Genomic DNA, 288,358 nt, shown 5'->3' on the forward strand with positions numbered 1-288,358 from the left:
TTAAAACAACAGTGTTCTCCTCAGGCCAGAAGTCTGAAGTCAACTTGTCAACAATACCATATTCCTACAAAACTCCTTGCGAAGGATCCTTCCTTGGCTCTTCCAGCTTCTGATAGCCCTAGATGTTTTCCAGCTCTTGCCAGCATAGCTCCAATCTCTGCCTCCATCTTCACATGGCCTTCTTCCTTCTAGATCTGTGTCCAAATTTTCCTCTTCTTAAAAGGACACCAGTCATATTGGATTGGGGGCCCCCCTCATGACTTCATCTTGAATATATTGGCAATAACCCTTTCTCCAAACAAGGTCACAGTCACAGGAACCAGAGATTAAGACTCCAGTATATCTCTTGGGGGATATAATTAAAAACACAACACCCCTCATTTTAAGAAAAAGCATGCTTTGGTCTTTTGTGAAAGTTGTGTTGCCTTTAAAAAAATATTTTAAAATTTTATTTATGTATTTGACTGTGTTGACTCTTCATCGTGGCTTGGGGAATCTACTTCCCTGACCAGGAATAGAATCTGGGCCCCTTGCATTGGGAGCATGGAGTCTTAGCCACTGGATCACCAGGGAAGTCCAAACAATAAGCATGTTTAGGGAATTCCCTGGTGGCCTAGTTATTAGGACTCCAGGTCTTCACTGCAGTAGCCCGAGTTCAAACCCTGGTCAGGAAACTGAGACCCTGTAAGCTGTGTGGTGCAGCCAAAGGAAAAAAGCATGTTTGGGTGCCAGCTGCATATGGTATGTTGCACCTGTCCCTCTCCTACCTGTAAACAATGACTATCTTATCTCTTCTTTGGGGCCTGTTTTTGGTTTTGAGAGAGGAGAATCCAGAGTCTAGGCACCTTCAGCATGAAAGGTAGCATTTAGGGCCAAGTAAGTCCAGAGTACTTGAGACCATTTTTGCAGATGAGGGTATATCTCAAGTCACTGTAATGCGGGGCTTAGGAGCCAGCTGGGCTCTGGTTCGAATCCTGCGTCCACCAGTTGGTACCTGCGTGACTCTGAGCATAGCTCTCTACTACTCTGAACTGTGGCTTCCTCACAGGGAGATGGGATTGATACCAATGGTTCTCATCTGAGGAAGATTTTGCCCCTTGGGAGCTATGTGGCAATACCTGCAGATATTTTTGATTCCACAGTTGAGGAATGTTACTGGTATCTAGAGAGGCCAGGGATGCTGCTAAACACCCTGCAATGCACAGGACAGCTCCCACAGCCAAGAATTATCTGGCTTCAAATGTCAATAGTTAGGAGGTGGAGAAACCCTGTCCATCATATGGGGTTGATAATAATTTTTGAAAACAAGGCAGGCAAAGTGCCCAGTACATGCCTGGCATTGTGTCAGTCCAATAAATGGTAGGTCTACATGTTGAAAAGTAGAGAGTTTGTGACAATCTCATAAAAGTATGTGAACTCCTTAGAATTTTCAGGGTAGGAATAGGAAAAAGGCTCTCAAACTCAGTGTTGTCCCTGAATTATGAATTGCCAAGAAACATAAGGAATGGGAGAAATACAATTGTCTAATGCAGGTAATGAGTCATATAGAAGGGTGTTGTGCTTGTTATGTCACATATGTTGGCCTCTTTTCCTGTACCACCTCATTTAATCATTTTAGCAACATTAGGAGGTAAGAATCTTTATTCCAAATTTATAGGTGAAGAAACTGAGGCTCATAAGAGTTAAGATCCTATCCCTGGGTTACGTATCATAAGTGGTAAAGTTGGTATTTGAATCCAAGTTTCTCTGTTACCAAGCCATGACTCTCTGTCGCCCTGCCCTGACTCATATGTAATCATTGCAACAGACAAACTTATTAGTCATGAACCCAGCAATGTGAACGCTGAGGAATGCAGCCAGGGAGGGCCTCAGGAGAATAAGGAACCCGTTGAAGGTGCCTCAAAGATTTCAAAAGGTTTCGACCACTCTAAGATCTCCTCTTTTCTTTCCTGCCTTTGAATCCAGGCCCTTCTTGGTGTTCTGTCTGGTGACTCTGACAGCTGAACCTGGCCTGCCCTTGAAGAACAATACAAATGCTAAAAAATAAACCCATTTGCTACCCATTAGTTTCCCATGACAAATCCTCAGGGTCACAGAGCACCAGCATTCTACAAAGAAGAGAGCATCTATTCTAACCAGAGATGTAACAACAATAGCACAAAAGTTGGGGGTGAAAAAATGGAAGTGTACTTGTGTACAATTTTCGAATATATGTGAAGTGGTATGATATCACATGAAGACAGTGATAAATTAAAGATATACACTATAATATAAACCCTAAGACAACCGCTAAAATAATGATACAAAGATTTACATCTAATGAGTCACAAAGGAGATAAAATGGAACAGTTCACCAAAGAAGATAAACAAATGTCCAGTAAGCACTTGAAAAGATGCTCAACATTATTAGTTGTCAGGGAAATGCAGATCAACACCATAGTGAGATACTGCTTTATACCAACTAGGATGGCTATAAATGTAAAGACAGATATGAACAAATTTTGGAGAGAATGTGGAGAATTTAGAAACCTCATATACTGCTAGTAGGAATGTAAAATGGAGCAGTCACTTTGTAACAGACTGGCAGCAATTCAAATACAGAGTTGTCATTTGTTGTTGATTTTCAGTCGCTAAGTCATGTCCAACTCTTTGCAAATGCATGAACTGCAGCACTCCAGGCTTCCCGGTCCTTCACTATCTCCTGGAGTTTGCTCAAACTCATGTCTACTGAGTGGGTGATGCCATCCAACCATTTCATCCTCTGTCACCCCTTTCTCCTCCTGCCCTTAATCTTTCCCAGCATCAGGGTCTTTTCCAACGAGTTGGCTCTTCGCATTAGGTGGCCAAAGTATTGGAGCTTCAGGTTCAGCATCAGTCCTTTCAGTGAATATTCAGGGTTGATTTCCTTTAGGACTGGGAATTATCATATGACCGAGCAATTCTACTCCTAGGAATATACACAGGAGAAATAAAACATATGTCCACACAAAACATGAATAGTTGTGGCAGTGTTATTCATGAAATGTCCATTAACTGATGAATGGATAAACAAATGTGGTATGTCCATACAGTGAAATTCATTTATAAAAAGGAATGAAGTATGGATACATACTGCAACATGGGTGAACTGTGAAGACATTCCACTAAGTGAAAGAAACCAGTCACAATAGGCCCATATTATATGATTCCACTTGTATAAAATGTCCAGATTAGGCAAATCTAAAAAGGCAGAAAGTAGATTCGTATTTGTTTAGGGCTGGGGGCAGGGTATGAATGGGAGGATTTGGGGTAATAGCTAAAGGTATGAGGTTTCTTTTTGGAGTGATTTTTTATAAATATGGTGATGGCCACACAATTCTGTGTATATACTAGTAATCACTGAATTACATACTTTTTAAATTGGTGAATTGTATCTCCAAAAAACTGTTACAAAAAAGTAATCAATCCAAAAGTAGGCAGAAAGAGAGGGAAAAAGTATTAAGTGGAACAAAGAGAATATAAACATCAAGATGTTCAATTTAAACTTAATCATATTAATCATCTCATTAAATTTAAATGGCCTCTATCTCATTTATACTCTGATCTAAGATCAGTTTAAAACACTTGTTCACAAACTATGAATCAGAGTCATCTGGAGGCTTAACAAATACCCAGAGCTTCTAATGGAATTGGTCTTGGGGGGAGGAGCCTGCGTATTGAGATTTTCACAAGTGCCCCTGGCATTCCCATGTGGCGCCAAGGGAAGAACCACTGCCTGTAAAACATGGTATTTATACTGAAGTCTTTCTTGAATACATTTAGGGCTTTTTGCCATATCTGAGCACCATCTGGACCTGGAGATATATGGTTGTATATGGGACAGCTATATCAAACCCCCAAAGGAAAACAATATAATTAAATTTTATCTTAATACTGTTGCCTGTCAAGATTCTGGACCTGAGATCACTGATTGGATGAGATCACTGATTTGATGAGATCACTGATTGGATATGGAAAGAGATTACCAGATCTGAGAACATGTTATGGTCACAGCAGCCCTGACCTGAGACCTTCCCCTTAGCGATGGCCAGATAAATGAAAAGGGAGAGATTCCCCATTGAGGGGTTCAATTGTTTTTAGCTCTGTGTCTTCTTAACTGTCTCTTCCTTACCACCACTGGATCACACTTTGGGGGAAGCTGTTTAAATCCTTCAAGTTTATTTCTTAAGGAAGTCATTCCTGGAAGTAGGACTATGAGGTTAGGACTATGACTACCAGATTATCAGGTACTTTTCCAATATTTAGGAGAAATGTAGCTTAAAAACAATGGCAATGGCAATGATGAAAGGGAAGAGAAGGTGAGAACCAGAGAAGTGCATCATAAGTTGAACTTGGCATGGTGTTGACATTGAGACTGATGTTGCCAAGTGAGCCTAAAATGGGAGGCAGAGCAGAGGAGGGCCACCTGCTGCCTGTGTATGTATGAGAGCTGTTTCCCCTAACTGCAGCCAGAGGAACTTCCTCCCCTGGCCCATGGGCTGCTTGAAGGAGGCTCCTCACCCCACTCACAGAAGTGCGGGGCCCAAGGGCATTGCCTGATTCCCTCCTCTGCCTCTGGAGCATTCTGAGCTAGGCAAAGTCTCCTAATTAGGCACCCAGAAATCAAAGTGCTAAGCGTAACCAAGAAGTATGTTTCAGAAACCCTCCAATTTAATCAACAATAAAGAATCAGCTATACTGTGAGAAAGCAGAAGTCTGAAACGAACTGCACATGTTGCTTTTAAGAGGAAATGAATAAAGCAAATGGGAGCTAGAGTTCCTAAGTGTGATGGTGATAATCACATTGCCTTTAAATATTAATGAATATTATTTTCTGTAGTAATAATAACTCTGGCACTACCACCAGAGGCAACATAGAGCCTTTGATGGTAAATGTTCTCCATTCTGGTACTGTAAATGAAGCCACCTTGTTCTGTTGGGACTTTGCTATAATAATCTCCAGCCAAATGCTCCATAAGAAATAAAATACCACTCAAGAGAGGCATTTAAGATGTTGGGGGAAATGACAAAAGCCTTCAACTGTCAGACATGAAATGAAGCAATTTATAAGTCAATAGAAGATGAGGGGTTTTTTTTTTTTTTTTGAGAATCTTTTCTGAGACTTTATTTTTTTAACATAAATTTATTTATTTTAATTGGAGGCTAATTACTTTACAATATTGTAGTGGTTTTGCCATACATTGACAAGAATCCACCACAGGTGTACATGTGTTCCCCATCCTGTATCCCCCTCCCACCTCCCTTCCCATCCCATCCCTCTGGGTCATTCCAGTGCACCAGCCCTGAGCACCCTGTCTCATGCATCAAACCTGGACTGGTGATTCATTTCACATATGATAATATACATGTTTCAATGCCATTCTCTCAAATCATCCCACCCTCACCCTCTCCCACAGGGTCCAAAAGACTGTTCTATACATCTGTGTCTCTTTTGCTGTCTTGCATATAGGGTTATTGTTACCATCTTTCTAAATTCCATATATATGTGTTAGTATACTGTATTGGTGTTTTTCTTTCTGGCTTACTTCACTCTGTATAATAGGCTCCAGTTTCATCCACCTCATTAGAATTGATTCAAATGTATTCTTTTTAATGGCTGAGTAATATTCCATTGTGTATATGTACCACAGCTTTCTTATCCATTCGTCTGCTGATGGACATCTAGGTTGCTTCCATGTCCTGGCTATTATAAACAGTGCTGTGATGAACATTGGCGTACACGTGTCTCTTTCAATTCTGGTTTCTTTGGTGTGTATTCCCAGTAGTGGGATTGCTGGGTCATGTGGCAGTTCTATTTCCAGTTTTTTTAAGGAATCTCCACACTGTTCTCCATAGTGGCTGTACTAGTTTGCATTCCCACCAACAGTGTAAAAGGGTTCCCTTTTCTCCACGCCTTCTCCAGCATTGATTGCTTGTAGACTTTTGGATAGCAGCCATTCTGACTGGTGTGAAATGGCACCTTATTGTGGTTTTGATTTGCATTTCTCTGATAATGAGTGATGTTGAGCATCTTTTCATGTGTTTTTTAGCCATCTGTATGTCTTCCTTGGAGAAATGTCTGTTTAGTTCTTTGGCCCATTTTTTGATTGGATTGTTTATTTTTCTGGAATTGAACTACAGGAGTTGCTTGTATATTTTTGAGATTAATTCTTTGTCAGTTGCTTCATTTGCTATTATTTTCTCCCATTCTGAAGGGGGCTTTTTCACCTTGCTTATAGTTTCCTTTGTTGTGCAAAAGATTTTAAGTTTAATTAGGTCCCATTTGTTTATTTCTGCTTTTATTTCCAATAGTCTGGGAGCTGGGTCATAGAGGATCCTGTTTTGCCTATGTTTTCCTCTAGGAGTTTTATAGTCTCTGGTCTTACATTTAGATCTTTAATCCATTTTGAGTTTACTTTTGTGTATGGTGTTAGAAAGTGTTCTAGTTTCATTCTTTTACAAGTGGTTGACCAGTTTTCCCCGCACCACTTGTTAAAGAGATTGTCTTTTCTCCATTGTATATTCTTACCTCCATTGTTGAAGATAAGGTGTCCATAGGTGCATGGATTTATCTCTGGGCTTTCTATTTTGTCCCACTGATCTATATTTCTGTCTTTGTGCCAGTACCATACTGTCTTGATGACTGTGGCTTTGTAGTAGAGCCTGAAGTCAGGCAGGTTGATTCCTCCAGTTCCATTCTTCTTTCTCAAGATTGCTTTGGCTATTCGAGATTTTTTTGTATTTCCATACAAACTGTGAAATTGTTTGTTCTAGCTCTGTGAAAAATACTGTTGGTAGCTTGACAGGGATTGCATTGAATCAATAGATTGCTTTGGGTAGTATACTCATTTTCACTATATTGATTTTTCCAATCCATGAACATGGTATATTTCTCCATCTATTTGTGTCCTCTTTGATTTCTTTCACCAGTGTTTTATAGTTTTCTATAAACAGGTCTTTTGTTTCCCTAGGTAGATATATTCCTAAGTACTTTATTCTTTTCATTGCAATGGTGAATGGAATTGTTTCCTTAATTTCTTTCTGTTTTCTCATTGTTAGTGTATAGGAATGCAACAGATTTCTGTGTTAATTTTATATCCTGCAACTTTACTATATTCATTGATAAACTCTGAGGATGAGTTTTGTAAGCAGGAATATGATACAAAGAAACCCAAACTGGTGCTGTCAAAATTTCTTTCCTGCCTTTCAATCCACTTTCCTGGAAGAAGGCCAAGTCCACTGAAGGAAGGAAAAATAACACTTCTGGATTCCCTAAAAGGTGTAAATTGAGGTGCCTGTTTTTAACTGCTTTTGAGTTCAGTCGTGGGGGCTCAGGCTAAGCCATTTAGTAAAACCAAAACAGATGCAGCCTTGCTTACAAGAATGAGAGCTGTTTCTTCCATGTATCTCAACAGAGAAATAGGTTCTTCTAACAGCAGTGACCCCTTGACAGATAAATTGGTACATTTACGAACAGACAAATGGATTGCCAATGGGAAATTTTTTGTTTACAATCCTTTCTATTTACTTTATTGTCATAGAAATGTTTTGATTAATTCTCTTAAAAAAACAGGATTTGGTGTTGGGGGTGGGGGAAGCTTTCCTCAATAGACAATCTGAATAGGTCTATATCTATTAAGGAAACTGAATCAATAACCTTCCAAAACAGAAAGCGCCAGGCTCAGATGTGTTCACCAGTGAATTATGCCAAATAAATGTGGAAGAAATGATACCAGTTCTCAATGATTCCTTCCCAAAGACAGAAGCAGAAGGAATACCTTCTTAACTTGTTCTATGAGACCAGTACTACACTAATACCAAAATCAGACAAAAACATTGCATTAGTTCATGCAAAGGAACATTTCTGTACAGTATTATGATGTGAGTGGAGTTGTGGCACCATTTTGAGACCAGTCATTCAGAGTTTAAAGAAAAAAAAGAATTAAAATTTTAAGTGTAGACATTATGAACTTTTTAAAAGTCAAAAATTATTATAGATTTTCAAACTAGAAAGGAAAAGGGCACTGACTCACCCTACAGGTTTTAATTTCAAAGAAGGTAAATATCAATTGCTATAATCCACATAAACAAAAAGCACCTTAAAAAAAAAAAAAGCAGTAAATGATTTTGAATCAGAAAAGAGAATATCACTCTGTTATCTCTAGCTGTAATGGGTTCATTTCTTGCTCTGACCTCATAAAGAGCCATTGTTATAGAATTCCAGACACCTATGTAGGTCCCTGGCTGGGCCAAGGTTTTTGGTCAGTCTAGCCCTGGAAGCTAGCTTTTGGTCATCTGAGGGATTTTCATCAAAGTTAAATTTTTTCTTCTTTAGCTTTTTGTCTATTTTGCTTAGTATTCCCCTTGCCCCCTTTTTCTCATTTTTCTCTATCCTTTTAATTTTTCTAATTTAAAATTTTTCATCCCACTTTTATTTTGCCTTTATTGTGTTATACTTTTTATTTTTCATTTTTTTTCTCACGTTTTTCTTCTTTTCAATTTCCCTCATTTTTCTTTATTTTTTCTCACCTTTTTCTTTATTATGGGGGTGGAAACTGAGCAGAATACATACTATTCCCTTCAACATGTCCATGGAGTATGAAAAACTGCTCAAAAAATCCATCATCCTCAACCTCATCAAGGGAGGCTCTTGAGAAGAAATCATAAAGAATTCATGGATCAACATGGGCCATGGGAGGGACCAATACCTTACATAGAGCCATTACCTGACTACAGGGATCCCAGGTAGACTGAGCTGATGGTGTCCATGGGCTACACATGGGAAGGGATCCATGACTTGTAAATGGGCCAGAAGTATGATGAACTGAAGTGATGGTCACCTATGTGCTCCTAGCCAACAAGATACCTGAGCTGGAGGGCTGTATCATTACCCTGAAACTGGCTCCTTTGACTAGTCTAACCAACAGCTGCCCCCCTTATCTATCCTGCAAAGTATAGCTCACCCAAAGCAGCAGAGCTTCATTCCTACTCTGAGAACAGTCAGAGCAGCAGCACATGAACATCAGTGGCCTGACAGCAGGGATCAATAGTTACGATGGAAGCCCAGCAGCAGCCAAAGTGCTGCCAAGCCCCTACCTGGCTGGAGAAGACCACCCCAGTACCACCCTTGGTGTGGCTCTGTGGTCTCCCCCTGCACTCACACATCACCAGCAGCACTGGTGGAACCCCCAGATGGAACCAAACTCCCCAGAGGGTATCCTCCAAAGAAAACTCCATCCACACTGGGCAGCTTAGACAGGGTCTGACCACCAGAGTTTGCCTGACAATGTGGCCCCAGTCTCTCCCCCAGCAGCAGCCAGGGGCCAATGGGAAGGTAAAAGCCCTTTACCTTCATCTGCACCTGTGTTTCAGGTCAATCAGAAAGAACCAGCTTGAAGTTGAAAGCCGAGCCAAGAGGAAACCTCAAGTAGTCCAGGCAGTAATATAAACCAGAAAGCACATCGGGAGGTCAGGTAGGCTCCCTGCACTTTACACAGAGCATGATGATCACAAGATCCATGGAGCTCAAAGAGGTGGTTCAGGAGATCAGATGCTGGAAGAAAACATTTGTGGGTGGGAGCTGAGCTGCTGTGGGTACAGGGCCCCTCCTGGACAGGACTTTGTGTGGTGGAGGATGCAGATGTGCAATCTGTCCGGTCTTCACTCAGGAGTTCAGATAAGGAGATATCCACCATCTCTACAGCCTTCAAAAGCATAGTATCCAAGATAACTGGCAGTTCAAAGGACTGCCATGGGGCAGTAAGGAGATGAGGAGAAGACCCTGGCTGGAGCCCCAGGCCAGCCCGTGCCCTGAGCCTGGTTGAACTTCTGAGGCTAGACTGTTACCCTGGGCATTTCTCCTCTTCCCTGCTCTTCTCCATCCTGTCTTCTGTGTTTGTGGAGGAGGGGAAACAGCTTAGTAGAAATAAATGCAATAAAAAAGTTTATTTGGGGGGCTTCCCTGGGTAAACACAGGAGACATGGGTTAGATCCCTGATCCAGGAAGATCACACATGCTGCAGAGAAACTAAACCTGTGCACCACAACTATTGAGCCTGTGCTCTTGAGCCTGGGAGCTGCAACTACTGAAGTCCATGTACTGTAGAACCCATGCTCCACAAAAGAAGCCACTACAACGAGAAGCCTGAGCACCACAACTAGAGAGTAACCCCTGCTGTCCACAACTAGAGAAAATCCCACGAAGCAACCAAGACCCAGTACAGCCTATATATATATATATATGAAACATTTTGTTTAAACATAATCATTTAAAAAAACTACCCTGCTTTATTGCTACAGCTGTCACAAGACACTCATTAACCACTGGGCAAGAGATAGGCCCTTGCCAAAATTTTCTCATGACCCAATTGAATAAAAACAAAAACCACTTTTCTTGGAGGAAATCAAAGCCTGGTGAAACTTTCCTAAGAATGAGACAAAGGTCAATGAGTTGTAAAGGGGACAACATGTGGAGCCATGACACTGGCTTTTCTTGCTGGAGAAACAAGACCTGAGGATCACATCTATATGATATACTTTGCTGTGAGGCAACCACTTCAGTATTTATAAGCTTAAAACAAGGCATTTGTATTCTGTTTCATGACACCTGGCCTTCTGGGTCCCCGATCCTAACTTGGGGATGTTCACGGGTCTCTTCTACTAGCTCCAGACTCGCCTTCTTGGACCCTTGTTCCCCTTCAACTTCCTCTTCTCCACCCTGGGTCACATATCCCTCTTCCCTAAAATTATACTATCCTTTCTTTTTTCCCTTTAAGTTGAAAGAGTACTCCTTTTTATTTTGATTTTTTTAAGATTTCCTCCCAGTCTTTGTTGAGGTCTGACTGAAGCACACTAAACTGCACATATTTAAAGAGTACAATTTTATCAGTTTTGACATACTAATACATACAACCATGAAATGCCAAACATTTCTATCATCCCCCAAAGTTTCCTTGTGTCCTTTTTTAACCTATAAATCCTACCCCCAAGAAACTGCTGATCTGCTTTCTCTGTATTTAGTTTGTATTTTTCCATGGAATCATAAAATATTTAGGTTTTTTGGGAGGGGGCATGGCTTTCTTTCAGTATGGTTTTGAGATCTTCAATATTGTGGATGTTAATAGTTTTTTATTACTGAGTAGTATTCTACTGTATGGATGATATACCACAATTTGTTTATCCATTCTCTACTGGTAGATTTAAATTGTTTCTCGGTTTTTGCTAAATAAGAAAGTTCCTATTAAAATTCATGTGCAAGACTGGGTTTATGCTTTCATTTCTCCTTGGTAAATACTTAGGAATGGAATTGTTGGGTTTTTCCCTGGTGGTTCAGACGCTAAAGAGTCTGCCCACAATGCAGGAGACCTAGGCTTGATCCTTCTCCTCTGGAGAAGGAAATGGCTACCCACTCTAGTATTCTTGCCTGGAGAATCCCATGGGCAGAGGAGCCTAGCAGGCTATAGTCCATGGGGTCTCAAAGAGTCAGACATGAGTGACTGATATTTAACTTTTCATGCTAGATGTATGTTGAGCTTTTTAAGAAATTGCCAAACTGATTTCAAAATGGTTGTATCTTCTTCTCACACTGCCACCAGCAATGTATGCGAGAGTCAATTGCTCCACATTCCCACCAACATTTGGTATGGTCAATCGTTCAAAATTTAGCCATCCTGCTGTGATTTTTGCTTGTTTCGATGCACAGTAGTTTAGCTACTAATGGCTTCATTTCTTTTCTTTCTTTTTTAGTACTTTTATTTATGTGGCTGTGACAGGTCTTAGTTGTGGCATGCAGAATCTTTAATTGTGGCTTGCAAACTCTTAGTTGTGGCAAGTGAACTCTTAGTTTCAGCATGTGGGATCTAGTTCCCTAAGGAGAGATCAAACCCAGGGCCCCTGCACTGGGAACGCAGAGTCTCAGCTACTGGACCACCAGGAAAGTCCCTGGCCTCATTTCTAAAAGGTGGAACATACACTTCTGTTTATAGGAAACAAAACCAGATTATGTCTGCTGTGCCAGTGAAGTTAATAGTTTCCCTCTTACCCTCCAAAGTGTTCTAGATTAAACAATAAAAATGTTCCAGCCCAACTAGCAATGCCCCTAGGCTGTCCATCTACAGCCACAAAGGCCCATTAAGGTATTCTGATCAACAAAGATTTCTCCCTCCTCTTAAGATATTTCCGGTTAAATTTTTTTTTTCTTTATCACAACAGGATTACAGGAGGAAAGAAGTGGCATAACGTAGCCCAGTGCTAGGGCAAGGAAGCAAGTAGAGGAGATAAAGGGGGTCAGACAAGATCCTGTTGACTTTTGGGCTGCATGCAGTCAAGAGGAACATAGATAAGATCTATTCCCTCACTTTCCCCCACAAAAACCAGGAAATGCCCTTTTTTTGTCTAGCTAGTTTGACTTGGATTTCTGTCATCTGCAATTAAGAGTCCCAACCAGTATACATATAAAGGCGATAGCATTTTGCCAAATCTTGGTTGGCTCACATTTCACATCTGAAGTACCTCTGCCGTCCCTGAGAGTTGGTTTTTGCTGACCTAGCCTGGGGGATTTAAAACAGAAACACCGGTCACATTGATTGGGGATGAAACTTCAGAGGTCACTGAACACCCAGGATCAAAGTGTTCAGTGGTATCACCTCTGGGTTTGTTTAATGGAATACTCTAGCTCTATGTATCCGCTGTAATACAGCCGACTTTAATTTTTAAAGTGTCATTTATTGGCATGATTCAAAAACCCTTCTGAATTTTGGGAAGCCAGCTTCCATTTCCAACTGGCATGTTCTTCCTCCTTAATAACTAGATTTAATACTTACAGAAAATATCCATATTTACTCAGAGCGCTAAACGTGCAAATGAGCAACGCAGTAAGTGACCTACGCGAACACAGCTCTAACCGGCGGTGCGCGCCCTCTCCTAGTAGCATAGAGTTGCTAGGGTTGTACGTAAGCAGAGTAAAGATAATACACAAGAGGAAGAAAAGAGGACGACGAAAGAGGGCGGCGGAAGACAAAAAGTTCCCATTCAGTCCTCGAATGTTCTCAGAACGCAGGCTAGGCTCCCGACCCGTAGGTGTGCCTCCCACACAGGGAGTGTCTTCGCCTGTCCCCACGCCCCAAAGACGGACTAAATTTGGGCTGACGGCCCTGTAGCCTTTGCCGCACCCCTAGCTGCAGCCCACCGAAAAGCTGTTGGGAGAGTCCCGGCTCGGGCGAGACTAAAAATCCTCTATCCCGTACAGCCAGCCTTTGGTCCCCGATAGCAACCCGAGCTCAGAGGGAGCGGACCGCAGGACAGCCTGTGGGTGACCCGCCGCTGTGGCGTCGACCCCGCCTCTTCAGCCCCTAAGTCCCGCCTCCACGCTCGCGGGGCCCGCCCCCTTCCGCCCGGGCCCCGCTTCTGCTTTCAGGGTTCCATCACCACCTCTTCGCGCTGGGGCCAGCCCTCTCGCAGCATAGCCCCGCCTCTCACACTCTTGGGCCTTGCATTCCACCACCTCACGTCCTGGCCCCGCCCCCGCACCCCGCGGCCCCGCCTCCTGAACATCAGGGCCCGCCCTGCGCTCTCGGGTTTGAAGCCCTGCTGTCCCGGCCTAGAGCTCCGGCCCCGCCCCCACGTGCCCTCGGAGTCCGGGGGAGGGGTTGGCGCTCGCGAGGAGGTGTGGCCGTAGTGCGGGAGGAGGCGCGGGCCTGGCGGCCGGGACTTTGGCTTTGACACAGACGGCGATCGGCGGTGGTGCCTTTGGTGCTGGGCTCTGGACCCGATTCTGGCGGATCCCGCGTCCGAGTCGGGGGAAGGACTTTTCGTTTGGATCAACGCAACTGCGGCAGCGCCGCCAGTCCTGGTGCAGCCGCAAGACTTGGTGCAGCCACAGCTGCCGGATTTTACCGCCGCTGCCGCCTCTGCGAAGCCCTGCAGCTCCTGCCGGTTCTGGGAGAGCCACTCAAGAGTTTTCTCCAGCAGAAACAGCTGGGACGCGCGGCCCGAGGTGGCGTGGGAGGGATCCCGCGGCCAGCCACTGATCGGCACCTGCGCCGGCGCTGTCCCGGGCTGGCCTCAGGCTTCTGAGCCGCAGGTGGAAGGAGGACGCCCCGGAGGAGCAGCTGAGAGGTGGGGCGCCAGGAACGGCGCCGAATCTGGTAGAGGATGATAAACCCTTTCTCTGAGCCCGCACTAGTGAGGATGGAATTCCAAAGTTGCTGGTGGTGCTGTGTCAGGAGCAGGGGGAGTGGGGATGCCTACTCCCTTTTGCCTGAGAGTTTAAATGGGAGCGACTGGAGGCGGGAAGATGGCCCCAGTGCTGGGAGGGTTGAGAGGCAAGGAGAGGTGTAGGCTGGTGGGGATAGGTCTACTTCCAGGAGAAGCTGCTTATAGCGTTTTTTGACCCTAACGTGATAAAAATTGGGCTTCACTAGAGGAAAATCCTCATGGGACAGCCCCCTTGTGTGTGTTTTCTGACGTTCACGGACAGACATAAGCCATGGACTCCTGGCTAAGAATCCCAGCTGTAGGTAGGGAGTGCTAATGCAAACTGATTAACTGATTCAATCGATTTGTGTTTATTTGTTTTCCAGGTGGCCAAGTGAAAGGTAGTTTTGGACACTTGTGGCATGGTTATTTAATGTTTGTCTAGGTAACCATTTCATGCCCTGAATCCTGCACCTTCCCTTCTTCTGTGCCTGTGAGGTCTACTGGGCTTCCTCCCTAGCCAAAAGGCTTCCTGGACTCCTGATCCTGGCCAGCCATGGGGAGCACCCTGGGCTGCCACCGCTCCATTCCCCGGGACCCCTCGGACCTGTCCCATAGTCGCAAGTTCAGCGCAGCCTGCAACTTCAGCAACATCCTGGTCAACCAGGAGAGACTCAACATCAACACCGCCACGGAGGAGGAGCTGATGACCCTGCCTGGGGTGACGCGCGCGGTGGCAAGGAGCATTGTGGAGTACCGCGAGTACATCGGTGGCTTCAAGAAAGTGGAGGACCTGGCCCTTGTCAGTGGCGTGGGTGCCACCAAGCTGGAGCAGGTCAAGTTTGAGATCTGCGTGAGCAGCAAGGGCAGCTCGGCGCAGCACTCCCCCAGCTCCCTGCGGAGGGACTTGATGGCAGAGCAGCAGCCTCACCACCTGGCCACCGCCGCCGCTGTGCCTCTCACCCCGCGTGTCAACATCAACACAGCCACCCCGGCCCAGCTCATGAGCGTGCGGGGCCTCACGGAGAAGATGGCCGTCAGCATCGTGGACTACCGCCGTGAGCATGGGCCCTTCCGCAGTGTCGAGGACCTGGTGAGGATGGGCGGGATCAATGCCGCCTTCCTGGACAGGATACGGCACCAGGTGTTTGCCGAGAGGTCCAGGCCCCCGTCCACCCACACCAACGGCGGTCTGACCTTCACCGCCAAGCCTCACCCCAGCCCCACCTCACTAAGCTTGCAGAGTGAAGACCTGGACCTGCCGCCTGGGGGTCCGACTCAGATCATCTCCACGAGGCCCTCGGTGGAGGCCTTTGGAGGCACGAGGGACGGGCGGCCTGTGCTGAGGCTGGCCACCTGGAACTTGCAGGGCTGTTCGGTGGAGAAGGCCAACAACCCCGGGGTGCGAGAGGTGGTGTGCATGACGCTCCTGGAAAACAGGTGAGGATAAGAACCAGCAAGGGCATTGAGTATGAAGGCAGCTCTTGCATGGCTTCATCTGTGCATGCAAGTAAGTGGATTTGGGGGAGGGTAGGGAGAAGGCAAGATTTTTAAATTAGTGGGCTTGAGGCCGCTGCCAATATGGTGCAGTATTCTGAGTGGCTGAGCTCTCCTGCTCCAGAATTTTCTAAATAGAGCTTTCTGGACTTGAGGTCTGTGTCTTGAACATGGTTTATCTGAGATTAATTCCTAAATTTGGGATCAGTGGAGACTGTATTAGTGTTACTGCTTTGGAAAATGTTTGACTCCCAAGACTTCATGGGGTTTACACCAGATGAGGCTCTCAGAGCCTGGGAACTGTTGCCCTTCTGCATGTGTGAAAGAGCTAGTCAGAGTTTTTTTTTCTTGGGGGGCAAAGTCACATTTGTTCTACCAAATATGCTTATTTGTGTCCAGAAAAATCTTTGCAAAGACCAGGTATTTGCAAACACACACACTATGTAAATATATTTACCAAAACGTTGCAAATGAATCACCCTTCATTCTTTTTCCTTATTTAGCCTGAAGGTGGTTTTTAGGCCCACAGTTACAGCCCCAGATATATGTAAACCTCCCCTGTCTGAGGGCCAGAAAAGGCCAAGCCGATTGTATGGTGAACGTTGGCCGGATTTCCACATTTGAACATAGAAGAGAGTTGTATGATGCTCTCTTACTGAGTGTTTACCTTATTCACAACGCGACTCTCTGTGGGAACTTCCGTTAACACTCCCTAAAACAAAACAATATTATTGTAGCAGCAACTCCCCCTGTTAGTGAAATAGTGCAATATATAACACAATCAACTTTGGGAAGGAAAGAAATATTTCTAATAGTCCCTTCCAGGGCAAAACCCCTCTGATCCTGCTCTGAAGGGAATTGGCTCTGCCACCATTCCACACCACCCCCACCCCCTACCCCACGCCCACTCCTGCCTTGAGATGCAGTATGCTTGGGACCACGCACTGGTTTTTTTTGTACTGGGTTGTTGGTGACATGAAGTGAGTTCTCAGCGGGAAATCACAGTGCATTGTGGCAGAGCATCAGGAAAAACGAGTGAGGAGAGAACCAGGTCAGAGCATTTCCCTGGCACTGTTCCACTGGCGTGCTCTGTCACTGAGTGTTAGGAACTTGCACCACTCAGGGAACGGGACCTGGGGAACCCGAATGCACTTCCTGCAACTCCACATCCTCTATTTGGCATCATAACTCACTCCTTTTGCAAAACCATGTAGTACACAGGGGAGGACAGGACTCAACCCGGGAGATACTTGTGGGGAATGAGTGGACAGTTGTTCTTTTCATCCGTGGCTGCATGGCTGTACGTCTGGGCAAGGAGAAGGGAGGAGGAGGGCTGACTGTTTAATTCCTATTATGAGTTTTCTTAAGGCTTAGTTTGGGGATGGAGGAGGATGAATCAGGAGCTGAAGTTGCCCCCATGGGGATGACCGACTGGGTAGCCCTTGCCCACTTACCATGACAGATTTTTCAAGTGTGGTCTCTGGAAACCAGCATCAGCAACTGCCTTGGGAACCTTGGGTTTTCCGCAACCTCTGGATAGTTCTGATACACAATAAAGTTGCATCCTGTTGTACTGTGTGTTGGCAGTCACCAGCCCCAGTCCTGTGGACTGCTCTGTGAACATTTCCCCTGAAGTGTCTTTTCTGACAAGTCCGGTGAGTCCAGGCAGCGCTTTCTAGGTATACTTTCTTTGATGATTCCAATCATCCTTGTAGTTATTCAACCATGTGATGGTCCTTCTGGACAGAGTTTGAAGGGCTTACTCAGGTTCTAGAACAGATGAATGTGAAGGGTGGAAAATGGGAGAGTGAGCAGGAAACAGCCGACTTCAGAGCGAGCTCCGGTCTGCAGTGCAGACCACGGCGACCAGGAGCACCGAGAGAGTGGTAACGCCCAGTGAGGGATTTGTCCTGGTGTCTCTTCTTTAGATTTCCTGGAGGGGTGATGATTTGTTGAAGACAGTTGACTACTTTCCTCAGGTGAGAGTTCAGGAAGAGCTTACCCAGAAGGGTGAGCTTACCCAGAAGGGTGTAGAAGAGAGCATCTGGGAGCCACTTTAAATGTGACCCATGTCGCCATCTTATTTCTCACACTTTGCCACAACTGTTGTCCTGTGGGTTGGTGTCTCTTTTTGCCTGTTCATGATGTGTTCAGTGTTCTGGGCACTCTAAACACCTTGTTAGTGTTTGGTAAACCTGAAGTAATTGGCTTAGGGCCTGACTCCCTGCAGAACTGGAATGGGTCCATTGGTTTACGGCACTGAAAGAAGCCTGGCTGTGACAGAGTGGATCACATGTCCTCAAAACAGCTGTGCACATTCTCCAGGAGCTGTGTTCATCCTGATTCACAAAGTTATCTCACATTCCAGTTGATCCTTTTATTAGCAAGAGGAAAGAAATTTGATTTGAGCAAGAATGAGTGCATGCAGGTAATTTTTGGGATGCTCTTTGTGTGTGTGTGTGTATATATGAGATTCCTTGGTGGCTCAGATAGTAAAGCATCTGCCCGCCATGCGGGAGACCCAGGTTCGATCCCTGGGTGGGGAAGATCCCCTGGAGAAGGAAATGGCAACCCACTTCAGTACTCTTGCTTAGAAAATTCCATGGATGGAGGAGCCTGGTAGGCTACAGTCCATGGGGTCGCAAAGAGTCAGACACAACTGAACAACTTCACTTTCACTTTCATATATATATATATATATATATGTACACACATATATATAATAATATAAGAGTTATGTGATTTTTGAATGTGCCTTTGTATTTTCACAGCTTTCTCAGTAACTCTGGGAAGTAGGTGATGCATGCTTTTATTATTGAGTCTCCATCTTTGAGTAAGGAAACTAAAACCAAAAAGGTGAAGTGACTTGCCTCTATCCCACAGCTCTTTAGTATGTCAGCTGGAACTAGGACCCAGAACCTTCTGACTTTAGACCTGTGCTCTTTGCAAGTGTGCTGTTTTATAAGCACCTTACTTTTATCCTGCCTCTTGTTCAGACATTCCACACTCTGCCTAACCAGGGGCATTTGCCAGATTGTGTACTAGTCCTATTTTTGTACATTAAATTCATTGTAAAGGAAAAAATAAAACCCCCAGCTCCAACCTTTTCATGTGTTAAATTGGTGAAATTCCTTAACTTCTTGACATCTCAGTTTTTCCATATGATAAATGTAGCTAATGTAAAACATACACATACGCAGAGAGAAACACAAACCCTTGGGCACATTTTTTGCAGAGGGAATAGCTGGCTCTTGTTTTTCTCTCTGTGGATGTGTGTGTGTTTTCTTGCCTTGCTGAGACTCTAACAAGATAGAGTCTTTTCTGGCCCTGAGATGCTGCTGCCTTGGTGGACAAGTGTGTGTGAGCTACAAGAAATCATGTCTTGCACATGCAGCCTGAGATAGAGCAGAAAGCTCAATAATCACACGATTACCAGGAACCTTCAAGGATGTCATGCTGTGGCACAGAACTGACAGGTTTTATCAGATTCCTTTGCCAAGTGTCAATCTTAGGCAATGTTTTCCCTTGTTTTCAGGATTTATGGAGCAAGACTAAAAGAGGAATGCTTCTGCTAAATACTCTTGCAAAATTTGATGGTAGCCCACATATGAAATGAAGATTGTTTATTTTTTTCTCTTCCAGTTTTATTGAGATATAGTTTACATATAGCACTGTAGAAGTTTAAAGTATACAGCATAATGATTTGACTTACAGATGTCATGCAATGATGACCACAATATGTTTAGTGAAAATCCGTCATCTCATATAGGTACAAAATCAAAGAAATAGAAAAAAAACATTTTTTCCTTGTCATGAGAACTCTTAGGATTTACTCTCCTAACAACTTTCATGGATTACTTGCAGAAGTGCTAATTATGTTAATCATGTTATACATTGTCTCCCTAGTACTTTTTCACCTTTTAACTGGAAATTTGTACTTTTTGACTACCTCATCCAACTTCCCCTGCCTCTATGCCTTACCTCTGGTAACCACAAATCTGATCTCTCTTCCTAGGAGTTTGTTTGTTTTTTTTTTGAAGTAAACTTGTCCTGTAACACTAGGTTAGTTCCTGATGTATCACATAATAATTCAATATTTCTATACATTTCAAGATGATCACCATGATAAGTCTAGTTATGCTCTGTCACTGTACAAAGATACTATATGATTATTGATTGTATTCTCCACACTGAACACTGTACTTGTGACTCACTTCTTTTGTAATTTGAAGTTTCTACCTGTTAATCTCCCTCGCTTATTTCTCTTCTCCCCCCCTTCCCCTCTGGCAACTGTTCTCTGCATCTGTGACTCTGTTTAGCTATGTTTGTTAATTTGCTTTGTTTTCTAAATTCCACATATAGTAGTAGTAGTTTAGTCGCTAAGTCATGTCCTACTCTTGCGACCCCATGGACTGTAGCTTGCCAGCCTCCTCTATCCTTGGGATTCTTCAGGCAAGAATATTGGAGTGAGCTGCCATTTCCTTCTCCAGGGATATTCCACATATAGTGTTTGTCTTTTTCTGTCTGACTTATTTCACTTAGCATAATATCCTCCAAGTTCATCCATGTTGTTGCAGATGGCAAAATTTCATTCTTTGTGGTTAAGTTCCATTATGTGTGTGTGTGTCTATATGTATATACAACATCTTTATCCATTCATTTATCAGTGAGAACTTAGGTTGCTTCCATATCTTGGTTATTGTAAACATCACTCCAATGAACATACAGGTGCATATATCTTTTTCTTTGGATCTGTACCCTGGAGTGGAATTGCGGGATCACATAGTAGTTCTAGTTGTAGTTTTTTTGAGGAACTTTCATAGTGTTTTCCATAGTGGCTATGCCAATTTACATTCCCACCAACAGTGCACAAGTGTTCCTTTTTCTCACGTCCTTGTCAGCATTTGTTATTTGTGTCTTTTTGATGATAACTATTCTGACAGGTGTAAGGAAATACCTCATTGTGATTTTAACTTGCATCTCCTGATAATTAGTGATTTTGAGAAGGTTGTTTGAATTTTACTTTTTGTTTTTGCTGAGGAATTGTTCAGTTTTGAACAGTCCTTTGGTTTCTGAAAGCATAAGCCCTGTAGGAGCTGACAGATAATCTCCAGAAGATATAAGGAGTTTAGCATCCCACTTGCACATTTCCCCATGGTCTCCATCAGACGGTAATGTGAGTGTCAAAGTCTTGAGCCTTGTAATGGTCTGAATCTGTTTTCTTGCCTCATGTTTGTTTGTGGTGTCAAAGCACAAGGTGAATTAGTGCATGACAGCATGCACTCCTTGTGAAAAAAGGGATTTTAGTTTGTCAGACTTGATTAATAGGCTTAGTATAGACACAGCCCATCTTGTTGTTTGATTCATTCATGGAAAAACATGTATTGAATGGCTTCTATGTACATGTATATGCTAAGTTTGGGAGTCAGACTGGCCCTGTTTTTAAGCCAAGTTAAGCAAATGTGAATCACCTTTTATGGCTCAGCCTCAAAACATTTGGAAAAATCCATACATTTTATCAGAAGTGACTGAGTAGGACTGATACTGGGTTGGATTTTTAATAAGAGTAATGGGCTCATCCTAAGGGACTGAAAGTTGGTGGATGCAGCCAGACATACCATCTGGGGGCAAAGTGCCCAGCAGTTGCCTTAAAGTAGAAATTGTGAAATCTATTTTGACAGCTGTGGAAATGGAGGCTCAGAGAGATTAAATAGCATCCGTGTGGCCTTCAGAAATGAAGATGTTGGAATCAGGTTTTGAAGGCAGGCATTTGTTTGATTTCAGAGCAGGGAATGGAGGTATCTTTTCCCAAATTCCATGGCCTTGACTGACCCTCACCCACCTGCTCTTTCCTCCCTCTCTTGGGCCTCAGGCTGGCCAGGCATCAGAACTTTACCTAAACTCTCAGGCCTCTGGAGACCTCTGCTCCCTTCCTGTTTTTGTTCCTCTGAAGGACAGGGCTTTGGGCCAGAGGTGGAGCGCTCCAGAGGGTGCCAGGTCCCCCCGCACTGGGACCCTCAAATGTGAGCCTGCAACCTTGGCTCCACTCCAAGGCCGAGTTCCGGTTTTCTGAGCCAGGGAGCTCTGGGTTTCCAGAGAGAAAGGTGGTCAGTAGTAAGACTGCTGAGGATTAATGAGAGAAGAGGGTGTGAATGAAGGGAGGGCCTGGGGTGGGCAGACACAGGGCTTATTTCACCAAAGGAACAACTCTTCCTTTGGTCATTCCAGAAAGCTGGGCCCGTTGGGATCTCATTAGTAGTGGGGTTGGGGGGGGGGGGGGATGCGGTATGTGTTGAAAGTATTGATTCTTCCAGAAGATATTCATTCCTTTATTTATTCATTCAACAGAAATTTTTTGAGCTCTCATTAAGTACCAGGCTCTGGTAATAAAGTGTAGGATATGACAAAGCCAGTGCTCTCATGGAGTTTGTATTTTAGGCAGGAAGACAGACAAGTCAGTACACAGATAAATACCTACAGATAGTGGTGAAAGCTGAGGGTGATGGAGGCTTGCTGAGTAGATGGGGGTCAAGGAAGCCTCACCTGAGAAGCTAAGGAGCCAGGCATGGTGGAAAAAGTTGGAATTCCTCTGCTTCACTAGAGGACCCAGCAGGTGCCAAGACCGCGAGAGAGCTTGCTTCAGACAGAGAGCTGGAGCTCCGGGCTGGGAAGGTGGCTGTGGTTGCAGGGGGAGGCAGGGCCAGGGGGGTGGGGCCGCAGAGGATTAGAAGCAGAAATTGAAGAATTAACTGTTATCAGAGTGTTCTGCCTGCTGGGGGGGGTTTCTTGGAGTGTGTCCTAGGAGTTGACTAAGTGAGACTATTATAGAATACAGGCTGAAAAGGATGGTGACAGGAGAGCAGAAGTGGGTGGCGATAAGAGGATCTTTTAGAGACAAAAACTGAAAAGACTTGCCTGTGTTTTGGATATTGTGGAGATTAACTGGGTAGATTCCTAGAAGACATTCTCAGAAGCATTTGAGAAATCTGGAGGCTGACTCACATGCCTCTGCGTTATGTCGGCATGATGTAGCTTTGGTGACCTTACCCCTCCGTCTGCTCTTGCCTCACTCTGGACAAGTGTGGGATCTTGGTCCACAGTAGATGGAGAAAGAGGCCATGAGGTCCTCTGTGTAGACCAGGTGCTGGACTGCACCCCATGGGCCAAGAAAGAGCCTGGGGACAGTGACAGAGACATCAGTGGATTATTGGACAAGGATCTTACACAAAGGGCCCTGGAGCAACATACCACCTGGTGTGGCAGACTGTGGGGCAAGACATGAGAGCAATCTTTGGTACTTAGGGGAGGAGGAGGCTACCGTTATAGGGAAGAATTGAAGTCAGGTGGGCTCATCAGTTACCAGGGACTAGTTAAGTCCCATAATTAAGAGGACTGGATAGACATGTGAGTGAAACAGATTGGTCGAGCTGGGATATACAGAGCAACAGAACAGTTATATTAAATGGCCTAACCATATATTTGTGCTGTGCTGTGCTCAGTCATGTCCAACTCTTTGCAACCCCATGGACTGTAGCCTGCGAGGCTCCTCTGTTCATGGAATTTTCCAGGCAAGAATGCTGGAGTGGGTTGCTATTTCCTCCTCCCAGAGGATCTTCTTGAACCAGGGATTGATCCCACATCTCTCATGTCTCCTGCATTGGCAGCCAGATTCTTTACCATTGTACCACCTGGGAAACCCCAAAAGACATTTACAGAAGTTAAATTCAACGTGGATTGAATTTAAGTGCACTTACCTAGTGAGGTCAGAGGCACAGGGTGATGTCAGGGAGCTCACAGTCTCACAAGGAGACACAGTCCCAGGTACTTACCGGGTCCATGTCTGTTTTGAAGAAAGAGGTCAAGCTTAAGCTCAGGGGTCTGGTACCTGTTTGCCTGGCTCTGGAGGTGGATGGAGAACTCAGCATAGGGAAAGGATGTGCGGACAGGATCAAGGTGGTTGGAAAGGAATTAGTCTGGAGGGGAGGCCAGGATCTGAGCAGTGGGAGTGGTGGCCATCAGGGTGAAGCTGAATATCAGCAGTTCCCCATGCAGCCATCAGGTGAGGAGCAGGAAGTCAGTCAGTTCCTGACTTGCACAGGCTCAAGATGTGAATCATTCAGACGAGGAGCTCCATGGTAGAGAATAGCATTGCGGTTTGTGTTATTTGTATTTCAAAATGACCTAATCTTACAAAAGATTTTATCCCAGAGTTCTTAACAGTCTCTGCCAGTAACAAGATCATGCATTTCACTGATATATGACGTGTTCCTCATGGACACTCTGGTCTTTGTGCTGTCATATACGGCTGAGTGGAAATTCCACACCTGTGACTCTTTTCAAAACATCCAGGATATTATGCAGAAATGCCCTGCTCTGCTTGCAGGCTTGTAGTTCTCAACAGAGATTTAGGAACCTAGAAACTTGCCTACCCTATTCCTGATGACTGTACACAGGCCTCATCTGGACAGCAGTTCTTATTGTAATGTTTTGATTGACAACTGCCAAACAATTGGACTCCAGCAGATAGGAACCCTGAGGAGATGTGCTCAGAGTAAGCAGTTCTTTACTGAGAAGCCTTAACTCCTTCTGCTAAGCTATTGGGGAGAGAAACCCTGAGTTTTCTTTACTGAATACAGCTCTCTACCTCTGTTGCTTTGTTGTTTGTTTCCAACAAACCCTTGTTTGTAGTGAGTTCTATTTTGATTCAGCCATTACCTGATTAAGCTGTTAATCTGGGCCTTCAATTACTTTATCTAGAGACTGCTGTAAACTCCTGAAATGCGATGCCGAAGCCAAGAGAATGTTGTTACGTGGCCACGTTGAAGGTTATGTGCGTTTGGGGTGTGGTTTTATTGTGCTGCAGGCATCTGAATCCTATTTGCTCACCCAAAAGCTAGAGAATGAAATCAGTACTTGGTCTTTCTCAGCTAAGGCTGAAATCTTGGTGTCTTTTAAAATGGGAGATGTCAGATAAAATTGCTGTTTTTAAAAATACTGATCCAATTATCTGTTACAAAAAAAAAAACTCTCTAGAATGTGTTTTGATTAAGCAAATTGAGTCTGCCTTAAATATTTTTGCATTCTCTCTTTTCTTATATGAGGAAAAAGTAAAAGTTTTAGTGGCCTCTCAGTACCGGTGATTGGGTTTCCCATGTGGCTCAGTGGTAAAAAAATTCACCTGCAGGAGATTTAAGAGACTCAGGTTCGATCCCTGAGCTGGGAGAATCCCCTGGAGGAGAAAATGGCAACCCACTCCGGTACTCTTGCCTGGAAAAATCCCATGGACAAAAGAGCTTGGTGGGCTACAGTCCACAGGGTCGGGGAGAGTCAGACACGGCTGCCAGTAGACTCGGGGCTTCGTCTTTCTGTGTTTGCTGGGTCACCTCTGCAGCTGCAGTTCATTGTGTCATTTTACTGGTGAGTTCTTTGCAAAGTTGTAAAGTCATTTTTAACTTGAGGACTCATTTTAAATGTCAAAATACTGTATGTCCCTCCCCCACATAATGGTAATTGTGTTCAGCGTCCACAACTGTGGTAGCAAGAGGTGTACTAAGAACAAAAACAATGATAGTAACACTGATAGTTATTGTGGTTGATGTCCAGGGCTAAGTAGCTTTCCTTTGGGTATCATCATCAGTCTTAACATGCAGAAATGATGGCTCAGGGAGGTTGAGTAATTTTCCCCAGAGTCACAAAACTTTTAGGTGACAGAGCTTGGATTATAACCTAAGCAATTAGATTCCAAGGTGTGATGATAAAGTACTTAGTTCACTAATGCTTTTCCACAGCATTGTGTTTTATTCATCACCCCAGCCTTTTTACTAGACTAAGTGCTCTCTAACCAACTTGGTTCGAGTTTCACAGTCATGAGCTTTCATAAGTATGCTGACAACGTTATCATCAGTGTGTGTATGTCCAGTATTTCTTTGTTCAAAGTGGAGCAAGGATATTTGGAAAGCAGTCTGAGTGTGGAATGCTATGCTTTTACAACTTTTCAGTCTTTTACAATCGGCTTGCCCACACCTGTTTTTACAACAGTTTCTTCAAACAATTTGCCTGCATAGAAGCTTTCCAAATATTCATCTTCCTTTTCTTAGAAGCAGCTTCTCTTTCTGCTCAGACTCCTGTTTCGACAGCCAATGTCACAGGAGGAGACCATGGCAATATGCACAATGGGCATGAACAAGTCTGGGGACAGACCCAGCTGAACCTGGGTGAGCACGTGAGAAAGGGGAACTCATCACCTGGGAGAACGAAGTGTGGCATGGTGCCCAGTTCTCAGCGTGTTTGATGAAGGGAATGAGGACAGTCTGCTGAGCGGGTCCCTTGGGTAGGGGCTGGTTAGGAGAATCTCTTTTGTGTTTTTAAGGACACTAGTACCTGGCCCAAGTTACATTACTTCTGTAGTCTAGAGACTGTATTTGCTGTGGATATACTGGGTTGGCCAAAAAATTCATTCAGGTTAATGAATTTTTTTTTGGCCAACTCAACATATTATAGACCCCTGGCGGTAACTGAGGGTTGTTACTGATAGACTATTATTTTTTCTAGATTGACGCAAAAATATAAGGCCAAGAGTTCATTGCTCCAATTTCTTTCCCCAATTTTTTTTGCCACTTTCAGAAATATGAGGTGAAGGAGTAATTAGCTTTTAAAAAATTTTTTTACTTAAGACCTGGATTAGTCAGCATTTTCTTCAGTGCGGTAGAGAGCCTGCTTATGAAACTCACTAATGTGAGCTGGGAGGGATTTAATAAGCAGGTAGACTGGAGTCAGTGGTATATAAAACATCTTCCCAAGTTTGTAACTCTGCACCATCTTTTTAAACTGTTCTAGATTTTATGTTCAAGTTCGATTTTTAAATTCATGTTCATACATGTGAAACTGTGTCAGACACTGTGGTGTCACAGTACTCACATGCTGGGCTCTGTTAAATGTTAGGGCTGTTTGGAATGGATTTGTAATCTTGAATTGTTTTAGTTTTGTTGCTTCCAATATTGACAGTAACAGTGCAAGTAATATTTGGATAGTGTTAGTTTCAACTTACGGAGAAGGCAATGGCAACCCACTCCGGTACTCTTGCTTGGAAAATCTCATGGATGGAGGAGCCTGGTAGGCTGCAGTCCATGGGGTAGTGAAGAGTCGGACACGACTGAACAACCTCACTTTCACTTTTCACTTTCATGCACTGGAGAAGGAAATGGCAACCCACTCCAGTGTTCTTACCTGGAGGATCCCAGGGAGCCTGGTGGGCTGCCGTCTATGGGGTCACACAGAGTCGGACACGGCTGAAGCGACTTAGCAGCAGCAGTTTCAACTGAAATATTGTTGGAGTTTCAACTTGGAAATACAAGTTGCTTCTGTCCATTCAACTTTTCAGTAATTGAAGAGCATCTGAAACTCTAAGAGTTGTTCAGAATGTTACTATTTTACATGTGTTAGTGTACATGCTTCCATACTACTTTCCATTCATCTCACTCTCTCCTTCCTCTCCCTGGCCCTTGTCCATAAGTCTGTTCCCTATGTCTGCATCTCCATTGCTTCCCTGTGAATAGGTTCATCAGACTCCAGGGACTCAAACTGGGGTTATGTAACAACCTAGAGGAGTGGGAAAGGGTGGGAAGTGGGAGGGAGATTCAAGAAGAAGGAGACATATGTACACCTCTGACTAATTCATGTTGATGTGTGACAGAAATCAAACCAATATTGTAAACCAATCATCAATCAATTAAAAATATAATTAAAATGTTACTATTTGCAACCACTAATCTATGAAGATCAGGAATTTCTTTTTTTTTTTCCATTTATTTTTATTAGTTGGAGGCTAATCACTTTACATCATTGCAGTGGTTTTTGTCATACATTGAAATGAATTAGCCATGGATTTACATGTATTCCCCATCCCGGTCCCCCCTCCCACCTCCCTCTCTACTTGATCCCTCTGGGTCTTCCCAGTGCACCAGGCCCGAGCACTTGTCTCATGCATCCAACCTGGGCTGGTGATCAGGAATTTCTTGATCTACCAAAGAAAAATGTAAAAATAAACTGGGTAATGAGTGAAAGATAAGAATGTGTGATCACCATAACCCCTGATTTCACATACAGTATCTATATATCAAAGCAACTGTGGCATTTTTCTTGACTGATTGTATTGGTAAAGGCTATATATTGGAATGTACTCAGTTCTTCTGAATCACGAAAGTCCCTTCCAACCCTGAGGGTTTTTGTACAGAGAGGGAAAATGGTTACTATTTCTACCAAATGTCCTTCAATTCAGAACAGGAAAAGTAGTTGTTTTTGCAGGTAAAATTGTATCAGTTTGCTAGGGCTGTCATATCAAAGGAGCACAGATTAGGCAGCTTAAACAAAAGAAATTTATTTTCTCACAATTCTAGAGCCTGGAAGTCCAAGGTGTCAACAGGGTTGGTTTCTCCTTGGCTTGTAGATAGCTGTCATCTTGCTGCATCTTCATGTGGTCTTCCCTGGGTACCTGCCTGTGTTCAAATGTCCTCTTTTTTCCCCCTAATATTTATTTGGCTGCATCAGGTATTAGTTGGGGCATGCAGGATCTTTGATCTTCATTGAGGCATTCGGGGGCTTGAGATGTGGCATATGGGATCTAGTTCCCTGACCAGGAATCGAACTTGGGGCCCCTGCATTAGAAGCACAGAGTCTTAGCCATGGGACCACCAAGTGAGTCCCCAAATTTCGTCTTCTTAAAAGGACATTGGTCTTATTGGATTGGGGCTACTCTAATGGCATCCAAATGCAGTCACATGCTAGAGTACTAGGGATTAGGACCCCAACATTGGAGGACCTGATTCAGCCCGTAACAAGAGGGGGGTAAGAAAAATCGCTCAGGAACTTCCTCTTTGGCTACTTGTGAGGAAACTTGTTCCTCTTGGTTTTTCCTGGGGCAATGATGATGTCAAGTACTTGTTTAACAAAGAGTTTAAAGCTGGAGAAAGCTGCCTTGGAGTTACTGGAGTGACAGTCTACTGGACAAGAGAAATGGCTTTCTGGCTGGGTAATAGCAGGTATGCACCAGTAGTTAGGGACTAGGATTTGTTTCCTTTGAACTTCTCTCCTTCCAATTTGCCAGTCCTCGGTTTTCTCCTAAAATGCCAGCAGTGACCGAACCTTCTACCTACCCCCACCAAGGCAGCAGCTCCAGTTTGCCAAGTTCTCTGCTTGCCCTTGGCTACTAGTAATGGTGACACATGAGTTGGCCTGCCCTTCAGAATTTTAGTGCCCTTTAGCATTGCTGTGGAGAGGCGTGATTCAGAGGGACCTCTGAAGCCTACTCACCTTCAGCTGTCCCGGACTTCCTGTTAAGCATCCCCGTCATGGGCTCCCCTATTGGCCTGAGATTCCCCTCCCATTACAGTCTCTGTTGTCATTGCCTGCATGATACCTTCGGAACTCCCAGACTGTACATATAACCTAGTTTCAGCACAATAACACTTGGGAATTTGTGGAAAGGAGAAATGACCCCTGGCATCTACTATTTACTTTGCCCCATGTGGTGTTGCTCAGCCTTTTATATTCATTAACTAATTTAATCTTTGCACCATCCCAATGAGGCTGGCAAAGTATTCCCACCTTACACATAAGGAGCCTCAAATAATTTAAGTAAACTTGCCTGAGGCACATAGTTGGTGGGTGTAAAGCAGAAATTCAAAGCTGGGCAGAATTACTCAGAGCCCAAACTCATTTACATTCAGATGCAGAGAATCCATAAACCTGGAGATGGCACCAGGGGGTTAAGGAAGGGGACATTTCTTTTCTAAACATTTTGTATCTAGAAAATGTATAAGACGAGTTTCAAAGGAGGTACTTTCTGGAATGGGTCCCAGCTGGCCCTTGAGGAAGTCATCCAATTCCATCATCCAGTGAGGTCAGGGTGTGGGGCTTTGGGGACACAAGATTTTTTAAAAATTGAGATATAATTTCCATACAATGCAATTCACCCTTTTAAAATGTACAGTTTGGTTTTTAGTATAATTACAAAGTTGTGCAGCCCTCAGCACTGTTTCTGAACATTTGTATCACCCACAAGGAAACTCCATACCGGTAGTCACACCTCTCCTCCCAGCCCGAGGCAACCACTTATCTACTTTCTGTCTTTTGGATTTGTCTGTCCAGCTCATTTTATATAAATGGAATTATATAATATATGGTCTTTTGTATCTGGATTTTTTTTTTACTTAGATTCATCCATGTTGTAGCATGTGTATTTCTTTTTTATGGCTGAATAATATTCCATTATAGGGATGTAACTCATTTATGCCTGCAATGTAGGAAACCTGGGTTCAGTCCCTGGATCGGGAAGATCCCCTGGAGAAGGGAATGGCAACCCACTCCAGTATTCTTGCCTGGAAAATTCCATGGACAGAGGAGCCTGGCAGGCTACGGTCCATGGGGTCGCACACAGTCAGACATGACTGAGTGACTAATACTTTCATTTTCTTTACTCAGTCATCAGCTGATGGACATTTAGATTCTTTTTACTTTTTAGCTATTGTAAATAATGCTGCTATGAACTCTTATGGACAAGTTTATGTATGACATATGTTTTCATTTCGCTTGGGTATGTACCTAAGAGTGGAGTTGCTGAGTCACATGGTAATTCTGTTTAACACTTTGAGGAACTTCTAGACTATTTTCCAGAATGACTGAACCCTTTTACACCCCCACCAGCAATATCTGAGAGCTCCTCTTTTCTGCACATCCTCCCCAACACTTGTTATTCCTTCTTTTTTATTATAATCATATTAATTGACATGAAGTGGTATCTTGTTAGGGGTTTTAGCTGCATTTCTCTAATGACTTGTGATTTTTGGCATCTTCTCATGTGTTTATTGGCCATTTATACATCTTATTTGGAGAGCTGTCTGTTTAGAGCTGGACACCTGTTCTCAACACTTGTTTCCAAGCTGATAAAATATAAGATACCTTGGTACTGACTCCCTTTTCACTCCATATTTCCCCTCTTCCTTGCTTCTTAGTCACAGAATCATTATACCAGAGCCTCACCTGGAGTAATTGTTTTGTAACAGAAAAACTGCCGGTCATCCTACAGAAACAGTCCCCCATTGAAGAAGGAACCTGGAGAATCCCATTTGCTTCCTTACACATTCTACTTGGAGCGGTCTGGCTCCACTGCAGTTGTGACACTGTCCTTGAGAAGTACTTGGTGTCCTTTGATTTTCACATTCAAGTTATGTGTTTTGGATGGAACTTTAGTGCTTGTTTTACTTTTCCCCAAAGTCAAAAGTAACGTATGCCAAGATTTGCTGTGAAAGGTGATCCGGATAGGCGTGCGTGCGTACCTGAGTGCTCAGTTGTGTCTGACTCTTTTCAAACCCATGGGCTGTAGCCCGCCAGGCTCCTCTGTCCATGGAATTTTCCAGGCAAGAATACTGGAATGGGTTGTTGTTTCCTACTTCAGGGGATCTTCCCGACCCAGGGATCGCACCTGCATCTCCTGCATTGGCAGGCAAATTCTTTACCACTGAGCCACCTGGGAAGCCAATTTGGAGATTGTTGCTGTTCAGTCACTCCTTTGTGTCCAACTTTTTGCAACCCATGGACTACAGCATGCCAGGCTTCCCTGTCCTTTACTACCTCCTGGAGTTTGCTAAGATTCATGTAAGTTTTTCTTCCAAGGAGCAAGCGTCTTTTAATTTCATGGCTGCAGTCACCATCTGCAGTGATTTTGGAGTCCCCCAAAATAAAGTCTGTCACTGTTTCCACTGTTTTCCCATCTGTTTGCCATGAGGGCTTCCCAGGTGGTGCTAGTGGTAAAGAATCCACCTGCCAAAACAGAAGACCCAAGGTTTGATCCTTGGGTTGGGAAGATCCCCTGGAGAAGGAAGAGGCAACCCACCCCAGTTTTCTTGCCTGGACAATCTCATGGACAGAGGAGCCTGGTGGGCTACAGTCCTTGGGGTCACAGAGAGTTATACACAACTGAAGCAACTTAGCACACACATTTGCCATGAAGTGATGGGAGCAGATGCCATGATCTTAGCTCTTTGAATGTTGAGTTTGAAGTCAATGTTTTCACTCTCCTCTTTCACCTTCTTCAAGAGGCTCTTCAGTTCCTCTTTGCTTTCTGCCATAAGGGTGGTGTCATCTGCATATCTGAGGTTATTGATATTTCTCCCAGCAATCTTGATTCCAGCTTGAGCTTCATCCAGCCCTGCATTTTGCATAATGTACTCTGCATATAAGTTGGATAAGCAGAGTGACAGTATACAGTCTTAACATTCTCCTTTCCCAATTTGGAACCAGTCCATTGTTCAATGTCAGTTCTAACTGTTGCTCCTTGACCTGCATACAGATTTCTCAAGAGGCAGGTAACATGGTCTGGTATTCCCATCTCTTGAAGAATTTTCCACAGTTTGTTGTGATTTACACAGTCAAAGGCTTTAGTGTAGTCAGTGAAGCCAAAGTAGGTGTTTTCTGGAATTCCCTTGCTTTTTCTATGATCCCACAGATGTTAGCAATTTGATCTCTGACTCCTCTGCCTTTTCTAAATGCACCTTGTTCATCTGGAAGTTCTTGGGTCACATATTATTGAAGCCTAGTTCATGACAATATCTGCAAATTCCAGAATGCTGGGTCAGGAAAGAACCATGGAGGAGCACCTCCCACAGAACTGAGTCCCCCCAGACAAATGAAATGATATGTATAATGTTTATTTCCTTATTCTTTTGAACCAAGCTATAGAGTGTTGAATCATTAGACTCTTCAGTTTATGGCACCCTATCCTCCTTCAGTGCTAGGTTCCACTTCTATTTGGTTTTATTTAAAAATTGTCTTTCCTTCTTCATCTCTATGCTCATTCATTCCCCTCCCGTAGATTCAGTGCAAAGTGTTAAATATATGTCCTTAGACATATCTTTGAAAAATGTAACAGTTTCATCTACAAAGAAACCTGTGTTTTTATGGTTTCAAGCTAGTTCTTTGCTCTGACTGCTGCTTAATCATTGGCCACGTGGACGGGTAGGTGCTCCATGTACCTGTCTATCACCAGTTGATGGAAACCAGGCTGCCTTGCGCTTCCTGCTACCAATGAGGCCACTATGGCCTTCACATACTTTTCCGGCCATTTGGATTCCCTCTTTGGGGGACAGCTTTTGCCCATATTATAAAATTTGAAGTTGCTTCCCCACCCCCCAGTTGTTTTGAAATGTTCATGCACCTTCTAAATGCCAGTCCCTGTTTTGGTCTCAGAGATTGCAAAGCTCTTCTCACACTTTATCATCTTCTGTTAACATTGTGGTGCCCTACACACAACAGAAATTCTTAATTTTGCTGTAGTTAAATCTATCAAGGGCTTCTCTGGTAGCTCAGCTGGTAAAGAATCTGCCTGCAATGCAGGAGGCCCCAGTTGGATTCCTGGGTTGGGAAGATCCGCTGGAGAAGCATTAGGCTACCCACTCCAGTATTCCTGGGCTCCCCTGGTAGCTCACACAGTAAAGAATCTGCCTACAACGCGGGAGACCTGGGTCCAGTCCCTGGGTGGGGAAGATCCCCTGGAGGAGGGCATGGCAACCCACTCTAGTATTCTTGCCTGGAGAATCTCCATGGTCAGAGGAGTCTGGTGGACTATGGTCCATTGGGTCCCAAAGAGTTGGACACTACTGAGCACCCAAGCACAGCACAAATCTATCAGTTCCCTTTTGGATGCTATCTAACAAATCCATCTTACCCCAGTTTCACTCTTATATTTTCCTCTTAGCTTCTCAGTTGTGTAGTTTTATCCTTCACATTTAAATTTTCACTGTGTCTGGAGTCTATCTTTGAGTAGGTGTGAGGTACAGATACAGTTGTTTTTTTCCTAGTCCCAGCCACCAACAACTTGCTCTTCGCCCCCTGATTTGTCGGGGACCTTTGTTATCCTTTGTCATCTGTGTGTATCACATTTGATGTGTGGCAACTACCATGCTTGGGTGTCTTTGCCACGTTGTTGTTAATATTGTGGCATCTGGCTAGGTAACTCTCCTTGTGTTTTTCGGCTTAAAAAATTCCCTAACCGTAGAGAACAGGAGTGGCTGCCTCGGCTCTGGATTCCTGGGGCGGTGGGTGTCTGATCCCAACTGCAGGCGGCTGTGAGACGAGAGCCTGGCCACTGAGCCTGGCAGGGGATATGGGCTCCAAGGGTGGTGCCAGTGAGGAAGCAGACATTGGGCAGATGGGTGGGGCCGTGGGGACCGTGGTCTCACTGGGGCCGCCTTCCCTGGGTCGGGCCCAGGCTCCGAGAAGCAGCTGGGGCCACTTAGGAGGGGTTGTGCCACTGCCTGATCCTGTCCGGGGGTGAGGACGGATGGATGTGGTGTGTGGGTGGGTCCTGTGGAAGGGGCGGGAGCACCCACGGGGCTGCTCCCCATGTCAGGCTCTGATCAGAGGGGCAGTGAAGAGTCCCCTTTTTGTGCAGGCTCCTGTCATCTCCTGCATCAGCTGGAGGCTTCAACCCTCTTCCCGCACGGTACAGGCACAGGGCCAGGGTTGTGTCTGTTTGGTTTGCACCATCCTGCACACCCACAAGCGACAGGCGCTCACCAACAACATTGAGAAGAAAAGGGAAGCAGGCAGAGTCTGGGAAGGGCTTTGGAGCCAACTCCACCAGGAATCCCGCCCATTATTAGCCTTGCGGCCTGGGGCAGGCTGCTTAATCAACTGAACTTTGCCTCTTTGATAGGGCCTGTAACAGGGCAAACTGGCTGCTCAGTGAAGAGGGTAAGAGGTGTATATATAGCCCCTGGGCTGCCCATGGTAGGTGCTCAGTAAGTGGGAGTTGTCAGCTGGGGGTTATCTCACAGGAAAGCTCTCCAGTTCATTAAGCATGTCCTCTGCCAGGTTGTACCAGGCATTCAGGCAGAGATGAATGAATGACCTAGCCGCGCCCTTTGATGAGCTCACAGTTCAGCAGTGAGATAATTACAAGCAGACAATAGCTGACTAATGCTGAGATCAGGGTGTAAACTCCAGCTATGGAGGATACATCTTTTAGCCCAACCTGGAGGTCCTCAGGAGGCTTTTTAGAGGAGAAGAAGCCCAACTGAGTCTTGAAAGGTGACTGAAGTTATTAATAGCTGAGGAAATAAAGGTAGAAGGGCATTCCACACAGAGGGACTGGGAGGAGCAAAGCCTAGAAACAGGGAGCTAGTACATGCTGAAAAAAAAAAACAAACCCTAAACATTTAAGTTTTAGAATCAGTTTAAGTTTCTCAAATATCCTTTTGGAATTTTGATTGGAATTGCATTGACTTTACAGATGAAATTTCAGAAAATCTGATATCATTGCAATGATATGTCAACTTTTCCTAGAACATCTATATTTTCTTCATTTAGTTACATTTTCTTTTGGAATTTTTAATAAAGCTTAACATTTCTCCATGAAGGTCCTGTGCATTCTTTGTGAGGTTAGCTCTTAGATACTTTGATTTCCTGTTTTTAAAATTTCCAGAGAATAAAGTTCTAGTTTTCTTTGTTAGTCATTCCAGTTTTTAACTGCTCTTATTATCACAATACTCTTCCTTTACCTACATCCCTTATTTGTAATTTATGTCAATTTTTCTAAGTCTTTACTAGTAGAAGTTAAAAAACAGCCTGTCAGAACCTCTCTGAGGCTCTCTCTGTATGTTTGGAGACCTCAGTTCAATCTCCTTCCACCTTATATTCTCACCCTGAATAATTTAAGTTTATTTTGCCTTTCTCCATGATTTATATTTTTCAAGCATAAATCAATTCTCTGGCTTTAAATCACAGGTTGTCCTTATATGAGTAGATATACAAATATGAGCATGACTGGTGTAAGAACCAAAACACAGCTGCTGGTTTATACAAAAAAACAAAAGTTCCCAAAAGTAGTGGCCATAAATTATAAAATGTTTAAGTTTAAAATTAGTTTTCTTTGTGCAGAGCAACCCTTGAAGTGAGTCAGACTTTATGACAAATTTGAAATCAAAGAACTCGGAATTATCTTTTACAGTTCAAATATCATTTATTGAGTCTTATTTTTGCAAATCTTTTTTGCTTCTCACGTGTCCATAGACTCCTGCTTGTCTGACCACAGACAAATGTCTGTACATGCCTCCACCCACAGAGTGTCTGGGTATGCAAGAGTTATAAATATACCTATCTTTTAAATAGATCTTTATCTTTAATGTTAATTGCATCTTTGCTTCTTCCACTTTCTCACTGAGTAAGTATGGTTGGGAAGATCTGTATGCAGTTGGCTACACACTGCCTTCTAATTATTTGCAAGCTCTCCTTTATGGTTAGTATCAGCCAAGCTGAGTGATAGTGGCATCTGATTTCACCTAAAAACAACCCAGGTGGAAGTTAGAAATTTTTTTTCCCCCAGGTTTCCAAATAGCCTGGTGGCTGCCCCCATAACCTTGGTCTTTTGCATGGTTCTAGGCCTAACTGTGAAGTTTGGTTTTTGGTGTCCAAGTAGGGGCACCATAGTTTTTATATGAAACATACAAAAAATATAAATAATACTTGGGCCCTTTACCCCCTCTTGTCAATGCATTTTACTTTCTTGAGGACTCAGAGCACTTATATCTTGCTGTCGTTCTTTTAGATCTCTTCCACCTCACACCTTCTGTGCTTGGAAAATTTACTTCCTTATGGACTTGGTGGACAGCAGAGTCCACCACCCATGGGGAAAGCTGGAAATACAAAGGCTTGCTTCCCTAGCCTGCTTTGCAGCTAGGGCCTGGACTCAGCAGGTCAATGTGTCTAATCTCTGAGTTGGGAGCCAGTGGCACTAAGAGTTCAGGAACTATGAAGAGGTCACTTTGTAATCTATAAAAATGTCGAGTCTCTATGTTGTACATCGGAAACCAATGTGATGTTGTAAATCAACTATGCTGTGCTGTGCTTAGTCGCTCAGTTGTGTCCGACTCTTTGAGAGAATCCCCATGGACTCGAGCCCTCCAGGCTCCTCTGTCTGTGGGGATTCTCCAGGCAAGAATACTGGAGTGGGTAGCCATGCCCTTCTCTAGGGGATCTTCCCAACCCAGGAATTGAGCCCAGGTCTCCTGCATTGCAGGCGGATTCTTTACCGTCTGAGCCACCAGGAAGTCCTAGAATACTGGAGTGGGTAGCCATGCCCTTCTCTAGGGGATCTTCCCAACCCAGGAATTGAGCCCAGGTCTCCTGCATTGCAGGCGGATTCTTTACCGTCTGAGCCACCAGGAAGTCCAAGAATACTGGGGTGGGTAGCCTATCCCTTCTCCAGGGAAACTTCCTGACCAGGAATTGAACCGGGGTTTCCTGGATTGCAGGCAGATTCTTTACCAGCTGAGCTACCAGGGCAGCCCATAACTATACTTCAGTTTAAAAAATTAAATATCTATTCACATCTAAACTTCAGATAAATTTCTATGTTTCTTTATATAAAGAAGGAAGAGGGCAGTTCCTTGGAAGTCCAGTGGTTAAGACTCCATGCTTCCAATGCTGGGGGCCAGGGAGCAGGGGGAAGGAGAGAAAGAGAAAAAAAAAACGTTGCAATTAAAAAAAGAGAGCTCCCTCTGGCCACAGGGACAATTTGCTCAGGATTGTGTCTCTGGGACAGTCGAGAGAGTGTCGCTAGTGGCAGGGAGTGATGTCCAGAGCTGGTGCTGTCCACTGCACAGGCTGCTGTGTCAGGATTTGGCATTGCAATAGTGGGGTCCTTACTACCTTACTTCTGGGTCGTGTTTTCTTCTTGTTCCTGATTGTACAGTTCTTGCTCTTTAATATCCTTGTAATGAACTACTCTTCTTCCTAATTCAGCCAGTGTTGGGATATGTAACTCCTGGACCCAGTGGTTTTAAAACAATTTAGCCAATGAAAGTTGCTCAGTCGTGTCTGACTCTGCGACCCCCACGGACTATACAGTCTGTGGAATTCTCTAGGCTAGAATACTGGAATGAGTAGCCTTTCCCTTCTCCAGGGGATCTTCCCAACCCAGGGATCAAGCCCAGGTCTCCCACATTGCAGGCAGATTCTTTACCAGCTGAGCCACCAGTAGTCTCATATGGAAGTATAACCTATAAACTCAATTAAATGGGGTCTGCTCACGGTTAGGGGCCCAGAAGGGGTCTCCACTACCCAAAGTCCTAGACATGTTGAAATCCACTGCTCTGGACATGTCGTGATCCGGGATCAGTCACTACCTCCCTGCCCATGTTACCCAGGCCCTGTTCTCTGCCAGGAGACCCCTGGACAAACAGAGGATGGCATTTGCTACTGGTTCTTCATGGTCTGTAATTTCAGGCTCTTTGTGTGCTGCCCATTCTAAGACCCTGGCTTCTCTGCCTTCTGGTTGTTCTCACCAGGTGAATGGTGACACACATGGCCCATGCCTGGACCCAAACCTCGCACATGTGTGGACATCTGGATCAGAGGGCGTTTATTATGTCTGTCTTGAGAGCCATCTTCAAAACACAAATTCATTTATAAGATTTTTAAAAACTTAACAACTGACTAATCAGGAAGGGCTGAAATTCACCCTCACTTGTAAAGAAGGATGTGTTTTATAGTAGGGTCTCTCAACCTTGGAAGTTCTGAATTTACAATTTTTTTTTGTTTTGAGGTTATCATAAATTCATGTTCTAATGACATTTTGAGCCAGGTGATTCTTAGCTGTGAGGGCTGGCCTACAAGGTGTTTATCGACATCCCTCTACTCACTAGATACCAGGAGCACCCCCTGCCCCACGTATGACAACCAAAACTGTCTCCAGATGAATATCCCCTGGGAGACAAACTTGTCCCTGGTTAAGAGTCACTGCTCTAGAGGCATCATAAAGGAGACACCAACAGCAAATGTGACCACTCTGGGGACTAGGGCCCAGCCTGATGGCTTTTCCGTGACTTCATACAAGTGCTGGATCCTGGGGCCCAGGCTAAACAGGGAAAAGGGGAAGTCACAGGGGCTGAGAGGCAGACTGTCCTGTCCCAGCAAGGTTGAAGAAGTGTGGGTGACTTCTTTTAGCTGCAGGGCTGGGGGGATGGAGGCTGGGCATGTATAGTTTTAGCTGTGGGGCGTGTAGAGTTTTAGCTGTGGAGCAGGTAGTGTGGATGAAGTTGAAACAGAAGAAGATGTAGGCTGAGGAATAGAAGGCAAGGCTGAGGAGGTGAGGCCCAGGGACTGCTCTGTACCCATGCCCCTTGTTGGGCTTCTGAGTAAAGGGGAAACTCAGGAATCACAAATGGACGCACCTCCCTGGTGATGAGGGTGAGTCCAGCACGGGGTGAGGTTGGGGCTGTGAGAAGGGCAGGGAAGCTGAGCAAAGACCCCACGGAAGGAAGTTTCCCAAAGAGGATCAAGCCAAGCCTTCTCAGTGTAGGTCAGGGCGCTTGCTTGATGGCAAATTATTTCAAGAATGGCCTGGAGAAGCCTCCCTCCCTCACACAGCCCAGAACAGAGCAGAAATTTGGAAGAAGGAGAGAAGAGGTAGGGCCCCTTATCCCTGGGCCTTGTTTCATGTTAGCAAAATCAGGTCTCATGGGAGCCCAGTAAATGCAGCAAGTTTTCTTATGCAGTAGCTATTTGAATAAAATTTATTCAAATTACAGAATAGAAAAAATATTAATATTTCCATTCAGATGCTGGGAGGTACCACTGTTACAGTTGTGAACATATAGGAAAAACATTAGCAGAGATTGAGATACTCAAGTATTAATGTTTATATTTCTGTGGGAGATGTTATAATATTGCCTTAGTAATGGCTTCCCAAGTGGCTCAGTGGTAAAGAATCCACCTGCAATACAGGAGATGTGGGTTCAATCCCTGGGTTGGGAGAAGGAAGTGGTAACCCACTCTTGTATTCTTGCCTGGGAAATCCTATGGACAGAGGAGACTGGCAGTCTACGGTCCACGGGGTTGCAAAGAGTTGGACTCAACTTGGTGACTAAACACCACCACCACCAACTTTAAGATAAAAATGAAAGCCTAGTTGAAATAAAATGTTGTTTTTTTGTGTAGAGAAACATCTCAAGTTAATAAATAGCTGTGTTTAACTCTAGATCATGCTAGCTTGATATGTGCTTGACTCTATTATAAATATAGTCCTACATAAACTGCTAATGCCAGAAAGCAGAATCAATCATGTTCAGTGAGGAACAAAGAGGTGGGAGGGACATAGCATATGGTGTAAAATTGTACAGCCTAAAAATAAAGCTGCCTGATTCTCCTCAAGTAGCTCTTAGGAGCTTTGAATGCCTTTGGTGGAAGGAAAAATAATAAATCCCCAAATGATTCAATGTATTTTGACTTAAAATGTCACTGCACACATTTTTAGAGACAGAAAGTGGATTGGTGGTCTGGGCTGGGGGTGGAATGGGGACTGACTGCAAATGGGCTGAAGGAAATTTGGGGAGGATCAAAGTGTTCTAAATCAGTACTGTGGTGATGAGTGCACAGCTATAGATTTTCTGAAAATCATCGAATTGTACACTTAGTGGATCTTATGGTATATAAATTTTACCTCACTAAAGCCTTCACAGAGTTTTTGCCCTAGGCTTTAGGATGACATGCTATTAGACTTCTCAACTGTTCCCATGTCTCTTTGTTTCACTGGTCTTTTCAGGAAATGCCTGACTTAGAGTGTCACATGAGCTCCCCATACCTCATTTTGTCCTGGAAAAGGAGAGATGGTGGACCTACCAGAGATAGTTGGGACAAGTAATTGAATTAACAAATGTAAAGTGCTGACCAGCTGCTGGTTCCTAGTTTCCTCCTCACCATGACCATCATCTGCACCATCATTTGTGGCTGTGGTTGTTTTCTCTCTCTCTCTCTCTGGCCGAGGCCTTGCTCTGGTCCAGGCCTCCTGCAGAGCCTCCCACCGGCTCTGCCCCGCATCCTGTAGTCAGAGGATGACTTCTTAAAGAAAGATCTAACCTTTCTGAAAACGCTGCCATGGCGGCTCCCCACAGGGCTTTACATAGATTCCACACTCTCCAAGCTAACAGGGAGCCCCACCACCATACACACAGTCCCCTCCTGTCCGTCTCCTGTCTCATCTCAAACTCTTTAGCCGTCCCTCAGTCCTTGAGGCTCCTGCCAGTAAGGAATTCTTCCAGTCCCCACCTGGGCTCTGCCTGGAATCATCTTTCCTCCCTTTCTCTTCCTGTCAGTGATAGCCCAGAGCCCCATGAGGCCCTCTTAATCTTGGGACCCGACTTTTGGCTTGTGGTGTGTACATGAGTAATTATTAAAATTACAATTCCGGAGGATTCGAAATTGCTGTAATTAGTCATGTTTCCACTGTGAGCCCCATGAAGTAGGGTGTGCCCTGCTCCTTGCCGGTCATATTAATAGCTTCCTGCACAGTGCCTGGCACTTGGTCAACAGCCCTTGAACATCACCTATCTCTCTGGAGTGCTGACTTGCCTTCCTGCTCAATCTCCCCAGGGAAGTAACATGATCCCAGGTGTTCTGTTCCTCTCAGGAAGCCTTAGGTCTAGAACCCTTTCTCTCTTTGTGTCTTTGCTCAAGAGAAAACTCCTTTTTGTCTTCCAGAGGTTTAACTTAAACTGGAAAAGAGATTATAGGCTTGGCATTTTGCCTGATGGTACTTTTCTAAGGGGAAGATCTGTTTTCCATCTGATCTCCTGGGATCTTAAAGCCCTAAATTAGAAATGCCTTCTTTGCATGAAATAAAAGAGCTCACCCATTAACCATCTGTTCACCTGCAAATCAACTTTTTCTTGTGGAGATCCTCTTTATTTTTCCCACATGTGTGTCTTTAAAATATATCTAAGTGAAGCAATGTTCCGGGGTTTTAATCTGAGAGTCCGTGGTTTACCCCCCACCCTGCTCATCAGCCTTTCCTTCCCCGACCGCTGCTGGGCCAGTGGGGGCTGGCTATTCCCTGAACTTGTATTATCTCATCTATTTAATATTTCCACTTTAACGGTATTTTATAATATACATACTGTTATATTAGTACTTCTATATGGTTTATAGATATAAAAGCAATATTTAAGTAATACATGAATAGGCCGTATGCTCAAAATTACTGAGAGTGCTTCTAGGATGGTTGAGATAGTGGTGCCTTATTTTAAAATTAAGAACAGAATTATGATTACATAGAAAATTATCTGTATGCAGTAGTTTTCAGACTTTAAAGATCAGCAGAAGTTTCCTCAAAGGAAATAGTAGGTAAACTCCAGAATCTAACCGTAAACTCACAGATGGAAGGCTGGGACTGGGGGTCTCACCCACTTCACTTCCCCAGGCATTGATGCTCAACCCGCCACTTATTTCCCATGCCTGCTGCCACCAAGATGCCCCCCTGCTGGCTTCAGGAGGCAGGGCATGGCTGTGCTCCTCAGAGCTCCCCGCAGATTCTGAGCACAGGGGATTCTCCCCAGTGTGGGGAGCACAAGAAGCTTCTCCCCAGCCTGGTGAGCAGTGGCTCCTCTTGAGGCTCTAGGTCAAGCCACCTGAATATTAGCACTATAGCGCCATGGGGGGACTCCATGGAGACTCTTTCCCACCAAAAATACATTTATAGATACAGGAGTCAGGTAGTTGGCAGGGCACAGGAGGCTTAGAACAATTCTGCAACGCTTGGAGGAAGTGCTTCTGGGTCATGCTCCACCTGTGCCTAGGCGTTCCCCCTTTGTTTTGTCACCACCGGCTGTCACATTTCATTGTACCCTTTTCTATTTGGGGTTGACAAGAGAGGTTAGAGGGCAGCAGCTCCTCTCTTCCTTTTCTCCTTCCTGTCCCAGCCACTTGCTCACTCCCTTTTCTGAGTATGTGCAGGGTTGGAGGAAAAGTGTCCAGAAAGGCTGCAGGGTCTTCCCTTCTATCCCATTCCAAAAACCAGTGCTATAGCGCCCTTCTCCGGCATAGCTGTTGGGATATTGGGGATTCTGTGACTGTATCTACGGCTGTAGCTTGTCCCAGACCAGGGCAGTGGGCAGGAGAAAGCTTAGTAGACATGCTCAGGGCATACACAGTGTGACTTTGTGGCAGCCCCAGGAAGTTTGGGCATATAGCTATAGAACACTGGCTCTGAATTTCAGGAGCCTGCATGCATCTGCCTGGGTATCTCACTAGTGCCAGCTTAACCTCAGATCCCAACTTAAAATCCCTTCCTCTGGGAAGCCGGCCCCACCCTGGGCAGATCAGTCTCCTTCCCGGCTCTGTACCTCTTGGGACAGTGGGCACCAGTCATAAGTCACTTCTCCTCTGACTCTCTCTTTTGCTCTACAAGCCCCATACCCTCAGCCCCATTATTGTGTACTGGCCTCATGTAGCACCATCCGCCTTACTGGTCTCCCTGCCTTCCGTCTCCTCGTCACTTTCTAGCTCCAGAGTGACCTGGATCATTAAGGCCTGCCTGCCATTCCTATCATTGCACACCTCCATTGCCTTCAGCAATTTCCTAAAGTCAGGTTGGATAATCTTCAGAATTTACTCAGAGCAATTTTTTGGTGTGGATTCCAGAGCCCACTTAATACCTATGAGATCTGACCTCCTTGGGTGGTTCCCTGGGAAATGGGCATTTGACAAGCTCTCTGGTGATGCTGGTGCAGGCAGCTGAGGACCACTGAGTAGGGTCCACCAGGTGGTCAGCAGTCACCTGTCCACATGCCTTCTTCATTTTGTGGCCCTACTTCACCCTCTACATTCCACGGCCACATTCTGCTGCCCTAATTTCCTTCCTCACCTGGAAACTCTTTACTCAGTGCCACACAAGTAGGTCAGGTAGCCTTTCCTCACTGAAGCTCTCTACTTGTGTGAAATTGAACTACCCATCTTAGGGTTGATTTTTTGTAGGTTTCTCAAGATGAGAGATCATGGAGCTTCCCTAGCAGCCCAGTGGTTAAGATGCAGCACTTCCACTGCAGAGGCCATGGGTTCAATCCCTGGTCGGGGAATTAAGATCCCACATGCCACATGGCACAGTCAAAAAAAAGAAATTTTGAGTTGAATTTGCTAGTTGAGGGTGGCCAGTGTAAGAAGCACTTTGAGTCTGGCCTGAAGGATCTCATGGATCCTTCATGCTCCTAGCCCTCAGCCACCTTTCCTCATTTCAGAGGGAAATGTGGGTATATGTGGAAATACATTGGTATAGGAGATAAATAAATGTAACAGCAGAGTTAGGAAACACCTGAAGTTTCTCTTGGTATCCACTTGATCTCAGTACCACAGATCAGCAGGGAAGTGGGGCTCAAGCCTTCCCTTTGCATAGATTTGTTAGGAGTTTTTATTGCTATATCCCCTATGATATGATCCCAGTATTTCTTTCTTCAGCTTCTCATTTGTCAGTGTTAATGAGGAGAGGGAGGAGAAGGCACAAGACAGTCTTGCCACACAATATTATTCTTTCTCTATCATTGCCAGCAAAAAAAAAAAAAAGATTCCAAGACTTTTGCTACCCCAGTTTCCATCTCTTGTGTTTCTCATCATTGACTAAAGTCATTGTGAAAAGCAAAGGAGAAGAGGAAAGATATAAGTATCTGAATGCAGAGTTCCAAAGAATAGCAAGGATAGATGAGAAAGCCTTCCTCAGTGATCAATACAAAGAAATAGGGGGAAACAGTAGAATGGGAAAGACTAGAGATCTCTTCAAGAAAATTAGAGATACCAAGGGAACATTTCATGCAAAGATGGGCTCAATGAAGGACAGAAATGGTATGGACCTAACAGAAGCAGAAGATATTAAGAAGGGGTGGCAAGAATACACAGAAGAACTGTACAAAAAAGATCTTCACAACCCAGATAATCATGATGGTGTGATCACTCACCTAGAGCCAGACATCCTGGAATGTGAAGTCAAGTGGGCCTTAGGAAGCATCACTAAGAACAAAACTAGTAGAGGTGATGGAATTCCAGTTGAGCTATTTCAAATCCTAAAAGATGATGCTGTGAAAGTACTACACTCAATATGCCAGGAAATTTGGAAAACTCAGCAGTGGCCACAGGACTGGAAAAGGTCAGTTTTCATTCCAATCCCAAAGAAAGTCAATCCCAAAGAATGTTCAAACTACTGCACAATTGCACTCATCTCACATGCCAGTAAAGTAATGCTCAAAATTCTCCAAGCCAGGCTTCAGCAATACCTGAACCATGAACTTCCAGATGTTCAAGCTGAATTTAGAAATGGCAGAGGAACCGGATATGAAATTGCCAACATCTGCTGGATCATTGAAAAAGCAAGAGAGTTCCAGAAAAACATCTATTTCTGCTTTATTGACTATGCCAAAGCCTTTGACTATGTGGATCACAATAAACTGTGGAAAATTCTGAAAGAGATGGGAATACCAGACCACCTGACCTGCCTCTTGAGAAACCTGTATGCAGGTCAGGAAGCAACTGGACATGGAACAACAGACTGGTTCCAAACAGGAAAAGGATTATGTCAAGGCTGTATATGGTCACCCTGTTTATTTAACTTCTATGCAGAGGATATCATGAGAAACACTGGGCTGGAAGAAGAATAAGCTGGAATCAAGGTTGCTGGGAGAAATATCAATAACCTCAGAAATGCAGATGATACCACCCTTATGGCAGAAAGGGAAGAAGAGCTAAAGAGCCTCTTGATGAAAGTGAAAGAGGAGAGTAAAAAAGTTGGCTTAAAGCTCAACATTCAAAAAACTAAGATCATGGCATCTGGTCCCATCACTTCATGGCAAATAGATGGGGAAACAGTGGCTGACTATTTTTTGGGGCTCCAAGATCACTGCAGATGGTGATTGCAGCTATGAAATTAAAAGACACTTACTCCTTGGAAGGAAAGTTATGATCAACCTAGACAGCATATTAAAAAGCAGAGACATTACTTTGTTAACAAAGGTCCATCTAGTCAAGGCTATGGTTTTTCCAGTAGTCATGTATAGATGTGAGAGTTGGACTCTAAAGAAAGCTGAGCACTGAAGAATTGATGCTTTTGAATTGTGGTGTTGGAGAAGACTCTTGAGAGTCCCTTGGACTGCAAGGAGATCCAACCAGTCCATCCTAAAGGAGGTCAGTCCTGGGTGTTCAATGGAAGGACTGATGTTGAAGCTGAAACTCCAATACTTTGGCCACCTGATGCGAAGAGCTGACTCATTTGAAAAGACCCTGATGCCGGGAAAGATTGAGGGCAGGAGGAGAAGGGGACGACAGAGAATGAGATGGTTGGATGACATCGCCGACTCAATGGACATGAGTCTGGGTGAACTCCAGGAGTTGGTGATGGACAGGGAGGCCTGATTTGCTGCGGTTCATTGGGTCACAAAGAGTCAGACATGACTAAGTGACTGAATTGAACTGATTGACAAAAATAAACACTAAACATAATTTATAAAATAGTAGCCTGGAGGGAATGGGAATTAAAATCTCTGATATGCTTCTGGAATTTATCTTACAAACAAACCTGTGCCCAGAGAGTGAAGTCTGGATACGGTTGCATGTTGTCTGTGACATGCAGCACACAGGACCTGGAAACAGCCTGTGTGTCTGCCACAGTACATGGGGGCCAGCCACGCGGGGGGACACGCTGCAACTGGAACAGGGGAGAGAGGACCCACGTGGAAAAACCTCCCTTCTATATCATGAAGGGAAGGAGTAAGGTAGAGAATAGCATAATATTTGTGTGTAAGAAAGGGAGAGAAAAATAAGGCTGGGTATTCATATTTACTTGTAAATGCATTAAGAGAAGTTGAAAGTGAAAGTCTCTCAGTTGTGTCCTATTCTTTGCGACCCCATGGAATTCTCTAGGCCAGAATACTGGAGTGGGTAGCCTTTCCCTTTTCTCCAGTGGATCTTCCCGACCCAGGAATCAAACTGGGGCCTCCTGTATTGCACACAGATTCCTTACCAACTGAGCTGTCAGAGAAGCCCCAAGAGAAGTTGGATGAACACCAAAAATCCAATAAAATGGTCATCTATGGTGGGGGATGCCTGGGGGACAGGGGGTGGGAGCCAGATTTCTCAGTGTGTCTGTCCATAGCATTTTGATTTTTTGAACTGTGTGCATCACCTTCCAAAATTATATAGAAATGAAATAGCTGTAATATCGTTTAAAATATGTTATATAAATGAACTGATTAGTCTTTTGTAATTACATTTGTCTCCTTGTATCCATGGGTTCCACATCCATGGATTCAACCAACTTCAGATCAAAAATCTTTGAGAGGGAAATTCCAAAAATATAAAATTTGAATATACTGTGTGCCAGCAGCTATTTACATAGTATTTGCATTCTATTAGGTGTTATAAATTATTATAATCTAGAGACGACTTTATAAAGGAGGATGTGCTTAGGTGATATGCACAGTATTCTATGCTAATTTATATAAGGAACTTGAGCATCCTTGAATTATGACATCTAAGGGCATCCTGGAACCAATTGCCCCCCAACCCCTCCATGGGTACCTAGAGATGACTGTAAAACCAAACTGGTTTCAGCAGCTTTTACCCTAAGTTCCCACCAAGCTTTCAGGGCAGGATCAGAACTCCTGAACCCCCAACCTGGGGCTCCTTCTGTGCCATTGTACAACAGAAGCAAATAGGCTCCCGTCCTTCAGCAGTTGGCTGCAGGACCAGCTCACAGGGGCAGGCCCTAAAACAGGCCCTTGAAGTTAAACCCAGCATCTTGTACCTGTCCACCCTTTTAAAGGTTGGCTTCATGTCTCTAGATGCTCTTTTGGGTGTCCACACCCAGTTAGTCTCTGCTCTTTATGTCATGTTGATCTTTCACCTCTTGCCTCTTCCTTCCTCTGTGGGCAGTTTAGGTTACCATAGCAACCCTAAAGCTCCTTTGGGGGTGAGTCAGGGCTTCCAGGTGGATGGAGCCAGGCAGTCCTGAGATGAGGCCCTGAAGGGTGGTAGTCCCTGTTTCTAAGCCCCGCTCCTGAGCCAGCTCACACACCAGCTGACCGTGGGCTGTTCTGAGTATCTTAGGATTTGCAGATGGTATGCACATTTCGTCTTGTTCTCCACGGGCGCCAAAACCTGGTGTGCTTGGCGCAAGTTTTGTACTTGGCAAACACACGGTCTAGCTGTGGTCCTGGGAGAGGAAGAAGGTAACGGAGACGCAGTAAGTCTGAGTGTGGTCTCTTTGTGATAAAATCCAGTCACATCTCCTTAGTAGGCCCACCTGACCAAGAGCTCCACAGAATCGCCACTTCCCTATTGTACGGTCCGGTGGTACAGACAGCTCAGGTCACAGGAAGCTGTCACTGTGGGGGTGTTGTCAGGACATCACCAGTCAGTGCTACGACTTCACACCTGATCAAAGAACAGCTTTGCTCAGAATAACTTATGTTTTTGTTTGTTTTCCTCAAACTATGTGACTTTTTCTGCAGTGGCCTACCTTTCTGCTTTGGCTGCTCATAACACAGATTGGTATTCCAGTGTTGATAGTTGTGTAGGTCTCATGTCCTGGATGGTCTTTCCCTCTGGGCTCCTCTCCCCATTCTAGCCAGATTTTTCCTTGTTTTTTAAGTTTATTAATTTTAATAATTATAATTATTTTGTTTATTATAATTTATAGTATATAAATATATAAACTATAATTTATTATAATTATTATATAATTTAATATTTTAAATATTATAATTTCTTGCATATTCTCATAAGCCACCATATATTCCATATGAAATGAGGTTAGATATAAGCACAGAAGCAAATTTTGTGTCTTAGGCTCTGTACCTGACCTGATTTAGTCTTTAAATTTTTCTTTAGGACAAGGGTGACAAGCTTTTTCTGCCAAGTGTCAGGTAGTAAATACTTGAGCCAGTTACTCCCATTTTCTGCTGTGGCATGAGAGCAACCACAGGTAAATGAATGTGGTGATGGTCCAGTAAAGATTTATGGAGAGTAACGTTTGAATTCTGTTTAACTTTCTGATGTTATAAAATATTAATCATTTTGATATTTTTTAACAATTAAAGTCAAAACTATTCTGAGTTTATTGGCAGTACAGAAATGTTTTTCAGGCTGAATGTGGCACCTGGGCTTGCAGTTGGCTGATGCTTGTCCCAAACCACTGCTGTGTTTTGGTCACTTCTAAGAAAGGGGAGGGATTAAGTACACTCAGCAGCCCCCAGACCATGTTTAACCCAGAATCCATCTCAGGTGAGAGACAGTAGCAGAGTCAAGAGTCAAGTGTACCCTGGAAATATCAAACCCGGGACTGTGTGAGGACAGGAAAAAGCCCTGGAACCATAACCCTTCGGTTCTTCCTTCCATTGAAGATTTTCAATCCCTCCAGTTTGAGGCATGAATGATTCTATATGGAGTTCTCTCTCATAATAAGGCAGCTTTTAAAAATAGTAGTTTTGTAAAATGAGTTACTAAGACTTTCACAACATATGTATAAGATATAGAGAATAAGTGATTCCAGGAAAGCTCATATGCCTACCATTCAACTTAAGAAAGAGAACACTGTTATTTTGAAGTTTCCTTTGTGCCCTACCCACACAGAAATCACTACTTGCTAGAAATTTCATCATTGTTCATCATTTCTTTGCTTTTCTGGAGAGTTTTAACACACGTGTTTGTATCCCTAAACAGACACATAGATGAGCTTCATGTAAGTGGAGTAACAGGCCATGTGTTTCTCTGCACCTCTTTTTGTTTACTCAGTCTCATGCTCCCATCATCCGGGCAGAAATGCATACCTGTGGTCTATCCATTCCACCACTGTACATTCCACTGTGTGGGTGGCGGGTACCACAACTAACTTATCCGTTCTACCACTGATAGGCATTCAGGTTGTTTCCAGCTTTGGGTTATCGCAGCAGTACCGCTGCTGCGTCTCTTGGTGCATGTGAGCGAGAATTTCTCTCAGGAATAGGCTAGAGGAAGAGTGGCCAGCTTTTGCTGTCTGATTGAAGAATTATTTCTTTGGTCACACCATCACCAAGCAGCCCTGTGCCGGACATGATGTACCAATGGCAAGAGTGTGGATCCCCAGATCCCTTGCCCTAACTCCCATGGGCTGTGGTCCATCACACTGCTACCCTAGAAAGTGCTGCTCCCTCCAGCTGGTGAAGGTCACAGGTCAGATACCAGCGTCATGAGTTGGGGATGGCTCCTGTCAGGGAAATAAAATCGTGCCTTTGTGACTGCTCATAGTTCCTAAGCAGTCTTGATGTTTCACTTTGTGCCCTGTGTATTGATGGCAGTGTGTTTGTGTGGTGTGTCATTAAGTTTTGCAGGGATCGTGTATTCTATATCAAGTTTCTTTTAAGCTTTATAGACAACCTTTATCTTGGCACAGAAGTGTATAACGTAAATTAGAATATTCCTTTACCAGCTGGAACAAGTATAACTGACCGTTACAGATACTTGAAGTGCATTTACCTTCACTTTTTCCTTCGAGGGATGTATTTATGTTGCGTGGTAGGTTGGTTCCTTCCTGGTGGATGTAGAAAACCAGCAGCATGGAATCCTAGCTCTGCATACCCCAGGGACCCAGAGGCCAAGTGACCAAGACTTTTTAGTACCTGGACTTCACTCCAGCACCTCGCAGGGCCCTCCCCTTCTCCACCATTTCCCTTCTTTCTGTCTTTTGCCCTCCTGTTCCTCAAAAGTCTAGTCTCTTATTTCCTTTGGGTTCACAGTGAAGGTTGATAACAGCCATTGGGGAAAGCACTTTGTGGCATGTTGGCTCCCTGACCCCCAGAAAGTGTATCCCAGGTGGGATCACTCTGAAATTCCAAGTGTGATTCCCAGGAGGAGAAGCAGTGCCTTCTCACCTCTGGCACCAACTCTAGACCTTCAACTGGAATCTGCTGGGTTCCAGAGAGGGTTCTGCAGCCTTATTTAGAGATAACAAGGACTTCCCTGGTGGTCCAGTGGTTAAGACTTCATGCTTCCAGTGCAGGGGGCGGTATGGGTTTCATTCCTGGTCGGGAAAGTTCTGCATACCATGCTGGGGGAAAAAAAAAAGACAACAAAGATGCATTACCACATCCTCCTATTGAATTTTGAAATAGCAGCAGCCTACTGGAAGGACTCAATAATTATCTGTTTTCCCCTTTATGACTAAATTAAGATGTCTGCATTGATCTGAGGGAAGTAAAATGATTCAAGGTGAGCAATTAAAAATAGCTAAAGATAAAATAAAAATATAGAAAAAAATTGAAGATGTTCAATTAAAAAAAAATCCAGATAAATGTACAGATAAGGATGAATGAGTACGTACTTGTGTGGGTGGAAGTATAGGCAAGGTCATTGTCATGGCTGGAATAAATGCCAAATTTGGACTGGTTAAAATTTAGTACAGTAACCATTCTTTCAGTAGTCTTAGGAACTATTATTGGCAGTGTTAAATACTGAACATCTTAGCTGCAATGTGTATTTCTATAACACAGCTCATATGCTATTATGATTATATATATGGGAATGATGTCAGTATAATGTGGAAGTCAGTTGTTCCCAGAGTATTAATATTTTGCAGCAGTGCACAAATCCAGAAGAACTCTGCAAGGTAATGAAGAACACAGAACCCATTCCCCTTGTTCTTGGTTCCTTTTGGCTGCGTGTTCTGACTTTGCATGGCTCTGTCTGAGCTGTCTGCATTTTGCTCTTGTCATTACAGCTCAGCAGCCTCAATTCCTCTGTGCCTCCTCTTCAGTCAAGCCACCTTCACCATTAAGAATTTTAAGTGGATTTTCCTTTTTTAAAAAAATTTTTTAAATTGTGGTAAAATATACATAACATAAAACTTACCACTTTAATCATTTTTAAGTATATTGGCATTAAGAACATTCACGTCATTGTCCAGCTGTCACCACCATGCCTCTCTAGAAGCTTTTTGTCTGCCCAGATTGAAACTACAAACTCATCAAACACTAACTCCTCATTCACTTTCCTCCCCAGCTCCTGGAACAACTGTGATCCTTTTTGTCTCTGTGCATCTGACTCCTCTTAAGTGCCTCATATAAGTGGAATTATATAGTACCTGTCTTTTTGTGACCGGCTTGTTTGACTTAACATCATGTCCTTAAGGTTCATTTGTGCTGTAGCATCTGTCCAATTTCCTTTCATTTTGTGACTGAGTAATATTTCTCTCTATGTATATACCACATTTTGTTTATCCATTAATCTATCTATAGACACTTGGGTCATTTCCACCTTTTGGCTACTATCTGAATAATGCCTCTAGGAACATGGATGTACAAATATCTATCTGCTAGTCCCAATTCTCTACTTATTCATAATTTTACTTGTTTCTAACTGTGCTGCTAATTTTTAACTTGTAATTGTTACTTGCTTTGTTAATTTTCTGGGTACAAATTTGCATCAGTCTTGAACGGTCTGTATCTTTTTATTTTTGTCAGCCCTGTTATTTTTACTACAGGATTTTTAGAACATGTATTTTTTTTTCTGATAGTCAATACAGCCAAAAAAAAAAAAAAAAAAAATAGGGCTTCCCAGGTGACTCTGGTGAAGAATCCACCTGCCAATGCAGGAGACACAGGAGACATGGGTTCAATCCCTGGGTCAGAAAGATCCCCTTGAGAAGGAAATTGCAACCCACTCATGTATTCTTGCTTGGGAAATCCCATGGACAGAGGAGCCTGGTAGGCTATAGTCCATGGGGTCACAAAAAGTCAGACATGAGTTAGCAACTAAGTATACATGCACATAGGAAAAATGATTTATTTGAGGATGAGGCTAGAAATGAGTATGAAGAGGCACTTCTTGTTCTCCCCGCCATCTGTCAGTTATAATGATCGCATTTTATCAGTCTTCTCATGTGTCTGACATCTGCCGCACTGTGCTGGTGTCAGTCTGGATGGTGTGGTAATGGCTTTTGATTCCCACCACACTCTGTTGAGAGGTAGGATGCCACAACCAGCAGCTTTTTGACTGCAGCTGAGACAGGCTGGGTGACTCATCCGGGATGGCCCTATGATCCCATGGGCTGTGTATCAGTTTGTTGTTCAGTCACTCAATTGTATCCAACTCTTTGCGACCCCATGACCTGCAGCATGCCAGGCTTCCCTATCCTTCACCATCTCCCAGAGCTTGTCAAATTCATGTCTATCCAGTCAGTGATGCCATCCAACCATCTCATCCTCTGTTATCCCCTTCTCCTCCTGCCTTCAACCTTTCCCAGAATCAGGGTCATTTCCAGTGAGTTGGCTCTTCACATCAGGTGGCCAAAGTATTGGAGCTTCAACATCAGTCCTTCCCGTGAATATTAAGGATTGATTTCTTTTAGGATTTACTGCCTTGATCTCCTTGCAGATCAATAATCAGCTTCAATTAAAAAAAAAAAAAAGCAAAATTTCCATCAGGACCTTTCCTTTGCTCAGATGAGTTCTCCAGTCAATAATTGAAAGTTAATTCTGCATCTCTTTCTTCGTGTCCTGGTTCCTAGTCATCTGCTGAAATAAGTAGTTTGCATTTGAAAATCTGAGCTCTGAAATGTGTAGATGGATGGCTATTTATAGACATTTATTTTTAAATGTGTTGAAAAACGAGTAGATGAATGCTTATGAGGCCCATTAGTTAGTTCTGATGTTCTACTATGAAAATGCCAAAGGTTATCAAGGATTTAAGTAATTTCATACTCAGAAATGCTTCACAGCAACTCATTATCCAATATTGACTTGCACATTTTAAAATATGTGTTTAAGGCATGACAAATTGAGCATCATGAAGTGAATTTGATCTGACAGATGTCGGGCATCTTGAATAGTCTGATGTAAGTGACCAGGGCCATTGAGACATTCCTGCCCTTCACCCCTCTGCAGCAGTGGTGGGTTTCCGACCATTCCCATCACCCAGCGCCAGCATGTGAGGTTTCAGTGAACAGCACACTGCAGGGTGGTGAGGGGGGACCTAGCCCAGTGCCTGGCACACTGCGCTTCTCCAACCAGTTCCTTAACCCAGTTTATAGAAATTTCAAGATGAGTTTAATCTAAATTATGAAACCTGGATCGTTCCTCTGGTTGAAAAATATGTTGTTGTTGTTGTTTTAAATATCAAATCCTAGCAAAAATAAAATCCATGAATAGTTTTATTTAGTCTTGAAATATTAAGACTCATGTTATTATTAAATGTGCAGATAAATTGAACTTCTTTATGTTATCAGCAGACGTTAATTTCCCTAAATTTTTTTGGAGTTATTTGGTTGTATTAACTTTCAGAGGTTAATGTGAAAATGTGAGAATCTTGAGTCTTGAAATCCAGCCAGTCAGTCTTTACTGAATACCTGCCCTGGGTTAAGAACTCCAGTCAACATAGATGCTTTAGGGATTAAAAAAAAATGTGCGCTCCCCAAAATGACCGAGAGAGAAGGCTTCCACAAAACAACCTACCCACACTTCCTTCCTGAGGTTATTTAACCCTGGATAGGAGTAGAGGTCTGCGATTAGACTTGGTTCATGTCCTGTACCCCAGGCTAGCTGTGTCTGACAGTTTGGGAAAATTCATAACCTTTCTGTGCCTCAGTTTCCCCATCCATAAAATGAAAGCAGCAGGCACCCCTTGGGTTTTGACAACAGGGTGAGAGGTGCACACAGGAAACCTGCAGTCCATGCCGACCACTATTTTTAGCACAGGTGACTCTTGGTGTAGCTTCGGTGACCATCTTCCACTCTCCATTCCTGTGACATACTCAGACAAAAATCAGAGAAGAAGAAATACCGCATGACATCCCTTATATGTGGAATCTAAGAAATGATACAAATGAACTTACAAAACAGGAAGAGACTCTGAGAGAATGAATTTATGGTTGCTGGGGAGAAGGATGGGAGAAAGGGATAGTTAGGGAGTTTGGAGTAGACATGTATACACTGCTATATTGTTATTTTAAATGGACAAACAACAAGGACCTTCTATATAGTACATGCAACTCTGCTCAATGTTGTGTGGCAGGCTGGATGGAAGGGGCGTTTAGGCAAGAATGGATGTATGTGGCTGAGTCCCTTTGCTCTCTACCTGAAACTGTCACAGCATTGCTAATCGGGCTATATCCCAATATAAAATAAAAAGTTAAAAGAAAATATCAGTCTGATGCTGACCGAGAAATGATCCTTGCTTGGTTTTTCAAAGGCTGCGTATGATTTCATCCTTAAGCCCAGGATTACTTTTGAAGGTGACATGATGGGAACAGCGACCAGCACACAGGGTGGCCTTCACAATCTGGCAGGCGGGAAAGCACCTGGCCCCTTCCACCAGCCTCCTTTGTTCTTTGAGGTTTATTTTAGTCCTCTGAGTCTGATACCTAATGGAAGCCTGGCATGTAAAAATAACTCTCATCCGAGTACAGTTGTAAAACAGCTCGCTCTTTGAAAGTGAGAGCGTCGGGGATGAAGCCTGTGGCTTGATCATCCCCGTTATTTTTAGAGAGAAGCCCACCCTCAGGTGCCCACCAGTCCTTCCTGGTCCCTGCCCCCTGGGGTTGACCGAGGCCAGCCTGGAGCGTGGCCTGAACTCACACCCCCGCCCCCCTGCCCCCCGCCAGTGCTCCGGCTTCCTCATTCTGGTCTTTTGCCAGCCGTCCTCCCAGAAGTCATTACCGGTCATTGACCTCTTCCCCAGAAGAATGCTCCAGAGGTCTCTGAACTTGAAACAATTTCCACATTTGCTTTTACACAGGGGCTCATTCCCTTGTTTGGGCCACGTGGGGAATGAACCCCGGCAGCACCAAGTCACGAAGTGCCGGTGGCTTCTCAGGGAAACAGTCTCCGAGAAGAGTTAGTGTGCGCCAGAGCTCGTTACCTAGGGCAGCTGGGTTGTTGGTCCTCAAATTAACTGCATGGTTGGACCGACAAGAGTGAGTTAATAGGATAAGGAGTCGGGGCCCCAAAGTCAGCTAGGCTGAGATGGGTCTGATTGAGAATCTAAAACCCACTGTTAAAAAAAAAAATAAAATAAAACCCACTGTTTCAGCCTAGAGCCCCTGCTGCGGGTGGAACCTTCCTGGCACAGCTGTAGGTGAGCGTGGGCGAGGGTGTGTACTGCACACTGGAGAGATGGGGGTGGAGGAGCCCGGAGGCAGCTGTCACCTGGCCTGCTGAGTCCCCCTCCTCTGTTATGCCGAGACAAGGGTGGCCCTAGTGGGGGCTGGCTATCGTTCACTTTCCGCATTGAGACTTGAGCCCACACTGAAGGACAGTGGCAAGCTCTCAGACTGGGAATGACTAGTGACGTGTTCAGTTGCCTGGTCTAGTGTGCACCATCCCAGGAGGTGTAGATCCGGGCACTTAAAACCATCCCAGATGCAATGCTGGGTCTCTAACCAGACGTGCTTCATTTTGTGACTCAAGGTTGCACTTTTTTGTTAGTCTGAGGGAGCTTATCCTAGGGACAGTTTGTGGCCAGAGACCACAGCCTTTTCTACCTTGGGAATCCAGGATCCTGAGGCTATTTGTGACCCCTGCCCCACGCCCTTGAGGATACATGGGCGGGTTGGGGAGGTCAAGGTTTGAGGCACTGAGACTCTTCCAGGTTATCAGAAGCCTGCAGGTTAAAATGCCTCGTCTCTACCTGCTCTGCACAGGCACGTGGGGCTGAGTTGCATGGACAAGAAGGCGCTGGGCACCTAAGTCTCTCAGTTCAGTTCAGTCACTCCGTCGTGTCTGACTGTTTGCGACCCCATGGACTGCAGCACGCCAGGCCTCCCTGTCCATCACCAACTCCGGGAGCTTACTCAAACTCATGTTCATTGAGTCAGTGATGCCATCCAACCATCTCATCCTCTGTCATCCCCTTCTCCTCCTGCCTTCAATCTTCAACCCTTTTCTAAAAGCAGAGCGCGTGAGTTTTGCATTGCAGATGTGATACTTATTTTTAAACTCTGTGTGCGAGCAGTGACGCATCCCCTGCCAGCTAATCTGTGTTGTGTAAAAGCACACAAACCACAAATTATTGTTAAAAGGGAAGAAAGTCAAAGAACAGACGCAGTGAACCCCTCGTATCATGTGACTCGAGGGAAAAACTCTGCAAGAGGCATTTCTGAGCAGCAGCAGAGGGAAGACCCATGTGACCGGAACGAACAGGCAGCAGATTCTGTCCACCTGTCTTCTCTGGGGTAACTGACACCTTCCTTTGTCTCTGATTTTCAGAGCACTGATGATGTCCATCTCTGTGTGCATGTATTCCTTGTTGCTCTTTCATTAAAATGAGGTGCAGTAATCGGCTTGTACATGCTGAGAGAAAAAAACCAGGAGTATAGAGCTTGCAGTATCATCACAAAGGGAGCAAACATCGGACTTGAGTGGGAGAATCTTACCAGGCCTGCATCTCAGCACTAGGTGATACTAGGCAGCCTGGTTTACTAAAGTCAGAGACTGTCATATAACCCAACTCCCCTTATATTAAAAAAAAAAAATTGGTATTAAAATCTAAGAGTAGAAATGATACTCCTTGGGCCACTAGTAGGACTATGTTGTATTTCCATGAATGAAATTTGAGACCTTCTGGATCAAGAAACGAAAAACATGTGTGGGGGGAATTACTTCTTCTCTGTTCAGAGGTCAGGGCTGGTTGGTCTGCACATTCTCCCTGAGGATGAGTGATGCCCTGATGCTCTGGGTGGGAACGGAAGGCTGTGGCCCAGAATCCCTTCTGTCCCTCAGTTTCCCTCATGGGGATCAGGTTGCTGGAGGGAGGGTGCCTGGGGATGGACTGCGGGACCCGGGCCCTTCACTCTCCCTCTCCAGATAGTCGCAGCCTGGCTCTGCCTGGCCCTGACCCCATCCATTCTCCGAAGAAACTCCTGGTCCAGTGCAAGAGGCAAGCAGGACACAGATTTTGAAGTTAACAGCAGGGGTGCTAATGAGTCTTGGGGTGAATTGAGTGTCAAGAAAGGGTCCCGGAAGAGCTGATGATAAATGCCAAGATCCAAAGTGCCCACCAGGAGAAGTTAGACGAAGAAGAGGCCCAGAGAACAGAGCTCCTGAGAGGAGGAGAGTGTAGGGGTATAGAGTAAGAAGGCAAAGTATGGATGGAGTACAGAGAGAGAGTTTCAGGGGAAATGATCAATAAGTCTGGGCAGGAAGAAAGGGACCCCTTCAAGCAGGCCTTGAGAGGCTACCCAGAGGTTTTGCCGAGGGCAGAGGGAATAACAGGAGGGGCCGGAAGACCAAATGAAGCTCTGGATTTTTCGTGTGTTGATGGAGCCCCATCCTGAGGTGGCAGGTTCCCTCTCCTAGTAGAGAGTGTCTGGAAATGCTTCAGGGACTGCAACTTCTAGAAAGCCTGCCTTTGGACATTGTGGAATATTGTTTTATGTTCCATAAGGAGCAGTCTTGTTAACATGCGCCCAGGGCTGTGTTTTCTAGGAGGAAGTTAGGAATCCAGGCCAACACTGAGTGGATGACCCAGTAGCAGAGCAGTTTCACTCATCCCGGTACACTGTTCTTAAGGTTTTTTTCCCAAATAATCATCATCTTCCTCTAAGGTGCCCTTTAGGGCCATATCACAGCACTGGCAAGAGCTGACAGCAAAATTAAGCCTTGGACACAGCATGAGGGGGTTGGAGAGTTCTGCCTCGAGACTGTGGCTCCAGCTGAGTCCTTTGGGCCAAGCAGCCCCCACCAATCGTGAGACTCCCCAGTCCTGGATTTATTTTGGGTGGCCTTTGAACTTCATGTTTTGAGTCCTTTTCATTCCAGAAGAACTGTGGCTATTTCTGTTGTGAGGTCAAGAAAAGATCTGAGTTCAATATGAGGGACCTTCAGGTTTCTGGTTTCATATAGGACGATGAGGATGTCTACAGTGGACGTCCTTGATTGGGCATGATTTCCAGGCCCTGAGGTCCTCCTTGGCAACAACTTGGGTATATGTAGAGCCAGATTCATTCTTTAGGGTCCGATCCGGGTCCAGGCATGTTAATTACATGTTGAAGGAAGAAATCCTGGAATGATGAATGAAAGAGTGAATGCATCAATGAATGAATGCCAGTTCCAACCTGAGGTACAATTTTCAAGTTGATGATTTTCACCCCAGTAGTTCTTTTGACCTCCCTTTCTGTCCATTCCTTGTGGCCGCCTCCAAGGTGAGTATCCCCTGGGGCAGGGGCACCTGACAGCACTTCTCCAGGCCTGGCCCCTCCTGCTGCCACCTTCTTTCTGCAGCTTGTTACCTCTGCATTTCCCTTGCATCAGAACATAAGTCTGAATCACATCCCCCAGAGCTTGTGAAGACTCAGTTAAGATCTTATTCCCATGGGAAGAGCCCCTATGTGGCTTTCCAGGGATACTATTCTAGCCCAGGGATGGAAAATGGGACAGCCTCTAAGTGATTGTTAATTCTTGCCAGAGCAGCCGTCCTCAGTGACCCTCTACTGAAGGGCCACCTGGGCATCTTTTTAGATGCAGATTCCCTAGCCCCAGTCTGAGTGAGTCTGACTGAGCATGGGATGCCAGCCAGTGATCATAATCCCTAACAGAATCCTAGGTGTTTCTGGGTCAAATGAACAGCAGGGTGAACAATGCACGTAGTTCTGGGTGGTGGGGTCCCCGGCTCCATCTGGACTGGCCTGGGAAGAATGCTGGGAAAGAATGAGGGCAGGAGGAGAAGGGGGCGACAGAGGATGAAATGGTTGAATGGCATCACTGACTCAATGGACATGAGTTTGAGCAAACTCCAGGAGATAGTGAAGGACAGGGAAGCCTGGCGTGCTGTAGTTCATGGGGTCGCAAAGAGTTGGACACAACTTAGCGACTGAACAATCACAATGACAACCATGAGAGAAGTGAATGAGACGTTGCATTGAGTACTAGATCAGCTCTCCTCATCCTAGCTCACCTAACTCTGTAGCTTAGAAGTACACATTTTTAAAATGTGGGCACATTATCCGAAATCCATGTATCCCTGTGTGTGCCAGGATTTAGTTGATTCCATTGGTGATTTAGGTGTATCTTTACGTGGTCTCCAGTTACTCAACATGAATACTCCTGTCCCTGGAGACAGCTAAACTTTCTTTTTGAAGCTAATCCTTCCTAATGCCCCAACTGGGACTGCTGATACAGTGTCTTGCTGACTCATTTCTTCTTTTGCCCATGGCTATATTCCTTCAGTGATCGGGTAGTATTGAGTGCCTGTTCTGCAGGAACCTGACCACTCCTGGTGATACAGTGAAGCTCAAGGGGCAGGGCCCCCTTTCCAAGTACTCTAAGCAGTCACCCTATTTGTGTGCAGTGAGATGGGAGGGCTAACAGGGCTGGCTTGTTGGAGGAACACTGAGGCCTGACAGACTTTGAGGCAAGAGGAGGGCAGGGGGAAACATGTGATTTGCTCATGAGAGATAAGAGGTGACCCAGAGCTGCCCTGACCCATGGCACCCGGGTCAGAGCCAGGCCTGGTGACCAGCTTCCCTGATGGGATACTGTTACCTGCTCCTCACCGTGAGGTTAGGGGTGGATCTGAAAAATGCTTCCCCTCTTAATGACTCACAAAAGAAGCTGAGAAAGCCATCCTCTGAGTCCTGATGCCTTTACGAACTGAGTTTGTGATGTCTTTTCCAATTTTAGTTAAAGACCTCTGACAAAATGTACAATGGTGAGCAGGAAACTCTCTGGGTCTGCCCACAAAGTGTAGAGCACTTGAATGCTGTGATGTCAAGGACCTTCTTCCCTGAAGATAGAAAGGAGGCTTTTCAAGATTAGACATCCTGCATCCCTTCTGTGTGGGAGCACGCTGGATGCTGTGTTTCGTTAAGGCATGGCTATAAAATTGATGAGTGCTCTGGTCATGATTGTCTCTTTCCCAGAGGCCCCAGTCAGACACATTTTCCTAAGTGCATGCTCATGGGCACTTGGGTGGAGCCCACCACCCCCCTTCCACTGATTTCCTATTGCTTTGTGGTCTGAGAGGGAGGCTGGTGGAATGAGAGTGCCCTGCTGGCTGTGCTGGGAGCTCTCTCTATGAGGGGAAGGACCACAGGACTGCGGTGGGGGCGGGGGGTGGGGGGGGTTGGGCAGGGAGCCTCCTTGCTGTAGCTCCAAAGCAGAGGAGCACCTTATACATCAATGAGAGTCTCAGGACACACAGCTTTGTATGGTATCTTTGACTGACATTCCTGCCCAGAAATGCAGGCTTGTTCTCGGAGGATGGGAGCTCTCTTTTCTCTGAGAAATCTTTAAGAAACTTCTCCAAAAGGTGTAGTGTGTTGCCCACACGCAGCACATTCTGCCTCAGACCCATTTATCTAGGTACTGTGCCTCACCAGCTGTTTTTCATTGGGTATCAGGAAACTGAGTTGCCCTGGTTTTCCAGTGCAAGGGCTATCTGAATGATAAAGATTTTCTAGGAAGGAGGGGTTATCATTATTATCATTGTTATTAAAATCTCATCATCCCCTCCCTTTAGAATTTTGAAAGAAAGTGTTACTCAGTCTGACTCTTTGTGACCTCGTGGACTGTAGCCCACCAGGCTCCTCTGTCCATGGGATTCTCCAGGCAAGAATACTGGAATGGGTTGCCATTCCCTTCTCCAGGGGATCTTCCTGATCCAGGGATAGAACCTGGGGCTCCTGCATTGCAGGAAGATTCTTTATCATCTGAGCTACCAGGGAAGCCCCTAAGCTTTTCTGATTACTGGCATGGCCCTTGGAAGTAAGCGGGGAGGACGGGGACTTGCTGAGAGATGGGGGGACATTTTGGTTATAGGAAGGGAGGCCTCATGCTTGGGATTAATAGTAAGTAGTAATTAATAGTAATGTTTGGGATTAATAACTCCATGACTTCTGAAACTTCCAGGACTCTGGACCAGTTTTGCAGAGACTGTGGGGGAAAAACAGTGATGGAGAGACAGCCTGTCATTGGATAGGCCTGGTTCAGATCCCCATTCTCCCTCTCCTGGTTGGGTGATGGCATCCTCTCTGAGTTCCAGCTGCTTCTTCCCTAGACTGGGACTTATACCCTCTGTCTCAAAGCCATGATGCCCCCAGAATCCAGAAAGGACAGGGAAACTTCCCCTGGGGAAGGGAGCTGTGAGCATCAGAAGGATTGGAACCCAGGGGACTGCAGTGAACTCCCCCTCACCTGTACAGGGTTGTCACAGGACCTGCCCCAACACATGACACATGGAGCACCTGGCCCTTCGCAGGTGTTAATAAATGACAGCCATTGTTTATCACCTTGCAAATCTTGAGTTCTTAGTGCTATTTTATAAGATTTGTGGTCTTTCCCCCCCCCCCCCCGCCCCTCCCCAGCATCATATTTCTTTAAGCGAGCCCAGTTTTGCTGCAGAGTAAGAGCTCAGTTCTAGAAAGAAATGCTCACTTTTGGGAATCATTGCCTGCACATTGCCTTTTCTAGGTCAGATGCCATGAGTGTTGGCTTTGCCCTTCAGAACGGTCCTGCTGGGAGGTTGACACTGAGGGTGTTTTTGGTTTATGTTTTTGGATTGTTGTTTTGTTACTGAGAGTACCAAATTTCCCAAGCTAGATTCATGCCTGAGGCTGTGGTTGGAGATTTGCGGGAGTCTTCTGTCACGTGTCTGTTGTGCCAGCTGCTGGCCAAACATGTACTCAGTCTCTTGAGTTCTGTCTGGCTCTCCTCACAGCTCCTCCAGCCCCGCAGTCCTTGATCGTGAGCCTGCCCCAGAATCACCTGTTCAGACATTTGGGCTGTCTCCAGGTAACTCCTCTTGGGGTGGCTATTCATAGCGAAGGGGAAAGCGGTAACTGCAGTGGAAACACGTGCAGACAGCACCACGTGGGACATAGCAGCCTCAAGTATCTTCTGATACGACGTCCCCCCAGATGGGTGCAACCTCAGTTCTGTGGCATTTTTGCCAAAATGCATGATCTGAATTTAATCACAAGGAGACAATGAACAAACCCAAATTGAGAGACTTTCTGCAGATAACCGGCCAGTACTCTTAAATCTGTCAAAGACTGTCACAGGTTGGAGTGGACCCAAGGAGCATGATGCGTTGTGGGCTCCTGAACTGGAGCGGGAGGGAACCTTAGTGGACACTTGGCAAATGTGAATATGGTCTGTAAAATACTATAATTAAAAGTTAATAGTATTGGGTCACTTAAGGCCCTGATTTAGATAATTACACTGTGTTTCATAAGGTATTAACTTTGGGAGAAGCTGCATGAAAGGTCCTGGCATCTTTTTCACAACAGGGTGTAGAGTAAAGTGCTTGCAGTTTGGAGCTGGAAAGGCCTGGTCTGGGGTCAGATCTTGCCTCTGGTAACTATTAGCTGAGCGACACAAAGCAGGTTGCATTTCCTGTGTGAGCCTCTGTTTCCTCATCCCCCCCCTCCCCCCCGACCCCAATGGAGTTTCTCTGAGGATAAATGCATGTGCAATCCACAGTGTGTAACATTCCCTTCCCCAGTGATAAAGAAGGGATTTGTCTTCTTTCCTGCCTTCTAGCCTTTCCCTGACCTGCCCTTTATCTCTTGTCATCTTCCACTGTGCACCTTCTCATGTGGTATTTTCAGAAACCTACATATGCGTTTACATCCAAAGTCTAGAAAGCAGTTTGTTGTTGTTGTTCAGTCGCTATGTTGTATCCAACTCTTTTCAACTCTGTGGACTGCAGCATGCCAGTCTCCGGGGTTTGCTCAAACTCATGTCCATTGAAGTCAACGTTACCATCCATCCATCTCATCCTCTGTCACGGCCTTCTCCTCCTGCCTCAGTCTTTCCCAGCATCAGGGTCTTTTCCATCAGGTGGCCAAAGTATTGGAGCTTCAGCTTCAACATCAGTCCCTCCAATGAATATTCAGGGTTGATTTCCTTTAGGATTGACTAGTTTGATCTTCTTGCAGTCCAAGGGACTCTCAAGAATCTTCTCCAGCACCACAGCTCAAAAGCATCAATTCCCAGGTTGCTGAGATGAGAAACTCTGACTGGCTCTTGCTGTATGAAGCCTGAGGCAGGATTGAGTCCTGGTCCATTCTGCTTCAGCAGCCCTTTTGCCATCTCAGGCATCCTTTAGGATTCTGTCAAAGCCTTCTAGACCCTAGGCCAGCAGCATTGGCATCACCTGAGAGTTTGTCATAAATGCAGAGTCTGAGGCCCCACCCCAGTCCCAGGGACTCAGAATCTTGAATTTTACCAGGTGATTTGAGATTCAAAAAATCCTCTGCTCGAGGACCTGACATAAAAGGACTTGGCTTGCAAGAGAGCAATGTTTCTTTGTCTGTATCTACAGAGGGGGCTAGATGAGAGTTGATGTGAGAGCTGAGAAATGTGAGCTCAGAATAGAAAAGTCTTCAAAATACATCATTCCAGGCCCATCCTTGTGTGGAATTCTCTCCCCTAAAGATTTTAGAGGCCTGAGGCCCTGTCAATAGCCTGGGATTCCAACTGGGGCCTCTACATGGGATTGCCTGGCCAAGGTTTTGCCTGGAAGGGATTGTTTGTTTTCTGTGGGACTTGGGTTTCTTGTTCTGTTTACTCGCCTGTGCCAAACAAGCCTGGAGCCTCCACACGGAGGCTGGTGGCCTCCAGCTGAGGAGGGTGCCCACAGGAAACAGACACAGCCCAGGCTGCTTCTAAGTGACAGAGGCTTTGTGGCAGACCGGATTCCTCTCTGCTGGACTCAGGTGCTGTGCAGGCTGTCTTTTAAATGAAGTTAGCCTTGGTTGGATGATCCATCTTTAAATGCCTTTAAGTTTAACCACCACTAGACTCTACGAGGTGAGACCACCACCAGCCCCATTTTGTAGCCTTGGACTCTGGGACTTAGAAAGGCTAATAGGAGCCTAAGATCATGTGGTGTGTAAGTGGAGTTGCTGTTTGAAGCCAGAGCTTCCTTCAAGCCCAGTTCTTGAACCTTGTGTTGTACTGGCCCAGGTTCCCTTCAGTGCCTAAAGCAGGACGGCCATCCGAGTGCCCTCTCATACACAGCGTGGAGGTGGTGATCCTGCAGTGTCCTTCCTGTCTTTTTGTGCTTGCCCTGGGTGGACCGCTTGTCAGGGCCACATGTCCAGTGGGGCTGGACATGCTGACGGTCACTCTTGGCACGCGGGACAGATATTGGGTTTTGGTTATACAACTGCAATTCCCAGAGAAGGGAGAGTGGCGGGCTGGGGGACCAGGCAGAATGTAGGGCAGTCAGTGCTCGGCTCCTGGAGGCAGGGCTGGGCCAGCATCCAGGCTCCGCACAGTGGCTTTAAATGTGGCCACTTCAACAAGGTCTGGGGCAGTCAGAGGGTGGGCTGCACCTGGGCAGGGAGCAGCTCAGGGTAGCACCATGGGTCGAGGCTGTGCTATGCAGTCGCTGTTACCGTTCTACAGTCAGCTTCCTTCCGTTTCTTCCCCCTTTCTAACAGATGAGCAGAGGAAAGCGGAAAACCATCAGAAATTCTAAACTAATACCCAGCCAGTTTGGCTCATTCTTTCTCCAAGACTCCAGTGAAGGATAGAGGCTGGTGTTTTTAAAAATCTGGTTCTCTTTCAGATGCAACTGAAAGGCTCAGAGGTAATTAGCTGTTCTAGAAAAGACTGTATCATCACCTTAAAAAGCTGCCTCGTGGGAGTAGCCATTATCTGTAGTGGGATGGGAACATGGCAATACCAATAGACTGTGGACCCTCCTCTGCAGGAGCTGAAGAAAACCAGCCTGTTGGTTTAAGGAAAATTAGGCAGTGGGCCAAAAGTCACCAGTCTCTCACTTTTTAATTTGAAAAAACTCTCACAAAATGAGCACATTTTAGTATGAAAATTTAGAGGAGTCAGAAAAGCACAAATAATGAAAAATCACCCTTAATACCACTATTTGGATGAAGTGTTCTGAGCATCTTGGCAAATACACCTCCGATCTCCGTTCCTTTTGTTCATGAATGAATGTTTATTTGTACGGAATTGGGATCATGCTGATGTACAGTGTTATAAAGCACTTTTTTCCCCCTCAGTACTGTTTCAGTCTTTCCCTCATGTTATTAAATGCTCTTTTTAGTAGTGAAATGGCTGTATTAGGTAAAGGCATCATAATTCATCTAAGGATAGCAGCAACCAGGATAAGGATGACCATGAGTAGGATGTGTATAGAACTTGCTTTGTGCTGGGCACTATTCTGAGCTCTGTTTTGTTAACCCACTTTATCATCACACAGTGCTGTGAGATAGGTACTCTTGTTATTCCCATTTAACCTTTGTTGTTTGGCGTTTAAGCTTTTCCTTTTAAAAATATATGTTTTAAACAACTCTGTACTAAGCATACATATTTAAGCACACTCTTGGTTACCTGTAGGTTGCTGCTGGGTCAAAGAGTCTGCGTATTTTAAAGCTCTGATGCCTGTTGCCCATCATCCTAGAATGAGTCTCCACTCTGTGTCCCATCTCCTCTTCCCACTCGTTTTGTCTGGAGCCAATGAGTTGGCTCTTCACATCAGGTGGCCAAAGTAATGGAGCTTCAGCATCAGCAAATGTCTATTGATACCTTCCTGGGCACCAGAACCCGTGCTGGACACTGTAGGTGTACCGATGAATGAATCATGGCTCTTTAATCTCAGGAACTGGTGGGAAGACCATCTTGGAATGGTTATTGACTGGGTGAAAGGTTAGCTGTACATAAAGCCAGGAACAGTGGTTCAAGTTCATTTCTGTTCCCACCAGTGGCCTGTATACACAGGTTACCTCTCTGTCTCTCAACTATGCTGATTCTCAGCAGGGAAAGGGTTAGCTGTGCCTGGTGTCCTGGCTCTCAAGGCAGTGCAAGGCGGGTAGGGGAGAGGGATGGCAACTGAACAGGACACACAGACATCACGTTTCATTAGGAACTGAAGCCGAGAACAGGGTGGTAATGGTGTGAGCTTCTATCATTTACTTCTGTGCTCTTGGGAGATAGATAATGGGAAAAAATTAACAGTCTTGGACTCCAAAGACTGCTCTCCTTTGAAAGCTGTATCATATGTAAGTCACTGCCCCATGATTATCTTGCAATGAGGAAGACATGTCCCATATTTCATATGGGAGGCAGGAAGTGGCCTGCAGAATATTTCAGGCCTCTCTTGAGTTTTGCAAGGGGGTTCAAGTTTCATGGGCAGTGTGGCCCTTCGATTCTGGCTTCTAGTGCTGTGTGGGGGAAGTGTGAAGGCATTTGTCTTGTTTGATTTAGAAAACTGAGCTGCAGGTGGAAAGCATGTGATGTGACTCTTTTCCCCCAAATGATGTGGCTTTCACATGTTTTACTTTTGAAAATGCTTAACAAATTCCCGAAGTGAATTTATCAGGTGATTTTATCAGGATGGCAGAGTATATAGCACTTGGAAACCAGTTTTCTAGCTATTTTTTTTATAGGTTTAACACTTGCAAAGTGGCATTTTCTGCAAAGATGTGACAAGGATAGCAAAGAGTGTTAAGACAAAATTCCATAGAAACTCTTTCTCAGACTCTGGGGTAATGGGGCCACTGACCTAAATAAAAGCAGGAATCCTCCAGTACAATGAGCTCACACTGCCAAGATGGGCTGAATTGAGGCCGTGACATCCTCCACTCACAGGCTGGTCCCATGTGCATTCAAGCCCCAGACAACAAGCAGGCTGCTGTCTAGAGACAGCCAGGCTGCCCCAGACCCTCCCAGAGAGGGTTTCTGACTCCAGTACACTGGCTGAAGGCTGGGTGATAACAAGGCTGTGTCCCTGGATAGAGACACTAAGGAATAGAATTTTATCATAAGAATCCCAGGAAATGAGCAGACCTCGTCAGGCTCCAAGGCTGGGTCAGAGAGAACTGTTTTTGGTGGACTATCCAAGAAACCAGCGCAGAGTCAAAATACAGTTCCATGTATGAGACCTGTGGCATTTAGTTTTCTGCAAGCACAGTTTAAAAAAAGTAAGACAGAACAGGTGGCATTAACTTTAATTTAGCCCAGTAGATCCAAAATAGTAACATCCAACATTTATGTACATAATCAACATAAAAATTACCAATGAAATAGTTTACCTTCTATTCGTGTGCTCTTCAAAATCCAGTGTGTTTTACCCTCAGCAGCACATCTCACTTCATAACCATCACATTTCAAATGCCCAGGAGCAGTATGTGGCTCATGACTGCTGTCTTGGACAGTGCAGGTCTAGAAGCTATATCACTCAGCATCTTATGAGTGAGGCCGAAAGGCCGCTAGGATGTGGTCTGGACCTGTAATGATCACTGTAGCATTTGGTGTCGAGTCTTTCATAGCATTCTTCTGCCACTGGGGGAAAAAAAAAGCTTTCAACCTTAATAACTTAAACTGTAGATTGTAATACTTTCCATTTTCATAGGGCTTTTCCATTACAGGATACTTTAGTATGCTCTCCTAAAACTGTGAGAGAGGCCAGGCAGAAACCATTCCTTTGGCACACGTTTATTAAGGGTATGCTGGGTGCTAGGTCCTGATTGGCAGACAGCTCTTGCCTTCTTGGAGCTCAGATTCCAGTGGAGGGAAAAAGCATCATGCCTCGCTGTAGTTAGAACTGTTGTGGGTATGAGCAGGGGCTATGGAAGCACAAGAGAAACGCTTCTAATTCTGCCCAAGATGTCAGGGGAACACTTGAGAGGCGAGAGATTTGAGCAGAAAGATGGAATGATATCTTTGCTAGGAAGATAAACTGGAGCGAAAGGGAGATGCATTCTGAGTATCATCCATTTGGGTTAGAACTTCTAAGTCTGGAATGTCCATTTTACAGCCCAGACAGGTGGCAGGTTAGGTCACCTGCTTGAAATCCTACTAGATGTCCATAGGCGATAGATTCTGGGAGAGTTCTGATTAGCTAGTTCTGAAGGAGCTTTTCATCTAAAATGTGTCCCTGGATGTGGTCTTTAGGAAGGAAGGAAGTGGTGGGAAGAGCCCTGCCCTGAAACTTAATGATCAGCTGACCTCCATTCCATTGTCCTTTTCTGCCTTCAGCTACAGTTTTTTGTTTTTTTTTTTTGGTACAAGAACATTTTGTATACAATTCTGTAAGATCGCTCTGTTAAAAAGTGAAGTCACTCAGTTGGGTCCAACTCTTTGGCCTGTAGCCTGCCAGACTCCTCCGTCCATGGGATTTTCCAGGCAAGAATACTGGAGCGGGTTGCTATTTCCTTCTCCAGGGGTTCTTCCTGACCCAGGGATGGAACCTGGGTGTCTCACATTGCAGGCAGACTCTTTACTGTCTGAGCCGCCAGGGAATCCCTTCCCTCTGTTAAAGTTCATGCTTTGAAAGCTGTTTTCAGTATTTCTGTTGTAGTTACTGGGGAGTCCTGGGGGAGACAGCACCAATTCTGGATGTTTCCATTCCCAAGTGAACCGACCACCCATCTGGAATATCAGTGCAAGGATTTTAACACACAAGGAGCTGGGCTCTTGCCTTTTGTCCATACAAGGCCGTTGGCCACCACTAGGGCAAGACAGAGCACCCACACGCCTGCCTGGGGCCTGCTGCCCTCCAGGAATGGTGAGGCTCCTCTGCACTCAGCAGTTTTTATTTTTATCTCATCAGCGTGTTCCTCCTTTTAAAGTGTGAATCCTAGTGACCCGAATGAGCTGTCTGTCTGGGCCTGGGCCAGCAGGCCTAGGTTACTCCAGTTCAGAGGCGGCCCTGGTCTGGGGTGGCAGCGATGGGGGTTCCCAGTGTGACTGCATGGGGCGGGGCAGGGAGCCAAAGTGGCCTGCCAGACGGACAAGTTTTCAAACTAGGAGAAGGTTATTCTTGAAGTAAACCAGACCCTGTATTCCCCTCTCCCTCATCCCCTTCGTAACAGCCCTTTTAAAAGAACAAGCAAAGTTTGCAAAATTCCGATGTTAATATTTAGAAACACAAAATCAAGTAGGCATACCTCTTCCAGTTTGGTTGTGGGTGGATTTCAGGCCTGTTGCCTTTGGCATCCACACATGAGGCTCTGCTGAGATTTCATCCATGCTGATGCATCAGAACAGCATGATTTCATACTTAGAGGTTGGACACGGGAGTTGGGGGGTTGCTCTTTCCCTGGAATTGAGTGACGGCTGCCCCAGGCTCACAGGGGAGGATGTGGTAGAGTTTTAGAAACAGGAAGACAGAAGGCCTGCCCCACCCCACTGCTGGCTCATGAAGCTGGCATGAGTCAGAGGGAAGAAATGTAATATTTGTGGGCCCCCTATGCTATACCACGGAGAAGGAAATGGCAACCCACTCCAGTATTCTTGCCTGGGAAATCCCATGGACAGAGGAGCCTGGCGGGCTCCAGTCCATGGGGTTGCAAAGAGTCGGACACAACTGAGTGACTAACACACACACACGCTGTACCAGGACCTGTGTTAAGTGCTTTTCCTCTGTAGACACACACACACACACACACACACACACACACACACACCCACCCTCTGTACCAGGACCTGTGTTAAGTGCTTTTCCTCTGTAGACACACACACACACACACACACACACACACACACCCTCTGTACCAGGACCTGTGTTAAGTGCTTTTCCTCTGTAGACACACACACACACACACACACACACACACACACACCCACCCACGCACCCTCTGTACCAGGACCTGTGTTAAGTGCTTTTCCTCTGTAGACACACACACACACACACCCTCTGTACCAGGACCTGTGTTAAGTGCTTTTCCTCTGTAGACACACACACACACACACCCTCTGTACCAGGACCTGTGTTAAGTGCTTTTCCTCTGTAGACACACACACACACACACACACACACACCCACCCACCCACCCACCCTCTGTACCAGGACCTGTGTTAAGTGCTTTTCCTCTGTAGACACACACACACACACACACACACACACACGCTGTACCAGGACCTGTGTTAAGTGCTTTTCTTCTGTAGACACACACACACACACACACACACACACACACACCCTCTGTAGGCGCATGAGTCCCGCACAGCTCTTCTGTGGGCTTATCATTATAGAGGTAGTTTTGCTTCCTGGTAATTGGACCAGCAGCATCACCTGGGAACTTGTTAGAAATGCAGGTTCTCAGGCCCTACTCATGCTTTTCAGAATGAGGACTCTGGAGAGGGGCCAAGGCATCTGTGTTTAAACAAGCCCTCCAGGCAAGCCCGATGCACTCTAAAGCTTGGAAGCCTCTACTCCAGAGGTTAAAAACACAGGCCCAGAGCTGATCTGGGCTCAAACCTCAGGCATATGGCTTTTGGCAAGTCGGGCAACCACTCTGCTTTGGTGTTCTCACCTATAGATTGGAGGTGTGAATAGTATCCACCTCACAGGGCTGTGTGGATTACATTAAGGAGTATATGGTGAAACTGGGGCAGTGCTGGCGCGTGGTGAGCACACCCTGAGTATTTGGTCTCCTTCACTCAGAGTCGGCCAGCTTTGATCCCAGGTCTGCTGGACCTCAAAGCCACCTACTCATTTTATGGGACCAGCCGTCCCTTAGAAATCAAATTCAATTAGCTGTAACCATGTCTCAAACACTGTAGGCTGCTCTGTAGGCCTGCTGGCCAGGCGGGTCTCCTCTCTCCCTGCCAGCTCTAGTTCCTTAGTAGGAGCTGCTTGAACAGGGAGAGAAAGATTTTAAGACCAAGGCCGAGTTTAGCATGTGGCTGCCTTTATTGATTAGTGTGTATGATACACGAGGGGTTCCTTCCTCTTGCTGTTGCCGGTTTCAGGCAACTTAGTGTGAATTTCTGAGCCGTTCCTGTTACTAGGCTTTAAAGGAAGGCTATTAAGAGTGACTGCTTAATGTGGCAAGCCGGAGGAGTTGTGTGGGCTGTACATGTTCATGGTGGGTCGGCAGGAGGCTGCGTGTGGTTTGTGGGCCTTGCCTGGCCCAGGAATTGGTCTGGGGCTGTTGCTTTTGGGAAATGTGGGTGGCGGTAGCCACGGGAGAGGGCTGGTTGAGAATCAGTATTTTCTGAATCCTGGCCACATATCTTTCCATTTTATCATGATTAATAGGAGCTTTTAGTCCCATTTTGCAGCTATGGGAAGGACTGCCATAATGAAGTACCATAGAATGTGCAAATTAAACAACAGAATTTGTTTCCTCATGGTTCTGGGAAGTAAAAATCTGAGATCAAAGTGTCAGCAAAGTTGACTTCTGAGGCTCCTTTCCGAAGCTTAACTATTGTGTCTTCACATGGTCTTCCCTCTATACTCAGCTGTGTCTAAATTTCCTCTTTTTTTTTTTTTTTTTTAAGGATACCTGTCATATTTTATTAGGCTTCCCAAGTGGTGCAGTGGTAAAGAATCCACCTGCCAGTGCAGGAGATGCAAGAGATGCAGGTTTGATTCCTGGGTCAGGAAGATCTCACGGAGAAGGAAATGACAACTCATTCCAGTATTCTTGCCTGGGAAATCCTATGGACAGAGGAGCCTGGCAGGCTGCAGTTGTATTTTATTAGGGCCACTCTATTGGCTTCATTTTAACTTTAGCTTTTTAAACACCATTCTTGATTACAGTCACATTCTGAAGTCCTAGGGATTAGGACTTTGGCATATGGATTTGGGTGGGGTGGGATACTATTCAACACCTGGCCATGGCACCTGGCCTCAGATATCCACGTGGGTCTTTCAGAAGAGGGAATGCCATGACAGGTTGGCCCTGAGGTGACTGAGTTCATTGAGGACAAAGAGGAGGGAGGAAGGGAGGGGCTGAGGCATCATGTGGACAGTGAGGGTTTTCCAAGCAGAGGGATAGTTGGAGGGCTGGCCGGGGGTGGGGGCATGGAGGGAAGGGAGGGCCCCAGTTTCAGGAGGTGATTGGTTGTAACAGTGCAGGCAAGTGACAGTGAGGGTTCAGAAATAGGTTGGATCTTGAAGAAAATGTCAACATTTTTACTGATAGATTTTTGAATGACTTGAATATGAGGAAAGATAAACTAATTTTCTAGTTTCCTGAGAATATAGCATTTTGCAAAGATGATATTTCTGCCAAAGTCAGTGCCTAGAGTGTTTAATGATTCCAATTAAATCCCAGTGGGCTTTTGGGAAGATGACAGAATGAGTCTAAGATTCTTTTGAAAGGATAAACAGCTGAGAATAGTCAAGACATTTTTTTCATGAAGGGGGGGTAATGATATCCCTTCTAGTTTGTTGCATGCACACTGCCCAGAGTGATCTTTTAAAAACATGAGTCAGGTCCCATCTGATGGTGTCATGGAGTCTCCCTCTGTACCAGGACCTGCAGGCCCTTGGTAGCTGGCTTCCCGAACCCTGCCCCCGCCACCGTCTCGCTCACTAAAGCTCCAGTCACACTGGCTTCCTCCTTGTCCTGGAGAGCACCCCACCTTCAGGGTCACTGCTGCCTGCACACAGAACTGTTTCTTTCTGGTCTGGACTGTCTCCTGCTTCAGTCTTTCTTTCGACTCAGGTTTATGCTCAAAAAGCACCTCCTCTTCAGGGAAGCCTTCCCTGATCACCCTGTCTAAACCACTCTCTCTCCTGTCATTCACTCTTCTCTGCTTTTACCTGGATTACGCACTTTATTTACAGCGAGGTGGGCTTTCCACACTGCCTGAATTATCATCTGGCTTTGCCCCTTATTGCTATGTGGCCACCTGGGTGTCAGTTTTCCTCATCTGTAAAATGGGAATGACACTGCCTATGTCAGGTACTATTGGGAGGATTAGATTTGACACATAAAGTGCCCAACAGCCAAGTACTCTCTGGCTGGCACACAGAGTAAGTATTCAGCAAATGTTATTATTACTTGTTCAATGTAGATTCCCCCAATAGAAAGGGAAAGCAGACAGAGGAATGCTTTGCCTGGTTCACTGGTGTGTATTTGTTGCCCAGAACTGTGCTTGGCACACAGTAGGGGCTTGATAAATGTTTGTTGAGTGAATACATGAAAGCATGATGGTAAAACTATTATAAGTGCACAGTAATTAAAACAGAGTTTGGTGTATGAGTAGAGACAAAGATTAAAGGAATACAAAGATAAAGGAATACAATAATATCTCAAAGCCAGTCCTAGTGTTTATGAGAATTTAAAATGGGATGATGGAACATCACAAATTAGAGGGGAGAAAGGATGGATTATTTAGTAAGCGATTACTTACTAATGCAAATGATTACATCCTCTCCCACAGCATACACCAGAATAAATTCCAATTTGATGTTTCGAGTTAAACCATAGAAAAATAAGAGAATATATAAGATTATCTTATTTTCTAGGTAAGAGTTGGTTTTCTAAGACAAAGCACTGGGAAAAATAGACAAGTGGCTTGGACTGTTTCTACAAATCAACTTCTGTGTATCATAAGTATTAAAAAAAAAGTTTATAGTCAACATAGAAAAATTGCCATATATAATAGAAAAAAAAGTCCTTTACTATATAAATTGTTGCTTATGTAAATCTGTAGGGGAAAAACATTAACATCTCAGTAGAAAAATTATCCAAAGAGAAGACATAGATCATGCACAGAAGAAATACATGCAGGCATTGGGGGGAGTGGAATATTTAACTTATTGGTAATCAAATAAATGCAAAGTAAAGTGAGATAGCATTTTTTTTCCACTCAGGTTACCCAGCAGGGGTTGTGTTAAGAAAGGTACTTTTCTAAATTGCTGGTAAGAGTATACCTGGGTAAAACTTCTCTGGCACAAAGTTTGAAGAGGCTTAACTATATATATACCTTTTGACCTGGTAAAGTCAACTCTAGAAATTTAACCTAAGGAAATAAGCAGAAATGCATCTGATATATGTAATAATAAAGATAGTCATTTTTCATAAATAATAAAAATATGGAAAAGATCTATATATCCAACAATAGAGGGAATAGTGAGTTATGATACGTACACACAGGAAATATCATCCAGACTTTAAAAATACTTTTTCTAAGGTTATTTATATATACATTCTTAACCAGGACCTTTTTTCATCATGCTCACTCAGGGAAAGCAGACCACACAAGAGGTGACTACTGATAACCACTGGTATAACCTTCTACCACATATATTCATGATTGCAGTTCATAAACATGAGACACATAGAGACACATACACATATGGAAATATGACAGAATGTTATCAGTGGTTATTCTCTAATATCTTATTCTGTATATTTTCAAAATTTCCCCTAATGAGTATATATTTTATTGTCATAAGTAAAAAATATATGTTAATTTTAAAAGAATGGCTGTGGGTTTGGAGATATTAATATATGATAAAGGGCAGATTCAGGAGAATTATTGGATGAATAGAATTAACTGGTGTTGGTGACGTTTTAGATGATGGATGAGGCTGAGAGTAGGTGGGTTCAAGAATAATATAGCTCAGGCCTTGATTGGATGGTGTCCAAGTTGGAGGAAGGGATGTAGGATATCTTTGTGGGGGGAAATCTCCTCTAACAAGTTGAATTTGAGGTCCCTCTGTCGCATTGTAGTTAAGAGTCCAGAGGATAATGGAAATATAGAGCTGGAGTTCAGAAGAGAAGTGGGGGCTGGAGAAAGGAATGTCTGTTTGAATTACTGGTCATCACTGTGAGAGAGAAAATATGATTGAATTCTTGAGCTCACTAATATTTAAGGACTTGGCAAAAGCAGTGCCAGACCAGTTCTAACCTATGACACTTCTTCCTTATCCTTTCCTGCCCCAGGCTGAATAACCCCATCCCACCCCCATCGGCTGAGGTCTCAGCACTCTGTTCTCTTTTGGAGCACTCGACTTGTTTGTAATTAAGTGACCACTTGTGTAATTAATTGATCAGTGTAGATGCCCCCACTGGATTGTCAGCTGCGTAAGAGCGAAGCAGGGTCTGTCTTGTCCACTGTTGTTAATCAGGGTTGCCTGACATAGGTTTTCCAGGAGGATGAGTGAATGAAAACAGCAAGCAACCCAAAGAGATAATGGATAAGAAAGATTCAGAGAAGGTTCAGGGGGCCCAAGAGAGTTTCAGGAGAAGAGTTTCAAGGAGAGAGCAGACACCAAGTGCCAGTGATGGTAAGAGATGGAAAATCAATGGGGAAAGCAGTGTTAGAGTGGGGGGTGCAGTCAGGTCCTGGGGGGAAGGGAATGTGATCAGTCATTCAAGCAAAGGTGGACTGTTTGGTCTTGGAAAAGAGGACTGGAAGATCTTCTGAGTGGAAGGATAGTAAGGAGGGAGGGACAAATACAGTTTGTCCCTTAGCATCCATGGGACATTGGTTCCAGGAACCCCCGTGGATTTCTAAATTCAAGGATGCTCAAATCTCTTATATTAAATGGCCTAGCACAATGGCTACAGTTGGCCATCATATCCACAGATTCTGGGATTCTCTCAGAGCACTCCTCCTCAAGTCTGGTCTGGAGATCTTAGATGTGAAACCATGTGAAGTTGGCTGTGTTGAAATCTTCATGAAAGTGGCATTCTTAGCTATTATACGATAATTCAAAAGTTCCCAAAGTATGGGTCCCAGTCTGGCAACTGCCTCTCCTGGGAACTTGTTAGAAAGGCAAATTCATATTTAAATAGAACACCCTGGGGTAGGGCTCAGCAATCCATTTTAACAGCCCTCCAGATGATGCTCACTAAAGTTCGAGAACCACTGCCCTAACCCCAAAACTACAAGCAAGTGGTTGTTGGATATTAACTTGCTCCCCTGACATTTATGCAGGAGCCAGCAACAAAACAACTCCAAGAGCAGGGGTGTCTGTTTTCTTACTGTCTGCTTTCTGGAAGAGTTTTTGAAGTTGTCAACTCAAAACTTGCTTTGGAATTCCCAGAGGTTGGAGAATTAGGCTGATAAGATAGAGGCCCCTGTCTTGCAGAGGCTTCTTCCCTATTGCGTGATCAGCAGTTTTTGCTGGGATTCTGGGCAGCTTTCCTGGCCTGACTCTGAGCACGAGTTTCTGAGCCAGCCAGTTAGGGAAGTGGGGGTGGGGAAGGGGAGCCTCCTGGGCCTCCCTGAATTCTCTATTTTAAATTGAAGACAGTGAAGGACCCCAGGGGTTACAGACTAGAGGATAAGGTTTCACACCAAGCAGCTGGAATTCATAGCCAAGATGTCTGGGACCTGTAGCTTTGAAAACTTGGTGAGATGCTGTTGCTTAACAAAACCCAGCCTCAGCCCACGGGCCTCTGTCCTTGCCAGGACTCAGCACCATTCTGGGTCACCAAGCTCCTGCCACACTTTGGGATTCCCCAGAGATGAAAGCTAGGCAGCCCTGATTACTGCTGTTACTTTCAAGAGGCTTGACTTAGCTGCAGCTTGCAGTATGGATGCTCAGCAGCAAATGTTAATTGCTGGAGGCGTAGAGTGGATTTTTTCCTCTTTGTAACTCAGAGGGACAGATATCCAGACACCAGCCAGATCCCCACACATTTGAAGGTGACCCCACAAACCAGGTGTTGAGATTTCCCAGATGACCCAGCCTCTCAGCAAAGAGTAAGTGCCCATTTGCCCCTGCAGTGGGGTGCCTACTGGCATTCTAAAAGCCTGTGGACACGATGTTTTGGAGGTTTGCTGCCTGGGATTTGTGTTTCAGTCTGTTCTGCGTTGTTGAGCACAGTGTCATGGGTAGATTCTGAGGAGCTGGAACCTAGCCTGTACCCTGCTGGGACTATTCAGGGGAGGGAGGCGAGAGCAGGTAAGTACCTCCACTGTCCCTGGGACCCCCCTAAGTCTCATCTAAGTTCTTTCTTGTTTTGCACACTTGTAAAGGTAAATCTTCCTCTGCTGCCAAAACCACAGGAAAGATGGGAGCACTTGGTTCTGGTTCTAGTTTATTCGTATAATTTTGAGAAAATGACTACATCCAAATACTTTCTTTTTTCTCTCTATGAGTGGGCTTTAGTCGTACTTTTTTTTCCCCACCAGTGGGCCTCTATGTAAAATATTGGGGGCAAAATACTGAAAATAATTATTTATCAAGAGTATTTGGAAACCTAAAATTCCTGTACTGACTGCTCTAGTGTCTCCAGAGGAAAATATCCAGTTAACAAAAGAGAGGAAGGAGAGAGATGGTTCCAGAAATTCACTTAAGTGCCAGAGGTCTGAGTGCTCATTGTACAGGGCTGCTAACGCTCTCGTGGGCCTTCCAGTGTCACTCATAGGTGTGGAAGACATTTCCCAGGACTGAACCACCGCCCCCTGTCATCCACTAGTTCTGATGAAAGAAGAGTTGAAAATAGCCAATAAAATGGTGGTCAAATAAATGTAAATTTGAGTAGCATAATAGCACCTTTCCTACCTATTGGATGAGGGAGGATGTGCAGAAACTACTCAGGACAGGGGAGTGGGTTGTAGAACTACTGATGGAAGTCTAAATCTGCCAAGCAATTTTGCAAAACTTATTTAAATTCTTAAAAATGCATACAGCCCTTGACCTCCTGGAAATTTTTTGTTTGAAACAAAGTTATGCAGAAAGTAGTATGTTCCAAGTTTTTCACCAAAACGATAATTAGAACAGTAAAAAATTAGAAACAGCCTTGATGTCCAACAAGGATTATTAAATTATAGCATATATCTATATTTATATCTGTATCTATCTATATGTATATCTTCATTACAGTTACATCAGCCAGTACTTAATACCATGGAATCATGTCAATTAATAAAAATGACAATAATTTATAACTCAACAGTTTAAAAATAATAGAAATAACATTATGATTCCAGTTTTATAAACTATATGTTTTTAATTTTTTTTTAAAGTCTAAAAGGATTTATATCAAAATGTTAATGGTAATTCCTAGGTTGCAGAATTATGGTTAATGTTTCCTTTCTCTCTCTTTCCTTTTTTTTTTTTAAATTTTCTAAAATTTCTGCAATAAATATGGGCTTAGTAAATTATTTCTTTTAAAAAATAAAGAAACAATTCCTATGAAATATGCCCTCATAATTGCTGCTTTAAACAACTTCCTGCCCAGAGCATCTAACTGGCTGGTTTGCATTACAAGAAGGAATAAACGTTTGCTTTTTACTGATTAATGGGGAAGGAGGCTGTTGCCTCTGACAAAACGCAGAGGTGAATGTCATCTGGCCTAAAAGGAAGAGAAGCCTTGGTAAGAGGTGAAAGTTCAGCACTGAAAGCCAGATGAAGAATTTTGGCTGGCGCATTAAGCTGGAATCACAGACCCTGTATTGTGTTAGATAACTTTCTGATTTCCAGTGTGTTCTGAAAGATTTTTTTCTCTCGCACATTCAGTTAATGGCTCTTACTCTCTCCCAGAAAAATGAAACGAGTAACTAAATTCTTGAGCCAGTGGCAGTGACAGTTGAAAGCAGTAGTTAAGTCTCACAGGGCACAAGTGATGCTGCTTGTTCTAAGGGTCGGGTGATGGGGGAGGGGCCAAGAGCAGAGCCACTCATTTCCTTTTGAGGAACAGCTGGAGGGATCATTTACACTGAGAATTGTGTGAAAATACCACTCTTCTCGGCTGAAAATATGTGATCAAATGTAAAGTTGTAAATGTGATCAAATATTCATTTCATGGTAGCTTGACAGGCTTAGAATGGAAACATTAGATGGTTGAAGAGGAGAGGGTGAGGATGAATGGTGATTTCATCCAGGTTCAGTTCAGTTCAGTCACTCAGTCACATCTGACTCCTTGCGACCCCATGAATCGCAGCACGCCAGACCTCCCTGTCCATCATCAACTCCCGGAGTCCACCCAAACACATGTCCATCGAGTCAGTGATGCCATTCAAACATCTCATCCTCTGTTGTCCCCTTCTCCTCCTGCCCCCAATCCCTCCCAGCATCAGGGTCTTTTCCAATGCGTTAGCTCTTCGAATCAGGTGGCCAAAGTTCTGGAGTTTCAGCTTCAGCATCAGTCCTTCTAATGAACACCCAGGACTGATCTCCTTTAGGATGGACTGGTTGGATCTTCTTGCAGTCCAAGGGACTCTCAAGAGTCTTCTCCAACACCATGGTTCAAAAGCATCAATTTTTCGGCACTCAGCTTTCTTCACAGTCCAACTCTCACATCCATACATGACCACTGGAAAAACCATAGCCTTGACCAGATGGACCATTGTGAGCAAAGTAATGTCTCTGCTTTTTAATATGCCATCTAGGTTGGTCATAACTTTCCTTCCAAGGAGTAAGCGTCTTTTAATTTCATGGCTGCAATCACCATCTGCAGTGATTTTGGTTAGGAAGGGCTGACAAAAGCATCAGAGAAAGCCCCAGACAAAGGCCCTGAAGGAGAAGCATTAATCAGGTCTGCAGTGGAGTTGGAGGCTGGGGTTTCACATTGGGACCTGGGGTCTGCAGGGAGTGGGTCAGCTGAAAGTGAGAGGAAGAATTATTTTGAGGCCAGCCTTTGTGTGAAATATCAGAAATCAAATCATTGGGTGGTAACATTACTATGAAATGTATCAATAATATTTTATATATATATATATATATATGCATGTATGGATTGGTAGATGGTTAGAAGGACAAATATGTGAGAAAACAAATATGGTAAAATGCTAACAGTTGTGGAAGATGGGTGGTAGGTTTGTGGGTGTTCACTGTACAGTTCTATAAACTTCACTGAAGGTTTGGAAAAAAAAATTTAATTAAATATTGGGACCAGAAAGAGCAACTAGATGGCAAAACCTAAACTCATGAGATTTATAGAAAAGATAGGTAACATGGAATTCCCATAGGAATCCCCAAATACAAAAACCTGGGATCTAAAAGAGCCCCAAACCCTTAGTTATTGACCCAAGAGTAGTTGGCCAGCACACATTTAAAATGTGTGTATATGTGTGACCTCCATACTCACAGGATTTGGTCCTCAGAGAGATCCTACAGTGCAAAAGATGAAAATATCAGAAGGAAGCCTAATGAATGGAAAGGGAAGATAGGAAAACATGACAAGATCACCCCAGAGACACCTCACATGGTTCTGGACCAGTAGCTAAGAGAAGACCACAGGAAAGTGGAAGTACAGAGGGAACAGGCTCAGCTACAGCCCACCTTTTGCCAGGTCAGGCCAAGCAGGATGGGGACACAGTCCCCACTGTAGATATTTGATCTGGTGCGTTTGATCTGGTTGATTCATATACCACACCCCTGATCCCACTGCCACCATGAAAGCCAAGGAATAGACAAAAAGGGTTCAGGAAAAGCAGTTGGGGGAAGGTAGTGAAAAGGGTTTCTTCATCCAGGAAAAACTATCTTCAAATGATATTTGCAGCATTTTCTGATTGTATTAGCCAGATGTCTCCTTCTTGTGTAAACATGTGTTGAAAAAAATTGAAGAGGAAGCCTCAAGTTCCAAGACATCCCCAATTCACTTGGATCAGAGAGATGAATGGTAATAACTTGAAAGCCTCCTTGACTTAGGGATGTCTGGACCTGTGTTATCATAACCACTTGGATTAAGGATGATCAATAAGAACCTCATCCAAGGTCTAACGCTTCATCTCTTAACAGTTAAATATGACACTGGGGAGGAAGTTTAGGATGAAATCAGGAGGTACCAGTTAGGGCCCTGAGCCAAGTTTGAATGACCACTTTGCTTTTGAGTAGTGAGAGTAAAGATTTTGTTTTGTTCATTGCTCTGTCTCTGGTGCCCAGAGTCATGCCTGGCATGTAGTGAGTGCTCAGTAAATATTTGTTGAATGAAATAGGAAAAAAGTGAGTCCTTTTAAGTCATACGGACCTGGGCTCAATTCCCTCAGTTTCTAGCTCTTATGTGGACCTTGCACAAATCACTTTGAAGCTGCAAAATAGGAGTAGAAATTCCTGCCTCTTCAGTTGATAATGAAATATCCCAAAGCTAGGAATAAGAAAAACTAATTTTGTAGCATCCAAATCAAATAGCCACTCCCCAAGTGCACTTTAGTTTTGTGATCTGCAGTTTGTTACCACTGTGTCATTGAGGAGAAATTTTGAGGTATGAGTGAAATAGAAGAATAAAGCCTTAGCAGAGAACCTGACATCTGGAAAACACTCAATTAAAAGCATCTTCTTTCTCCCCCTCATTGGTTCTGTCCACATTTCAGTCTGTTCCTGTGTCTTTTCTCCCAAACTTCCTAGGGATAAAACCGCCCAGTCTACTGTAGTTTTCTCTCTCGCCGTTAAACCGTGCCATTAACTTCCTAATGGGCTTCCTTGTGGGGCATCAGACCTTAGATTAGGCCAAAGTTTTAACCTTTTTAGAAAGTGGAATGAAGTGGGCAATTTCCTGCTGCAGAGGAGAAGTGCAGGTTGGAAAAGCCTTTCTCAGTCTCCACCAGGAGCCACCCTCCCCTCCACTGTCCGCCGTTAGGCCTGCTCATCTTCAGCCATTTTCAATTAAAGTCATTCGCCTTTGGCAATTCCCGTGGTTTGTGCTTGAGGTGATTTCCAGAGGGCACTGGCCTGATTCCACACAGAGGGGCTTCCTGAGAGCCAGGATCTGGGATGCCTGCCAAGTACTCAAGAGCCTGAAGGCCTGAAGCCCCCGAAGCTTGACTGAACCTGCCTCAGGAAAGCAGGTTCTCTTTGGGGAATGTCTCCTCATGTGGAGGATCCAGAGCCCTGCAGTTTGAGGGGGAGCCTGTCTTCCCATCTGCTGAACAATCCAGTTGCTAAAAACAGGAGACCAGACATCGTCTTGCCCTTCAGAGATGCTATCTCTGGAAGCATTTGGCTGTTGCTGAAACCATCTTCCTGTTCATCAGAAAGACAGAGGCTCCACCCTGGTTCCAGGTGCCCTGTGGCTTCCAGCCCCTCCTGATTTCTCCCTGATATACCCATGATGACACAGAAAAATAACAAAACTCACAAGTCAGCAAAAAAAAAAAAAAAAAAGGGACTGACAAATGCCAGGATCTTGGAAGCGTCAACTGATTATGTCGAGAAGACAGAGCTGGGCCATGGGGCTCTGTCCAGGGTGTAGTTGATGGTGTGAAGATTCATGGAAAGGAATCCCCAACCCCCCTGCCCCGAGAAAAGTCAGAAAGTACTTTATACCTTCTCTTTTGTTTAGTTCCCGACTGATGTACTTGAAGTAAATTCTAACTGGTTCCCCCCACTTCCACACACACACTTTATTTTCCCTCCTTTTAGCTGCAGGCCTCAGATGTGGTCTTTTGTAAATTCATCTCTCTTTCTCTTTCTTTTTCTACCCCCTGTATCCAAGTAGAGAAAGAAAGCATGGGAATAAAACCAGATGGGGAATAGGGGAAACTGGCAGGATTTCAGTGCATTCTAGTAAGTATGTTTCCCCAAAGCAAAGTGCTGTAAGGAGGGTGCCCTGGGAGCTGTGCATGTGGGAAAATAGAAAGCTTTCTGTCTTGAGTTAAGTCTCAGGGAAGGAAATGAACTTTGTTAGAGCAAGGGTTCTGAATCACTGGAAGCCATGTCTTTGCCCCGTCCTCTCCCACAGCGGATACAAGAAGGAGATCCATTCTTTATGCAGGTGGGCAGAAAATGGAACCACTGCCAGTCTACTCATAACATCTGTTGAAATTTCATCACTAGTCTGGACAAACTTTTCCTTATTCAAGGATTAATGAAGACAAAAAAAAGGGCTTCTCTGGTGGCTCAGGGGTGAAGAATCCACCTGCCAATGCAGGCAATGCAGGAGACACAGGTTTGATTTTCTGGTTCAGGAAGATCTCCAGGAGGAGGAAATGGCAACCTCCACTCTAGTATTCTTGCCTGGGAGATCCTATGGACAGAGGAGCCTGGCAGCCTACATTCCATGGGATTACAAAAAGTCAGACACAGCTGAACAACTGAGCACGCATGCAAAGACAAAAAAGACTGTGGTGAAAAGTCCTCCAGGATAAGGTAAAGGTAATAGCTTCTAAAGACCCAGAAGCAGGTCTGTTTTTGGAAAAATCACCTACAGCAGGCTCCAGAAGAGCATTTGGGGGAAATGTGTATCATTCTCAGTATCTACAAAAAGACATGGCCTCCCTGTAGTAGGAGCAGAAAAATGTAAGGCAAAGATGGGTTGATATGAAAAGGCAACAAAAAGGAAAAAAAAAAAAAAAGATACAGATTAAATGAAGAAAGGTTTTGAGGAAACAAAAACCCAGCTGCAGAACTAAGATCCAAATTTGCAGGAGTATTAATAGAAGAGTATTAATATGTGAGAGGCTGAATAATGCCCCCCCAAAGATGTCCATATCTTAATCTGGGAATCTGTGAACACTGTATGCAAAAACCGACTTTGCTGATGTATTTAAGGTGAGGATCTTGAGAGATTGAGAGGTTATCCTGCATTATCCACCTAGGTCCTAAATCCAGTCACAAGTGTTCTTATGAAAGATAGGCAGAAATTTGATGATAGAAGAGAAGGCAGTGTGACCATGGAGGCAGAGATTGGGACCATGTGACCACAAGCCAAGGAATGTCAGCTGCCACCAGAAGCTAGAAGAGGCAGAGAACAAAGTCTCCCCTGGAGCCTCCCAAGGGAGTATGGTACAGCTGTTCTGACCACTTCATTTGGTCCGGTGATACTGATCTTAGCATTCAGGCCTCCAGAACTGTGAGAGAATAAATGTCTGTCATGGCAAGTCACCGAGTTTGTGATAATTTGCTAGGGCAGGCAGGGAAAGCTAATACAAATACTATGGAATATCAAATCAGTGATGTGGGTGAAGGAAAAAGAAATTTGAGAAATTATTCTGGAAAATAGAAGATAGAGAACAAGAGACAAGGTTTAGATACAGAAGATGGAACTGACAGCCCACATTTGGCTTATCGGTATTGGTGATTATTGGGGTTAGTGCCCTGGACGAACCTAGACAACATATTAAAAAGCAGAGACATTACTTTGCCATCAAAGGTCTATATAGTTAAAGCTATGGTTTTTCCAGTAGTCATGTATGGATGTGAGAGTTGGACTGTGAAGAAAGCTGAGCACCAAAGAATTGATGCTTTTGAACTGTGGTGTTGGAGAAGACTCTTGAGAGTCCCTTGGACTGCAAGGAGATCCAACCAGTCCATCCTAAAGGAAATCAGTCCTTAATATTCATTGGAAGAACTGATGCTGAAGCTGAAACTCCAATACTTTGGCCACCTGATGCGAAAAACTGACTCATTTGAAAAGACCCTGATATAGGGAACTATTGAAGGTGGGAGGAGAAGGGGATGACAGAGGATGAGATGGTTGGATGGCATCACAGACTCAATAGATATGAGTTTGAGCAAACTCTAGGAGTTGGTGATGGATCAGGGAAGCCTGGTGTGCTGCAGTCCATGGGGTCACAAAGAGTCAGACATGACTGAGCAACTGAACTGATCAGATACTTCCCTGAGCTAATGAGAGACTGTGTATAAATGTAAAGAGCTCACTAACCACATTCTAAACAAACTCAGGTGAAAGAGGCCCATATCTGGGCATACCCTGGGGCACATACAGAATACAAGAATAAAGAGGAGGAAAAAAACACATCTCGGAAGTGCCCAAACAGAAGAATCATAAAAATCAAGATGACTTTAGATCTGTTCTCCATACCGAACCTGTCAGATTAGAATACCAGGGAGTTTTTGTGTTTTGTTTTTTTTAAGTTTAGATATATTCACACCTATCTGGGTTGGGAATCTGAAACAGTAAAAGCTCTTCTGCTTATCAAGTAAGTTTGTGAACCATCTATAAAGTTTTTTTAGTGGGGAGAGGGGGTTATGTTGTAGCCCAACTACTTTATACTTGCTGAGGTGTTGTCTGTGTATGTAGCCCATCAGAAAGACATTCTCAGACATGCAAGGGCTTAGAAAATAAACATGTTCCTTTCTTTTAAATTTTAAAGATATGCTGCAGAAGCTGAAGTGGTAAGGAAGAATTGAGCTCAAGAATAGGTCGTATGGGCGCTGCAATCAGTAAACCTACAGAGCAGTTTAAATTATTGTTTTAAGTCTGGTTATCCAGCAAATACAAATGTCAGAAATTGTTCTTAAGATAAACTGTAGAATGGAAAGTCAACAGTGTGTCTGTGTTCTGGGTCTAAACCCTAGAGTGTTGTTAACAGAGATAAACAAGGGAAGAGGAGGTAAAGGTTTGTTGTGTTATTTATGTGAAATTAGTTGGTACCAAAAAAAAGTTAGTTCCTGTATTATTTTAATCTTTAGAGAATTGTTAATGGCTAAAGAAAGATTCTGAATAGTATTGGTATCAGTAACTGCCATTTACTCTGGTAAAAGGATATTTTTACAAGGTTTTTACCTTTTACTAGTACAAGGGGGTTTGCTCTGAGCTAAGCAGCATGCTAACAACTCTGCCTTCATCATCTCTGCTCAAGGCCACAGCTGTGGTTGCCAGGCCCTTTCCCTCCCACCCACTGTTCTTAAGGTTCCTAAGATCCTGAACCAGTAGGTGGTGCCACTTGAACCCCAGGCTGGCTGATCCCAGAGCTCTTCTCTGTCCCTGTGCTAAGATGAAAAACTTACAGGTAAATCCTGGAAGATTCAGAAACAACTGGGAAACACTGGAAACAGGGAAACAAAACTCATCATAAAGTAGACCAAAAAGAACACTGATATATTCTTAAAAGCAGAAAAGGCACAGAGTACTTTCTTCAACCACAGTGCACTAGAATTATAGAAAACACAAAATTATAAACTTTAAAACCCACATACTTAGAGATAAAAAAAAAAGCATAATCCAAACACTACAGAGTCCATAAGAGACCAAAGCAGACTAGACAGAAAGTAACAAGAAGGCTCCATAACTGGATTTGAAACAAGGACAAATATTTACCTGTAGAAAAATTCATGGCTTTATATATACAGAAAATAATCTAGATCAATGAATATTTAATATCTAGATCAATTCATTCAAGAAGGCAAATAGACAAACTAAAAAAACAATGGAAGCTGGAGAAAGAAATCAATAAAGATAAATATTGACCTTAATTAATTAGAAAAATATGTTAGGCTTGATAAATCCTGTTGTTGATTTTCTCAGAAGACCAACAAAATAGACTGATTTCTCAGAATTCTTAGTTTTTTAATTGAGAAAAAATATCTAGACACGTTGATGAGGAAAGGGGCCTGACCACAGAATCAGAAGTTGTTTTTAAGTTAAAAATGATTACTAGTGCAATTCTGGGCTTAAAATTTGAAAATCTGAATGGATTAGACAGTCTTCCAAGAAATGGAACTTATTGTAATTGATACAAGCAGTTGAAAACCTAAATAGAACAAAAACCACAGGAAGATCATCAGAGAAGTTTCCTGCCCACTGTTTTGCAGACTAGTTCTTGCAAACTTGCCAAGAAGAGTTACCCAAGCTAAATTCCACATAGACTGTTCTAGTCCTAATGTGCTGATTCAGGACTTGGCTTTGGAGTTGAAGGGTGGGATGCAAGCATGTTTGGCTGTGGATGCAAGCATGGGACCTGTGAAAGGTCCCATGTGAGAAGAGCCCCGCCTTCCCTGGGAGCTGGTCCTCTCTTCCCAAGTACGTGCCCACTTGCATCCAGAGGCTGATGACCATTGTGTTCTCAACCCTCAGCCAGTGGTGGAACATAATAAAGTATTAGGGGAAATGAGTCTGAACCTAACACCCACGGCAACTTCTAAAATTTGGTGATCAAAAGAGGGAACTCTTCCTTACTTTGTTCAGGGGAAGATAATGGGGAGCTTTCCTTGAAAGGGAAGTATTCAGACAACTGGATTGATATGCTTTCTGAATTTGACTTTTGTGAAGTTTCATAAGTGCCCCCACCCCATCCTACATGGGACACATGAGTAGAGAGAGCGCCAGTTCCTGGGACCAATGGCCCTGCTTACATTTCTGCCCTTCTCTCCATCCTCTCCTCCTGGGGCTCCTCTTCCTTGCTGGAAGGCTGCCTGTCTCCACACCACTAGTTTATTCTGCTGTGGCCAGGACCCTGGCTTCCTGCTGAAGGTGTGCGTGGAAACTCTGCTGTCCTCAGTGGCCTGGCTGCCAGGCCCGGGGACAGTTTGGGCCACTGCGCTGGCACAGGACTTGCATTCCCAGAAACTGCACACTCCTTCCCTTTTTTCATGCCCAAGAGGTTGTGGAAATATTGTATTACCAAAAAACAAAACAAAACCACCCTGGCATTGTTTAGGACTCTTTTGATATTTAGTGTGTTAGTCATTCAGCTGTGTCTGACTCTTTGCGAGCCTAGCAGGCTCCTCTATCCATGGAACTCTCCAGGCAAGAATACTGGAGTGGGTAGCCATTCTCTTCTTCAGGGGATCTTCCTGACCCAGAGATCGAACCAGGGTCTCCTGTATTGCAGGCAGATTCTTTACCATCTGGGCCACCAGGGAAGCCCCTTTCTGACCTTTACGATTCCCCCAAATTGTACAAATGGTGATTATGCTCTTAAAGAAAAGCTGAGCCCTGTGATGATACCATTGGTGGAGGGGCATGATGATACCGCAGGGGAGGGGTGGTGAAAGCAAGAGAGAAGGAGGGAGAGGGAGAGAAGGGAAGAAGCCCTGAGAGGGGTCGTGCCTGCGCTTTATTATATATTTATATATATATTTAGATGGCTCAGATGGTAAAGAATCTGCCTGCAATGCAGGAGACCTGAGTTTGATCCCTGGGTCTGGAAGATCCTCTAGAGAAGGACGTGGAAACCCAGTCCAGTATTCTTGCCTGGAGAATTCCATAGGCAGAGAAGCCTAGTGGGCTACAGTCCATGGGTTGCAAAGAGTCAGACATGATTGAGTGACTATCACTTTTTTCCCCATATTTATATTTATATATAATTATAAAACTAAGATCATGACATCTGGTCCCATCACTTCATGGCAAATAGATGGGGAAACGGGCAGACTTTTTTTTTTTTGGCCTCCAAAATCACTGCAGATGGTGACTGCAGCCATGAAATTTAAAGATGCTTGCTCCTTGGAAGAAAAGTTATGACCAACCTAGACAGCATATTAAAAAGCAGAGACATTACTTTGGCGACAAAGGTCCGTGCAGTCAAAGCTGTGGTTTTTCCAGTGGTCATGTATGGATGTGAAAGTTGGACTATAAAGAAAGCTGAGCACCAAAAAATTGATGCTTTTGAACTGTGGTGTTGGAGAAGACTCTTGAGAGTCCCTTGGACAGAAGGGAGATCCAACCAGTCCATCCTAAAGGAAATCAGCCCTTAATATTCATTGGAAGGATTGATGCTGAAGCTGAAACTCCAATACTTTGGCCACCTGATGCGAAAAACTGACTCATTTGAAAAGATCCTGATACAGGGAAATATTGAATGTGGGAGGAGAAGGGGATGACAGTGGATGAGGTGGTTGGATGGCATTCACCGACTCAATGGACATGAGTTTGAGTAAGATCCAGGAGTTGGTGATGGACAGGGAGGCCTGGCATGCTGCAGTCCATGGGGTTGCAAAGAGTTGGACACAATTGAGCGACTGAACTGAACTGATATTTATTTATTACTATAATAATTATGTGCACTTAATAAAGTGAGGAATTCTTGGCTTACCTTCTGCCCCTGCGGCAAATTGTGCTGAGCACCTACCACCCTACCTCTTCTACCTGGAATTTAATCGCACTGTTTCCCCTTCTTCACCACCCATCCATCCATTCCTCACCCCACGAAACCTGGTTGTCTGTACCACTGCCTGAAAGCTCTCTCTTCCAGAGCGCCAGCCCAGCTTCCCTGGCCTCCTCAGAATCAGAGCCGGCGCCCCCCACTTTTGTGTGTCCCGCTGTCCCCTTGGCTCTTGGGCCGCGTGCTCTGGGTTTTCCTTCACCTTCTTGGCAGTTCCTTCTCTGTCCCCCCAACAGGCCCCGCTCCTCTGCCTGCCTCTTATGTGGTGATGGTCCTTGGGCTCTGTCCCTCTGCACAGCCCCCGGGTGACCTGACTCCTCAGTCACCATCCTCATGCGCCCGGTGTCCCTGCAGAGCCTGGAACTCGCGGGGGGACAGTCAGCTGCTGTTCATACCCCACTGAGAGTTCCCACAGGCCCCAGCGTCAGCGTGTCCAGGACCTGACTCACTGTCTTCAGGCCACATAGCTGGTCCTTCCAGCCCCCATTTTCACAGGCTGGGAGCCGAGGGGATGTTTCTCTCTCACACCCCTCACAGCTGCTGCTTCATCAGGTCCTGCCAGCCGCCCATCTGTTTGAAAATAGCCCAGTGCCTTTTCCCCACACCAGCCTCCATCCTCTCTTCCTAGGTCTCGCTGCCTCCAGTCTTGTCCTCCATCCCACCTCACCCCCATGGGTTCTCCACATCAGAGCCATTTTATACATTGATTGGGCATCTTCTGTGTCCTGGGTCCTCTGCCACACCATCTAAATCGTCTGGCCGCTCCTTGCCCCCCAAGTACAGGCCAAGCTCCTTAGTGTGGCTTAACAAGCCCTCTCAGAGGCCTGGCCCTGCTTGTTTCTGCAGAAGACTCTCTGAGCACGTGTGCCACACCCCGGACACCCCACGTTCCCTGGTCATTCTGCAGTCCCGGGGGGGCGGTGCCTGACCTCCCACCTTGTGCTATTCCTGCCACCCCACCTCTCTGCCTTGCAAGCCCGCAAGTGTCAGCCTGGAAGTCACTTCCCAGGAAGCCTCCCAGCTGTGTGTTATTACGTTCTTCCAAAGGGCTTCGTAGCAGCTGAGTTTGCCTCTAGAGAGCGCTCTTCACCTGGCTGATGCACTTACCTGATTCCTCTGTTAAACTTAGAAGTTTGAAGGCAAAGGCTACGTTGTATCATTGTACATCATTGTTTCCTCTGCATCCAGTAGTGCCTGGTATATAATACTTACCACTTAAATACTTTATCTGGGCAGTGAATGCTGGCTCCATTGTATTACACTTTTTCTGCATTTATTGAAACCTACTATATCTCATGCACTAACCTATGGCACTTAATAAATGCAATGGAAACTCAAAGTGTCAGAATCCTCAGAGAAAGTGGGCTAGAGTGAATTCTTGACTCTGGTGCCACGTGAGTCATAATCTGTTCTGGAAGCGAGAGTTTCTGTATAGTTGGGAGTTTATTCTTTTAAGTGCTTTTGTGCATCCACATAGTTACCTTTTATCTGCCTTTACAGGGGTCACTGAGGTTCATCCAGCCTGCCACCCTAAGCAACAGGGTGCCTCCATCTTCTCTTTAACTTTGCTTCTTTTTTTCCTTGCTGTCAGTGTCTACCTGACTCGTTTCCCTTCACCACTTCAAATTCCATTACAGACCTCACTGTGCCAGCCACTAATGAGCTGAATAAGACATCTGCCCTCAAGCGCTTCACTTCCTTGTAGCTTACTTAGCAAACATTAATTGCATACATTCTAGGTCCTTCTAAGTGTTGCCCATCTTGACTTCAGAACTTGGCCTTGAAATGGCCATTTTCCCAAATAAATCATGGCTGTCAGCTGCTTTTGTGTGACTTGCCTCTCTTCTCGAAGTCAAGTGTGAAAAAGAAAATTGCAGCTTCTATCTGGTGGGAGCTCTGCTGTTTTCAGAGGATGCTGACCCAGCACCAGGTCACCCCACAGTCATGCCCTGTTTAGCCCAGCTCTGCTGGTCCACGTTGGAACCTGGAGAGCCTCAGAGAGACATGCTTCCCATAGCTTGTGCCCCAGCAGCATCCTAGCCCCTTTGAGGTCAGAAACGATAATGCATTCATCTTTGGTTTCCTGGTGCTGGTGTATGTTTGTGGAATTAGCAAAAGGATGGAAAGAGGGCAGGAAGGAGAGAGACATGGAGAAAGGGAGGGAGAGAAGGGGGGCAAAACTGAAATTGAGAGATGAGATTTCTTCCCGGGTAAGAAGTTAGAGGTGTCAAGTGGAGGATTTGGTCAACTGGTCCATTGCTGCTTTGTGTGTGTGAAATTTCCTCCCAGGGAGTATCTGATGTGCTGGAAGAATCTGATACCATAACCCTGAAACAAATACTCCAAACCTGGAGAGTTTCCAATAAGGTGAGAACTAACAGTAGGATAGTTATGTAACGGGAAAAATCTTGAAACTCCTGAAGATTACAACTCTAAGGAGGAAAAAACCCAAGCTTTCTGAAGAAATCCACTGTTATGAGCAGCTATAGCAGTAACTTCTGATTAACATGTATTGTTTCCATTATGAACCTCAAACCATCTAGATTTAAGTGTCCTGTTATCTTTTCTCCACCTGCCCCTAAAGCAAGCTCGTTTGTGTTGCTGGGTTTTAGTAGTGTGAAAAGGTCTTTATTTTTTTTCTGCTCCCGTTCAATACGCAAATCCTATGTGGTATTGATTTTAGAGCAGAAGTTAAATTGGTTTCATCTCACATGCCAACTTCACTGGATTGGCTGTGGCTTACTGAAGCGTTCAGAAGCGTTTAGAAGCTGTATATAAGCTAGAGGGGGAAGTTCCATGCAAAGAGGGGAAGAGGGTTGGAGAGTGTACATGCCAAGTATTTGCTATCCCTGTTCAAGAGGAAAGTAACCTGGTGAAAGCAGGGAATAGCATCCTTTGGATTTTGACTCTGAAAAGGGTCAACAGAAATTGTTTTAATTTCATCTTCATTCAAAGCCTGAGACTGTTGGTTTTCAGATCATGTTCTACAGTGGTTTGAATATAGTATCTTTATGAATAGGGAGAAAAAGAGAGTTGAGTTTATTAACAGTGTTTACATCTTTTTCTCTAACCTGTTGATATCTGATCCTAAATTGGACTTCACGACCGTAAAGAAGGGCAGGAACAAGAGACTGTTTTAGAAGTTCCTCCAATATAAATATTTTCCAGTGGTTATTTCAGAAGCAATTTAAGCTTCTGAAACTTGAGTTACAGCTGGACTCTCCTTAGCCTGTAACTTGCTGTCCATGTTGATAACCTGGAATCTAGAGGTGTGCACTGGGAATTAGAGGGTGCTGAGGAGTGGCTGGTAGCTTTGACCTGCCACCAGACAGAGCAGGCATTTCTACAAATGTGTGTAGCATTATCCACCCCGAGGAAAACACAAAACACACAGAGCCATCTCATTGAAGGCCTTCCTTTTCAGATGGGGAAACTGAGGCTTGACCAGTGATTTTAGTTGTCCATACCAATAGTGACTTGGTCTGTAAGCCCCTGGGCCCTCATAGGCGGCTAGTAAATAAATATTCCTGGGTGTCCTTCATGTCAGTTATAGACACCACAGATGTAGTGAGAAGACCCTTGAGCCCCCGGCCTCAAAGAGCTTTCTGGCTCGTGAGAGGAAACAGACAAAAGCAACCTGACCAATAAATGCTTTAGGCTTCCCAGACGGCTCAGTGGTAAAAACCTGCCTGCCAGTGCAGGAGACTCGGGTTGGATTACTGAGCCGGGAAGATCCCCTTGAGGAGGAAGTGGCAACCTGCTCCAGTATTCTTGCCTGGGAAATCCCTTGTACAGGGGAACCTGGTGGGCTACAACCCATAGGGTCGCAAAAGAGTCAGACATGACTTAGGGACTAAACAACAACCTATAAGTGCACATAAAAAAAAAAGAAAGAAAAAACATCCAAGATGACCAGGGATGCTGCTTGGAGAGGTTAACATTTGTACTGAGCCTGGAATGATGTAATTAGATGTAATTGGTGTTGTCAAGGTCTTGGGGAAGACTTTTCATGTCAGAGAAACCGCAAAAGCAAACACATCCAAGAGATGAAGGAAACTCAGTGACTGGAGCAGAGGGAATGCACAGGGTCTTGTCCACTAGCCCTGATGTCTGCTAAATTATTGTTGTTGGTGGTGGTTTCTTGTGTGCCTTTAACACTTTTATTGCACTTGCTGAACTTGCTTTTAAGTAAACCTTTGCATTTGGTTGGGCAGTGCCTGCCTCTCTGTATAGAGATTATTAAGAATTCTGTAGATTGAGGTGAAACTTGTTACGGGAATAACTTCCTTTGAAGGAGGTGTGTGGTACAGGTGGGGCCCATTTCTGCTCTGGGGAGCTTGTGCAGGTTGGTAGGGGTGCAGTGACCAGTGACCACAAGCAGATTAGCTGGGTGGGGAGGGAGCAGAACGACACCATGGAGAGCTGACCTGCCCCCTAAACAATCTCGCCAAGCTCCCACTTCCTCCTGTGTGCTGGGCAGTCCTGCCCCGGCTGCCTGCTCATTGTGTCCCAGGACACTTTAAAAGCAACTTATCACAGAAGGGACCTGCTCCCACACATCTGAACTCCCTCATCTCAGCTGCTGGCTGAAGTCTGGGCTCTGGCCCCTAAACTGGAAACTGGCGAGTTGTATACACTCCAAGCCCTTTCTCTCCTCCTTGGTGCCTCTGTCCTTGGTTGCCTTTCTCCCCAGTCCCCTCCCCTGGCAAGGCTAACCTGGTCCCTCCTAGAGGAAGCCACCTCTGCCCTCGGCCAGGCTGGGCTCCTCTCAGCTCCCCAGCCAGTCCACTTGTCACCCCGCTGGCCCTTTCCCTCAGTGTGGCCTCCAGGAGGCCGTGAACTCCTTGTGAGCAGGGAGCAGGTCGTAGTCATCAGGTGCTCTTGGCTTCCTGCACCCAGTAGGGCTCCATCCATATGCAGTAACAAATGAGCGGCTGAGCAGGCCGTCTTCGTAAGGAGTGATTTTAGCTATTTGTTCTCACCACAGGGACATCAAGGGAAGATTAGTGCTGAACGTGGGTAGCTGTTTTCTTCTTTATATTCCTCTGAATTTATTGAAGTTGCTTACATAAGCAACTATCAGCTACTTTTAGAAATTTTTGTGGGGAAATGTATGCAACATAAAATTTACTATTTCAGCCATTAATAAGTGTACATTTAGCTGACATTAAGCACATTCACTTTGTGTGCAACCGTCACCAGCATCTCCAGAACATTTTCCCAAACAGAAACTCCATACCCAATAAATAATAACTCCCCATTCCTCCCTCCCCCAGCCCTTGGCAACCACCAATCTACTTTCAGTCTCTTTGGGTGTGACAAGTCTGGGGACTTCATGTAAGAAGAATCATACAGTATTTGTCCTCTTGTGTCTGGTTTATTTCACTGAGCATGATGTCTTCAAGTTTCCTCTATGTTGTAGCAAGTGCCAGAATTTCCTTCTCTTAGGGCTGAATAATATTTTATCATATGTATGTACTGTATTTTGTTTATCCATTTATCCATTGATGTACATTTAAGTTGTTTTCACCTTTTGGCTATTGTGAATCATGCTACTGTGAACGTGGGTGTGCAAATATCTGAGTCCTTGTTTTCAACTCTTTTGGGTATATACCAAGAAGTGGAATTGCTGGATTATATGGTAAAATCATTTTTGCAATTTAGAAACATTTTAGATGGTTCTGAAATGGTCATTTCAGCTCAAACCAAAGGTCACCTTCAGACTGGGGGTGGTATAGAAATGCAGGCTGAAATTTCAGACCTTTGTTTTCATGACTTGTCTCATGCTTGGTGAGGTGAAATGTTTTGTTTTCAAGTGTGCTTTTAATTTTTTTCTTACAGCATCAAGCTGCTAGCTGTGCAAGAACTACTTGACAGAGAGGCCCTGGAAAAGGTAAATATTTTATTCTTCCTACCCCAGATCCACAAATTTAGAGCAGAGTGCCACACACAGGAAAAAATCCACTCTCTATGGCCAAAGACAGCATTTGCAACAAAGTTGGTCTGTTATTTTGTATCTGTAACAGTCAGTGAGCCATGCAGATTTTTAATCAGAATGCCCCCATATTGCTCATAGGCCATTAGCGCTTGCAAACTCTCCCTTGCTTGGCTTTTTCAGAGTTGGGTGAAAGCAGAGGCTCACCTTGCTGTGGGTCAGGCTCTGGAGCAGGCTTTCTGTGCCTGGAAACACCACACACCCCATGCTGCTGGCATGCCAGATTCTGTACTTCCCTCCATCTCTGCTTTTGTGTGTTCTTGTCCGATCTTGTGAATGCTGAAATTGAGGCAGTGAGGTTAGGAAACTTGCTCTAATTAGGAAAATTCGCTAAGTGGCAGAGTAAGGATTTGGGCCCCATAGTTTTATTTCTAAAACCAGTGTTTTTTTCTGTTGACTAGTCAAGTTCATGAGTTTGAACTCCTTTGGGGGCTCCTTCTGCGGTTTGGGAAACTCCATCCTACACGTGCCCTGCAAGGAGCTAGTCAGTGTCTTGGTTCTCCACGTTCAAGTCAGGCACTCAGCTGGGGACCTTTTGCCAGTTGTGGGTTCAATCCGTGTGCTGGGTGGCCCAGGTGGCACCCCGTGGGCCTCCCAAGCAGTTCCCCTGGGTGGCTCAGGACTCTTGCTGAGTATGTGGCCATGGTCACTAATTAGACTCTCTAAGGGTAATGAAAAAGAAAATGGTTAGCGAGATAAGCACCCAAACGATGTTATTCATATAATTTAAAATATTTGATTAGTGGTCAGTCTTCTGGTTGTCACTAAAGCAAAGTCTTTAAGCACCAGGAAGTGATGTGTGGGGAGAGAGGTATCTATCTGAACTCTGGCTCTGAATTTCACGTCTCTCCAGCCTTATTTGTATCACAGATGGAACAAGGGTGGTGCTGCCAGCCTGGCCTCAGAGAGATGACATGAGAACCAAATGAGTTAGTGCGGCGGAAGGGCTTCCTAAGTGCCAAAGTTCTCGACTCATGAATTCTTAACTACTCCTATCAATTCTTAATCCAGCCTTTAAAACATACTAGGTGTACATGAAGATTCTTTGTATGTTCTTGAAACTTTTAAAAAGTTACCCCTCCAGAAACAATTTTCATCTCAGTATTCACTACAGGTATTTGTTTACTCTTAAATTAAAAAAAATTGGACAAAACTGGTAAACGCATGGCGACCATGTGCTAAGGGGTATCAGCACAATAAAAACACAGGCACCAAAAAATATCTATGGCTCTTTAGAGTCGTGTTAATACCCTTTGTGGAGAGGCTCCACAGCCAAGCCGCTGTGGGATACTAAGAGCTTGTGTAGTCCAGCAGAAAGGGAGCTACCGTGGAGTGGGCTCCCCGTGGAGTGGGCATCCTTACTCTGCCACTTAGCTAATTTTCCTAATTAGAGCAATTTCCCTAACCTCACTGCCTCAATTTTAGCATCTACAGGCTTGGACAAGAGCACACACAAGCAATAGTGTGGGGTTCAGACAGCAGGGCCCAGAGCCACCTCGTCCTTCTTAAGCGAGTTATCTTGAGTTATCAACCTTCTCTGTGGTTTACTTTCCTAGTCTGTAAAGTGGGACTCTTTGTAATCCAAAATTCACGGAAGATTTGAGAAGATTAAGTAGACAGCCTATGTAAAGGACTTAACACCATACCTGGCGCTCAGTGGAGAGTCAGCTACTGCCCATGTTTTTTTCCCTTCCTCTTCCTCCTCCCTCCCTCCCTCTTTCTCACCATGTCTGATGATGGTTTTGTACTGTTCCCCTATCTTCATAAATGAACAGTAGAAAGACCAATAAAGTAGTTTAAATATGCACAGGGGCCAGCTAGAAGCCAAGGTCACTCAGTTTCCTTCTTCCCTCTTTCATTTGTGTGTTCATTCATTCATTTACACTACAGGCTTTTGTTGAGCTTTCAATATGCAGGCAAGTAGCAAACATTTCTAGAAAAGCCCAGAAGTGATCAGTAGTCTTGAGCTTGGCAGCCAGTTGTATTTTGAGTGACATGTGGCTTATACCTGGCTTAGTGCTATTTTTTGCAATAAGATTGGTTCAGTTCACGTTAGAATAAGATACATTCCCTAAAGAGCCTATGAATTACAGATTCTCACCTACCCAGACAAATTAAAGAATCACCAAGGAAAGTTCTCAGTAAACTATAGCAATAGCTTTGCTACTCAGAGTGTGCTCTGCCGACCGACAGCATTGTAAGCATGTTAGAAATGCAGACTCTTGGGCCCCATTGCCTGATTCAGTTTTCATTCTGACAAGACCCCAGGTGGTTCATGTATACCAAAGTCCAAGAAGTTCTCCTGAGGAGTATCAGTTACTATCACGATCACTGCTGTTGACTAGTCCAGTTTCATAGAGAACCTCTGAGGTGTCAGCTTTTTGCCTTAGTGGGCAATCAGGCTTGCTTTCTTGTGTCAAAAGAGAAGTAAAACACCAGAAGTCTATTTGTAAGCACTCAGTTTTTATCTCTAGTTTGCCTGCTTTTTCCTTTCATTGAGAAAATAGGCTTAGTTAATTTAATAAGTGGAGCCAGCAAGAATGACCTCAGACACACATCCTACAAACCTTACACCTCTTTAACTATCTTTGCAGTTGGGCTTCATGTGGCAACCTGCTTTAGGGTTTTGCAATTACTGAACTCCTCAGATCCTACCACAATAGGGCTGGTCCCTTCCAGACAGTCCCAACAGTGGGGACTTACACATGCCTTTCACTTATAAGATGGAGGCTTTTCTGAAGGAGTCATTTCCCTCACAGCTATTTGTAGGTGAAATTTCACCAGCAAAATATTTAAATTATGTAAAACATAAAAGGCTACAAACCAGCAGCAGCCGGTTTGGAGCTGCTGCTACAGCTACAAGAATAGTGGTGCTTTTAGTGCGTTTTCTTGCTAATGTTAGACAGTGTTGTGATATTAGCATTTTAGTTCAAAACTAGCAGCCATTTGTCTGACTTGTACTTTCCCTGGCTTTAGGTGGAGAGCTTGTCCATTTTAGGAAGTACCAAGGCTTTGCGGGTTTCTACAGAGCACAGAGGAACTATGGGGAGACTGTTGTAGGAGAGCGGGGGTCCCCTCCCAGCCCCGGCTGTTTAGCCATTAGACCTGGCAGACTGCCTTCCTCAGAGGCCCTGGCCTCTTTGCTTATCCACGTAACTACTTTCTGATCTTTCTGCGGATCTTTCCTCTAAAAGTCGGGTTTCACAGATGATCCTTGATCACATCGTGAAGAGAGGAAAATTCTCCTTTTCATGCTCTGTTAATTCTTTCTCTGCTCCTTGATCCAGTAATTCTTACTGGTTTGAGGGGCTTCCATGTTTCATCTGAATGGAGAGGAGAATGGTGAACATCTGCTCAGTGACCGCCATATACAGAGCAGCAGGTTCCCAGCTTTTACCTCTTCAAACACTTTGTCTGAATTCAGGTGTCATCGTTTGGGATGGAGACTGGGAATATCTGGGAGGTCAAGTTTCTGAATTTTTCTTCTCCATCAATGTTACACAAAGACATATCCCAGACAAGTGACAGTTATTTGTCATTTATTTAAAAAATAAGTTGTAGACCATACAATTAATAATTGCTTCTTGTTCTAAAAGTCTGTTAGAACTTTGAGAAGTTGTGTCTGCAGCATGGCAGGCTCATCTGTCCGTGGGACTTCCCAGGCAAGAATACTGGAGTGGGTTGCCATTTCCTTCTCCAGGGGATCTTCCTGACCCAGGGATCAAACTCGTGTCTCCTACATTGGCAGGCAGATTCTTTATCATTTGAGCATAACTGTCAGGATATGTGACCTTTCTTTGAAAAAGTGTTTGTTTTTGTTTTTTTTTTTTTTGTCAAATATCCATTAGGTGCCAAGAGCAAGGATTTGCTCTGAGACAGATGTAGGTCTTCCCACCTTCTCTGTTTTCTGTGCTCTAAGAGCAGGATGCTTTTGTTTTTCTGAACTCAAGTCATACAGACTTGTTTCCCAGGCTTTATAGATAGGCCCCATCTAATGTCTTTAAACATGGCATTGCACGAAAGGAAACAAAAATATTAGTACAGCTTGATTTAGTAAGATCACTTTTCAATGACCCTTTCAAACAGCTTCCTGCAAAGCTTTAAACAATACTTTGGCCGTTCCCTCCAGCTGGAGGTCACCCTCTCCCTGGAAGGGCCAGAGGGCAGGGCACCAGCTGACCCTAACCGAGACCCAAGTCTGCCTGAAGAGCTGTCTGTGAGAGCCAGGTCTCCTGGGGGTTCAGGATGCCCAACTCATAGTCATCGCCTGTCCTATCCCACCTTGGCTGCCACCCCATTTGCAAAATTGTCTAGGACAAAATGCTTGCCAGTCGCCATGCCTGCTGCTGCGGCTAGACATTTTTCCTAGAATTTCCATTGTGAAGTCTCACTCTTAGTCCAGTTTTCCTGCAGGTAGAGCAGATGATCTCTGTGGCCTCATGCTTTCCATGTGAGATGAAGCATATATATTTCACCAACAAGCCTCAGACTAGAAAAATTGAACTTGGTGTTTGCATGTGGTGGCGAAGCAGGGACTTTTTAGAAGTTAGTAGCTTCCTGCATGGAACTCTGCTCAATGTTATGTGGCAGCCTGAATGGGAGGGGATTTGGGGGGAGAATGGGTACATGTATGTGTATGGCTAAATCCCCTTCACTGTTCCCCTGAAATTATCACAACATTGTTAATTGGCTATACCCCAAATCAAAATTTAAAAAAAAATTTTTTAAGTAGTTAGTAGCTTCCTGGAGATTTTCAGAAGGAAATAAGAGGTAAATGATTATCACATAGATTTGTATGAATAAACTAAGGATGCCAAGTGCTTGTATCTCTAATTGATGGTGGTGGTGTGTTATAAACATTCACACATGCATATGTGTGTGTGCTTAGTCGCTCAGTCATGTCTGACTCTTTGTGACTGCATGGACTGTAGCCTGCCAGGCTCCTCTGTCCATGGGGATTCTCCAGGCAAGAATACTGATGTGGGTTTCCATGCTCTTGCCCAGGGGATCTTTCCAACCCAGGGATCAAACCCAGGTCTCCCTCATTGCAGGCACAAATATAAGCTCTAACTCTGTTATTATGCTCTTTTGGGGTGTTTTTCTCTGTGATTTAGACTTCCTGTTAATGTAGTTTGTGCAGCAGTTGAGTGCTTATGCTGTGCCTAAATCGTACTACATGCCAAGGGAGATAAAATTATAAAAATACACTTGAATGGCATATATGGAATCCCAGAATGTCAGAGCTGAGGGAGGCTGTTTAATCCACTGAGTCCAGCCCTGTCATCCGTCACTGTGCAGACAGCACAGAGAGGTGTTGAAGCATCCTTCTTGCCGGGGCCCATGGCAGTTGTGTTGTAGAATCAGGACCTGCCCCAGTGGACTTGGTTCTCGTCCAGTGCTGTCTTCAGCATGACCACCACCTGTGTCCTCTCGTCTCATTTATCCTGGTCTTCAGCTTCAGTGGACTTTATGGGGGCTTCTGTCTCTGCATATTCCAGGACTGGAAGCAGATCCAGACAGTTGGTCCCCAGTCCAGGTGATGAAGAATTTAAACCCAGGTCTTCTAATCCTTGTGGCAAAACAGACATGGACTTGTGCTGTTTGTCTCCATGGGTGCTCCTTGGTCCAACAGGGAAGACAGAGAACATGGGCTGGAGGTTGGAGGGGAAGGAAATTGGAGATTCAGGGCTCAGGATGCGGACAATCTTGGGGGAGCATCTGAGAACAGAGGAACTCTCAGTGGTGTGAGGGCTGCTGAGAGTCAGGGACAACTGCAAAGGATGGCCCTGAGGCACATGGAAGAGGACAAAGAGCATGCTGCAAACATGCCCTCTGCAGGGTCGGTGTCGAAATGAATTGCTTCAAGAATCTTAACATAAAATGTGCCTTTTACAAAACAGTACTCTGTGTGGATTTAAAAATATCAGAGTGAGATTCTTTAGCAACCTGGATTTGTTTTTCTCCCATGCCTAGTCCTTCACATTGTTGTTGTTTAGTCACTAAGTCATCTCCAACTCCTTTGCTGCCCCATGGACTGTAGCCTGCCAGGATCCTCTGTCCCTGTGATTTCCCAGACAAGAATACTGGAGTGGGTTGCCATTTCCTTCGCCACGGGATCTTCCCAACCCAGGGATCAAACCCAAATGTCCTGTACTACAAGAGGATTCTTTATGGATAAACCACCAAGGAAGCCCATGCATGCATGCATACTCAGTTGCTTCAGTTGTGTCTGACTCTTTGCAACCCCATGGACTTTAGTCTACCAGGCTCCTTTGACCATGGGATTTTTCAGGCAAGAATACTGGTGGGTTGCCATGATCTCTAGGGGATCTTCCCAACCCAGGGATTGAACCTGTGTCTCTTGCATTGCAGGTGGATTCTTTATCACTGAGCCACCAGGGAAGCCTAGAGAAGCCCATAGTCAGAGCTTAATTTGAATGCCATCTTGAATAATCAGTATTCATGTATCTGTTAGATTCCTTAAGTGGGTTGAGCCAATCAGTACCTAATTATGGTTAAACTCTTTGTACTCATGTTCCTGGCTAAATCCCTTCCAGCAGACAGCTTGCTACTTCCTTGAAGGGCTAATGAGCAGAAATGGGGGCCCCTGTGGAGCTCAGCCTCCCGCTGTTCACTGCTTGGAGTCTAGCTCAGGCCCGCAGGGGCCAGTGCAGCCAGCTGCTCACCAGCTCCACTTTGCAGACTGCACACTTGGGTCCTGACCCCATTCGGGAAAGGGCTTTTGGCTGGAATCCCCTGCAGGCCCCTCAGCTGCCAGAAAATGGAGCATCTTGGTGAATTACGGGCCAGGCTTCACAGTTCATTGAACTCCTTATTTTCTTTATTCATGCTCTTTTAAATTTTCTCCTATTCTTTTAAAACCATCACAATATACCATGTATATTTAGGGGCTCCCACTACCATTCTCTTATTAAGAAAAGCTTTTGTTTGAAGTGAGCAAAAAGTAAAGTTCACAAATAGGACTTTTAAATTGCTTTTAGCTTTATTAGCTTTCAAAGATAATTAAAGTAAGCAATGAGGGATCGTTTTAAATGTACTATCACATTGGTAAAGGTTTTTAAACAATAATATGTAATACTGAAGTGATAACACCAGCCTCCCCATTCATTGAGGAGGGTGGTGATAAGGCATTGTCCTTTTGTAAGCTCTGGGGCAGTGTATTTCATTGCCTTTGAGATGTCCCTATGCTATGACCAAGGTAGATTCCTAGGAATCTAGAGGAAATGATCTAGAGGAAATGATCCATAAAAATGTGGAAAAACATTTGACAGCATGCTTTATAATTATGAATCATTTCAGGCAGCTCACTGCTCAGTGGGAAGGGTGAGTTTAAACAGTCTATGATAGGTCTGCCCATGGACAGGTGTGTGGTGGCCATTAAAACTGATAATCAGTCATTAAGCTTTGCATAAATTTTATATAATGTTTACAAAAAGAAGGATAAGCAGTCGTGCCTGCTCTAATTACAACTATGTAAAAGTACACGTATTCATCCTTCCAACCAATTTTTATTAAGTACTTGTGTCAGACTTTGTGCTGGGCTAGGAGACCCATACAGCTGTTACCAAGACTATTATCTTTCCTATCTACCTGTGACTCACATCAGTATTGAGGGAAACATTAGCAATTACACAAATGTGCACTTAAACACAATGGTGATAAACACTGCCCCCCGCCAAAAACACCTAAACAAAATTAAGTCATGGTTGGGGGGGGCACTTAATGCTGTCATAGCATCAGGAAATATGGAAAAAAAAAAAAACAGGTAATTCTTTTTTCCTTTAAAATTTCCTTTATCATTCATTTAGTACTCCTGGAATCAAATTTTTAAGATCCCATAAGACCTCCAATGGGGAAGGAACAAGGTGGACGACAGGTAACCTGGAGGATGGGGCTGTGCACCAAGGCAGAAGTGCTCTCTGAGTGCCCCGGAATCCTGCATGGGAGGGTCTCTCTCCATCAAGGCAAATGATCATGGGCCCTCGGGTCAAATCTGGCAATAGCTAGTTTTCATACATAAAGGTTTATTAAAACGCTGATACACCCATTCATTTACCTACTGTCTGTGGCTGCTCTCACACTACAACGTCGGCATTAAGTAGTTGCTACAGGAAAGGTATATAACCCACAAAACCCCAGTTATCTACTACTTGGGTCTTTGCAGAAAGTTTGCCAACTCCTGTTCTAGATCAGTGGTTCTTGGCTTCTGACCCCTGTAAGTATCAGGTGAGAGCTATGTGACGCCATCCAGAAAATGCACATATGAACCTATACATGTAGTTCAACGTACACATTCTTGAAACTTCTCCATGAAGTCCCTCGGGTTCATACTTCTGGTCCTTGATGAAGGTAGGACTCATTTTTCTACCTCAAAAATGCTGCAATATCTTCTCTCATTGCAACATGGTAGCCTAGTGAGGAAATGTGTCTCAGAGTGGATGACTCACCCTTCCCAGAAAGGCACAGTGTTCAAGGTTTGCAGGGAGGGTCCTTCATGTGGTAAGAGGCCAGTCAGATGTCAGATGAGCCATCCCATTGGCACAGGAACAGCATCCTTTGGGTTACCTTTCTGTGATTTATGGCTTGATCCCATATTGGTTATTCTAAGGAAATTATCTGGTTCATAGAATACCCGTGACCCCATTCTTCTCCCCTTTCTTTCTAGCATCATTTTCTTCCCTGGTAACCTGAGACATTTTTAGGTCTCCTGAAATCTGAAGTGTGTTGCTGCTTGTCCTACTTTCCTCTCCATTGCTGTCCTATTTCTCTTCTTTCATGTACTCATAGTTATCTTTTATTTATTTTTTTGGCTGCACTAGCATAATATGGGATCTTAACTCCCCAACCAGGGGTTGAACCTATGCTCCTTGCATTGGAAGCACAGTCTTAACCACTGGCCTCCAGGGAAGTTCCGTACTCATGGTTACCCTGAATGTAAATTCCCACCCTGCACAACCAGCCTCTATCCCCTTTCAGCTGTCCTTAACCCTTAGGAGCCTAGCCCCTATCCCAGTTAATCTAATTATCATAGTTTACTCTTACCAACTTCTAACCCCAAGCATTTTTACTAAAAATGTTTTTTGCTTCCTATTAAAAATTATTGTGAAACAATTTTATATTGTACTTAAAAATTGTATATGCAGTTATTCTTTTTTGTGGCATATGTACCTATTTCTGTTTCTATCACTTCAGTTGCTCAGTTGTGTATGACTCTCTGCGACCCCATGGATTGCAGCACACCAGGCTCCTCTGTCCATCACCAACTCCCAGAGCTTGCTCAGATTCATGTCCATTGAGTCAGTGATGCCGTCCAACCACCTTATCCTCTGTTGTCCCCTTCTCCTCCTACCTTCAATCTTTCCCAGCATCAGGGTCTTTTCCAATGAGTCGGTTCTGTTTTTATAATGCATGAATAATGTTTTTGTGTTAAAAATATTTTTAAAAATTTTGCAGCCATTTAGATACAGTGCTGTGAATTTAGGAATGGGAAAGGGAAGGAAATCATTCCTAGAGCTTGTCTTATCTAGGTGAGCTGCATGCCCTGGGGAGCCTGAATCAACTGCTGTCTTTTACCTGCGATGGTTGTCCTTAGGGACACTCTCCTTGATGGTTCTATTTCTTTGTCTTCATACTAACCTCTGCATTACTTCTTAGCCTCCTAATTGATTCTGGATTTATAGAGCGAAAAAAGATAAATCTTATAATAGCCATGTGGAATACAAACTTAGGCAGGGGCCAAAATAAGGCCTATAACAAGAGCAGAAGGATCATTTCATTCATGCTTGAAAGTCAAGGGGGCCTTGAAAAATCAACCCTGTCCATGCTTTGCTGAGAATCAGTTTATCATCAACTAGAGAGAATTTTGCTGGCCTCATCTGTGGTGTCACTTGCTTTCAGCCTGACAAAGTGTTTTTGGTATTTCTTATAAGGAAGGTCTGCCAGGAACAAATTCTCATAGTTTTTTGTTTGTTTGTTTGTTTGTTTTTAGTTGGGGAGTGTATTTCATCTTCATTTTTGAAAGTTTTTTTTTTTTTGTAGATATAAGATTCTTCATTGTCAGCACTTTGAATATGTCATTCTGCTGCCTTCTGACCTTCATTGTTTCTGGAAATTTAGCTACTAATCTTGTTAGAAACAGGTGGATTTTGAAAGCGACTGTATTCCTGGGCACCATGTTTTAATGAAGGGGCTTCCCAGGTGGCACAAGTGGTAAAGAATCCACCTGCCATTTCAGAATATTCAGGAGTCACGGGTTCAATCTGTGGTCAGAAAGACCCCCTAGAGAAGGAAATGACAACCCGCTCCAGTATTCTTGGCTGGAAAATCTCATGGACAGGGGAGCCGGGCAGATTATAGTCCATGCGGTCACAGAGAATCAGACACGACTGAGCCCATACATGCCACGTTTTATTTGGGCTCATACTTACTCAGTGTCCTGAATCTCATTCAACTTTAGTGATACAATTTCATTTGTTTGAGGAGACTTCTAAGGCATTATCTATATAAAGTCCAGCAAAACATTTCACTTGGTTTTGGCAAAGATAGAAATGAAAGTACAGAGCATTATGATATTCTAGTATGACCAGAGACTTTGTAGTAAGAAATATCTGAGCTTAATTCTCAAATTATAGGTTATGAAATCAACTGAGTAAGTTATAGTCATCATTTGTTTCACTGTATGTATATGGATGGGTAGATGGATGAATAAATGGATAGATAGAAGGATATATGGATAGATAGATACAGGTATACATACATAGTTGGCAGGAAGACAGCATATATTGGATTGCCGTATAAAATTTTATTTATTGCTATGAGTCATGGTCAGAAAGGCTTGAAAACTGCTATTCTAGACCATTTTTTTTTTGCCTGAAAGAGGGGAAGACAGCCTGTTCTAGGATTTTTTTCCAGCACTGGAAAGGTTCTGCTTACTCTCGGGTATATCCTAAGCACTTTTCCTTCCTGCTTTATTCATTAGTCTCTTAACTATTTTTTGCTTTTCAACAGTAAGAAAATATGCCCAACTCATTGCATCCCCCTCAAAATTGTTGCATGTAGTCATCATCTTATACAAACACTCACACAACCATGATGACAGGAGTTATATACAATTTCCTATTTTATTTGGCCCACCCTCAAATGCTTCTGTTATCAGGAAATGCTAACAATGAGTTGGTACTGAGAGAACTTTCAATTCACTGTTTTAGAGAATTCTGAGACTTTTTGTGAATGATTCATTCATTCATTTCTTGAGAGCATGACTTTGATTCAGCAAAGTATAGGCCAGTGGGAATTTTAAATGAAACAGAAGGGCAGGCAAGTGAAACTCTTTGGCTCAGTTGCTAGAAAGATTTATGCTGGATGTTCTCAGTAGGTAAAATTATACTGATTGAGTTGATCATTAAGACCGGCTTTGCCAGAATTAATTCATTGGCGAGATCTATCAAATTGTTAACTACCCACTTAGAATGAGGAATTCCTACAGTTGATAAAATATTTTTTGTGAACCTTTGGGAGACATTGAAATGGTGAGTTTGGACCTTAACAAGACTCCAAACTTCTGCGAAAGCATCCAACCCACCTTTAGAGATGTAGATCTGTCTTTGTAGAAATTCAGAACAACATGCAGATATCCCTTATGAGAATAATCCAAGACCCCTTTCTAGATTCTAGACTCGTTTCCTCACCACACTCAGTATTGCCACCCCATTTCTTCTCTAGCCCTAGGTCTGTCCCCACTCACCCTTGTCCATGAAATGCAGGCTTATTTCCTATGCAGAATTAACCAGGTTGGAAGAAGACAGCCAGGGAAAACAAGGCAGCACCCCATGTATGAGTTACTCTAAAATTACCTGCCCTCCTAGATGGTGGTTAGTGGCTTCCTACACAAGTGATCAGTCACCAGATTTCAATGTTCTGTAGAAACACTATTGGGTCACTGAGCATCTTCCTGATATGTCCAGCTCTAGGGATCCAGAGGGACCAAAAGCACTCAGGACTAGAAGTCCCCACCGTTTATAAGCTGAAGGGCTGAACCTGGAAGGGAAGGTAGCAATTTCTGGGGTTTTGCCTGAGTTTCCAGATTTGCACCAGCTCTGAGGTTGAGTGGGGGTGGGGGTGCCAGAGCCTTCCCTGCCTTTTTTTTTTTTTATTATTATGAAGTCATGAGACAGTAGTTTTACATTACTGCTGATCTTCTCTATCAGACATGCTTTGTCTCACTCCCTCTCTCCATCTGGCTGAAACCTCTAGTTAGAAAATAAATTGCTGTATATTGATTGTTCATTTTGTTCCTCATCACCCAGACATCCTTATTATGCACTTAGCTTGCTCGGCTGTATTTGTGAACAAGAGAGGAAGAAGTAACACTTATTTTTAGCCTTTGTGTTAAGATATGACAGGGACATTTTTAGATGTTGTTTTGGTGCTTAATTTATTTAGTAACAGCAGTTAATCACCTTTTATTTATGAAGAAGAGAAAAGTGTATGTGTGCACTTACACATGTGCTGTTTGGATAAAGTTCAAGCCAATTTTAATTGATACTTGTAGTATGACTTTCTAGAAAAGTGAAATTTCTAAAAAATGTGAATGCAGAGAGAAAAGTTAAAACATATGCAATTACTACTTGGTCTCTCTAATTTTTGTTTCAATTCTTCATTTGTATGGTTACCAGAGTAACCCTCCTGAAATGCAAGTTTGACCCTTTTACTGCCCTCCTTGTAGTTGCTTCATCTGGAAGCCGAGCTTCCAAATCCATTCATGCACGTGGGCTTGGGTCCTGGCTCAGCCATTTGCCCTATGGGTGATCTTAACCCCTCTAGCCCTATATTCCTCCTCTCTTGAGCAAGGATACTCCTCCCTTGCAGAGCCATGGCTTGGTCGCATCCCGTGATGTGTGTGAAGAGCCAGCAGTGGTGGTTGGCATGTGGCAAGCGTGCCAGTAAAGGCATCCTTCGTCGTGCCTGCAGGGCATGGTCCTGGCATCCATGTGGTCCCCATCTGGGTGCAGCCTGACCTCAGTGACACTCCCCTCTGTCCCGTTAGCTTCCACTCCACCCACTTCCAGTAATTTGAAGGGAGCCTGAAAAGCCTGTAAAAGTAGCATCAGTTTGGCCAATTTTAATTTCCTTTGGCCAAAAACGTGATGAGAAAGGAGTTGACTGGAAGATAGTTTGGGGGTCTGCCTCTCCATTCCTCCCGTTAGCGCAGAAAATTGAGAACCAAGGAGTCTCAGAACATTCTCCAAGATAGAGCGCTGTTTCATGAACTTCCGCCTATGGTTCTTGCTGCCATAAAGTGTCTGGGAGTGAAAAATTGTAGGTCTTTCTATCCCTGGCTGCCCACACAGAAAAGAACAATCAAATCTATGTGGTTTGCCCTGAAATAAAATAGGAAATATGCAGGCTTTAGAGACTAGGATTTGGCATAATGCAAATCAAAATAAAGTAAGTCATGAATCTGTAATACTTTCACCCACAGCTTTGAAGTCTTAAGATTATTGCTCTTGAGAACAGGAGGCTGCATAAACACCATTTAGAACATAGCTGGAGGCTGGCATTTTCTAAGAAAAATGGCCACATTGGCAGTCTCCCTGAGGGTCCATAAGTACTAATTCTGTTTAACGTGACAGTTCCTAAATAACTCTGCGTTCTTCACAGAAACTCATAGAGGAAGTGCTGGAGCCTTGCCGTAGAGTGAGTCTAAGAGAGATCTAGTCTTTAGTGTTTATGGATTGAGAAAATGTGTCCTTGGGGTTTTAAAAAATATGTAAGTGTTCGTGTGGGAGACTAGGGATGGGGTACTAATGTAAGCTGCCAGCTTTGTTCTGCTCCTCCATGATTTTCTTCGGATTTAAATACCTACGTGGTTGTTTCCCACCCTTTTATGTTGTCTTTCTCCCCCTCTGCCCCTATCCTTTCTCTTGCTAATGAGTAAAAATGCTGTTAGTAATCCGTTGTGCTGTGGGATGGTTTGTTGGTGCTCCATCTATACCCATCTTATTCTTTGAGCCTGTTCACTTGAAAATGTCAAAGAGGAAAGAAGACTCGAGAAAAGAAAGAACCGTGGTTGGCTAAGTCATCACGGTTTGTCTTAGGATATGTTAACATCTGCTTGATGAAGATGCCTTTTTGCTTTACAAGTAAAATGTTGTAATATGTATGGTTGACATTTCCTGTTGAATTTTTGGTTCTGTGTGTCAGTAGGAAGTACCAACTGAAACTCTATGCCATCCACCTTCATTGTTGGCATGTTTCTCCAGCCATGTAAAAACATTAGGGTCTGTGGAATGGCATATTTGGCGCAAGCCATGGCAGGACCATCCAAGGGTTTCTGCTCTGACTTGGGGTACATAACTCTGCCTGCAATTCTCTTGTACGCTTCTAAAATAGCTGCAAAAATCCTCCAAAATGCTGCTATTTTCAGAACTGCTTCCACTTAGAATAATTAGTTTCAATCATTACTCACAAGTGTGGTGTCTAATTTGGGACAGAGGACTTACTTTATTTGCCCTAAAACTGTCTCTTTTTTTTTTTTTTTTTTTAGCTTCAGTGAGGCTTCTATAGTCCAAGAATTACCAGGCTGTGCAGGTCTCTCCCACGTGCATTATAACCACGTGGAGAGAAGGCTGGGGTAACCCTGTCTAGAGGCAGCCTCCCCGGTGCAGTGTTCCTGCTCCCCACCTGATCCAGGGACAGCCCAGCCTCACGCTGTACCTAGACTAGCACATGGCATTTGTTGAATGAGAGAATGGTTCCTCTGCTTTATCCTAAACATCTAGTCCATTGCCCAAGTCACTTTTTAAATTATTGACATAAACCATAAAATTAATCAAGAGTCCACTGCCTTGTGTCTCTATGAGTTTGCCTGTTCTGGACATTTCATACAGTATTAGTCCTTTTGAATTTGTTTATTTTCACTCGTATGTCTTGGAGGCTCATTCACGAGGTAGCAGGTTTCATTTAGGGGGTCGTTCAGTACTGTTTCAACATATGGATATAGCACATTTGTTTATCTGTTCTTCAAGTGATGGGCACTTGAGTCATTTCTGTCTTTTAGCTCTTGTGAGTAGTGCTGCAGTGAAGATTCACATATCAGTGTTTTCCTTCTTTTGATCCTAGTTGTGCTATCTTCTAGTTATCTCTCTGATTTGTTCACTGCTCTCCTGTTAGCTGGGCTTCTCTGGTAGCTCAGCTGGTAAAGAATCCGCCTATAATTCAGGAAACCCTGGTTCGATTCCTGGGTTGGGAAGGTCCTCTGGAGAAGGGATAGGCTACCCACTCCAGTATTCTTAGGCTTCCCTGGTGGCTTAGCTGGTAAAGAATCCGCCTGCAGTGCAGAAGACCTGGGTTGGGAAGATCCCCTGGAGAAGGGAACAGTTACCCACTCCAGTATTCTGGCCTGGAGAATTCCATGGACAGAGGAGCCTGGCAGGCTACAGTCCATGGGGTCCATGCATCCATGGGGTCACAGAGTCAGACAGGACTGAGCCCCCATCACGTTCACTTTTCTCCTGTTATCAGGCCACCTTGGTCTCTTGCTGCACTACTTACCTGGTCTGGCCCTTCTCTAGCCTGACTCTACACTGCAGCCCTATGTCCTTTTCAAATGCAGATCTGTTCTTCACGCCCTTCGTTGATTTTAGGATTGCTCAGAGGGTAGGGAGGAAACTCCTTGCAGGCCCGCGGGGTCCTGCCATGGCCAGGTGTCTAAGGATTCCTTGTTCTGCCCCTCCCCATCTGGGCTGCAGACACACTGATCTTTCTGTCCTATAAACTCTCCCTGCTCTGCCCAACCACAGGCCCTTGGCACATGCTATCCCTGTTGCCTGGAATGCTCGCCTCTCCTCTTTGCCTAATTAATGCCTTCTCATCCTGGAATTGCCAGCGCAAGCCTCACCTCTTCAGAGAAACCTTCTCTGACTCAGTCAAACTCACCTCCACCCCCACTGCTACCATCATGGAGGCCCACAGGCTCCTAACCATTTCTTTGCAGCACAAGTTCTAGCCGCATTTTTACATTTGGATGATCATTTGATTCATGACTGCCTACAGAGACAGAAGGCAACTATACACGCAGAACTTGGGTTCTGGAGCCAGGCTGCCTGGGTTCAAACGCCGGCTCTGTCCCTGTTGGCTGTGTGATCTTGGGCAAGTTGGTTAACCTCTGTGCCTGTGTTTTCTCATCCGTCAAACAGGGATCATAATAATACCTACCTTAGAAGGCTGTTGCAAGAATGAAATAAATTCATATGTTTTACATACATGGCCCTGAAATAATCTCAATAAAAGTATAATTAGTATAACTTTAAAAAATAATTTTAAAAAATTTAATTAAAAAAATAAATAGCTGTTCCTATTTTGCTATCCCCACACCCCTCATCTCCAAACTGTAAGCTCAGAGGGGCAGGGAACCACAACTCTTTTGCTCCTATTATAGCTCCAGAGCCTACCTCAAGATAGCCACGTGCTTAGTTCTAGTTACATTTTTACTGAATGATGGGATGAATCCATTCTCTTCTTCACCTGAGAATACTGACACTACGGTGTCCCGTCTCTCCTTCTGTATCTGAGTTTGGGTGGCTCTAGCTTCTGGCATGCAGTGTGGTGGTGCTTGGCCACAACCCCTCCTCCCGCCCACGTGCCCAGCTGGTGTGTTTGGGGAATGGTGCTGCCAGGCGTGGAGGGTCAAGGGTGAGGATCCCCTGACTGTGGCCCTGTGCTTAGGGAGGGCCCAGTCTGTGTGACCACCACAGGAACAGAGGGGACTTGCTGTGTGCCAAGCCCTGTGCACCCCGCTTTAGAAATATCTGACTCATGAGGCCGGAGTGATTTCTGTCCCCTTGTTATAGACAAGGAAACTGAGGCCTGAGCAAGGGAGCCATCTGCCCAAAGTCAAAACTCTTGGTAAGTGGCAGAGCCAAAGTTAGGTCCTGCCAGCCTTTCTCCAGAGCCTGTGTTCTTCAGACTCTCACCCTTAACTAATGAACGTGACCCACTTAAGCACTGAGCATGTGGGAAGGACTCCTCCACTGAAGGCGTTGGGGTGCTGTCCCGATCCTGGACAGTTTTGTTAAAGGCCCCACAGTGAACAGTGGACATTCCCACTGAATTCTGGCTTGTGATCTGCTGGCCCTTTAAACCTGAGGGTCCTGACAGGTTGATGTCAGGACAAATTCTCTGAAGAGACATTAAAAACAAAGCTAGAGGGGAAAAAAATAAAGGTGAGAATGGTTTATCTGCAGATGAACCACACTATTTAGGAAAACTCCCACCTCTTCTGTCAGTCAGAGATGGAAGAAAGAGTCTATTGCTTCCTTTCTGATCTCACAGTCCAAGGACTTAGTGTCTCTGGTCCTTCACTCTCTAGGCTCCTGAGCTTCCACCTGTTTATCACAAGTATGTGCATGAAAAGAAATAGAGCCTCCTGATTCACTTTCAAAAGCAAAGACATTATGATTTTAAACTAACTTACTTGGGATCTTTTTTAGACATGTGGATATAAGCACTGTGAGCACATAGGGTAGAACTGGGGGCTTCCTGGGTAGCTCAGCTGGTAAAGAATCCACCTGCAATGGAGGAGACCCTGGTTCAATTCCTGGGTTGGGAAGATCCCCTGGAGAAGGGATAGGCTACCCACTCCAGGATTCTTGGACTTTCCTGGTGGCTCAGATGGTAAAGAATCCTCCTGCAATGCGGAGACCTGGGTTCAATCGCTGGAGGAGGGCATGGTTACTCATTCTAGTATTCTTGCCTGGAAAATCCCCACGGACAGAAGAGCCTGGAGGGCTATAGTCCATGGGGTTGCAAAGAGTCAGACACTACTGAGCAACTAAGTATAGCACAGGGTAGAATAATGAGGTTTTATTGCTGCCATAGTAGGTGATTTTAGGATGTTTATAATGAAATGAATTGAAACGAGCCCCTAAATAGCAGAAATTCCTCCCAGCCCATGAAATATCCACCACTAGTGGGATAGCATGCTGTGTCCATATGATAGTGTGTTAGATGGTGCATGAAGAGAGTTTGGAAGAGTTTGTAATACTGTGGCACCATTAGAGAAAAACCATGTGTGTCTTTATGAATAATCAACTATACACATATTAATTAAACGCAGAGGAAACATCCTAGAAGTGAATCCACCAAAAATGTTAGCAGTGGTTGTCTTTGCACAGTGATATTCTGCTTAAATTTTTCTTTGTTTCTCTAATTTACAAGTTGTTCTATAATGAGCTTGTGTTTACTGAAACCAGAGCATAAGCCTCAATTTAAAGAGGAGGAGGGGGAAAAGCCACAGAATTACTAGTACAATCTTAACTCCCATCTCAGATTAAGAATCTTAGCATCCAAAGAGCTTCAGAGAAGAAAAGAGCGTCCCTTAAGGGTGGAAGCAAGGGGTGATGAGGTGATGACAAGCATGGAGGCAGCAACATAGGAGCATAAAATCCTCATAGGAGGGCCCCAGGCCCTGTGCCCCTCACTCCCCATCCTAACCTGCCTTCATCTCCAAGAATCTTCAGCTTTCTCTTACTCTCCATTTTATAATTGCCCTTGCAAAAAAAAAAAAAAAAAAAATATATATATATATATATATAACTGCCTTGCAAAGTACCCTCCCTCCCCCTTGCTTATTTTTAACTGTCTCATTCAGGAAACGTATGCTAAGGAGCTCCTGGGAGCATGGAGGAGAGGCTACCAGAACCAGAAGCCACTCCGCAATAGGAGTGCATGGGCATCCCTCCCCTTGACTCTGAAGAAGCAGCTGATGATGAGCTGGTTATGGAGGCGGAGGGAAGGCGTCCTTGTTTGCTTTATGTCTTCCTCAGCATGATAGGGGTGTTTAAACAAGGATGAACAGTCCTCCAGAATCCTTCCGGGTCCCTAGGAAGAGCATGTTCATGGAGCTGACAGAGCAGGGCCTCGCGGGCCAGGTGATGCAAGGGCGGAAAGCTCACTGCTTCTCTGGATGGATGGAGAAGGACGGGCCTGAGCCTTTAGGGCAGGGGCTGCCCCGCGAAGCTCTGAACGCTTGGCTGTGTGTCCCGCTGGTCCCTGGCCCCTACTGGGAGGAAGGCCGTAATTCTGATGTGCTGACCTCCCCGGGAGGGTGGTGTCCCCAGGACCCAGGTAACCTGGAGCATCGGTGAGGAAGCGGGCAGCCGCAGTGTGGTGGTGGTGGTGTGGCTTTTAGCCCCAGAGAATCCCAAATTTGGAACACATATGGTGCAGTACACATACACTTCATCTCACAGGGCAGTGGGTCTAATCCGTGTTTTCTGAGACTTCTCTCCTAAGTGAAGTGCAGTTGAGCCTTCGAGTTGGCTACGCTGGACTTTATCCCACTCGCCGGCTGTGGGTGACCTTGCTGTGGTCCCTCTCTAAGCCCTGCTTTCCTCACGTGTCAGATGAGAGCATCATTAACTGCCTCGCAGGATTGTCATTGGGATCAGATGTGATAATGTGTGAACAGCGCCTAATCGCTGCGCTTCATGAATGCTGGTCCCCGTCCCTTGCCCGCCCTTCCTCGACCTCTGGCTCTCTTTCTCACAGGACTCAGAGCTAACTGGTCGGGAATTACTGGCCACCTATGTTTTCTTACAATTGATGGATGTGTCTAAACTTAAACCTATTAGAATGACTGCCTAGGAAACGTAAGCTCTTAGGCAGTTTAGCAAGGGGTCTCCAGGTGGGACTCAGGGCACATTAAGGAGGGCTGATGCTCTTTTTCAAAAGAGTGGACTCCATTCTCCATGTTTGGGAGAAAGCCTTCAGAAAGTTAACCTGATGTGCCGTCAGAGCAGTCAGCTCCTTTGTGGAGTTCATGGGGTGATTACCACAGAGATAGAGGGAGAAAGGTGTTTTAATGTTTCTGAGAACACTCTTTTCTTTCAGTCTTGTACTTCTCTTCCCGCACCTTCCTCTTTGCCTCTCTCCTAGTGTTCTGGAACCATGCAGTGTTAGAATTTGAAGTGCCCTTCCAAAGCTACAAGGAAATGAGCCCAGTTCTTTATTTCCTTTTAGAACAGGGTAGTTGTTCCGTGAGCCCCCAGGGGCAGAGAAATGGCCATGCTGTCTCCCTCCACAGACACCTGGGCCCTTGGGAAAGGCTCCCGGACACACCCATTGCGGCAGCAATGTTGGGTGAGGGGCTCCAAGCAATCCTGAGGGCCCCAAACTCATGGCTGTCTGGTCTACCTTGCACCTGTCTCCCTTCTGGCATGCATGCCTGTGTTTGCAATTGAGCAGAGGTGACTACACCTTGTCACGGCTCTGTGGGAATGATCTCTTTCTTTTCCATACAGATTGGGAAAGAGGGCGAACAAAAGACTCTTTGCCCTGGCTCTGTGTCCGTGTTACATTTTGCCTCTATGCCTTACTCTGGGGAGAGGAGGCCAGGGCCTTTAAGATGGTTAAGAACGGTTAAGGCACATAGCACTTAGTAGGACAGAGCAATAAATGAGTGTATTGCTGCTCCATAGGCAGTATAGCCTTACAAAGTATCAACATCTGAAAGTCTAAATATGCCCAGAAAACTTTGTAATTGGCTTATCGTTAGAAGTCCAAGCATGATTATTACTTCCCCAGTGGTGCTAGTGGTAAAGAATATGGCTGCCAATGCAGGAGACAGACACAGGTTTGATCCCTGGGTCTGGAAGATCCCCTAGAGGAGGAAATGGCAACCCACTCCAGTATTCTTGCCTGGAGAATCCCATGGACATAGGAGCCTGGCGGGCTACAGTCCATGGGGTCACAAAGAGTTGGACGTGATTGAAGCAATTTAACAAGCATGCAGATGTTAGTCAGCTTTTGCACAGCTCAGTGTTCCTTGAGAGTATGTTAACATTTTTAAGGACCCTAACCATTCCGTGGTTTCACTCTCCACGTGATCACTGACAGACACCCAGAGATCTGCTGGCTTCTAATGTTGCCCATGTGCTTGATGATCCCGGCAAAGCTAAGCCCTTGCTTACTATTAACATTTCAAAAACAAATGCTGTCTGTGTCCTTTGTTCTGTTTCCCGTAGTACTCAAATGAAAGGAAACTGAGTCTCTTGACCTCACCAAGCTTAAGACAGGGCTGCTGGGACTTCCCTGGTGGTCAGTGGTTAAGACCCCATGCTTCCAATGTAAGGGGGCATGGTTCAGTCTTGTTTGGGGAACTAGGGCCCCACATGCCAAGTGGTGCAACCAAAAACACTTTTTTTGTAATTAAAAAACAAAAAAGGGCTGCTTTCATCTATGATGGCCATTCATCCTCTTAAGGCATCTGTGCCTCTCCATCCACCACAGTGTATTGTGTTTCCAAGAGCTGCTGCTGAGTACCCAGAGGGAATGGGTGGGTATCCAGTGGAAAGCTTGTGGTCAAAGAGACGTCACCTCGAGAATTAGGAGAGCAAGCGTAATAGCCAACTCAGTGAGGCAGCTTCATCTGGAACTTTGGCCCTGAGGATTCCAAATGAAAACATACCCCTGCTCGCCATCCAGGAAGCAGGAGAAGGGTGACCACATGGAGTTTGCTTTGAAGACCTGTCTGTCGTCCTGACATTCTGTCCCCAGCTGACTGTATGGTCAGCACTAGCAGTGCATCTTTGTAACTAGCTCCCAGGGCCCCAGGTCTCATTTCACCTTAGCTGGACGGGGAGATGAAGGGGCCGCAGAGCTCGGTGGTGGTTGCACAAGCCACCGAGTGAGGTTGGACGTCTCCCCGTTGTTATTTATGGTCAGGACCAGGTGAACCAAGGAGCATTCATTCCCGGAAAGGAGAGCAGTAGGAGGGGTAAACCAAGTCCAAAAGGCTACCAACCAGGAAAGAGTTTGGTGTCAAGCCTTGGAACCTCTTGTCTCTGCAGAGATGAACAGTCAGCTGGTCCAGACAGACCTGATGTGTGCAGCACATCCTAAGCACAGCCAAAGGAGTCCTGTCTTTTAGAACTTGGCATTTCTGAATGCCAGAAATTTGGGCATCTTGTAGATTGGAGTTTAAAGATCTGACTTAGGCTCCCTGTTGAGAAGCCGAAGTGGAAAGAGGGGTGAATTTGGACTTGACAATCAAGTTCTGCATCTGAGTAGCTGACTGTGGGGCACATACTAAAGACTGATATTACCCCTACTGGATCTGAAGCTCAAGAACAAAGTCCAGCCCATTTGGGGGGTTCTTGTGACTTATCCTGGGACAGAAAAGCCTAAGGTGGGATCCTCAGGAGACATGCCTTTACTCATTCATTCAACAAACGTCCATTGCAGGCCTGTGTGTATGCGGTGGCTGGGCTCCCTCCATGCCTTTATCTCACAGAGTGATCTGCAAAGGACCTTAGTCAGATGCTTACACAGGGCAGAGTGGGAGAGCTGAAATGGTATTTATTTGTTTTGAACAATACAAATTGTCTTTCCTGACTACAGGTATTAAAAATGCAAAGACCAAGTTTGAAAGCAACTATTGTCTCTCTTCCTCTGAACTTCTCAAGCTTTAGTTTAAAATTGGGGAACTTGAGAGTGCATCGCTTGACCCTAACCTCAGATTCCGACTCAGTCAGGGTGGGATGGGCAAACCTGTGGTTTAAAATGAGAGCTGGTGTAATTCTGCTGAATACCGGTGATGGGTTAGCCCCTGGGACTTTAGAAACATAGGTGACAGGCAAGGGCCCTGTGTTGAGATTGTGCAGATCACAGTTACCTGGGAGGCTTTTTTCCAATCATACCCACCTTGCCCCTTCCATTTCCACCCATTCTGCCCTTGGGGACCACTTTTGCTTAAAGTATATTTTCTTCCTTCTGGTGTGTAGGTGAAGCAGAAAATTTGAGAACCAGCTGTTCTTTTAAAAAAAAAAAATTCAACTTCAGGCAGAGTTCAGGTTGAGGGCTCTCAGAGGATGCTTTTGTTTCCCTTTGAAGTGTTTGGGAGAAAGAATCTGAGGACTGGTAAAGGCCGGCTGGCCCCACCCCTTGCAGCGTGTCCAGCCTCACGTGGTCCACCTGTTCTGGCCAGGAGGTGGTGCATTAGGAGACAGACCTCAGTTCACACCTCCCTCTAAACCCTGTCAGCTGTGGAGTCTTGTATTCAACTGACTTATGTTTGGGCCTAACGTTTCTGGGCTGCACTTTCCTCCTGAATAACTGGTAGTGTGATCTGTTGGTGGATAGTAGGAATGGTGTGGACCAAACAAGGGTGCTGTTGGAGTAGGCTTCTCAAAGCTTGCCGAACTTGCACCCTGGGATCCTGTGACAGTGCAGATTCCAGGGCACTGGTGTGGGTGGGCCTGAGAGCTTGCATTTCTAACATGCCCCCAGGTGAGGTTGATGCTACTGGTCCATGGACCACACACTGAGTAGCAAGGATTTAAAGGTGCTCTCCTCAGATTTGCTGTGAACTGTTAGTGCAAGCGGTCAGCTAAGTTATCAAGCTGGCAATTTTTTTCTTGCTCTTTTTTTAAATTTCATTTTTAATTGTGCCAATTCTTTTTTCAGTTCTAGAAATAGGAGAAAATACCTGTTACCTAATGCTGATCATGAAAATTGAGGCATAGAATGCTTTCAGCCATAAACACTGTTCTCCTTGGTCCCTTTTATTGTGTATGCATGTTCAGTTGATCAGTCATGTCCGACTCTTTGCAGCCCCATAGACTGTAGCCTGCCAGGTTCCTCCGTCCATGGAATTTTTCAGTCAAGAATACTGAAGTGGGTTGCCATTTCTTCCTGTAGGGGATCTTCCCAACCCAGGAATCTAACCTAGGTCTCCTGCATTTCCTGCCTTGCAGGCAGATTTCTTTACCTCTGAGCCACCAGGGAAGCCCCCCTTATATTATTAATTGTCCCCAGTAACATAAGAAACTGAAAAAGGAGGCAGAGAGAAGGATCACCTACTCTGTGGGCTGAGAGAAGCATCAAGGGCGAAGCTTCAGATCTACAAAATACAGGCTACCCTTAAGGTTCAGGAATCGTGGTTCCTTGTCTTCCAGAGTTTACCTGTGAGGGAAAGACTTTTAAATATAAAACAAAGAAAAGGAAAATATATTTCCTTCATTCCGTAATGCCAGCTTTAAACCTGAACCAGAGTCACCTGGGAGGGATGTTAAAAGGCAGCTTGCCAGGTCTCACTCAGACACTCAGATTCTGATAGCATTTTAAGTTCCCAGTGATACCGATGCTCACGCTTGAACCAGCACGAAGCTTGTCCCCAGAGCCCATCTTTGAGAGAGGCGTGCATGAAAAACAGTGTCTCTCCTGACCTGTGAGGGTCAGGAGAGATGAGCTTTCTGGCTGCCTGCAGATTGCTCTTCCCAGCACAGCACGGCCTCAGAGGCTGGAGCTCTCCAGTGTAGCTGGTTGGCTAATCACCTCAGGGGCTTTTTAAAAGCTAGAGGTTCCTGGGGTGCATCTTCAGAGATGCAGGCAAGCAGCCAGGTTCAGGCCTGCCTATGTGGAGAGCAGTGAGGCACCAGATGGACACTGGAGAGCTATGCTCCTTTTTAATGACTCTTGGATTCAACTCTAATGATCACTCAGCAAGTGAATGAGTCCCCGGCAGGAAATTGGACCCTCTGGAAGTACATTTTCTCGCTGGATTCCTAAAGTTAGAGTCGATAAATTCTGCATGCATTTTCCAGAGTGCTTCATTTCCTACCCAAGGGTGGCTACCAGCCAGGACCATCTGGCTATGGGGATTCATCCGGGGTGAAGTCCCCCCATTGGGAATAACACCATCCGTGGCAGTGTTGAAAGGGGAATGGATAAAAGTCACTGAGGACCACATCCCAGAGAGAACCTTTCCCAGGCAAACTCAAAGTCAGATTAAGATTGAAGCAGTTACTTAAATAGCCTCAAGAAGAAATTCCTCCTTTTGTCTCTCATACCTGGATTTGAGAATGGTGATCTTCCCTGAAATTTCCTGCTTCACCAGCCGATGCTTGTAGAGCTTCACTGGGCACCATGCTCTGCCAGGTGGGCTTTCTAAAGTCAACCTGGGGACAGCCCCTGCTCTTGTGGCATCCACTACTGGGAAGAGGCAGACACACAAACATGTAACTGTAAAAGCAGGTAACCCTCCCCGGAGGCTCCATCCTTGCCCGAATTTGTTTCCTCCATAGTGCTTGTCACTAGAGAAATGATTCATCTTCTCTCTCAGAGCTCGAGCAACAGGAGAGCAGAGACCAGACCATCAGACCCTGGCCTGTCTCAGCCGCTGGATGTGAACGGCCCAGGAGGGGCATGAGAGCAGCTCTCTGCAGCCAAGGCATCCCTGGAGGAGGCTGCCTACAGACCACTCGCTGCCAGCCCACAACATCACCCCGATCTGAGGCAGATGCTTAGGGAAGAGTGGAAGCTGCAGTGGTTCTCAGATCTTAGCTGGCATCCAAATCACCAAAGGGCTTGTTAAAACACATTTACTGGGCCTCACCCTAGAGTTTCTGATCTGGCAGGTCTAGGGTGGGGCCAGAGAGTTTCCTACAAGTTCCCAGGGGATGCTGATGTTCCTGGGCCCTGGACCACACTTTGAGAACCACAGGGATGGTGTGTCAGTATAGCCATCACAGCTTACCCAGTGGACAGATGGGAGGGGATTGAATGACAGAGAGGCAGAGAGACCTCTAATAAGCTATGCCAGTGAGCCAGGTGGGAGAATATGGAGCTCTGAAATGGCCCATAACAGTGGGATTGGAGAATAGAAAGAGGGCGCTTCCGACAGACGTGATGCTGCATGTGGTCTGGGGAGCGCTAGCCTGTGGGAGGAGAGGGCAGAGTCAGAGTAGCTGGAAGGATGCTTATGCCAGGAATTGAGATGCACTTCGGGGAGGGGAATGGCATGTTCCTTTGGGACCTGCTGGGTTTGTGCTTCTGTGGAAATCTTCTGATGGAAATGTTAAAAAGGAAGTCAAAATACAACTTAAAACTCAAGAGAGAAATCTGAGCTGCTGGTACAGATTTGGGGGCGTTTGGGGTAGAAGTGTAAGCTGAAGCTGTGGGGCTGAGGTTACTTAAGGGTGGCTCTTTGAGGAGATGGCAATGATGCCTCCGAAAGGAAGCCCAGAGACTGGCTGATAGGGCCGGGCAGAGGAAGGGCTGAGTAGGTTGCCCAAGGTGCATGAAGTGCAGGGACCGGAGGTGTCACCCGGAAGGGGCAGCACCAGGTATCAGAGCATCTCAAACAGACCAAATCTGACAAATTCCGGAGACCCCTTAAAAGAACCAGCCCCAAGAGATGGGATTGTGTTTGAGGCACGACTTAGAGGAACTGGCACATGGATTCTGAAACCTGTAGTTTTTCAATTCCTGATTTTATTAATACTTTGTATGATTTTATTTTGTCTTGATGATAAAGTCACCTTACAGTTAAATATTGGTGAAACACACATACAGGAAAAGGAGCTCACCCTGAAAACATACATGAGACTTAGCAACCACTCATGAGGGGTCTTTCTTCTCAGAGGAAAACCAAGGTGAACAATATGGTGGTGCATGGTGAAGGGAGAGTCAGTTGGCACTTTTTAAATTGAAGTATAATTGATTTACAATATTGTATTAGTCTCAGATGTACAACATAGTGATCCAGTAATTTTATACATTATGAAATGACCGTGACATTAAGTTTAGTGACCACCTGTCACTATTTAAAGTTATTTCACAATTATTGACTACTTTCTGGGGGTCTATTTTTGTGCCTCTAACAGGGGTGGAAAAGTACCACGTATCCATGTTCTTCCCTCTGCATTTGATACTGTTCTAGACTCTTCTGGGCCCTTAACCACTGATTTTTTCAAGGATTAAAAAGATTCTGACAACTGCTTTTGAACTATTTGGGGTGGGTTGCTACAAAGAGAATGGCTTGCTCTAAGCTAAAATTCTCCAGGTGATAATTGTATATTTCACCGGCGGACAGTTTGTTTTTTAATTTTCAAGACTTGTTTTGTCATCCTGGTCTTCATAAACCCTGGCTTCTGAAAACACAAGGACGAGGTGTGACAAGTGTCTGAATCAGGCTGAGGAGTCAGGATCCCGCGTTTTCTGGCTCCTCAGGCTGCCTGCAGCAGGAGCTACCTCAGGCGGGAGCACACACCGACGTGTTCTCTGTCTTCACAGTTCTGTACGGAGCTAAACCAACCAGTCCTGCCCAACATCCGCAAGTGGAAAGGGCCCCGGGGATGCTGGAAGGCCGTGGTTTCAGAGGCGCCCTCGACTCAGCTCCAAAAGGTACCCTCATCTGCAGAACGGGACTTTTCTTTCCATTTTCTTTTTTCCAATCACAGACGTTTAAAACCTTTCCTTTGCCAACATCCTTGATGTAATGTTGTATTTCTGCCCATTTTTTAGCTCTTTGCCATTTGTTGCAAAATGCCCTGGTTCTTATTTCCTGTTTGGATCAGGAATGGCCTGCTGCCCAGATAGAAATGGGAACTTGGGTGTTGGGAGGAGAGGAGAAATCCTGTCTGGAGCCAAGGCAGCAAATGGGGTATTTCTGTCCTTTGTCCTTCTAATCCCTTCTCCGCGGTTCCAGCCTCTGCCAAGTTTGTAGAGAGCCCATTGTTCATTGACTGAGAACTTCAGATTCACTTAATTCATACATGAAATATTCGCTTTAGTGGTAAAAATTGTGCATATGGAAATGGTCTGTGGAAACATTCAGCAGATTTTAATTTTGAATTTTCTCTCATTAGTATTGCCCATATGGGTTTAGGTAAATATCTCTATGTATATATTTTCACTCCTACATATATTCAAGACCAGTCTTTACTCACTTGAAATATTCAACATCGGTAGAGTTTTAGATTTTAAAAAAAGGCTCCTGATAGTTAATTATGAGTGGATTACAAAATTTTCCTATAAATGCAGATGTTATATTTTTATCTCTAGGTGTTGGTGCTGTGTGCATGTCAATTGTGTCTGACTCTTCGTGACCCTTGGACTGTAGCCCACCAGGCTCCTCTGTCCATGGGATCATCCTGGCAAGAATAGTGGAGTGGGTTGCCATTCTCTTCTCCAAGGGATCTTCCCAACCCAAGGATCAAACCCTCATCTCCTGTGGCTTTGCATTGGCAGGTGGATTCTTTACCACTGAGCCATGTGAGAAGCCCGTTTGTATCTCTAGTATACCTAATATGCTTATAAACACACATGATATAAATACTTATCTGAGTGATATGGAGATCTGGGACTTTTAAATTGTAATGTTTACTGGATTAAAAGTATCCAGTCACTTATTGACAATAAGCTTTCTTTTTAGCTCCTACTTTAAAGTGTGCTGTAAATCTTATTTCTCTGGGTTTGGGGTGTAAGTGATTGCTGCAGGTGGTAGCCAGGAGGTTGGAAATACAGGATAATTGGAAGGTATCTGGCCTTTACCACTCCAGCCCATGACTGTCCCTTCTCAGTCATCATAGAAATAATACTAACAGGGGACTTCCCTAGTGGTCCAGTGGTTAGGACTCTACACTCTCCCTGCCAGGGTACCGGGTTCAATCCTGGTCAGAGATCTGTGTTCCCACAGGCTGCATGGTGCAGCCAAAAGTAAAATAAAAATAAACTTAAAAAACAGGGCTGGGAGGCTTCCCTGGTGGCTCATTGGTAAAGAATCTGCCTGCCAGTTCAGGAGACAGGGGTGCCATCCCGGGTCCGATAAGATCCCACGTGCTGCGGAGCAACTCAGCCCACACCATGACTATTGAATCTGTGCTCTAGAGCCCAGGAAACACAGCTACTGATCCCCCAGGCAGCAAAGACTGAAGCCCTCTAGACCCCTTGCTCTGCAACAAGAGAAGCCACTGCAGTGAGAAATGCACGCACTGCAGCGAGAGAGGAGCCCCCACTTGGCACAACTAGAGGAAAGCTGGTGTAGCAATGAAGACCCAGCAGAGCCATAAATAAATATACAAAAGTCATTTAAAAAATGTTTTTAATGGCTCAGATGGTAAAGAATCTGCCTACAATGTGGGAGACCCAGGTTCAATCCCTGGGTCGGGAAGATCCCGTAGAGAAGGGCGTGGCTACCCACTCCAGTATTCTTGCCTGGAGAATTCCATGGACAGAGGAGCCTGGTGAGTTCTAGTCCTTGGGGTCAAAAAGAGTCAAACACAACTGAGCAACTAATACTTTCACACATTTTTTTAAAAGGCACTTTACACACATATATGTATAGGTTCACAGGACACACAGTCCATTTAACACTGTTTATCTGTTCAGCAAATTATTAGAAAAGTTACTGTGTGTCAGGCACTGTGCTACATACTAGATGTTCATGGTGAGAAAACTAGACCCAGAAACCTAGCCTCTTTCACTGTTTGCAAGCCCAGGACCTTGACTGAGCCTGATGGAGCCTGTTGGAGATTTTCAAGTCAGGTAACCCTACTCCAGGTCGGGTGTCAAGGCCACTGGGTAACAGTGTGTGGCTGCCTCTCAGATCGCTCAGCCTCAGCTCCTTCATCTGTAAAATGGGATCAACAGCTCCTCCCTCAACTCACAGAGTGGCTATAGAATTTTAAAGGCTACTGTGCATTGAATGCTTATTTAGCAGACATGGGCCAGTGCCTGGCAGGGTACCCATGAGGAAGCAGGTGGTGCTGAGCTGGAAGCTGGCAGCTGCTCAGTAACCAAAGCCACCTCTTGGAGTCTTGTATTTGATCCTCAGCATTACCATTTATCAACTGTGGGGTTTCAGGGAAGTTACTTAACCTCTCTGAGCAGCTGAGTCTTCACATGACAGATGGGCATGTGAGTGGCCATCCTATGGGATGTGATGATTAAAAAGATAATCCTGTGCCTAGTCTGGGATCTTCCCTGCAACATGCCCCTTCTAAAGAAGAGCCCAAGCACTCCAGCTGTGTGAACCCCTCTGAAAGTGCTGGTCTGGGAAATTTGTTGGGGTGACAAGGAGGAACATGCTGTGGTTTAGGGATATGCTTTTGTCTCAGAAACAGCCCCCGGTCACCCAGTGACCCCGCAGGTCACCCCCAGACCCAGTGTAGAGTCTGCAGCTTTCCCTCTGTCTTCTCCTGGCCTTGCCTGCTGCTCCCAGCTCGGGGCTGAGCACCCCACCAGACAGACCTCTCTGCACACTAACACCTCGTCTTCTCCCGCAGGGTGCCGGGTTTGCAGGGTTCCTGTGGGACACAGCGGCCGGGGTGGAGCTGAGAGATGCCGCCTGGCAGGAGAGCTCACCCAGCAATGGGCATGGGAAGCCGGCGTGCCCTAGCCCGTACCTCGCAAGGTTTAAGGTATCACTCCTATTGCTGTGCGGGGCCACTCCTTCTGAAAAGGAGAAAAGCCTACTTTGAACTGTGAGCCAGAGGAGCTCACCTTTTTGCCTGGGTTTGATTCTCTCTCGGGGCTGGGTCAGCACACACAGTCGGGGTTCCCTCGACTGGGAACTTGTCCACAGCAGGAAGGAGAGGAATTTGGGGGAGATCATAGCTCTGGTAACTTGGACCTCTGGGCGGGAAGGAGGTCAAATGGCCGCTTCCCAAACCTGATAAGCAGCAGAATCACCTAGAGAGATTTTCTTAAAATCAGGGTTTCCTGGACCCTGCTCCAGACACTCACAATGCCTGGTTTCCAGAATCACCTCCTGCGCTTCATAAGTGCTCCCAGCGTTGGGTAAGGAAGCCGGGTGTTTTGGAATCTCTGGATTAGAGGGCAGCCGAACTGCTCTGAGGACACCCTTCTCTTACTAGGGAGCCCTCCAGGGGTCACTGGGGCTTGGCAGGGGCCCAGAAGGAGCTTCTGGGTGGTGGGGCCACTGACACCTCCAGACGAGCCCTCTCTCTCCAGAGTTGGGAGCAGCAAGCAGACTGACCTGAGCTGTCTCTCCGATTCCCCTGGATGCCCTGGGAAGTATTCATGCAGAGCAGTCAGAAACTGGGCATCAGGAAGGAGGAAAAGGCAGGAGCCAAAACAGATCACCAAGTCAGCAGTTGGTCTTTCCCCTCAGAAGTCACAGGGTTGGGCGAGAGTGGTCCCTTGTCCCAGAGCCCAGCAAGCTAGCTGCCAGGCTGGGACCCCCCCTCCTATATGCTCTGGAGCCAGAGGGTTGCCGCAGACCTCAGCAGTTTCTCTCTGGCAGCTCCGGGCTGGGGCTGCCTGAGAGCTGGCGGCTGTGCTGACTGTGGTCGGGGGTCCTGCCCACGCTCCCCCTCTCCTCACTCGCAAAGCTGCAGAGATGTTGACGTTCCATGTGCATGCACACAACCCGGGGTGTCTGTGGGTTGTGCTTTTGGCACTGATGTGTCAGTCGGCCAGGTATCACCCCTGAACCCTCCTCCCCAGGTCCCTTTTCTATGTGAAGTGGCTGCACTGGCTTTGGCCAAGCAAGGCAACAGGCAGAACCAGCTAGTATCTCTCAGAGGTGGGCTGGTTTTAAAGATCATTAAGAAATGCTCTCAGATTGAATTATTGGCTCAAATCCTTTGAAGGAAGTGATCCCCGGACAGGTATGAGGCCACTGTGCTTCGTGTCACATCCTAGGCCAGGCAGGTTGTGGGGACAGAGACGTGGCTTTTCTCCCCAGGCAGGGTTTCCTTGCGCACGGCGGAAGGTGTCTCCCTTGAGGTCAGAGCCACGGCCGCAGAGAGAGCCCCCCTAAGTGGGGCCGTGGTGATGGCAAACTGGGGTCACCTCTGTCAGATGAAACTGGCAGCCCCCACTTGGGGGTGCCCTCTGCACACCCCCGCTTCCTGGCAGAGGTTAGTGTTTGTTGCCATGACAAACAGAAGGGTGGGGCTGCCAAACCCAGAGCCGCTGAGCAGTGCTTTGGTGCCCAGGAGACTGACTCTGACGTCACGATTCTGCCCCTGCTCTGGGGATGCAGGCGGGGCATAGCCTGTGCTACAGGGCTCAGCCAGCTTTCATTCTTCATGTTTGAAATCACTGAGCATCAGGCACCGTGATCTCTAGGGGGGGAAGGGAGCGCATGGGGTGGGTGGGATGTGGGGAAGTGGGGAAGGAGGCGGGGCCCAGCCGCAAATCCTGGCGGGGGTGGGGGGTGACAGGCTGGCCCTGTAGGGAGAGCCCCAGGTCTTCATTAACAACCAGCTGCTAACATCACCTCTTCCTCCTTTATAGTTGCTCAGAAGGAAAAAACACAAAAAATTGACGTTTCTAGATGTGCCTGATTTTCCAGGGCTTAAGGAGGAGTAAAGGGGTGCAATGTAGGGGGTCCCCGTGATAGGACAAGAGAGGTCTCGGTCCTGCAAGGGCCTCAGGAAGCTCTCACGATGGCCACCTCCCCTTCCTCCAGGGTGAGCTGCCTCGTGTGTGTTTCCCATCGTCAGGGCTGTTCGCGAAACTGCTTGGGGGTTGGAGGTAATGGACGCAGGCAATGAGAGCATCTCAACCTGTCTCTGGTGCCTTGTTTCATCTTGCCCAGGTAGGAAGTCATGACTTGACGCTGGTGAACCTTCACCTGGCGACCCTGACCCTCCCAGGGGGTGAAAACCTGAGCAAGAATCACAGTGACAGCCATCGCTGGGCTAGCTTCACACAGACCTTGCAGGAAACCCTGAAAGGTAGGAACCATCTTTCTGTGCGGCTGGGCTAGCAGCTCCCACTTCTGCAGGATAGGTGAGGGGTGCCCCTTCCCGGCATCTCTCCCCTCCCATAGGCTGGCTGCCCCGTGGGCAGTGATGCGTACTGAGCGATGTACAGGAAACCGCCATGCCGCCTGCATCCTGGGAAGCCCAGTGCCCCGGGCACGCTCACAGCTGTCTCTGTGGGTCTGGCATGTGGGTTCCACAGTGGGGGTTTTGTGGCTCTCCAGCCTCTCTTGGATGAACAGCACTGGGAGAAGGAGAAACTGAGTGATGATATCCTCCCCCGTGACCCTCATCATGGGCTCCACTGACCCCGTGTGCTCCGGTGATGGTGTCCCCTGAAGATGTGTGCCTGCTCTTCTTGTGAAAGAGAGTTGGTGACTAGGGGAGTGGGGGAGTCCTGATGAGTCCTTTCCTTCCTGGTGGATTGCAGATCTTGCTGGCAGAGCCCTGACACTGACAGAAACACTGGACTTGAATCTTAGCTCCTTCAAATGGCTGTAGGATGTCTGGGAGGTCACCACTCTTCAGGGGCTCACAGGGTGCCCAGGGCTGGGTGGACATCTGATGAAGGACCCAGCATATAGTAGGGGCTCAGCAGACATGAATTGACTCAAAAACATGCCAGGGGGATGAAGAGAACACTGAAAAGAGTGGGACTTCAGAAGACAGGTCGGCTCTGTGCTTTCCCCCCAATAATACCAAACGTTTTCCGTGTGTGGGTTTCAAGGAGGAAGAGTTGAAAGTTGACACAGCTATAAAGACTGGGGTGTGTTCAGCTTGGCTTGGTTTTTCAGAATACTGAGCGTCTCCAGGTGAGGTTTCACAGCTGGAGGCCTGCAATTCTCTTCTGTATTCTAGAGTCTTAATCTGTATTCCTAGCTTGCTAAGCCTTTTTTCCCTTGTTAAATTGGCCCCCTACAAGGTGACTTATGAAGATTTGGCTACAAAGATAGTTCAAAGATAGTTCATTTTGAAGAGTTGAAGAGTTTTATCATGACATGAGACTTGCCATCTTAACCATTTTTAAGTTACAGGTCAGTGGTTTTAAGTATATTTACATTACTTTATAACCGTGACCACCATCCATCTCTAGAACTTTTTCATCTTCCCAAACTGAAACTCTGTACCCATTAAACACAAATTCCCTTCCCTTCCAGACCCTGACAGTCACCTTTCTACTTTGTTTCTATGAACTTGATCACTCTAGGCATCTCATCTAAGTGGAACCTTACAATATTTGTCCTTTTTTGGCCAGTTTATTTCACTTACATTATGTCTTTATGGCTTGTAGTATATATCAGAATTTCCTTTCATTTTTATGGCCAAATACTATTCCATTTGTGAGTCAACGGACCCTTGGACACTTATTTCCATCTTTTGGCTGTTATGGATAATGCTCTTATGAACATTGATGTACAGCTTACATTTCAAACCAGGATGTGCTGCGGCCAGTGTTTTCCTTAAATTATGAGCCTTTGGGCTAAAAAAAAAAGTCAGAAAGATGTTTAAGGCAAGATACTTCATCCAAGGGGCAACTATGTGGGAGACTGTTCACCCACGGCTAGTCTCTAACTCATTATGAAGGATGACTTGATAGCTTTTAAATCTGTGGACATTTCTGTTGTTCTTGATTTCAAGCTTTTCCCTTATACGGAAGGAGGAAGGGAATATGCCAGTCCCTCACTTCTCTGATAACCATAGGCCCTTGCTGTCTTTTCTGATGTTCAGGTGGGGATCAGGTATTTGTCAGAAGACCTGGGCAGGGTATTGTTTCAAGCTGCCAAGGACTATTGAGCCACAGCCTGGCTCAGCCTTGACATGCCCAGGTAAGGACAATGACTCATGTCCCTGTGTCCCCCTGCGTATGACTAACATCCAGCCTGTTGGTAAATGGTGACACGGCAGAGCCAAGGAATCAGGAAGTGCTGCAACCTGCCCAAGGGGTAGCTTGGGTAAATCGATGAGCAGAGGTGGTTTGGCTCAAACAAAGACTGAACCTTTATTCCACAGGCTTCTTTCTATCAGAGCAAACAGAGTCGATTTGGTTAGCAAACTCTGGGCCTTTCCATCTTTGTCTGGAATGTGCAGCCAGATTGACTGACGTCAGTGAGGGCTGAGGGTGGGGTGCCCATCCACTGATAGAATTTTCTTCATTCAGACTGCCCACCCCCCTAGGGCCTGCTCTGTGAACTCAGCCAGAGTCAAACAAGGCAGGGTCATGCTTGGCATCTGAGTAAGACACCCCCAGTGGGGCCTGGCTCCTGCTGTTGTCACCAGCATTTTATAAATCTAGGACTCTGAGGAAGTCAGCCCCAAACATTCTCCCTTCGCTCCTGGAAAATGTGTGTGCTCAGTAGTGTCTGATTCTTTGCGGCCCCAGGGACTGTAGCCTACCAGGCAGCTCCTCTGGCCATGGGATTCTCCAGGCAAGAATACTGGAGTGGATTGCCATGCCCTCCTCCAGGGGATCTTCCTGACCCAGGGATCGAACCTGCGTCTTCTGGGTCTCCTGCATTGGTAGGCAGGTTATTTACCACTAGGGCCACCTGGGAAGCCCTAACTCCTAGAAACTCAGAGGATAACTGTGGAGCCCACCTTGGTGGACAGCTTCCTAGGAGAATTTAGGGCCCTGCACGTCTGTGGGTTGTCAGAGGCAGGGAGTGTCTCCATGTCATCACCAAACTGCTTTAACCAAAGTAGTTCAGTTGCAAGAAACCTGGACAGTCCAATCCAAAATGAGCCATTATTTTCATTCCTGAAGTTACAGAGAGCTTGGTTTATTGACACCTGACACCAGCATCTCTCCTGGGTTCAGAATTTTCTTTTCTTAAAAAAAAAAAAAAATATATATATATATATATATATATATATATATATATATATATTTTTTTTGTCAGTGCTGAGTCTTCATTGTGGCACATGGGCTTTCTCTAGTTGCAGTGAGCGGGGGCTACTCTCTAGTTGCAGTACAAAGGCTTCTCATTGTGGTGGCTTCTCTTGTTGTGGAGCACAGGCTGTAGGATGTGCAGTCTTCATCAGCTGTGGCTTTTGGGCTCTAGAGCATAGGCTTAATAGCTGTGGTACACGAGCTTAGTTGTCCTGTGGCATGTGGGATCATCCCAGACCAGGGATTGAACCCATGTCTCTTGCATTGGTCGGTGGATTCTTTATCACTGAGCCACCAGGAAAACCTCCAGAGCTGTCTTTTTTTGGCTCAAATATTTCATGTTTGTATCCTAATGAAAACCTCTCATTATATGGAAACCTCTGTCTCAGTCTTTCCTAAGTTTTCCTTGAAATTTAACAAAGGTAGCATCTTTCTATTCATTCCTTTTAAAAAATACGTTGCACCTTAATTCTGCAGTTTTCCTCGTGCTTTGTTCACTATTTCTTCCGCGCGTGTTTCTCTGACGTCTGCCAGGCAGCAGACTGTTCCAAGCGTGTGGGGCTCTTCCATCCTAGCTCTGTGTAAAGAGGCCTGGATTTGAGGGCTGGCTTGGTGAGTTTGGTCAGAGCCTCAGCTTCTCACCTGCAAGAGGTCCCCGGCACACGGTGACGACTCAGCGGAGGGTCATTAACACTGGCCACGTAGTTGTTATTAGTATTATTCATAAGTTGACTCTCCTGTTGGAAGTTCGCACTGACTTCTCACGACCAGCTTAGTTGGGCTCGCCCCGCTCTGGGTGCCAGGGTTGTTAGGATCTAGCATGAGGGTCACAGTTGCCTCTCTTGTTGGTCACACAATGGCTGCAGGAAAGACTTCCTTCCATCCCCTTCCCTCCCTCAGGGCCCCCGGAAGAGGATGTCATGTGCAGAACATGAGTGCCCTCTGCTGGTGGCGTGTGTCATTTCACTTTAGATTTCTTTGTCTCTAAGCCATTGTTATTGACGCATATTCGTGTCCCTGAAGATTTGCTGAGTGTCTCAGGTGCATTTGGCCCTTGGTTATGAACTGCTTTCCTTAAAGCTTTTCTTGCAGTGTTTCTCCCTGTGGTAACGTGGCTCCCATGAGGGGAACTTCGAGACAGGAAGTGATGGTCAGGCAGTGGACCGGAATCCCAGGGAGCCAAGCTGGGGCCCACTGTTCTTTCTGAATGTCTCCTCACTTTGGAAAATACTTCATAACTATCCCACTTACTCTTGTAAATCAAACTTGAGTTTGAGAGAGATGTTGAAAATACTTTAAAGTATTTTGCCCTATATTAGTGTGCTGGGGTTCCATAACAAAATACCACAGATTGGATGACTTAAATAACAGGCATTTATTTTCTTACAGTCCTGAAGGCTGGAAAGTCCATGATCAAGGTGTTGGCAGGGGCGGTTTCTTCTGAGGCCTCTCCTCGGCTTGTAGATGTCTGTCTTCTTCCTGTGTCTTCATTTGGGCTTCCTTCTGTGCTCAGTAAATGTTTGTTGAGCTTTTGTTAACAATATGGGCAAGACCCTTGGGGCCTTTTTGTGCTATGAGATTCAGAACCCATGATCCAGAACAGAGGTGATGTTGACATGATACCAACCAAATGTGTCACTAAACTACTCTGAAGGCTTGCAGGGCCGGGGGGTGCGGTGAGGAGGTATTGCACAAGGCACTTGGGAAAATTGGGAGAATAAGAACCATGCCACAGTCCTAACCCTGGTGAGTCAGATCAGACAGTCACGATCCTACTTAAATGAGTGGTGGTCAGTGTTGGGCTAACTCCCCACCACTTCTTACATTTCTGAATTTCTTTCTTCTACTTCTAGGAGAAAAAGACGTGATAGTTTTAGGGGATTTTGGCCAGGGGCCGGACAGCAGTGACTATGATATCTTGAGGAAAGAAAAATTCCACCACCTGATCCCCGCACACACCTTTACCAACATCAGCACCAAGAATCCTCAAGGCTCGAAGACTCTGGACAACATCTGGATCAGTAAAAGCTTAAAGAAGGTTTTCACAGGTAAAGCACGTGTGCTGTTCAGAAACAGAGTGAGAGTCACCTGTCTGAGCTGGCAGTTCACGATTGTCTGGTTTGAGCGAGAGTCAGGAGTGACCTTCCCTCCTCTGCGGGCATTTACCAGGTTACTGTTCAGGTGGCTGTATAATTATCATTCACACAGAGCCACTTTTAAGAGTGAAGGGGTTCTGAAAACTAATTAAAAGGCATTCACTGACCTACATCAGGGACAAAGCAAATGCGTCCCGGGCAGACCTGGTTATCGACTGGCAGCACTGGGTCCTTGCTGCGAACTTTCTCTAGTTGCACTGAGTCGGGGCCACTCTCTAGTTGTGGTGCGTGGGCTTCTCATTGCAGTGATTTCTCTTGTGGAGCACGTGTTCCAGGGCACGTGGGCTTCAGTGGTGTGGTTCACAGGCGCTAGAGCGTGGGCTCGATAGTTGTAGTACACGGGCGTAGTTGCCCCACGACTTGACAGGAATTCAAACCCATGTTCCTTGCATTGGCAGGTGGATTCTTATCCACTGGCCACCCGGGAAGCCCCAACTTAGCCTAATTTTAAGGATACTTAGTCCTTCAGCAAACCCTTCTTGAGCCCTGTCATGCTCAGGCAGTGTGTTGTGGCCTGAGATTTACCAATGCCATCAGCACCCTGAAGAGCAGCAGTTGGGGGTGAGCTGACACGTCACCTGGCATCACTATAGGATGCAGAAGTGCCTTAGGCAGGACTCTGCCAGACCAGGGTGTGGTGGGTAACCTCAGAACTGAAAAGCACTCCCCCAAAACCAGTCACTTGCTGAGCAGACTTTGGGTCATGAAACATTCATAAAAATACAGAAGCGGCAGTAGGGTCTTTGGACGTAAGATAAGAAGAGTAAGATAAGCACCAAAAGTTTGAAAAGTGTCAGTTGATCAGTTGTCGTGTCCGATCTTTGTGACCCCAGGGACTGTAGCCCACCAGGCTCCTCTGTCCATGTGATTTTCCAGGCAAGAATACTGGAGTGGGTAGCCATTCCCTCCTCCAAGGAATCTTCCTGACCCAGGGATCGAACCTGTCTCCTGCACTGCAGGCAGATTCTTTACCATCTGAGTCACCAGAGAAGCCCTTACTAAACCCAAATAGTTGCAGATTATACTTCAGAGAAACGTTAAAAAAAAAAAAAAAATTAAGTACCAATGCTGGAGTCCCACTGTGAGACCAGGACGTGCAGCCAAGACTTGGATCCTCAGGCCTAGAACTTCCAGTCCCGGGCACCAGTGTGCTGTTGGACTGTGTCATAGGAAAATCCAAAGGATGAAGAAAGTAGGCCTCAGAGGGAGTGTCCGTCATGAGACTGGGCGAGACGCAGTTTGCAGAAATGCACCGCTGGCCAGACAGAGGTCGGTGGCAGTGGGAGGCGGTGCTGGAGTGCTTGAGCAGATGGGGCTGGAGAAAAGTTAGAAACCATTGCATCTGTCCCTTGCTCTTTAGCTGTAGAAAGCGAGGTGCAGGGAGCAGTGGCCCCCATCGTGGGACTGTTGCCTGGGCAGCAGAACTCACATCAGAATCCAGGCCTGAAAGTGAAGGTGTTAGTTGCTCAGTTCAGGTCAGTTCAGTTGCTCAGTCATGTCTGACTCTGCGACCCCATGAATCGCAGCACACCAGGCCTCCCTGCTCATCACCAACTCCCGGAGTTTGCTCAAACTCATGTCCATTGAGTCAGCGATGCCATCCAACCATCTCATCCTCCGTCATCCCCTTCTCCTCCCGCCTTCAATATTTCCCAGCATCGAGGTCTTTTCAGATGAGTCAGTTCTTTGAATCAGGTGGCCAAAGTATTGGAGTTTCAGCTTCAGCATCAGTCCTTCCAATGAATATTCAGAACTGATTTCCTTTAGGATGGACTGGTTGGATCTCCTTGCAGTCCAAGGGACTCTCAAGAGTCTTCTCCAACACCACACTTCAAAAGCATCAATTCTTTATGGTCCAACTCTCACATCCATACATGACTACTGGAAAAACCATGGTTTGACTATACAGACCTTTGACAACAAAGTAATTTCTCTGTTTTTTAATATGCTGTCTAGGTTGGTCATAACTTTTCTTCCAAGGAGCAAGCATCTTTTAATTTCATGGCTGCAATCACCATCTGATTTTGGAGCCCAAAAAATAAAGTCTGTCACTGATTCCATTGCTTCCCCATCTATTTGCCATGAAGTGATGGGACTGGATGCCATGATCTTAGTTTTCTGAATGTTGACTTTAAGTCAATTTTTTCACTCTCCTCTTTCACTTTCATCAAGAGGCTCTTTAGTTGTTCTTAGCTTTCTGCCATAAGGGTGGTGTCATCTGCATATCTGAGGTTATTGATATTTCTCCCAGAAATCTTGATTCCAGCTTGTGCTTCCTCTAGCCCAGCATTTCTCATGATATACTCTGTGGATGTAAGAGTTGGACTGTGAAGAAAGCTGAGCACCAAAAAATTGATGCTTTTGAACTGTAGTGTTGGAGAAGACTCTTGAGAGTCCCTTGAACTGCAAGGAAATCCAACCAGTCTATCCTAAAGGAGATCAGTCCTGGGTGTTCATTGGAAGGACTGATGCTGAAGCTGAAACTCCAGTACTTTGGCCACCTCATGTGAAGAGTTGACTCACTGGAAAAGACCCTGATGCTGGGAGGGATTGGGGGCAGGAGGAGAAGGGGACGACAGAGGATGAGATGGCTGAATGCCATCACCAACTTGATGGGCATGAGTTTGAGTAAACTCCGAGAGTTGGTGATGGACAGGGAGGCCTGGCATGCTGCGATTCACGGGGTCGCAAAGAGTCAGACACGACTGAGTGACTGAACTGACTAACTGACTGACTGACTCTGCATAGAAGTTAAATAAGCAGGGTGACAATATACAACCTTGACGTACTCCTTTCCCAATTTGGAACCAGTCTGTTGTTCCATGTCCAGTTCTAATTGTTGCTTCCTGAGCTGCATACAGATTTTTCAGGAGGCAGGTCAGGTGGTCTGGTATTCCCATCTCTTTAAGAATTTTCCACAGTTAGTTGCTTAGTCATGTCCAACTCTTTGCGAGCCTGTGGACTGTAGCCTGCCAGACTCCTCTGTCCACGGAATTCTCTAGGCAAGAATACTGGAGTGGGTTGCCATTCCCTTCTCCAGGGGATCTTCCCAACCCAGGGATTGAACCCAGGTCTCCTGATTACAGGCAGATAGATTCTTCACCCTCTCAGCCACTAGGGAGGCCACCGGAGCCCAGGCCTGGGTCCATTTGATTATCTGGGACGGTTCTCACTGAGGGCCACGGCCATGCTTCTAACTGCTCCATCCTTCCTTCTGTGACTCTTCCACTCTTTCTTAAACACACCTTGAGCTTCACATGTTTCTAAATCTTGACTTTAAAAATACCTTTACTATCTCATAAACTTCTGTAACTTTCTCTTCTTTACCCTTTTTGTAGAACTTTCTCCTTTCCCACCTGCCTTTGCAGCTTTGCTTTGTGAAATAGGACCTTCACTTTGGACGCCTTTGTGGGACCTGTGTCCCTGTGTCAAACACTTATCCTCACTGGTCAGATTGCAAGTGTTTGAAAATAAGGACGGTGTGGGGGCCAGGAGGTGTGTGAATGGGCAGGAGGCCTGGACCCAGGGTAGTTTCAGCACCTCCTTGGCAAACCCTCACTTGTCTGGGAAATCCAATGGGCTGAGACAGCTGATTTGCACAGGCAAGCCAGGTGACTGAGGGGTCTCTTCAGGGAGCCCAGGCTTGCAGACTATGTACAGTGTTGGCCTCCACCCACCCCCCATCCTGACCTCTGGGTCTGTCTTCCCTCTGCCTCCAGGCCACTGGGCTGTAGTGAGAGAAGGCCTCACGAACCCTTGGATTCCAGATAACTGGTCTTGGGGCGGAGTGGCTTCTGAACACTGCCCCGTGCTTGCGGAGTTTTACACGGAGAAGGACTGGAGCAGGAAGGAAGGCACTCGGAACGGCAACGGGCTCACCCTGGAGCGGAGTGAAGCCATCATTAAACACGAGCGATGATGACACCGAATAGGCGTTCCACCCCTTGCCCCCGGGGAGTTTGCCCTTCCCCGTGAAGATGCAGAGCCAGAACCGCCTGCCCTGACAGTGGACAGTGCTTGGGCAGCAACCTGGCTGCCTTCCTCACAGAGTTTGTGGACTCTCATGGGGGAGGGAGCCCAGCAGGCCCTCAAGGTGCTGGATGGTCTGACCAGAACTGGAATGTCTCTGATCTGTGGATGCCACCAGCCTCAGCCACCGGGGGTCATCACCCCACTGCCTGGACTGCAGCTCATGGGGAACAGCAGTGGAGGCTGGAGGCTGGAGGCCGAGCTCTCGTTCCTGACCACCAGTCTGCGATGTTCTGACTGCAAATCCTGTGAAAAGCTTTTAACTTGAGCACTCTCCTCAAATATTTTGAGTGATGATTTTTAGTTTTGTTTTGAAAAAAATAAACAGAGATGAGCCTGCCTGGCTGCAGTGAGAGCCTGGGGGCGGTCCGCGGTCCTGTGTGGGTTTCGTGCCCTGTTCTAATGTCTTGGGCGGGGTGGGGAAGGGGAGAGGCTGTGGCCTGCAGGGTCCTGCACACGGCACCCCTAACCCTGGGAGTTCCTTTTGCATCCTCACCTTGAGATCATGCAGAGGTACCCGTCACACCTTCACTGACCCTTGGAGACCTCTGTCCAATCTTTAGATTGTCTCCTCCCTCCCATCCAGTGCTTCATCCTCTGACCCCTTTGCCGGACCATCTATCACTTTGAAGAACTATTTGAATGATCTCCTTTCCTCCTTCCCCACTCATTTCAGTTCACCTTCAGTTCCCCAGGCATTCCCCACCCAGAGTCTCCATCTGCTAACCCTGAGGAATAGCTGTTGATTCTGGATCCCCAGGAAGCTAAGCCTGGGAGCATCAAGAGAGGGAGGGCCCTCCTTTGAGGGTGGGAGTTGGGGGCGGGGGTCAGGAAGTGTGGGTTAACTGTCATCAAGTACTCTTTCCTTCCCAGGTTGGGGTCTCCTCTGGGTCCCTATGAGACTGGGAATATAATGCCCATTTCACAGCTGAAGAAACAGGCTTACAGAGTTTCACCTCCTGAAGGTCACACAGCCAGTAAGTACATAGACAGGATCCACACTCAGTCCAAAGCCCATGCACACATGTCAGCCCTATGCTGCTGACACTGACGTGTGAGAGAGTTAACAGTGGCAGTGAATGTGTGGACCACCATCACCACCAGTGGGAATCTAGTGACTTGTTGGGCCCAGGACTGGATGGGCAGTGAAAGGGGCCCCGTCCATCAAAGGATGGACACCTGGGGCATCGGGCTCCCAGGAGCACCACTGGTTGTGAGCACAGGAAGGAAACCCCTTTCCGGGGGCTTTTCAGGTACCTGGTCATCACCCATCACTACTCCCAGGAGCTGTCTCTCCAGTGGGTGGGTGAGCAGTGCCTGGAGACCAGGAACCTGTGATAGCTGAGTCTTGACTGAAAGCAGTCGCGTTAGAATGAAAAGTTGTGGTGGGTAGGAAGGGGTGCTTCTCAGCTGAGCTGACCTTTTTTGGTACTTTATCTGCAGTTAAAACTTCCACCTGCATTCACCATTCAGATGCTCCAAGTTCTTTTAGCCAGATTTTTGCACGAAACTGTGGAAAGAAAAGGGCTTCTTAGGTGAGAAGAGGTGAGAAAAATCCAGTTAAACGACCTTTGTGAAAGTCCCTTGATTTGAGCCAAAGGCTGGGGAGCTGAATGGTAGCTCATACACTGGAGTTGGCTCAGTGCCTCTGCTTAGCACTGGCTGGATGCACCCTCACACCCCAGACACAGAATGGGGGTGCGGGGGCGGTGCTTGTTACCTGAGGACCCCAGAAGTGAAGGCATTGCTTGGTAGCCACAGGCCCAGGGTTTGAAGGCAGCAGACCTGGCTGCCAATTCCCAGATCTTTTGTGTCCAAGCTGTGGCCCCTGTAGGTTCTGCTTGTCTGGCTGAGTCCCAGGTTTCTTATTTATTAAGTGAGGATAGAACTCCTCAGGGCTGCAGACAATAAATAACATCTATAAAATTCCCAGCATGCTCAACTCCAGGGGGGGCAGCCATTCTCCCTGGCACATGGTGAGAACTCAACAAGCAGCAGCATTTAAAAATAATTCTTCTATTTTTTTTGCTGTCTTCATTTTATCCCCGGAGTTTCTGTTACCCTCAACTGGAACAGATGCTTCGTGGTTTCCCAACAGTATGCTATCCTGGACTGTCCACTGGTCCAACTGAGCTCTCAAAAGTAATGATCGCACCCAGTGGAGCCTGTCACTGATCATCCCGCCCCACTTTCCACTGAGAAAGACCCAAAGGCTCTGGAAGCGTCCAAGACTGCCCTTCACAGCTCCCCCTGGCGGAGAAACCTGGTAGGACACCCAGTAAATCATCCAGAAACAGAACCTGTGCTTTTTTCTGCTTGAGTTGACAGGATATGGCCAACCGTCTCCCAGAAGTAGCAGTAGCTGGACTCAGACGTGGAATCTCAAGGGTATCGTCGCTGGTCTAACGGTGGGCACACTTAGCCTTTGAAAGTCTCAGTTCCCAGCCAAGCTGTGGGATGATGGAGGTCTCCCCCAGCAGAGAGTGCCTCCTTAGGCTCCTCCCTGCCCCGGCCTGTGAGCCTTTAGCCCAGAGGCAGGATTTTCATTAAAACTTACAGAATTCAAAGCTCAAGTTTTCTAGAAGTGTTAAGATTAATTAATAATAAGATGGCTCATCTCTTCTCTCTCCCCCCGCACAGTAAGTATGAGAGAATTGAATAAAGCTTAAAATCCAAAGGATACTTAAATTTACAAATTATGGATAGTTGTTTAAGCTGGGTGATAGGAACATAGGGATTCATGACACTCTTTTACTTTTGTCTCTTTTAGATGTTTCATAGTCACAATGAAATACATACATACATAATAAAAGGTCCAAGCTTGCCCCAAAATGACAGTGTTCAAAGTTTTATACTTTTAAACAGAAAAACACTACATTTCCCTGTAGGCCAGGTATGCTGAAGTCCTCACAGCAGATGTGGAAACATGTGGAGGGCATTATAACTCTTTCTTCTTATGCCACTCCCTGAAGGAGCATTTTGCTGGGAAGAAGTCACCCAAAGTGATCAAGTGTTAATTCTGGAATGGTGAAATTAAAGTATACATATTTGGAGGTAAAATTAAAATATAGGTATTTGGAATGAAGAGAAGAAAGGGATATTTAAATCCTTAGGTTGCTTTTCATTCATCACACATGGTGCACCCATGAGGTTGGTCTGTGCGTGTCTCCAGCAGGGTGCTCCTGCTGCTGCAAGGGCCTGGTTGCAGAATTCCCTGTATTCTCCATTCTCCCCTTGGTGAGCCTGGAAGAGGTGGGTTTTCCCTGAAGGAGCAGCCAGCAGGAATCTGAGTGCTAGGCCTTAGGAAGCTGGGAATCCTCATGCAGGAGCCAAAGTGACTGCATCTTCCATTTCATAAAAAAACCGTAGGCCCTTTCATAAAACAGAACCCTGAGCCCGCAGACTGTGGGTGCTCCATGGGGAGGGCCAGTTCCTTCCAGCCCAGCTCTCTACCCAGTCTCCATGCTGTGGCCCCTGACCTCAAGGCACTCACTGCTGGCATGCCCCCACCCACAGCACAGATGAGCTTTGGTACAGACCTAAGTGGGCAAAGGGGCTTCCCTGGTGGCTCAGTCGGTAAAGAATCTGCCTGCAATGCAGGAGACCTGGGTTCAGTCCCTGGGTTGGGAAGATCCCCTGGAGAGGGGAACCCACGGCTACCCACTCCAGTATTCTGGTCTGGAGAATTCCATGGACAGAAGAGCCTCATGGGCTACAGTCTATGGGGTCACAAAGAGTCAGACACAATTGACCGACTTTCCCCAAGGGGCAAAGAAACAAGCCAGGGGATCATGAATAAGCTTCCTCATCTTCAGCTTGTGGGGGCAGATGGGAGTCTCCCTGCCTAACCCCACCTGGAGGCCAGCAGCTCCTGCCCCTTGAGAGGACCTTTGGGTAGGTCTGGACTCCCTTCAGGAAGTCCAGAGTGAGGAGAGTGGCAGCATGAGGTCTGCCCATCTGAGGCACCCTTTCCGGGTTGATGGGCCCCCTGGGATGTCTGCCTCCAAGGCGAGAGCCCCGCCCACCACGGCGAGAGCCCCGCCCACCGCAGGAGCGCCTGCTTAGCCTGATCGCTGCTGAAGCCAGGCAGGCTCAGAGGAGTGGAGGTGGGTAGTTTTGCTGAAACTGGGAAGAAGGGATCTGGAGTGGAGCGGGCACTATCTGCCTCCTGAGTGTTCCACGGCTGGCCAGGTGACTTACACAACTAACCTGAGGACATTCTCCAAGGACTTGAGGCCAACTCCATCACCCCCATTATTTGGTAAGTCACAAAGTTGGGATTCCTGACTCAGCTCTGAATGCAAAGGCCTTGTTTTTAAAGTTCTTGTGGGGCGGGAAGCCTCATACTTAAGAATAAACAAAATAACTTGTCAAGCAGAGATATAAATTGCTGTGCGAATCAGAGGAAGAGGGTATATTTTCACCTGGCGGCAAATTTGAGTAGTCTTCCTGGGAAAGTTTTCTGAGCTGGGGCTTTAATGGGCAAGACTGGTGCGGGTGGTGCAGGCAGGCAGAAGACGGTATTCTGGGCAGGGGTTCCTGAGGACAAGGGTGTGGAGGAGGGAAGGGCTCCATCTAGGTCACTCTACCAAGTTTAAGAAAGGTTGTGGGGAGAAGACTAAACAGAACCCAAGGCCAGAGTTAAAAGGCAGCTGGCCTGGGAGCTGGTAGGCTGCTCTGCAGGCCTTGTGCAAAGCAGAGAAAGAGGCTGAAGCGTTGGAGCACCGCAGAGCCCGGCAAGAAACATGCTGGGCCTCACACTGGTCCCTGAGCAAGGGATGAGGCTGGAGTGGAGCAGCGGTGGGCATGGAGGGGCCAGGACAGTGGTCCCCCTCACCCCCGAGGAACAGGCCCCTGGAACTTTTACAGGACGAGCTAGAGGCCCAGCAAGGTGGAGAGGGGAAAGCTCTAGGAGGTACTGAGAGCTCAGCTGTAGTGAGTGTTACAGGCCCAGGCTCCTGTTTAAACCCACCTGGAACTTATTATTGTGACTCTGGCCAAGTTATTTGACCTTCTGTAAGCCTGTTTCCATAAATGAAAAATGGACATGTTTCTACCTCCTTGTAATAAGAAATGAACTATTGGGTGTGTGTGGCAATCCCCTTCCTCATCACCAGCAGTTTCTGTGGTGGCCAAGCCTTTCTGGGAGGTGGAAGTGTTCGGGGAGTCCCCAGACTGCTGCTCTGTGCCCAGACACAGCCCCCAGCCAAGCTCGATGAGGCTCCTTTGTGTGAACAACACCATAAAGAGGGACACGAGATCAGATGCCGGGGTCTGACCGAGAGTGGGGATGCGGGGAGACCTGACCGCCACTAAGAAGCAGGCCACTGCCTGAGAGTGGAGGCAGGAGGACCCTGCATTGGCGAGAAGTCTGCTGAGCATGAAACGGATCACTCGTGGGGATGGGGGGATGACCCTCACTTTCAGGGTCGGCCCACACGACGCATGTTTCACTTGGCACGTTGGATTCTGAGACACTTAAGGGTGTCTGCTTAGAAGCTGAGCTCCCATCAATAGTCAGTGGTGGGAGATGGGCTGTCCTAAGCGCCCTGCTGTCTCTATCGTGATGAATTATTTAATTAAATGATTCTTGCTGTGGGTGGGGAGCACTGGGGACTCAGGTTTTGCTGTGATAAGGAATGCAGTTGGCCTGGAACGTGTCAAGCAGATAAGGAGGCCTGTGGAAAACAAGCGGCCGTGACAAAGGCAGGGGGCATGGAGGAGGGGATGGGGGATAAGGCCACAGGCCCAGGCCCAGGCGCACTTTCTGTGGTCTCCTGCCCTCGGGAAACTGGGAGGCCGCGTGGCCAAGGCTGAGCTGGGGTTGCTGCAGCAGCACACAGACCAAGGAGAGCAGGTGGCAGAGGGCCGGCGTGGCCAGGCCCCCGATACTTGCAGCCTGGAGCAGGGAGGACAAGCTTCGCGCTTCAAAGACAGGGGCAAGGTGTGGTCTGGGGCACCCTGGGGTCACCATTCTCTCTTCACCTCAGGGCTGGGGGCTGGAGGGGAGACGTTCTTTTTCCTCAGATCTGGGTACCCAGGGGGCCAGGTGGGGCCTGGTAACACGGGAAATGCAGGCTGAAGAGCAGCAGGAAAGAGGGCGCTGCCTCGTCCCCCAAGAGCCTGGTCCTTGTGCACAGGGGGTGCCAGGGGGCCTGGGCAGGAGGGGGACAGGAGAGAGAAAAGGCCCCAGAGGAGATGTCCCACCTGCCGGCGTGTTCCTGCATCTGGAGGCCAAACTGCACAAGGCAGCCTGTAGTAGGTGCCTGTGGCTCTGGGGCACCTCCTAGTGTGTGCTGAGCAACTGAGGTCCCATCAGTAGTCTGTGGTGGAAGATGGGTACTCCTAAGTGCCCTGCTGCCTCCGTCATGATGGATTATTTAATTCAGTGATTAAATAATAATTCAGTGATTTGTTGCTGGTGGGGAGCTTTAAGGACTCAGGTTTTACTGTGATGGTGAATGAGGACAATTGGCTGGCACTGTGTGATTGCATCAGAACTGGCTGCTTTGGGCTGAACCCAAGTCTGCAAGCTGGAGGAGGGTGTCAGGCCTCCAAACCCAGGCTCACTCTGTATCCTGGGATGACGTCTTCACTCTGAGTTCAGAGATGTCCTGAGGGGCATTTTTATTAATTTGGTTTTCTATTCAAAATTTTTATATTTATAATTGATTTACAATGTTGCGTCAATTTCAGGTGTACAACAAAGTGATTCAATACATATATCTATTTTTTTCAAATTCTTTTTCCATTTAGGTTATTACAGAATATTGAGTAGATTTCTCTGTGCTGTACAGTAGGTCCTTGTTGATTTATTTTATACATGTAGTATGTCAATCCCAAACTCCTAATTTAGCCCTTCACCCCCTATACTTTTCCCCTTGGTAACCATAAGTTTGTTTTCAGAGTCTGTTTCTGTTCTGTAAACAAGGTCATTTGCATGATATTTTTAGATTTCACATACAAGTGATGTCATGTGACATTTGTTTCTCTGACACTTAGTATGATAATCTCTAGGTTCATCCATGTTGCTGCAAATGCCATTCTTTCTTTCTGATGGTTGAGTAATATTCCATTGTATATATGTACCATGTCTTTTTATCCATTCTTCTGTCAATGGACATTTTAATTGCTTCCATGTCCTAGCTGTTTTATACAGCGCTGCCATGAACATCTGGGTGCATGTATCACTTTGAACCATGTTTTTCTCCAGAAACATCCCCAGGAGTAGGACTGCTGGATCATGTGGTAGATCTATTGTTTAGCTTTTCAAGGAACCTCCACACTGTTCTCCACAGTGGCTGGATCAGTTAACATTTCCACCAACAGTGTACACAGGTTCCACATCCTCTCCAGCATTTATTGTTTATAGACTTTTTTAAAACTTATTTTATATTAGGGTATAGCAGATTAACTATGTTGTGATAGTTTCAGTAAAGGATTCAGCCATACATGTATCCATTCTCCCCCAGGTTCCTCTCCCATCCAGGCTGCCACATAACATTGAGCAGAGTTCCATGTGCTATATAGTAGGTCCTTGCTTGTTTATAGAATTTTTGATGATGGTCATTCTGACTGGTGTAGGGTGATATCTCACTGTAGTTTTGTATTTTTCTAATAATTAGAAATGTTGAGTATCTTTTCATGTGCCTTTGGCCATCTGTGTTCTTTGGAGGATTGGGTTATTTTTGATATTGAGCTTCATGAACTGTTTGTAAATTTTGGAGATTAACCCCTTGTCAGCTGCATTGTTTGCAAATATTTTCTCCCATTCTGTGGGTTGTCTTTTTGTTTTATGGTTTTTCTTTGCTGTGTAAAAGCTTTTGAGTTTAAGTAGGTCCCATTTGTTTATTTTTATTTTTACTCTCATTACTGTAGGAGATGGATTAAAAATTATATTCCTGTGATTAATGCCAAAGAATGTTCTGCCTATGGTCTCCTCTAGGAATTTTATAGTATCAGGTCTTAACATTTAGGTCTTTAATCACACTGAAATCATAAAGTGGCATTTTAAAAGAGGCTACTGAGATGGCTTTACCTCTCAGCTAAGGGGGCACCCTCACTGCTCTATGTTTCAAGGAATCCTATGAATTTTCTAGGCTGTAGAAATCCCCCCATTCACTGACTTTAAAAGCCTAAGGACAGGGAGTCAGGAAGTGCCAGTATGAGGCCCAGCTGGTGGGCCACCTGTGGCCAGCATTTCCCAGACCCTCAGGTTCCATCCTGCTCCACAGTGTTACCTCTGTCTGAGATTTCAAACAAGGAGCGTTTCTTTCCTGAGCAGTGGGGCTCCCGCATCAGTGCATTGAAGGGTCTCCCTAGGACCTCGCTGGCCTGCAGCCCTGACCCAAGTTTCCATGCTAGGATGCTGATTAGGTCTGCCTATGATCTGGGTGGGTCAGTGAAGGTACCCTGAGACACACATTGAGAGACTTGAGGGGAATTCGTTTAAACCGAGTATGGAGACGTCTGGCTGAATCCACTATAAATACCACCCAAGATAGAGATGAGGTGACTGAAACATGAAGACATGCACGAGTTTATAAGAATTTTAGTGTGGCTCTCACTGCCTAAGTAAGGGATTCCTTCACCAGGGGCAGTAACTACCTGTGAAGGAGATCAACAAGGTGCTCAACACATGAAGGGTCAAAGGTGACAAACGGCAGGAGAGCAATCATGACAGTGGCTGTTTATTAAGAGTCTGAGTTCTTGGCTTGCTGTCCCAGTACAGCTCGCAGAGAGGATCTTTCATTACTTCAGTAACCAAACACAGGGACAGTTTTCAAAGATTTGTGTTGCGTAAATCCTTACTATTAATATTTAGAAAACTGCTAAGCAACTGGTGCTCTAGGAATTTTTTTGGAACTTTTCTTCTGAATTTTTCTGAACATATTCTTCATCGTTTATTTATCCAATTCTTAAATTACCAGAGAAATTTTTAAAAGTCCAGTAGTTTCACATTTAGCTCGCAGAGGGGTTTATGGGCCTGCTTGCTGGCAAGCTGCAGTCAGACTGAGTGGTTTTGGTGCTGAGGTCATCAGGGTACAATGAATGCCTAGCAGGATCAGACGCATCCACCTTCACTGGCAACTTCTGGCTTCAGTTCTCATCTGCAGTATATGGTTCTCAAAGCCCGAAATTATCCCTGACAAATATAGTCACACATCCAACCCCAAGACACCTCCAGTGTTTCCCAAAGGCCCTCAGGAATCCCAATTTATAGACCTGTTTACTTGGGGAGTGTGGTGAGAGATGGCTCGATCTTGCTGTGGTTCCCAGTATTTTAATATAACCCAGCTTACAAGGTCTGACAGCTGCATTGTGACATGCAGCTGGTTTGTGACATAAGACCTAAAGACAACAGAGCTATTGTATTAATATATCAAAACAAGATGAGAAATCATCACTTCCTAGGCTCACCTGTGTGAGATCCAGAAACAAGGGGGACCCCAGGTTGTGGGTCACTGTTAGTTGCTGAGCTGAGAAATCTCTTCAGTCAGAGCATCTCTCTCATTTCTCTAAAAGCAAAATACTGATTTTCCTGAGAAATGTCTTAGGTAAGTATGTTAGGAAGCTGTGTTAAGATAAAATACCATCTGAATCTCAAATTGCTCACATTCCATGTATTGTTTATTTCAAACAGACATTAAAATGTTATTAAAGATATCTCTCAAGACTGTAAATACTATATCCTTTAGCATAGACTAGACTCTGTATATTTATATACAGAGTATATATATTGCTTTTCAGTATAGATCATCTCAAGGAATTTTATGACAAACTGGCCAGCAAGAGATTTAAACTGAAGGGAGGAAACAGATTTTGGAAGACCTGCAGGACACGTCAGTAACTCCTTCTCCAGAGCTCTTTAAAGTGGTATACAAATCTTTCCTGGAAAAGTGGTGTGCTGTTACTAAGTCGCTTCAGTCGTGTCAGACTCTGTGCAACCCTGTGAGCTGTAGCCCGTCAGGCTCCTCTGTCCCTGGGATTCTCCAGGCAAGAATAATGGAGTGGGTTGCCATTCCCTTCTCCAGGGGATCTTCCAGACCCAGGGATCAAACCCATGCATCTTATGTCTCCTGCACTGGCAGCAGGGTTCTTTACCACTAGCGCCACCTGGGAAGCCCAGAGGGCCTCTGTATGTGTGTGTTAGTAGCTCAGTCATGTCTGACTCTTTGCAACCCCATGGACTGTAGCTCGCCAGGCTCTTCTGTCTGTGGAATTTCTCAGCCAAGAATACTGGAGTGAGTTGCCATTCCCTTCTCCAGGGGATCTTCCCAACACAGGGATCAAACCTGGGTTCCCCACACTGCAGGCAGACTCTTTACCATCTGAGCCACCAGGGAAGCCCTAGCGGGCCTCGGGTCTGACGTAAAATACTGAAAAGGAAAAGAGCTAAAAGAGGGTGGGAACAAAGAGTTTGTGGTCCCTCTAGTGGACAGTTGTGGAGTGGCAGCCAGAAATTCACTCAAGACCTCTTGTTCAGTCGCTAAGTCCTGTCCAACTCTTTGCAACCCTGTGGGCTGCAGCATGCCAGGCTCATCTCTCCTTCACCATCTCCTGGAGTTTACTCAGATTCATGTCCGTTGAGTCAGTGATGCTATCTAACTATCTTGTACTCTGCTGCCCCCTTCTATTGCCTTCAGTCTTTCTTAGTATTAGGGTCATTTCCAAAGAATCGGCTATTTGCATCAGGTGGCCAAAGTATTGGAGCTTCAGCATCAGTCCTTTCAATGGATATTAAGGGTTGATTTCCTTTACAATTGGCTGGTTTGACCTCCTTGCTGTTCAGGAGACTCTCAAGAATCTTCCCCAGCACCACAGTTTAAAAGCATCAATTCTTTGGTGCTCAGTCTTCTTTATGGTCCAACTCTCACATTCCTACATGATCTTTATGGTCCAACTCTCACATCTGAACACAACTACTGGAAAAACAATAGCTTTGACTACATGGACTTTGTTGGTAAACTGTTATCTCTGCTTTTGAATACGCTGTTTGTCACAGCTTTCCTTCCAAGGAGCAAGCATCTTTTAATTTTGTGGCTGCTGTCACTGTTTGAAGTGACTTTCCAGAACCCAGGAAAATAAAATGTCAGCACTTCCACTTTTTCCCCTTCTATTTGCCATGAAGTGATGGGAACGGATGTTATGATCTTTGTTTTTTGAATGTTAAGTTTTAAGCCAGCTTTTTCACTCCCCTCTTTCACTTTCATCAAGAGACGCTTTAGTTTCTCTGTGCTATCTGCCATTAGTGTGGTATCATCTGCATATATGAGGTTGTTGATATTTCTTCCAGCAATCTTGATTGCAGCTTGTGATTCATCCAGCTCAGCATTTCCCATGATGTACTCTGCAGATAAGTTAAATAAGCAGGGTGACAATATACAACCTTGTCATATTCCTTTCTGAGTTTGGAACCAATCAGTTGTTCCATGTCCAATTTTAACTGCTGCTTCTTGACCTGTATACAGCTTTCTCAGGAGACAGGTAAGGTGGTACAGTACTCCCATCTATTTAAGAATTTTCCACAGTTTGTTGTGATCCACACAGTCACAGGCTTTAATGTGGTCAAAGAAGCAGAAGTAGATGTTTTCTGGAATTCCCTTTCTTTCTCCATGAACCAACGAATGTTGGCAGTTTGATCTCTGGTTACTCTGCCTTTTCTAAACCCAACTTGTACATCTGGAAGTTCTTGGTTCACATATTGATGAAGCCTAGCTTGATGGATTTTGAGCGTAATCTTGCTAGCTTGTGAAATGAGTGCAATTATGTGGTAATTTGAACATTCTTTGGCATTGCCCTTCTTTGGGACTGAAATGAAAACTGATCTTTTCTAGTCCTGTGACCACTGCTGAATTTTCCAACTTTGCTAACATGTTGAGTGCAACACTTTAATGGCATCATCTTTTAGTATTTAACACCAAAAACATTTTGTATTGGGTTACAGCCAATTAACAATGTTGTGGTAATTTCAGGTGAACAGGAAAGGGACTCAGCCATACCCATACATATACACATATCCATTCTTCCCCAAACCCCCCTCTAATACAGGCTGGCACATAACATTGAGCAGAATTCCATGTGCTGTACAGTCTTTGTTGGTTATCCATTTTAAATACAGCAGTGTGTACATGAACTTCCCAAAGTCCCTAACTGTCCCTTCCCCCTGGCAACTATAAATTTGTTTAAGTCTGTGAGTCTCTATTTTGTAAGTAAGTTCATTTGTATCATTTCTTTTTAGATTCCACATATAAGGGATGTCATATATTTCTCCTGTCTGACTTGCTTCATTCAGTATGACACTCTCTAGGTCCATCGATGTTGCTGCAAATGGCATGATTTCATCCTTTTTAATGGCTGAGTAATATTCCACTGTATATATGCACCACATCTTCTTTGTTTCTCTGTCAATGGACATTTAGGTTGCTTCCATGTCTTGGCTATTGTAAACAGTGCTACAATGAACGCTGGGTGCATGTAACTTTTCAGGCCATGCTTTTCTCTGGATATATGCCCAGGAGTGGGATTGCAGGGTCACATGGTAGCTCTATCTTTAGTTTTTTAAGGAACCTCCATACTGTTCTCGATAGTGATTGAACCAATTTACATTCCCACCAAGAGTGCAGGAGGGTTCCCTTCTCTCCACACCCTCTCCAGCATTTTGTGGATTTTTTAATGATAGCTATTCTGAACTGTGTGAGATGATAGTCTCATTGTAATTTTTATTTGCATTTCTCTAATAACTAATGATATTAAATATCTTTTTATGTGCCTATTGTCCTCCTGTATGTACTTTCTAGAGAAAAGTCTTTTCAGGTTTTCTGCCTACTTTTTGAGTTTGTTTTTGCTGCTACTAAGAATCATAAACTGTTTGTAAATTTGGGAAAGTAATCCCTTATTGGTCAGATCATTTGCAAATATTTTCTCCCAATCTGTGGGCTGTCTTTCCATTTTGTTTATTGTTTCCTTTGCTTTGCAAAAGCTTTTGAGTTTAAGTAGGTCCCATTTGTTTATGTTTGCTTTTATTTCCATTATTCTGGGAAATGGATCAAAAAAGATGTTGCTGTGATTTATGTCAAACAGCATTCTGCCTGTATTTTCCTCTAGGAGTTTTATAGTGTCCAATCTCACATTTAGGTCTTTAGTCCATTTTGAGCTTATTTTTGTTTATGGAGTTAAAGAATGATATGATTTTTTTTTTCACATGTGGCTGTCCAGTTTTCCCAGCACCATTTGCTGAAGAAACTGTCTTTCCTGCATTGTGTAACCCTGCCTCCTTTGTCATAGATTAATTGACCATAGGTGCATGGGCTTGTTTCTGGGTTTTCCATCCTGTTCCACAAATCTGTATTTCTATTTTGTGCCAGTACCATACTGTTTTGATGACTATAGCTTTGTAGTATAGTCTGAATTCAAGGAGCCTGATTCCTCCAGCTCCATTTTTCTTTTTCAAGATTGCTTTGGCTATTCAGGGTCTTTTGTATCTCCATACAAATTTTGAAATTTTTTGTTCTCATTCTGTGAGAAATGCCATTGGTAATTTGATAGGAATTGCATAGAATCTGTAAATTGCCTTGGCAGTATACTCATTTTGACAATATTGATTCTCCCAATCCATGAACATGGTATATTTTTCATGGTATATTTTTCCAATCAGCATCTTATAGTTTTTGGTGTACAGGTCTTTTGTCTCCTTAGGTAGGTTTATTCCTAGGTATTTTATTCTTTTTGATGCAACGCAACTGCTTCTTGAACTTGTCTTTCTGATCTTTCACTGTTATTATATAGATATGCAACAGACTTCTGTGTATTAATTCTGTAACCTGCAACTTTACCAAATTCATTGATTAGTTCTAGTAGTATTCTGGCATCATCTTTAGGATATTCTATGTATAGTACCATATCATCTGCAAACAGTGACAGTCCAGCTTCTTCTTTTCCAATTTGAATTCCCTTTACTTCTTTTTCTTCTTTGATTGCTGTAGGTAGGACTTTCAAAACTATGTTGAATAAAAGTGATGAGAGTGGACATCCTTTTCTTGTTCCTGATATTAGAGGGAATGCTTTCAGCTTTTCACCATTGAGTATGATGCCAGCTGTAGGTTTGTCATATATGGCCTCTATTATGTTGAGATATGTACCCTCTATGCTCACTTTCTGGACAGTTTTTAATCATAAATGTGTTCTGAATTTTGATAAAAGTTTTTTCTGCATCCATTGAGATGATCATATGGTTTTTATTCTTCAATTTGCTGATATGGTATATCACATTGATTTTCAGATGATGAAAAATCCTTGCATCCCTGGGGTGAAACCAACTTGATCGAGTATGATCTTTTTAATGTATTGTTGGATATGGGTTGCTAGTATTTTGTTGAGGATTTTTGCATCTATGTTTATCAGTGATATTGGACTGTAGGGTTTTTTTTTTTTTTTGCAGTATCTTTGTCTGATTTTGGTATCATGGTGATGGTGGCCTCATAAAATGTGTTAGGAAATTTTCTTTGTGATTTTTTAGAACAGTTTCAGGATAGGTGTTAACACTTTTCTAAATTTTGATTACATTCACCTGTGAAGCTGTCAGATCCTGGACTTTTGTTTGTTGGGTTTTTAATCACAGTTTCAATTTCAGTGCTTGTGATTGGTCTGTTCATGTTTTATATTTTTTTCTGGTTCTAGGGAGACTTGTACCTTTCTAAGAATTTGTCCATTTCTTCCAGGTTGTCCATTTTATTGGCATACAGTTGTTCATAGTAGTCTCTTATGATCCTTGATATTTTTGTGGAGTCAGTTGTAACTCTTTACATTTCTAATTTTACTGATTTGAGTCCTCTACTTTTTTCCTTTGAGTCTAGCTAAAGACTTATCAATTTTATCTTTTCAAAGAACTAGCTTTTAATTTCATTGATCTTTGTGATTGTTTTGTCTCTATCATTTATTTCTTCTCTGATCTTTATGATTTCCTTCCTTCTACTAACTTTAAAAGGTTTTGTTTTTTTATCTAGCTGTTTTAGGTGTAAGGTTAGATTATTTGAGATTTTTCTTATTTCTTGAGGTAAGATTGTATTGCTATAAACGTCCTTCTTAGAAGAGCTTTTGCTGCATCCCTTAAGTTTTGGAACATTATGTTTTCATTCTCATTTGTCTTTAGGTATTTATTTCCTCTTTGATTTTTTTAGTGATCCATTGGTTGTTTAGTAGCATATTGCTTAGCTGCCACATATTTGTGTTTCTTAGAGTTTTCTCTTCCAGTATATTTCCAATCTCATAGCATTGTTATCAGAAAAGACGCCTGATAAGACAACATCTTTTAGGATTTTAAATAACTTAGTTGGAATTCCATCATGTCTACTAGCTTTGTTCATAGTAATACTTCCTAAGGTCCACTTGACTTCACATTCCAGGATGTCTGTTTCTAGGTGAATGACCACACCATTTTGGGTATCCAGGTCATCAAGACCTTTCTTGTACAGTTCTTTTGTGTATTCTTGCCACCTCTTCTTAATCTCTTCTGCCTGTGTTATGTCTTTACCATTTCTGTCCTTTATCATGCCCATCCTTGCATGAAATATTCCTTTGATATCTCCAATTTTCTTGAAGAGATCTCTAGCTTTTCACATTCTATTGTTTTCCTCTATTTCTTTGCATTGTTCATTAAAGAAGCCTTCTTATCTCTCTTTGTTATTCTCTGGAGCTCTGCATTCAGTTGTGTATTTTGCCTTTTCTCCCTTGCTTTCTACTTCTCTTCTTCAGCTATTTGTAAAGCCTTCTCAGACAACCAGTTTGCCTTCTTGCATTTCTTTTTCTTTGGAATGGTTTTGGTCACTGCCTCCTGTACAGTGTTACAAATCTCCATCCATAGTTCATAGTTTACTAGATCTAATCCCTTGAATCTATTCGCCACTGCCACTGCATAATCATAAAGGACTTTATTTAGGTCATAACTGAATGGCCTAGTGCTTTTCCCTACTTTCTTCAATTTAAGCCTGAATTTTGCAATAAGGAGTTCATGATCTGAGCCACATCCAGCTCCCAGTCTTGTTTTGATGAATGTATAGAGCCTCTCTATTTTTGGCTGCAAAGAATATAATCAGTCTGATTTTGGTATTGACCATTTGGTGAAGTCCCTATGTAGAGTTGTCTCTTGTGTTGTTGGAAGAGGGTGTTTGCTATGACCAGTGTGTTCTCTGGACAAAACTCTGGTAGCCTTTGCCTTGCTTCATTTTGTATTTAAGGCCAAACTTGCCTGTGATTCCACGTATCTCCTGACTTCCTACTTTTGCATTCCAATCCCCTGTGAATAAAAGGACAACTTTTTTCCGGTGTTAGTTCTAGGAGGTCTTGTAGGTCCTCACAGAACCATTCAACTTCAGCTTCTTCAGCATCAATGGTTGGGGTATAGATGTGGATTACTGTGATGTTGAATGATTTGCCTTGGAAACAAATCTAGATCATTCTGCCATTTTTGAGATTGCACCCAAGTACTGCATTTCAGACCCTCTTGTTGACTCTGAGAGCTACTCCATTTCTTCTAAGGGATTTTTGCCCACAGTAGTAGATATAATGGTCATCTGAATTGAATTTGCCCATTCCTGTCCATTTTAGTTCACTGATTCCTAAGATGTTGATGTTCACTCTTGCCATCTCCTGCTTGACCACATCCAATTTACCTTGATTCATGGACCTAACATTCCAGGTTATTGTGCAATATTGTTCTTTACAGCATTGGACATTACTTTCACCACCAGACACACCAACAACTGTGTGTCATTTCCACTTTGGCCCAGCCACTTCATTCTTTCTGGAGCTATTAGTAATTGCCCTCCACTGTTTCCCAGTATTGGACACTTTCTGACTTGGGGGGCTCATAGAACCTCCAGTGCTCAAATAGCTTACCATTGAAAGAACTCTATCTTCCAATACAAAAAAGAGCTCCTGTCCCACTGAACCCAAGAAGATCAGTTTACATGTAAAATCTGAACTATAAAGTACCATGATAAACTAGGAAAATACTATAATTATGATAAAGGTTATTTGTAAAAGGCAAGAAAACCAAACACCTGGTTTATCTAAATTTTAGATGTTTACTCCGTAGGTCATCATATGTTTGTTGCTCTTAAGGACTTTGATATATATGGTGTTATGATTTTTTTCACATTTAGCTCATTCCCAGTTTCTTAATGGTTGCCATGTACTGAAATTCCACCTTTTAAAAAACTGAAATATAGTTGACATAAAATATTGTGTTTATTTCAGCTGCTGCTGTTGTTCAGTCGATCAGTCATATCCAACTCTTTGCGACCCCATGGACTGCAGCACGCCAGGCTCCCCTGCCTGATAGCTTACAGTGACTGGTGCCGCCGGATTCATGGCCTCTGAAGAAGATTTAACTCCAGGACCAAAGACAGTCTCAGTCACTTAGAACTTTGTGTGAATTTTATTAAAGCAACAGAGATAGAGAAAGCTTTCAGCAATAGGCACTAGAAGGGGGCAGGAGAGTATCCCCATTGCCAGTTTTTGCAAGGCATCTTATACTCCTTAGTTAGCTGTTGATCATAGATATAAGAAACACCTCAAGGCTGAGATAGTTGGATCAGGTACAACTCTCTCCCACAATATACTATCTGCACAAGTGGAGTCCTCTCTGGGAGAGATATATTGTATAAGTCTTGAAGGAAAACAGACTTCCAAACAAGATACATAGTTTCATTAATGTGGCTTAAGAAAAACATTTCTGTGAGTAAAATGTATTGTTTTGTTGGGGAATTAGCAGCAGCTCAAGGGGAACTTTTCACTTTCATGCATTCGAGAAGGAAATGGCAACCCACTCCAGTGTTCTTGCCTGGAGAATCCCAGGGATGGGGGAGCCTGGTGGGCTGCCGTCTATGGGGTCGCACAGAGTCAGACATGACTGAACCGACTTAGCAGCAGCAGCAGCAGCAGCAAGGTTGGAAAAAAGTTAACTTTCAGGCAGAACCCATTGTCATCATAGGAACACAGAATTAAAGGAGCCTCCTTCATGGTTAAAGCAGGAGCAAAGGAATGCAGGATGGGAAAAAAAAGGTCCACCACTTGACATTTGTCTCCTCCTGTGGCTTGGGGACCTCTGGCCTCCCTAGTGAGACCTGCCTAGCTGTTAACCCTTTCATGTCCTTCACTGTCTCCCAGAGTTTGCTCAGACTCATGTCCATTGAGTCAATGATGCCATCCAACCATCTCATCCACTGTCTCCCCTTTCTCCTCCTGCCCTCATCTTTCCTGGAATCAGGGTCATTTTCAGTGAGTCAGCTTTTTACATCAGGAAGCCAAAGTATTGGAGCCTCAGCATCAGTCCTTCCAATGAGTATTCAAGGTTGATATCCTTTAGGACTGACCGGTTGGATCTCCTAGGTGTCCAAGAGACTCTTGAGTCTTCTCCAGCATGACAGTTTGAAAGCATCAGTTCCTCAGCACTCATCCTTCTTTATGGCCCAACTCTCACGTCTGTACATGACTCCTGGAAAGGCCAGAAATTTGACTGTATGGACCCTTGTCGGCAAAGTGATGTCTCTGCTTTTGAATACACTGACTAGGTTTGTCATAGCTTTCCTTCCAAAGAGGAAGCATCTTTTAATTTCATGGCTGCGGTCACTGTCCACAGTGATCTTGGAATCCAAGAAAATAAAGTCTGTCACTGTTTCCATTATTTCCCCATTTATTTGCCATGGAGTGATGGGACCAGATGCCATGATCTTAGTTTTTTTAATGTTGAGTTTTAAGCCAGCTTTTTCACTTTCCTCTTTTACCTTCATCAAGAGGCTCTTTAGTTCCTCTTTGCTTTCTGTCATAACTGAGGTGGGTGTCATCTGCATATCTAAGGTTATTGATATTTCTCCCAGCAATCTTGATTACAGCTTGTGCTTCATACTGCCCAGCATTTCACATGATGTACTCTGCATAAAATTAAATAAGCAGGGTGACAATATACAGCCTTGATGTGTTCCTTTCCCAATTTTGAACCAGTCTGTTGTTCCATGTCTGGTTCTCACTGTTGCTTCTTGACCTGCATACAGATTTTTCAGGAGGCAGGTAAGGTGGTCTGGTACTCCCATCTTTTTATTTTCCAGTTTGTTGTGATCCACATAGTCAAAGGCTTTAGTGTAGTCAGTGAAGCAGAAGTTTTTCTGGAATTCCTTTGCTTTTTCTGTGATCCAATGGATACTGGCAATTTTATTTCTGGTTCCTTTGCCTTTTCTAAATCCAGCTTGTACCACTGGAAGTTCTTGGTTAGTATACTTGTGAATGGATTTTGAGCTTAATTTTGGATTTTACAACTTGGAGGATTTTGAGCATTACCTTGCTAGCCTGTGAAATAAGTTCAATTGTGTGGTAGTTTGAACATTCTTTAGCATTGCCCTTCTTTGAGATTGGAATGAAAACTGACCTCTACCAGTCCTCTGGCCACAGCTGAGTTTTCCAAATTTTCTGACATGTTGAGTGTAGCACTTTAACAGCATCATCTTTAAGGATTTGAAATAGCTCAGCTGGAATTCCATCACCTCCACTAGCTTTGTTTGTATTAGTGTTTCCTAAGACCCACTTGACTTCACACTCCAGCATGTCTGGCTCTAGGTGAGTGATCACACCATCGTGGTTGCCCAGGTCATTAAGACCATTTTTGGGTACAGTTCTTCTGTGTATTCTCGCCACCTCTTCTTAATATCTTCTGCTTCTGTTAGGTCCATACCATTTCTGTCCTTTATTGTGAACCTCTTTACAGGAAATGTTCCCTTGGTGTCTCTGATTTTCTTAAAGAGATTTCTAGTCTTTCCCATTCTATTATTTTCCTCTGTTTCTTTGCATTGTTCACTTAAGAAGGCTTTCTTATCTCTTGCCTTTCATTTCTCTTCTTTTCTCAGCTATTTGTAAGGCCTCCTTGACAACCATTTTGCCTCTTTGCATTTCTTTTTCTTGGGGATAGTTTTGATCACTGCCTCCTGTACAATGTTATGAATCTCCATCCATAGTTTTTCAGGTGCTTTGTCTATCAGATCTAATCCCTTGAATCTATTTGTCACTTCCACTGTATAATCATAAGGGATTTGGTTTAGGTCATACCTGAATTGCCTAGTGGTTTTCCCTACTTTCTTCACTTTAAGTCTGAATTTTGCAATAAGGAGTTCATGATCTGAGTCCCACTCAGCTCCCAGTCTTATTTTACTGGCTGTATACAGCTTCTCCATCTTCAGCTGCAAAGAATATAGTCAGTATTTTGGTAATGACTTTCTGGTAATGTCCATGTGTAGACTTGTTTCTTGTGTCATTGGAAGAGGGTGTTTGCTGTGACCAGTGTGTTCTCTGGACAGAACTGTTAGCCTTTGCCCTGCTTCATTTTGTACTCCAAGGCCAAACTTGCCTGTACTCCCAAGTATCTCTTGACTTCCTATTTTTGCATTCCAATCCCCTATGATGAAAAGGAAAACTTTTTTTGGTGTTAGTTCTAGAAAGTCTTGTAGGTCTTCACAGAACCATTCAACTTCAGCTTCTTCAGCATCAATGGTTGGGGTATAGGTGTGGATTACTGCGATATTGAATGATTTGCCTTGGAAAGGAAGAGAGATTTGTTGTTTTTGAGATTGCACCCAAGTTCTGCATTTCAGACTTTCTTGTTGACTATGAGGGCTACTCCATTTCTTCTAAGGGATCCGTGCCTACAGCAATAGATACAATGGTCATTTGAATTAAATTCTCACCCATTCCCGTTCCCTTTTTGTTCACTGATTCCTAAAATGTCAATGTTCACTCTTGCCATCTCCTGTTTGACCACTTCCAATTTACCTTGAGTCATGGGCCTAATATTCCAGGTTCCTATGCAATGTTGTTCTTTACAGCATTGGACATTACTTTCACCACCAGTCACATCCACAACTGGGCATCATTCCTGCTTTGGCTCAGCCTCTTCATTCCTTCTGGAGCTGTTTATCTGCTCTTCTCCAGTAGCATATTGGACACCTCCCGACCTGGCAGGTTCATCTTTCGGTGTCATATCTTCGTGCCTTTTCATACTGTTCATGGGATTCTCAAGGTGTATTGCATTTCAGATGTGCTGCATAGCAATTTGACATTTGCATACATTATGGTCACCTCAGTAAGTTTAGTACCTCTATCCCCATACAAAGTTATTACAGTATTACTGACCATTTCCCTTATGCTGCATATTATATCCCCATGGCTTATTTATAACTGGAGGTTTGTACCTCTTAACCCTCACACTTATTTTACCACCCCCCACCCCAACAATGTCCTCTCATCTGGCACCACCCATTTCTTCTCTATATGAGTCTGTTTTCATTCTATTTTATTTGCTTTGCTTTTTAGATTCTACATGTCGGTGAAATCATACAGTATATCTGTCTTTGTCTGTCTGACTTATATCACTTAATAGAATACCCTCTAGTTCCATCCATGTTGCTGTAAGTGGTAAGATTTCTTTTTTCAAGTCTGAGTAACATTCCATTGTGGGGCTTCCCTGGTGGCTCAGTGGTAAAGAATCCATCTGCCAGTGTAGGAGCCATAGGTTCAATCCCTGGGTTGGGAAGATCCGCTGGAGAAGGAAATGGTAACCCACTCCAGTACTCTTGCCTGGGAAGTCCCATGGACAGCAGAGCCTGGCAGGCTACAGTCCATGGGGTTGCATAAAAGCTGGACAGGACTTAGGGACTAAACAACAACAACATCCCATTGCATATATTTACCACATTTCTTCATCCATTCATTTATCAATGGACACATACATTGCTTCCATATCTTGGCTATTTTAAGTAATGCTGCAATGAACATTGAGTACATGTATCTTGTCAAATTAGTACTTCTATTTTCTTTGGGTAAATACCCAAAAGTGATATTGCTGGATCATATGGCAGTTCTTTTTTTAATTTTTTTGAGAACTCCATACTGTTTTCCATGGGGGACTCAATTTTCAGTCCCACAACAATACATGAGGGTTCCTTTTTCTGTACATCTTTTGTACAGCTTGTTCGTTGTTGTCTTTTTCATCATAGCCATTCTGACAGGTGTGAGGTGTTATCTCATTGTGGTTTTGATTTGCATTTCCCTGATTAGTGGCGTTGAACATTTTTTCATGTGTCTGTGGCCATTAGTATGTTGTCTTTGGGAAAAAAATCTATTCCTCTATCCAGCTTTTTAACTGGGTTGTCTTTTTGTGTTGAGTTGTATGATTTCTTTGTATATTTTGGATATTAATTTATCAGATATATTGGTTTGCAAATATCTTCTCCAAGTTAGTAAGTTGCCTTTTTTATTGATAGTATGCTGTGCAAAAGCTTTTTAGTTTGATGTAGTCTCATTTATTTTTGCTTTTGTTTCTATTGATGGAGACAGATCCAAAAAAATTATTGGTAAGACAGTTGTCAAAGAGCCTACTGCCTGTGTTTTCTACAAGTAGTTTTATGCTTTCAGGTCTTACATATAATTCTTTAATCTATTTTGAGTTTTTTTTATATAGTGTGAATAGTCCAGTTTCATTCTTTTGCATGCAGATGTCCAGTTTTCCCAACATCATTTATTGAAGAGGCTTTTCCCCATTGTATATCCTTGCCTCCTTTGTCACAGATCAATTGGCCATGTAACCTCGTGTTTTTTTTCTGCCAGAACCATGCTATTACTATAGCTTTGTAGTATAACTGGAAATCAGGGAGTGTGATGTTTCCAGTTTTGCTCTTCTTTCTCAAGATTGTTTTACTATTTGGGGTCTTCGTGTTTCCATACAAATTTTAGAATTACTTGATCTAGTTCTGTGAAAAATGTCATTGGTGTTCTGATAAGCATTACACTGAATTGGTTAGTATACTTGAATCATTTTAACAATAGTAAATTCTTCTAACCCATTTGTCATCTTCTGTTTCTTTCATCAGTGTCTTATACTTTTCCAATAGTTTTCTTTTACCTCCTTAGATGTATTTCAGATGTTGTGTTCTTTGTGATGCAATTATAAATGGGATTGTTTCCTTAATTTCTCTTTCTGATCTTTTGTGGTTAGTGTATAGAAATGCAAAAGATTTCTTTATTAATTTTTTTTATCCTGCAACCTTACCAAATTCATTGATCAACTCAAGTAGTTTTCTGGTAGCATCTTTAGGATTTTTTATGTATAGTATGTCATCTGCAAACAGTGACAGTTTCCCTTCCTTTCCAATTTTGATTTCTTTTTGTTTTCTGATTGCTGTGGCTAGGACTTCCAAAATTGTTGGGAAAAAAACATAAGAGTGGACATCCTTGTCTTGTTTCTGATCTTAGAGGAAATGCTTTCAGCTTTTCATCATTATGTATGATGTTAACTGTGGGTTTGTCATATATGGCCTTTATCATGTTGAGGTACATTCCCTCTATGCCCCCTCTCTGGAGAGATTTTGTCATAAATGGGTGTTGAATTTTGTCAAAAAGCATTTTCTGCCTCAATTGAGATGATCATATGGTTTTTACTCAGTGTGGTATATCACACTGATTGATGCAGATATTGAAAAATCCTTGCAACCCTGAGATAAATCCCAGGTGATCATGTTGTATGATCCTTTCAATGTATTGTTGGATTCAATCTCTTAGTATTTTGTCAAGGATTTTTACATGTATGTTCATCAGTGATATTGGGTCTTTTTCTTCCTGGTATCTTTTTCTGGTTTTGGTATCAGCGTGATGGTGGCTCTGGAATGAATTTGGGAGTATTCTTTCATCTGCAATTTTTTGGAACAGTTTCAGAAGGACAGGTGTTAACACTTCTCTAAATGTTTGATAGAAATCACCTGTGAGGCCATCTGGTCCTGGACATTTGTTTGCTGAAAGTTTTTAAATCACAGTTTCAATTTCAGTACTTGGAATGTTCTGTTCATATATTCTATTTCTAGTTCAGTCTTAAAAGATTTTACTTTTCTAAGAATTTGCCCATTTCTTCTAGTTGTCCATTTTATTGGCATACAGTAATCTCTTATGATCCTTTATACTTCTGTGGTGTCCATTGTAACTTCTTTTCATTTCATATTTAATTGATTTGAGCCCTCTCTCCTTTTGGTTGATCAATATGATTAAGAGTTTATCGATTTTATCTTTTCAAAGAACCAGCTCTGTTTCATTCATCTTTTCTGTTTTCTTCATCTCTATTTCTGCTCTGATATTTATGATTTCTTTCCGTCTACTGACTTTGGATTTTCTTTCTTTCTCTAGTTGCTTTAGGCGTAAGTTTCTGTTGTTTTAGATTTTTGTTTTGTGAGTTATGATTTTATTGCTATAAACTTCTTAAAAGTGCTTTTGCTGCATCCCATAGGTTTTTAATTATTGTACCTTTCATTTGTGTGTTGGTATTTTTTTAATTTCATCTTTTGATTTCTAATCTCATAGTGTTGTGGTCAGAAAAGATGTGTGATATGACTTTAGTTTTCTTCAATTGACCATGCTTGCTTTTTGGCTCCCAGCATGTGATCTATCCGAGAATGCCCATGTGCACTTGTGAAGAATGTATATTCTGCTTTCACATGGAACATTCTATAAATAACAATTGCACTCATCTGGTCTAAAGACTCATTTAAGGCCTTTGTTTCCATATGGATTTTCTGTCTAGATGATCTGTCCCTTGATGTTAGTGGGGTGTTAAAGTTCCTCACTGTTTTTGTGTAACTGTTTTTCCTTTTATGACTGTTATCATTTCCCTTATATATGGAGGTGCTCCTATGTTGCTTGCATATATATTTACAATTGTTAAATCTTCTCCTTGGATTGACCCCTTGATACATAGTGTCCTCCTTTGTCTCTTTTAAGTGTTTAAAATCTATTTTGTCTGAGATGAATATTGCTACTCCAGATCTTCTGATTTTCATTTGAATAACTTTACCCATCCCTTTGCTTCTATCTCAGTGTTTTCCTAGATCTGAAGTGGGTCTATTATAGACAGCATATATACAAGTCTTGTTTATGTATCCATTCAGCCAGTCTATGTCTTTTGGTTGGAGCATTTAATCTGTTTACATTTAAGGTAATTATTGATATGTATGCTTTAATTGCAATTTAAAAAATTGTCTTGGATTTGTTCTTGAAGGTCTCTTTTTCTTCCCTTCTCTTGTTCTTGTGTGGTTTGATGATTATTTTTACTGTTGTGTTTGGACTGCTTTTTCTTTTGTGTGTGTGTATCTATTGTTGATTTTTGGTTTGTGGTTACCATAAGGTTTTGCTATAACAATCTCTATATGTGTGTGTGTGTACGCATCTCTCTATATATACACACACACGATTTTTTTTAAGTTGCTAGTCTTTTAATGTCAAATGCACTTGCAATATCCTACATTTTCATCCTCATGATTGCTGGTTTTGATGCCATATTTGTGTGCGGACAAATGTGTATGTTTGCCTTTATCAGTGAGCTTTTCCATTCCTAATTTTCCTCTTTGGGTTGTGGCCTTTTCTGCCCAGAGAAGTTCTTTTAGCATGTGTTGTAAAGCTGGTTTGGTGGTGCTGAATTCTCTTAATTTTTGTTTGTAAAGCTTTTGATTTCTCTAGCAAATCTGAACTAGAGCCTTGCTGAGTATTCTTGTATGTTTTCCCCTTTCATCACTTTAAATATATCCTGCCATTCTCTTCTCACGTGCAGTTTCTGCTGAAAAATCAGATGATAACCATATGAGGATTCCCTTGTATATTTTTGTTGCTTTCCATCCTTGTTGCTTTTAATATTTTCTCTTTGCCATTTGCAACCAATTTTTGTCAGTCTGGTTAATATGTTCCTCCTTGGATTTATCCTGTATGGGACTCTCTGCACTTCCTGGACTTGAGTATTTCCTTTCCAATTTTAGGGACGTTTCCAGCTATACTCTCTTCAAATATTTTCTCAGGCCCTTTCTCGGTTTTCTCTTTCTGGGCCCCTTAAAATGCAAATGTTGGTGTTTAATGTTGTCCCAGTAGTCTCTTAGGATGTCTTTTCCTTCTTTTTTCTTTATTCTGTTCCATAGCTGTGATTTCCATCAATGGTTTTAACGCCCGCTTATTCATTCTTCTGTCTCATTTATTCTGCTGTTGACTCCTTCTAGTTAGTGTTATTTTTCATTTCAGTTATTGTACTGTTCATCTCTATTCTTTAATTCTCTGGCTCTTTGTTAACCATTTCCTGTATCTTCTCAGCCTGTGCTATAATAATTCTTTTTCTGAGATCTTGAATCATCTTTACTATCATTACTCCAGATTCTTATTCAGGCAGATTTCCTGTCTCTACTTCACTTAGTTTTTGGGGTAATTTTGTTTTTTTAAATCTGGACTATATTTCATTGCTGCCTCATTTTGTCTAATTTTGTGGTTTCCATTTCTCAGGCTGCAGTTTTGTAGTTCCTCTTGCTTTTGGTGTCTGCCCCCTCGTGGGTGAGGCTGTTCCATGGTCTCGTGCAGGCTTTGATGGGAGGGATTGGTGTCTGTTCCTGGTGGGTCAAGTGAAGTCATGTACCTGTGGTGGGCAGGGATGTGCTTAGAGGTGGTTGTGGGCTCAGGACTTTAGGCAAGCTGTCTGTGAGAGGTGGTGCTGAGTTCCCACCCTGTTGGTGGTCTGGCCTGGGGCAATCCAGCACTGGAGCCTAACTGCTGCTGTGTGGGGCCAGGTCTCAGGGCCAAAACAGCAACCTCTAGGAGAGCTGACACTGATGATTACGCCCTGGGCCTCTACCACCAGTGTCCTTCCCCCTACAGCGAGCTACAGCTGACTCCTATCTCCCCAGGAAGACGCCGCTGAGACCTTCAGGCAAACTGTTCCAGGTGCTCATGGAGTCATTGCTTTGCTCTGGTTCCCAGTGCTTATGAAACTTTGTATGCATCCTCCAGAGTGGAGTCCGTTTCCCCTAGTCCTGTGGAATTCCTGCTTTCAAGCCCCACTTGCCTTCAAAAGCAAAATGCTCTGGGAGCTCCTCTTTCCAATGCCAGACCCGCAGGCTGGGGAGCCTGAAACGGGACTCAGAACTCTCAGTCACGTGGGAGAGCCCCTGGCAGGTACGGGATTTGATTATATCACGAAAGTGCCCCTCTTACCATCTCACTGTGGCTTGTCTTCAGAAGTAGAGCATCTTTTCTGGTAGGTTCCAGTCTCTCTCTCTTACGGTCACTCATCAGTTAGTTGTGATTTTGGTGTGTTTGTGAGAAGGTGAGCTCCTTTTACTCTGCCATCTTGTTGCCTCCTCTGAGAATATTTAACTTTAAAAATGTCCAGTCTGTTTTTCTTTTTTGACTTGTGACTTTGGTTCTAAGGTATGTAATTAAGTGGAAAGAGCAACACATGCAGAATTATTTATATGATAGTAATCTCTCTGTAAAAAAGGATGAAAGATGAAAAGTATTATATATGTATGTATGCACACGTTAGTTGTTCAGTCGTGTCTGACTCTTTGCAACCCATGGACTGCCAGGCTCTGTCCATGGGACTCTCCAGGCAAAAATTCTGGAGTTGCCATTTCCTTCTCCTATATATATATTTATATATATTTTATGTTTGTGTACATAAGAAGTGGTAAGTTTTATAAGAAACTGAAAATAGTTCTCTCTGTTGGGGGAGAGCTGCAGCAATGGGAGTCACAGGTGGAAAGGACACTTCATATCATTTCATTTTCTAATATTAAATTTTAAATTTCAAAATGCAGTTATTAAACCTAGAATTCGGCTCACATCCATACTGAGTAAAGCAATAAACATGGACTCAAAAATGCAAGAAAATTTTAAAGACAGTATGTGCATATAGTAAATTCAAATAAAAATAGTATGGAGTAAGAATGAGTCTCTTACTTCTGACTTGTAGTCCTTCAATGTCACCAGTGTCTTGTGGAGCTTATCAGAGATGGTCTGTGGCTATACAAGTATGTGTACATGTACATATACATACCATCCCTTTTTAAAAAATCAAATATGAACTGACTTCAAACACTGTTTTGAAATATGCTTTTTTACTTAAATTTTGGAGATTGTTCTACAATGATGTAGAATCTACATCAATACATACAGGTCTACTTTGTTTTTAAATAGGCTGTATAGTTTTAACCTGTAAGTATCATCTAACTAGTTCCTTGCTAATAAATTTTAAGGTTGTTTCTACTCTTTTTTTTTGCAGTACAAAGACCCGTATCTTTGCACAAAGATACATTACATATATTATTTTTGCACATGTATATACAATGTATTTGTGATGAATAAGTGTGTGATAGTATATGTGTACTTATTGTGGAATTGTTGCATTAAGGATATACATGTTCTTAACATTTTTATGTACTGTCTAATAGAGCTCTAGAATCAACTTATCAAAAAATATCCTCTTGAGATTGTGCTTGGAAGTACTTCTTAGAAGGCATATCTAGTGGTAATGACCTTCTTCAACTTTAGTTTGTCTGAGAAAGTCTTTATCTCTCCATTTCTGATGAACAACTTTTTACCATTGGCAGTTTCCTCTTAGCACTTCGAATATATCATTCCACTCTTTCTTGGCCTGTAAGGTTTTCACTGAGAAATCTGCTTAATTATAGTATGGAGGTTCCCGTGTAAGTTACAAGCTTCTTTTCTCTTGCCCTTTTAAAGACTGTCTCCTATAGTTTTATTATGGCATGTCTTGAAGACGATCTCCGAGTTTGACTGATGAATTTCCAAATTTTCCCTCAGATTTGGGAAATTCTCAGCTATTATTTCCTTAATAAGCTTTCTACCCCTTTCTCCCTCTGGAACATCATTAATTTACAAATGTTTTCTTCTGATTGTATCCCATCGATCATGTAGGGTTTCACTATTCTTTTTCACTTTCTTCGTTTTCCTCAGATGATGGGAACTTTGAGATTATTCAGTCAATCTCACAGATTGTTTTTTCTGCTTGACACATTCTGATATGCTATTTTTCATTTCATTCATTGTATTTTTCTACTTCAGAATTCATTTGGTCCTTTATGACTTCTATCTCTTTGTTAAACTGCTCATTTTATTCATGTTTTCTTGTTTCATCAACATTGTTTTTAGCTCACTGAGCCTCCTTACAACAGTTATTTTTAACTCTTTCTCCTGTAAATTACAGATCTCCATGTCTTTGGGATCAATTGAAGATTATCATAATCCTTTAGTAATGTCATATTTTCTTAAAGTTTTGCTTTGTTGTCTTTGTAGTTGAAGAAGCAGTCCCTTCCTTTAGTCTTCACAAACTGCTTCAGGAGAGAAATAACTTTAGTCATCCCTGCTAGAGATTCTGAGGCTTCCTCTGATTAGCCATGGGTAAGTCTGCTCCACAGTCTTTGCTCTCTTATGGCAGAAATCTTGAACTTGTACGTCTTCTCTTGATTCTGCAATGCAGAAGGCTAGATGCTGACAACTCCCTTCTGCTTTCCCAAGAGTGGGGCTAAATGTTTGCTCATGTTTGTGGTCTCTCTCTGGCCTGCAGATTCAGGCTGGCATTTTTTCTTCATGTTCACTAGCAGTCTGGTGCTCAGGAGTGCAGACAGGGAGCCGGCCCTAGGATGGTGTGTGTGTGAGGCACTGGTGCACTGCTGGTTCCCATGGGCCAGTCGGGAGATCTGTGGGTAAGGCGTCCCCTGTGGGCTAGCTTCTTGATGGGACCATCAGTTAGGACTCGTGTGTGTGCTTGCATGCATGCTGTCATGTCTGACTCTTTGCGACCCTGTGGACTGCAGCCCGCCAGGCTCCTCTGTCCAGGGAATTTTCCAGGCAAGAATACTGGGGTGGGTTGCCATTTCCCATCCAGGAGAAACCACAGGCTGAGGAGGTTGCTCTTGGCCCTGAACTGTGCCACCTTGGGGGAAGCATAATGAGGTTAAAATCAAACTCTTCCTCTTCAAAACCTATACTCACTTACTGCTCCAAAAGTGTGCTGAAAATGCTCCACTGGAAACGCAGACTTCCACAAAGGCGCTCTTGTCTGTGGGTGACTGTCTAAGACAGTACTTTCCAGGGGCTTCCACACTGCAGCGGGCTCACAGCCACTGCAGGGGCCAAGCCAGGACCTAGGTCTGCGTGCCTATCAGCCAGTGCATGGGCAGGAGAGAGTCCTACCAGGTGGCCTGGCGTGTAGTGCTGGCTCCCAAAGCTCTCACGAAGTCAGCTGTGTCTGCAGACGGATGCCAAATTGTCTGGGGTGGGTGACACACACAAGGGAAAACTTACTCAGCCAGGTTGATGTCACTTCTGAAGTTGGCTGTCTTTTGTGAAGGCAGCTAGAAGAAATGAGTTTTCAGTAGTCTCTTCTCAGTGGTCAGATTTTCTCTTAGCTTTGTCCCTGTTCTTCAGGCACAGTTCTCCATTCTAAAGGCTAGAAGTTCAAGATTAAGGTGTTGGAAAGTTTGGTTTTTCCTGAAAACCACAGGGGAAGGCTCTGTTCTGGGCCTTTCTCTTTGACTTAGAGATGGCTGCCCTCTCACTTCATCTCCATATGCTTTCTGAGTACTTGAAATTCCACATATTCTTAAGGCTAGCTAAAAAACATTGGTATTTCTTATCCTAGCAGTTTCAAGATATTAATTTCTTTAGCCACTGGAATTAGAGTGAACAAAAATGTAATTACAGCCAACTGACAAGGTCAATGTGTTGACTCCCTTGGGCACCTGCTCAAGGGATGGCCTCAGGGCCTCTGATGACCCAAACAGCTGTATTCTTTAGCCCCGAGGCTAAAGTTGTTCAGGCTCCAAACAAGCCTCGCAAAGAATGGTGATAAAATGTTGTGAATACTTACTACTTTGCAAGGGATCTTTCTCTCTATGCTTCAGATACATGAGCAGACCTGTTTACTCTGGTTTTCATTCTTTTGGGAATACTTTTGGGTACGGTACTGGCACTGCTGTAACCTGGGTCTGTGCCTCTTCCTCACTGGAGTGTGAAAGTTTCTTGTCTTTCTCATCAGAGGACCTCTAATACCCAGCACAGAGCCTGCTCCTCAGGAGATTATGCATAACTAAACAAACAGGGTAGTAAATTAAGACAGACTTTTTCCCTCTCTCCTTTTTCCTGTGCTCCATGGGGAGATACTGAGCTAATCAGAGGAAAGGCAGGGTGTGGCAAATGCAGTATTTCTCTATAAATAAGAATACTAGAAGACAGATGGTATTGATGGTATTGAAATACTTACCACAATAAATACCCAGAAATACAACAATAAAAACATAAGTTTTAAAAGAACAGAAGTTTGCATGCATATATATTGACATAATTCATTTGAGAACCTCAGTGCTATTTATTTCTATTGCAGCTAGACACCAAATGCTCTGATATAAAACAAATGGTACACACTTTAAACACTTTTACAAAGGTGAAAATATAAAGACTATGGATTCATGTTTGCGAAAACCTAACAGTTTATCAGACTTTGACACAGCTATGTTAGAATTACAGTGGACAAAATTGGTGAAATCCTAATCAGTAGCCTATAGCAACTGATTACTCTAATTAAAACTAGTATGAGCTTCAACTATTCTAAGTACCGCTGCTACAATTTTCTATTTCTAAAAACTTTTATTTTGGGAGAACAAAACTGACCTTAATGCTATTTTGAGAAAGAGAATAAACATTAAATCTTCAATCTCAACTTTTAAAGCTTAGAGCTCTTTAAGTATTTCTGCTAATCTTGAACTACTTTTGGTTCAGTGCTAACTTTTGAAATATCTTAATCAGTGTGATTTAAGGTCTTTTTTTCCTTTTTGTCCGGATAGTACTCATGTTTTTTGTCTCTATACCAAAGCAGTAAGGCAAGAAAGGTTTTCCTTTTTCATATCATATAATATCTATCCATTTTAAAATTCAGGGACTGAAACCACTACAAACAATTCTACCACTAGAAAATTAAGGCTGCTATGGTTTTCCTTTATATTTAAACCATAACGTAAGATTAGCAGTGTTATTGCCTACAAATGTTGAATTTATAAGCATTTAGGCTTAAGTAACAGGACATCAATATTGCCATTTCTGTGTTTCAAAAAACATTGCTTTCACAATTACCTTTGATAAGTTTGAAGATGAAGTCAGAAAATACTACACAAAAGCTGGAACTGGGTGACTGTGCTACAGGTAAATAATGCCTGAAGGGACGAGAGTGGTATTCTGGTGTCTGGCTGGTATTGCTGCGCTGTGCCCCCGGCCCCGCAGAGATGGGCAGGGCCCACTCTGGCCTGCATGACACAGGTCCAACGCCTTCGGTGCTCCAAAGGGCCTGGCCTGCTTAATTGGGCGAAACGTGTGGCTTTGCAAGAACTGCCAGGTGCCGGTTGAAGCGTATCATTCTCTGAGTGAGCCCTTCTAGATATGTGAAGGAGAAAAATCACATAACCTAGTCTGCAAGAGAGTTTAGAAAATCCTTTCCTAGCATGAATGTGAACCAGCTTTGCAGAGTACATCTACCAGTGTTAGCACCATAGTTAAGCCTGAATTGAGGTAAAGATACACTCACACACTCTGGGTAGAAATTACAACAGCAATTTTCAATGGGGTATTTACAGCAGTATTCTTTCTGATTACTAAAAAAGCTGTTTGAAAAACCACTTGATCCCAAGTATGTGTGTGTGTATGTGTATATATATATATAAAACACACACAAGTATACATTGAAATTGATAAATGACAAAGCTAGGTATAAGTGTAGTGAAACAGAACTCATTTTTGAAATTCAAACTATATCATTTTTGGCTTGACGAAGTCAAAGATTTTGATTAAATACTCTGAACCAATATCACAGAGCCAGTTTATCAAATGGAATGCCCAGAAATTGCTTCTCAGAGTATAGTTAAGCTTACTGTAGATGCTACCCAGTCAACATCCGCTCCTTGCTCCATTTAATTTAAAAAAAAAGGTAAGTGGCTTCTCTCCTGCCCAACTATTTAGGTAGAAAAACCTCTCTGAGACTTGTATTTTCATTTACATAAAGGAATAGAGAGGAATGGGGAGAAAAGACCCTGAAACTTTGTTAAAATTTTGAAGAGGTACACTATATTTCAGCAAATGAAAACCAAGTTTAGCTAAGGGATAACTGGACAAAAATGAACTAATAACTTTAAAAACTGCTTTTCCCTTCCCTTTAACATTACTTAACATATAAGAAAATAAGTCTTAAATTTCTCATTTTCTAGCTTTTGGGGTTATAACACAGACTGATTTTTCAACGGAGAATAATCACCATCATTTATTACATCAGACAGACCCCTGGAGTTTGAACCACACTGGACTTCGATCTCTAGGCAGAGCTGGTCCTGGTGCTCAGACAGGGGCACTGAGACCAACGCTTACGGCTCAGGAAGACGCTGATCACTCCATTTGACCAGGATTCCTCAAAGACACCTATCAGCAGTATTTTCATCTGCCTCTGAGATTCAGGTAAGAACAGGAGTAACTGTCTCCTGGAGCCTACAGAAACATTTTAGGGAAACAGTTTAACATTTGTTCTCAACTTATTTAGCTGAATACTGCAGACCGTTCTTCAGAAAACTCATGTAAATAGCCATTCTTCTTTTATAAATCTGCTGGTGCCAACTGCACCTAACTGGTAATATACATGGAGGTATAACTTAGCTATGTTCGCAAGGATACTATTTAACATATAAGATCCTTCAGCTCTCTGTCAGTCAGTTCATTCACTTCCATGATCTTCTCTAAGTGCTCCATATATCGGCTATGGTCCTGCAAAAAGTGAGGAATCCTCATGTTTTCAGTAACTGCCAATCCTTTTAAGCGATCCACATCTTCGTAAGAGACCTGAAAAAAGGAAGATCGGTTAATTTTTAAATGTGACTACCAGTTAGATTTTGAAGGGCAGTTTCTTCCTTTGGTCTTAATGAAGTCTGAAGTAGGTAAACTGTTTTTCAAATTAATAACTGGAAAATAAAACTTTACTGTGTTCGATGCATACCCTCACCACATTTTAAAAAGTATGTGATTTAACAATCTCTTGCGAATATAGTTTGTCTAGAAATTCAACAACTAAACAAATCTCCTGCCTAAATCTACGAGAATTGAGAAAATAGAATGTAAATGCTGTATTTATACATTAGAAAAATCAGCACAATTGTATATTAAATTCTTTTTTCTATTTAGTTTGACAAATACAATTTGTGTTTTGTTAAATTCTCTTGCTTTGAAAATTTTAAGTATTTTTTAAAATTTCACATCTCTTTGAAGCCAGTCTTTCACAGGTACTATATTAAGCTTAGGGGTGAAAATTTTATCTGTGCAATGTGAAATTTCAAAACATGGTTGGTTTTAAGAACTATTATCCTCTGATCAACACTCAACTATTTTATTGAATATTTATGTCACTAAGTGTAGTAGGTGATAGGAAGTAGGTTTGGTGTTGATACTGAGGTAGTTTTATCTTCAACCATTCTGAGTTTAATGAGACTGATGCTGGGAAATAAGGTTCTCATTTTAAGAAAAAGGAGATACACACATGAAAGGAAAGGGTTGTAAAAGCACCTTGTGGTGTCTGATTTGAATTAGAATGTCCTTATGATTTAAAACAAATATACAGTTTGCTCATTGAAAAGGTCTAGAAGTATCAGCACCCCAGAAGTGATGTACATACCTTGTGCTGAGATGTTGTTTTCTAAATACCATTTCCCACTAAGAGGAATCAAGACTTCCTTGAAGAAATATCTAAGGTGAGCCCAGAATATTTTACTTTGCTGGGAAACATGTAGACAAGTTTTTAAAAACACAGGAGCAGTCATTGGAAGAGCTGATAAAAGGGAGGAGTGAAATATAACAGAATTCAAATATCTCTATTTTGCTACCACCAGTGTAGTAACTAATTTGGGCAGAAATCATCAAGAGGTGTTAAAACCATTTCTAGAAAGGTTAGAGAATAGTACATTTAAAGGTATCATCCCACAAATTACTTATTAACGCAGTGGTGAAAAGGTACCTTTGCAATGGCGAGATCTGGCAGTAACTAACTTACCCTGGGGACTAAGCACAGCATCACTAATAACGGGACTAATACTACATGCTGTCTAATGTGACACAGAGACAGACACGCGACTCGTTCAAGCAGCATTTCCTGGCAAAAATGTTTAACCTGGAGCTAATGATAAGAAAACAATCTGATAGTCCAGATTCTAGGAATTCTCAAGGAGATTGTCCTGAATTCTTAAAAATGTCATAAAAAAGAAAAAGACTAGGGTGAGGGGGACTTTATAAATTAACAGTTTAAAGAGAACAACTAAATGCAAGACATAAATCTTGACTGGATTTGGGGTCATGAAAAAGCTACAAGGGGCATTTTGGAGATGATCTGGAGAATATGAAGTGGACTTTCTTCAGGCATTATATGGAATCAATGATAAATTTCTTTAGAAAATCATATGGTCATGTCAGAGAATATCCTTGTTCTTGGGAGATCATGCCAATGCATGAAGGGGAGTAGAGTTACACCCGCAGCTCACTTTAAAATATTTTAGAAAAATATGCATATAAAAATTAATGGTTCCAAATTTCCTTCTTTTTCTTACTGTCCACAAAGAAATATTATAACTTGGTTCTGTGACAGAACCCCATTTCTTCCTTCCTGTTATCACATAAGGAATATGATTTTATTGCTAAGGAGTTTCAGCCTGAGACCTAGTTCCTCATGAACTGAGCTGGAGGAAATGCCGATCTGGCGTGTCTGGGAGCTGTGTGCCGCTGCTCTCTCACCTTCCCCAGGGTGGTCAGGAGATGGAAGTCAATGGTCTCTCTGTAGCGGAGGATCTGCAGGATGCCGTCCAAGTACACTTGGTCTTTACTGAAACACCCTGGAGGAATCAAAGTACTGTTTACTTTCTGCTGTTTAAAGAAGTTAAGTAACTAGATACCAGCCCACTCACTTTACTAGAGGAATCAGTCCTGTGTATACAAAAAAAAGGGGTCGAGCAAAATTAGAAATCTAACTCTCGTCGTAACATAAAATGTGAGGTGCCAGGTCTTGAGAACTACCACAATTAAGTGCAGCTGAGTAGCTTCCCTTTAGGAATTCCTTTTCCCTGACTCCCCATCATCAAAACAGCCTTTTCCCCTATAGAAACACTAGTAATTTAAAATACATGATTCATAATTATGCCACCCACCCACCATCTGATCATAAACTTAACTCCCATGATACACTGAAGGCATCTGGGTGGGGAAGGCTGGGTAAAGTAAGCTGTAGAACAGTTAAGTCTCAAGGAGACACTCTGGAGACATGGGATTTCAGAAATCCCTTTGTTTTTTCAAAAAAAATAGTACCCTTTACTCCGTTAAAATTAACTGTAGATGATTTTGATACTACTCCTCCCCCCAATGAAACAAAAAACTAGAACTGAATTTGTCAAGAATATGAAATATATAATGTGAAAATCAGGAATGAGATCTGAGCCTAGATAAAAAGTGGTATTCTACTTACAAGGAAAACCTTTCTCCCATCATGACATAACTTGTATAAATTTTTAAAAATTTTGCTCTAGGTTTAAATGGACTAGAAGGAACTAGAATTCTACCAAATGGAGAATCATATATTAAGAAATTATTGTTCAAGAGTTCCCAAGATGATGGACTAGGAAGACCCTAAGCATACCTCCTCTCAGAGACATACCAAAATTACACAATTTACAGATCAAGTATCAATGACAGCGACCAACCTACCAGAAAATATTTCTACAACAACAGATACAAGGAGGAACCACAGCTAGATGGGCAGGTGGAGAGAAATGGCAGTACAGGTGGGAGACCTAAGAATGGAAGACGAATGGCAGGTATAGAGACCCTTTACAAGGAGCAGGAGAATAAGCCAGACATCACCCTCACCAGCCCCGGCGTCCTGTGTGGGGAAGACAAGGCCCCAGACTGTTTGGCTTTGAAGGTCAGAGGGACCTACTCTGGAGAGATCCAGATACTGTGGAAAAGAAAGACTCCACTCTTAAATGAAAAGGTGCCCAAAAAATTTCACATGCTCTGAGAGCTAGAGAAGGAGCAGTAATTTGAAAGGAGACTGGTCAGAACTATTGTCAATCCTAAAAAATCTCGCAGAAAGGCAGAGGTTAGCCTAGGGACCCAGACACTGGTACGGCCACTTTGGGGAGTTGGTTCTACCATCTCAGAACTGGTGCTGTGAAGCACGAGTTTGGAATCCTCCCTGCAGCTTATAGCCTTGTGACCAGGTCTGGCCCACCCCACTCACCAGCCTGAAGGCACCAATGCTGGGTCATCTCGGACCAAGTAACAAGCCAGGTAGAAATAAATCCCAGTCACAGGCAGACATATACAAGCCCCATGACAATGGCATTTTCCTATACCAAGACTCAGCCCAGCCAGCAGCAGGTGAGACTAGTCCTAACACCTGCTGGACCTCAGCCACCAGCAGGACAACAGCAGCTTGAGACACTTTGGGCATCTTAGCATTGCAGATCAGGTCCCACTTACCAGCGAGCCCACAAAAGTGTCACGACACACAACAGACCAACTCCCAACTGTATCAAAGACCAGTGAACCCACTGGGAGTTTCAGCTCCAACATCATACCCAACTGTGTCAGGAACCCACCCACATTGCTGGCTCAGCAACCTGACAAAGCTCAGAAATTCCAGGAACTAAACAATTCTGCATACTACTAGTCACACATTAAATTAGAAAAAAAACAAAAAGGAGTAAACTTACATCTGAATATAAATAAACAAGTAGATGCACAGTGAAATGTAAATCGACTATATTCACAAGCACTTAGGAGTTAAAGGATACCTGGCATCCACAAGTGTCCCAGAGTAGGTATGAGAAATGGAATACAGAACAGGGGAGATTTCCCAGAAGCCAGTATCAAGAGGTCAATTTTCATCACACCTTCTTATACACAACGTGTTCCAAAAAATGCAGACGATACGCTCTTCACTGGAGAACTGCAGATCGAAACGACAAGGTGTGTCCGCCTAGCAGTAGCAGAATGGACATCACCAAATATCTGCACAGGATAAATGCTAGAGAGGGGCATCCCTGGAGTGGCAGGGAGTGGAAACTGGTAACCGACACTGCAGAACAGGATGGAGGTTATCTCAGGGAGAGGGTCACCTGAGAGTTAAGCAGCAGCAGCCCTGGCCAGCACAGGGACAAAACCCCGTGCTTCGCAAAGCTTAAAGGCGCATGCAGCCCACCCTCGACTGCCTCACGGCTTACAGCAGCCAGGACAGAAAAGCCACAGAACTGTCCAGAAAGAGAGGCAGGGATACAGAAGCTTAGATACAAACACACGAGCGTATACTTCTCCTCATGAACAAGAGGTGGAAAAGACCACACGACTGGACCTGCAGAACATTATACTGCACGACCAAAATCAGAGAAAGACACAAGTTCTATGATAACACTTAGAGGTGGAAACTAAAATTTAGCAAAAAAAAAAAAAAGTTTGAGGGATTCAAAGAAGAGACTCACAGAGAAAAAACAAAACCATATAGTGCCCCCGAGAGAAGGTACATGAGCAGGGAATTTCATTAGGTCATTAGGATTTAACAGGGACCCATTTATACATTTGAATAGATCATCAAAAAGGACCTAGTGTATAGCACAGGCTTTCCTGGTGGCTCAGGTGGTAAAGAATCCGCCTGAAATGCAGGAGACCTGGGTTCGATGCCTGGGTCAGGAAGATCCCCTGGAGGAGGACATGGCAAGCCACTCCAGTATTTTTGCCTGGAGAATCCCATGGATAGAGGAACCTGGTGGGCTACAATCCATGGGGTCACAAAGAGTCGGGCAAGACTGAGCAAGTAAGCAGTGTATAGCACAGAAAACTAGACCCAAAATCTTAACAACTATGGGGAAAGAAGCCTAAAAAGAGTAGATCTCTATCTATCTGAAACTGAACCATGTGGGTCCACAGTAAAATAAAACACCACTGTAAATAAGTTGTATTTCAGTATCAACTAAAACTTAAAAGGCCTACCCTTGTCCAGGGGTTCTTTGCAGTCTGGTGATTACACATCCCCAAGGTCAGAGCAGGCCTGTGTGCCAGGACTGGCAGAGGGCTGAAGGAGATGCGAAGGCTGTGCCAGAAAATGACCTTGCTTGGAGCTGCAGTGCCTGATCCTCCTGAGATGAGACCACCATCTCCAGATCCAGTGGGCACATCCCACAGCCAACTGTTGGCTGTGCCCACCAAAAGAGGTGTACTCTGTGGGCCAGATGAGCTGAGAGGCACCTGGCCGCCGCCTCTGCTGATGGCTTCCCTACCTCTAGCCTCCTTCATTAGAGATGCCCAAAGTACGGACACACCACCCTGCACAAAGACCTTTGAGGGCTTGGCGTTCCCCTGGGCCAAAAGGAGAAGGGAGAGGAAGGAAACACACACAGGCCCCGGGCTGTGTATTTGGCCACATTCCACGCTCATTCACAACCCAGGGCGGAAACAAACTTGCAGAATGACTGTGGATGCCGTGACTCAGGCATGAAGAAAGCCTGCCGCCTGGTGGCTGTTTCTCGTAACTACACCGTTAATACAGGCGCTGAGGAGTACACCATGGATGCATGCAAGGACTGAGAGACAGGCAAGCACACCTGCCATCCAGAGACGTCCCGGCGAAGGTATGAGAGACGGAATTCATAGGAGGGCAGACTTCCCAGAAGCCAATTTCAAGAGGTCAATCTTCATCACACCCTCTTATACATAAAAACTGTCCCACCAAAATACACACGTGTCACTCCTTAGTGGAGAACTGCACATCTAAAGAACAAAGACCCGGATCCCCTGGCAGTCAACAGGATGGCCATCACTGGATGATTACACACGATTGATGCCGGAAAGGGACCCTGACAAACAGGCCCCTCCTACGATGTGGTGGGGAATGGACACTGCTAACGGACATCGGCAGAAGAGGACGGAGGCTTCTTAGGGAAAGAAATAGAGTCACCTGATAATGGAGCAGCTGCACTCCCAGCTGGGAAAGGGACAAAAGCGCGGTGCGTGAAGACCCGCGCGCCCCACCCTTGACCGCAGCACCGTTTACGGCAGCCGGGACAGAAAAGCAACAGAAATGTCCATCACGAGCAGCTGGGCTATAGAAGCCCAGGTACAAACACACAAAGGAATATTACTCCTCCCACGAAAGAAACAGAATAATGCCATTTGGGGGACACATGGCTCGACCAGCAGAACATTATACTGCGTGAACACAACCAGATGAAAAAATATAATAATAATGTATGATAACACTTAAGAGGTGAAAATTCAGATTTATCAAGAGCAGCTTTACCATACAAAAGAGACTTACAGAGAAAAAAAAATATGATGCCCCAAAAGAGAAGGTGCAGGAGCAGGGAATTCCATTAGGTTATTGGGATGAACAGGTTCCCAGTTATACATCTGAAATACATCCTCAAAGAGGACCTAGTGCACGGCACAGGGAACCGGACTCCAAACCCTAACAAATCTGTGGAAAAGAAGCCTTTAAAGGGTAGATCTTTACCTGAAACTGAACCATGTGGGTGCACAGGGAAAAATAAACACGACACTGTAAATTAACTATACTTCAGTATAAGCTAAAATTTTTAAAAAAGAGCCTACCCTCTTCCATGGGGTCTTCGGGGTCCAGGTGAATACACATCCACATGGTCAGAACAGGCTTGTGTCGGAAGGCAGGGCTGGCAGAGGGCTGAAGGAGATGCGAAGGCTGTGCCAGAAAATGATCTTGCTTGGAGCTGTAGGGCCTGGTCCTCTTTGATCGGGACCACAATCTCCATATCCAGCGGGCACATCCCACAGCCTATTTCTGCCCAGTGCCCACCAAAGCAGGTGGACCCTGTAGACCGGAAGAGCTCTGAAAAGTCACCCGGTCCTCCTCCTCTTCTGTGATGGCTCCCCTATCTCTAGCCTCCTTAGGGTTGCCTCAAGTGTGGTTAACACGACCCTGCACAGAGGTCTTCGAGGACTTGGCATTCACTCGGGCCAGTAGGTGAAGGGAGAGGAAAGAAACACAAGCCCTGAGTTGTGTGTTCTGCCACATTCCATGCTCATTCACAACCCAGGGAAAAAAACACAAACTTTCATAATGACTGTTTCATAATGACTGAGTCACAGACCAAGTCACAGAGTCACAGACTCAGGCATGAAGAAAGCCTGCCGCCTGGTGGCTGTTTCTCGTAACTACACTGTTAATACAGGCACTGAGGAGTACACCATGGATGCATGCAAGGACTGAGAGACGGGCAAGCACACCTGCCATCTAGAGACGTCCGGGAAAAGGTATGAGAGGTGGAATTCATAGGAGGGCAGACTTCCCAGAAGCCAATTTCAAGAGGTCAATCTTCATTACACCCTCTTATACATAAAAACTGTACCACCAAAATACACACGTGTCACTCCTTAGTGGAGAATTGCAAATCAAAAGGACAAAGACCTGGATCCCCTGGCAGTCAACAGAATGGCCATCACCAGATGATTACACACGATTGATGCCAGAGAGGGACCTCGACAAACAGGCCCCTCCTATGATGTGGTGGGGAATGGATACTGCTAACAGACATCAGCAGAACAGGACAGAGGTTTGTCAGGGAAAGAAATATAGAGTCACCTGATAATTGATCAACTGCACCCCTAGCTAGTAAAAGGACAAAAACCCAGTGCATAAAGACGCACACATCACACTCTTGACTGCGGCACAGTTTACAGCAGCCAGAACAGAAAAGCAACAGAAATGTCCATCATGAGAGGCAGGGATATAGAAGCTTAGGTACAAACACACAAAGGAATATTACTCCTCCCAAATAAGAAATGGAATAATGCCATTTGGGGACACATGGCTGGACCAGCAGAACATTATACTGTATGAACACAACCAGATGAGGAAAAAATACTGTAAGATAACTCTTATAGGTGAAAATTCAGATTTATGAAGACAAGAGCAGCTTTGAAAACAAGAGAGACTACAGAGAAAAAATAACACCACATGGTGCCCCAAAGGAGAAGGTGCAGGAGCAGGGCATTCCATTAGGTCATTGGGATTAACAGGTACCTAGTCACAGATGTGAAATACATCCTCAAAGAGGACCTAGTGCATGGCACAGGGAACTAGACTCTAAAGCCTAACAAATCTGTGGAAAAGAAGCCTAAAAAGAGTAGATCTCTATCTATCTGGATCTGAATCATGTGGGTGCACAGAGAAAATAAACATGACACTGTAAATCAGCTATACTTCAATATAAACTAAAAATTAATTAAAAAAAAAAACAATGCCTACCCTCTTCCACAGGATGTTCATAGTCCCGGTGGATACACAGCCACTTGGTCAGAACAGGCTTGTGTCTGAAGGCAGGGCTGGCAGAGGGCTGAAGGAGATGGGAAGGCTGTGCCAGCAAATGACCTTGCTTGGAGCTGTAGTTCCTGGTCCTCTTTGAATGGGACCACAATCTCCAGATCCAGCGGGCACATCCCACAGCCTATTTTTGCCCAGTGCCCACCAAGGCAGGTGGACTCCGTGGACTGGAAGAGCTCTGAAAATCCGCCCGGTCTCCTCCTCTTCTGCTGACGGCTTCCCTATCTCGAGCCTCCTTCCTTAGAGCTGCCCCAAGTGCAGCTCACACCAACATGCACAGGCATCTTCGCGGGTTTGGATTCACCCGGGCAGTAGAAGGGAGAAGAAAGAAACACAGGCAAGCCCTGGGCTCTGTGTTTTGCCTCATTCCACTTGTTCACAACCCAGGGAGGGGGAAAATCACCTTGCAGAATGACTCTGGATGCCTGCGTCTGAAGAAAGCCTGCCCCGGTGGCCATTTCTCATAACGACACCCGTAAAGCAGGCACGGAGGAGTATACCACGTATGCAAGGACCGCGAGGCAGGAGAGCTCACCTGCCACCCAGAAATGTCCCAGCGCAGGCATGAGAACGCAATTCACAGGAGGGCAGGCTTCCAAGAAGCCAATTTCAAGAGGTCAATTTTCATCACACCCTCTTATACACAAAAAAAGTTTCCCAGGAAAACACACACCATATTGCTCCTTACCAGAAAACTGCAAATCAGAAGAAGTGTATTCCCTTACTGTCAACAAAATTCCCATCACTGAACAATTACACAGGATAGATGATGGAGAGGGGCCTGCACAAAAAAGAACGCTCGTACAATGTGTCAGGAAATGGAGACTGCTAACAGACATCAGCAGAACAGGATGGAGGTTTCTCAAGGAAAGAAATATAGTCACCTGATAATGGAGCAATTGTACTCCTGGCTGGTAAGGGACAAAACCACCATGCATAAAGATACATGTGCCCCACCCTTGACTGCCACACAGTTTAAAACAGCCCGGACAGAAAAGCAACAAAAATGTTCATCACTAGAGGCAGGAAGATAGAAGCTTAGGTACAAACACACAAAGGAATACTACTACTCCTGAAAAAACAATGGAATAATTCCATTTGGGGACATATGGCTGGACCGGCAGAACATATACTGTGTGAACAAATCAGAGAAAGACATATTTTATGATAACACTTAGAGGTGAAAAGTAAGATTTAGCCAAAAAAAAAAAAAAAAGAGCTTGAGAGTACATAAGAGGCTCACAAAGAAAAAAAATCCATGTGATGCCCAAAAAGAGAAGGTGCAGGAGCAAGGAATTCCATTAAGTCATTGGAATTAACAGGTACCTGTTTACACATTTGAAACAGATCAATAAAAAGGACCCGGTGTGTAGCACAGGGAACAGGATGAAAAAACACTGCCAACTCTATGGGAAAAGAAGCCTAGGAAGAGCTGATCTCTATCTTTCTGATACTGAGCCATGTGTGTGGCACAGTTAAAATCAATGCGACACTGTGAATCATTTATACTACAGTATCAACAAAAACTTAAGATTAAAAAAGCAATGCCTGCCCTCTTCCACGGCATCCCAGTAGACACGCACCCACACGGTGAGCGCAGGCCTCTGTCCCAGGCCAGGGCTGAAGGATCTGGGAAGGCTGTGCCAGCAAGTGAGCTTGCCCTGGACGTGTAGTGCCTGTTCCCTTTGGACGGGAGCACAATCTCCAGATCCAGCAGGCACATCCCACAGCCAAAGGTGCCTAGTGCCGCAAAGCAAGGTAGACTCTGGACTGGAAAAGCTTTGAAAAGTCACCTTGTCCCACGTCTCCTGGAGGTGGCTTCTCTATCTCTAGCCTCTTTCCTTAGAGTCACCCCAGGTATGCACCACAGCATCGCGCGCAGAGCTCCTGGAGTAGTTTGGATGTGCTACGGCTGAAGGAGAAGTTAAAGGGAAGGAAGGCACAGGACGCCTGGGCTGTGTGGTGTCACACTGCATCCTCATTCGGTTGGGTTCTATGTGGCCTCAGCAGCGTCCGAGTCCTTGCGACCTTATGGACTCTAGCCCGCTAAGCTCCTCTGTCCTTGGGATTCTCCAGGCAAGCATACTGGAGCGGGTTACACTGCCCTTCTCCAGGGTGTCTCTACTCTCATTTATGACCCAGGAAAAATAAGTTTCAAAAGGCTCTAGTTTCTTGAGTCACAGACTTGGGCATCAATAAAGCCTGCCACCATGTGGCTGTTTCTTTTTTTTTCATTTATTTTTATTAGTTGGAGGCTAATTACTTTACAACATTGCAGTGGTGGCTGTTTCTTATAACTACACCTTTAAAAAGGCACAAAAGAGCACATCATATTCAGAAAGACTGAGAGCTGGTGAAAGATACCTGCCCTCAACACATGTGCTGGGGTAGTTGAGAAATGTAATTTATAAGAAAGCAGACTTACGTAGCCAATTTCAAGAGGTATATGTTCATCTGGCAGTTTTAAACACAAAATTGGCAGAAGATACTATGCTCTATTTGGGTTGCTATTGGAGAATTGTAGATCAAAAGGACAACTAGATATATCCCCTGGCAGTACTCAGAATGGCCACCACCATAAAGTCTTCAAAGAATAAAAGCTGGAGAGGGACACTGAGAAAAAGGAACCCTCCTACCCTGTTAAAAGAAATGGAATCCTGAAGCAGCCACTCTGCAGAAACAAATGGAGGTTACTTGAACACTAAAAATAGAGGTACCCTATGATCCATCAATCTCACTCCTTGGCAAATATCTGGCAGAAACCCTGGTCTAAAATGATAATGGTAGCCAAGTGTTGGTCACAGAGCTCTTTACAATGACAAATGTTAAGTTTTCCTTGTTGTTTGGTTCCTAAGTCGTGTCCAACTCTTATGATCCCATGCACTACATGGAAGTAACCTAAATATCCACTGACAGAGAAGGTATAAGGAAGATGCTGTACATATTTCCAAAGGAATCTTATTCAGGCATTGAAAAGGATGAAATAATACCACTGGCACCAACTTGAATGGACGTGAAGATTGTCATACTAAGGGAAGTAAGTCAAACAGAGAAAGAGAACTATCACCTGAAGTTGCTTACATGCAGAATCTAAGTAAGATTGATAGAGATGACATAATTCATGAAGTAGAAAGAGATTCACAGACTTAGAAAACCCACATATGGTTACTGAATTGTAAAGGTGGAGGGTAAGGATAAATTAGGAGTTTGGGATTGACATATATAACCTACATTATTGAAAACAGATAACCAAGACGGACCTCCTGTATAGCACAGCGATTGTGCCGATATTCTCTAATAATCTGGGGGAGAAAACCTGAGAAACTATGGATACATGCATATGTATAAAGGAACCATTTTGCTTCATATCTGAAACTAACATTGTTTATCAACCATACTTCAAATAAAAATTAAAAGAAACAAATAGGACCTAAATAAAATGAAACTTTCTGCACTCATGAAGAAACCAAAACAAAAGGAAAGATCACCTACACAATGGGAGAAAAGATTTGCAAAGGATCAACCAAAAAGAGATTAATCTTTAAAATATACAGAGAGTTCGTGCAGCTCAGGATCAATAAAAGCAAACAATGCATTCAAATAATAGGCAGAAGACCTCAACAGACATTTCTCCAGAGAACACATGCAGAACTAAGAGGCATGTGGAGATGCTCAACATCACTAATTACCAGAGGAATGCAAATCAAAACTACAATGAGATATCATCTCTCATCAGTCACAACTGCTATCATCAAAACATCTATGAACAATAAAAGCTGGAGTGGGTATGGAAAAAACTGAATCCTAACTATTGCTGGGCATGTAAACTGGTACAGCCAGTATAGAGAACACCATGCAGTTTCCTTAAGAACTAAAAATAGAAATACCACATGCTCCAGCAATCCCACTCCTGGCACATCTGCCTAAAGCCACCGTTCAGAACATACAGGCAGCCCAATGTGTTTTCAGCAACTGACATGGAAGAAACCAATTTTTCCATCAATAGAATAAGGGGTAAAGAAGATCTGATACACATGCCAAATGGAATAGTACTCAGCCATAGAAAAGAATGAAATAATGCCATTGGCAGCAATATGAATGGACCTGGAGATTCTCATACTAAGTGAAGTCAGTCGAACAGGGAAAGACGAATATCACCTGAAATTGCTAACATGCAGACTCTAAAAAAAATGATACAAATGAAATTATTTACAAAACAAAAACAGACTCACAAACTTAGAAAGCAAACTTAGGGTTATTACCAAAGGGGAAAGATGGAGGGCAGGGACAAATTGGGAGTTAGAGACTTACAATACATTATGATAACTGACAACAGATAGCCAAGAAGGACCTGCTCTATAGCACTGTGAACTCTGCTCAATAGTCTCTAAAAACTGAAATGGGAGAATTTGAGAAAGAAGAGATACATATACATGTACAACTGAATCAATTTACTGTCTACCTGAACTAACAGAACATTGTTAAATCTACTTCAAATTAAAATGAAAATTGAAAGAAACAAATACGATCTAATTATTCTCAAAGGCTTTTGCACAGATAAGGAAACCATGAACAGAAGACAACCCACACAACAGGAGAAAATATTTGCAAAGATTAATCTTGAAAATATACAAAGAGCTCACGCAGTTCAATATCAAACAAAACAAACAACACAATCTAAGAATGGGCAGAAGACCTTAACAGACGTTTCCCCAAAGAAAACACACAGATGGCCACAAGGCACGTGGAGAGATTCTCCACACTGCTAATCAGAGAAATGCAAATCAAAACTACATCAGGTATCACCTCACACCAACACAAATGGTCATGATAAAAAATCTACTAGACATGGGATCTAGAGCGATTTCCTGTATATAAAAAATAAAAGAGCTGAACTGAACTAAACAATAAATACTGAAGAGGATGTTGAGAAAAGTAAATTGACAACAAAAAGTAAATTATGGAGGACATTATGGAAATGCCTCAAAAAAATTAAAACTAGAGCTACCATATGACCCAGCAATGCCACTCCGGGGCATATATCTGGTGAAACTATGGGTAAAGTATATGTGTACCCCAATGTTCACTGCAGTGCTATTTATAATAATGGAAGAAACCAATATGTCTACTGACAGAGGAATGAATAAAGCAGATGTACATGTATACAATGGTATATATCACTCAGCCATTAAAAAGAAGCCAACTGCAGCAATATGGATAGATCAGGAGATTATCATCCTTAGTGAAGACAGAGAAAGACAAAAATCTGATAGCGCTTATATAGTACATCAAAAAAATGATACAAATCAAGTTTGCATCTGTTTGCAAAACAGAAACAATCACAGACTTAGAATACAAACTTATGGTCACCAAAGGAGAACGGTAGAGGGCAAGGATAAACTGGTTGTTTGGGATTAACATGTCCACACTGCTATATTTGAAACAGATAATCAGTAAGGACCTGCTGTATAGAAAAGGGAACTATGGTAAAATTCTGTAGTAACCTAAATGGGTGCTGCACTTGGAAAAGAATAGATATGTGTATATGTGTAACTGAACAACTTCACTGTACACGTTCAACTAACACAACACTGTTATCACAACACTGTTCATCAGCTGTGTGCGTGTATGTGCTCAGGTGTTCAGTCACATCCAGCTCTTCGTGACCCTAATACACTGTGGCCCACCAGGCTCCTCTGTATACTCCAACATAAAAGAAATCTTAAAAAATAAAGTAGAAAAAACCAAAAACATTAGTATGACAAGAAACAAAAAGCAAAGTGTCCAAGATGTCTCCCTATTATACGAGGTTAAAGAGACATTGCTGCCAAAAGTAATGCGTGAACAGTGATTAGATCTAGATTTTTTTCAACACCTGTAAAGACATTTTTGGAAGAGTTGGGAATATTTAAATACTGTATATGGAAGAGTTGATACTGCTGAATTAAAACTCACTTTCTTAAGTGTGATAATGATACTGTTTTAAGTAGAAGAGAATGTTTTTAGTCTCAGGAGATGCATGCTTAAGTTCTTAAGGAATGAAATGTCAAGTGTACAGTCTGCTTTTAAAAATTTAGAGAGAGGACTTCTCTGGTGGTCCGGTGGTTAAGAATTTTCCTGCCAATGCAGAGAACATGGATTCGATCCTTGTTCCAGGGGAGATCCCACATGCCATGGAGCAACTATGCCCATGAGCCACAACTACTGAAGCCAGTGTGCCTAGAGCCTGTGTGCCACAACGAGAGAGGCCACCCCAGTGAGAAGCCCACACCACAATGAGAGAGGGGCCCTCACTCGCTGCAACTAGAGAAAAGCCACAAGGATGACCCGGTGTAGCCAAAACAAACCAATGAAAAAATAATTTTTTAAAAAGTCACAAAGAGGGGGCTTCCCTTTTCATCCAGTGGTTAAGACTTCATCTTTCAATGAAGGGAGTGTAGGCCCAATCCCTGGGCAGGTAGCTAAGACCCCTCATGTGTCTCTTGCCAAAACTCCAAAAACATAAAAAACCAGATGCAATATTGTAACAAATTCAATAAAGACTTAAAAAATGGCCCACATTAAAAAAAACAACAACTTTAAAAACAAAGTCAGAGCGAATAGCATCAAGAAAGTGAAAAGACATACTACAGGAGAAAATATTTCATTATTTGGTAAGAGATTTGTATCTACACTATAAAAAAAAAACTCTTACCTCAATAATAAAGACAAACAAAGCAATTAAAACTGGGAAAATGATCTAAACAGTTCTCCAAAGAAAATACACAAATAGCCGATAGTCACATGAAAAAATACTGAATTCATTAGCCACCAGAAAAACCACGAGTTAACCACTTTATACCCACTAGGATGGCTTTAATAGTAATTAAAACATGAAGATGGTAGGTGTTTTGGAGGACATGGTGTAATAGAAATCCTCATGCACTGTGGTGGGACAGTAAAATGGTGCACTTTGGAAACACCAGCAGTTCCTCAAAAGGTTGGGCACAGAGCTACCTATAAGCCCCAAATTCCACTCCTAAGTATACACTCGGGAGAATTAGCAATATAAGCTTGTACACAAATATTCATAATAGCCAAAAAGTGGAAACAACCAAAATGCCCATTAACTGGTGAAAGAATAAATAAAATGCAGCATATGCATGCACTGGAACACTATTCAGCAATAAAAAAGGACTGGTGATACATGCTACAATATGAACGAACTTTAAAAATATGCTAAGTGAAAGAAAGGATCACAGCCACAAAGGATCACATGTGATTCCACTTACATGAAACATCCAAAACAGGCAAAACTAATAAAAGTAGATTAATGGTTATTTATCACTGGGAACAATGGGGAAAGAGAATAGGGAATGCCTACTAACAGGGTAAGTTTCTTTTGGGGTGATGAAATGTTCTGGAATTAGACAGTGGTATTGTCTGCACAACTCTATGAACATTATAAACACCACTGAACTGTATATTTAAAATGGATAAACTATGTATCTCAATAATACGAAAAAGCAAAAATGGAAAAACGTTAACAACTAGTGAATCCAGAGGAAGGTTATTTTAAGTGTTCAGCCCATCATTATTTCCCAATTTCTGTAGGTTTGAAATTTTTCTTAAGAGATGAGCAAAATGATGCTAACAAAATGTGGTTTGGGAAAATCAGCACTGACCTCAAGTAACAAAGGTTTAATTTTTCAAAGGTGAGTGGGTTCAATGATGGGAAGAGCAGGATGTGACCAAAATCAATAGACAGTTACCCAATAAATCACAAAATCTACAGTTAAGGCACACTCACCTGGTTGAGAGGTATCAGTCCATCCCCTCTTTGCTCGTACACAATAATCCCATCTTGTATTGGGGTCCTTGACAAACCTTCCAATATCTCTGAATAGTTCACAAAAAGACATCTGGCTGGCGCGATAAACAGTGTAGTAGAGGAGGGCAGCCCTCCATAAAAAGGGGTCTTTTCTAAACAGGACACTGTGAATACTTGCCAATCCTTCCTCTGTGGGATTGTTTGGCTTTAGTTCAAGTTTTTTACGGCCAGTCCAACTGTTCCATGGCTGCTGAAGGTTGTTAATACCTCGAAAATAATGTGTGCCTATGGAGAAGAAAAGGCACATGAAAAGCAAGAAGTGCATTCTCATTTTAATTCTTCTCCAAGAAAAGATTCTACCAACAGTTCTAAAACCAAATTGATGTGTACCTAAAAATCAAAGCAGAAAATGGCCTGACCCTAATGCCTTTGGGTTTGACTGAGTACACTGCCTTCAGAGGGATTGTATTTCTCATTAGAAGAGGTATAACTTTTAGGGCAATTTATTCTCTTTCTAAGAGAAGAATTATAGACCTGATATTTGAAAGAATCTCAGAGGTCACTTAATTCCATTCCCTCGGTTGAAGGTGGGTGAACTGGCAGATGCGTCACCGTCTGAGCTACCAGGGAAGCCTGAACCGAAATCCAGAGGAGTTAAATGACTCTCCATTTACATAATACCCTAAAAAACTTAATTTGAAATGAGACGCTAATATTTTCACTTTCAGTTCAAGTGACACCTAACAATTTCATCACTTTTTGCCAAATATTACTAAGAAAAAAAATTTTATAAAAAAACAGGTGCTTGAGGTAATTTGTTATTACAACTGAATAAATGGAGAAGGGTGGTCACCTACCTATTTCATGCCTCAGCATTCCTTCCAGCCAGTGCTCTCGTGCAGTGGAAACATTGATGGTCAGCGTCGGACATCCATTTACTACTGTCATGGAAGCTCGGGAAAGCAGGTCCTCAGTGAGATGAACTACAATCTAAGAAGCACAAGTTAAAATACACACACACACACACAAGACGAAACATAGAAGGCAGGGGGAGAAAGTTTTCACAGACAATAACAGACCCATAAATTAACACCTTTTTCTTTTGTTTATACCAAGAAACCAAGAAGCTGAAATGCAGAATCAATCACTTTGACCCTTGGAATTTTGAGCTTTTGGGAACTCAAGAACCTTTACTAGATTGAAAGAAAAGTAGACAGCTGTGTAGAGGAAGGCACAGAGAATTGAAATTGTGCCTCTGCTCTGCTCGTAAATATAGTCCCTGGGATGAAATGATGCAAAGGAAGGTGCAGGAGCCAGAGTCCTTGTCACTGCTAGGTCAAAGCTTATTTTGAGACTGAACACTAGGAACTGGCCATTAATAAGAAAAGCCACTGTGGCAAATCTCTTCCTTAATAAGTTTCACAAACCAATTCATATATTCCCACAAGCTACACAAAAATAGTAATAAGAGGAAAAATAGAAAAAAACAACACACAATTCAATGCAACAAAAACTTAAACTTGTATTTAAGTAGAAATCTGGATGACTTATTTAATGAGTAAAATAATGTTGGGAAAACAAAACCCACAGAAAAAAAAAAAAAGAAAAACCACGTAGCACTCACTGAGAGTTACAATGTTCAATCAACTCATCATGTTCACTCATGATTTCATACCTCACCCATGCAGCCTTCTTTCACCATGTACTTCCTAACATGACTCCAGATTCGAGTTTTAGATAGCAGGCTACCACCGGTGGCCTGTTCAAATTTTTCATAACTTCCATACTTTTGTAAAGTCAGTTCCATAATATTGATGGACTGTAAAAGAAACAGAAATAAAGAAAGTAAATTGTCTCCGATTACTCTAATGTGAGTAATGAGCTATATGCTTGTCATGACCTGTTCTGTGTTTACTGATTTACAAATTAAATTGTAGCTAAGGTAACACATTTTTCTAATCCTAAAGAGTTTTCACTCATTTTCACACGTTTTTACAAAACACTTATGTACACACTTCTTAGCCCGGGATAAAGAGGCTCAAGCACTGCACATGTCAACATCTAACAGGCTGAGTTCTCTGTTTCTCTTGGCTTCTCTAAGACCATCTGGTGGTTTTGCAGAACTCAGAAGGTATGTCTAGAGACTTATCGCTAGTATATAATTACCACTTGGATAAAGAAAAAAAGTATTTCCAATTTTTAAGAACACACGAAAGAATCAACCATTCTGTGATGATCCTACAGAACTTGATGTTTTCCTTTGGCAGAAAACACAGTCTCAGCATTACTAAAAATACTTTTTATCTTTCATTCAGGGCAGGGTACTATCTACTTTTCATTCTTCATAAATTTTCACATGAAAAGAATATGAATGTTGAGATCTTTTTCTCTAAACAGAAATATACAGAAAGACAGACTAAGAAAACTGGTAAAAAATCACAGATGATCAGCATCTATGGGAAAGCCACCAAAAAGGTAAACATAAGAATGGAAAATGCTATTGAAAGATCTTCTGGAAAAAACATCTAGAAAATTCACATATATATCTTATATGGATGGTGACAGAAGCTAGAAAATTCAGGTATCTGTTATATTAAGTCTACAATTTCTAGCTGTCATCAGACTAGTAAAGAGATGAAAAGCACAGCCTCTAGAGTCACACTACCTGAGCTGACATCCTGGCTCTGCCACCTTCTGGTTGTGTGACTCTGAGCAAGTTACTTATTCCTAAGCCTCCTCATTAGTAAATGAGGATAACTACAATAATGTCTACTTCATGGTTCTGTTGAGAAAAACTACCAGCCTCTGTAAAGCACAGTGGCAGATACAAATAGTCAATACATGTCAATTATTACATCATCATTGTAATCATCACCAGTATGTCATCATTCTTTATAAATATCACCACTGTAGATGACAGGCTTAACACAAAAACTACAGTAAAGTTCAGGCACTACAAGTAAATATATATATCCCCACTGGAAAATACATATTACTAATAAACTAGGCACAAATAATCAAGTTATCATAACAAGAAATGGCTTCAATAGGTCTGCCTGGCTTCTGTTCTCAGAGCTGTTATTATGAAAAGCCTTGCATTTCAAATTATAGCATGCGTGCTCAGTAGTGTCAGACTCTTTGCAACCCATGGACTGAAGCCCGCCAAACTCATCTGTCCCTGGAATTTTCTAGGCAAGAATACTAGAGTGGCTTGCCATTTCCTACTCCAGGGGATCTTCCAGACCCAGGGATTGAACCCACTTCTCCTGCACTAGCAGGCAGAATTCTTTACCACTGTGCCACCTGGTAAAACCTTGGTCCAAAAGCCAGAAGCATTGGAATTGTCCTGGAAACTGGTTTCAACCAGAATTTTGCCTGCCTCCAAGATGCACGCATACTGAATCAGCATCTGCGTTTTAACAACATTCCCCAGGTGATTCACGAGCACAGTAGAAAGCTAGAAGGGTCTCAGAGAATGGGAACACAGCAAATAACCCAGAGGCTAATTTACTTATCTGATAACCAGGGTAATTAAAAGAACAAATTAGCATACAATTAAAAGCCCATTTTAGCAGATTAGCTAAGGTATTTGCATACAGTGGTCTAAAGGTCACTAGTCAACAATATACCAGAGTTAGAAGAAAGTGAGAAATTTCGCCTTATTCCATAAGAGACAGAAGTGGTACTTCTATTTTGGACTTACATTTAGACCTAAAAAAAGCTAAAGAAATTTTTTATTATAACTTGTGCTTATAAGTTTTAAAAAGTATATACTTAATTTAGGAAAAACTAGCTTTTCTAGCATATGCTTACTCAGTAGGAAAATGTTATTATCTGGTTACTATTATAGCAGATATAAACCAGTCTAGAGAATTTAGAAAAACTTAAATACTAGTGATCCTAGTTATCACCAACAAATGGTACTGAATAGAAGACTACATTCACATTCACATTCATAGTAAGAATGCATTTCTATTCATAATAGGGAACAAAGATTTGATTGAAAATTTATCCTGAAAAAGTACCCTAACAAATATAAGATTAAAAAATTACATTGGCAGTTTAATAACAATGGGGAAAACTTATTCCTATCAACTAACTATTACATACATCAAAGAAAGAATAAAAATAATGGGAGCTTTTTTGGAGAAGGGATGTAATTTTTCTATCAAAATGACATACAACAGCACATCATTTCTTTCGCTGCATGACTTACATGCACCAGCATGGTACCAATCCTACCATGGGAGCTACACAGATGGTCCCAAAAGCTTAGCTTAATATGTCATATTCAATCATTCTTCACTGAAGTGCCCATCCTGTTGTCATCTCTAGTTTTTTTTTAAATTAGTTTTCAACTGGTCCAACCTAGACACTTTTGTTAGTGATCACACAGATTTCTAATATCCTTCACTGGCTTCTCAATCCATTTGCATTAGACTCCAACATAGACAGTGGTTGGACAGGTGAATAAATTCAAGTTTTAAGAGACTAGTCAGCAGTCAGTGTTCAGCAGTTACTTCATCAGTGAGTATTTTTGTGTGACAACAATTTCTGCTTCATTATGCAACCTCCTACAGGCCACAGAGATTTTACGAGTATGGTAACTTTGGAAAAAAGAAAAGGCAATAAGCAATTTTAAAAGGCACAAAGAAGCCTGAAAGGATACATCCAAATGCTACTTGATATGATGTTCATCTTTGGGAAAGGGTAATGTGCTACACTGATGTTTATTTGCACTTTACAGGAGTTTTTTGAATTGTTTACAATATGCAAAGGAAAAAATCATTTCTTCTAGCTTCCCTGAGGTATGAGTGACAAATAAAAGTTGCACAATGATGTGTTTAAAGTATATAATGAGATGACAATATATATATACACACACACACACACATACACTGTGGAATGAATACTACAATCAAATTAATTTACAAATCCATCACCTCACATATGCAGTGGGAGCGTCTAAGATCTTAGCAAATTTCAAGTATAAAATAGATTATTATTACCTATAATCATTATGCTGTATTTTAGACACCCAGGATTTATTCCAAGTTTATAACTGAATTTTGGTACCCTCTGATTCACACCTCGCCACAAGTTTTTATTTTTTAAAACAGGAAAAAAAAACATCCATCCTTTCCCCCTAGAGCTCAGAGAATCAATATCTATATCACTTTGAGAATCAAACTTCCACACACCTTCACATGGTTAATACGTTTAAGAGGCAATAAATTTCATGTCAAATCTCTCTTCTCCATTAGTATCATTTAAGTCAATCAGAAAACTACATCTCCCAATATTATTTGGTGGGAGATTCAAACAAGCATCAGGGAATTCCCCAATCATCACTTTCAATTTGCCATTCAGAATATCCCTTTCCTATCTTCAAATATATCTCCACCATTTCTTTAACTTCCAATAACATTCAAGTATTAAAAGAAAAAAGGTTCAAGTTAGTTTAACCAATTTAAAACATAAATCACATATCTAATTAAAGATTTTTCACCTCCCCTAGGCAGGGCCTGGTCTGGGGCCTAAAGAACTTATACTGGGAAAGGAAGGCATAATCAGTGATTTGAGTCCTCCTCATTTCTCCCCCATTTCCCTGCAGGATATTGAATATTCAGTACTTCTAACATATTCTGCAACTCAGCAGGTAAAGAATCTGCCTGCAAATGTAGGTGACACTGGAGACGTGGGTTTGATTCCTGGGCTGGGAAGATCCCCCTGAAGTAGGAAATGGCAACCCACTCCAGTACTCTTGCCTGGAAAATGCCCTGGACAGAGGGGCCTGGTGGGGTCACAGAGAGTCGGACACAACTGAGCGACTGTGTTTCTCGTTTGTGTACTCAGTATATGGAAGGAGGAGTGAACAATTCCTGTGTAACCGGTTCAGCTGCGGTCCTTCTCCCTTGCCTATAATGCTATGGCAGGCCTTTTACAGAAGGTGCCTCCACTGCACAGCTTACTGACCAATCTCCTTCCAACAGAATCTATGCAGGAAGCCCCCCTGAAGTGGACCACTATCAAAACAACTTTTACAAAATTTAAAAGCACAACAGACCTTCATCAAAAAACAAGAAAAAATCTCAAGGAAACAACCTAACCTGGCACGTAAAAGAAAAAGACAAACATACAAAACGTAAATTCAGCAGAAGGAAGGAAATAATAAAGATTAGGGAGGGCTTCCCTGGTGGCTCAGATAGTAAAGAATCTGCCTGCAATGCGTAATACCCAGGTTCGTCCCCTGGGTCAGGAAGATCCCCTGGAGAAAGGCATGGCAACCCACTCCAGTATCCTTGCCTGGAGAATCTCATGGACAGAGGAGCCTGGTGGGCTACAGTCCATGGAGTCACAAAGAGTCAGACACGGCTGAGTGACTAACACATTCTTTCAAAATTCTAAAGGGAGGGGATAAGGAGCTTTTAATAACAATGATAACGATGATAATCCCTCCTTCCTAGAAAATCCTTATCATTCAGATAGCCCTTGCACTGGAAAACCAAGGCGACTTGACAGGACTGAGCAACTGACACTTTCACTTTCTTCACACTCCCTGGTGCCTCAGTGGTGAAGAGTCTTCCTGCCAATGTAGGAGATGCGAGTTCAATTCCTAGTCTGAGAAGATCCCACATGCCTTGGAGCTAAGCCCGTGCATCAGAATGATTGAGCCTGTGCTCCAGAACCTGGGAACTGCAACTGCTGAGCCCACACGCCTCAACCCCTGAAGCCCACAGTCTGCAGAGCCTGCGCTCTGCAACAAAAGAAGCCACAGTGAGCAGCCCATGCAGTGTAGGCCCCACTTGTCATAACTAGAGAAAAGCCTGAGTGGCAATGAAGACCCAGCACAGCCAAAATAAATAAAATTTTAAAAAATAAAGATTAGGGAGGAAATAAAATAAATATTAAAAACAACAGAAAAAATCAACAAAAACAAGAGCTGGTTCTTTAGAAGGGTAAACAAAATTAACCTCTAACCAGGTTCACCAAAAAAAAATGAGAGAGTACCCAAACAAAATAAGAAATGACAAAGGAGAAATCTTGAGTGATACTACAGAAATAGAAAAAAAAAAAAAAACATAAAAGAATACTATCATGTCAACAAATTTGACAACCTAGAAGAAATGGACAACTTTCTAGAAACATACAGCCTGCCAAAACTGAATCAAGAAAAAGATAATATGAAGAGATGGATCACTAGAAGTGAAATAGAATCTGTAATCATAAAGAAAAGTTCCTACAAATCATAGTCCAGGACCCGATGACTTCACAGGTGAAGTCCACCAATCATACAAAGAAGAACTAATACCAGTTCTTTTCAAACTCTTAAAAGAATGAAGTGGAGGGAACATTCCCAAAGATGTTCTATGAGGCCACCATCACCCTGAACCAAGACCAGACAAAGACACCATCATAAAAGAAAATTACAAGCCAGTTATCTTCAATGAATATAGATGCAAAACTTCTCAACAAAATATTAGCAAACCAAATCCCAACAACATATAAGAAAAGATCACACACCATGACCAAGTGGGATTCATCCTCAATTCACAAGGACGGTTCAGCATACACAAAATCAACCACATTACACACATTAACAAGTCAAAAACCACATCTATCTCAATAGATGTAGAAAAAGCACTTAACAAAATTCAACATCCATCCATGATAAACACTCTTACCGAAGCAGGAACAGAGGGAACATATCTCAACATAATAAAAGACATTTATGACAAACCCACAGATAATACTCAACAGTGAAAAGTTAGAAGCCTTCTCACTAAAATCTGGAACAAGTTAAGGATGCCCACTCTCACCACTTCTCTTCAACATTGTATTGGAGGTCCTAGCAGCAATCAGACAAGAAAATGAAGGAAAGGTATCCAAATTGGAAAGTAAAAGATAAAATCGTCACTATATGCAGATGATATGATACCATAAATAGAAAACCCTAAGGACTTCACACAGTTCAGTTCAGTTGCTCAGTCGTGTCCGACTCTTTGTGACCCCATGAACCACAGCACGCCAGGCCTCCCTGTCCATCACCAACTCCCAGAGTCCACCCAAACCCATGTCCACTGAGTCAGTGATGCCATCCAACCATCTCATCCTCTGTCGTCCTTCTCCTCCTGCCCTCAATCTTTCCCAGCATCAGGTCTTTTCAAAGGAGTCAGCTCTTCGCATCAGGTGGCCAAAGTATTGAAGTTTCAGCTTCAACATCAATCCCTCCAGTGAACACCCAGGACTGATCTCCTTTAGGATGGACTGGTTGGATCTCCTTGCAGTCCAAGGGAGTCTCAAGAGTCTTCTCTAACACCACATTTCAAAAGCATCAATTCTTCGGCGCTCAGCCTTCTTTATAGTCCAACTCCCACATCCCTACATGACCACTGGAAAAACCATAGCCTTGACTAGATGGACCTTTGTTGACAAAGTAATGTCTCTGCTTTTCAATATGCTGTCTAGGTTGGTCATAACTTTCCTTCCAAGGAGTAAACGTCTTTTAATTACACAAAAGCTAGGCAAAACATTCTCTGACATAAATCATACTGATATTTTCTTAGGTTAGTCTCCCAAGGAAACTGAAACAAAAGCAAAAATTAACAAATGGGACATAGTCAAGCTTTTGCACAGTAAATAAAACCATTTTTAAAAGAATGAAAAGATAACTTATGAAAGAAAAATTTGCAAATGATGCGACAAGGTTGTAATCTTAAAATATATAAATATCTCATACAACTCAACAACAAAAAACCCAATCGAAAAATGGGCAGATGACCTTAATAGACATTTCCCCAAAGAAGACATACAGATGGCCAGCAGGCACATAAAAAGATGCTCAACATCACTAATTATTAGAGAAAAGTAAATAAAAACTACAATGAGGTACCACCTCACACTGGTCAGAATGGTCATCATTTAAAAGTCTACAAACAACAAATGTTGGAGAGGGTGTGAGGGAACCCTCCTATGCTGTGGGTGGGAATGTAAGTTGGTTCAGCCACCAAGGAAAGAAGTATGGAGGCTACTCAAAAAACTAAAAACAGAATTACCACATGATCCAGCAATCCCACTCCTGGGAATATAACTGGACAAAACTATAATACAAAAAGATACACGCACCCCTATGTTCACAGCAGCATGGCTCACAATAGCCAAACTATGGAAACAGCCTAAATGTCCATCAACAGATGAGTGGATAAAGATGGTGTGGTACATATATACGATGGAATACTACTGAGGCATAACAAAGAATAATGTCATTTGTAGCAACACAGAAACAACTAGAAATTATCATACTAAGTGAATTAAGTCAGAAAGAGAAAGACAAATAGCATATGGTGGTAGTGGTTTAGTCGCTAAGTCATGTCTGACTCTCTGCGGCCCCATGGTATAGCCTGCCAGGCTCCTCTGTCCATGGGATTTCTCAGGCAAGAATACTGGAGTGGGTTGCCATTTCCTTTTCCAGGGGATCTTCCTGACCCAGAGACTGAACCCATATCTCCTGCATTGCAGGCAGTCACAAGTTCTTTAGCACTGAGTCATGTGGAAAGCCCCATATAGCATATGATATCACTTATATGTGGAATCTAAAATGTAGCACAAATGAACCTATCCATAAAACAGAAACAGACTCACAGAGAACAGACTTGGGCTTGCCAAGGGGGAAGAAGGGAAAAAGAGGGAAGGACCAAGAGTTTCAAGAAATGGTGCTGGAGACAAATGGATAAGGAAGCTGTGGTACATATACACCATGGAATATTACTCAGCCATTAAAAAGAATTCATTTGAATCAGTTCTAATGAGATGGATGAAACTGGAGCCCATTATACAGAGCGAAGTAAGCCAGAAAGATAAAGACCATTACAACATACTAACACATATATATGGAATTTAGAAAGATGGTAATGATAACCCTATATGCAAAACAGAAAAAGAGACACAGATGTACAGAACAGACTTTTGGACTCTGGGAGAAGGCGAGGGTGGGATGTTTTGAGAGAACAGCATCGAAACATGTATATTATCTAGGGTGAAACAGATCACCAGCCCAGGTTGGATGCACGAGACAAGTGCTTGGGCCTGGTACACTGGGAAGACCCAGAGGGATCGGGTGGAGAGGGAGGTGGGAGGGGGGATCGGGATGGGGAATACATGTAAATCCATGGCTGATTCATGTCAATGTATGACAAAACCCACTACAATACTGTAAAGTAATTAGCCTCCAAATAATAAAAATAAATGAAAAAAAAAAAAAGAAATGGTGCTGGGATAATTAGATATCAATAAAAGAATAAAATCAGACCCCTACCACATATCATATACAAAAACTAACTCAAAATGTATCAAACACATAAATGTTAGAACTACACAGAAAAGTCTTAGAAGAAAGCATAGGCACACGTTTCATGACCCTGTATTAGGCACTGGTTTCTTAGATATGACACCAAAACATCAAATAACAAAATAGGTAAGTTGGACTTCATTCAAATTAAAAGCTTTTATGCTTCAAAGGTCACTATCAAGAAAGCAGAAAGACAACCCACAGAATGGGAGAGAGGTTTACAAATTTCGTATCTGAAAAGTGACATATCTAAAATATATTAAGAATTCCTATAACTCAATAATAAAAATACAAATAATCCAATTAAAAAATGATCAGAAGATCCAAACACAGTTCTCCAAAGAAGATATACAAATGACCAATAATCTCATGAGAAGATGCTCAATATCATTAGTCATCAGAGAAATACAAATTAAAACCACAATGATATATTACTTCATACCCAGTAGAATAGCTATAAAAACAAAAACAAGTTGACAAAAAAAGAAGAAAAGAGTTAACAATGATGTGGAGAAACTAAAACTCATACACTGTTGGTGGGAATGTAAAATGATGCAGTCACTTTGGAAAAGTTTTCCTTAAAAGAAAACACAGAGTTCCCATATGACCCATTATATACAATCTCTGATCTCCTACCATATGACCAACTACCATATAATCTACTATTAATACTAGGCATATACCCAAGATAACCAAGAACATGTTCACACAAAAGTCTGGACACAAATGTTCATAGCAGCATTGTTCATAACAGCCAAAAAGTGGAAACAATCTAAATATTTATCAACTGATGAATGGACTAATACAATGCAATATATATATGGAATATTATCCAATAATAAAAACTACTGAAACATGCTATGATATGGATTAATCTTGAAAACATGCTAAGTAAATGAAGCCCACAATGAACCACATACTGTATGATTCCATTTATCTGAAAGGTCTGGAACAGTTAAATCCATAAAAAGAAAAATAGATTGATGGTCGTCTAAGGCTGGGTTGGGGTGGGAGTGTTGGTGAGAAATGGTGAGTCACTTCTAATGAGTACAGGGTTTCCTTTTTCAGGTGATAAAATTTTCTCAAATTTGATAGTGATAATCACTACATAATCCTAAGCATATTGACAATCACTTAACTGTACAGTTAGATAGATTAACTACATGGCATGTGAATTATATCCTCATAAAGCCATCATTTAAAAAACGAATAGTAATCAAACAGCACAGTATAATATTTAAACCACTAATTCAGAAAACAAAAAATCTCTGTAGAAAACTTACAGCACTATCTTGTATGATATAGCAAACTTTCTGAAAAATTTCAATACTGTTGAATGATCTAATTTTGGTTTACTTGCTGATTCTGTTTGCTGTTTAGCAATTTGGAAATCTCACCATCAGTCAAAAGCCACTTGAACAGTCATGCACTAAAAACCTATTTCCCTTTTCAAATGCAGCTTTCACTCAATGAAAAACTACATACAATAGGGACACTGATACAATATAAGCCTTGATGTCACTGTGGAAAGACTAGAAGTCAAAAGATCTGGTTTTATGTTGGTGCCCTACCTTTTACTGCGTGACCTTAGGTCTGTCATTTTACCTTTCAGGTTTAGTTTCTTCAATAGCAAAATGGAGATGAAAATCTTTGCCCTACTTACCTAATAGGGTTGGGTGTGAGGATGAAATTAGAGATAGACACTGAGAGTAAAAGAGGGGAGGGAGAGAAAGAGAACTTGTTATGTAGTCTATTTCCCAAACGACTGTGGGCTTCCCAGGTGGCTAAGTGGTCAAGAATCTGTCTGCTGGCACGGGTTTGATCCCTGGGTCTAGAAGACTTCCTGGAGGAGGAAATGGCAACCCACTCCAGTGTTCTTGCCTGGGAAATTCCATGGACAGAAGGGCCTGGCAAGCTACAATCAATGAGGTCCCAAAAGAACAGGACACCGCTTAGAGACTAAACAACAGAGAAATAGAAGAGCATCCTTATATACCAATGTTTTTAAAAACACTGAGCTGTCCCCCCAAAGAAACATACATGCCCAATGAACTTGACCCTGAGTCACAAATTTGGATCTACTGTCTGTAGAGTATTTCATTGAATTTCTCGCATACCATTAATAACATCTTTCATTCATTCATCTTTATGGTTACTTTCTTTCTACCAATCCCTGCTTTTATGTTTCTATTTTAGAATCTTTATAATCTAATTCCAAGCTTGGCCATTAGACTGACAGAGATTACACTGAAATTTACATAGTTTAATACTACTCGGTTGGATGTATGAATAAAATGTTGTGAAAACACAGAAAGGTAAACTCAAGTGGGGCTCTAGAGGAAACAGATGATATTCCAGGTAAAAGGGGATAATATTGTCAAAAGCATACACAAAGCAAAGAAAGTGAAATACAGAGCTTTTAGCCTAGACAGGGACCAGGAACTAATTTATTTAGTGCCAGGGACTCTGTGAGATTCTGGGAGCAGTTAAAATAAATAAAATACACTTTTATTAACAAGGTTAGTCTTGTGGTAAAGGCAAAAAAAGAAATTTAAGGATGATAACAGAGTGATACATGTCATGACAGATAATCTGCCCAAGATGCTGTGGGAGTATAGAGCTGACTTGGGAAACCTTAGCATGCACTAGATCAGGAAACATGAAAGACCTGTAGGCCATGATAACAATTTTGGACTTTATCCTGAATTATGAGGAGCTCTAAAGTTTTGCAGGAAGGAAAGTGACACAATCAGATTTGTACCTTAGACACTGACAGTAGTGTGGAGAGCAGGAGAAACTGCATTTGCCAATAATTCAGTTTTCTATAAGATAGACTGTTCAACTGTGACCAGATTATAATAAAAAGAAAAATGCTTCAATAAATTATATTCTACATATGCAGAACCCAGGAAATAGATCCAAGATACTGAGTCTGCCTTCAATGAAGGAACAAGTGAAAGAACATAGCAGGACAAAGAAAACCATCACCTACAGCCTTCCCCTCAATCCCCTTCTGCCCCTTCTGTCATCAGGGTTGGGGTAGTCTGGATGTATACAATGTTAAGTGGGAGAGTGAGAGGGTAAATGCTACGAAGAGAAGATCTTTGTAAACAGTACATATTAGTACTGCAAACTCTTCTTTACCTACCTACAAGGAAGAAGTAGATATTCAAGCTGTTTTGGAGAAAAGAATTTGTTAAGATAAGAACCTGAGATTGCAGGTTAGGCAAGTTTTCAAAGGCACATCAATGAAGTGTTGTTTCAATGAGTCATCAAGGTCATACCTTCTTCCAAGGACACACAATCTGACTGGGGTGTTTCCATCTCTGTAAGAAAATCTTCCTTGACATTAGGTTAAGAAATGACCTTACGTCTCCAATCTAATACACAAAACTACTATGAGAGTTACTAAACTCAAAATAATCTTATAACTAATGAATCTGGAAAAAGGCTTGTGATTTGCTCAACAAAAAATTATGTCACCTAAGGAGAAGTATAGTTTAAAGAAGACTTGCTTTTCCCTCCCCCTTTATTGTCTGGACAACTTGAGGTCTAATAACACAAAATACCTTAATACTAGTACAATTAAAACATGGCCTCAAAGAAATTTTATATCAAGACATATTATTATCAGTGAAGGTATTTGATTTCCAATGGTGTTATTTCTACCATAAAAGGAAAATGAACACTTGTCTTGTTTTAGAACACAACGTGATTTTATGTATTTATTATACATGCATTTTAATCTAACAATAAATTACCTATCCCATTTTCACTACAAACTCCAAAAGCAAGACATTTTCTGAGGACCATATTTAAAAATCTTTATGTTACGCTATCACCCGCCTCAAAACAGAGCTTATGTGTAATAGATCTGGTCAATCAGAGGTGGCAAACTGGCAACCCAAGGGATGACTGTGGCCCACAAACACGTTTTCATTGGTTTGAACAACCTTTTTTTTCTTCTTTGAGTTAGTTGTCAACATTTATAAATTAGAAGACTTTGTCTAAAATTCAAGTTATCTATCTACTCTTACAATTTCTGAGGATATGATACACTAGATGCAAACTGTAGCCCAACTGCTATCTGGTTTCCAGTTTCCTACAGTGCGCAGACAACTCCCTGCAATCATTTATGATCCCTGCTCAGATCTTACAGGCATGTGACCCTAACTGTACAAAGTCTGCTAACCAGGAAGAAAAAAAAAATTGGAATTTATTTCCTAGCATAATGAAGTTGGGCTTCACTGATAGCTTAGTTGGTAAAGGATCGCCTGCAATGCAGGAGACTCCAGTTCGATGTCTGGGTTGGGAAGATCCCCCGGAGAAGGGAAAGGCTACCCACTCCAGTATTCTGGCCTAGAGAATTCCATGGACTGTATAGTCCATGAGGTGGGTCGCAAAGAGTTGGACACGACTGAGCAACTTTCACTTCACTTCATAATGAAGTTGGTCCATTGAGATACTTACTTTGAATATTTGAACTCCATAAATGAAAATGCAATGCTATGCCACAGAATGTTAAGCATTACGTTATTCCAATTCAGGAAAAAGGTCAGTCAGAATTCTTTTCTTTAAACACCTCTGAGATTGTATGAAAACTCTATCAAGCTACCTTTGATAGCATGGACCATAAACTTCCATTTACTTCAAGAAATAAATTTAGGATACTCTAATTACATAAGCAGAACAGCTTTCCTCCCCCACCCCCCCACCCCCACCGTTAGGCAGATGTAGAATATATTAATACCAAGCAATACTCTAACTCTTAAATAATATGGTTATGATGGAAGTGGTCTTTTTGAGAGACATCAAATACCTGTAAAAACTGGTACTGTTTCACTCACGGACATAGCTTTTTATGTCAAGTCTATGTCACTGTTAACGTTTTATTAGCACTGAGACAATATGCCTGCGCTTGATGACACTGGCTTTGGACTCGGTCTCCAAGCTGCTGGAACCCCTGTCCGCTCTGAGGTATACTGTGTCCTTCCTGATGACTCCTCTCCTTCCCAGAAGGCGCCTGGTCTGTGCTTTCCCCTGGATGCCGCTGGACTTCTGGTGGCAGGAGCTAATTTGACAACCCAGTGATGTTAAGGTAACACCTTCGTGCTAAGTTTCAGGTTCTCACGTTTTAAATTTTTGCCCCATACTACATGCTCATGTAGACATGGTTGCCAGAGAGTCAGCAAGGAATTTACATTTTCCTACATTAAAGATACACTGTGACGTTTAATGTAAAATTCACACGAGTTTAATATAAAATATAGATCTACACACAGCCTGATTTCCTTGGTTATTCTCTTCCTATTTCTGCTGTTAGGCTACCTTCTCAGTAACCTTAGTTTAAAAAGCATTCTTTTGAATTGTCAAATTGAGCACACACTGTAGAAAGAACTGCATTGAAATGGTTTTTTCCACTAGGTTTTGTGCTTAGAGAAACAAATCTCACTTGCTTGTAAAGTTAATTTTAACAAGCCAAAATATTTGCCAATTATGGGTTGAGTTAATAAAGCACTGATATCTGAAGAAAAAGAATTTTCAGTTAACACAGCTGGCAGAAACTCTGAGCTTTTCTGTGATTAACACATGATGTGGAAAAATAGCTAAACATTTTAACAAAACACATGACACAACTGAATACATAATGACATGAAATGGAATCTTTAAGTAATTAGCCATAGTATTTTGTGGGCTGGAACTTAGGTGTGTGGTCCTAGAAAGGGCTCTCAAGGATCACTGAGTCTATTCCCCTCAATATACATATGAGGAAAATGAAGCAGACACTGTGCAATGTTTACATGAGTATATAGTACGGTGCAAAAATTAAAAACAGAACCATTCTGCACCACAGTGTACAAGAAAAACTTCAGAGATCAGGTCTACCTCTCTTTTATAAAGCAAAAGTCCTAAAAAATCTTAAGTCAAAGAATATTTTTTTAAAGAAGGCAATTCTTCCATTTCTTAATACATTTATATGTCTAACAAACCTCTTACTTAAAACGGTAATTCTTATAAATAGCTATAAGATCCATTTCACTACTGGCTAAGAGGGTTATGTTTCAAAATAATGAAAAGATTAACATTTTTTATGGAGTGCTCTGATATGCTAAGATGGAAAGATGAAAAAGACATTTTACTGTACGTTTTTTACATCATTTTTTCGCAAATATATCTACACATTTCTTCTAGTAATTACAAGTCCTTACCATCTCTATTCTTCATTCATACTAACATTCTTCAATACTTAATCCCCCATCCCATCTTTGCTAACTGCATCTTCTCCTCCAGAGGTTACAATATAAGATGCCTGGAACCAAATCAAAGGTTTCAAAAAGTTTTCTTCTTTATAAATCATTTCAGTGGATTTTTTTCACTTAGATGGTGGATGTTAAACATCACTTCCTTCTACAACCTCCACTTCATCCACTTCAGGCTTCGTGGCTTTTTCTGTTGCTGTGTTTTCTACTTACTACGGCTAGTGTAGCACCATCACAGCAGGAAAGCTAAGACGACTGCCTTGATGAAAACTATTTGAGAAGGAGGGAGCAGGGAATAATCTTGTCATTTTAGCCAATCCATACCAATGTTTCCTTCCATTAATATGGATAATCAAAAACTGATTGTATTTGCAAATAACAATTACTTTGAAAAATGTAATGCCTTAGGAATAGGAAAACAATGGATATACTACTTCACTGAAGACATTTTGAAAGTTCATTTATTTTGTTTCAGTTGAAAATAACTTAAATTTTATTTTAACCCTCTTGTCAATTCTCAGTTGTGTATACTTCACATGAAACAGAAAGGAAACAGAAGAAATGCAATGAGGACAGTGGTCAACAGAGAAAAGGTATATATTGTGGGAGCTGCAGAATCCCATGGAGAGAGGAGCCTGGTGGGCTACAGTCCTTAGGGCCACGAAGAGTCAGACACAACTGAAGCGACTTAGCACGCACACATGTGGGAGATGTAATGGATGTTTCTGCTTTTTCCCTGACAGAGTCAAAGGGGCATGGGGAGAGAAGTCAGTCATCTACAGTGCTATGACAGCCTCTGGGGGCACTCTGTACTTGCCTCTTTCAATTTACTCAGTTTACAGTCTAGGCACCCAGGTTTAACCTTGCTATTCTTTCCAAGGCACTAAATGACGCTATATTATGGAGTTGAGACTGCAGCTGTAGCTGGAAGATGGGGATGGGTGCCGAAACAACAGAAGGTAAACACTCATCTTAAGGCTTCCAAAAATCAGCAACTAATAATCACTCTTTCACAGGTTGGCCCAAGCTTAGTTTGTAAATAGCATCCCCCGAAACTGTGCCACACAATGGTCCTTTACAAAGCTGTTAAGAAGTCAGACCTTATAACTCACCAGGAGTCTCAAACTGACAACGACTATAGCCCACAGAGATGTTTTACTTGAGCAATACAATATTTGTTTTTAGTATTGAGTTTTGTATTTTTTCTAAAATCTGAATGTAAATGCCCTAAAAAAAAAAATTAACCTAAGCTTACTATTCCCCGTCTCTTATATCCTGTAAAGTCTGCAGGAAACCAGAAGTAGCCTCAAAAGAATCTTTTCACAATGAAGTCACAGGATGCAATTAACTTCTCCAGCAACTGAGTTGTAAAGAACATGTAAAGATTGGTCTACTAATGAAACTGATTACAAACTTAATGCCCAAGATTTTTTTTATCATAGGCTAGTCACATAAGCACCCCATGCCTAGCAAATCTAAAATTCCAGGCTCCCAAAAGGAAAAGAGGTATTCAGTAAAACATACTGTTTGTACAGTGAGCACGGCAAGCTCCTCATCACTTAGGGAAAGTCCGTATCAGTGTAGGAAACCATTCAACAGTCAAGTTCCCAGAAACTAGGCTCCAATTAGTCTTGCAACCAAGGCTTTCTAAGGATGGTAGTCTCAGGCCTGGTCTCTTAACTCCTCTTACATATCTTTACCATTTATTCCTTGACAGCCAGCGGGGTAGCCTCAGCCCAGGGTTTTTACCCAACACCCCAAAGGCCTTCCTTCTCCCCCCATTTTCCAATCACTGATGATCCCCACTGCTCCAGCTTTACTAACAAGAACATAATTCAAACTTTAATTTATAAGCCAAATAAAAGTTAACTTATTTTGCCTATGTTATTAACTATCACTCGACCAATCAGGGCTTCCAGCTAGCAGGATACTATCCATGATCTACAATGAGATATGATTCCAGTTAGAGCAGAAAATCAGTGACTTAAGCTACCCACTGGCTTTATCATATAAACATATAATTTTCATTTGACTGCTGGAAATACTGCCAAGGATTCTTATCACTGCCCTGAAGACCCTTCTCATCTCTCACTTCCCATCTTGTTCAACAACATCCTGGGTCTGAAGCCATTATGGATTTGATACTTAGGTTTTCCAGGATGGTCAGCCACAAAGAAGAAAGAAAGAATGTACTGGCTGCCAGGTCACTGCTCAAATGTGCCACTAAGGCTTTACTTCTGACTCATTGGTGAGGAGGCACCTGACCCCGCACAGCTTTCAGCATTTTCTCATCCCAGATCCCTTCTTCAGCACCAGGAAGTACTGCGCTCTTTCCTGCAAAGGTCCACAACCTCAGAAAACAGACATTCTCAGTTTCTGACCCTCAAGGTTTGAGGAGCTGAGAGGAGCTGAGACTCAGAATGGCTGCTAGCAAGAGGCTAAGCAGGGTTCAGCAGGCTCCACGTGGAGTTATTTTCAAGTCCTGCAGCCCATGCCAGATGCTCTGAACTACCTAAAGGGCCCAAGTATCTCCTGAAGAAACTACTGCCGAGACTGGGAAAAAACTGAGTCCTGGAACTCCTTGGCATTGATAGCACAACCAATTAGGAATGAACAGAACCTGGGCACTACCTTGGTTCCACTATGGTAGACTTATCTGGCCTGGATTTACCATTGTTCTGCCAATCTGTGCACTAAAGAGGATCACACTCACTGTCCAACAACAATGCAGATTGCCTGCCTTGGAAAGATCCAGATCATGAAACTTACAAGACTACCAGAAAGGGCTTGGCAAGGCCTCAAGATTGGAGGCCAGAGACCAGTGGGCTAGTTGGCCATCCTGACCCCTCTGAGGAGCACAATTCTAAGTTCTGAAACTAGCCCTGAAGCTGCTGCTTTAACGTCACAGCTGGGAAGGGGAAGGATGTATCATGTCGGAATTCATTCAGATGCTAAGTAGGAACTTGAGCGTATTTTATGGGGGGGCCCTGTTCTGATGAATCTCCTTTATTTGATTAAAGTGGTTTGAAGTACATTTGGCTTTTGTTGCGATCATTCTCCCAAATGGTGGCATTTGAAGTATTTAATACCAGCCAGCTAGAATTGCTGGTCCTATTTAGAAGTCTCAAAGGACCCAAGCATAAGAAGTTGGAATTGGGCTAAAATAAAGATTGTAGGGCCAGAAACCAAGCACTGTCAATTCTCAATCTCTGGAGCTGCTGATGCTTCCTAACTCCCATCCAAGGACATGAAAGAGCATTCATTTTGACCTAATGGTGGGAAATCCCTTTACCAACTGGTAGGGCTTGTAGTAAGACTAAAAATTAAAGAATACTGATAAAGAAATCTCAGCCATCTTTTAGCATTAAGGGGGAAAAACACAAATAGAGTTTTTATAATACTGTCAATTTTAAGGGAATGTAATACACACTACTGTATATAAAACAGGTAATAAAGACCTATGGATAGCACAGGGATCTCTGCTCAATACTCTATAATAACCTATATGGGAAAAGAATCTAAAAGAGAGTGGATTCATGTATAACAGATATACTTTTCCGTACACCTGAAACAATACTGTAAATCAACTATACTCTAATTAAAAACGGGGGGTGGGGGGTGGGATGCACTTTGCCTGAGCGACTAAAATAAAGAAAGAAAAGGCTTTAAAAGACTGGTCAGATTTCATATAATCTATAACAAACAATAAAAAAATTTGCTGTCCACAAGTCCAAAGAACTTGCAAAAACCGGGTACCTGCTAAAGACAAATGGAATCATGCGGCTTCATGGAGCCTACAGATTTTCAACCAGTGATGAAGCCAAGTTGAACCTAATGTGTTACAAAAACCCTACACAAAGTTAATTTAGCTAAATGTAGTCTGTTTTTAAGATCTTAGCTCTATGCCCTGAAGGTAAATATCAGCCAATTTCTCCTCAAAAACTTAAGCAGATTTTGAAGTTCATAAGACCTTAACACACAAAACTATGTGCTAAATATCTAAATTGAGCAATTGGAAAGAGACGCTTTTATCATCTGCATCATAATTTGCAAACCCTGAAGGTAATTTAAAAAATTCCATTATTTTCTTCTGTAAGTGAATACTGAAATAGTTATTTGATGATTGTTAAAAATGTCAGTAAAGCATTAAAAAGTTCTTTGGCAAGTTTCAAGCCTCAGTCCCCAAAATGCTGTTTGGGGCCTAAGCAAGCTGTGAATTTAATACAACAGGGAGAACCAGAGATATGCATGCTCCATTTAATGCATTCAGAATCAAAAAGAAAACACAAACACTTGTATGTGGATTTATGAAAGGGCCACAAGTCTAAATCCCAAATGAAAGCTTTGAGCCAGAATCTGAAGCTTTTTCCTAATATAGTTGCTTCCTGACACAATGTTTACATAGTAGATTCTTTATAAATTTTGATTAGAGCAAAGTAATTTAAATATGGGTTGACACTCACCTAGAGAGTTCTTGTCACATATTTATGTATCCTAGATGGGAGATAACTATAAATAATTGGAGTATTTTAGAACTTTTTTGGCTTTCTATAAGATGGCAAATAATTGTTTTCACTACATAAAGTGAAATCATACAACCCAAGTAGCATTTTACCTGCTTAAGAAATCGGTCAGATGCATTGCTGTGCTTGGCCAATACGCTTGGCAGAGAGGGATTAGCGTACTCAAACTGAGGATTGTACGTGTAGTCGGACTTGAAGAACCTCAGTTTTTCTTTCTCCAAGTTGGTGGGCTTTATAGCAGTCAGTATACAAAATTTCTTTCCAGAAAAATCATCTCCTTTTTCAAAACTTCTCGACAGCACAGGCTTTGACTTTGGCTTTGAAAGTGTGGAGAAAATGTGTCGCTTCACCTTTCTTTCATTTTTGGGTTTAGGTGGCAGTACTATGGTGCTTCCTGTAACAGAGACATCATGTGTAAACTTTATAGGACTTGACACTGAACTAGTGACAAACACAGCAGGCTGCCTTTCTAGGCAGTACCAAGTACTACTGCTCATCACAGGCACTGAGGCTTTCATCTTGCGAAGATCTTTACTACGTGAAGAGCTAGGAGATTTGCTGGGTTTTCTACATCTTTTGGAGCCAGCAGAGGAAGGCTGTTTTTGTGAATGATGCTTTTTCTCCTCTTTGCTCTGTAGTAGGACATTGTAACTACTGGTTCCAGTTGTGAAAATGTCCTTCAGTATTCCAGGAGATAAATGTGAAATGCTTCTTTTGCTGTCAATGATCAAGGACGCTTCTGCATTTAGAACGGACTTCTTAGCAAGCTCTTGCTCAGGCCAGTGAAGCTTTTCTGTGTTAATAAAATCAAAACAAAAGAAATAACAAAGATGCCAGATGAAGCAAATTGCTTATAATATAAAAAGCATTCTGAAGAGTCTTTAAACTTTTATAATTTTGCAACAATCTTTGGAAAACACATTTTAAATATTAAAATATTATTAAATTTTGGTCAGGCTAGACATGGTCACTTCTGTAAGAATGTATATACACCAAATTAGCTGTAAAAATCCTTAGCTTCAAATCATTTAGATGATCAAAGTTTATTACAGATATGAGAAATAATATACAATATACATATATATAATAATGTGTATATATTGTAATTGTATATATTGTAATAAAATATAATAATTGTAATATATGTATTATTGCATATACAATAAAATACAATATACAAATAATATACAAATAATCTGAATACTCAACTCTACCAAAGCATGTAGATTTCATAGAAAGGATATACTTTAATGGTATTATCAATATCAAAGCAAAATCCAAGACACTTTCAAAGCCAACAGAATCCTGAAATCTGACACTATATATAAAGATAGCCACAGTAAAAAAAGGACAACACTCTTATCTATATCAAAAACATTTTAAATTAAATGATAAGTATACATTCAAGCACGTTTTAGTAATATCACTGAATATTAATTAGTTGATTTTCTTAATTTTAGGCTATAGGTTAAGATAGGACTTCCCTGGTGGCTCAGCAGTAAAGAATCCATCTGCAATACAGGAGGCATGGGTTCAATCCCTGCATCTGGAAGAACCCCAGAAGAAGGAAATGGCAATCCGCTCCAGTGCTCTTGCCTGGGAAATCCCATGCACAGAGAAGTCTGGCAGGCTACAGTCCATGGGGTCGCAAAGAGATGGACATGACTTAGCAACTAAACAACACAGGTTAATGTTAAAGAAAATCAAGCTTTTTCTTGCCACGTCTTTTAAAAACATAACGACTACATAGGACGTGCACACAAGGTAAGTCGCTCAGTCGTGTCCGACTCTGTGCAGCCACCTGGACTGCAGCCCACCAGGCTCCTCTGTCCAGGGATTTTCCAGGCAAGAATCCTGGAGTGGGTGGCCACGCCCTCCTTCAGGGGACCTTCCCGACCCAGGAATTGAACCCATGTCTCTTACGTCTAACCTGTATTGGCAGAGGATTCTTTATCACTAGCGCCACCAGGGAAGCCCACTATGTACGACACATCGTATGATGAGAGGTCAGTTTTGCCTTTCTCCTCCCAGGATCACAGCTCACTGAAGCTGTGAGCCATGCTGGGCAGGGCCACCTAGGACAGACAAGTCACAGTGAAGAGTTCTGATGAAATGTGGTCCACTGGAGGGGAAAATGGCAACCCACGCCAGGATTTTTGCCTGGAGAACTTCATGGACAGTACAAAAAAGCAAAAAGATTATAATACTGGAAGATGAGCACCCCAGGTTGGAAGGTGTTCAATATGCTACTAGGGAAGAGCTGAAGGCAATTACTAATAGATCCAGTAAGAATGTAGTGGCTGGGCCAAAGCAGGAACAATACTCAGCTGTGGTTGTGTCTCATGGTGAAAATAATGTCCAACACTAAAATAATAGTGCATAGGAACATGAAATGTTACATCCGTGAATTAAGGTAAATTGGACATGATCAAGCAGGAGATGGCAAGACTGAACACTAACATCTTAGGAATCAGAGAACTAAAATGGATGATGGGAGAATTTAATTCAGGTGACTATTATATTTACTACTGTAGGCAAGAATCCCTCACAGAAGACATGGAGTAGCTCTCAAAGTCAATAAGAGTCCAAAATGTAGTACTTGGGTGCAATCTCAAAAATGACAGCATGATCTCAGTTCATTTCCTAGGCAAACCATTTAACATCAGAGTAATCCAAGTCTATGTCCCAACCACTAATGCCAAAGAAGCTGAAGTTGACTACTTCTATGAAGACCTACAACACCTTATAAAGTTAACACCAAAAACGGTATCATTTTCACCACAGGAGATTGGAATGCAAAAGTAGGAAGTCAAAAGATACTTGGAATAACAGGCAAGTTATTGGACTTGGAGTACAGAATGAAACAGGGCAAAGGCTAACAGTTTTGTCAAGAGAACACACTGGTCATAGCAAATACTCTTTTCCAACAACCCAAGAGATGACTCTACACATGGAAATCACCAAATGGGAAATACTGAAATCAGACTGATCATATTCTTTGCAGCCAAAGATGGAGATGCTCTACACAGTCAGCAAAAACAAGCTGACTGTGGCTCAGATCATGAGCTCCTTATTGCAAAATTCAGGCTTATATTGAAGAAAATAGGGAAACCCACTAGGCCATTCAGGTATGACCTAATCAAATCCCTTATGACTAAGCAGTGGATATGACAAATAGATTCAAGGGATTAGATGTGGTGGACAGAGTGCCTGAGGAACTATGGCCGGAGGTTCGTAACACTGTACAGGAGGTGGTGACCAAAAACATCCTGAAGACAAAGTAATGAAAGAAGGCAAGGTGACTATCTGAAGAGGCTTTACAAACAGCTGAGGAAAAAAGGGATGTGAAAGGCAAGGGAGAAAGGAAAAGATATATCCAACTCAATGTGGAGTTCCAGAGAATAGCAAGGCATGATAAGAAGGACTTCTTAAATGAAAAATGCAAAGAAATAGAGGAAAACAATAGAATAGAAAAGACTAGAAACCTCAAGAAAATTGGTGATATCAAGGGAATGTTTCAATCAAGGATAGGCATGATAAAGGACATAAATAGTAAGCCCCTATCAGAAGAGATTAAGAAGAGGCAGCAAGAATACATGAAAGAACTATAGGGTTTTAATGACCCAGATAAGCACAATGTTATGGTCACTCACCTAGAGCCAGACATCCTGGAGTATGAAGCCAAGTGGGCCTTAGGAAGTATTACTACTAACAAAGATGATGGAATTTCAGCTGAGTTATTTAAAACCCTAAAAGATGATGATGTTAAAGTACTGTACTCAATATGTCAGCAAATTCAAAAAACTCAGCAGTGGCCACAGGACTGGAAAAGGTCAGTCTTCATTCCAATCCCAAAGAAGGGCAATGCCAAAGAATGTTCAAACTACCATACAATTGCACTCATTTCACATACTAGTAAGGTTATGCTCAAAATCCTTCAAGCTAGGCTTGTGTTGTGTGCTTAGTCAATTGTATCTGACTCTTTGTGACCCCGATAGACTGCAGCCCACCAGGCACCTCTGTCCATGGGGATTCTCCAGGCAAGAACACTGGAGTGGGTTGCCATGCCCTTCTCCAGGGGATCTTCCCAACCCAGGGATGGAACCCAGGTCTCCCACACTGCAGGAGGATTCTTTACTGACTGAGCCACTGGGGAAGCCTTAAGCAGTACTTATACCAAAAGCTTCCAGATGTACATGCTGGGTTTCAAAGAGGCAGAGGAACGAGAGATCAAACTGCCATCATTCGTTGGATCATGGAGAAAGCAAGGGAATTCCAGAAAACCATCTCCTTCACTGACTACACTAAAACCTTTGACTGCGTAGATCACAACAAACTGGAAAATTCTTAGCGATTGGAATACCAGACAACCTTACCTGTTTCCTGAGACACCTATATGTGGGTCAAGAAGCAACAGTTAGAATCTTACATGGAACAACTGACTGGTTCCAATATGGGAAAGGAATACAATAAGGCTATGTATTGTCTCCCTGCTTATTTAACTTGTATGCAAAGTATATCATGCAAAATGGTGGGCTAGATGAATCACAGGCTGGAATATAGACTGCAGGGAGAAATATCAACAATCTCAGATATGCAGATTACACCACTCTAATGGCAGAAAGCAAAGAGGAATTAAAGAGCCTGCTGATGAAGGTGGAGAAGGAAATGGCAACCCACTCCAGTACTCCTGCCTGGAGAATCCCATGGTCAGAGGAGCCTGGTAGGCTACAGTCCACAGGGTTGCTAAGAGTCCACTTCATTTCACTTTCACTTTCTGATGAAGGTGAAAGAGGAGAGCAGAGTGCACTCTTTCATTCCACAAACACAGGAGTATTGCTAATAGGTACATGAATCTGAAAAACATCTGTATAAAGACTTCATTCTTGTCTTCACCTAGCCTCTAATATGGCTCTGAAGGTAAGGCAGTTCTATGAAGATTTGAGTACTAATACGAGGCAGTATAAGCTTAAATATGAAAAACAAAAGATACAGACAATAATCCAGAATTCAGAGAAGGAAGAGACCAATGTGAAGAGAAACACGAAGAGAATTCAGCTGAACCCTTTAAGAGCTTTCACATTCAATTAACTGACCAAGTGTTCCAGTTTGTCTTAAATTCTCTTATTTGAGTTCCTTTCTGACCACGTCTGCCTATAAAACCTTTTCTAAATCCTTTCTGCAAAGGTGATACATGATTCTCTCAACCAGCTCTTTTGCAAGTCTCATGGATCCTTACACCTCTAATCCTCAACCCTCTGGCTCCTAGTATGGAGGCAATTTCAATACTAGCTGACTTGGACACCTGCCTTCCTTGCCGAGAAAGACAATCCATTAATTCCATTTTTTAAAAAAACTTTATCTACATAGATCTGTCACTCATTCATTCAAGATTAGACATTCAGGGATCCTTTCTATAATAAGTAGTAATAATTTAGAAAAGGGAGAGGTACCAGAGATCAAATTGCCAACATCCTCTGGATCACAGAAAAAGAGAATTCCAGAAAAACATCTACTTCTACTTTGACTAAACCAAAGCCTTTGACTGTGTGGATCACAACAAACTGTGGAAAATTCTGAAAGAGATGGGAATACCAAACCTCCTAACCAGCCCCCTGAGAAATCTGTATGCAGGTCAGGAAGCAACAGAACCAGACATGGAACAACAGACTGGTTCCAAATTGGGAAAGGAGTACGTCAAGGCTGTATACTGTCACCCTGCTTATTTAACTTCTATGCAGAGTACATCATGCGAAATGCCAGGCTGGCTGAAGCACAAGTTGGAATCAAGACTGCTGGGAGAAATATCAATAACCTCAGATATGCAGATGACACTACCCTCATGGCAGAAAGCAAAGAGGAACTGAAGGGCCTCTTGATGAAAGTGAAAGAGGAGAGTGAAAAAGCTGGCTTAAAACTCATTAAACATTCAAAAAACTAAGATCGTGGCATCTGGTCCCATTACTTCATGGCAAATAGATGGGGAAACAATGGAAATAGTGACTGACTATTTTCCTGAGCTCCAAAATCACTGCAGGTGGTGACTACAGCCATGAAATTAAAAGGCACTTACTCCTTGGGAGAAAAGCTATCAGCAACCTAGACAGCATATTAAAAAGCAAACATTACTTTTCTGACAAAGGTCCATCTAGTCAAAGCTATGGTTTTTCCAGTAGTCATGTATGGATGCAAGAGCTTTTCTCTCATAAAAAAAGCTGAGCACCGAAGAATTGATGCTTTTGAACTGTGGTGTTGGAGAAGACTCTTGAGAGTCAAGGAGATCAAACCATTCAATTCTAAAGGAGATCAGTCCTGAATATTCATTGGAAGGACTGATGCTGAAGCTGAAGTTCCAATACTTTGGCCACCTGATGTGAAGAAGTGACTCATGGGAAAAGACCCTGATGCTGGAAAAGATTGAAAGCAGGAGGAGAAGGGGATGACAGAGGATGAGATGGCTGGATGGCATCACTGACTTGATGGATTTGAGTTTGAGCAAGCTTTGGGAGTTGGTGATGGACAGGGAAGCCTGGCGTGCTGCAGTCCACGGGGTTGCAAACAGTCGGACATAACTAAGCAACTGAACTGAATTGAATAAATAATAATAGCATCCACTATTTGTTGACACATTTCATGTGAGTTTGGGATTTCACCAAAGACTATAATGTTTTATCATTTAACCTTCAGAAATGTTAAATAATTTGCTCAAGGTTATATGACAAAGTAGTAAAAAAACAAATTATGATCCAAATGTGTCAGATTACAGAGTCCGTGCTCATTCTATTATATAAGGATAGTCATTCAATTATCAACAGACATTCAGTATTAAATCTGCTACACGCACAGCACTATACCTTTCTTTCTCTGTACAAGACACAGCACCCTATTAAGACACAGTAATCTGAATCACTGAGGTACCAAGATAGGTACCACAACCATGTTCTATTCATCTTTCTCTTTCCAACATCTAGCAACGTATCTGGTAGACATTCAATAAATGTACATTGAATAAATTAATGAATGGCATGATCCTTAAGCTGCCACTCTCTAACCACTGTAGATAAACATGTATTTGTAGTTCTAGAACCATTCTATCTATCTACGAGGAGATCATTGAAGAAGTGGAAAAATAACCTGGAAGACCCTGAACCAGTGGTTCTCAACTAAGAGCAACTGTGCCCTCAATGCATATGACAACCTCCTTGAACAATAGTATTCATCCTAAAATAGTGCTAAGGTAGAGAAACTGTGCACTAAATGTTAAGCTTTAAAACCCAGAAATCATAGGATTTAAGGTAAAGAAACAGTATGAGGTTAAAAGTGGATGATAAACAATCCAAATATGTAAGGTACTCAGAAGTCCTTCTAGTTAACATTTTCTAGGCCAACATATGAAATTTGAATTATACTGTCTAAAGATAACATCAAAGTATAAATTGTGTGTGTGTGAAGTCACTTCAATGGAGTCCAGCTCTTTGTGACCCCATGGACTATAGTCCTCCAGGCTCCTCTGTCCATGGGATTCTCCAGGCAAGAATACTGGAGTGATTGCCATGACCTCCTCCAGGGGATCATCCCAACCCAGGGATCGAACCCACGTCTCTAAACTAGTAGGAGCTAAATAAAATGTCTACTACATGGACAAGCCGAGAGGTAGGATCTAGATTGCACAAGGACACGCTGAAGGCTGACTATACAAAAGGGCTGTTCAGTAACATAAAAAAACAGTGCTAAGTAAACAGAACAAATAAAACTTTCATCAATGGCTGGTAGGTCCCAGATCCTCAAAGGTTTAATACTTAAGTGTTGCCAACTGATAGTCAAAACTGGGTAGGCTGGGCAAACATGGGCTAAGGAACACAAGCTGCAGTCCAAATGCCCATGAACAGTGTTGGTTTCCCTAATAAGACACCACAAATTTAGAAGAGGTGATAATCAAACAAAGACTGAAATGGACACTGAAAGGGAAGAGAGAACTGAGATAAGAACAAGAGTGTCATAAACCTAGAAAAGTCAGGTAAGGACTAAGCACAGCCAGGAAGGTAAAGCGAGGTAATCAGGTTTTTTTCATTTGCTCTTCATAATAAAAAGGAGGGGAGTTACCTCAAATTAAAATCAGTGAATAAACTGCTCCGAAGAATTCCTAATTTGGGTGGTTTATTACAGGTTTTTTTTAATGAATATTCAATGTAAAAGTGATTTGGTTCCTAAAACTTAGGAACCAAATATTGATTAAAGAGCTGTGCTCATAGAGTTTTCTGTTGTTTTGTCATAAAGCATCAGTGACCAAAATTCATACTTTTGTCCCGTTGCAAACAAGCTATAAACTTCAAGATAGTTAAGTTCTAAACTATCTGCTAAAACACTCCCTCCCAGGAGTTTCAGTTCACTTGCGAATTATCTACCTGAGAGATTCAGCATTAGTCCTTTTTAAGCTCCACCTGCTATTAAGTAAGCTGGGAGTACCAACGGTGTATCTATTTCAATAAATGTGAATCCTGCCAAATGCTGATATCCCATTAAGTTCATAAATGCAGGGCAGGTGGGCCTTCAAAGAATTCTTAGAAGATAGATATAAATTAATTTCTCAAGAATCATACTAATCTTAATTTGTTGTCACTGTTTAGTCGCTCAGTTGTGCCCAACCCTTTGTGACCTCACGGACTGCAGCACACCAGGCTTCCTCATTCTTCACTATCTCTAGGAGTTTGCTCAAACTCATGTCCATTGAGTCGATGATGCCATCCAACCATCTCACCCTCTATTGTCCCCTTTTCCTCCTGCCCTCAGTTTTTCCTAGCATCAGGGTCTTTTCCAGTGAGTCAGTTCTTTACATCAGGTGGCCAAAGTATTGGAGCTTCAGCATCAATCCTTCCAAGAATATTTACGGTTGATTTCCTTTACAATTGACTGGTTTGATCTTGCTGTCCAAGGAATGCTCAAACAAATCTTATTTTAGTTGTACTGAGCAGTAGAGAACCTAAAAGACTGTTTTTGTAATTTTAAATACTATTGCTTACTTTAAGAAAAAATAACTTTTAAAACAGGCTTAAGAACATAAAAGGACAAAAAGATATCAATGAATACACCATATTCGCCTGACTCAATTTTTACCGAAAAATTGAGACTTCTTAAAGCATAAGCAGGCTTTGGAGGCAAGTGTAACTCACTTCCTCTCCTAAAAGTAATAAAACTCATACTCTCATATTAAGTCACTATTTAATGTAACATTTTAGCCACCAGCAATTTGCTTCACTATAGCCTTGGAGGAAATGAAAATTTGTTGATCAAAGAAGCCATTCACCCCAAACTGATTACCCGTACTGAGGGAAAATTGCAAAATAATATTACATTAAAATCGGTGGTCAGTATAGTCACATATATACTGAAATTACCAACACAATGAAAGCTGAATTTGTATCTAGAACAGGGGAAAAGAATACCAGGATTCTTGGTTTCCATTCCCAACTCTTTCAATAACCTCTCTGTAATAGCAGCCTAATCACTAAACCCATCGGTGCCTCCTGTTCCTCATCTAAAGAAACAGGAGAGGGGAGGAACACTGTTCACTCAACTCTTAAAAGAGTTTCACAACTGAACAGGTGAGATTTCACAGTAATTATAAGGTCTCTGGCCGAAGGAAAGATCAGATCGTCAGAAACACAGCCTGATGGAAAATACCATTCAACCAATTTTGACCCATAAAATGGCAATCTCACATATTTCACTAATACTTATGAAACCTGAGAAGCTGGGATAATTTTATACCACAAAACAATAGGCTGTTTAGTTACAAACAGAAGGCAAAACAAAATGATCCCAAAACAAGATAAACACTTTAATTTCACCAAGTTGTTATTTACTTAAATGGTATTTGTCAATAGTAGAAAGGATGAATAAATTGTGATATATTTATATACTATTATATTGCAATGAAAAAAAACCTATTAGGTTACAACAGTACAGATGACTCTCAGACAATACTGAGCAAACAGAGCCAGATCACGAGAGTTTATACTGTATAATTTCATTTATATGTGGCTCAAAAACAGACAAAACTAATTTATGGTATTAGAAGACAGAACAGTGATTACCTTTGGGGGAGGGGTTATAATTTAGCAGGAGGTACTAAAGTTTTAGGGGCTAAAAATGCCCTGTATTTTGTTCTGGACAGTGGTTACATATGTACAGATTCATCAGGCTGCCCCTTTAAGACTTGTGAACCCATAAGTTAGACCATAATTTTTTACATGGTATGTTAAAAATTAGTATGTTTGAAAACATTTATTGCCCGATTTGTCTGAATTATAATAATCTTTTAATTCTAATCTGAATTCAACATTATCCAATATAGTTTCTCAACTGTAAGAAGAAAGAGATGAAAAGGTAGTATAAGAACCGAGAAACCCAACTCTTTCAGGATTCTTAAAAATGTCACAGATTCCCAGTTAAGAGCATTTCAGTGTTACTCTATTAATAGCAAGGATTCTTATAATGTGATACTATTGTTTTTTGGCCAGAAACTGCTGAGTTCTATGTGCATTTACAAGCACGAAGAGTATTCTATAATGTAAGGAAATGATGGTTGTGGTCAAAGTAAACACATTAAACTATCTAAAACAACAGTGAACATGCAAGAAAACAAACTTCCCCAGGTATTCCACGTAGGGTGAAGACAAAATTCCTAATTACGGCACATGAAGTGTCTGACGATCACTGCTCTGCCTCTCTGGACACATGTCCACACACATACACACACCCCGCCCCTTAATCAGTCCATTCTAGCCTCTCTTCATTTTGTCCATCCCTCACACTCACCTCTCTCCAGACACAACACTTCATATTCCATTCCCTATACACAAAGAGCTCTCCTGTGTTAGATTAATCCCTATTCATCCCTCAGTTCAAACCTGTTCAGGAAAACTTCCCTAGAATGTTCTTTTGACTCACTTGTCATTGTTGCAGTCTTACATTTGCTTGTACGATGGCCTTCCCCATCACTGAAATTTTAAGCTCCATTATGGCATAAACCTATGTTTGTTTTTGCTCTTTCACTGCTGAGAGGTAACCAAGGAAAGAATATTTGAGAGGAGAAATAGGACATAGGATTTAAATGCCTGAAAGTTGAGGAAAAAGTCATATCTGGATGCATAAAAAATGAAACAATGAGTGATGTTGAAGATAAGTTTTAATCGCAGGTGCCTACTGCTGTAGAACAAACAGGAGCTATATGCCTAAATGTATTCATTCCAAACGGCCAAACACTGCTCTTAGGACTTCTGTCTATTTAAAATGTATTAAAAATGTCTGTTTAAAAATGTATTTTTAAACATTCACTTTTGTTACAAAGGAGCTTCATTTCCAGATGATTAATTAATCACTTCTCATCACATACAAAATACAGGCAGCAGGAATTCACAAATGAACATAATCTTATATGGCTTCTGACAGCATTTTGTTACTCACTGAATGAGATAGATGTCATCTTCTCTATTTCAAAAACAATTTTATAGTCAGGTAAAATGTCATCTTTCCAAGCAAAAATTATTACAGACTTGCCTGTGATAAAACTTAAAAACACCTGGAGTAAACTATCAGCTAACATAGCACTGATGTTAAATGAGATTTTCATGTTGAATTTTGTGGCTTAACTCAGCATATCTTTTAACAAGTGTTTGACTTCCCTAGTGGTTGAGAAAATGGGCTTTGGAAGGGAGTTTCTCTGATTTGAATCTTGGCTATTTATTAGCAGCTGTGTGTAATCTTGATCAAACTACTTGACATTTTTATGCCGAAGCTTCCTTATCTGGAAAATGGAATAAAAATACTACATACCTCACAGTATTAGTGGGAGGATCAAAAAAGTTAATATACATGTAGTGCTGAGAACAATGCTGGCCTGTACTAAGAAGTGGGTGTTAACTATCAGTATCAATGTTATATTCAGCTCCTATAGAAATACTCCATGCAACACTGTAAATACTCCAGTATTTGGAATCAAATCTTATTTTACTCCTTCAACTGGCAGTTCACTAGGATGTCATATTTAGATATTAAATCATGACTAATATGTCAAAAGTGAGATATTATATAGGAAGTAATTTCAGAAACAAGTAACTGTGCTTCAGTCCTGAAATTAAAAAGAAGTTAGCTCTACATTTATAGCTATTTTAAAGCTGAAAAGAAAGGAACACAGTACTTTCCATCAGTACTCTCACCACAAACAAGCTCAATCTTTATCAGAAGAACATGGGATTCTAAGATACCAATGAATAGTGAGGGGATAGAGAGGGATAGTGAGGGGAAAGGAGGGTATACTTTTGGCTAAACTCTCTTCGTAAAGTTTCTGGCCATTGAAAGTGGGTTTTCTAATATGTCAGCAAAATGCTAGGTGTGGGGTTCTAGAATATGGGGGGTTCCTTTTAACTAGTCAAGAAACTTACAAAAGAAATGGAGAAACTAATTTGAAAAATGATCATTTGTTTTAATTTGGGGCTTGAATTGTCTCAAATGACTACTAATTTTTATTGAACTACAGTAATCCACTGCCAAATTATCTTGGGATAGCAAACAAATAGAGTTGGACTGATAAGTGTATTGCCACTAAATTATGGAATGGGGATTCAGACAAGAGAAGTAGGTCTACTATTTTATAAAGTATTTCTCCTAAAGCTTCCAACTGTGTATATTGAAAAGCAGGAAGATCCACGTTGTACAGCTGATTGGTCAGAATACTCACTTTATAAAACTATCATAATTATATTCTACCATTATTTTTGTGCTTTGGGAAAATAATTTTGTTTGATATTATTTCTAAATTGTTATCTAATAACCCTCCTTTTACAAAATCTAACTAGAATATTTTTCTCCAGGGCAGTGGTTCTCAAATGGAGCAGGGGCGGTGGTAATTCTGCCCTCCAGGAGACTTTTGATAAGGTCTGGAGATAATTTTGGTTGTCACAACTGTGTGTGTGTGCGTAGGGGCGTGGGGGGGGGTGGCGAGTTGGGGGTGAGAGGATTACTAACATCTAGCGGGAGAGGCTGGGGATCTGCTAAAGATTCTACAATGCATAGGACAGCCCACAACAAAGAATTACCCACTAATTCAATGTTAACAGTGCCAAGGTTGAGAGACCCTGCTCCAAGGCAAAAAGAAGGTACAGTATTTTAAAGTAACTTTCAACATTTTCATTACATTTTAGATGAAAGAACAGTACCTACATCAAATCACTTTTTTAAAAAAATCTAACGCCTCTGGAATCTTAAATCTTGTAATCGCCGATGCTTCCTATCAACATAAACAACGATGAGACAAATCATAGCAATGTCAGGACTGCACAAAATCAGTTCCCTATTTTATAACATGGAACATGAAATACAGTATAATTAAGACCATAAATATTTTCATTAAAACTTGATTTCGTTATACAATTAAAGATTTTGCAGAAAAATGGTCTACTAGGTATTACAATGCCTTAGAGTAAAAAAACAAGAACAAAAACCTGGTCTTATTCTGATGTTAGTTTCAAGTTTAGAGAATTTCCTTTACTCTGCTGTTCTTAAGTGTTTCTGGTCATATTAGACTATCAAGAACTCTGTCTTGCAGTAATGTTAAACAGAATCAAATGACAGGAAAATGGCCTAGGAAATTATTCTAATATTATGCAAGATCATTTTTAAATAGTATCCACAATTTTTTTTTAATAACAAAAAGCAAATAACTCTCTGACCTGGGGTCTAAACATCCATTTTTTGTGCTTGGTATAACACATATTATACAGTGACCTATTAATATCAACTCAAAACGTTCTGACTTAAGAATAAAAGCATACACACAAACCAGTACAAATATTGATATACAGAGACGTGCTCATTTGCTTAGCTCTTATTTTTCTGAACATTCTAGAAAACTAGATTCCAGTGCACTATAATGCCTGATTACATATTTAATAAGCTTTGAAATAGAATTTAACAATATTTAGATTGTAGGGCCGGTAAGCCAGTATAATTTACCCCATTACAATCCACAGCACGTGCTTACTGATAACTGACAAAACGTATCGGTACCGTTTTCTCTTTCCTGCGCACCTTTTGCCTGAGCACCTTCCGTGGACTCCGCACTGTTCTGGGCGTCGCGTTGGGCACCGGAGCCCAAATCCTACCGTTACCCCGGCCTCCGGTCGGACCCACCCCATACTCGCCGTAAGCGGCGGGAGGACGCTGGCCGCTCCCGCCAGCCCAGGGAGCGCCAAGCTTCCCAGCACTCACCTGTCACTCGAATAGACTCCAACATCGTCCCGCTGAGGCCGCGGGCGGTGGGCTCCGCGGGCGCCGGGGGCGAGGGCCAAATAGGAACCTGGCGAGCCGCCTCTAGCCTCCGGCCGTGCCTCGCACGCGGGGTCGCGGCGGGAGGTTGCTCTCGGCGACCTGGGGTACGATAAGGTGGGAAAGGACGGGCAAAGACGTGCGGACAGAGAGCTGCGCACAGCGCTCCTTCCAGCCCGCAGGTAGCTGGAAGGTACTCAAGGCCGCCCAACGGTAGGCAGCAGCTCTGAGTACCCGCTGCCGTGACGTTGCCGCTCCCCCGTTGCTAGGAAACGCTTCTCGCCGTCCGCGTGCGCCAAGCGTCTTAGAGCCTGCGCGCCGTAGGAGGCGCTCGAGCTACGGTGGCCTGACTCGCAATAGAGAGGAGGAACTACAGCTCCCCGCGTTCACAGCGCTCGCCCACGCCTCGGGGGGCCGGCCCTTGGGAGAGGCTCGTGTCCCCGCCCGCTGGGATACACGCATTTTGACTCCTGGTCTCCGTAGACATTTGTGAGCTGTTACAGAGGGTTTAACTCCGCGGTAAATTTACAAGAGACAGCTGGTGTGTCACTTAGTCCCAGCTGCCAGTTACAAAGCCGGTCTACTCCGGTTTTAGGTACTTTTCCAGGTGCAGAAAAGCTAAAACAACTTTACATTGCAGCTGGTAATAATGAAGGTGCTGGAAGCTCAACCATATTTATCAGTTGAGTGCTCTGGCATAATATCCTTAATACTAAAATACAAGTTTTAATTTATGATTGTGCAATTGATAGCGGCTGAATGTTGCTTTTTGTCTAATATTGCCTAGGAAATGTAGAGACTATGTTGTTGTTCAGATGCCCAGTGGCTTCTGACTCTTTGCAACCCCATGGACTGTAGCATCTAGGCCTCCCTGTCCCTCACTATCTCCCGAAGTGAGCCCAAGTTCATGTCCATTGTATGAGTAATGCTATCCAGCCATCTCATCCTGTGCTGGGCTCTTCTGTTCTCCATCTTTCCCAGCATCAGGGACCTTTCCAATGAATTGGCTGTTTGCATCAGATGACCAAAATACTGGAGCTTCACCTTCAGCATCAGTCCTTCCAAAGAGTATTCATGGTTTGTTTCCCTAAAGATCTATTGGTTTAATCTCCTTCCTGTCCATAAGACTTTCAGTAGAGACTATGCCATTTCACAAACGTTTTCTGAGAGCCTAATATGTGCAAACATCAATATGAACAAAGCTAGTGGAGGGGATGGAATTCCAGTTGAGCTATTTCAAATCCTAAAAGATGATCCACAGCCTTGTCTAACTCAATGAAACTAAGCCATGCTGTGTGGGGCCACCCAGGACGGACGGTTCATGGTGAAGAGGCCTGACAGAATGTGGTCCACTGGAGAAGGGAATAGCAAACCACTTCAGTATTCTTGCCTTGAGAACCCCATGAACAGTATGAAAAGGCAAAAAGGTAGGACACTGAAAGATGAACTCCCCAGGTCAGTAGGTGCCCAATATGCTACTGGAGATCAGTGGAGAAATAACTCCAGAAAGAATGAAGGGATGGAGCCAAAGTAAAAATAACACCCAGTTGTGGATGGGATTGGTGATAGAAGCAAGGTTCAATGCTGTAAAGAGCAATACTGCATAGGAACCTGGAATGTTAGGTCCATGAATCAAGGCAAATTGGAAGTGGTCAAACAGGAGATGGCAAGAGTGAACATCGACATTCTAGGAATCAGTGAATTAAGATGGACAGGAATAGGTGGAATTTAACTCAGATGACAGTTATATCTACTACTGTGGGCAGGAATCCCTTAGAAGAAATGGAGTAGCCATCATAGTCAACAAAAGAGTCTGAAATGCAGTACTTGGATGCAATCTCAAAAACAACAGAATGATCTCTGTTCATTTCCAAGGCAAACCATTCAGTATCATGGTAATCCAACTCTATGCCCCAACCAGTAACACTGAAGAAGCTGAAGTTGAACAGTTCTATGAAGATATACAAGACCTTCTAGAACTAACACCCCAAAAAGATGTCCTTTTCATTATAGGGGACTGGAATGCAAAAGTGGGAAGTCAAGAAACACCTGGAGTAACAGGCAAATTTGGCCTTGGAATATAGAATGAAGCAGGGCAAGGCTAATAGAGTTTTGCCAAGAGAACACACTGGTCATAGCAAACACCTTCTTCCAACAACACAAGAGAAGGCTCTACACATGAACATCACCAGATGGCCAGCACCAAAATCAGATTGATTATATTCTTTGCAGCCAAAGATGGAGAAGCTCTATACAGTCAGCAAAAACAAGACAGGGAGCTGACTGTGGCTCAGATCATGAACTACTTATTGCCAATTTCAGACTTAAATTGAAGAAAGTGGAGAAAATCACTAGACTACTCAGGTATGACCTAAATCAAATCCCTTATGACTATATAGTGGAAGTGACAAATAGATTTAAGGGATTAGATCTGATAGAGTGCCTGATGAACTATGGACGTAGGTTCATGACACTGTACAGGAGACAGGGATCAACACCATCCCCAAGAAAAAGAAATGCAAAAAAGCAAAATGGCTGTCTGAGGATGGCTTACAAATAGCTGTGAAAAGAAGAGAAGCGAAAAGCAAAGGAGGAAAGGAAAGATATACCCATGTGAATGCAGAGTTCCAAAGAACAGCAAGGAGAGATAAGAAAGCCTTCCTCAGTGATCACTGCAAAGAAATGGAGGAAAACAATAGAATGAGAAAGACTAGAGATCTCTTCAAGAAAATTAGAGATACCAAGGGAACACTCCATGCAAAGATGGGTTTGATAAAGGACAGAAATGGTATGGACCTAACAGAAGCAGAAGATATTAAGAAGGGGTGGCAAGAATACCCAGAAGAACTGTACAAAAAGATCTTCATGACCCAAATAATCACAATGGTGTGATCACTCACCTAGAGCCAGACATCCTGGAATGTGAAGTCAAGTGGGTCTTAGGAAGCATCACTATGAACAAAGCTAGTGGAGGGGATGGAATTCCAGTTGAGCTATTTCAAATCCTAAAAGATGATGCTGTGAAAGTGCTGAACTCAATATGCCAGCAAATTTGGAAAACTCAGCAGTGGCCACAGGACTGGAAAATTTCAGTTTTCATCCCAATCCCAAAGAAAGGCAATGCCAAAGAATGCTCAAACTACTGCACAATTGCACTTATCTCACACGCTAGTAAAGTAATACTTAAAATTCTCCAAGCCAGGCTTCAGCAATACATGAACCGTGAACTTCCAAATGTTCAAGCTGGTTTTAGAAAAGGCAGAGGAACCAGAGATCAAATTACCAACATCCGTTGGATCATCAAAAAAGCAACAGAGTTCCAGAAAAACATCTATTTATGCTTGATTGACTATGCCAAAGCCTTTGTGTGGATCACAATAAACTGTGGAAAATTCTTCAAGAGATGTGAATACCAGACCACCTGACCTGCCTCTTGAGAAACCTGTATGCAGGTCAGGAAGCAACATTAGAACCAGACATGGAACAACAGACTGGTTCCAAATAGGTAAAGGAGTACATCAAGGCTCTATATTGTCACCCTGCTTATTTAACTTCTATGCAGAGTACATCATGAGAAACACTGGGCTGGAGGAAACACAAGCTGGAATCAAGATTGCTGGGAGAAATATCAACAACCTCAGACATGCAGATGACTCCACCCTTATGGCAGAAAGTGAAGAAGAACTAAAGAGCCTCTTGATGAAAGTGAAAGAGGAGAGTGAGAAAGTTGGCTTAAAGCTCAATATTCAGAAAACTAAGACCATAGCATCTGGTCCCATCACTTCATGGCAAATAGATGGGGAAACAGTGGAAACAGTGACAGACTTTATTTTGGGGGGGAGCTCCAAAATCACTGCAGATGATTACTGTAGCCATGAAATTAAAAGATGCTTACTCCTGGGGAGAAAAGTCAGGACCAATCTAGATAGCATATTAAAAATCAGAGATATTACTTTGCCAACAAAGGTCCATCTAGTCAAAGCTGTGGTTTTTCCAGTGGTCATGTATGGATATGAGAGTTGGACTATAAAGAAAGCTGAGTGCCAAAGAATTGATGCTTTTGAACTTTGGTGTTGGAAAAGACTCTTATAGTCCCTTGGACTGCAAGAAGATCCAACCAGTCCATCCTAAAGGAAATCAGTCCTGAATATTCATTGGAAGGACTGATGCTGGAGCTGAAACTCCAATACTTTGTGAAACATCCAATACTCATGTGAAGAACTGACTCATTTGAAAAGACCTTAATGCTGGGAAAGATTGAAGGTAGGTGGAGAAGGGGATGACAGAGGATGAGATGGTTGGATGGCATCACCGACCAATGGACATGAGTTTGAGTAAATCTGGAAGTTGGTGATGGACAGGGATGCCTGGCATGAGGCAGTCCATGGGGTCACAAAGAGTCTGACATGACTGAGTGACTGAACTGACTGACTGACTCAATATGTGCAAGCTTTGGAGACAGGCCTTGGCATAAACAAGGGAAATCAGGCTGGATTTTACAGTAGAGGAGGAACTCCTGAGATAAGAGTTGACATGTCAGTTTTCAGAACCACAACTTCTCTTTTAGCTTTCCTCAAAGTCGAGACAGGACACAGAAATAATTGTGGGGTGTGTTTTCAAACTTAGGAACAAAAGGAAAGTTGAAGTTATGTCAGAAACATCATCCTCTATGAATGACAGAGAACATGAGAGTATTTGTACCTTTTTCACTAATTTAAGAAGGAAGGGTGGAAATTTCAGAGTATCACAGATAGTGTATAACCTCACATCCTAGTCTGTCAGAAAATCCTGTGGATACTATCTTCAGAATATATCCAGAATCCAGCCACTTCTCACTATTGCCGCTGCCACCATTCTGGCTCAAGCTACCACCATCTTTTGTCTGGATTATAGCTGTAGCTGAATCCCATATTTCTTTCTTTCTTTTTTTTTTTTTATGGCCCAGGCAGTCTGAGGTTTTTTTGTTTTTGTTTTTCTTTTTTAAATAATGAAACTATGATAACACATTTACAGGAGACTTAACATTGTATTTCCATTCATGCCCTCTTTACTTTATTCTCAAAACTCAGTGGCCAGATTGATCCTATTAAAAAATCAGATAATGTCAGTTTTCTGTGACTGACATTATTCAATGTCTTCCTTTCTTGCCTAGGAGGTCCTTTATGACCTAGCCTCCTGTCATCTCTTTGGTCTCATCTCCCACTGCTCTCCTCTCCTTGGTCTCCTCCAGACACTCTGGCCTCTTAAATATTCCTCAACTATGCCAAGCACTGTTTCACCTCATGACCTTTGCGATTTGCAGCTTTCCCTGCCTGGAATGCTCCCTCACCCCTAGCACCCACCCTAGCCTTGTGTCCACAGGACTAGCTCCTTCACTTTTCAGGACTTAATGTCACTTCTCAGTGAGACCTTTCCTGATCACTCAATTTAAAATTCTATTCCTTTCTCAGATTTCCTAGCTCCTTTTTCTGCTTTATTTTTTCTCCTTAGCACTTAATATTATATAATTTATTATGTCTTCTACTGATTTATCTTGATTATTGTCTGTCTCCATCTCTAGAATAAAATTTCCTTAAGTGCAGTAACTTTTGATTGCTTGCTGCTATATTTCTAGCAACTAGAATAGTGTCTGGCACACAGTATATACTCAATAAATTATTTGTAAATTAATCAGTAGATAATAGAAAGCTTACATTTTTGATGATAATTCAAAGAAAAACAGAATGATATAAAATGGGCATGGAGATAATACCATCTTCAAGTTAAACATTTGATAATAGTAATGAGCAATGAATGCTTTGCATTCAGAAGAGCCGTTGTTCTTGCAACATATGTCCTAAGGGAAAACTGTGTAAATGAACCTTATATACTTATCTTCCTTACATACCTTCCTTAACTTCTTTATATACCTAAAACTGAAACCTGCTTTCCAAGTTTGCTATAAATGCATGTTACCTCTGCAAATTTCTAATTTTTCAAGTCACTGCAGTTTAAGAGCTGTAATTCTCAAAAAAAAAAAAAAAAAGACTAAAAGATGTTTCCAATTCATATATTCAGCATCTAAAGAATTTACTCTGAATGTTTTTACTAAAACAAGCATAATCAGATTGTCTACTTCCATTATATTTTGGAGAAACTAAGATGTATTATTAATTCCACAGCTATTTATTTATATACAAGAGACAGGGCTTAGTGCTTTTAGAGTACATAAAAAACAGTATTTTTATCCACAATGTATTTATCCTTACTGACTAGCATGTGTGTGTATAGACACACACACACACACACACACACACACACAATAAAAGTTAGAAAATGATGTGCACTAAAGGTATACCTTCCTCTTCAACATTTCATTAAACTTAAGAATTGTGCAACTCTTTGCAACCCCATGGACTATACAGTCCATGGAATTTTCCAGGCCAGAATACTGAAGTGGGTAGCTGTTCCCTTCTCCAGGGGATCTTCCCAACCCAGGGATCGAACCCAGGTCTCCCACACTGCAGGTGGATTCTTTACCAGCTGAGCCACCAGGGAAGCCCAAGAATACTAGGGTGGAGAGCCTGTCCCTTCTCCAGGGGATATCAGGGACGCCCTTGATGCCCCTGTAGTTATTTCATTTAGAATATTATTTCTTCTTCACTTTAAACATTATTTCTGTGTTCACCCTGCCAAATTGTCTTGTGGATCATTTTGATTTATAAACATTTTCAGTGATAAATACTATTAATATATAGAGGTACATATCAATTAATTCAAAGCATTAAAAAAAGATATTCTTTGTGTACTATTAGGCACTGAAGTACTCTTACTAACAAATTCATGAAAACAAAGAGTTTATCTAATTTCTTACAAAGCTAGTACTGTTATCAGCTTCTTTTACCATTCCCGCCCATGCCATCATTCATCCTCATCAAGCTTTGTGCATCTGCTTTGTTAATTATTGATTCGTGCTGTGCCTGCTTAGTATTTCCATTGGGTACAGCATCTGCAGCTGTCCACTTGGCTGCTTTTGGGTCAACATTGTTTTTACATATCCGCCAGAACAATGAACAATTCCATCTTTTTAAGAAGCTTTCCTTCCTACTTGTCTCTTTATAAACTTCATTTTCAAAGCACTGATTGCAAAATAAAGTTAAGAATTATTAAAATTGCTTTTACTAATTTGTTTACCTCCAAGAATACACCTCCCCACTTTTTAAAGTTTTACTAAACTTAAGTTTTCCAGTAATAGCCAAGAGTGTTATTGTAGTTATCCTACTGCAGCATTATACTTCACTTTTTAATGTTATTTTTACGTTCAGTACCAGCATTGTATTGTGGATCATTTCAATTTCTGATTCTCTTTAATGATCATTTCCATTAAATTCTAGATTTTAAAAATAATAGAAAAATAGATATTTTTCATAGAAATATTGTTTATTTTTATTTTTTTATTTTTTTCATTTATTTTTATTAGTTGGAGGCTAATTACTTTACAACATTGTAGTGGTTTTTGTCATACGTTGACATGAATCAGCCATGGATTTACAATGTTATGAATAAAGAGCTTATATTTTTCTTATTTTTTCAGTAACTTATTTAATTAACTCACTGTTAACATGTATATTTCATGTATGAACCACACGGCAAGCTGCTGCTGCTCCTAAGTTGCTCCACTCGTGTCCGACTCTGTGTGACCCCATAGGCGGCAGCCCACCAGGCTCCCCCATCCCTGGGATTCTCCAGGCAAGAACACTGGAGTGGGTTGCCATTTCCTTCTCCAGTGACTCTCAGTAACCCCATGGACTGCAGCCTACCAGGCTCCTCCGTCTATGGGATTTTCCAGGCAAGAGTACTGGAGTGGGGTGCCATTGCCTTCTCCACATGGCAAGCTACTCATAGTCAATGCAGTTTCAGGACAAAAGTCAGTTGAAATAAGAGAGGATCAGATTTTTTTTTCAGAAAAAAAATCAACATCTTCCTTTTTAAAGGTTTAGAATATATTTGATCATTAGCCTGGGTCATAAAAGCCAGGAAAGAAGAAATAAGGTGGTGAAGACTGGAGAAGGTCGCTAGTATTGCTAATGCCAGTGGAGAGACAAATAACTATAACATTTCACTTTCTACAGAGAAAGTTCATTTTGTTGAGAGCAGATCAAGTATATGTTTCTCTTGAAACTGAGAAAAGTTAAATTTCTTAAGAAGAAGTTATCTTAGTAACTAAAAAAATAGGACATTAAAAAATATGTTTACTTTTAAATTTCAGATGAGAGTTTAAAAGAACGAGCAGAAGCTTCTAGAAAATACTTTTGACTTTCCTCCTTGTTCTCTTGGAAGCAATTTATAACATTCTGTGTCTTTGGAAATATATGAATTGAAGAAAATTAATCTGCAGTTTGCTGTTATGAAAGAGTAGAGGAACTCTAGTTGCAACATCCCAGATTCTAACAAGCATTAACAGAAGCCTCAGGACAGCTGTAATCAATGTTCCCTGACACATAAAAGTTAAAAAAAAAATCCAAGCAAAGTTGATTTCTCTAGGTTTAAAAAAAATTTTTTTCAGTGCTATTTCAATGCTTTTGGGATGTCTGTATTGAGAGAATGGAACGTGTTCAGTATGTCTTTTTCAGGAGAATGAAAAGCATGAAGTGGAAGCCAAATAAAAGAATGCTTTGTGAAATGGCCTTTGCCTTTTCACGTCAATGAAAATAGAACAGAACAAAAATTCTGGGAAACACTATGAAATTTTTTGATAGGATGTCTTATTGTAAATAAGGGAAGAAGGATACTTTTTAATCAGACAACAGATATATTGTTCATCTTAGTTACATTTTGAAGAAATCAAGATGTGCATTAATATACTCCTTCCACAGATATTTATTAATTATTTATACTGCACACATACAGGAAAGATTTTGCATACTGAAAGATATGCATACTGGTACTGCATACATACATATGTAAACATGATATACTTGTATCAGGCAGTCCTTGGGCACATACCTCAGGGATGCTGTGGTGAATAAATCAAATAGAGTCCTAGTTCTCTTGGAACTGACAGTAGGAGAAATAACAATCAAGTAAACAAATGATGTGGGTTTCCCTGGTGGCTCACTGGTAAAGAATTCCACTGCCAATGCATAAGACATGAGTTCGATCCCTGGGTCGGGAAGATCCCCTGGAGAAGGAAATGGCAACCCACTCCAGTATTCTTGCCTAGGAAATCCCATGGACAAAGGAGCCTGGTGGGCCACAGTCCATGGGGTCACGAAAGGGTTGGACCTGATTATCGACTGAACAACAAACAAATCATGTAATATCAAATACAAATAGGTGCTATGCAGTATAGTACTGTACATCTCTAGTATAGTAGAGATGGTAACTTGAACTATGGAGGGGTCAGAAAAAGCCTCAGAGGAAGTGACTATTGAGCTGAGACTTGAAGGATATGGACAAAAAGTCAGACACGACTGAACAACTGAACTGACTGACCTGAAGGATAAGAAAAAGTCAGCCACAAGACATTTCATGTAGAGGGAGGCTTCAAGCATTCATAGTAGAGAGAACTGCAAAGGCAAAAGCCCAGAGATGGGATGATCTTATCCTGATCCTGGGGGCTATGTGAAGCTCAGCATGGTTGGAATCCAGTGAACTGAGAAAACTGGTAGGAGAAAAGATCTCAGAGGTAGGCAGGGACTAAGGAAAGGAGTTTGGACTTTTTTCTAAGTGCAGTCAGAAGCCACTGGTGGATTTAAAACACAGCTGTGTTTTGTTTTTTGTTTTTAAAGATTGCATTAACTGTTCTGAGAACAATGGAAAAAAGGATAAGAGTGGAAGCAGGGAAACCAGACAGGAGACTCTTGCAGTGGGTCCAGTGATGGTGATGATGGCTTAGAGTGCAATGGAAGCTCTAGAGAGGAAGAGAAGTAAAAGACCCAGGGTATACTTGGAGGCAGAGTTGATAGGTAGGTTGGGTGTGTGGACAGAGTAGGAGGAAAGGAAGAAGGAATTGACAGTGACTCCTAGGATTTTGGCTTGAGCAACTGGGTAGATAGTGGTACCATTTATGGAAATAGAGAAGATTGGAGAAAGAATAGGTTTAGTGGGGAAATTTCATTTTGGATTTAAGTTTAATATACTAGTTAAAAGTCTAAGTCAGGATTTCATATAGTTAGTTGAATATTCTTGTTCAGAGCTCAAGGAAGAGATCATGCCAAAGAAATCAATTTGGGAACCATCAGTATATGGAAGGTATTCTAAGTCAGTGGATCTGATGAGATCACTTAGGGAGTGTGTATAGGTACACAAGAGCAACCAGGGTAGAATTTAAAGTTCTCTGTCACTTAATTGTGGAGCAGAGGAAAAGGAGCCAACAGAGTTATTCACACACACATCACACACATAACACACATTGATCTTCCTCAGCTTATGATGGAGTTATGTCCCGATAAACACAACGTAAGTCAAAAATGCATTTGATGTACCTAACTTACCATATATTATTGCCTAGCCTAGCCTACCTTAAACATGCTCTGAACAATCATATTAGGCTACAGTTGGGCAAAATTATCTAACATGAGGCCTATTATACAACAAAATGATGAATATCTCATGTAATTTATTGAGTACTGTACTGGAAATGAAAACCAGAATGGTTGTATAGGTATTGTTTATCCTTCGGATCACATGGCTGATGGAATGGCATCTTGGTGCAACTGTCCAGCATTATGAGAAAGCATTGTACTGCTTACTGGTAGTCCAGGAAAAAAATCAAAATTCCAAGTACTGTTTCTACTAAAAGCATGTTGCTTTTGCAATATTATAAAGTCCAATTATGGTAAGTAGAACCATCATAAATCAGGGAATCTGCACACACACAGCAATGGCACCCCACTCCAGTACTCTTGCCTGGCAAATCCCATGGACGGAGGAGCCTGGTAGGCTGCAGTCCATGGGGTTGCAAAGAGTCAGACATGACTGAGCGACTTCACTTTCACTTTTCACTTTTATGCACTGGAGAAGGAAATGCAGTGTTCTTGCCCGGAGAATCCCAGGGATGGGGTCGCAGAGTCGGACACAACTGAAGTGACTTAGCAGTAGTAGCAGTATGTAACTATAGCTACATGTGTATATATGTGTGTGTGCATATGTGTAAGTTTTTGTTCTTTAGCTGCTAAGTTGTGTCTGATTCTTTGTGACCCCATGGACTGTAGCCTGCCAGGCTCCTCTGTCCATGGGACTTCGCAGACAAGAATACTGGAGTGGTTGCCATTCCTCTCCTGAGGGAGGAATCGAACCCATGTCTCCTGCACTGCAGGCATATTCTTTATCATCTGAGCCACCGGAAGAAGGTTACATATTGGCAAATTAAATGCAGCTTGCCTAGCACCTTTCAAAGATAGATGAACTACTTAGGGTGTAGCCTCATAGAAAAGGGCAAGATAGGAAGTCAGGGCTAATAAATACATAGGCATGGCTACAAATGAACTACATTTTCAATTTGACCAAGAGTTGGAAGAGGAGCATGAACTGAAGTTTAGGATCAGAGGGGGCTTGCAGGTTTAGTAGGCAAGAGGAACAGTGGAAAAGAGATAAGGATTTGATATTTCAATCAGGAGGCCAGTTTGGGGATTTGAAATCTTGAAGATGGAGCACTTTCTGGTGCACAAGTAGAAGAGAGGAGGAGGTCAGCAGAGGTGGAAGGTTTGTGGAATGATGAGGTCAGTGTAGGATGCTGTGTTCACAGAGAAATCGTCAGCAAACATTTCTTGAGGGCTCAGTACCTGCCAGTCATGAATGGTGCTGAGAAAGATGTGAGAAGCAGGGGAGATGAGAATGAAAGTGAATGTCAGGAACCCTAACATTTGGAAGGGCTAATGACTGAGGATGGTGATGGTGATTGCAGCCATGAAATTAAAAGATGCTTACTCCTTGGAAGGAAGGTTATGACCAACCTAAACAGCATATTAAAAAGCAGAGACATTACTTTGTCAACAAAGGTCCGTCTAGTCAAGCTATGGTTTTTCCAGTGGTCATGTATGGATGTGAGAGTTGGACTATAAAGAAATCTGAGCACAGAAGAATTGATGCTTTTGAACTGTGGTGTTGGAGAAGACTCTTGAGAGTCCCCTGGACTGCAAGGAGATCCAACCAGTCCATCCTGAAGGAGATCAGTCCTGGGTGTTCATTGGAAGGACTGATGTTGAAGCTGAAACGCCAATACTTCGGCCACCTGATGCGAAGAGCTGACTCATTGGAAAAGACCCTCATGCTGGGAAGGATTGAGGGCAGGAAGAGAAGGGGACAACAGAAAATGAGAAGGTTGGATGGCATCACCGACTCAATGGACATGGGTTTGGGTGGACTCTGGGAGCGGTGATGGACAGGGAGGCCTGGCATGTTGCGGTTCATGGGGTCGCAAAGAGTTGCACACGACTGAGTGATGGAACTGAACTGAACTGAATGACTGAAGAGAAGAACCAAGCAAAGTCTGGAAAGATTATGTGAGGAGACATTGTTTAAGTGTTTGGAAACTAAAGAAGTTCATGATAGACATCAGTGGAGTACAATGAACCTTCTTGTTTCAAATTTAAGAATGTTTTATTTTTGAGGTTCCATAAAGAGAGTTTGATGTTTAAGAAACATGGACTTCTGTTATTCTTTAATATTTAAGAGCTACTTTTATATGCATGTGTGCTAAGTCACTTCAGTCATGTTCCACTCTTTGGAACTCCATGTACTGTAGCCTGCCAGACTCCTCTGTTCATGGGATTCTCCAGGCAATAATACTGGAGTGGATTGCCAAGCCCTCCTCCAGGGGCTCTTCCCAAGCCAGAGATGGAAGCTGCATCTCTTCTGTCTCTTGCATTAGCAGGTGGGTTCTTTACCACTAATGACACCTGGGAGGCCCACTTTTTCTTTTATACGGGATTGCTAAAAATTTAAAAAATTTTTAGACTTCTTTGGTGGTCCAATGTTTAGGACTCCCAGCTTTCACTGACCAGGGTCCAGGCTCAGTCCCTGGCTGGGAAACTAAGATCCCACAAGGTGAAATGTGGAAAATTTTTTGTTATTAAAAAATAGGTTCTGTGATTATAGCTTTGAGAAATCGAGGTATGGAAAAGCAGCAATATATAAATTATAGTGCAGTAAGTACATAAAAGAATTCCTCCTTATGAAAGGATTTACTGTGGCCCTTTTAAAGAATGGAATGATTCCCTTAATGCCCTTATAAACCACTTGAGAAAGTAAAAAGGAGATGAAAGATATAAATTTTGAGAAAAGTTGATTGGATAAAGGGAACACGACTGTAGTTGGATTGACTTTTGGAAACAATACAGTATGTTAGGAAACACACAATCTGTTTTCCCTCAATTTTTAATATGAAACAGTTTCATTGATTAAATTAGAAGAGAAAAACATCTGATGCTAAGAACCTTTAAAACTGTTTAAACCCTTAAGATATGATACTAATGTCCATTAATACCAGATACTGTAAGAAATAAACTATCCCACTTAGTAACCATGTATATGACATCACTTGATGATTCTTATTTCTTCACTATAATAAAGGTGTAAAAGAAGTGGCCCTTCAGCCAGATAACCTGAAGTAGAGATCTTGACCTTAATCCTTCTTGCCACTGCTTTATGGTTAGATCTTGGCCTTTTTGATGCCTGTAAAAATAAGAATATTTATTTCATTGTATTATTTTGTGAATGAAATGAGAATGTGTATAAAGTACTTTGAAAAACTAACTGTACATACATAACATAAGGAGTGTCCTTTTTTACACTTTTTCTGTTTTGCTGCCCTCCATTTATTTTATCTGTGAAAAAATGATCACTATTCTCCTTTGTTGGAAAAAAAAGGATCTTTGAAGGGGCAAATATTAATTTACTAGGGCAACATTTAATTTCTAGTCATCTTTGCTTTGGAGCCTTGATTCTATATTTAAATTAATATAATAAGCTGTGATCTTTAAATAACTTGGAAGATTGTGGCTTTTATTTAAACAATTAGAGAAAGACTTTTGATGACTTTCAGAATATTAATATGATTAGAGCAAACTGTATAGTCTAACTAATAATCATGTGAACATAACATGTATTTTCTTTCCTGATTTAGCAATTAAAAATTTTTTTTAAGAAAGCAATTTTAAGGTTGCAATTTATTCAGCAATATATATCTAGCTCAAGAGCACATTTACATTATTATTTTGTATTTTGTGATGAAAATAAACAAATTAACTGAAATGTCAAGATCATAAGCAGGATTTGAAGTCAGGCAGATCTGCTTCAAATTTTTAGGTGATGGTCTTAAACCAAATAGCCTCTTTGGATCTCAGTTTCCCCCATCTCTAAAAATGGAATACTAGTTATCTTACATTCATTCATTTAACAGATATCTATTGAACTCATGTTGCCACAGGGTGCTAGGTAATAGCTATAAAGACAAGTCCCTGCCATTCCATTGCTTACACTCTAGCAGAAAAAGGAGATGATTAAACTTAAACACATAATTAAAATAACCCCATATAAGTGGTAAATGCAATGAAGAAAACATATCAGAATAATAGGATAGAAAGTGGCTTGGGGGCAAAGAGAAGTGGTGTGGCCACCTGAACAGGGAAGTCTTCTTTGAGGAAGTAGCACATTTAAGCTTAGACCCAATTAACGAGGAGAAGCCATGAGTAGACCTAGGAATGTCCAGGGGGTGGAAAGTTCTTGATGCAGGAACAAATTTAGCATATTTTTATGACTGGAAGAAAGTCTTATGAGACTGGAGACTAGTGGAAAAAAGGTAAAGTACTGTGATATTTTCACATGATGTACATGCCAGGCTGAATGAATCACAAGTTGGAATCAAGATGGCAGGAGAAATATCAATAACTTCAGATATGCAGATGATACCACCATAATGGCAGAAAGAAAGGAGGAACTAAAGAGTCTCTTGCTGAAGGTGAAAGAGGAGAGTGAAAAAGCTGGCCTAAAACTCAACATTCGGAAAACTAAGGCCATGGCATCTGGTCCCATCACTTACGGCAAATAGATGGGGAAATAATGGAACCAGTGACAGACTTTATTTTCTTGGGCTCCAAAATCACTGAAGGTGGTGACTGCAGCCATGAAATAAAAGATGCTTGCTCCTTGGAAGGAAAGCTATGACAAACCTACACAGCATATTGAAAAGCAGAGCCATCACTTGGCTGACAAAGGTCCATATAGTCAAAGCTATGGTTTTTCTAGTAGTCACATATGGATGGGAGAGATGGACCATAAAGAAGGCTGAGTGATGATTTTTGAACTGTGGTGTTGGAGAAGACTCTTTTAAGAGTCCCCTGGAGAGCAAGGAGATCAATCCTAAAGGAAATCAAACCAGAATAGTCATTGAAGGACTGATGCTGAAGCTGAAGCTCCAATACTTTGGCCACCTGATGCGAAGAGCTGACTCATTGGAAAAGACCCTGATGCTGGAAAAGATTGAGGGCAGGAGGAGAAGGGGGTGACAGAGGATGAGATGTTTGGATGGCATCACTGACTTAATGGACATGAGTCTGAGAAACTCTGGGAGATAGTGATGGACCGGAAGCCTGGCATGCTTCAGTCCATGGGTTGCAAAGAGTTGGACATGACTTAACAACTCTACAACAATTGTGATATTTGGGCCTCCCCAGGGGATGCTAGTGGTAAAGAACCTGCCTTCCAGTGCAGAAGACATAAGGGGTGTGGGTTCAATCCCTGGGTCATGAAGATGCCCTGGAGGAGGGCATAGCAACCCACTTCAGTATTCTTGCCGGGAGAGTCCCCACAGACAGAGGAGCCTGGTGGGCTACAGTCCATAGGGTCACAAAGAGTCAAAAATGACTGAAGTGATTTAGCACATATGCACATTGTGATATTTGGAGAATATTAGGATACTAGGTGGAGAAGGAAATGGCAACCCACTCCAGTGTTCTTTCCTGGAGAATCTCAGGGACAGAGGAGCCTGGTGGGCTGCTGTTTACGAGGTTGCACAGAGTCAGACACAACTGAAGCGACTTAGCAGCAGCAGCAGCAGCAGCAGGATACGAGGAGAGGAAGGTTAGGCCCAGATCATGTAGGGCCCTGTAGGTTTGATAAAGAATTTGCATATTATCCTACTCGCAACAGAAGACATAAACTGGCTCTACACAAGAAATTGACACTATATAATTTACAATTTAAAAAGCTCCTACCCTTTGGATGAATTACTAAAATATGATAGTTCAGTAGGTTTGTAATAATCATGTTCCTATATACTAATAATAGGTAGTTTAAAGTATAATTAAAATGTATAATTTTAAAAGAAATAACAACAAAGATACATGTGAATACATTAAAGAGTATAACGATCTTTATGGAAGTACATTATATATATTTTTGGAAGATGTTAAAGTAGGCTTAAATTAATGAAGATATATCCATGTGCACTAATAAAATGGTTTGATATCACAAAGATGTGGTATCACAAAGATTGTGTATCACAAAGATTACATAATGAAAACAGTTTGATATTGGAAGAGGACTAGACGAATAGACCAGTAGAATAGAATAAAGAGCTTCTACACAGGCCTCCATGTACAGGTATCATACAAAAGATGCATTACAAGTCAGTGGGGAAAGAATGGACAACTAAATAAATGCTGCTAAGACATTTGGTTTTCCAGATAAAAAACATGATCAACCCAGATAATTTAAAGATGGAACCATGAAAAAAAAAAACATACTTTTTAGAAGAAAAATGGGAGAACATATTTACAACCTCAGGGTAGGGAAGGATTTACTGAGACACGAAAAGCACAAATCCTACTGGAAAATATACATGTATTTAATTACATTAGTAGTAAACATTTCTGTACATCCAAGACATCCCAAAATGAAAAGACAAACCATAAACTAGGGAAAGATATTCTCCAGCCAAAAAACCAGGAAGAGTTATTTTCCTATAAAACAACAAAACACTTTGAATCAATAAGAAAAAGCAACCACATAGAAAAAAGAGCAAAGGATATGAATTTGAAATTCACAGAAAAGGAAAACCGAAAGGCCAATAAACACACGAAATAATGTTCATTTCCACTAGTCATAGGAGAAATGTATACAAACAAGAATGATAGAAGCTAAAAAGCATCCAAGTACTAAGGAGGGAGTATAGTAGCAGACATACTCATAGAAATGTGATTAGAATATAAGTTGTTACAATCACTTTGAAGGGCAATTTATTTTTAATATCTGGCAGTAATACTGAAATATATTTTTTGAAATGATCCTCTAATTCTTAAGTATATTACCCTAGAGAAAGTTTTGCATGGAGACATAAGGAGACATAAAAATATTCATGGCATCATGCGGTCTTTGGAATGAAAAACTGGAAATGAGCTAAATGTCCACTAACAGGATAATGGATATATAAATTACAAGTATATTAATAAAATAGAATTATAGCAGTGATAATGAACAAAATGCAGCTATACCTGTTAGTGAGGATGAATCTCATAAAGAGAACATTCGGAAAAGAAACCAATAGCAGAAATTTTTACTTACAGTAAAAACAAAATGTATGTAAAACACTATATATTGATATAGATATATATGTAGATGTAATAAAAATACATACATTTCACAGGAATGATAAACATGAAAATCAGGATAGTTTAACCCCTGGGGAGTGGAAGGTAAATGGTAGGAAGAAGGAATACATAGGAGACTTTAATTACAAAGGTTTTTAAGCTAGGTGTACATGGTTATCTGTTCTATTCACTAATTTTTTGTTACATTGGAAATATTTTATAGCACAGTTTTTAAAGAAGAAAGGTAGTTCTAACTATCAGGGGGTAAGAAGGGAAACAGGGAGACCTGTTAGGAGATTCAACCAGTCAATCCTAAAGGAAATCAGTCCTGAATATTCAATGGAAGGACTGATGCTGAAGCTGAAACTCCAATACTTTGACCACCTGATGCGAAGAACTGACTCACTGGAAAAGACCCTGATGCTGGAAAAGATTGAAGGTGGGAGGAGAAGGGGAGGACAGAGGATGAGATGGTTGGATGGCATCACTGATTTGATGGACATGAGTTTGAATAAGCTCTGGAGTTGGTGATAGACAGGGAAGCCTGATGTGCTTCAGTCCATGGGGTCGCAAAGAGTTGGACATGAGTGAGTGACTGAACTGAACTGAGACTTCAATCTCCAGCACAGCTTCTGGCACAGAATATGGGTTTAACAAACTTCATCTTTATAGGGTGGTTGCTATTATCATCATTATTAGGGTAAAGACAGATTGTGAATAAACATAAATACTCTGAGTAGTTATATTATGCTACATGTTCTATTTATCTCTTTTAGTCTTTATCAGAATCCAGTTATAAAGAATCTAAGGGGCTTACATGGTAGCTCAGTGGTAAAGAAGAATCTGCCTGCAATGCAGGAGACGCGAGTTCCAACCTTGGGTCGGCAAGACACCCTAGAGAAGAAAATGGCAACACACTCCAGTTGCCTGGAAAATTCCATGGACAAAGGAGCCTCATGGCTCATGAATCTGCCGAGTTGGACATGACTGAGCATGCAGGCACACAGGCATAAAGAATCTAAGGCTCACAGAGGTCAAAGCTGGAAGGCAAAGGGTTTCATTAATTTCTAATGACTCATTTCCCAATGCCGTGTAAACTTCCTCCTGAACCTCCAACCCTAATATATCCACTACTTTCTTGTCCAGCACTTGAAAAAAAAAAATTCAAGCATCTTTTCTCTTTGGTTCATAGCTAGCATGGGCTTCCCTAGTGGCTCAGATGGAAAAAAATCCACCTGCAATGCAGGAGACCTGGGTTCGATCCCTGGGTCAGGAAGATCCCCTGGAGAAGGGAGTGGCTATCCACTTCAGTATTCCCTGGAGAATCCCACGGACAGAGGAGCCTGGAGGGCAACAGTCCATATGGTCACAAAGAGTCAGGCACAAATGAGCAATTAACATTTTTGAGTTGAAAAGAAAGTTAAAGTGAAACTCACTCAGTTGTGTCCAACTCTGTGCGACCCCATGGACTATACAGTCCATGGAATTTTCCAAGCCAAAATACTTGAGTGGGTAGCCTATCCCTTCTCCAGGGGATCTTCCTGACCCAGGAATCGAACCAGGGTCTCCTGCATTGCAGGTGGATTCTTTACCAACTGAGATATCAGGGAAGCCAACACTTTTGAGTTAGATATTAATAATTCAAAACACTTGGGTAGGGCCTTATTACTTATTATAGAATACTTTTTGATTGCTCTCAGTTTTTCAGCTGATCGGCCTAACAACTCTGAGAAAGGCAGGGCAGCTGATTATTTTGGTTTTACAGATGAGAAAACCAAAATCCAGAGGCTAAATTGGAGGTTCTTAACCTGTGACGGGGCTTCCCTGGGGGCTCCGAGGGTAAAGCGCCTGCCTGCAACGCGGCAGACCCAGGTTCAATCCCTTGGTCGGGAAGATCCCCTGGAGAAGGAAATGGCAACCCACTCCAGTACTCTTGCCTGGAAAATCCCATGGATGGAGGAGCCTGACAGGTTACACTCCATGGGGCTGCAAAGAGTCGGACAGGACTGAGCAACTTCACAATCTGTGACCATGAACTTCACGGAATCGTATCTTAAAATGCTTATGGTTGAAAGGGCATTTTTAAGCTTTAATTGTATTTTCAAAGGAGTCTATGACTCCCAAAAAGGTTTAAAAGATAACGAGTTAAATGATTTGCCGAAAGCCTGGGGTCACAAAGTCCTGGTGGAGTCAAGACCCCAAGGAATTTCTTCTCATCCCACGCTCAGAATTCTTTCCATTACTACATATAGTACCACAATTCAAATTACAGATATTACTAGTGAAATACTTTTTGTAATGTTCACTGACTTGCTAAGATAGAAACCTTATTAAATATACTGAAATTCTTACTTGGGAGTAATGGTTTTGGCCTGTTCAACTGTTGGGCAGCCATTCAGAAATCTACACGGTTTTACGGATGAACAAGTCACAACCTGTTTGTCCTCTTTATAGCAAGCCCTAATATAAACTTGCTAAATAAGGTATGAATCTGATACAGTAACTATAAAACGTATTTTTCAATTCTCAATAAAGAATAGTTATGAGACCTAGCTATGATCCAGTGGTGGAAAGTAGACTATGAGCCGAGAATGGGATTTTCATTTCTCCAGGACCAGTTACTTAAAGTGTTAGGGTCTCCCTTCTCTTACCTGTAAAAGAAAGGATAAAAGTGGGAAGCTTCTCAGCTCGAACTTTGCATGCAGTTTGATGGGGTTAAAATAAGAAGGACCGACAGGAGTTTCGTGTATAAGCATTAACAGGTCTGTTAAAGTTAACCTTATTTTCTCAGTGATAAAGGCCAGTGCCCAAGGCGGCTCACTGGTCATTAGCCACAAGTGTCTGGGGGCTCACCAGACCTGGGCCTCAAGAAGGCCAAGACTGAGTCCACCTTGGAGTGAAGCAGGAGCTGGCGAGCAGATGAACAGAAAGCTACGTAAAGTCAAAGGTCCAGTGGGATTCCAAACAGAAGGGCCCTTAATCCTAGATTTAGGAATGAAGGAAAGCAGGAACGCCCAGGCACAAGAGTGTGAAGGGATCTGCTTAAACAGGGTGGGGTGTGCGAGCGTTGGGGGTGGGGCTTTGAGCCAGGAGGCAGTTGATGCGCTGGAGCGCCGCACCTAACGCTGCATCCCCGCCGCCTGGGCCCGGCAGTCACTGAGCCGGCGGAGCCACCCTTGGGAACCTCCCAGCCCCGGCGAGGCCACGTGATCTAGCGCCGGGGCCCGGAGAGGCGTGCCCCGCCCCCCGCCCCGCCCGTGCGCATGCGCGCGGGTCCGGGCGCTGAAATTCAAATTTGAACCGCCGCGGCTGGCCGACTCGGACTTCGGAGGCAGTGGGGAAGAGGAGAGGAGCTTGGGAGAGTTCCCCGCTACCTTCTTGTTTTCTTCAAGTGACCCACTGAGCCGGCACTCACTTTTCTTTTTCTGAATTTGAACCACCGTTTTGGCCGTCTCGTAATCGACACGCGAAGTCCGGGGCGATGGACCCGTTTACCGAGGTGAGAAAACTTGCGGGCAGAGCCAGCCATGACGGCGCCCGCCCCCCACCCTCCCTTCCTACCCTCTGTCAACCTCCCGGCCCACAGGCCGGTGAGCGCGTGCGCGCGCGTGCGCAGAGTGGGCGTGCGAGGGTCCAGCTTGGAGCTGCAGGGTGCGGCGGGTTCCTTCTTCTATGTGGCTGTAATTCATCCGCGGTTTTCTTGTGCTTATCCTGCAGATGAAGCTCTGCGGGGGAAGTTTTTAGTCTGTCCTCAGTAGTAGTAGTGAAAAGACCCCCTGTCAGCCCCGGTGATTATACGCCCCTCTGGAGTGGATCCCTGGGTCTTCCAAGGGTGCGGTAGGGGCCTGACCAAACAGATCCCCTTGGAAGTCAAAGCCGGGATGTTGCAGGGTGGAGTCGGGTGGCCGAGTGACTCAGTACTGTGTGTGCAGCCGCCGCCTGGAAATGGAATGGAATGCGGTTTGCAGGGTTCGTGTGATTCGCAGAGGAGCCGTGCATTTAATGTTAGTCTCAGTCCTGTCCAAACTGCGACCCCGTGCTCTGTCCATGGAATTTTCCAGGCAAGAATACTGGAGTGGGTTGCCATTCCCTTCTCCACTCCATACATTTAAGAATGCAGTGAACGAAGTGACAGCAAAATCTTAAAATAAGCCGATGCCTGACACCATTGCATCCGTTCCTATGAAGTCAATAGTTCTCTTCAGTTTCTATTGGTTACCTAACTAGCAAAGAAGATTCATACCTGAGGTTGACACTAACTGAAAGGAAAATTGCTAGCCTAATATGTTCAAGTCAAAATTTACAGCCCATGATTAAAAAAAAAAAAAGAAACCTGTTTTGGGTGTGTTTATGGAGCATAACATTATAGCAGGACTTAACTCATCTTTTGTTCTTTGGAAATTAAATATGGATTAATTACATCATTACTCTGTCGTTTATTTGTCTAGCTTTGACTTTTGTTGCGAATGTACGTTGACACACTCAGGAATTTAGTGTGGCCAGTTGTCCACTACCCTTTCTTCAAGGACAGTTCCTTTTTTTTATGGTGTTGTGCAAGTGTCAAACTGTTACTTTTTGAGTTGTTGCAAAGTGGGCCTAAAAATGTCTCTACACTAGATTGAAAAGCTTGAGTGGAGAATATTAATACCCCCCCCCTTTTTTTTTGAGATGTAGTTGCAATTCTGTTTAAGATATTAAAAGTTTCGGCAATTAGAGTTTACTTGTATTCAAACACAATATTTGTTTCCAAATTCTCAATCATCTCAGGGATACACATCAATTTGTTAACCTTAAATATTCTAACAGAAAAGTCCTGAGCACATTTTTGTATTAGCTTTAGGGAATAGAGCTGGTGGTTCCCCACATATTTTTCACTTACATTGAAATTTAAAAGGATATGTTATGTTACAACTTAAAATAGGATTCCTTAAAATAATAGCCCTTCCTGTTCTCAATATTTTATATTTCTAAGTAACTGACAAGAGCAAAGCATTTTGAAAGTTGGCTGAAAATTGCACTTCATTTTACTTAAAAATGTTATTCTGAAGCTAGTACAAATCTCAGTTGAAAGAAACTTTTATTTAAAAGTAACTTTTCATTTTAGAGTGCAGCTCAGAAATGTATGTGGTTTAGTGTGTGTGTTTTATATTTTGAGAAGTTAGACCAGTTGCGGTTGGAATCAACAGCTTTGGCATCTTTTCCTTAATTGGGAGTGAGTGAACTATTTGAAATGGTTCCAAAGATTAGGTGCTTAATTATAGCATTCATAACATTTTTGTACAGTGAAGCTAACTGTTCCTCATCTGAAAAGAAAAGGAAATTGAAAGTCAGTTAAAATGACTTTCTCAGCTGGAGTTCCTTATCAGAACCATAGAGCATAGAAAATTATTTGAGAGAAACTATTTTTCTCAGTTTTCCCAGAAGTGATTTTTTTTCTCTCAAAAGTGATTCTTAACCATGACATTCTGCAGGCATAGGAGAGATGTTAATTCATTACACTTTAATGCCAGGGCCTTAAGGATTAATTCTCCTGGTAACTCTTGTTGAGAAAGGCTGTGCTGTGCTCAGTCGTGTCTGACTTTGCGACCCCATGGACTGTAGCTGCAACCATCCTCAACTCTTGTTTCCTCAGACAAGGCTGTTGTGCACTGGTTCCCCTCCCTGTTGTCACTGGTGCTGTCTGGCTCACTTTCTGTCTTCCCGCCTGTTCTACCGGGCAAACTTTGTTTTGACCTCCAGCTCACAGTTTGATTCCCCTTCTTCAGAGAGGAGATCACCTTTCACAATACACATCTCACTTGCATTTATATGTACCTGTTGAACATGTTTTCTGTTAGAATGTAAGCTTCCTGAAGGTAGGAGATTATTCAGAGAGAGATTTCTGAGTATCTTGTGCTTGATGTTCAAGCACAATCCAATAACAGTCTGCTGAATTGATGTGAAAGATAACCATTCAGTGTAAACTGTTTTACAGACAATTAAATCAAGCAGTAACTGTTAGAACATTTTAGCAATATTCTTTTCTTCTAGGAAATCTCAAGTATAATGCATCCATTGCCCAGCAACACATGGCCATATTGTTTTACTGTATCTGCCTCTAATCCTCCTCACTGAATTATTTGGAAGCAAATTCTAGAAGGCATATAATTTTATACATAAATACATAGGTATTCATCACTGAACACTAAAGACTTTTAAAAAAATCATAATGTTATTATCACACCTAAAAAATAAACAGCAGTTCGTTCCTTAAAATCATCAAACATTGTCAGTGTCCAGCTTTTCCTAAGTGTCTCATGATTTTGCAGTCTGAATCAGCATCTAGACAGAATCCACATCAATGTTCCTGATGTTCTTCATGGACCAACCAGAGATAAAGAAAGAATCTATCTTGATTTATGGATAAGCTAGCAGTTAAGGCACATGTTTATTATGATGATCAGCTAATAGCATTAAAAAGTTAAGGTTGATCATATGAATTTGGTTAGTTCTACTGATGGTAAGTTTTTAAAAAACAATTGGATTTAGTCCAACTATAGTTTTTAGTAAAGCAGTTAAGAGTCCAGACTCTGGAGCCTGGTTCTTAATCTTGCCTTGCTACTTGTCAGCTGTGTGACCTATGGCTTGTTATTGAACCCCTACCTGAATTTTTTCATCTCTAAAACAGTAGTAAAAACAGAGTTTCAACAAATCATATTTGAAGATGAAATGAGTTAGTGTCTGCCGACACTGAAAGTACTTTAAATCCTGTCTAAGCACTAGTGGTGGTTGTACTTGTTTCTTGCTGTGCTTAGTCACTCAGCCATATTCGACTCTTTGTGACCCCTTGGGCTGTAGCCCACCCGGCCCCTCAGTCCATGAGGTTTTTCAGGCAAGAAATACTGGAGTGGGCTACGATTTCTTTCTCCAGGGGATTTGCAGACCCAGGGATCAAACCCAGGTCTCCTGTGTCTCCTGCATTGCAGGCAGATTCTTTATCCATTGAACTATCTGGGAAGTTCTTTTTGTACTTGTTGTTAGGTAGATTTAAAGCCATAAACTTATTGCTCATAATGTCAATATTAGCATTTTAGTCTGAAGATCTGCTGATGGTGATGGCCACCCCAGGTTAGCATAGGAAATCCACAGCTAGTTGTGTCAAGTCAGAACTTTCCATGTAGGAACTTTAAAAGAGAAAAAGCTACAATTAAAATATATAAAACATTATTTTCTTGTGATGTTAATTGACAAACATGCTATCACTGTTTTGGATAGAGTTTCTTTAATTTTCCAGAATTAAGTGAACTCTCTTTGATGACCAGGGAAGGAATGCTTCTAGAACATTTTGAAAATAATAAGTTGTTATTGAGTCTACTTTGTTTAAGAAGGTAGGAAATCAGTAATATCTCCCAGAAAAAAATTCTGTCAGAAATGGTTTGAGGGATGTGGGGCAGAAATTGCTTAAGGACTCTACACTTCAGTTATTTTAGATCCCTTCATGTGGAGTATCTTATTTCCTGATTGTTAGTAACTGCACTCTTTTATTTTCTTTTAATGCCTTTATTCTTTGAAGAAGGAGGTGTGATATTTGAAGGAATGTACCTTATAAATAAAAAAAGCACTTAAATTCCTGACACACTATTATAAGGAAGGGTAACTTACGTTTATTTAGCTGTTGACTTTATGCATTTTAGATATATCACTTCTTTTATATTAATAATCTTTGGTATTTATCAGTTTTATATTACAGATTAGGGAACTTTTTTGCTTATCTACTTTAATTTGTTTTAATCTTGAAATTCCTGAATCTGCTGTAACAATAGAACACTTTGTGTATGTTTGAATTGCAAAACCTCATTCTTTTGACCCATTGCGCATAGTAACTGAAAATATACTGACTCATAAGTATTCTAACTGACCAGAGTGGAATGTGGGTGTGTCCATGAATGAACATATTTAGGCTAGTTTTGTATCTTGGGAATGATGTGCTTTATTGTGGGGAAAATTATCAGACATATATGAATTTGCATAATACTGTCACTTTTGAGTTTGTTGAAGACCTTAAAGGATAAAGGCTTTGTGTTTTGGAAGGCATTTGGCTCATAAATTACTCTTTCAGTGACATAGCATTTAGATTAAGTGTTAACTTCTTTCAGTGTGAAATCATTCCTAAGATAAGCTCATGCTTGTTTTTCATATTCAGAGAGACTTAAAAAATGATTATTCTGTCTTAATTAAGCAGTTAAAAAGGTCAGGTGAAGTTAAATTCCTTAGTCTGCAATAATTACTTTATCTGTGTTTGCAGGTGTATACTCCAGCCAGTAATCTGCATGCCTTCTCTGGTTGTGTTCAAAGAGAATGAATTCTTTTACAGGGTTTTGTGTTTGTTATACTATATTGATTCCAATAGGAGCATGATTTGGGGTTTGAAAAGAGTCATATTCATGATTCTGTGAAATACTAAGATTTCAACTTAAAACTGTTTTATTATATATGGATATTTAATTAAATAAAACATGATAATATTTAGGTTGATTTTTCTCTTAGGAAGGATCTTATGTTTTCAAAGGAATATTAAGTCAGTTACCTCTTGCTGTTTACCATCACCCCAAACCTTAGTGGCTGTATTAGTTTTGCTGCTATAAAAAATTACTACAGATTTGCTAGCTTAACATCATACATGTTATCTTTGGTAGGTCAGAAGTCTGTTGGGTTTTGCTGGGTTCAGATCAAGGTGTTAGCAGGATTGTGTTTCTTTTTGAGGATTTGGGGACACCTGTTTCCTCGCCTTGTTTAGCTGATAGAGGCCCCCTGCTTTTTTTGGCTTGCAGCCCCCTTACTCCATCCTCAGTGCCCCCGATTCCATCACTCTGACCTCTGCTTCCCTTGTCACATCTTCTCTGACTCTGACCTTCCAGGCTTCTCTTCCCTCGTAAGGATAGTTGCGATTACATTGTGCTTAGTCAGTCAGTTGTGTCTGACTCTTTGCAACCCCATGGACTGCAGCCTGCCAGGCTCCTCTGTCCATGGGGATTCTCCAGGCAAGAATACTGGAGAGGTTTGCCTCCTCCAGGGGATCTTCCCAGCCCAGGGATCGAACCCAGGTCTCCTGCATTGCAGGCGGATTCTTTACCATCTCAGCCACCAGGGAAACCCAAGAATACTGGAATGGGTAGCCTATCCCTTCTCCAGGTGAGAACTTCCCGACCTAGGAATCAACCTGGGGTCTCCAGCTTTGCGGGCAGATTCTTTACCAGCTGAGCTACCAAGAAGGTCCTGCGATTACATTGGGCCCACCCAGAAAATCCAGATAATCGCTGCATTTCAATGTCATTACTTTAATCACATAAGTAAAGTCCCTTTTGCCGTGTAAGGTAACATATAGGTTCACAGGATTAGGATAATGAACAACTTTAGGAAACCGTTATTTTGCCTACCATCGTGGTTAAAACAACCACCATGTTATTTCCCATGACTCAGTGGCTTAGCATTTGGGCTCAGCTGAGCTGGACTTCTGGTGTCCCCTGGGATCATACAGAAGTCTGCGGTCATATAGAAATTTCTGGGACTGGATGGGCTAAAATGGTCTTCCTCCCAGGTCTGGTGGTTGATGCTGGCTGTCAGCTGGGCCATGTGTCTAGCAGGCTTAACCTGGGCCTCTTCACAGGAAGACAGTGTTCCAAGAGAGTGAGAACAGAAACTGCAAGACCTCTTGAGCCTTGGGATTGGAAGTCACATACACAGTATCACTTCTGCCATGTTTTAACAGTCAAAGTGAATCATAAAGCCAGCCGGATCAAATACCTTTTGAAGGAAGCAGAAAAAAATCTGTGGCCACTTAAAATCTCATGCAGTGAACTTAACACATTTCATTCCCCCTTTAATGGTCATATTATATCTAATCAAATTTTGACATGACAGTGCTCATTTGGCGAATCTTAATTACTGAGAATTTGACTTTTGAAATGTATTTAACTGTTATTATCCATGTCTGGTGACAGTTAGTGATTTGAGAAGTTATCTGAAATTTTGTGAGCCTCTGACTAAACTTATGCTTTAATGCTCTGGTGTGTTGTATGTGTAGAAACTGCTTGAGCGAACCCGTGCCAGACGAGAGAATCTTCAGAGGAAAATGGCTGAGCGGCCCATCCCAGCCGCAAGGGCTCTGACTCACGCCAAGCGGATCAGGGAGCCGCTTTCGGAAGCAAGTAACCAGCAGCCCCTATCTGGGGACAAAGGTAATAGACTTTGTGGGGAAAAGTAAAACTTGCAGTTTTCAAAATGCAAATAAGTGCCAAACACTTTATTGTTCCTGCGGAAGACCAAGGTCTTTGGGAGACAAATGTAATAGCCTCCAGGGGAAAGATCAACCTTTTATTGTATTCCAGGCTTGTTATATTAGGCCTGGAACCTATCAAGCCAGAGCAGAATTTCTAACAAATATTTCAGATTAACTGGTTGAGCTTTATTTTCCTCATTCCAAAATATTGTTAAATCCTCTAAGGGAAGAATTCTACGGGAGCAGTGGAGCACTTACACTGGCCTTAGTGTTGAGTTTCTCTTCCCCTCCTACGTGAACAGGGCGACAAAAGGCAGGCCTGCCTGCAGATGCTTGAAATATCATGAGTCTTTTCATCCTCTGTCTGCTGAACCGTGTCTCAGGCTGGGCACAAAGTATAGGTTGTTAATCTATAGAACTACTGAAATTAAATAGAAACAAAATTAACCACCAACACCCCCACGCACCCCAAGAGGGGCTTCCTTGGTGGCTCAGTGGTAAAGAATCCTTTTGCCAGTGCAGTAGACGTGGGTTCGATCCCTGGGTTGGGAATGTCCCTTGGAAAAGGAAATGGCAACCCACTCTAGTATTCTTGCCTGGAGAATCCCATGGACAGAGGAGCTTGGCAGGCTATAGTCTATGGGGTCACAAAGAGTTGGACACAATATAGCAACTAAAACAAACAACAACTCCTGCAACAAACTCACATGCACCTGGAAAGTTTCTTATTCTTTCCTAAATCCTGACATCCTCAAGCTTGTATCAGTCAGCTGGTTTAATCTTTTGGAATAATCTGGAGATGATAATATTCTTTAGTAGACATTTAAAATGCACATAGAAAAAGAGTATTACAGAGGGCCAAACCAATATTACAAAAGAGGTGAGGGCATAGTGCTGGTTCCCTACTATTTTGTAAGCTAACCACAGAATGAGAATTTCCCTTTGTATGTTAATACGTTTTGAAGGGAAGGAATACCATATATACTACATGGGAAAACAGAGATCTAGCTCTAGTCTAGGATCTCTTCACTGTGGCACAGCTTTATGCAATCAGATATTGAGTACTATGTACTTGAAAACTAGTGGTTAGAACTGTATTTTGATGCTTAAATGGAAATATTTACTGTTTCGTATAAGAAATGTAAACTTAAAGCATTCTATATTTTCAGGTAGTGAAGCGTGTTAAATAGGAACGCTTTCAAAAAATGATTAGATAAGTTCATTTAAAATATACCCTTAAGTGAGTTGAAGAAGATTGGAAAGATTCATGATGTATTATTTACTTAGATTGATATTTATGAGGGCAATTATGACTTCCCACTAATGATACTTCAGTTACTGCCGGAACAAGAACGCTTGGTTAGACAGCCAGTGAAACTGACCTCAAAGGGAATTTACATTCTTACCTTTTAAAGGATTAGCTTTATAGGAGGTATAGTAGAACTCATTCTTGGGTAAAAATTATATTCCTTGTGTTTGGATAGTTCCTTTTTCTTTTAGGACTTTTTAATTCGTTTTATAGGTGTTCATGGAGGTTTTAAATGTAAAATGTTAAACACTTGCATTGATGAATTTGCTTGGTACTGGTCAGATAATTCAGTCAGTCTTTTGGTTCTCTGCCTCCTAAACCTCAAGCCAGGTGCCCTTCTACTCTTGTTTATTGCTCATGAAAAATTGTTTTTAAAAGCAGAAAGCTTGTTTTTACCCTTAGCTCAGGTGTTAAGCTCATGTTAAGCAGGTAACTCGATTTCTCTGGACTTGATTTTTCTTATTTAAAAATGTGGTAACTGGACTGTATGATCTTTAAAATCCCTTAGAACGTTTGCTTTGCTTATTCTGTGTGCATATGTTTTATTTCCTAGTGTCTGAAGACCACAAAGAATATTATACATAAATCTTGAGGATATTATTTGAAGACTTTTTTCATTAAGGTTTTTTTAAACTGTTAAATTATGTGCATACTTAAACAGAAATCTCTCATATCAGATTTCCAAGTTACTGAAAGAAAGTAGAATTTTACATATTTCTTCTTGTGAATGAAATCATTTAAAGGAACAGAGAGAATAGTGTTTTATTCTTTTGTACCTACCATTAAAGTTTTTTCATGCCGTGCAAAATTACAGAACTTTTAATTTTTTGTCCTATTTAACCTAGAGAAATCTTGCACAAAACCATCACCATCCAAAAAACGCTGTTCTGACAACACTGAAGTAGAAGTTTCTGACTTGGAAAATGAAAAGCCAGTGGAGTCAACGTCTGCAAAACCTTGTTCTCCGAGGCCTGTGTCCCCTCAGGCTCAGCCACAGATGCCTCAGACACCCGCTGGTGTCAGTGACTCCTTGGCTGCCCCAGCCTCAGCACCACAGCTGGGTGTGAGGAGCGAGCCGAACTCAAGACTGGGAGCAGCTGCAGCCTCCTCAGTCAGAACACGGATGCAAAAGCTGGCTGAGCAGCGGCGCTGTTGGGATAGTGATGATGTGACAGGTATGCACTCTTGTGGACCGTGTGGCCCTTAAATCTGTTTCAGTGCAATTCAACTTGATAGGTTAAAATGTATCAGTTAACACATGAAGGGTAAATGCTTTTGATCTATGTCCTGAGTATCCATTGCTTGCTAATGGTTTATGTATCATTATATATTTATTGGGTGTGTTCTCGTTGAAGTAAACGATGATGAGGTTCTTAGACTGGTTTACAAAACCTTGATCTTATAAAGGAACTATCTTATATTTGCAATGAAAACACTAAAGGATAAACTGTACTCTTGGCATTATCAACCTTGCTGACCTTCAGTTCTATATTCAAGAAATCCTGTTTCATGGATTCACTGAATAAACCTGAGTGACTAAGGTATGCAATGCTGTTCATAGGGGAAAAAGAAAATTTCAAAAAATATTTATCAAACACCTGCAAAGCATGTAATCATGCTAAGGTGCTGGAGACAGATAAAGTGACCTGATCTTGTATTTCATGGGCCCGTAATCTGATGGAGAGCTTATCTCTAAGCTTATTACGAAAGCGCCTTGGGATGACTTACAAAAATGAGTGTGCATGCTCAGTAGTGTCTGACTCTTTGTGACCCCATGGACTGTAGCCCACCAGGCTCCTCTGTTCATGGGATCTTTCTGGCAAGAATACTGAAGTGGGTTGCCATTCCCTCCTCCAAGGGATCTTCCCGACCCATGGGGGAGGAAACGCAAACCTGACTTTTGCATTTCATGGGCCTGTAATCTGATGGAGAGCTTATCTCCTACCTTGTTACGAAAAACGCCTTGGGGTGACTTACAAAAATACCTATGTTAAAAATTGGAAAAATGAGAAAAATCAACGTGAAGAGAAGGAAAAACAAAGTGAAGGGTAAAGTTAGTTTACTAGATATAGGCCTTAAGGTCCTCCTCACTTCATAGAGATGGTTCTGAACTCACTGGCAGCTGATGCAGAGAGATGAAACACTGTTAGTTACATGATAGTGTTTATAAAATGAAAGAAACAGAGTCATGGTTGGCGCTAAGACCTGAGAGAACGTTCCTCTGTGGGCCCTAAAGATATTTTTGTAGGAGCTAGCGAAGGTGTAAGTTTTCTCAGGGTAGGCAGACAGCTGGCTTCTGGCTCAGTTCAGTAGAAGCAGTGCCGAAGTGAGCCAGCCCAGTGTAAGTGGACAGTCCATGGTGACTAAGCCTTATCCAAGGAAGCTTTGGCTTTCAAATATTATAGGAGAGGAGACTGAGTTCAAAGAGGCTAAGACACCTGCCCACAGTCAGTGCTAAAATGCAAACCCTAGGAGTTTGACTTTAGGGCTCAACTTTTATGTCCTGTCCGATGTTTATGGGTGTGTAATGGGGGTGCTGATATTCTACGCTGTCAGTTACACCTGTTGATTTTAGTAGTGGATGGGGCTAACCATGCTGCTTTTAGTATGTCTGAGGAAACCAGTTAATGTGCCCGAATAGAAAGATGTCCCATTCTATTTTGTAGGAAATATCTATGGGCAGCAGAGTGCAGATTTTCCTTTCAGAAAAAAGAAAGAGTTGTGATCTAATACTTGATCAGAAGAACAATCAAGGCCCTAAGCATTCTTAGGAGAAACTGTCGCCTCTGTGATCTTGAATATTTTGAAAGCAAATATTAACAAATGCCTACCTCAGTCTTGAAAATAAATCTCCTTAAGGCATCGTAGCTTGTCTAATTTTAACCATTGAAACTTATAAATAAAGTGTTTGTGAGGAATGATTTAGTGAGTGCTATTCAAGACTGTGGCTATGTGCCAGTTAAAGGTTTGAGGAATAATAAAGTATAATTTATCTAAAGCCTTTCTTTCTGATGGAGAATAGAAGAGTGAGGGGTCTATTAAGTCCATTTCTAAAGGATGACAGTGAAACTGTCATCTGTTTAGAAGACAGTGCGTAGTCTAAGGAAAATGATAAAGGTATGCAAAAAAGTATTGTAGGGAAGATGGTGGTCAGGGAAGCTTTTCTGGAGGAGACAGAGGCAATTAACCTGGACTTTGAAGGGCAGCTGGCTTCAGGCAGTAGCGATATTCTAGGCAGAAGCAACAGAACATATATATTAATAAAAAGCACAGAGGTATCATAAACACAGTATGTGTATAAAGAGTAGGCATTCTGATATACAATTCCTATGGTATAAAAGCAAGAGATAAATTCAAAGAAAGCAGCAGGGTCCATAGCATTTGGAATTTAATCAGAAGATGATGGGGAGGTACTGAGAATTTAGGTAGGCAAATGCTTTAGAAAGATCACTCTGGCGTCTGAATTAGGAGAGATTGAAGAGGGTAGAGATTTGAAGCAGGAAGATCAGTTAAAACATTAATATTATGATTCAGGCATAATGATGAAGGCCCATGAAAATAAAGAGGCTGCATTTGAGAGATTTAGGAGAAAGAATCTGTGGGACCTAATGACCAGGTGGTGGATGGAAGGGAAAAGGGATGAAGAGGCATGATAAGGAGGAATGTGTTTGAAGCAGTTTCAACATCAGACATATTATTTGAGGTGCATGTGGGATAGTCAGATGGAGGTAGTTGGTAGTTAGAAGGAGACCTTGAAGGTTAGGCTGCAAAGACAGAACTAGTAGAGGGTGATGTCACATATGGAAATACAAGGACTGCCAAATGTGTAGGCATTGGTGAAAATACCAAAGGCAACTTGAGTGCAGCTGTGTATGTGGAAGTCAGATCGAAGTGAGTTGAGTGGTGAGTGAATTTAGTGCAGGGAAAAAGGGACAGTAGCTAAAAGCGGGTGTATGTTGATGAGAGGATGATTGGTTTTTAGCTTTAAGATGAGAGAGAATTGAGCATATTAATGTGTAGAAAACAAAGTTTGTAGAGAGGAAGAAGTGGTTATTTGGTGCAAGATCCCTGAGAAGGTTTAAGGGGAGTAGAATTGAGAATTCAGGCAGATGTATAAGCCTTGGACAGTAGGAGGGATATCTGTTCTGTTGACGGAATTTGTGGAATAGGAAGGGCCATGAACTTTGCCGTATATGCTCTTTATGCATACATACCTTTCATGGTTAAGTATTGCTTGCTGCTGCTGCTGCGAAGTCGCTTCAGTCGTGTCCGACTCTGTGCGACCCCATAGATGGCAACCCATCAGGCTCCCCCGTCCCTGGGATTCTCCAGGCAAGAACACTGGAGTGGGTTGCCATTTCCTCCTCCATGCAGGAAAGTGAAAAGTAAAAGTGAAGTCGCTCAGTCATGTCCGACTCTTAGTGACCCCATGGACTGCAGCCCCCTAGGCTCCTCCATCCATGGGATTTTCCAGGCAAGAGTACTGGAGTGGGTTGCCATTGCCTTCTCTAAGTATTGCTTATTTGAGATTTATTTCCAAATGAAGTAACTGTGCATAAAAACATATTAGTCTAACCCTGTGCTATTGGTATTGTATGTATTGCTATTGGTATGGTATTGGTATTGGATATGATATTGTGCTATTGTTATTGGATATGGTATGATATCCAATATGGTATTGGATATGTTATTCAATACCATAAGCAAGAGTCATATGTCGGTTTTAAATTTAAATTAAAATGAAATAAAGTTTCTTATTGCTCTTATCACAGTTCAAGTGCTCACTAGCCACAGTGGCTAGTTGTTACTCTATTAGATGGCATGGATATAGAACATCTCCATCATTGCAGAAAGTTCTATTGTATAGCACTAGCCTAGTACATTCTAAAAACAAGTATGTTGAATGTGTAATCTTAATTTGTGCAGTGTTATGACATCATTAATTAATTCTAAAAATATAACCTAAATGTATGGTGTTTTATAGATTTCATAATCTATCAAATAATTGAAAAACTAAGTAACAAAGTATTTCTTTTTTAATTTAAGTATCTGATTTGAAAATATATTGTCAAATTTAAGCAGTTTGGTAGTTTCATGTGTATTAGAAAAGCTTTTTGTTGTTGTTTGGAGTGATCCCTTTATTACATACACATATAGCTCATGGACTTTAACTTTCAAAAAATTTTCAGATGATATACCTGAAAGCTCACCCATCTCAGCAATGCCATCAAAGGAAAAGGCTGCCTCCCCTCCCAAACCATCCCTTTCAGATGCCTCAGCAACTCCAGTTGGGAGAAGGGGCCGACTGGCCAACCTTGCTGCAACTATTTGCTCCTGGGAAGATGATGTAAAAACCTCATCTGCAAAGCAAAACAGTGTGCAAGAACAGCCTGGTACCACTTGTTTATCCAAATTTTCCTCTGCAAGTGGAGCATCTGCTAGGATCAATAGCAGCAGTGTTAAGCAGGAAGCTACATGCTGTTCCCAAAGGGATGGTGATGCCTCTTTGAATAAAGCCTCATCCTCGAGTGCTGTGGGTGCATCTTTGATTAATGTTGCAATTTCTAGCCCTGGGGTAAGTAAATATAATTTTGGTATTTGGAAACATTTTTGTTCGTTGTTATGAGTAATAATTTATATTATGTATATATATGTCTGTAGATATGTATTTTATAACATATATATAGGATGTTTATGTATTTTTAGAGTATTTCATAGAAAGTAAAAATAATAAATTTGATATTCTGACCCAAATTAAGTTATCAATTAACAACTAAATTACACAAATTTAATGTACTTCCAAAGTATGTACTTTTGAATGATGGAGCCTCTTCTTACTCATCACGGGAGCCTGAAAATTACTTTCTCTATTAAAATGCTTTATGTATGTGTATAAAAACAAGAAAGACATCAGATATCTCTGAAAGCTAGTAGCTGTAGTTACCTCCAAAAGGCAGTTGTCAAGGGTGGGTGTGATGCTTTCACTGATATCCTTTTGAAGTATTTGGAAGATTACCCTGCCTATGTGTTATCTCAATGGTTTTTAAAAATAATACGAAGAAAACAAAAATGAAAAAAAAAAAAATTGTGTTTCTGAGTGTTATCTTTAAGTGTAGAGCTAGGTTTTGGAATTAGACGTGCATTCAATCCCAGCCCTGCCACATAATTAGAAGTGTGACTTTGGAGAAGTTACTTAATCTTGCAAAAGTATTTTTCCATTTGTAAAATGGGAAAGAAAAGGTTATGGGAGGATTAAATGAGATATTGTTCATAAAGCACTTAGTATGGTACTTGGCACATAGTAAGTAGTACTTATAATTCACCTTGAAGTACATGATACATGATTTAATTAAAATACAAATATATATGTATTTGACCTAATATAGTTAACATCATAAGGGTACTAGTGTGATAATAGAAAAGAAATTGTTTTTCAAAATAGTGACCCTCTCCCTTGTACTAAATTACTCATCAGAATATTATGTACACTAAACTACATAATTTGAATAATCACATTTTCTAAGTTAATTTTTTTCAAACCTTTCAAATTAATTTGATCTATTAGAGAGCAAGAAATTTTTTTTCATGAGTTTACAAAAAGACTATCAAGCATATAGGATTTGAATTTTTTTGTTGTAGAAATATCTTTAACTATTGTGAGTGTTGTTATTTACCCTAAGTATTATCATGTTTCAGAAAGCTACTTCTTCCCCAGTGAAATCTTCTACAACATCCATCACCAGTGCTAAAAATTGTAAGGTACAAAATCCTGAACTACTTCAAAAAACCTCTGTTAGTCCTCTGAAAACAGAAGTATCAAAACCAGTTGAGAAGTCAGCTGTATCCCGTACAGTTCCACCCAAGGAAGAATTAAACAGAGAAATTCATCTGCAGTCTCAACCTAAGGACAAATCTGCAACACCAGGTTACATATTTTAAAAAAATTTAAAGTACTGCCGACTATTTTCATGGTGTCAGTTTTTAGCATTTTAAACATCTAGTTGTGAATGTTACAGTGTTGGTTTGCCAGGGCAAATGTATGAATGCATCAAGTGAGATTTCTTCAAAGTCAACTTTAATTGAGCAAATGAATATTCATTATTGTAGATTAGCCCAGTTACTGGTCAAATAGTTTAACTTGTTACATTTTAACAGTTTAAGCATGTTTTTTTTTTCCTAGAATGACCATGCTAGATACTTTCTTCTATACCTAAAAATCACATTTTAAGGATATAATGCAGAAACATTCTTATAACCAAGTGTGCAGAGCAGTGCATCTCAAGCTGCACTATGACACATCCCTAGTAGCAAAGGGAAGAGAATATGTATATAAATGACTCCACTCTCATTAAATTTATATGTGTGTGTAATATACATGAATATATACATAGGAAAATTCAGTTTTCCTATAGTAAATGGATGCTCCAGGAAGTTCATATTTGTCTTCCAGTGACTTATACTTCTGGTATACCCCCACCTGGTTGAGAAACACAGGACTAAAAATTATGGCTCAGATATATGGTAATATAGTTTACTTTGAGCTATGTTCTTTTTCATTAGAACTGCTCTTTGTATTAATTCTAAATTTTAACTTCTTAAAAATACAGTATCTCCAAAAACAATAGTTCATCATGAAAGAGAAGTATATACCAAGATGATAGTGGGGAATCCATTAGTTACAGGATAAGTAGAATCCAGCAGTCAGTTTCCAGATGAGCCAAAATGAGAAACAATAGCAAAATTCCCATGTGAAATTGGACTATGACTCCCAATATTCTAAAGACTTACGGCATAGATAAGAATGACATAAATAAGAAGTATTCTTGGGAAGTCTCTGCTGATGCATTGGTTAGGACTTGTTGCTTTCACTGCTATCATGGGTCAAATTCTGCCCTTCACTTGCTTTTGCAAATAAAGTTTTATTGGAACACAGCCACACCCATTTACTGTCTGTGGCTGCTTTCATGCTTCAATGCAGGATTGAGTAGTTGTGACAATGGCCATACGGCCTGCAGAGCCCAAAATATTTATTCTCTGGCTGCTTATGGGAAAATGTTTAACAGGTCCTTTTATGTAGTATAACCCTAGCATTGTTATAATGGAAGTGATATATAGTACATTTGTATTATAAATGTATTTCACACTATTTAAAATAAATACTAAGACTTGGTAAAATCAAGACATACTTTAATAAACTAAATTATCCTTAATTATCATTTTTTAAAAAGAACAAGGATTTAATCACTGAATTTTCTTGTTATACTTCCTAAAAGCAAAATAAATAAATTGGGCTGTAGAGATATTAGTAGTTGGGTTATCATGGCCAGGATACTTGGTGTTTAGGGCATATCATTAGTGCACATACAGTCAATTTCCAATTATTTAGGTTCTGATTAAGTAGTTTAAGCATTTTCTAATCCCTTCTGTCCTCTCACTGAACCTTTAAAAAATTTTTTTGTGTTTTTTAAAGTATTAAATCCTATAAAATAAATTTTAGGATATAAAACTAAATAGTATGGTTAAAAAAGTATTTTTAAGTTTTTTGAACTATTTTTCTACTGTTTTCCTTCTGAATGAATATTCTTAGTAGAATCAAAGCATTTTGGAGCTGAATTGGATTTTAGAACATTTCCCATAGAAATCATAATTGTTATTTATTCTAAGTAGCCTCTAAAATGTGTGTATTTTCCTTAGGAGGATCAGGAATTAAGCCTTTTCTGGAACGCTTTGGAGAGCGTTGTCAAGAACATAGCAAAGAAAGTCCAGCTCGTAGCACACCCCATAGGACTCCCATTATCACTCCGAATACAAAGGCCATACAAGAAAGATTATTCAGGCAAAACGCGTCTTCATCTACTACTCATCTAGCACAGCAACTCAAGCAGGTATATCTTACTGCGTTTAACATTCATTACATAGCCTTAGCATAGGACCTAGGCGTCAAATTCTGATACTAGTCTTTTTGACTGAGATAAGTAGCATCTTGATTCTCTGTATCACTTATTTCAAATTAAAAGTGTTGTTGTCTTATATTCCATGTGTATTATGAATTTTTTAACCTTAAAAATGAAGAGAAGCAAAGTTAGTAGTATTTGGATATTAAACATACTTGGCTCTTGTATAAAATAGAGATTTTGATGGTTTTAGGAACGTCAAAAAGAACTAGCATGTCTTCGTAGCCGATTTGACAAGGGCAATTTATGGAGTGCAGAAAAAGGCGAAAACTCAAAGAACAAACAACTAGAAACCAAACAGGTAACATAAACAAGAACTGGGATCTAACTTGTAGTTCTGTATTGTAAAGCAATTCTCTATACACTTTCTTATTCTGATTAACTATGCCACTTTCCATTCATAAACTCTTTAAATGTTCATACCAACTCGGCTTTTCTCCTGTGATATTTTGCCATTTAATGGAACTTCTAACCATGTTTTGGAGAAGGCAATGGCAACCCACTCCAGTACTCTTTGCCTGGAAAGTCCCATGGGCAGAGGAGCCTGGTAGGCTGCAGTCCATGGGGTCGCGAAGAATCGGACACGACTGAGTGACTTCAGTTTCACTTTTCACTTTCATGCTCTGGAGGAGGAAATGGCAGCGCACTCCAGTCTTCTTGCCTGGAGAATCCCAGGGATGGAGGAGCCTGGTGGGCTGCCGTCTGTGGGGTCGCACAGAGTCGGACACGACTGAAGCGACTTAGCAGCAGCAGCAGCAGCTAACCACGTTTATGATGACCTACTTAAAATCGAATTTAAAAAGTATTCTCGTCATTCAACTGATTTCAGATTCCTTTTAACATTCTATTTAGATGTTGATTTTCAAATGTTTCTCAGAATCTACTTTTATCATTAATGATTATATATCTCTCCTCAAATTATCATACATTCATACTATGTATACATTTATACATTTATTTGGTGACCTTTTTAGTCAGCAAATGCCTCCCAGATATCTTTTTGCTCGTATTGTTCTATGTGCTAAGTCGCTTCAGTCGTATCCGACTCTTTGTGAGCCCGTGGGCCGTAGCCCACCAGGCTCCTCTGTCCATGGGATTCTCCAGGCAAGAATACTGGAGTGGGTTGCCATGCCCTCTTCCAGGGGCTCTTCCTGACCCAGGGTTTGAACCCACGTTTCATATGTCTCCTGCATTGAAAGGCAGGTTCTTTACCATCAGTGCCACTTGGGACGCCTCTTACCCATACCACTTCTCATAGTATAATTTCATTGATAAGCCTTCAACAAAATTCTTACCGTGTTAAACTCTCTTCTATTTCATCTACATGCCTATTGTGTACAAAAATACTATGTTAGGAGATATATATATGTATATATATTATAATTTTATTAAAATATGATTGACATACAGCACTGTATAAGTTTAAGGTAGTCAGCATAATGACTTACGTTATGAAATGATGATCATAATAAATTTAGTGAATCTCTATCATCTCATAGATATAAAATTAAAGAAGGAGAAATAAACATATTTCCCTTGTGATATGAACTCTTAGGATTTACTCTTTCATATTTAATTTAGTAGTGTTAATTATGTTAATCATGTTGTACATTATATCTCTAGTACTCATTTGTCTTATAACGGGAAGTTTGTACCTTTTGACCACCTTCATCTAATTCCACATCTCCCTCCCACCTCCTCTGGTAACCACAAAGCTGATTTTTTTTCTATGAATTTGTTTGGTTTCTGAAGTATAATTGACCTACAGCACTATGCTAGTTCCCACACAATATAGTGATTCGTTATTTCTATAGATTACAAAATGGTCATTATGATAAGTCTAGTTACTCTTTGTCACCATACAAAGATATTACATTATTATTGACTGTATTCCCCGTGCTATACATTTTATCCCTGTGACTCATTTATTTTGTAACTGGAAGTTTGTACATCTTAATTTCCCTGTGTTAGGTTACATTTTTAAGCTAAAAATAATAGAATTACATTTAACATGGGTACCAGTAGAAATAAAATAATACATTTAACAATATTCTTTGAGAAGGATCTATTTGATTTTATTTTTTACCAGTTCCCTTGCTTAACAAATCATGCTTCCCAAGGTTCTGATCTCGATCTTTTTTTTTTTTTTTTTGTCTCACTTGTCCTGGAACATCTCTTTCCCATCCTCATATCTAGCTTCAGCCAATCACAGAAATGCTGATAATGCTTGGCTGTGCTGCCCTCACCTCTCTCCTGAGCTCTAGTCGAGCTTTGGTTGACTGGAAGAGCTCTCTTTGCTGGAGTATCTTCCCCATGTAGTCTTTGTCTTCACTTACGGCTTTACTGTATACTTCCTCATCTAAAACAATCTGGTAGTTCTTCCTTGGCTCCTTCCTTTTGTTAGTGTCTTTCTTCCCACTGGCCTCTAGCACATATTATGCATAAATACACACACATCCAGTGGTATGTTTTCTAAATATGTTGCCAGGCTGCCTTGTCCTCTATATTTTCCTCTGCCATTGCCTTACTCATTACTATACCCTTGCATGAGCACCTTGCTTTTAATCTGGCTACTCTCCAGTCCACTGCTAACCCACTGCTGCCAGAAAAATATTTCTAAGAGGCAGATAAGCATGTATTCCTTTGCTTAAAATCCTGGAGAGCTTCCCATAGTCATCAGAAAAATGTCTAAAGTGCCTGACGTGGTATCTAGAGTCATTCAGAAATCTGACTTCTCTTCACTGCTCCTCTGCATGTGTGCTTCAGTCCTGTCATGCAGACTGTTTGCAGTTTCTTGAATGTTCCCGTGTTTTCAGATTTCTTTGTCTTCGCTTTGCTAGTCTCTCTGGGTGAAGTATCTCTGTGATGAACTGCTTCATTAAGAATAGGTCAGACTTTAATTACCTTTGGAAATTTTTACTTGGTCCTTTTCCCAGTTCCCCTCCCTCCTTGTTTGGGTCCATGTCATCCTGTTCATTAGAATATTTATTTTCCTATAAGTGTTTTAACTCTGCTTTCCAGCACTGTATGAGAGCCACATTCTTTTCTATCTACGTTCTTAGGACTTGGCACATAGTAGGAACTCAGAAAATTTGTCTTTGGAAGAAATTCAGTTCAGTGTAGTCGCTCAGTCATGCCCGACTCTTTGCAACCCCATGGACTGCAGCATGCAAGTCTTCCCTGTTCATCAACAACTCCTGGAGCCTACTCAGACTCATGTCTATTGAGTCAGTGATGCCATCCAACCATCTCATCCTCTGTTGTCCCCTTCTCTTCCTGCCTTCAATCTTTCCCAGCATCGGGGTCTTTTCAAATGAGTCAGTTCTTCTCATCGGGTGGCCAAAATTTCAGCTTCAGCATCAGTCCTTCCAATGGATATGTGGGACTGATTTCCTTTAGGAGGAAGAAATGAATGGGCTCATCCTTCTCACTAGCATTTGCTGTTTGATCATCCATTGAGTCGGTGATGTCATCCAGTCATCTCATCCTCTGCCGTCCCCTTGTCCTGTGCTCAGTCTTTCCCAGCATCGGGGTCTTTTCCAATGAATCAGTTCTTTGCATCAGGTGGCCATAGTATTGGAGCTTCAGCATCAGTCCTTCTAAAGAATATTTAGAGTTGATTTCCTTTAGTATTGACTGGTTTGATCTCCTTGCTCTCCAAGGGACTCTCGAGAGTCTTCTACAGCACCACAGTTCGAAAGTGTTGGTTCTTTGGTGCTCAGCCTTCTTTATCATCCAGCTCTCACATCTGTACATGACTACTGGAAAAACCATAGCTTGACTATATGGACCTTTGTCGGCAAAGAGATGTCTCTGCTTTTTAATATGCTGTCTAGGTTTGTCATAGTTTTTTTTCAAGGAGCAAGCTGGAAAAACCATAGCTTTGACTGGACAGACCTTTGTCAGCAAAGTAATGTCTCTGCTTTTTAATATGCTGTCTAGGCTTGTCATAGTTTTTCTTCCAAGGAGCAAACGTCTTTTAATTTCATGGCTGCAGTCACTGTCCACAGGGGTTTTAGAGCCCACGGAAATAAAATCTGCCACTATTTCCATTTTTTCTGCATTTATTTGCCATGAAGTGATGGGACCAGATGCCATGATCATAACAAAAGCAACTCTTTTAATCTATTCCCCTCCCTTCCTTTGCCTCCTTTTCATCCAGGCTTTTCCAAAGGAGTGTCTCTGCTTGTATCTTCCAGTTTTTCTCTGCCTTCTCTCTTGATCTCTCCACTCATGCTCTCGTCACTACCTTTATCAAATTCACCATTGATCTTCAGTAATCACTTTTCTAGTGTTTAACTTGACCTGTTAGCAGCAGTTGACTTTATGAATCACTCCCTTTTGTCTGAAGCACCTTCTTCACTTGGTTGCCAGTATGTTACAGTCTCATGGTTTTCCTTCTCTTTCTCTAGAAATATAGAGCAACAGTTCTTTAAAGTTTTTGTGTTAAATGATTCCTGATAAACCTGTTGAATCCTTCCCTAGACATTTGTACATATGCATATAAAGAAAATTCTGAACACAGTATTGAGAGAGTTCAAGGGTCTTCCCACTTCAGAATTCATCTGTGGTACCCATAGAAAAAGCAGCCTAAGTGATGGGAGGAAAAAGCCGTTGAGTGTGATGTATCTAAAGTCAAGGGAAGAAGGAGCCTTTCAGAAGGAAGGAGTGGTCAGTATTGTCACATGTTTGTTGTAAATGTGGACTGAACCGAGATCACAGTAAGGAGCTTGTTGTGACCTGGCAGAACCTTTTGGTGAAGTGGTGAGGGTAGGAGGCAGGTAGTGGGTGAAGAGTAGAGTCCATTAGTGTAGGCAGCCCCAGAAGTTTGGCTCTAAAGGGGAGGGAGCAAGGATATGGTGGCTGGAAAGGGATGTGGAAGTGGCGTATAGTTTTAGCTTGTGGTTGTTTTGTTCTTTTTGAGGAGACTTAATTATTTTTTCCTCTTATTTGCCTTTCACTTGAATTGGTTTATCTAAAGCTGAACTCTGATGTGAATTTTCATTCTTTCTTGCCTAGTGGTTTCTAAAAAAGATTTTATGTACTGTGAATTATCAGGAATGTGAACTAGTGTTCTAAACATGGGTGGACCCTTTCAACATTCATTTTCTGTTTCGTTCTGAGGAAGTTTACTTCTAACAATGACTCTTATTTGTTTCATTTAATAACATGTAAAAAGACAAGATTTATAGTTTTGAGAAATAACATTTACATCTTCATTTGCTTTTTGCAGGAAATTCACTGTCAGAGCACCCCCCTCAAAAAACAAGTTGGTCCAAGTACCCCATCACTTACAGTAAGAGAAAAAGTGACAGAAAATCAGACACCAGCAAACCCTTCTAATAGAGAACCTTCAGGTAAGCATTTTCTATTTCTATTTCAATTAAAATGTCTATTTCAGTCTATCATAATTTTGGAAACAGCAGAAATGCTGTTCTAGTGTAAAAAGACAAATTAATTTTTTTGTTTCTAGCCATGCTATATGCTTCTTTCTTAGTTCTCTTTCCAGAGTGAGAACTCATACTCTTAATGAGAGTATAAATTTACTATAACTAGTTTTTGGAGAAAAACTCAGTAATATCCATTGAATTGTGAAGTGTGTATACGCCTTGATTCAACTTCTTTGCAAGTGTTTCTCTAAGTTGAATTCTTAGAACTAGTATTCAATGGATGTATGTACAAATTTATTAATCATTGCATCATTTGTAATAGTGGTAAGATTTAAATAACTTAAATGCTCATCAGTAGAAGACTGTAAATAAAGTGTGCTAAATCCATGTAATTGAGTATTATGTAGCTGTTTAAAATAAAGGTACTTTGTAGGCAGTGACATTTAATATAACATAGACAATTTTTTTTGAAATTGTGGTGAAAAACCTATTACTGAAATTCACCATCTTAACAGTTTTTAAGTGTGCAGTTCAGTAGCATTAAGTATATTCACATTGTTGAGGAACTTTCATCAGACAAAACTAAAACTATATCCATTAAACAACAACTCCCCTTTCCCCCTCTTCAGCTCTTGGTCCACCAGCATTCTAATTTCTGTTTCTGTCAATTTGACTACCTTAGATAGCTCATATAAGTGCAGTCATATGGTATCTGTATTTTTGTGACTGGCATATTTAATTTAACATAACGTCCCAGGGTTCATCCATGTTGACATGTCACATGTCAAGTGTGTGACTTGATTACTTTCCTTTTTAAGGCTGAATAATATTTTCTTGCATATATATATACCATATTTTGTTTATCTCTTATTCATTGATGGACATGTGGGTTGTTTCTACTTCTTAGCTATTGTAGGTAGTGGTGTTATGAATATGGGTGTGCAAATATCTCTTTGAGACCCTGCTTTCAGTTCTTTTGGCTATATACCCAGAAGTGGAATTGCTTGATCATATAGTAGTTCTATTTTTAATATTTTTGAGGAACTATTACACTGGTTTCCATATTGGTTACATTATTACATACTGGTCACACAGTGTCAGCAGCAGTGCATGAGGGTTCCAATTTCTCCTCACTCTCCTCAACAATTGATATTTTTTTTGTGTTCTTGATAGTAGCCATCCTAACAGGTATGAGTTGTTAGCTCATTGTGATTTTGATTTACATTTCTCCTATGATTGGTGATGTTGAGCATCTTTTCACATGCTTGTTAGCCATTAGTATATCATCTTTGGAGAAATGTCTGTTCATATCCTTTGCCCATTTTTTTAATCAGGTTGATTTTTTGTTATTGAGTTGTAGGAGTTCTTTTTATATTCTTAATACTAACTTCTTAGATATATGATTTGCAGATGTTTTCTTGCATTCAGTAGGTTGTTTTTTCACTGTGTTGACTGTGTTCTTTGATATATAAACATTCTTTTAATTGATGCATAGTTGATTTACAATATTATCTTAGTTTCAGATGTACAGTGATTAAACATTTTTATAGATTACACTCCATTTGAGTTATTATAAAATATTGTTCCATATGTTGGACAATATAGCCTTGTAACTTACTTATTTAATACATAGTTGTTTGTATCTCTTTATCCCTACCCCAACTGTGCCCTGCTTGCCACATAAGTTTTTCAGTTTGGTATAGTCCCATTTGTCTATTTTTGCTTTTGTTGTCTGTGCTTTTTGTATTATACACAGGAGATCACCAAATCCAGTGTCATAAAGCTTTCTCTCTCTTTTCTTCTGGGAGTTTTGTAGTTTTGAGTCTTATTAGGTCTTTAATCTGTTTTGAGTTGACTTTTGTAAGTGGTGTCAGATAAAAGTCTAACTTAATACCTTGCATGTAGCTATCCAGTTTTTCTAACATTTGTCCTTTCTCCATTGAATTATCATGGCAGCTTTGACCATATATTTGGAGTTTTATTTTTGGGCTCTCTATTCTTTTCCATTTGTCTATATGTCTGTCTTTATATTGGTACCATACTGTATTGATTATTATAGTTTTATAATATATTTTGAAATGAGGAAATGTCAGTCTTTTAACTTTATTCTCTTTCAAATTGTTTTAGATGTTCAGAGGTTCTTGAAGTTCCATATGAATTTTAGGACAGACTTTCTATTTCTCCAAAAAGTGCTTTTGGGATTTTGATAGAAATTGCATTAAGAGGCTTTTACTGAACAATTCTAAGTTTTTATATATATTCAAATTGCTTTTCCTGTTTTTTTTTTTTTTTTAGATTTTACTGAATGTGAAATGACAAAGCCTAGCCCTTTGAAAATAACACTGTTTTTAGAAGAGGACAAATCCTTAAAAGTGACATCAGACCCAAAGGTTGAACAACAGACTGGTTGGTTTTCATTCTCTGTTTCTTATTAACTCTGGATGTGCTAGGAGAATTAGTATTCTCATATTCAAATATGTAGAGTTCTCTATTTCAAAATGTCTTGTGATTTTATAATACCCCTTTTAAAAAAAACTAGGAAATATTCTTGCTTTTGCAAAATATGGTACTGTTAACAGTTATTTTTAGGTCCCATGCCCTGTGAAAATGTGATTAAGGCTGTCACTTCCTTTCCCAGGGAAAGGAAATGTGCTAGCCTTCCACACTCTCATGTACAGTTGGAAGAAGTCGGTGCCCTTGAAGTTTATTTGTGAACCCTGCCCTTATTTGTGATGTTATTATTGTCTTGTTATTGACTACAGTGTGAAAAGACAGTTCTCTGCAAGAGAAAGAGAATTATTTGAAAGGGTATTTTTTGTAAATCTGAAGCTTTTGGCTATTATCTTGCAGTTTGAGTCCTTAATATTCTTAAACCTAAAGCACTGTATCAGCTTTTGATCGTTCCTACCTTCATTACTTAGAAAATGTTATTGGAACATTATAGTAGTATTCTTTTTGTTTTGTTTCTGTAGGAGGTACATTTTCTTAGGGCTTTTTTTTTTTTTTCCTATTTATTGAGTGAGCATATGAATATTAAGTCTTCTCTGTCATTCCTTTAATTCTTAAAGGTCTGAATCACAGTAATCACCTGTTGAAATATTTTTCAGAAGTGGTACGTGAAATTGAGATGAGCGTGGATGATGATGATGATATCAATAGTTCAAAAGTAATTAATGACATCTTCAGTGATGTCCTCGAGGAAGGTGAACTAGATGTGGGAAAGAACCGAGAGGAGATGGATCAAGCAGATGCAGAAAGCAGCGAAGAACAGGAAGATGCACTGAATATTTCCTCCATGTCTTTGCTTGCTCCATTAGCACAAACAGTTGGTGTGGTAAGTCCAGAGGTAAGACAGGACTAAATGTAAATAGGCCTAGGACATAAAGAAACTAAGTAGAATTAGGATCTCTTTTTGTTTTAGTTGGTTCCTGGGGATTTGGCATGCTATAGCCAGGAATATTTTGCAAACTTGATGTTAATTCTTCTTAGAAGAGAGCTTAAAACTCTTCATTGGTTTCCTGTTGGCATCAGATGAAATCCAAACTGTAACATGGCTTAAAAAGCCAAATACTTGGGCTCACATCCTGGCTCTGCCGTGTACTGGTGTTTACTGGTCAAGTTATTTAACCTTTTTGCCGCAATTAAATGTTAAATTAGGTTAAAAACAGTACCTCCATTGTGGAGTTGAAGTGCATATTAAATCATATTAGAACATAAGTATTTAGCACAAGACAGATAACTAACATTTATTAGCTATCACTCTGAACTGAATAACTGAGCTTTTTTGGAAATTGATTCAATTAGAAATATTTTTTAAAAAAAGAGTTACAAGTGTAGGCTTCAGCTGTCTTTGAATTTTTATTCATATACTTTTTAGGGAGGTAGTTTGTCTTGTTTTTTTGATGAATTGGTCAACTTTTTGGATATTTATTTTCTAGTAGTAGGGAAGGCATTCAATTCCTCAGATTTCTCATTTAGAATCAATGTCATCCATAAAATCTAATATCTGATGTGCCTTCCTGCAGAATTTAGTGTCTTCACCTAGATGGGAAGTGAAAGACACGAGCATCAGTGATGAAAGTCCAAAGCCTGGAAAATTCCAAAGAACCCGTGTCCCTCGAGCCGAGTCTGGTGATAGCATTGGTTCGGAAGACCATGATCTTCCTTATAGGTGAGAATATCTTGGAAGACATTCAGTCATTAAGGGTCATGGTTTAGGTTAAAATAAGAAGTTTTGTTATTTATAATTATAATGTTATTAATGTTAATCTTCATAAAACTTTGAAATAGCTTTGGTTACCTTCTTTCACCCAGTGGCATTTTCCATTCTAGTGAAGTGTTCTGCTGATACTTTGCAATATCAGACTCTGCTGATATGTTCAATAAAGCATAGTGCTTAGTGTGTTGCTGGATTTTTAATAGAGTATAACTTATTTCCTGAAGCATCGATGCATATAGATCTCAAAGAGTCAAAGAAACGGACCGTCCTTCGATAAAGCAAGTGATCGTCCGGAAGGAAGATGTTACTTCAAAATTGGAAGAAAAAAAGAATGGTTTTCCTTGTCAGGTTAACATCAAACAGAAGATGCAGGTATGTACTTCACTGGAAAGGGGATTTGAGACTGTGAGCTTGAGAACAAGGACGCAGTCTTATTCATCTGGGTATCCAGAGTGACTCGGATAGTCACTGGCTTGCAGGGCCTCAGGAAGTCAGTCCTGAATTCAGTTTGAGAAAAGTCCTCTTTACTGGAAAAGTTGGAAGCTTGTTTGATATTACTGAAATATTTACTTTTAAGAATGTTTGTCATATGCAAATGAACTTACCTATGAAGAAGAAACTGACTCAAAGATATAGAGAACAGACTTGTGGTTGCCAAGGGGGAGGGGCACGGTGGAGGAATGGATTGGGAATTTGATTAGCATATGCAAACTATTATGCATAGAATGGATAAACAGCAAAGTCCTACTGTATAGCATGCGTGCTTGCTCAGTAGCTTCAGTTGTGTCCAACTCTTTGTGATCCCATGGACTACAGTCCACCAGACTGCTCTGTCCCTGGGATTCTCTAGGCAAGAATACTGGAGTGGGTTGCCATTTCCTTCTCCAGAGGAACTTCCTGACCCAGGGATCGAACCCACATCTCTTATATCTCCGGCATTGGCAGGCTGGTTCTTTACCACTGGCATCACCTGGGAAGCCCTGAGTGGTATAGCATAGAGAACTGTATTCAATGTGATATACTGTATAGCACAGGAAACTATAGTCAATATCCTATGATAAACCATAATGAGAAAGATATGTTAAATGTTTTTGGTGCACAGTCTAGAAACTTGAACAGTGAAACTAACATTTTGACTTTTCTCTCTGGAGATTTTAGAAATTACTAAATTGGATAAATTATAAATAAAGCTTAAATAAAGTAAAAATCATGATTCAATGTGAATTTTTTTTCTCCTCTCATTGGTTTCACTAGGAACTCAATAATGAAATAAATTTGCAGCAGACAGTGATCTATCAGGCTAGTCAGGCTCTTAACTGTTGTGTTGATGAAGAACATGGAAAAGGGTCACTGGAAGAAGCTGAGGCAGAAAGACTTCTTCTAATAGCAAGTATGTGTGGTACACCCAAAACAATTCCAACACAGTTTCACTCCAGGAAAAGCTCATTTTGTCTCATATATTCGGAAATTTCTAATTCTAGGAAAGGGCGTTTTTTGATAGTCTGTTTCAGCCGATCTGTTTTTAATTTTTTTTTTTTTTATGAGGTTTGTGAAAACTTTGCATGTAAAATAAGGCATAGTTTATATGAAAGGGTGAAAGAATCTGGAGTGCATCTGAAGAAATGTAGAGTGTGCTGATAATGAATATATGAATATATTTATACACATACACACTATCTCTGTATGTGTAGCTAAAAACAAGTATATGAATTTTGTTGTGTTGTGTATGTGTGATGAAGGATGACAGGATGGAGACATTAACTGTACAAGAAAACTGACCAAAAGTTGGAGTAGTGAGCATTTTGTGAACAGATGGGTGATCAAGGTTTTACCTAACTACCTATCACCTGTTTATATGAAGGAAGAGTTATTGATTTTTGTCTTTGGTATTGTGTATGGTTGCCACATGAGTGCATTTTCTTGCATTGGTTTCATTTAGAAACAATTGCAGTTTTAATATTTGAAATATTAACTTGCATATTTCTACACAGCTGAGAAGAGAACACTTTTGATTGATGAGTTGAATAAATTGAAGAATGAAGGGCCTCAGAGGAAGAATAAGGCTGGTCCCATATCCCAAAGTGAATTTGTCCCTTCCAGAGGATCAGTTACTTTGTCAGAAATCCGCTTGCCTCTGAAAGCAGATTTTGTCTGCAGTACAGCTCAGAAACCAGGTACGGTGATCTTTATTTTGTCACTTCTACATCATTGTTAAATTATGAACGTCACCTAGGTTGGAATTGTGCAAATGGGAACAAGTAGAGTATCTGGAAAGAAGCAAGGCTTGTATATCTCAGGCCTTGAGTTCCTTTTATGTAAATATGTATCTAAAAATACCCAAGGAAAAATTTCATATATGGTCTTACTGATCTACACAATAGCACAAATGGCTCTAACTGAAAGTAAGGCTTGTTAAACATAATACTGAACATAAATTACCAAGGCAAGTTATTCCGACACAACAGACCATTTCACTTTCATTCATTTTTTTCGTGGAAAGTATTGGGCGTCTAAAATAACTTATTTTACTTACTCTATTCTATGTAAAATTCACTCCATTATGGAAATCTGTTTTTTGAATCCTGAATTACTGGTTGTGGGAGTTAAGAGCATGACAGTATAGTTACTTCTATTGAAATTTTATTTTGTTTAACCCTCTAAATTAAGTAAACTTTTCTGAGCTATGTATTCTACTTAAAATGATATTTAAACAAGGTGGATAAAGGAGGTTATGGCACCAGTATCTGAAAAAGAGGACAAGGTGGTAACTTTCACAGAAATATAGTGTTTTAATTTCAGTTTTGAAATAACAAGCCAGAATATACCCTTTTGGGATATGTACTATTAGCTGAAGAATTTCAGGTCAATAGGTAAAATTTAAAGTCAGCAGAAATTGAGGAATGTATAGTGAAGTTTTTTCAGTTCACATAATAGGAAGATATCTTGATGATGCTATTCCAGGTATGTCTGTCCACTTATGACTTGTCTTTTTGTGTCTGGAAAGTTGACTTTAGAAAATTTTAAATAAATTTTATATAAATCAGTTATAGTATTACTTTATTCATTTGATCTTCCAGAATGCTGATTAGCTAAATCTGATTCTGCTTGTGCATATTAGGTAATGTAATTATTTCTTGCAGATGCAGCAAATTACTATTTCTTAATTATACTAAAAGCAGGAGCTGAAAATATGGTAGCCACACCATTAGCAAGTACTTCAAATTCTCTTAACGGTGACGCTCTAACATTCACTACTACATTTACTCTGTAAGTAAATTAGGCTTTTGGTGGTTGAAACATGTTTTTCTTTTAATAGAATTAATATAGTCTAAGCATACAGGTAGAATTCATAATCTTTGAAATGTAATATGTATGTTATTTTTATATGGACAAATATCTCATTTTTCAATTTGTTGATTTAACTCTTATGTTTCCAGTCTTCCATTGAATAGCATGTTTCTTCCATGTGTCTGCAGGTATTGATCAAAATATCTATTGATATTTTGAAGTGTTTTAACATATATATTTACTATACACACAGACAAAATCTGGACCACAATTTTTTAATATATGCTTTAAATCTATGAATGTACTTAACATTCAGTCTCTGTGTAAGACATTTGTATTTAGTGTTACATATTTTGAAAGTAGAGTCAAAATATAGTTTAGAAAAAAAGTTATTTTTATTATTAAGATCTTGAGTTGTAAAAACTGAAGAAAATATTTGACTTATAGGGAAAAAATTGACTTTTTACCAATTTCTATATTCTTTAATAATTTGTAACTATTGTCTTTAGTTTTAAAACATAGTGAATTCCTTTACTCTCAGTCCTGTAACAGTATTTATGACATCGTTTTTAATGGCATAATTTGATATTTTTATTTTTTCAGGCAAGATGTGTCCAATGACTTTGAAATAAATATTGAAGTTTACAGCTTGGTAAGCAGTTACAGCTTTCTAAAATTACTAATGGTGTGTTTTTCTTAAAAGAATCAGATTTTAAGTTAAATTTTTCTTTAATTTGTATGTAGGTACAAAGGAAAGATCCCTCAGGCCCTGATAAGAAGAAAAAAGCATACAAGTCAAAGGTGAGAATGAAAGAAACGCAGTAAAAATATAATCAGGAGTACGAGATGTAATGTCAGTCTAAAATTATGTATAGTTTTAAAGAATTATCAGGCTCTTGGGTCATTTTTATGCCTCAGATTTCTAGTTACTGCATTTATTAGATATGAATACTGAGAGTAAACTTACAGTGAGTGCCCATAACCCTAATTATAAACTACTGATACACTCAGGCTGGAAATTCCATTTTCTCTGTGTCTACTTGACAACTGACTTGATAATGCGCTGTGCCTGGTCGCCCAGCCGTGTCTGACTGTGTGACCCCGCGGACCGCAGCCCGCCTCTCCAGGCAGGAGTACTGGAGTGGGCGCTGTGTGCTCCTCCAGGGGGTCTTCCCGCCCCGGGATCGAACCCAGCTCTCCCACGTCGCAGGCAGAGCCTTTACTGACCGACCCACCGGGGAGTCTCTGAACTCTCTCAAGCTTCTCCTCTGAACCTTTGTCTTACAGACTCCTCTAAGCAATACTTAGAATGATGTGATTGCTGTAGGCATGTGGAATAGAAACTCCTTAGTTTCTGTCCTTCCTAGCCTTTGCTCTTTTGTTCTTTTTCTATATCATCATTTAAAAGAAGTTTATTTAACTTTAATGAAAAAGGAATAACAGAATGGGGAAAAACCTTAATAAAGAACTCAGGCAAAATGTATTGATATTTAAGAATTACTTTCTGTGTGGGAGAATCTCAAGTTTAGTTAAAGTTCTGAATCGTAATGTTAAATAGGAAATATACTAAGTTATTTTTTTTCTAGGCTATTACTCCTAAGCGACTTCTCACATCGGTAACCTCTGTAAGTAGAATTTTCAAAAAGTTGAAGTTCCTTGAAAAATCTTCACCTTCCACATATACTGCCCTCAATTTGGGAGACCTGGGTTCTATTCCTGGATCAGGAAGATCCTCTGGAGGAGGGAAAGGCTACCCCCCACCCTCCCCTGCCCAGTATTCTTGCCTTGAGATTCCATAGGTAGATGAGTCTGGCAAGCTATAGTCCATGGGGTCATAAAGAGTTGGACACAACTGAGTAACTAAAACTAACCATTTCTACACCCTTAGTGCTTTGGTAATCTTTAAAATATCCTAAAAGGAAAAAATAATGTTTTCTGAAATATAGTCCTTGCAATGTTAAACTTTTGTACTTACTATTTAAATCTTTGTATCATATAAAGAAAATAACATGTTCTTCTTCATGCCTTTTTTTTTTTAGAAAAGCACCCTTCATTCTTCAGGTAAGTGAATCTTGAACTATTTGAAACACTAGAATAAGGAAAAAGAACTAAGCAATTGAATACTTATTCGTGTAACCCTCTTGATTTATGAGTATCTTCTTTAGTCTCCTTTGAATAATATTTTTTTTATGGCTTGTAGTAACCTATAAGATTACTAGCCAGAATAGCCTGCTGTCAGAAACCACCACAGGCCACCAAACTACACATTATTCGGACTCTAGCAGGCACTACACATAGGATACCTAGTCACTTTACAGCTGCAGCAAGTAGCATTACTCTTCACCATAGCTGCTCTTGTTCTGTAGATTTAGTTTGTGCTGTTCACACTGTAGATTTTACCTCTTTTAACTGTACTGATCATGACAATTGTATCATGTCAGAAAGACATCTTTCTAGTTCACTGGGAACTGGGGTGCCAGTAAGCCAGGAAAGACTTTTCCAGAGTAGCATTAGGCCAAAATTTTCCAAAGAGGGTTAGGGTTGAGCTGGTTTCCCTCATCTTTGGACTTTAGACCTCTGCTTCTTGGCACAAGAGAATAGCTGAGAAGAACCACACAGATAAAGTCCTGCTGCTTGTTATCTCATCCTAGGCTATAGCAGTAAAGTCCTTTCATGTCTTTTATAGGAAAGTTGCTTTTTACATACACATTTTTGGGTTCTGTATCTTTAAAAACATCTGCCTCAAATGTTAAGGAGTGCTTGTACCTCATTTAAGTTAGATATAAATACTTAGCAGTTTACTTTCATTAGGAAACATGTTGATGTTTTAGTCCCCCTACCCTGCCCCCATATTAGAAATAAAGGAAAATGAAGCAGTTTTGTTCTTTTTTTCTGTGGCAATTTAATTTCATTCTATTAGGGTGGGGTGAGGAATTGTTATTTTATACAGTAGCATAGTCACTCTGAACTAAACTTCGTTCCGTTTTTCTTTAGTTATGGCCAGTCTTAATGCTGTGCGGACCAGCAACTTTGCCCTTGTTGGATCTTACACTCTGTCGTTATCTTCAATAGGAAACACAAAATTTGCTCTGGACAGGGTAATCCAAATTTATTTATTTATTTACAGAAAAGTTAGGTCAATGGAAATGTCCCATTTCAAGTATTTGAAATCTTTGGCTGAATGTTATATGCTTTTAGAATTGTGTATGTTAATTGGATATAGGTCCTTATATGCATGATATGTTTTTTGATGTTGGAAGTATTTCTCCCTTTACTTAATAGTTAAGTCTTCAAAGCAGTTTATGTTGGTTTATTCTAAATGTCAATTCTGACTAAGAAAATATGCTTCTTGCATATAGATGTTAAGCTTACAGTTTTAAAACAGTATCTTACTCATTTAAAACCAATATTTTGACATGACTAACATTTTTTACATTTAGTTTTACAAAACAGGGAAAGATAGGTTAATTTCTTAGAAAAGTACTCATGAATCTAAGAGATTTCTTTCCCATACTTTACTCTCCAAGTTTAAGACTTCATAGTTTAAATCTTTGTAATATCACTGTTGAGTGCTTTTTACCACAGTATAAGGACTAAACTTTTAATAGCGAACAAGACCATTTTAATTAGTAAGAGAAGTAGAGGCAAACTTTAGTACTAGGTTTGGCTCCTGCTGTATAATACAGACTATTTAAACATACTATAAGAAATTTCTGTGGTCAGAATATAGAGATGTTTAAAAAAAAATTTATGTAACTTTTAATTTAGTAATTCAGCTAGATTAACAAATTGAGTGATTCTGGGTCTTTTTTTCTCTTTGTCTTTTATTTTGTTCGTTTTAGATAAATTATGATGTAAAAGAGCAAGAGCTACTGGGCTATATGTTCCAGGAAAAGGTTGCCACATTTTCTTTGCTTGAAACTAATGAGCTTAAAAATTGTCCTTAATTTTTGGCCCTTATGTTTTTGTTTTACTAACCACTCTCATGTCTTCTTGGTTATTTTGAATAATTAAGGACATTATGTAAATTATTCTTTATTTAGACCCTTGGGCATCTTTTTCTTTACTCTCATAATTCTTTAAGCCTTTCTCTAAAAGTTTTCTAGTTTTTTTTCATGCATGTTTGGTATTTGGGCTTTTCTCCTGTATTTTTTTTCATGTTACAATTCTTTAAGATTTTGTGGTCACTTCAACATTGATTTTCCAGGTACCAAAATGCCAAATTTAATAACTATTCTAAAACTAAAATTTACTCAATATTGTTGACTTCCTACCTATTGAAAAGCCTATTGGTGATGTTTTAAGTAAAAGCGGAAAACTTTTATGGTCTTAATTGACTGATAGGTATGTTGCTATGTAGGTGATGCTGTTTATTTATTTAAAATTCAAATTCATTTAATGCTAAAATTATATAAATATAATCATATACTTTATAAGGTTTTTTTTTTTAGAATTTTTAATATCTCTGTGAAGATCAATTGCAAGCATTTTGTGGGTGTATATGGAAATGCTAATTTGCAAAATACTGGATAGTGTTTTTTATTTTATTTAAAGTTCTTCAAACAAGATTTGCAAATTAGGTAAACATAACTGGAGTTCTATAAACTGTAGTCTTTACTCAATGTTGTCACATAGCCAATTTCTATGTATGTACAGTTTCATTAATCTCTAAAATGAAAAAGATTTCAATGACATTTTTTTTTTTCTTAATTATTTTTATTAGTTGGAGGCTAATTACTTCACAACATTTCAGTGGGTTTTGTCATAAATTGACATAAATCAGCCATGGAGTTACATGTATTCCCCATCCCGATCCCCCCTCCCACCTCCCTCTCCACCTGATTCCTCTGGGTCTTCCCAGTGCACCAGGCCCGAGCACTTGTCTCATGCATCCCACCTGGGCTGGTGATCTGTTTCACTATAGATAAAATACATGCTGTTCTTTTTTTTTTTTTTTTTCCATTTATTTTTATTAGTTGGAGGCTAATTACTTTACATCATTACAGTAGTTTTTCTCATACATTGAAATGAATTAGCCATGGATTTACATGTATTCCCCATCCCAGTCCCCCCTCCCACCTCCCTCTCCACCCGATCCCTCTGGGACTTCCCAGTGCACCAGGCCCGAGCACTTGTCTCATGCACCCAACCTGGGCTGGTGATCTGTTTCACCCTAGATAATATACATGTTTCAATGCTGTTCTCTTGAAACATCCCACCCTCGCCTTCTCCCAGAGTCCACAAGTCTGTTCTATACATCTGTGTCTCTTTTTCTGTTTTGCATATAGGGTTATCGTTACCATCTTTCTAAAGTCCATATATATGTGTTAGTATACTGTAATGGTCTTTATCTTTCTGGCTTACTTCGCTCTGTATAATGGGCTCCAGTTTCATCCATCTCATTAGAACTGATTCAAATGAATTCTTTTTAATGGCTGAGTAATATTCCATGGTGTATATGTACCACAGCTTCCTCATCCATTCGTCTGCTGATGGGCATCTGGGTTGCTTCCATGTCCTGGCTATTATAAACAGTGCTGCGATGAACATTGGGGTGCACGTGTCTCTTTCAGATCTGGTTTCCTTGGTGTGTATGCCCAGAGGTGGGATTGCTGGGTCATATGGCAGTTCTATTTCCAGCTTTTTAAGAAATCTCCACACTGTTTTCCATAGTGGCTGTACTAATTTGCATTCCCACCAACAGTGTAAGAGGGTTCCCTTTTCTCCACACCCTCTCCAGCATTTATTGCTTGTAGACTTTTGGATAGCAGCCATCCTGACTGGCGTGTAATGGTACCTCATTGTGGTTTTGATTTGCATTTCTCTGATAATGAGTGATGTTGAGCATCTTTTCATGTGTTTGTTAGCCATCTGTATGTCTTCCTTGGAGAAATGTCTGTTGAGTTCTTTGGCCCATTTTTTGATTGGGTCATTTATTTTTCTGGAGTTGAGCTGGAGGAGTTGCTTGTATATTTTTGAGATTAATCCTTTGTCTGTTGCTTCGTTTGCTATTATTTTCTCCCAATCTGAGGGCTGTCTTTTCACCTTGCCTGTAGTTTCCTTTGTTGTGCAAAAGCTTTTAAGTTTCATTAGGTCCCATTTGTTTATTTTTGCTTTTGTTTCTAAAATTCTGGGATGTGGGTCATAGAGGATCCTGGTGTGATTTATGTCAGAGAGTGTTTTGCCTATGTTCTCCTCTAGGAGTTTGATAGTTTCTGGTCTTACATTTAGATCTTTAATCCATTTTGAGTTTATTTTTGTGTATGGTGTTAGAAAGTGTTCTAGTTTCATTCTTTTCCAGGTGGTTGACCAGTTTTCCCAGCACCACTTGTTAAAGGGGTTGTCTTTTTTCCATTGTATATCCTTGCCTCCTTTGTCAAAGATAAGGTGTCCATAGGTTCGTGGGTTTATCTCTGGGCTTTCTATTCTGTTCCATTGATCTGTATTTCTGTCTTTGTGCCAGTACCATACTGTCTTGATGACTGTGGCTTTGTAGTAGAGCCTGAAGTCAGGCAGGTTGATTCCTCCAGTTCCATTCTTCTTTCTCAAGATTACTTTGGCTATTCGAGGTTTTTTGTATTTCCATACAAATTGTGAAATTATTTGTTCTAGTTCTGTGAAAAATACCGTTGGTAGCTTGATAGGGATTGCATTGAATCTATAGATTGCTTTGGGTAGAATAGCCGTTTTGACAATATTGATTCTTCCAATCCATGAACACGGTATATTTCTCCATCTGTTTGTGTCCTCTTTGATTTCTTTCATCAGTGTTTTATAGTTTTCTATGTATAGGTCTTTTGTTTCTTTAGGTAGATATACTCCTAAGTATTTTATTCTTTTTGTTGCAATGGTGAATGGTATTGTTTCCTTAATTTCTCTTTCTGGTTTTTCATTGTTAGTGTATAGGAATGCAAGGGATTTCTGTGTGTTAATTTTATATCCTGCCACTTTACTATATTCATTGATTAGCTCTAGTAATTTTCTGGTAGAGTCTTTAAGGTTTTCTATGTAGAGGATCATGTCAATGACATATGTTAAATATAGACTACTCTCTAAAAATTTTTTTCACTGCCATTTTAGTGTTACACAGAAATAAATTGTGATGTGTTTATTCTCTTAATGATTTGTTTTGAAATTATATCTAAAGTATCCTACCACATGACCTGAGTGTAAAATCACTCAATTTAATTGGTTTGTGTTCAGTACTGTAAAGTCTCTTCCTGAGTTAAATACAGTATAATTTAGATGTAAAATTTGTCACAAATGTGCTTTTTTGAGTCACAGGGGGAGGAAATATTTGTTCTAATATCTTACAGTTAATGTAGGAGAATGAGATAGTTAAGTTTAGATGTTTTTTCAATTGGTGGGGGAAGTGGGTGATCTTCTGTATACACATAGTAACCCTATTTGATTAAATTTGAGAGAGCAAACAAGTCTTCCGTGCGCTTCCAGAGACCGACAGTGCAAGGGAGCGTTTGCTTATTTTAATGTTGTCTTGACCAGTAATGACAAGTCACAGTGTTGTCTCTGAGATCCCCTTCAGAATGCAGTTTCTTTTGAAGTTAGCCAGACTGTTGACTCTACAGATATAGGATAGTACTAATAATGAATTCCCTGGTGTCTCAGTTGGTGAAGTGTCTGCCTGTAACGTGGGAGACCTGGGTTCAATCTCTGGGTGGGGAAGATCCCCTGGAGAAGGAAATGGCAACTCACTCCAGTATTCTTGCCTAGAAAATCCCACAGTCAGAGGAGCCTCATGGTCTACAGTCCATGGGGTCACAAAGAGTCAGACACGACTGAGCAACTTCATTTTTCTTATTTGAGGTTATAGATATCTGGTGTAGAGACTGGCATTCTGGAATTTAAATTATGAATCTCAATGAGGCACACTTTCAGATCCTTTCTTTAATAGAGAATCCAGAGTAGTCATAGGTTTTACTGTACTTTTATGGATAAAGGGAGAAAGATATCCCACAATACATCTTCTGACTTAAAGAAATCTCATAGATATATGTTCCTTCCAGGAGATAGAGATGTCAGTTTAAATAGTATTAGGACAAAAAACTGTGAAGTAGAACAACTGACTAGCATTGTAGAATTTTGAAGTTGTAGGAAGAGTGATTAGGTATTCTGGTGTGTCCGAAGCTATCCTGGTTTATGCCTGTTGGCCTTGTGTGATTATTAACAGGTATAATTATTCTCACTCAGAAGTATCTTGGTGTATAAAAAATTACAAAGTAACTCTGATTGTAGAGTACATTTTACACCTCTTAATCATAATCCTTGAGGTGTTGATAATTTTAAAAGACCCTTTTTATTAAACAGAAAACAGAATATGATCACACATTTTGACATGTCTCCACACTTGACTGGGTGTAGTAACATTGACTTCTGTGAATATTCTCAGTTCACCTCAGGACAAGCTTCTCACCAAGAATATTGTCTACTTTTCACATTTTTTTCTCATCTTTCTGAGATTCTTTTTACAGGAGCACTCTCTTGGCTAAATGGTAGAATTCTATTAATTAGCATTGAGAGGCTAAGAGCTTAACACTGACAATATGGAAAAGAAAATGGTAAGGGAATTTATAACAAATGCAGTTAATGAGGCATATGACATCTTGACCCTGATTAGCATTGTAGAATTACATTATAGATGTCATTGAAGTTCAGAAAGTTGAAAGTTTATTTTATGAAATTAGTCTGTTGAAATCTATACTTTTTGGTCAAGAATTCTCCCTTTAGCTTATCTTTATTAGGGTGGAGGAGTAAATTTTTATAAACTAACCTTTCAGTCAAAACTTTCAAATTTAGACTGAACTATGATTATTCCAATCACAGTGTCATTCTTTTTCACTGGGCAGCAGTAATGACAGAGTTAATCATCTGCCTTTCTATCTTGACCCAGGAGTCAATATCACTTTAAATATGTGAATGTTGCCATTTTTTCTAATAACACAATTTCTCCAATTGAATTTTTCTTGTATTTGTAATCTTTAATTTAAATTCAAAATTATTTTAAATTATCACATATACTTAAGCTCTTTTATTATTTAAAAATACTTTTGGCCTGAGCTCTCCTTGCTAAATATTAATATACTGGTGAGAATGATTTATTTAAAATATTTATGTGAATATTTTCATACAAGATAGAAAGCGTGGTTTTATTTGGAAGAAAATATCAATCCCTCAAACTTCCAAGCATTAACAGCAGCAGAGTCTCAATTTAGGCACTTAGTTTTTGTTTTGTCAATTTATACTTCATGTTTTTTAAAGCTATGCTATTGGGTACATAGATACTTAGATTATCATATCTTCTTGATGAATTGTTAACACTTTATCTCTCTGATAGTCATCTTTAAGGTCTATTTTGTTTGTTATTAATAGAATTACATCAGCTTTCTTATGATTAGTGTTTGTATGGTATATCTTTTTCCATTCTTCTTTATTTTTCCTGGCCATAACATGTGGCATGTGGGGTTTTAGTTCCCCAACCAGGGATCAAACCCATGCCCCCTGCAGTGGAAGTGTGGAGCCTAACCCCTGGACCACTGGGGAATCTCCTCTTTTTCCATTTTTTATTCTTAACTTGTCTGTGTTCATCTATGTCAAATTTTTGTCTCATAAGCATATTTTATGGTCATGTTTTGTTATTGTTAAACATTTTTTTGTCTTTTTATTAGAGTGTTTGATATATTTATATTTAATGCAATACTGATAGGGTTGGGTTTAGTCTACTACAAAGCAGGCATAGTTACACTACAGGCTACATGTGGCTTTTGGCCTTTTTTTAAATTTTTTTCTTTTTTTGACAAAAGTTACTTTTGTCACAATTAATGAACTGATATTGATATATTATTAACTAAAGTTCAGCAGCCTGTTTTTGTAACTAAAGTATTGAAACATAATCATGCCCATTTATGTATTGTCTACTGGTGCTGTTTTGCTGTGTCACAGCTGTTCTTTGTTCATTTGTTTTTCCTCTCTTGACTGCTTCTGAGTATTTTGGTTATCATTTTTCTTTTCTGTTGGCTTTTTAGCTGTAACTCCCTGTATTGTTTTTCAGTTATTACTGAGAATTACAATATACATCTTTAGCCTATTACTGTCACACTGCAGTCTACCTTGAAATACAATTACACTTTATGTACCTTGCAACTGTTAGAACCTTGCAATTGTCCATCTTGTTATATTTTACTTCTACCCTTGATATAAACCCCAGTGCACTTATGTTTTCAATCAAGTTTTAAAGGAAATTTAAAAGTATTGTCATTTGTATTTACCAGTTATTGTGTTATTCATTCATTTCATAGAGTCAGACTTCCATGTGGGATTATTGCCTTCTTAGGAAGAAGGTTTTTTTGTTTTTTAATTTCATTATAGCACAAGTCTGCTGGAAATGAATTCCCTAACTTTTGTTTATCTAAAAATGTCTTTACATTGTCTTCATTTCTGAAGGACTGCTAGGCTGACAGGTTTTTTTCCTTTTACCCGTTCTTTTAAAGTTGCCATTTTATTGTTTTCTGACTTTGTTTCTGATCGGCAGTCAGCCACCAGTCTTATATCTTTTCTGTTTTTTAAAATTCTTATTATCTTTATTTTTATTTATTTGGCTTTGGTGGGTCTCCATTGCTGCTCACAGGCTTTCTCTAGTTGCGGCAAGCAGGGGATACTCTTCATTACAGTGGGTAGGCTTCTCGTTGCAGTGGCGTCTCTTGTTATGGAGCATGGGCTGTAGCTGTGTGGGCTTTAGTAGTTATGGCACATGGGCTCTGTAGTTGCGGCTTGCATGCTTAGTTGCCCTGAGGCATGTGGAATCTTCCCCAAGGGGATTGAATCCCTGTCCCCCTCATTGGCAGGCAAATTCTTAATCACTGGACAACTAAGAAAATCCTGTTTTTATTTTTTTATCTGTGCCAGTGCAGCTTGTGGGATCTTAGTTTCCTGACCAGGAATCAAACCTGGGCTCCCATCAGTGAAAGCATCGAGTCTTAACCACTGGACTGCTAGGGAATTCCCCTTTTCCACTGTTAATATTTAAAATTTTTAAAATTTGAGACAGTTTGACCCTTATCTGCCTAGGTGTGGTTTTCTTTGTCATACTGGGTCATTTCTTTTTCATACTAACTTAATGAACTTTATGGAGCTCTGTCTAGTTCATGTTTTACAAGTTTTGGCAAATTCTTAGCCATTATCTCATCAAATATTTCTTCTGCCCTGTTTTTTATTCTTTCTAGGACTCTAGTTAAATTGTATGTTGGACTCTTGATTATGTTCCTACAGATCTATAGCCCACTTTTTTTTTTTTTAATTGTTTTTTCCTTTGTGTTTCATTTTGGATCATTTCTATTTACCAGTCTTTGAGTTCATGTCTTTTTTTCTAATGTGCCCAGTTTCCTGTAAAGCCTATCCAATGAAAGCCTATTCAGTTTCAACTTTTTTCTTATTCTAAAATTCCCATTGGGATTTTTTTTTTTTTGGATATTCTTTAGAGTTTCCATTTCTCTGTCAAAATTCTCCCTTTTCTCACCCATTTTTGTCCTTCTTTTCCTCTAAATTCCATAACAAAGTATAAACTTCCTTGTCTTACAATTCTAACATCTAGATCATCTGTGGACCTGCTATTGACAGGATTTGTTTTCTTTTGATTAAAGGCCACCTTTTCCTGCTTTTTCATGTCTTGTAAAACTTTTGAACTGTAGCCTCGATGTTATGTTATTAAAAGGCAGTAGAGTCTGAAGTAGGTGATGATATTACCCTTTTTTCTCTTAGACAATGTAATCAGTAGTGGAGCTGAGATGGTGTTTTGTTACTTGGGGTTAACTCTTTTTTTTTTTTTTTTTTTTTTGCTTAAGAAGCAGTTTATTTTTTACAATTCTACTGACTAGAAGTCCAAAATCAAGGCTTCGAGGAAGGTGGTGGGTTTTTCCTAAACCCTCTCTCCTTAGCTTGTAGATAGCTGTCTTAGGTATCTTTCACATGGTCTTTTCTCTGTGTGTCTAAATCTTCTCTTTTTATAAGGACACAATCATATTGGATTAGAGTCCCTCCTAATGAACTAATTTAACTTTAGTGACCTCTTTAAAGGCCCTATCTCCAAATATAGTCACATTTTGTGGTATGGGGAGTCAGAACTTCAACATGTGATTTTGGTAAGGGATGGATGGAGAGGGGACACAATTCAACCACAGCATGGTTAAAGCTGTAGCATGAGTTTTAGGATTATAAATGTTGGAAACATATTTGTCTCTAAAGAATAGGAAAAAACTTTATGGGTACAGAATGATTCAACTTTAAAATAAGCAATAAAAAATTCTGTTTTCAATAACTTGTTGGTTTTGTAATTTAGCTTATGTTTATTTTGGTTCAAAGCAATTGTGCTTCCAACGAAAGAATCAGATTCCTTTTTACTCATTCCTCACTAAATGGTTTTGGACACAATGGCAACATGAGATTTCTGTTAAAATATTCATCCTTATCCTCATCATCATCATTAATGTTGGCATCATCATCAAGCTAACAATTATTACCTATTGACTATTTTTTTAAAAAATTAAAAAAAATTTTTAATTGGAGGATAATTGCTTTACGATATTGTGTTGGTTTCTGTTGTACAACAACCTGAATCGATTATAAGTATACATATATCCCCTTCCTCTCGAGCCTCCCTTCTAACCTAATGACTATTGATGTTGAACATTTTTTCATGTGTTTGTTGGCAATGTGTATTTTGATTCTTTTGGATAAATTCTGAGAAGTGGGGTTGATTTATTTTATGATAGTTCTGTTTTTAATATTTTGAGGAACCCTCATACTGAAAAGATTTTCATTTTGATGAAGTTTGTCTATTTTTTTCTTTTGTTGGTCATGGCTTTTGGTATTATATTTGAGAACCTCAGCCAAATCCACAATCACTGAAGATTTACTCATCTATTTTCCTTCTAAGAATTGTATGGCTTTTGCCCTTATATTTAGGTATTGATCCATTTTGAGTTAATTTTTGTATGTGACATGAGGTAGGGATCCAAGCTCACTCTTTTGCATGTGGCTGTCCAGTTTCCCCAGCACCATTTGTTGAAAATACTGCTCTTTCCTCATTGAATGGTTTTGGTACCCTTGTTGAAAATCAATCTGGGTTTATCAATGTATGGGTTTATTTCTGGACTCTCAGTTCTATTCCTATGGTCTGTATGTCTATCCTTATGCCAGTATCACACTGTTCTGATTACTGTAGCTTTGGATTTGAAATTGGGAAGTACAGTTTTGAAGATTGTTTTGGTTATTTGGGGCCTCTTGCAGCTCCATGTGAATTTGAGGATTAACTTTTCCATTCTGTAGTTCACTGTTCTTTATTGCTGAATAATATTATACTGTTTAAATATGCCAGTTGGTTTATCCCATCTTCTATCAAGTATGTTCTGTTGATAGAGACTGGATAAACACATGTATTGTCTTCTTAAATCTGTGTTTTCTTTATCACATTAACTTGGGACTTAGGGTTCTGTTTTTAATCAGACTCTATGTTGAATGAATTTATTCTTCAGAAGCGTTTGTTGCTAAGGAACCAGTGGCTTTTTGGCCGCCTACTTTATATTCCTGCTTTAGAAAATACCATGTTTTCAAGGCATAATATTCCCTATTCATGCTATTCATGATTTAAACATGTTTTATAAAGAAAAACTTTTACAAATAATTTGCTTTCTTTCCTCACAGGTGCCCTTTCTATCTCCTTTGGAAGGTCATATTTATTTAAAAATAAAGTGTCAGGTGAATTCAAGTGTGGAAGAAAGAGGTTTTCTAGTAAGTAACATCACTGGATCTCTATATATATTTTTTCCATCTTTTGAAGTATAGACTTGGTTTCCCATAGGAATGAAAGTCTGTGTGACTAAGCAGTTAACTGGTTCAGTAAAGATTTGTTGCATGATCTACCACTATATGCCTATCACTGTGTTGGTGTTGGAATGTAATGGGCCGCAAAAAGTAATTGCTCCACACAGAAACTTATAGTTAAATAGGAAGAAATACAATGTAGTACTGCAATGGGAGAAAGCATAGAGAGTGTGGGTGCAAATTGGTGGGACACCACATCTTAGGTATGTGTGGGAGGGCTTACCAGAAGCTATTGGAAGTAACTTGTAAACTGGCAACTGAACAAGTCAGCCAGGGGCAGAGAGGAGGGAGATGTGCTCCAGATGAAGGGCACGTACCATGGGCTGGAGGCCTCTTCCCTCTCTCACCCCTACCAGAGAAAAACATGACATATCTAGATAGCGGCAGGTATTTAGATAGTGACACATCTAGAGTCAGAATGTGTATGCAGAGGAAGGGCAGTGAAGCAAGTGATTGGGGCAGGGAAAAGTGTATTTCAGAGACATGAGACCAAGTGTTTGAAAGCCTTTTAATGACTTTATCATGAAGCCAGTGGGGTGCTCTTATAGGATTTTAAGCAGAGGACTAACATCAAATTGGGAGTTTAGGAAGGTCGTTCTGACTGCTCTATGGATGTGGACAGGGAGTGAGGATCTGGAAGAAGACTCGCAAGGAGACTGAATTATTCCTTGAGAGAGGGGATGGTGGCTGACAGTCTGGGTGGAGTGAAGGACTCATCGTGGAGGGCTGAAGGATGAAGAAGGAAGGGTTTGGCTGTAGGGGTGGAGAAGCAAAATTAATAATGTCCCCCAGATCCCTGCCTTGCACAATTTGTTGGGTGACTATACTGAGATCAGGGACCCTGGGAGAGGAGCAAGTGTTTGTGTTTGGGATGGAAAGTGTTTTTCCCCCAAATTTAATTGTGGAAAATTGCAAACATAGAGCGATGTTGATAGAATTTGAATGCCCATATACCCAGCATCTAGGGTTTGCTATTAGCATTTTTTACTGTCCTTGCTTTATCATGTACCTACTACCGAGCTATCCTTCTAACGAGTCCTGAAAATATATTTGTGGGGGAAGAATTTCAAAATATATTGAGGACATTAGCATGTTCCCCTGAATCCTCAGTATCCATCCCCTGAGTTTTTTCACAGGCTTACAGAGATCAAATTGCCAACATCCGCTGGATCATCAAAAAAGCAAGAGAGTTCCAGAAAAACATCTATTTCTGTTTTATTGACTACGCCAAAGGCTTCAACTCTGTGGATCACAATAAACTGTGGAAAATTCTGAAAGAGATGGGAATACCAGACCACCTGACCTGCCTCTGGAGAAACCTGTATGCAGGTTAGGAAGCAACAGTTAGAACTGGACATGGAACAACAGACTGGTTCCCAATAGGAAAAGGAGTACGTTA

General features: G+C 42.1%; 3 protein-coding genes across 8 annotated transcripts in view; 2 read left to right on the forward strand and 1 right to left on the reverse strand.

The window, feature by feature from the left end:
- Nucleotides 1-13,486: 13,486 nt before the first annotated feature.
- EEPD1 (endonuclease/exonuclease/phosphatase family domain containing 1) lies at nt 13,487-136,872 on the forward strand. 2 transcript variants are annotated; one of them, XM_070468436.1, is made up of 8 exons: nt 13,487-14,162; nt 14,598-15,651; nt 94,773-94,824; nt 122,020-122,130; nt 125,013-125,147; nt 127,295-127,433; nt 132,201-132,395; nt 136,223-136,872. In XM_070468436.1, exons 2-8 carry the CDS (start codon nt 14,768-14,770, stop codon nt 136,420-136,422), a joined length of 1,716 nt encoding a protein of 571 aa, XP_070324537.1. In that variant the 5' UTR covers nt 13,487-14,162; nt 14,598-14,767; the 3' UTR covers nt 136,423-136,872. The 2 variants fall into 2 exon arrangements, with proteins under 2 accessions (XP_070324537.1, XP_070324547.1); XM_070468446.1 differs by having other exon boundaries at nt 13,487-14,133.
- Nucleotides 136,873-167,740: 30,868 nt separating this feature from the next.
- MATCAP2 (microtubule associated tyrosine carboxypeptidase 2) lies at nt 167,741-243,249 on the reverse strand. 3 transcript variants are annotated; one of them, XM_020902528.2, is made up of 8 exons: nt 243,064-243,244; nt 235,665-235,734; nt 207,846-208,546; nt 188,298-188,441; nt 187,480-187,612; nt 186,602-186,907; nt 172,203-172,300; nt 167,741-170,267 (listed from the first exon to the last, which is right to left on the reverse strand). In XM_020902528.2, the coding sequence occupies exons 1-8, from the start codon at nt 243,175-243,177 to the stop codon at nt 170,106-170,108; spliced, it is 1,728 nt and encodes a 575-aa protein (XP_020758187.1). In that variant the 5' UTR covers nt 243,178-243,244; the 3' UTR covers nt 167,741-170,105. The 3 variants fall into 3 exon arrangements, with proteins under 3 accessions (XP_020758187.1, XP_020758198.1, XP_070324574.1); XM_070468473.1 differs by lacking the exon at nt 167,741-170,267 and adding an exon at nt 177,066-177,300 and having other exon boundaries at nt 243,064-243,249; XM_020902539.2 differs by lacking the exons at nt 235,665-235,734; nt 243,064-243,244 and adding an exon at nt 222,022-222,358.
- ANLN (anillin, actin binding protein) overlaps nt 222,713-288,358 on the forward strand; it is a 77,056-nt gene continuing 11,410 nt past the window's right edge. The window contains exons 1-22 of one of the 3 annotated variants that reach the window (XM_020902479.2): nt 243,064-243,147; nt 249,712-249,865; nt 252,061-252,390; nt 256,405-256,790; nt 257,912-258,140; nt 259,910-260,100; nt 260,363-260,470; nt 265,403-265,526; nt 267,855-267,965; nt 268,667-268,905; nt 269,585-269,730; nt 270,003-270,150; nt 271,033-271,168; nt 271,770-271,952; nt 272,919-273,045; nt 273,670-273,718; nt 273,811-273,867; nt 274,653-274,691; nt 275,106-275,127; nt 276,061-276,164; nt 276,909-276,962; nt 286,780-286,866. In XM_020902479.2, coding sequence (XP_020758138.2) covers nt 243,130-243,147; nt 249,712-249,865; nt 252,061-252,390; nt 256,405-256,790; nt 257,912-258,140; nt 259,910-260,100; nt 260,363-260,470; nt 265,403-265,526; nt 267,855-267,965; nt 268,667-268,905; nt 269,585-269,730; nt 270,003-270,150; nt 271,033-271,168; nt 271,770-271,952; nt 272,919-273,045; nt 273,670-273,718; nt 273,811-273,867; nt 274,653-274,691; nt 275,106-275,127; nt 276,061-276,164; nt 276,909-276,962; nt 286,780-286,866 — 3,042 coding nt within the window. In that variant the 5' untranslated portion in view covers nt 243,064-243,129. Of the gene's footprint in view, nt 222,761-243,063; nt 243,148-249,711; nt 249,866-252,060; nt 252,391-256,404; nt 256,791-257,911; nt 258,141-259,909; nt 260,101-260,362; nt 260,471-265,402; nt 265,527-267,854; nt 267,966-268,666; nt 268,906-269,584; nt 269,731-270,002; nt 270,151-271,032; nt 271,169-271,769; nt 271,953-272,918; nt 273,046-273,669; nt 273,719-273,810; nt 273,868-274,652; nt 274,692-275,105; nt 275,128-276,060; nt 276,165-276,908; nt 276,963-286,779; nt 286,867-288,358 lie in introns of those variants that run through there. The other 2 variants (XM_020902493.2, XM_020902500.2) reach the window with 2 other exon arrangements.

The sequence above is a fragment of the Odocoileus virginianus genome, chromosome 1 (genome assembly GCF_023699985.2).
Source record: "Odocoileus virginianus isolate 20LAN1187 ecotype Illinois chromosome 1, Ovbor_1.2, whole genome shotgun sequence".
NCBI lineage: Eukaryota > Metazoa > Chordata > Mammalia > Artiodactyla > Cervidae > Odocoileus > Odocoileus virginianus.

Coding starts and splice junctions, on each gene's coding strand:
- MATCAP2 (XM_020902528.2), bottom strand. CDS start 243,177: ATGGCTGGCTCTGCCCGCAAGTTTTCTCACCTCGGTAAACGGGTCCAT. Junction 208,547..235,664: donor GGTCAAGATCTCTACTTCAG/GTTATCTGGCTG, acceptor TTATTAACACAG/AAAAGCTTCACTGGCCTGAG. Junction 186,908..187,479: donor AATGCTGAGGCATGAAATAG/GTAGGTGACCAC, acceptor TCTTCTCCATAG/GCACACATTATTTTCGAGGT.
- EEPD1 (XM_070468436.1), top strand. CDS start 14,768: ATGGGGAGCACCCTGGGCTGCCACCGCTCCATTCCCCGGGACCCCTCG. Junction 94,825..122,019: donor ACAGAGAGGCCCTGGAAAAG/GTAAATATTTTA, acceptor CTGTCTTCACAG/TTCTGTACGGAGCTAAACCA. Junction 132,396..136,222: donor CTTAAAGAAGGTTTTCACAG/GTAAAGCACGTG, acceptor CTCTGCCTCCAG/GCCACTGGGCTGTAGTGAGA.